The sequence below is a fragment of the Echeneis naucrates genome, chromosome 13, assembly GCF_900963305.1.
Source record: "Echeneis naucrates chromosome 13, fEcheNa1.1, whole genome shotgun sequence".
Classification (NCBI taxonomy): domain Eukaryota; kingdom Metazoa; phylum Chordata; class Actinopteri; order Carangiformes; family Echeneidae; genus Echeneis; species Echeneis naucrates.
Window position 1 is genome coordinate 12,448,756 of NC_042523.1, and position 222,025 is coordinate 12,670,780.

General features: G+C 41.4%; 12 protein-coding genes and 6 pseudogenes across 18 annotated transcripts; 7 read left to right on the plus strand and 11 right to left on the minus strand.

Annotated features, from left to right (window-relative positions):
• The first annotated feature begins 266 nt into the window (after positions 1-266).
• c13h19orf47 (chromosome 13 C19orf47 homolog) lies at positions 267-7,040 on the plus strand. Its single transcript, XM_029517840.1, has 8 exons — positions 267-285; positions 2,372-2,459; positions 2,916-3,030; positions 3,258-3,339; positions 3,857-3,982; positions 4,087-4,236; positions 5,010-5,083; positions 5,170-7,040. Exons 1-8 carry the CDS (start codon positions 267-269, stop codon positions 5,704-5,706), a joined length of 1,191 nt encoding a protein of 396 aa, XP_029373700.1. The 3' UTR covers positions 5,707-7,040.
• Positions 7,041-10,399: 3,359 nt separating this feature from the next.
• Positions 10,400-30,039, plus strand: ttc9b (tetratricopeptide repeat domain 9B). Its single transcript, XM_029518286.1, has 3 exons — positions 10,400-10,868; positions 28,746-28,928; positions 29,923-30,039. Exons 1-3 carry the CDS (start codon positions 10,400-10,402, stop codon positions 30,015-30,017), a joined length of 747 nt encoding a protein of 248 aa, XP_029374146.1. The 3' UTR covers positions 30,018-30,039.
• Positions 30,040-38,136: 8,097 nt separating this feature from the next.
• On the minus strand, positions 38,137-67,311 carry map3k10 (mitogen-activated protein kinase kinase kinase 10). 2 transcript variants are annotated; one of them, XM_029518315.1, is made up of 12 exons: positions 64,368-67,311; positions 48,066-48,246; positions 47,583-47,731; positions 45,536-45,711; positions 44,796-45,042; positions 44,043-44,165; positions 43,514-43,652; positions 43,052-43,164; positions 42,879-42,960; positions 42,656-42,812; positions 40,494-41,028; positions 38,137-39,339 (listed from the first exon to the last, which is right to left on the minus strand). In XM_029518315.1, exons 1-12 carry the CDS (start codon positions 65,377-65,379, stop codon positions 38,939-38,941), a joined length of 3,315 nt encoding a protein of 1,104 aa, XP_029374175.1. In that variant the 5' UTR covers positions 65,380-67,311; the 3' UTR covers positions 38,137-38,938. The 2 variants fall into 2 exon arrangements, with proteins under 2 accessions (XP_029374175.1, XP_029374174.1); XM_029518314.1 differs by having other exon boundaries at positions 42,656-42,960.
• Positions 67,312-70,956: 3,645 nt separating this feature from the next.
• sipa1l3 (signal-induced proliferation-associated 1 like 3) lies at positions 70,957-136,184 on the plus strand. The gene is made up of 23 exons (XM_029516697.1): positions 70,957-71,102; positions 109,446-110,160; positions 110,729-111,713; positions 114,104-114,234; positions 116,681-116,869; positions 117,460-117,634; positions 117,936-118,039; positions 119,699-119,856; positions 119,949-120,531; positions 121,893-121,991; positions 122,092-122,267; positions 125,033-125,284; positions 125,903-126,085; positions 126,538-126,662; positions 127,792-127,907; positions 128,004-128,452; positions 130,194-130,406; positions 130,697-130,859; positions 130,947-131,121; positions 131,289-131,438; positions 131,720-131,846; positions 132,215-132,296; positions 132,540-136,184. The coding sequence occupies exons 2-23, from the start codon at positions 109,669-109,671 to the stop codon at positions 132,732-132,734; spliced, it is 5,322 nt and encodes a 1,773-aa protein (XP_029372557.1). The 5' UTR covers positions 70,957-71,102; positions 109,446-109,668; the 3' UTR covers positions 132,735-136,184.
• A 109-nt stretch (positions 136,185-136,293) lies between these two features.
• On the minus strand, positions 136,294-139,913 carry LOC115052544 (ribonucleoside-diphosphate reductase large subunit). Its single transcript, XM_029516698.1, has 4 exons — positions 139,756-139,913; positions 137,083-139,064; positions 136,759-136,947; positions 136,294-136,675 (listed from the first exon to the last, which is right to left on the minus strand). The coding sequence occupies exons 1-4, from the start codon at positions 139,772-139,774 to the stop codon at positions 136,484-136,486; spliced, it is 2,382 nt and encodes a 793-aa protein (XP_029372558.1). The 5' UTR covers positions 139,775-139,913; the 3' UTR covers positions 136,294-136,483.
• A 2,316-nt stretch (positions 139,914-142,229) lies between these two features.
• qpctla (glutaminyl-peptide cyclotransferase-like a) lies at positions 142,230-147,779 on the plus strand. 2 transcript variants are annotated; one of them, XM_029518360.1, is made up of 7 exons: positions 142,230-142,811; positions 143,441-143,587; positions 143,679-143,972; positions 144,405-144,566; positions 144,915-145,014; positions 145,092-145,208; positions 146,644-147,779. In XM_029518360.1, exons 1-7 carry the CDS (start codon positions 142,593-142,595, stop codon positions 146,787-146,789), a joined length of 1,185 nt encoding a protein of 394 aa, XP_029374220.1. In that variant the 5' UTR covers positions 142,230-142,592; the 3' UTR covers positions 146,790-147,779. The 2 variants fall into 2 exon arrangements, with proteins under 2 accessions (XP_029374220.1, XP_029374222.1); XM_029518362.1 differs by having other exon boundaries at positions 143,477-143,587.
• Positions 147,780-152,040: 4,261 nt separating this feature from the next.
• Positions 152,041-152,147, minus strand: LOC115053652 (uncharacterized; annotated as a pseudogene).
• A 1,210-nt stretch (positions 152,148-153,357) lies between these two features.
• Positions 153,358-153,464, minus strand: LOC115053653 (uncharacterized; annotated as a pseudogene).
• Positions 153,465-157,632: 4,168 nt separating this feature from the next.
• LOC115053654 (uncharacterized) lies at positions 157,633-157,739 on the minus strand (annotated as a pseudogene).
• Positions 157,740-160,604: 2,865 nt separating this feature from the next.
• On the minus strand, positions 160,605-160,711 carry LOC115053655 (uncharacterized; annotated as a pseudogene).
• Positions 160,712-161,921: 1,210 nt separating this feature from the next.
• On the minus strand, positions 161,922-162,028 carry LOC115053656 (uncharacterized; annotated as a pseudogene).
• A 2,867-nt stretch (positions 162,029-164,895) lies between these two features.
• Positions 164,896-165,002, minus strand: LOC115053658 (uncharacterized; annotated as a pseudogene).
• A 2,192-nt stretch (positions 165,003-167,194) lies between these two features.
• Positions 167,195-174,506, minus strand: six5 (SIX homeobox 5). Of its 2 annotated transcripts, XM_029517575.1 has the most exons (4): positions 173,788-174,506; positions 171,362-172,395; positions 170,891-171,100; positions 167,195-170,146 (listed from the first exon to the last, which is right to left on the minus strand). In XM_029517575.1, the coding sequence occupies exons 1-4, from the start codon at positions 174,471-174,473 to the stop codon at positions 169,464-169,466; spliced, it is 2,613 nt and encodes an 870-aa protein (XP_029373435.1). In that variant the 5' UTR covers positions 174,474-174,506; the 3' UTR covers positions 167,195-169,463. The 2 variants fall into 2 exon arrangements, with proteins under 2 accessions (XP_029373435.1, XP_029373436.1); XM_029517576.1 differs by having other exon boundaries at positions 170,891-172,395; positions 173,853-173,978.
• Positions 174,507-175,932: 1,426 nt separating this feature from the next.
• Positions 175,933-180,565, plus strand: tbcb (tubulin folding cofactor B). The gene is made up of 7 exons (XM_029517397.1): positions 175,933-176,109; positions 176,546-176,694; positions 176,883-177,026; positions 177,410-177,506; positions 177,785-177,976; positions 179,129-179,201; positions 179,314-180,565. The coding sequence occupies exons 2-7, from the start codon at positions 176,581-176,583 to the stop codon at positions 179,426-179,428; spliced, it is 735 nt and encodes a 244-aa protein (XP_029373257.1). The 5' UTR covers positions 175,933-176,109; positions 176,546-176,580; the 3' UTR covers positions 179,429-180,565.
• A 2,086-nt stretch (positions 180,566-182,651) lies between these two features.
• Positions 182,652-193,678, plus strand: clptm1 (CLPTM1 regulator of GABA type A receptor forward trafficking). Its single transcript, XM_029518402.1, has 14 exons — positions 182,652-182,743; positions 185,797-185,939; positions 187,339-187,462; positions 187,640-187,798; positions 187,979-188,096; positions 188,210-188,295; positions 188,631-188,751; positions 188,886-189,130; positions 189,512-189,605; positions 189,703-189,893; positions 190,191-190,286; positions 190,541-190,676; positions 191,784-191,951; positions 192,694-193,678. The coding sequence occupies exons 1-14, from the start codon at positions 182,693-182,695 to the stop codon at positions 192,867-192,869; spliced, it is 1,908 nt and encodes a 635-aa protein (XP_029374262.1). The 5' UTR covers positions 182,652-182,692; the 3' UTR covers positions 192,870-193,678.
• A 1,369-nt stretch (positions 193,679-195,047) lies between these two features.
• Positions 195,048-205,047, plus strand: relb (v-rel avian reticuloendotheliosis viral oncogene homolog B). 4 transcript variants are annotated; one of them, XM_029517976.1, is made up of 11 exons: positions 195,048-195,639; positions 195,837-195,851; positions 196,907-197,070; positions 199,504-199,830; positions 200,747-200,913; positions 201,081-201,172; positions 201,303-201,434; positions 201,525-201,629; positions 202,450-202,665; positions 202,819-202,890; positions 204,021-205,047. In XM_029517976.1, the coding sequence occupies exons 1-11, from the start codon at positions 195,606-195,608 to the stop codon at positions 204,380-204,382; spliced, it is 1,686 nt and encodes a 561-aa protein (XP_029373836.1). In that variant the 5' UTR covers positions 195,048-195,605; the 3' UTR covers positions 204,383-205,047. The 4 variants fall into 4 exon arrangements, with proteins under 4 accessions (XP_029373836.1, XP_029373835.1, XP_029373838.1 ...); XM_029517975.1 differs by having other exon boundaries at positions 195,050-195,639; positions 204,018-205,047; XM_029517978.1 differs by lacking the exons at positions 195,048-195,639; positions 195,837-195,851 and adding an exon at positions 195,871-195,980 and having other exon boundaries at positions 204,018-205,047.
• A 3,974-nt stretch (positions 205,048-209,021) lies between these two features.
• On the minus strand, positions 209,022-211,225 carry mrpl28 (mitochondrial ribosomal protein L28). Its single transcript, XM_029518159.1, has 6 exons — positions 211,095-211,225; positions 210,446-210,752; positions 210,044-210,196; positions 209,824-209,958; positions 209,599-209,685; positions 209,022-209,477 (listed from the first exon to the last, which is right to left on the minus strand). Exons 2-6 carry the CDS (start codon positions 210,728-210,730, stop codon positions 209,364-209,366), a joined length of 774 nt encoding a protein of 257 aa, XP_029374019.1. The 5' UTR covers positions 210,731-210,752; positions 211,095-211,225; the 3' UTR covers positions 209,022-209,363.
• Positions 211,226-212,901: 1,676 nt separating this feature from the next.
• Positions 212,902-216,815, minus strand: LOC115053488 (zinc transporter 1). Its single transcript, XM_029518233.1, has 5 exons — positions 216,178-216,815; positions 215,088-215,381; positions 214,695-214,942; positions 213,866-214,053; positions 212,902-213,283 (listed from the first exon to the last, which is right to left on the minus strand). The coding sequence occupies exons 1-5, from the start codon at positions 216,806-216,808 to the stop codon at positions 212,959-212,961; spliced, it is 1,686 nt and encodes a 561-aa protein (XP_029374093.1). The 5' UTR covers positions 216,809-216,815; the 3' UTR covers positions 212,902-212,958.
• Positions 216,816-222,025: the final 5,210 nt, after the last annotated feature.

Consider the following 222,025-nt stretch of genomic DNA (forward strand, 5'->3'; position numbering starts at 1 on the left):
ACACACTCCCCCTGTTTTCCGTTTAAATCAATTAGTCATCTACAGAACAAACCCAAAAGCTGCATACAGTGCTATGAAGTGGTCAACATGGCAGACTCTGGGCTTCAGTCCTAATGCAGGGCCCGGTCTGTGTCTCTCTCTAGTGTCCAAAACGTAAACAACACTGAGCTTTTATTTGTTATTTGTTTGGCTTTTGGTTTTTGTTTTTTCGTGACGTTTGACGGAAGTTGCGTCACGGAAGCAGAATCTTACCGACTGTTGTAAACATGGCGTCCGTGACAACAGGTGAGAGCATAAAGGCCCGGTTAGCCGGCCTCAACACTTGGTCACATATAAATTATTTATGTATTTTTCTGTTAGATTTGGTCACTTGGTGGATTCGGGTCACTAACTCGAGTGTGCACGGTCGGTTCAGTCCACGGTGGATGCCGCCAGTGGCCGACAGGGCCGTTTCATTCACGGCCGTATCTGCGACTCGGACACTGCTAGTGCTGGATGCTAACACAAACGGTCCGAACACATCGCTGCCGTGAACTGCTAAAAACAATTTGTCCAGGGAAAACTATTTACTCAGTTGCCGAGTACTTCATTATTTGGATTGGTTAAATTAGCTGCTTCGCCTTCTTGTGCTCACATGGACCATTCAGCACTGTGTCTATATCACATTTTTCATTTAGCTTCACATCCAGTTCATACAGTTAAACACCTAATGAGGTTTTATTGTGTTAAATTAAGGCTGAAACCCGCGATTCGTTTCACTGTCACAGATTTGATAAGCTGGCACTAAAGCGTGTTAAACCTTTTATCTTAAAAATTACTAGCTTGATTATTAAACTTGGATCCTTATTAGTTCAATATTATACTAATCAATGCGGGAGTTAACAATGTCTGTGTAAGAGTTAGTCGATTAGTTTTCTGTCAAAAACATGATCGAGCACTAGTTGGTCAGTCATTTAATCGATCAATTAAGTCGTTTGTCAGTTCAAGTAAAAAATGCTGTTTTCTGCCTCTCAAGTATTAAGGCTTCCTGATTTTATCTTTGTTGCTGACATTGAAAATCCATGAGACTAAACCACATCTGAACCCATCGAGTTAGTCACTGACACTGGGAGGGACATGCTCTCATGCTCTCATTTTGTCACCTTATAAATGTTGTCCCGCTGTAACTGTGAGCCCATCAGTAAGAGTCTGAGCATGTAGGCCAGAGCCATTGTTTTGGCAGCTGTTGTGCTGCATCTGTGTGTGTGATACTTCAGCTACAAGACGTTTCATAATTGGTGTTATAAATAACCTGCGGCTGGCCATGGTCATGATCTGTGAGATGTCAGCATGCTGCTGTCCCCTCAGGTTTACATTTCCTTCTGCATTCTTGTGCCAGGACTCTGCGCTACAGTGCAGACTGACTGAGAACTATCAACGACACTATAGCTTCTTTTTTACTCTTACTATGATAACAATTGCTGTGTAAATTATTAACTGATCAGTGAATCAGAAAGTAGATTAATGATTTTGCTCCATAGATGTGTAACATAAAATATAGGGGGGAGATTGTAGGTTGTTGCATTTTGTACATCTCACACTGAGATCACCAGTGCCACAGTCACTGAAACTGTGATTTACTTTTTAAACTTTACTCAATCCTCCACCAGACACAAATCTTATTTTTTCCTTAGGAAAAAGGTGGTGGCTACAAGCCATCAATTTTCTGCACTAACTGGTCTCTGCTGGTCACAAGCATGCTGCTGTCTTGTCTTCCTCTGCCTCCTCTGGTGATTACATCACCACCTTCCTCACTTTCCTCTGGCTAAACCACAACTTTCTTACTGAGAGCAGTGTGTCAAAATTTCTGACCAGTAGCTGTCCTGTCACAGATACACTTGACCCCATTCCCAAAAGCCTCCTTGAAGCCATGTCTTCCCCACCATTGAGCTAACAGACCTTGATAAATACTTCACTGGCTTTGGGAGCTTTTCCAGTTGTTGTCAAACTGGCTCTGGTGACCTCTTGCCTCAAAAATGCCTAATTGACCCCAGTTAAAACAAAAAGCTGTATCACAAATCCCACCCCTGTTTAGATGGGCTTAAACAAAGGGTTTTTTTTTAGGCTTTTTTGTTTGTGACTGAAGACCTAAGGGTATCCAGAGCTGCAGCTCAGCCCTCAGTTCTGATCCTGGACCTTTCAACTGCCTGTGGGAACTCTCCGACGTTGGCATTTTGGGCAAAGCCCTTTCTTTGTTTAAATCCCACATTCTATCTTATATATTCCTTTTCTTACTATGTTGCATCAGAAACTCGGTCATGCTGCTTTGCTCTTGAAATTTCTTTATTGTGTTATTATTGACGTGTGCTCCCTCCCTTTTTTTTCTCTTAAGCCACTTCAGAGTGGATTCAGTTTTTTAAGGATGCAGGGATTCCAGCCGGGCTTGCTGTCACTTATGCAGTCTCCTTTGTGGACAACAGGTAACGGAAAACCCCTATTTCACAGGCCTGCTCTAGTACACTGATATGAAAACCTAACAAAGAATTTTGCTTTCTCAAAATAGGAATTTTGAAGGTATTCACAATCTCCTATTTGGTGCGGACAGTAATAGTAATTATAAAATGCTTTTGTAAATTGGACTTGAAAACTTTAAATTCAATTTAAATACTGAATGAACTGTTATCAATAATTTCAACTATATTTCCCTGACTTTTCATTTGAGTCTAATATTTGAATGAATTTGTTTGAATCAAGTGCTGAATTTTTTATGAATCAAGTGATAAATTGCAGTTTAGGTGGCATTAAAGTCATTTCTTCTGGTGAACCCTACAGACACTTTGCCTCCATCATATGCCCTTTATGATCTCCCTCACATTTGATTTCTGATTTTTATTTATTTATTTTTTTTTTGTGTGTGTGTTTTTTTGTGTCGGCAGAATCCAGAAGAACATGTTGATGGACCTCAGTAAAGACATCATGATGGACCTTGGGATTACAGTGATTGGTGATATCATTGCCATTCTTAAACATGCCAAGCAGGTGTACAGGCAGGTGAGATGGCACTTTTCATGTTTTCATGTAATCAAATTTAGGTATTAAAAATATAAATAAAAATAAATCAGTGTTGAGATTGCAGTGATAATTATTTTACAGGGAAGGCTGAAGGTTTAACTATGAACCCCTGATCCAAAAAGAATAAGTAGCAATAAATATCAGATGACAATATTGTTTTACCTGCTTATGTGCAATGAACAACTGCAAATTTATTTCATCTCCAGGACATGTGCAAAATGGCCACAGAAGCCATCTCCTCAGGACAGACAAGTGTTCAAGCTGAGCTCAGAAGAACCGCCAATACTCGTAAGGATCATATAACGTATAGCGAAACTGTTAAAATTAGTGTTTGGACTTCTAAAAATGTTCCAGAATATACATATTGTTCTTAAAACATCTAAAATTTTGACATTTTCAATTAATCCCCAGTATCCCTTGAATAGTAAAAGTCCCACTTTCACCTAACTAAAATGAAGTGGCTCAGATATTTAACTGGTTTTTCATTCAGGCGTTCAGGCCTCTGTTTATTCAACACTTGGTATCTTTCTGTGTAAATTACAATTTCTGTGAGATTTTTCTCAAATTGTGTTGTTGAACATGAAGAAATTTTAAAGGGGAAATATTCCCATCAGAAGATTAAAAATAAAAAACAAAAAAAAATGTTTTTTGGCCCTTGTCACATTCTATGCAAACTTGGAATTTTGGTGCACTTCAGAAAAGTTTCTTTGAAATCCAACTGACCTCTGACCTTGTGTCTGACACAAATGTACGCATGAAGACTTGTATGGGTAACAAGGTGAGTTAAAAATTTTTATTTCCTCAGCTGCCACTCGTATGATTGCCAACGCTCTGAGCCACGACTCACCACCGGCCACTCCTGCCCGTCGACCTGACAACCGCCTCTCGGTCACAGTGTCCAACATGCAAGCAAACAAGAGCAGTAAAGCAGGTACATCAGACACTGTATGCCATCACTCCCCTATTTCCTTACCCTCTGAAACCTGGCTCGTCTTCACCTCTGTTTAGCCCCTAATGTATCCACCACTTTGTCAGTTGTTAGTCAGCCAGCCGATGAGGGGAATGGTTTGCCAGCAGTGAAACGCCGGCGAGTGACAGCTGAGATGGAAGGCAAGTACATCATCAACATGCCCAAAGGCACCACACCTCGTACACGTCGCATCCTGGCCCAGCAGGCCAAGAAAGGTAGGCCTTACCCAGTGGCGCCTCTGACAACTCGCTCAAACGAGGCTGCTTGTCACTACAGCTAATCAGTACTAACATTTTCATTGATCTCTCGCGCTAAAACTGAATTAGATGACCAAAGACTGACACACAGACGCTGTTTTATTTTACTTCTGTCATAATTAAATCTCTTGTCTTACTAACATTACTTACTGCAACAACAATCATTCCCCCTGTCAAGCTGCGCTTGTTTGTTTCCCCTTTGTCTCACCTCAAGTCTGTTATACCCAACCCTAAACTCTTTGATTGCTACCTTTTGCTCCGTGGCATGAATTCTCTGCTACTGGAAAGAGGTGCAACACTGACACTCCTGGAAAAAAAATGTTTACTTTGTGCCAGGTTAGTTTATGTAAATGAAAGTTTATGTTCTTTTATTAGTAATTATTAATTGCATTAAATGCAGTAAATAAGTATGTGTTTTACAACGCTCGCAAATGTCAATTGCGTCCATGGGTTGCTCACATTTATTCCTGAAATGTAGGATTTTTTTCTCCATGGCAACTTAAGTTTGAAGAAATAAAAAATTCTCTATAGTTTTCCATAGTTAAAGCTGTTAAAGTTAGAAACTGTTGCGAACTGGAGCACTCGGCAGCTTTGTTTTAAAACACTGCTTGTAAGTGCATGAGAAGAGCTAATATATTTCTTCATCTTATAATCTTTTGTTTATGATTTATCGAAACGTCACCAAAAAACAGTTGCTTGAATCATTATTTATTATTCTTTTCCTTTAAAAGGTTTGAAACGCACTTCTGTATTTGCAAGACTTGGGGCTGAGTCAAAGGCAGATACAACTACAAGCAATAACAAGGTGAGACCAGTCAGGGTATACACCGTGTTAATGGCAAACTGTGCGTTACACTGTTTTCTGATCTCTTAATGGAATTTTTTTTGCAGCCAACTGGTGTGTTCAGTCGTCTGGACCAAGGGGAAGAAGTGGAGGACAGGCCAAATGAGGGAAAGTTGGCTGGAGACATGGATGTAGACGACCAGGACGACAGTGATGGAGATGGCTCCGTCCTACAGTACGCTGGGGTCCTCAAGAAACCCCCTCCCTTCCAGAAGAAAGAGCCAGTCGCAAAACGTGCCCCAACCACCCTGCGGCGCCTGGGAGGAAAATTCAAACTCCCTCCCTCTGACACTCCCACGTCCTCATCTTCTTCCCCGAATGGCCTCCCTCCTGCCAAGATCAGTGTGCTTCAGAGACTGGGAAAGCTCCCTCCCACGCACTCAAACACGGTGGTGTTGCCCACACCTGCTGACACACAGGACAACAGAGTGACCAGCACCAAGCCCAGAGTCCAGGAGAAGCCAACTGTAGCAAGCTCCAAGGTTAGCAGCAGCACTGGGGCCAGTGGAGCAGAGTCTTTGGGGGCCCGGATGGATGTTAAAGCTGTCAGTGTTTTTAAGAGACTAGGCAATAAAAGAACCTAGCAAAATCTGTAATTATTCAGACTGTTTCTAAACTTCCTTTATAGAGTTTGTAACACCACCTTTTTGCATTTATCATGGCCCCATACAGGATTAACAGGAGTGTTTTTTGTTCAGTCCAAGTGTGTGGACAATTTTAATGCTTAAAGGTTGCTCTTAGACAAAAAAATGTTGCCATTGGAAAATTAAAATTGTTTACTTTTCAAGCTTTTAATTGAAGGACTCGAAGTTCTCTGTTTATTATGTTGTAGTCAGAAAACTATTTATCATGTCTCCATTATACCTGCCATTTGTCATTAATTAGAAAGTATATTTAACTAAATTTGTGAGCTTAGGCATGAGCATGATTTTAAGCAAGCTATCATGATGGCTTTTTGTTTTTTCTTTTTCTTTTTTTTTATGTTAAGCCTGAAACTCCACATGTAAAGATGCTGCTCTCTAAACTACCCTGTTCAGAACCCCCCTCTTGAGTGAATAGCCTTTATTAGTTGAAAAATGTGTTGATATTGCCTGATAGTTAAATATATCCAAATAAGAAATTCAAGTTTAGAATTTAAAACACATTGATAGTTGGACAAGAGACGGGCCATGAGGTGATGGGGAATTTGTTATGTTCTTGTTACCTTCACTTCAGAATTACCTCCAGCATCATGTATTTGTTGATGAAAGGCGTTTGAACTTTCGCCATTTCCCCATGTGACTACACAGAACAACCTCTTTGACACTTGAATTGAGATAAGGCACTGCACCTCCTCCTTCTCTTCTTCTTCTCTGCTCTATAGAGTGCAAGTTCACATATCTGAGCTACAAATGGCCAAGTCAGATTTTCTATCACAGAACTGAACTCTTTCTAAAACCACCTACCTGAAGGCCAAATCGGTAGAATACTGTTTATTTTGAAATGCAATGTATAGATTTGTTAGAGTTGATTTTGGCACAGCACAGAATCCATTCTGTTGCATATTTTTCTATGTGGATGTTCTTGTATCATGTATTTGTGAAGAAACTCAGAGATGCCATCAGGGGGCCACTGTACTGTAGTTCCAGTTCACCCCACCCAGTATGGGTCATTAACATCTGTGTACTGTTTTGGTCTTTCAGACCTACACCAAAACTTTGTTACACTGTAAATATTTTAAAATGTTTAAATCACAATTAAGAATTTTTTGGAAGTAAAGTATGAGAACAAATCACACCACAAATGGTCATGCTTTTTTAAGACATGACAAAAAAATGGATTTGGAGAAAATGCGTTTGGAAAATAATTAAAAGAGTAAAAGGGTCTAAAGGTGGCCATTTTGTTTTTCTTGATGTGAGCTGTGTAAGCTGACCACTCAGTGCTGTAGTTAATGATTGTTTTAGGAGTAGACATGACAGCAAGTTAATACTTCTATTATCCAGGGAGCACTGAGCTGATCATTTGTCAATAAACCTTTTGAACGCTCATTCTCATCATGAAGCTGATGCAAACTTCAGATACCTCACAAGCTTCTGTACTGGTGTGACACTAACCATCTGATTTTTAACAGTGAAAAAGACAAGCCCTGTCATGGAAGGGGAAATCAGCCAGGCCCAGTAGATACAGATGTGGATGCTGATGACAAACCTTTATCTGCATGTTTTACATGTTATGTATAAACCATGGTAAGCATAAATATTTACCTGTTTTTTAAACGTAAGAGCACAAGGTGCTCTCTATTGTTATGTGTATTTGGAAGCAGTACTCAAAATATGACCAAACATATTCACAAATTCGATTATGTTCCCTTTTAAACAGCAGACCCCTGAACGCAACATCCGCCATTTCCAAACAGATCCGATTCTTCAGTTTACAGGCGCTTGGTTGGATTAAAATCAGGGGAGCGTGAAGGCATCAGTGCTTTTTGTCTTTTAGGAACTGCCTGCATACCGATGCCACATGAGGCCAGGCATTATCCTGCATCTGGAGGAACCAGGGCCCACTGCAGCAGCATGAGGTCTGGTATCACTGTCGGTCTCACAGAGGTCCGTGAGGCCCTGGGCCATCACTGACGGATTCAGCGTTGCATTTGTCACCTTCATTTCAACCAAAGCAGGTGAAATGATTGACTATCAATTGTGCTTACTAGATGGGTAAATTGCATCCCTGGCCTTTATACTGTTAGGATTACGTTTAATGTATCTGTTTACACTTTGTAGAACCAACCGTAACAAGCCTGCTGCCAATATCAGACCAATGATCTTTTCGTCCACCATCTTCCAGTCAATCAACAATCAGCCCGCCAGTCTTTTACGACCACCTAACTGTTGTTAGATCATAAACTTATTAGGGAAACATTTACTCAGACCATTTTCACACAGATGTATCTGTTACGGTTTTATTCTGGCTATTATGCAGGTTTAAGGCATTTCTACATGGATTCACTTTTCAGATCCAGAGGCTGTAGTCCTGTTTTCTACGGTTGCTCTTAATGGTCCTCAGTTCAATTTGCGCCTACTAAACCTGTTATAGCTGTTCACTGTGGTTTCAGATGCATAATCAATAATCATCATCAATTTGTAATTCTGTTTGTCTTCATTCCCATTTCGTTTTTACCTATTAGGTCTTTGTATAAATATTTAAATCAAGCAATCAGCTTTCAAACACTGAAGAGCAACATGGACTGCTTAACTTGGCATATAATACACAAGTTTGCTTTTGTTAAACTATTGAGCACCCTTTTGAGCCAAAGCCTACTGAAGTGGAAATGACTGATTACTTCCTTTGCCGGTAGAAGAGCGCTCCGCCTATCATTAAAAAATTCCCATTCTATGATGGCTGTTCACTTCAGCCTGCCTGGTCACTGAAGACCTGTAGTGTATGAATTAGTTCCAACAGAAAGGCAAATTAAACATCCATCCCATAGCTACATAGCTAACATCAGATAGCTCTCCTCTCCAGTAATAACAGCATTGACCATCTTACTGCTGTAACCACGTGAATAATGAACGAAAGACCCGTAGTTATGAGTCGTGAACGAATCACTAATTTCTACACTCAGCCTGCGCAGCTGCCATGAGACAAGTGAACGAGAGACTCAGGACCCGAAGACCATTTTTTATGAGTCGTGAACAAACAGCCATTCCTACAAAGAGAATATGCGGCAGAAAGATCCGTTCTTGAACGAACCTGAGACAGCAAGTCATCTAATTGTAACTGAGTTAATTTCAGATTTTGCTTAGGTAGGAATTGCAGACCCATATATTTGTGGTTTTAGGTAAAATTTCGTAAAAAGGTCTCAAACATAATCCCGTGATACTATTTTCTCAATATTTGTATTTGTTTGCATCGAGAAATTCAACGACAGACATAAAAAAACAGGTGGAAAATGAATATTGGTTTTGATAATCTAGAATTTATTTGATAAGATTTGTTTTACATACATTTGAATTTAGAGTTATATTTCATTGCCACATTGAGCAAAAACCTTTTTGTGAAGGTTTAACAAATTGATCAGTTGAAAAATGAAAACACAAATGAAAATGAAAAATGTGTCCACAACCCCAATAATTCGTTGCAATCCAACTAATAGTAAAATAATTATAAAAAATCAGTTTGTATTACTAACACTACTTAATGAAAAATAAATGAATGCTGTTTTTGGTTTATGTACTTGGAGGCAGTTTCATATTCCATTATTGTTATTGTTTATTTCTTTTATTGATGTTGTATTTTCAATGCGATGGACTTTTACTTGTAACAGTGTAAATAGTGTGAACACTTAATCCCACAGTGGGCAGCAGATTAATCAGAAATAGCATCCAAACTGGGGTTAGGGTAACTGACAGGCTCTCCCTCCTCCTCCCCCATGCCTCTCCCATTACCTCCTTTCCTCACCCCTGTTGTTCGTCTCCATTTTCCCCTGATCATCTGAAGTCATCAGACACTCAGACACATAATGTGATACTTTAGAGAGGATATCATCTGAAGAAAAATATGAATTAGCTGGATAGAGCCTAATATTTTACGGTCTCTAATTACAACCAATGGAAGTGACCTAATTAAAATGTTTTGATACGGACACGTAATTGGCTCATCATTTCAAACAAAGTGGCTATAAAGTGTAGGGGCTTTTCCTTTTACTTGAAGGAATGTTGAAATACACGGTCTGCCACTGTAAACACAAGTGGTCACTGCAGGTCACATTTAATTTAACCGAGAATTTAACCGAGAACGTTAAATGTCACGTGTCAGGTATTTAATGGAATTTGTCGAGAATGTTTTATTTTTTTATTTTATTGTTTGTTTTTGTTTTTGCCATGTAAAATCTGGCCTGCAGCAACGTCTCACGACTTCTCTTTTTTTCCCACAATGCTTTGCGAAAGGGGCTGTCGTGTGAGCTGTCTGTGGTGCTGAAGCTGCGCGTGCCTCGGAGGCTGCAACCATAGAAATCCACCCGAGCATCCCTCCGCCAGCGGAGCAGCGGGAGGAATCGCTTTTTTCCACCGTTGGAAGCGGATGGTCGGCGAATTCATGATGTTTCTTCCAGCTGCTGCAGCCGTAAATCTCTCTTTATAACGACGACCTGCCGGCACGGCTGCTCTCCTCCTGCTTTTAAAGCACAAGCTACCGACCGGAGACGCTCCTGAAGCCGTTTTCTTGGCTGTTTTTCGGGGCTCGTCGTCTCCGGCGCCGCCGCCTGTCCAGCCGTCTCTGCCGCTCCATCCCGCATCCTTTATGCACAGCACGCTGCTCCGGTCCTCTCCGACGAAACGCACCTTCGTGTCCGAGCACCATGGCCCGCTCCAGCTGCTTTCATTGAGAGACATGGAAGCGAAGCAGCACCAGATAAAGAGCCTAAAAAGCTATCCGGAAACCGGCGGCCGGAGCCTGGCAGCGGCCGCCGGAGGAGACGGAGGAGGCGGCGGCGGCTATCGAGCCGGCTCGGCTGAGATGGAGATGGAGACGAAGATCCAGAAAGCCATTGACTTCAAGGCGGAGGGTCATCGCTGCTACAAGGAGAAAAAATTTCGGGAAGCGATAGGCAAGTACCACCGGGCACTGCTGCAGCTCAAAGGGGTGCACGTTGTCGACGGGACGACGGGCTCCGAGGTGAACCTGCTGAACCAAGCCGCGGCCAAGCTGACCGAGGAGCAGCGGAGAGCCGTGGAGAGCACCGAGATCGAGTGCTACGACAGCCTGACAGGTGAGGGGCACCGGGACGGACACACAAAAACACACAACTCTGCTGCCGTGCACTGCTCCAGTTCACTGGGTTCACACAGGCTGCTGTGCTGAAGGTGGGTTTTTTAAACGCAGGTTCAGGATTTGTTGTTCAGAGGCAGCTGAAATAGCGCTGGAGTCAAACTATGAGGTTGCACAAGCTGATCACACTGTCAGCTGATGAATACTACATTGTGCAGATTTAACGAAAATCCTTAACTGGCACCAAATTAGAGCCCAGTTAGGCAATTTGCCAGCCTTTACAGAAAAATGCCACAGTTTAATCAACACATCTTTATCACTACCATGCTTATTTTCAGGGGCTTACACAACCTTACACATTGTTTCTAATCAGCATGTTGAAGCTTTCCCCGCAAATGCCATTATTATTTCAAGTGTATGTGTAGTTCACTGTTGTCAAAGAGTCAAACATATATATTCAGGATATATATATATATATACATGTGTGTGTGTGTGTAAGAAAAACAGCTGAAAAAGGTGACTCGATTTTGTAAGGTTGAGTCCACTTTTAAACTATTAGTAAGGCTACATGTTGGACGCCTATAGCTGCAGAAAATTAATATTTTGATTAGTGATTATATTCTAAAGTAACTATGTGATCTATAAAATGCCAAAAAAATGCTTATATCCATCACATTTTGTGAGAATGTATAATATATTCAGATATCTTTTTTGTGTACATACAACTTGATGATTGCATACGTTTTATATTTCTCTTGCTGGAATGCATATGGAATTTAAGGCAACACAGTGAGCACAAACCACTGTCAGAAGAATAATTGTCCTACCCCAGGGCAAATAAAAAGGGTGGGGCATTTTGTTTTCAAGATTGTGGTTGTAGGAACTGTTTAAAATACTTCTGACATCAGAAGACTGAAAGGATAAGATGATAAATAACTTGTAATCATAATTTCTTCTATCGTGCAGTGGTTTTAGGGCCATATACTGAATGTCTTTTATATTGTTGTGAGCCTTCATTTATAGTTGCTCTTATCGTTGTAGTTGTTTTTAAGCATTTTTATTGCCGCTGTTTTAAAAATAAGTGGCCTTTTGCTGCTGGGTGGTTTCTTTACATGGTGGAAGAATTTCATTGTGTAGTGTGAGGGATAGCTTTAGTTCATATGACAATGAAGATAAAGTTAAACTTTTTTCGTTGTATATTATATAATGATGCCATGTTACTCAAACAAAGGTGACTGTGTTTCTTAGATCCTCTTTTCCATTAATCTCACTCATATAGCATCATCTGAAGTAAAATAATCTATCTGACTAGATATTGTTCACTAAATAATATCACAAAATAATATAATCAGCTGAAATGTGTGATTCATTTTGTAACGTTACTTGAAATCACAGTATTTTACATAGTATCAGATGTATTATTACTGTAGCTCTTGCAGGCGAATGATAAAAAATTAATCATCCTCGCTGTGCTGTAAAATCTCAATTATGGTCCCAGTGTGTGCTCAGTATGCAGTGTGACCAGCAAATGAAGATCATGAGGACTGCTGGCATCGAGATGGACATAATGATGATGAATGGGGCACACCGGCACCACAGTAGTTACATCACACCACTCATAAGACATTGTTATTGGTGAAAATGTAGAGGTTTTGGGTCATGGGGTGGCACCGCAATGTCTGTAGTGATGTTGCATCCCCTTGCTGTCCACTCTGCCTGCCATGATTCATTGAAGGTCGTCTTGTTCTGCTCAGTTTTCAGGGGCTGACTGGAGCCTGTAGGGAGGCCACTGTGGCGTGAAAGAAAAATGGGGGAGGGAAGGCAAAAAGAGAGGAGGGAGACTGAAATAAGGAAGAAAAGGGAAATTTATGATGTAAAAGGAAGGAGGGAATCAGTAGATATGTTGGAAATGACAGAAGCAGAGAGAAGAACAGTAGAGAGCCAGGAAGGGGTGTGGAGCAGAGAGGGAGGGACTGCTTGCACGCGACAGGGGGCCATATTTACCATGGCAACCATGATTGGGCCTTTTCCCTGTTGTTGTATTAATACTGCTCATAACCCCCTGACTGCTGCTTCACTGCTGCGTGTGCACATTCACACACTCACACAAAGAGGGCTCACACCAACCTGACTTTCCCAGCAATGACTGTTTTCATGGACAACAGTAATACATATGCTTTACTCTGATATAGCCTGTGATTCAGTTATTTCCATGTGTGAATCAGGTATCATTAAAATATTTACTGGATCCCGTGATGACTGAAAATTGGGACAGAGGGATGAAACAAGACTAAGACAAAGATTGTAACAACTCAGCATTTTAAATGAATCTGATAAATCTGACTGCTTTAATAGATTCCGTATAGCTACGGTGAACAGCCTAGAAAAAAAGTTGGGTGCAAATGATGTGAAAATCCTTGCTCATCTTACAGTATGTGGAAAGACTAATGAGGAGGGAACAATCATTCATCATTGGCTCAGTCACTAAAATATAAATGATTCGAATGGGAGAAACTCTGCATTTGTTGAGACGTACTAAGCCCTGTTTCCATAATACTCCGGTGCTGCAGGACAGTGTCTGTGGGAGTAACTTAAATAATCTCCACTACTGCCAATATTTATGGTAATGAAAGAATTTGTCAGACAGAGAAACTGTAATGGGTTTAAAATAATTTTAGTACAGCAATGGAGCGTGGACGGTATCAGGATGTGGCTGCAGTGGCAAAAGCTTTTAGTAGCATAAATTTGTTGTTGTTTTTGCTCTTTTCATGGGGACGGGAAGAAAAATATAGACGTGATAAAGACAAATACAGACAGCTTTTTCATTCACTAAGGCACCAGAATTTACAACTAAACACTCATTAGTTCACTGTTCTTGTGCCAAACAATAATAAAATAGTTTACCAAAACCATTGATATTTCAGAATAGACTAAACAAAATGTGTTAATATAAAAAGGCCAATGAAACCAGTGTTTGGTTTCAGAACCCCCCCAAAGTTACTTAGCTGGTAGTTTTTTCAAAGGGTCTTGGAGAGCTTGTGGTTTTGAGCTGTCGCAGTGTTTACTCTCTCTTCATGTAGCCCCAGACTGGAGATCTGGGCTCTGGGGGGGTCAGACCATCTGTTGCTGGACTCTTTGTACCTTGTGCTGCTGAAGGTGGTTCTTCATTAGTCTGGCTCTGTTTTTGAGGTCGTCATGCAGAATAAATCTGGATTGATCAGAAGCATTTGATCTGATGGTTCTATGGGATGGATAAGACTTTACTATGTCATGCAAATGAAAGCATTTTCCTCAGTCACAACACTAAATAATATTACTGGGCTGTGCTGCCTCCCGCGCTAGGTTGTGGCTCTTATATTTTGCCTTGTGATTTTGAACTTTTTACTAGCTGCTATACCTCTAAACAACTGTATATTTAACCAGGTGACCTAACTGAGATGAGATCTTTTTTCTTTTTTTTTACAAAATGATACCGCGTTTTCAGATTAAGCCTGTCAGAAAATGTAAAATGCATGGTCATGGTCATGCTTTATTCAAAGCATAATCTTGAATATGTTACTGTGGTCTCTTTTTATTAAAAAAACTCAGTGGCCCCATCCCAGTGTCAGCCCTCATTTGAGTTGAGTAAATTTCACTGGCTGACATTAAGCTGCTGTTCTTTGGTTGTGTAGTAATCGGGCTGCAGGTTCTTCAAGTATATAATTACCCAGAGCTCCGCTACGTGGAGGATGGTCACCATGGTTATGAGTGAGGAGCTGCAATTTGATTGGCCGGTTGTCCGTGGTCCTGACGTATAGGAGGAGAGCAACAGGCAGCAATGGACATCGGTCATGAGTGAGTGATGTGGAGGGTGCGTTCATGTTTCCGGACACACAGTGTGCACTTATTGCACTTTTCTGACTTCTAGCTTCTCAGATGGGAGAATTGGATGCTGTATCTCCTGTATGAGGGTTAACTGTAAATTTTATTGGCTCTTTCAGAAAATTGTTGTTAGTTGCTACCTTCGATGAAACTACACAGCAGTTAGCTCCACATAAATCAATCAGAGTAAGAGAAAAATATGACTCACTTACATTGACTATAAATTTTATTTAATACAATTATTATAAAGCATTTTTAAAACTTCTTCTTCTGTTCTTAGCTGCTGATGAGAAGTTTCTCAATGAGTGCAGAGTAGCTGCTACCAGTTGAGCACACAGAGACAGAAAAACAAGATTAGGAGGTTTTAATTTGAGAAAAAATATGGCATCTAGATTAGAGCTGCACAGAAAGAAAGCAAACATCACCTGGTTGTGTCAAACTCAAAGACAGTGGATGATAAATATCTTGTTTCTGGCCTTATTACAGAGAAATCCTGAGTCTCTCTGTCCCTACAGGGTTGTATGTAAATGTGTTACACCACCAATGAGTGTGTTGCAGTTCACAGTGTTGCAACATGTTGGCCAGAGGCAGACTGCCTGCCAGCACGCCTCAGCCACCCACCATCACGAACACAGTCAGATGTGACTGCAGATTCTTTGCTCTTTTCCCTGATATTGATCATGAAGAAGCACTTTCTTCAACCGGGACAACAGCTTCTTAAGTCCCTACATTTCGACCGGCTTGTATGTGGAAGTGCAGTAAGTTTAACTCCATTCAAATGCATGTCAGGGCGTGTGAAAAGAATAAAACAGGGAGCAGTGTGCTATGATCCTGTGGTGAGAGCAATCAGTCTGACTTTTCATTAACTTTGATCTCTGCCTCAAATCTCCTTTTGTTCCTCCTGACTGGCTCGATCTTTGAATGAGTCATAAGTCACAGCCTTGGGAACAAAGCAGCAGGAGGGAGGATGAGTGTTTGTTTCGTAACACCATCCACCTTTTTATTTAAATCTGCAGCTCACAGTTGCTTTGCTCACCATGATGATCCAGCAATTTTTACCCACTCTCCCATTTAAGAAATAAATGTTCAAAGATTGAAAAGATAATGGTATGTTTTACATAATTTTACATAATAGTCTTTTAAATTTACATGCAGAGGCAGAAATGTTTTTGATAATATGACCTTAATAAGACTGACAGTTACAGACCAACCGGCAAAAAGATAATTTCCCTTTCATGTATGTCAAGCTGTTACAGTGTCTCTGGTTTCCTTAACTGTTTATCTTCAGTAAACTCTGCATTCAATTATAATTTCATGCTCATAAGGACAGTTAAATATGTCAGCAATGGCCACGAGCTTCAATTAGTAGGATACAAGCGCAAGGTGACTGATAAACTCATCCCTTAACCATTTTTTGTCAGATTACTCAGAAGGACTCAATCGCAGAATACAAATGGCAGGAGGCAGGATGAATGTAATGTAAGTCTTTTACTCAGAATCCGAGAAACAGTGGATTCCTGACAATTTTTATTAGCTGGTACGACAGTGAACCGTCCACGACCCGGCCCCGGATAACCAGATGAAGATGAGATGAGATGAACATAATGAGCTGATGATTAAATTTTTCTGGGAAATCAGGTAAAAATGTCATTGATCGCGATCGTGTTGTTTCATGTCATTAAGAGTCTAAAGTCATTGTCTGTTTAGACGGAACAAAACAAAACAAGTTGTGAGTGTCAGACTCTGTAACGGCAGTTTTTATTGTTCTTTTACAGTTTAGTTGAAAGGATTTACAATGTAATGGCGACAATAGGCAACAGATGACTAAATGATGAAAAGGCCAACATGAATGTTCAGACAAACATTTGCCTTTTCGTCTAAGAAGGTAATAATGTAAATTTAAGTCCTGCTAATTTGCCATTCTAAAAAATGTTGATTTTATCAGCTATGATAATGATTTTTCTTGTTTAGGTGACGCAAAAAGATTAATATGTTTAATATATTATCAAACAGTTGCCCATTTACAGCAACACTGTCATTCGATTGGACATATTTGAGCTCAGTTTTTGGTCACTACAGAACAATTGTACCACCCCAAACTGGACAAAATCTGTCTCTCATATGAGAGTGATTCCAACACAATGACTTGAAAAACACTGAAACAGTTTGTAAGCACTGAGAGGAATTGCAGAGTCCAGTGACAATGGAAGGTTTGTTACAGTTAAACTGCCCTTTCAGCTAATGTATAGTAAATGATCGGTTTGTTAATACAATGCCTTAATAATACATAAAAAAAGGCAATTTTGTTCCTAACATACGTAGGAAGCATGATTTTCCCGAAACCTGGTTAGGGTTAGGGTTAGGGTTTTAAAAAATATTTAGATTCTGCCCTGAACATTTCTTTGAATGGTCAGATAATGTACATCCTTTTCTGTCCCATATTGATCTGATTGAGACCTTCCGTGAACATTTGAACCATGACATGCAATTACAGGCCTTAAATGAGCCTTTAATGAGCCTGTTGACGACACTCACAGCTGTTATTGCTGGACCAAGAATAGAAGCTCTTTCCCTGTCGTAGTACGGTCATAATTCATAGTGCTATTGCACCACCTCCTCACATCACAGCCTCCAAGACCAATCTTGCTTCAGATTGATACTGGGCCATGTCAGCGATGTGTAACACCACAGACGGAGAAATTTCACCAGTCCGCTCTAACCAATCACATGTGAATATTCAATGTCTGCTTACAAAACCAGAGAAGAACAGAAAACTCCTCTCTTTCATCACCTTCCAGCTCCATCACCAGGGGATGTGGTGGAGAGCATGAGATAAAAGCAGAAGTGACGAGGAGAAGAATCCAAGATTGATGGGTTTAGATGAGGAGAAAGCAGGGCTGTTTCAGCAGCTGGGAGAAATGCTTTGTAGAGAAGAATTGCACTGTGCAGTGTGCCTGTAGGAGGATGGAAGAGAAAGAGATGCCACATGATGGTGAGATGGGGGAGATGGGGGGAGGTTTGCTTGGTGTTTTTGCTCCCCTCTGTGTATGTGCGTCTGCCATCGGAGGGGTGGCCAGAGCAGAGCCGTGGGAACGTTGTGTGCCAGAGCTGCAGATGGCGTGGTATAGCTGTCAGGAATACGACTGGCACTCCCTTTACTGTACCACTCTCACTGTACTGTCCTTCATAAACACACATACCCCCTGAATTACCTCACAGCTGAGAGCCAAAGAAAGATATGGGGGAGGGGGTGAGCCCATAGAGAAGATGCAGAGGCTAAAATGGGGGAGGGAGTCTGACAAAGGAAGCCGGAGAAACTGGACAGAACTCTTAAGTATGAGGGGATTATAGGACAAAGAAATGGAGCTACAAATGGAGAGGAGGACAAGAAGGGAATGAGAGGAGAAAACATTGCCTCTGTCAACTCTAAGTAGTGAAGGAAAGATTTTCAAAGCTGCATTTGTATTTTACTATCTCAATGTGGAGATCACAACACTAAGAAATCTGTTCCAGACCAGAGTGATTTATATCAGAACACTGACAGGCCCAGATGACTCCCGTCAAAAGAGTAAATAAGATTCAGGCTTACTTAGGTGGATATAGAAACAGAGAAAATAATAAGAGCTAAACTTTTATTTTTATTTTTATTTTAATATGTTTTCAAATCAAACCAGTTCCATTAAATTAAACTAATAAGAGAACACAAAACAGCACAAACCCACAAAAACATAGCCAACACAAGAGCACAACTACACCAGCGCTAAAATGATAATGGATAAACTCAGCAGCAGCTGAGCTTTGACGGAAATGCCAATGTGAGTATGCTAGAACGAGCTCACAGTAACAGTGCTGACACTAAACAAGGACAGTGTTTAAGATGTTAACTCGTTTATTGTGTTACCATGCTAACAATTGCTACTTAGTATAAAAAATAAAGAACAGTAGCAAAATAGCGAATGTGAATTTCATTAGTTTTGCTGTTGCTAATAAACTCATATTTTGGCCTAAAGGTAGTCCAAGAATTTAGCAGGAATAGTTACTGGATTAGAAGGAGGCTTCAGCATAAGGAGAAATGAAAATGAAACAAGATCAATCCATTCATCAACAAAGGCAAAGAAAGGCATCAGTGCAAAATACCAAAGAAAAAAGAAATAAAAACAACATGATTCCATATGTCATTTCATATGGTGCACAAGTGAGACGTGAATAAAACTCTAAGACAGCTCTAAACACTCAGGATTAATGACACCATAACATACAAAATTAAATCACTCTGGCTCATAAAACAAGTGCAAAGTCGGAATTTATAGTCATTGCAATATGTTTTGTTTTGCAATGTGTTGGTATTTATTCCACATCTGTGCGCTGCTGAATCTGATATTGTATTGACAAGGCTGCCCTAAATCTGGTGTGGATTTATCAATTTGACTGAACAAACCCTGATGCACTCATTTGTGGATCTGCTGTGCATTTCAAACACATGAAATGCACTTTTACTTTTGAACTAGAAGCATCACTCAATTCAGAAAAAAGCTGGTCTAGTTCAGCTACAAAATGGAGCAGGTCTTAGAAGTTATTTTGTTATCTTAGGTTGATGGACCCAGTAGCAGTCCAAAAAAAACAGCACTGCTTTCAGGTGATCACTAAAGTTACTACAGTTTTTCTGGTGGCATCCTGAATCCATCCATCCATTATTTATAACACTCATTAGTCCGGGTTGTGGGGGCCTGGAGCCAATCCCAGCTGACACCGGGTATGGGCGAGGTCCATCCTCGACCGGATGCCAGTCTATCACAGGGCCACCATATTGAGACATCCACATACAGCAACCATTCATGCTCACACTCGTGCGGTCGCATCACGTGACAGTCATGATTACTCAAAATTTTCCTGACTTTGGATTATGGCAGGGAGAAGAAATGTAACTTTATCATATGAAAAGTTGGACGATTGCCATGAAGATTTAAAGTGCAGATTGAACGTTTATGAGATTCCAGGGTAATTCATCCAGGAGTTTTGTCCAGCAGATGCGGACAGCAAACATTTGTCATCTTATTCATCCAGGGTCAGTGTCTCAGATGTGTCAAATGTAAGATAACAAAGTTCTAATTATAACAAGCTACTGACACCTCAAAGATCTATAATAATGCTTTTTGTGCTCTTTGCATTTGATCTGCATAATATATGCGTTTGATTTTGAAATCGTATATCCTTTTACATGGAAGGACTAGCTGAAAGTGGCTGTCAAAGCTTTTTTTAGTCCACAGTTGAAAGTCATGGCATCAGCTGAGAAAAAACTGAAACAGATGCCCTTCAGTGACACCCTCAGAGAGAGATAGAGGGAGCAAGTGCAAGAGGAAGATAGAGAAATGCCAAATATGGGTCGTCTGTAAACCATCGGTAATGAGAATTTACTGAAGCTGTCTGTGCATATCTAACACCCTATGCTCCAGCGGACTGAGCAGAGTAAACCAATTGCCTGTTTATATTTATCTGTCACAGATAAAAAGCCATGTTGGTCCCTATCTGAGCCTCCCCTTGCTCCGACCTGACACCCAATGCTTCATTTCATGTGCTGCCAGGGGTTGACATTGAAAATTTGTCCTTGTTACACTCTGTTTGTGACAGCAGGAAAGTGTAAAGGTTGTGTGGAGTCTGTTTTGCTGATCCAGCTTCGGGGTGCTCCTCAGCCCAGTAGATGTGCCAAATTTGATTCCCACTACTGTAGTACTGTTTCACTCAAAAGAAAAAAATCTAAACTGAAACCAATTTACTGAGTTATCATAGAATTTCCCTGTGGGGATGAATAAAGTATCTATCTATCTATCTGATGCAACATTTGCAGTTAAACTGCTGTTGTGGATAATTCTGTATTAACAACAGATGAAATGAATAATTGTGTGTATTTATATTCAACAGAATTGCAGAATCCACAGCCTGATTGAGAACCGTGGGGGAATTACTGTGGACATTTATGTTTATTTCATGGATTAACTAGGAGCGGACACAATTTATCTCTTCAGTAAAAAGTCACAAGCTTGATGTATGTTACTATCCTAAGTCTGTTTCCTTATATTCTGTTTAAATGAATTTCATAACATCAATAAGATGATTTTTTTGACAGTATTTTGACTTTTCTTTCGGAATTATTAGTTTTCTACTCCGATTTTTTACATATATAGAAAAAAGTGACTGTAAACAGGCTGGCTGTTTTGGTTAAAAAAAAAAAAAAAGTAATTGTTTGGTTTCAGTCCCGCCCTTCTCCTAAGCCGAGTTCAATTCCTCCTGTCCACCACACAGACAGTCATAGTGAACATAGTGGAGCAATTAACAGCTCCAGAGAAAAATAGAGATTGGACTTAAAGACTTACTGAGTTGCCAGAAGCGCGGCTCCAAATGAACTAATGTTACCTCATATCTGTCAGATGTATAAATAAACAACTATTTTCTAACAAGTTCACCACATCAACTGAAAAACTGATGGTATGTCAGCGTTGTTCACAGCTTGTTTATGCTGCCCCTGTGTGTTCAGAAAACCGCCAAACACAACTGGCTGTCAACGCATGCCCATACCATTTTTATAAATTATCAAAGCACATGCTTCAGACATTCATTTACTTCAGGTACTTGGTGTGAAAGCTTTACTACCTCGCAGATTAAGGCTGACTCCATGAAATTCTGAGCCAAACCATTTGGCTCTTTTCTCCACTGACCTGTCCAAACGCTCTCTCATCTATCTTGTTACTGCCATAATGCACAGAGCACATTTATCAAGGCAGATTGTCCAGACAAAAAGACAGAAGTGCTTTGATATTAGCAGCCACAGCCCTATTTTTACTTGACAATATCTGACTTGATGCATGGTTTGAGTTTAGAGGCGATATATTTGACAGCAGCGGGAAACAGTAGCCAAAGGTCTGCTGAGCTAAAGGCACGAGCCTGCTCAGTTTCTTCAGCTGACATCACCAATCAGATAATGGCCTAGCTAAGGGCCACAATAAAATTATATCCCTGTCAGGGGCTCAGCTAAACATATAACCTTGATAGAAGTCTCTTTTATGCTTTATTAAACTGCACTTATCTGCTGCGTGAATGTCTGCTTTTACTCAGAACATAAAAGTCATGTGGATAGTCTGAGATCCTCATTTGGCCTTTGGACATTTAAGTATATAAAGTAAATATACCGGTTTGAATGGGTTAAATAAAATTATTACTTTATCAAATGCTCTTCATTTCCCTTAGTCTCCCGAAGAAACCGCACAAAGACCCATCCTGAGTATCCCAGGCTTATGTTCCAGACGTAAGGAAATTACTCAGCCAAAGTTCTGGGAGCTGCAAAGTGCCATGGCGAGCATTAAATGATTTCATCTTTGGTGAAGTCATAGAGAAGATAGCTTCCTCACTGATATAAATATTTTAGTAGATGGGCATTAATCCTGACTCAGCGACTATTTTCGGAGAGCAGCACAATGTTGGATGCTGGACATTGATTGAGTAAGGCAGAAGACAGGCACCGACAGGAGCGCTGTGATTCATGCGTTGGGGGTTTGTGGACGGGGATGTGAGGTGAAAGTGGAAAACGTCAACATGCTCTTTGGTTGGTTTGGTTCCTTTGGTTAGATCTTACAGCCAACAATGATGGGAGTGGGTATAGTTCTCTCCTGATGGGGTAAAACATACAAACGTAATTGATGTACCAGCAGTTTCCAAGTGCTACGAGCTCAGAAATAATAATGCATAAAAAATAAGAGGCACTGGTTGACATCTGGGAAGTATGTTCATTCACTTTCTGTCAGAGATTTAGATGAGGGCACTAACTTCCAACAACCTGTGATCTGAGCTCATTATAAAGTCTTACAGCAGCAGCCATTTTATGGCTCATTAATAAAGAGAAATGATCATTATGGCTCTTTGGTTTCTGTATCAATTAAACCAAATCTGATGAAGATCCGATGTGCAAGTAGGTTGATCTTAGACAGACCAAGTCTGTTTTCAGGCCTGCATATGACTGCAAAACCTCCTAAATTAGCTACAGTGGCTCTGTTACAGATTATTGACACTTGGCATTGCATAGTTCACATATTACACAAAACCATTCTCTTTAAATTAGTTGAATCTGTTGTATTTGTGTTAATATTGGATTTTATTCATGTTAGTGTCAGCAGTCCTGTCTTAGTTACAATTTTTCCAACAGATCGATGTTTTGAAGTGACAGTATAGTGGGAGTTGTTGGAGTTAAAGTTATTTTTCTGGCTCAGGGCATAAGCTAAGGGAAGCTGCCAGCTGTAACCACATGTTTATCAGATCTAGCTTCACATTGAATCCCAAGAAATTGAAAAAGTTGTCAGACGATGGAGTGATCTCTTCAATTGCCTGTCACACAGACATACACTTCTTCAGCCTTTACCATAATCACAACATACGCTCTCACTCTGTGCTCTTCAGTACAATCACTCATTGAAAATATTCACTGAGTCATTTGTGAGGCTGGTCTCAGTGCTCTTTATTCCCAGCTACCCCCGAGGGGCCTGAGGAGGCCTCTGAGATGTTCACAGTCAAACATGAGCAATAAGACTGAGTAATTATGAGGGCTTTTTACACCATATGGAGCAGCATCACTCTTCTGTGACACACAATCAGAGATCATCTGCTCCATTTGTTTTAAGTCCAATGCTGTTTGATGACAAAATGACTTTTTGTCATCTGTGTAATAAAAAATCCCATGGATCTTTATGTATGTTTCCTCTGAGGAAAAAGAGCTTATTTTATGTTCTTTATGTTGCATGCTGGCTGATTTAAGTTTAAATCATCATCATCTGGAGCAGCATGGATGTGACAGCTATTTGAAAAAGAACAGATGTGAATCAGATTTTACTGAAGTAAATCTCAGTACCACAAGAGGACGAGAATGATGGAGGCCAACAAAATACAACCTAGAAAAAAAAAAAAAACCCACTCTATTTATGCATGTGTATAGATAACAACAAAGTTAGAAAACTGTTAAGAGCATGTTAACAGCATGACAAGTAATTCTCAGAAAGTCACATCCACTACAACAGCTGTCAGATCAGGGTTTGATATGAAAGCTTGTCAGGCATGAAGCGACCAGAAGAAAGGGTGAAGGAGGAGAACAAAAGGGCTGAAAGGGAGGGTGATAATGCAGGTGCCGGCTGAAGTCGGAGTCGATGCTGTGTCATCTCAGTACAGACAGGCCTTCAGATACAGCGAGTGAGGAAATGTGCTCCCACTCAATAACAACGAAAGGCATTTGCAAAAAAAAAAAAAAATGCTTTAGGTGGAGCTATTCTAATCACATTTTGCTCTAAAATCTACATATGAGGAACTTTCATGATGGACCTGTATGACCTTGTAAAGGTCGGGGAGAGGACCATGTGAGAGGAGAGCATGGTGGTCTGTGCTTCGAGAAACGGGAGCCAGAGAGACAGAAATGGAAATGAAGGATGAAGGTCAAAGATGGATGCCGTTATCGAGACAAAAAGTGTGTGTGTCTCTGTGAGTGATGGCTCTCTGTCTCTGTCATTATCTTCCTGCTGAACTAATAATGAGGTTGTAGACAGGAGACTGATCACCACAGCTACAAGTGGCTTTAAATCAGCCAGACTGTGTCGTGGCACCCTGGTGTGACAGAGAGAGCTGGGGGGGGTGAGATGAGGCAACACAAAGAAATAAGAGGATTCATAGTTCTAAACAGATTATACAGAAGTAGAAAAAGTGATAAATGACCCCAAAAAGCATCTTCCCCCTTATTTTTGCTTTGTTTGTCTTCATCTCTCCTCTTGCCCTCTACACGTCTCATGCTGAAATGATTTCCCCTCAGCTGTTACTGGATTGTGTTTTGTTAGGGATGTCTCTCTCACTCCGTCTTTCCTCGCCTGCATCTCTCTTGTCTAGTTTCAACATTTATTTTTTTTTTTTCTTGCTTGCTTTCTTCTGTTCCTCACAGGCCTTGACGCTCTGTCTGCTAAATGAAAGGGAGTCTCAATGCACAATCTCTGTTTTGTTACTGTTTGGGTTTTTTTTTCTTCTTCTTTTTTCAGACATGAAGCTTCAGGCGTATCAGTGGGGTTCTTCAGCATGTGTTAACCTCTCCCACTCACCACACCTTTCAATCGAGATTCAAGCAGCGGAAAAACACACACACAGACACATGACAGCTGCCTTTGCACCTGTTGGCTTTTCTTGGGGCTTCTGAAATATAGTTTTCTATTAAATTTTTTTCAGATTTCCTGCCTTTTGCCAAATTCTTGCTCCTTTTAAATCTGACAGATAGAAAAATAACTAAGTATTCCTGTGACAAAGCCAGCATTGTTGCTGCATCGTATGACATTTCAGTTTATTGCGCTGACATCACATGAAGTCCCTCTTAAAGGGAATTTAATAATAACAATAATAATAATAAATTGATAATTAAAACTATCAAAACATTTGCAGAGAAATTTTCTGTTTTATTTAACATTTTGCCTGCTTGTAACCTCTCACTGGTGGCAAATGTCTGTCTACATCACTGGGCGACAACATTTTCTGTGATGTGCCAACGAGGTTTTAAAATGATTGTGCTTAAAACAAACAATGAGCATAGTTTGACTGCAGCAGAATCATAAATTTATATTGCGATCGTGATTTAATTTCAATTATGATGACGCCCTTTGCATTTCACAGAATAAAATTAAAAATACTCCAAAATACCAAAATAGGATCTTCCCATCTGTCTACAGAAGATGATCGGTAGGCCAAACGTCTCCAGAGCACCAACAATGCAAAACATTTTACCTTTACCCAAAAAACAGCCGCTCCTGCCATTTTTCCATGAGCTCCTGAGATTTGAATAATGCATTTGGATTTCAATTATATTTCAGTTTTGCAGCCCTAGATGAGGCCACGAAAGCACTTCATTACAGATCTCCGTCGTGCTTAATAAAAATTCAGACATTAATTACACATCTCTGAGTGCACCTTTCTCTGTGAAAACCAGCTGTACTATACTGTCCTGCACACCCGCAGCTGTACAGTCTGCACTGCGTCCTCTGCATGTTGGTCCTGGATATCCTGTAGATCTAAAGCTGCAGAATGATGTGAACGTCTGACCTGTGAAGGTGTGACTTACGAGGCTTGTAATTAGGCTTGCTACAGAGCACAAGTAGGTGGTGAAATCTTAAATATCGTAAAAAAGATTTGAAGAAAAGTCTTTAAAAAATAAGAGAATGTTTGTTGTTGGTTTTTATTATTATTATTATTATTATTATTTTGCTGTTCTTCTGAGTCAAACATTTTTCACACTGACTCCAGCCTTCCCTCCTATAATGGGAGACTCAGCCCTGACACACACCTGTCCGGTAACTGGGATACTTTGGCTCCAGTGATATTTCTGTCTTTTTCATGGTGTGTCTGTCTTTTTGTGTTCAGCCTTTCTTTAGTGATCTCATAATTATAACACCCTTAATGCATCTCACCACACTCTCCATTCCCTCTGGCTCTCCGTCCATCTGCCTAATGGGCCAGCAGGGTGTGGCCAGCCGCGCTGCTCCTGCGAGTGTGTTATACAGTCACATCTCCTTTTAATCATCATGGGCATCAAGCAGTTCACCTAAAGTCACTGGGATGTGATCCTGGTTTAGAGCTTCTGTGTGTGGTTGTGTCAACAACACTTATTTACACCCACTGGTTTGTGTGCAGTCACCTTCGTTACCATGTGTGTTTGCACCACAGTCCGTGACCTGGGTAACTGTGTTTCAGCCGTATGCGCTGTGAGTGTGTGTGTGTCTTCTGTATTGCGTATGTCGATGTGCGAGCCTCTGTGAACTCTGTAGGTACGTCAGCCATTAGGCCATTATGGAGTGTAACTGAATCCTCTGAAAGCTGTCTGAAAGCTGGGCTCGCCTCCACTGCTGGAGGCCGATAATGGATGGGCGTGTGAAGGGATGAGATCAGTCATGTTGCAGCTGGCAGTAAAAACAAAGAGAGGAGTGGAAACTGCAGCGAGACGTGCAGGACAGGTAGAGGGCATGTGAGGTGATTCCCACTTTACTGGCCTCAGCAGACTTATAATGACTGAAGACGAGAAACAGCCTCAACGTTCCTGCTCCATGCTGAGTCATGAAGGAAATCAGGCTGTGTGATGATGATAATGATGATGAATCAGTTAATCTACATCTTACACAGTGTCTCCTTGGCAAACATGACATAACTTCACATTATGAAGACAAAACAAACTAAACAGTTCAATAAACAGGAAAACGTAGAATAATTATAATATATATATTATAATAAGAATAATTTCTGTCAATTTAACTGTCGGTTAAACAAAAGCAGCGTTGTCCTCACGTAACAGCAAAGTCCAATAGGACTGAATTTCATACAGGACTTGAACAAGTGCTAAAATGAATCTATAATATGTAAATTATAAAAAAAAAAAATGATCCAATAACATCCATCTAAACAAAATGTTGGAAGTAACTTGGCTGAACTGTTGAGGTCAGTCCCAAAAATCAGCTCACTTAAAAAAAAATAGGGCCTGAGTTTGAGTAAATCGCAATTAAACCGATAAAATATTTGTGTTTTCATCATACTATGACGCTCACGCTCACGCTCCCGTCTATAGTTGTGTCTGAAAGCATTGTTTTCACTCACACACACACAATACGCACAACAAATTCAGTGTGTCCTCCTGACACATATAACTCAACCACTAAATACAAAGTACACTGACTTTTATTGAATTGGGCCATTCTTTAATTATTTAGTGTTTTGAACTTGAGTGTGTGTGTGTGTGTCTGACACAGCCCCATCAGTCCTGCTCGTTTGATGGAACCCTCTGTTGTGTTCCTCTGAGGATGGTCGGACATAGAGGAGTTCCATTATTAACGCACTCGGTCCTTTCCCTCCCTCTTAGTCTCCCATAGGTCTCACCTGTTGTCCTTTACTTCACCTCCAGCCACCCATACATACTCCCCTCCTCCTCCTCCCCCCTCTCCCCTCCCTGTCTCACTCCTGACTCACCCTTCCTCCCAGCTAACTGTCCCTGACTCATGATATTCACAGAGCTGTCTGTGTGTCAAGGGCAAACTCAGAGGAGGGGTGGGGATAAAAATAAGTCAGATGAGGGAGGGGAAGAGAAGGGTGGGAGTGCTGAAGGAGAGTTGACTGAAAGGGAAAATATTTTACATATCTCATCTGATAGATTGAGACATTGGTGAGGGGTGAAGGAGGGAAGGAAAAAGAAAGAAGGGAAATAAAAGCCTAAGTGGCTGTGATCACCAGAGGAATCAGATATCAGAGCCATAAGCAGGCTTTTAAAAGCTGTGGTGTCTTTACTAATGCAGTTATTCCGGCCATAACTGATCTCAGAGCTGCTGAGAATCGTTTCAAGGAAGTGCTGCTGCAGGTCACATATATAGGACTGATGACCACAGTGAAATACGTATTCTGAAGTCCTGCATGTTGCACTTTCAGACAGCTTACTTGGTCTCACCATTCACATCTTATCCCAAAGCTCCTCTGTGTCATCTGACCTTCGCTCTTCATGCTGACCCTCCTTCCATCCTCCTCTGCTGCTCCCACTGCTAACAACACATCTGCTAAGTCAGGAAAGTCAGAATTAGGCGTCCTCACAGTGTTCAGTCCATCTTTTTCCCCATTCTTCCATTTTACATGTTGAGCTCAACAGCAGCATGTAGAGATTTTCCTGCTGGCACAACTTTCTTTTGTCTTCTCTGCTCTCTTGGACGTTAGCGTTGGCTATTTATAGTCAGCTCACTGCCATCCTGAGAAAGAACTGTGGAGGCTAAATTTCACCACGGCACTTTTAAAAGACACAGGCGTCAGCAAAACACCCAATATTTGTGTTTCACTCATGGGACAGACTTGTCACTTGAACTCATATGAAGTGCTTGCTCAGACAAATCAGGCAGATGCCTTATTTTTCATTACTGCCATTATTAGGGGGAAAAATTTTACATCTACTTTTAAACTGCTAATTTCTTCCTTCTCCTTCTTGCAGCATGTCTGTTGCAGTCCGAGTTGGTAAACTATGAGAGAGTGAAGGAGTACTGCCTGAAGGTGCTGAGCCACCAGAGAGACCACTTCAAGGCCATGTACCGCGCTGGCATCGCCTTCTATCACCTGGGTGACTACGAATGTGCCCTACGTTACCTACGTGACGCCAAGAACCGTGAACCCACAGGTGACAGCATTTCTTTTTTCACACATCAAATGTCAGAGGCTCCTATTATTGTTATATGATTAATTTAGAGCCCTTTAGCTCAGCACCTAGCTGCTGTGAATTTGAGTACTTTGAATCCAGTTTTCGAGTTTTGAGTACTAGCATTTAAGAACTCTATGAATATGGATAAGGTCAATGGAAAATAAAGAACATTAAGTTGCACACCTTGTATGCCAAATGAAAATATATCTGCACTATAGATTAAGTAATGCTAACCTTAACAGCAGGTTATCACAATGAGCTAATCGGTTGCTGACAGGTTTTCTGACAAGATGATATTTTTTTGCATCTTAATTAATTTCTTTTGCTCCTGAGACCTTTTGCTTGTCAGTGAAACAACAACAAAATTAGCCCCAAGAAAAATTGCCCAAATTTTCTGAGTGGGCGGGGAGAAAATTTGGTCAAAATGTTTCTCCTGTGTTGTTGTGAAAGCCTTCAACAGCATCCTGTGCCTTTACACTGTTTATGTTCAGTGGTGGATAATTATTTACATTTGCTTGTGAGCCAGTTTCATTTTTTCTCCTCACCTTTGCTGGTGGTTTCCTCCATTTCATTATAACGGCTTAATGGTACCTTCAAAGTCTGCTCTTGAATGATATTCCTAATTGAGGTGATATTCAAACAGAGATGTCACAGTAAACGTAAATCTGTTAAAATGCTGCTTGAGTTGCTGTTTCTGACACAGTGAGGCAAATGCTGATCTAAAAAGTCAACAAACTTTGCTGTTTGAATAAAAAGCATATTGCAAGTTTCTAATATCAAAGAGTATGTGCGTTCAGATATTTTTCTGAAATGGCCATCAGAAAATGACATTTTTACTTTCAGGCAACTCTACTATTTTAAATGCTGTGTGTCATAACTAATGTCTTTGAGTCTTCCTTTTTTTGTAGAAGAACAACTGCAATGTGAAATGACAGAACTTTAATTGACAAACTGTGAATTTCACCCATCACAGACACCAACGTGCTGCGGTACATCCAGCTGACAGAGATGAAGATGAGCAAGAGTGGACAACGGGAACGAGAGAGTGGCAAAGAGACCCAGGGCTAGCCCTCGACCTTTTGACCCTCCTGACCCTTCAGACCTTTGACCCCGCAACCTGATTGACCCTCCCTCTCTCCGCCTCCTCTATCGACTTCAGATAGTAGCACAGCCCACAGACAGAAGAGGAAGACCCAACCACCTGCCCGCGATGGTCAAAACTGGGGACAAATCAGGAGCTGTCTGCCACCTTCAACCCACTCCGCTCTCCTCTTCTCCTAGTTTCTCCCTCAGGTGCTGTGCCCCCACCCACCCCCAGCCCAAACCTCTCCCCCCAGACACAGACAGCTGAGGAAACATCAAAAAAATATATATATATCAAAAAACAAGGAAAATGCTGTATTATACTTATGAAACAGTCATTGTGTTGGACTGCAAAAGGAGCTTCAAAAACATACATATGAATAATAGACATTTCTGTGATTTAGTATACATTTACAAAACATGAAATGCATTTTGTTCCAGGTCTTTGCTCTCTCTTTTTCTCACGGCTTTCGCCCTCCGTCTCATTTCAAAATCTGGAGGAGAATTTCAGGGTTAGGTATTTTGACCACGCTGAGAGGAGGGCAGGAGTGTATGCAGAGGCAGTTCAGAGCATCAGCAGGAGTCCGTGTGGGGGGGTATCAAGTCTATGGCCCAATCTGATTGTACATCCTGCCCCAACAAGGTTGACCCAGACTATGGGATAGACTAAACGTCTCATCAAACAGAGAAATGCCTGGCTCTATGGTTCATCTGTCTCTCTTCTTCGCCTTGATTCTCAGCTTCTGGACTGTTTTTTTTTTTTTTTTTTTTTTTTTTTTCATTTCTTTCAATTCAAGGGCTAATTCAAGTGTTTGTAATCCATTATTGGGGTTTTTTGATTTGCTTTGGATGATTATCACACTCAGTAGTAGATCAGTCAGGCGAAATACTGTGGAAACTAGCGTGTCTTGAACCTGGTGTCTGAAGCCCCTCATTCGTCCTGTTTCACTGATGTTTTTGAGACTGTCAAAGCCTCTCCCTCCCTTTCTCCTTCTCTACCAACACCTCCCCCTCTGGTTTCCCTGTCAATGATGTCAAAACGGAAAATAGCCAATGGGATCGGCACCCCATCAACCGTCGTTGGCTAGATGGAGATCCACTAAAGGTTCACAGCAAAACACTTTGAAGTTTCTAAACCGAGGTCCAACCTTTTTATTGCTAATGCTGAAGCTCCCCAGACATCAACAAGAGACTGTGGGCAACGTTAGTGCAGGGAAAATAATCACACAATAATGTCCTGACAGTCCGAGCACTCAGCTTCAGCGCACTTCAACAAGAGTGAGCCATTTGACATTTCTTCCTCTTACAGTTTGGGTGGTTGATCGATAAAATATGTGTTTGCAAAGGTGAGCCCGACACACAACTGTGAGGACAGATGCTGTAACACACAATATTAGCAGCAAACACAACTGATGGCACGGTTTGTGATATCCATGACTAGCTGTCCAAAAAAACATAAAGTTGCCACTGCTTCTCTCATGGTGTGAAGCTGATAATGATAATGCAAAAACAGTTTTATAGTATCTTTGCCCCTGTTCTGCAGAAGGTTGGATTGACAATTTGTGAAAGCATGACCTGAATTTCCTGTTTCTCTGATGACATGAAACCCAGTTTCTTTGTTCCCGTGTGCAAGCCCACCTCCTGCATGTAACATTTGGTTCCAGAGAGTTATTTCAGATGTGGATAGGGATTACATCTGTTCGGTTGCTTTCTGTCATGGTATGCTACCAGTAAACTGTTTGCTCATTTCCTGCCCTTTATAAAGATGGAAGGCCGCAACAGACTGTGACCACAGCCATAGATTAGGTGTCACATGTATTTGGAAAGGAGAGATTCTTTAATAAATTAGGATCAGCTAAGGTGAGAGATGACAGCTCATTCAGGAATTTAAAGAGAGATCCGGAAACAAATAAGTGGTTGAAGATGAATGAATGAACGAATGCTGTGAAAGTTTCCCCTCTCCAATTTCTGCCAGTGACCTGCTATGAAGCAAATAGGGACCTAAGTGTGTCAGCGGGACTCTGGAGAGATGGCACTATGTATTGGAGAGACCAGCATGATAAAGAGAGGCTCCAGTGGAGGGAGAAGTAGGTCATCCTCAGAGACACAGAAACGAATGAATGAATGTTACACCTACACTGTATATGATCTGCAAACATTTCATTTCCCCAACTTTTCCCAACATACTGGGAACGGGCTGCAGGGATTTGGTGTCATTCACCCCCAAAGTTAACAGTGATGTTGGCTGATAAAGGCCTAGGCCTCAGTGACTCAGTTCATCCCAAAGCTGTAGGATGGCATTGGATTTACATCCAACTTATTTCTAGAGCACAGTGTTGCATTAAACAGAGGTTCCTAAACGTGAGTGTCACAACTTCACTGATTATTCTTCTCCCAAAATTGGGACAGAATTTTGATATTTTGGTAACAACCCAAGGGACTCGTTCATTAAATACTCCCATTATTATCGACAGTGGGGAGTGACTTTGGGGCACACAATGTATTACTGATAAAAATCCTGTTCAGATTTCAGATGCTGGATAGGAAATATCATACTCTATACAGTTTAGTAAATAGAGAGTGACTTCAGACAGCAAGTTGGCCACAGCAGAAGCACAGATGTAACTGCACAGCGTTACGTCACTTAACACCATTATTTACACCTGACAAGAGACAGGACAAGAGTGACAGAAATATTTCTGTCCACGCTGCCAAAATTTCACAATCTACTTCAGTCTAGCGCAAATGTTAACAAACAGGGATGTCCACATAGCCATATGGTCCCTGTCAGAAGAGTTCTCATATATTTTACATTATTCCGTGGAAAATCTGGTATGCGGGGAAAGATATTCGCTTTCAGAGAGTTAGAATAAACATCCAATACAGTTTTCATGTCTATACTGTAAATATGAAGCTGTAGACATCAGGTTAGTGTAACTTATTTTAGCTTAGCGACAGTGGGGAAAGGCTAGCCTGGCTCTGTCTGCAGACCAAAGTCACACTAATTATTTGCTTTTATCCGTAGAAAAACTGAAAAAAATATATTTTACAGTCTCTTTTTCTTTTACTGTAGGTTATCTTAATTTTGACTTAGTTAATCAGATTTAAATATATTTGATCCTTTTTTTTTTTTTACCATTATTGATAAGAATTTCTCTGGTGTAAAGCACCAGCAGTTGTATCCTGATTAAAGTGACACCCAAACCTGATTTTTGTCATTGTCACCCTGCTCCATGATTGCTTAGGACTAAATCATCAAACGCAGAACAAGCCTCCTCACTCTTGATGTGCCTCTGTAGTCTCTTTCTGTCTCTCTCTGGTTTCCCAAAGGAAACAAATCAACAAACAGCGGTGAGGAATAGCACCTGCAGGCTCGGTCTCCATGGCCACCCAGGCTAAATCTACTCACCACCGGGCCCCCCGAGGATAGTCTCCTCCTGTGGTCCTCTCTCCATAGCACCAGTCTGCCATCTTGTTTTTGTCTTGCTGTAGTAAGTTATTCTAGCTCAACATGTACTATGAACTTCTCGGGATAACTAGCAGCACATAAAACAGGTTCATGTCTGGCTGGTTGGTTTTTGATTAATGGCAGAGCTGACGCCATGTCTGTAATTGTGATCATAATCTGATGATGATATGCTGTCTGTGGAAAAAGAGATAGAGACACCCGATCTCTACATCAGTTTAGCTTTGAAAACAAACAACAAGAAGCACAACAAAAAAGAGATGGAAATGTAAAATTGTTGGCTGTGTTATTTTTGCTCTTTTTACTTTGATGTCATTTAAGGTAAATGTTTGTCAAATGTCAAAGTAGTTTTTGTGACTATATGATACAAATGTACAAAAAAAAGAAAAGAAGAAAAATTGAAAATTTTATGGTTGTAAAAAGCTTTACTGAATTACTTTATCAATGAAAAAGAAAAGCAAGAGATAGAAAAGAGAAATTTACTACCGCTCCTCCACGGGGCTGCTTTGTGACTGTGTCTGTATTTGTTGGTATTTCTGTTGACGTCCCTTTTTATCAAGATCCAGATCAGCTCAGAGTACGTGCAGTCCCCTTTGAACCTCGCCCCCAGCCCCCTTTTGCCTCCTCTGAATGACCTTTGATCCCTGGACTCCCTCCACCCCTCCCCATGCATCTATTTCTGCACAGTGAGATGACCAGTAACGCAGGAGCGGACTGGCACTCTGAGGAACTGGTACCAGAGCGCAGAGCTGCTCCTCATAGCAACAGACCTCCATCCTGTTTCTTTCTGTGCTGATGGAGATTTTAAAAAATGGATATGAAGATGGGGACGTCAAGGCTATGACCGCGCTTTTGTCTTGCCTCACTCTCAAGAGGCCTTTTTTCCTTTCCACATCCAAACATCCACCACGTCTCCAAAACTGGTTTTACTCGACTGCTAGCCCAGGAATGCACTATTGATCGGTAAATGAAGATTACGAATAAAGTTTTAAATGAAGAGGACTGTTGTCATTGTGTGGTCAAAACTTAAATTTAAATGGATGCTCTGCTGGCTTTACACATTTATCTGTTTGCAGGTCTTTCTGAGCACTAAAGCACGTGTTTAATGAGTTTAATGAAGGTTTTCGCAGCATCAGGGGGAGACAATCCATTTGAAAATGGAAAAATATAACAGAAGTACAGTTACCAGATCCCTCTAGTCCACTCCTCTTCTCTGCTTGAAGCTAAACACCACTTGCATAGAAATCCAAATCTGCAGTGGCCATGTTGTGATTGAGATCAAACAAAATCTGTGTCATCTCACCAACTGGACCCTCACTGCTCCCACTCACTCCCTCCTACTTCAAGGCCATCAATTTGTAACCCTGTTTTTGGAATAAAATTGTAGTCAGCAAGCTCAAACTGAGATAACCTATGACTGACAAGATGCAGATATGGAGCCACAAATTATTATATCATAAGAATGTTTTCTGAGGCTGAAGAACTTTTGGCTGATAAAGCTTCTTTCAAAAATCTCTTGAATGACAATTTCCTATTCAGTTTCTATACAGTTTGCTTCAGGATCTGGATTTAATTGATGATCACATCATTTTGAAACGCACATGAAGTCTTTCATTTATCTCCAGCTGAAGTTCTTCCATGCTCATCATTCTTTACACCTCAGGCAGTGCTGGTGGTTGACTGGTTAGAAAGGGTGTCATGTGATCGCAGCGTCCTGGCTTCCGTTGCTGCAGGTCAGTCGCCTCTCTGTTTCCTGCAGCTTCTCTCCCAATTACTGACTGACTTCAAGGAAAAATAAATCAATTTATACCTCTGTCTGTGAATTGGTCTCACTCAGCTGGAATTCTTTATGTTTAAAACACAGACGGTTTTGAACCGATGGCGAGATGTAATGATGCAACAAAGATTCAGGGAAGGACAAAGAGTGTAAATCTGAAGCTCTGAGGAGATACCAACTTGGCAATCTGGTTGTGTTACTAACTTGTGTTATGCACTTCAAAAATACAAACACACACACACAATGTGTGCTTTCTTTTCCCACCTGCCTCTCTCGACTCTCCTCATTCACTGTCACCCTCTGAATCCTGGAAATCATGCATTTCAAAAGCTGCCTTCATTGACTAAAACACATTTGGCTTTTGAAACACATGCAGCCTTTTCTTCTGGAGGAAAACAGACTGATAGAAAACACAGAAAAATCTGATCTGAAAGATGAACTGTGATGAACTGCGCATCGCTCAGCCTGTTAAATCCTTTCTGCTTGCTCTTTAACACATCTCTCTCTCTCTTCCTCGCTTCATTCTCAGGCCCATCATCCCTTTTTTTCACCATTTTCTTTGTTGATGCTTTTAATAGCATCACCATGGAAGTGAAGAATGGTTGCTAGGTAACTGGCTGGCGGCTAGATGGGTGTTTGATTGGCGGTCACACTGACAGACACAGCATTGGTATGTGGGTGTGTGTGTCTGTGTTTGTGTTTTGGCGCGTGTGTGTATGTTTTCGTATCATCTGTATATGATGCATATGGCCGGTTTTGTGTTTACATTCAAAGGTTGCCATCTCTGTGTAAAATAACACATTTTGTTTGGTGTTTCACAGATGTCTGGTCTTACGAATGTCACAAATTTAACTTGAAAATCTTTGTTAGCTGCATTGAATGCTTGAAAGCACCTTTATCTGCATTTTATGGTAACTGCAGTGTCAGAGAGCCACTATGGGAGTGCATTACATGGAGAAATATGACATCATAGGACACAGTAGTGACACCTTGAGGATTTAATCTGTTACTGCAGCAGCCTTTGTCTGACAGGCAACTCACTTCCAAAGGGGGCTGAACTGTAGCAGGGACTCTGTATTTAAGGTCACATCTGAGTTACTTCACATGAGGGCTTTCATTTACAGTTACGGAGTGAAGGAAGTGATCACAGAGTGGAAAAGAGCTCAAGAAAGGGAGAAACATGAACCAGAAACAGCAGAACAACACTGAGTCTTTTCTTCTCTTTGTGACCATTTTGTGTCTCTAGAGTTGTTGCTTTTTGTTACAATTTTGGATCACTTTACAGTCGTTTGATTGATTCCCCCCCAAGACGTGAAATGTTGACTATCTGTTCAAAACGAACACGGCCCATCGGCCTGTGACGATTTGGCCCATCAGTAAACCATTCTTACTCAGATCCTTTAGTTATACAAAACTGTAAAAATACTCAACAACAAATTATGTCGAAGGTGCTCTAACCCCTAACCCTAACCCTAACCCTTTTAAATCCTACTAAAGTAAAAGTGCAAAAGTTTAATTAACTTCAATTATCAAAAGTAAAAATGAACTCTTCCTCCTAAAAACTTGTTAATATTAATGTTTTAATGTCTCAGCATGTGTTTACAGTGGAATTGGCTTGTGATGAAGATATTTAAGTACAGTGGTTTCCAACCAATCCTTCTAAAAGGTCACACCATAACAGGCTTTACTTTGATATTTCAGTATATTTTGTTGATAATACTTTTAAACATAAGTAAAGGATCTGACTTATTCTTCCACCATTGCAGCAATATTACATGATCGGATAATTATCTCATGACAACAAAGCTGTGGCACTGACACTGACGTATATCTCTTTGTTTTGTTTTGGGGTTGTTGTTTTTTTTTTTTTCCTTTATTTGTCTCTCATTCATCACATTTCACACTTTTTCTTCACTAAAGCCAGAAATGTCACAAGTTGAGACTGGAGACAATACGGACGTTTCAGTAAGCTGTTTTCTTGGTTTTCCTTGGTATTTCCTGTTATATTAACAAATATATACAGATATCCCAGGAAGAGCAATGTAATAATAATTAATCCTTCCCAATAATAACAATAAATTTAATAAATACTCAGTGTTCTTAACCACATCAGGAGAATGAGATTGGGCTCACTCTTCTACCAATGGGATTGTCACAATCCCACACAAATAATAACATACACTCTCACACACACACACACACACACACACACACACACACTCAGTCGCATTCACACACTCACCTAGAGAAATTTGCACAGTCAAGTAAATACCATCTGCAGCCAAGACGAACTGTCCACTGTATGAAAACAACTCCAGAGTTAAAAGTTGATTTGTCAGCCATGACGAGAGCAGCTTGTGCTGAGTCCACTGGTCTACAGAGAGACTATCTAGTTGCACAACATGGCTCCTAAAGTGCCACTGATGTTGAACACAGCAGGTCAGAGGAAGAATATGAAGTTTCAACATGGTCCTATGTGAACATGAGGTTGACGTTGAAATCAGGTAGCTTGTTTCGCTCAGTGTATCTTTGTGTGTGTGTTTTAGAGGTGTGAAAACAGAGGGCTACTGACTGCTAGAAGAATGTTTTCATCAAAACGACATGGAAGAGACAAACAGATGAGAATGTGTCGAGACGTATGTTGAAGAAGTGTTGCCAACCGTTCACACACAAAACAACATGCACTGAAAAAGCACCAGCACACAAAAGATTAACCCAAGTTGTTCATCCACACACATGTACAGTAATATATACACATCCACACTTAGAGAAACACACCTGATCTGCCAAACCAATAGAAAGACGTTTTTGCTAACAGGTCTGTGGCAGGGATGGTGCAAGCACTGAGAAAATAAACTCTGTTTTTTTTTTACTGTACAAGGCTGAAGATATCACCAGTCCCTCAGTGCTGTGAGAAAAGGCTTTTTCCTGTCTCAGTGTTGAAAGGAAGAGGATGATGACCTCCATGCAGTTATGATACGTGAAGCATTTATGGGAGAGTTTGTGTTTTTCGCACTGGCAGAATATAAATAAGAAAACTGACACTTGCCGTTAGGAACCTTAAACAGTCCAGCTCTTTCTTAAAGAAAGTTCTCCTGAAACAACAATGTTTTGTTGAAATAGTGAACGATGAAAGATTTTTGGGAGAGTGGGAGGCAGCAAAAAGATGCAGGCATAAAGTGGGTGGCTACACAGACAGGCAAAAGAACAAGCAGATGGATGGAAATAAACAGTAGCAAAGTCAAAAAGTGGCTCATTTAAGTACTTGAATGGCTTTTGAAGGTTGTGAGTCTTGAAGAAAGTGCAATCTAGTCATGGAGCACTAAAAGCAGGTAGAGATGATTCCCAAGGAAGGAAAGAAGTCGTGTTGGGTTAAAGTAGGTGGGTGAGCACACTACAGGGCTTTCATGAGGCGTCTAAGCCTGTCGTGCAGGGAAAGGCTTGCTGTTTTCTTATTAGGACACTAAAAGACAGATGAAAGCAATGGCTTCCCGTAAGTGCCAAAAATCATGACGAGTAGTGAGTTTTTGCAAACTTCAGTGAGTGCGCTTTGCTTGGCTCAGACATCAGAAGGCGTTCTTAATTCAGCCCAAGCTCAAATGTCCTGGAATGAAACTGAATGCAAAAAAATCTGCTTTGGAAATGTTCGCTTGCTGTTTTTCATTATGAGTACTGTTGTCCACACAGTGTGGCAGGCTGCAGCTGTCCACACAGAGGGACAGTGTGGTCCAGATTCTGGCCCTCCATGTCCATGTCCATCAGGTTGGGTTGCACAGCGCTGGCGCTGCTGTCCCCTGAACCGAGCGGGCTGTCGCAGCTGCTGCCGGGAGATGAACTCAGGGTCCGTGAGATTGAGCCCAGCTTCCAGGGGTCGGCTCTCATCCTGGCTGGGGTGGGCCGCGGCCGGGGGGCAAACTCCAGCGTCTTGGGTCTCTCCAGGGGGCTGATGAGGCAGAAAGGGGCAGGGTCAGGGATCGGAGGAGCAGGGGCTTTACGCCGATGAGGAACTGGAAAAATGGTAGCGGGGTCCGGGAGGCGGGGGATGTCCAATGTTTCGGGAGCACCTGAATAATGAAAGGGAGAAGGACGAGTAAAATCTTACTTAGATACTTTTCTTTGGGGTACACCCATCACAGGGCCAACACACAAAGACAAACAGAGACGAACAACCACTCACACTCACATTCACACCTACGGTCAATGTAGAATCACCAGTTAGCATAGACATGCATTATTGGACGGTGGGAGGAATCTTTGCCATATATGACAGTAAATTTAACATCTGCAGGCTTTAGGCTGTTAATCAAACAAAGTTATTTTAAGGAGACACGTTCCACACACCTTCCAATCTGATGTCCATGATTTATCTCTCCACAGTAATCATGATTACTTTAATAGCCACTGGTAAACCACTGCCTCCCCCTGTGCCCCTCTCTCTCTCTCTCTCTCTCTCTCTCTCTCTTTCTCTCTCCCTCTCTCAACCCAATCGGTCGAGGCAGATGGCCGCCACCCTGAGCCTGGCTCTGGCCGAGGAAGTTTTTCCTTGCCACTGTCAGCAAGTGCTTGCTAATCAGGGGATCTGTTGGGTCTCTTTAAATAATTTTGGTCTAGACCTGCTCTATATGTAAAGTGCCTTCATGGAACTTTGTTATGATTTGGCGCAATAAAAAAAAATCTGATTTGATTTGATTTGACTGCAGATCTGTGAAGACAACAAAGGCAGGAACTGGGCTGCAGTGAGTTTTCCAGGTAGTTTGGTATTTTCTGAATTCACTTTTTTCTGATCGCTGACTGATCTGTTATGTGGATCAGATTCAGACAGCCTCTTCGGCTTGGATGAAATAAATTTCAAATCTAGCTCTCAACCAGCTGCAGCACTAAATGAGTGGTCTTGTCATGACTGATGACTCTGAGCTGAGTTATCTTGGTTGCTGTAGTCGTATCATCACAACATCATGAAATATGAAATAATTATTGTAATGCTGTATTCCTATAAACTGATAACTACGTCCACGCTTAAATGTTTTATGAGAGATTTTTTTTTAAAGTTCCTATTAATGTGTTCATGTTCGTGTTCAAGCAAGCTTGCTCAGAAATATTCCTCTCAGTTCAGGTGTGTATTTAGTAATTTAGGCTCTTGGATTACCTCACAGGTCAAAAAGGCTGTATGTTCCTTTAACACCCTAAAGAAATTGTTGTGAGTTATTTGTGCCTCTACCTTTGTTTGTAGTAAGGTGTGGTGCTCCCAGTGGAGGAGGCATGGGCATGCTCCCATCCGATGGTGTCCTGTGGTGTCCCATGGTCTGGGCTCGGGGTCGTATTGCCCCGTCTGAAGGGGTGCGTCTGTGTCCCCTGTTCAGGGCCATGGCTGCAGACACATGGGTGGGTGTCAGCGACTGGTTGGGTTCTTTCTTGAAACTCTCCGCTCGCAAATCTAAAAGTGGGTTGAGGGCAGGAGCTGGAGGCGCCGCCGGTGTTTTTACCCCCATCATTGGGGTCAAGGGGTACTCGTCTGGGTCAGAAGGGAGGAGGGACTTTGTGGAGTTGCAATCAGACAGTGAAGACAAGGAGAGGAGTGTTACAGAGGGAGAGGGGTCCATGCAGGGGATCGTGGATTCGTGATGTCTGGAGAGGGAGAGGGAGAGGTTTCTGCTCGGGGGAGAGGTGCTGCGACGGAAACGTCCTGTCCGCTGAAAGAGTCCCTCCTTCTTCTTACGCTGCTCCTCTCGGAGGTCCTGCTCATCCTGCAGAACCTGTCCACAATATCAGGTCACATCAACATGCAGAGGGCACCCTGAGCCATTGACTTACTGTGAGAAAATATCACCGGTTTAGATAAAAATCTGAAAAAACACGGTGGAAACTTCAGTCAGATACTGTCTGACTGGTGCTTCATACGTGGGGGGACTGAAGTTTTCTTTCAGAATGACCAGGACAATTTATAAATACTTTTTCATTTGATGTGAATAGTTTTAAGCAAGACATTCAATCAATACATATAGAATTAGATTTATAATAAAGCTTGAGCAAAGTTTTGTTTAAATTAAAGTCACAACTAACTAGTTACACTAGTGACACTCCATAGTTAGACAACTAACACTAATTTGAACAGCTTTTAGCAAAATTAAAACCAACTATGAGTTTACAAAATTCTCCAAACCAATAAAGTGTGATAATTAAGCCATTGATAAGATATTCAGTGATCAAGTTAGTTTATTGGGAGTTTCCTCTGTTTCTAAGACTTCCACATCCTGTTAAAAGTACCTACAGGAAATGTTTAAATCAATTTCATGACTTTCACTGATTGTCACTGAGTCCACTTTGGTAAGACCTTTGCTCACTTGAACATGGCGTTGGACACCATCCACCTCTGTCTGTGGTGACTCAGCACTATCACATATTTACTGCTGATCATTTTGCAGCAAACGTCCCATTCTAAGTCATTCTGGTGTCGATTGTTTGTTTGTGATCTACAGACGGTGGGTGTGCTTTGAGTCAAATTTACTTCCCATGCTGCGGGACATGATGAATTATCCTGTTGGAAGTATTTAGCTATCAAAGTGCTAACTGTGAGCATGAGGGGAGTCCACTGATCAGCAGCAAATCTGATTTTAAGAAACCTAATCAGATGAAAGAAAACTCTATTAAATACTACCATCTCGACTCCTGGCAGATTCATGTTGTTCACACTCAGTATAAGTGGCTGTCTGCAAGAGGAAGCTGTTGCTCTAAACAGGGCTGATCAGTACAACTACATACCACAAGCTAAGACTAATTATCTTGTCAGAGATATTTTGTTTGTGGACAGGCAAACAAAATAAAGAATACCCAATACGTGTACGATGAAAACATTTTTTGCATTAAGTCTCACGTTAGAGGTACTATTTGGAAGCTATCCAGACTATCAGAAAATGTTGAGTGTTTGCTGATAAGCGTGTGAACTTTAGCACAAGACAAGTCGTGATAAAGACAAAACTTAAAACTGTCGTTGTTCTTCACTGCTACAATAACTACTACTACCAGAAATAAATTTGAAGTTGAACTCACATATTTTGAGCTAATCATGCTGATTTTGGAGTGTAGCAATGCTTCAACCACTTTGTTCGACCGTTGTGTGATAGCAACATAGTGTTGTGTGATTTATTTTATTTATTTTTTTTTTAAAGTCGTGGGATTAGAGGACAGATGTAGTTACCGCAGTAATATGAGTTTGTTTCTATTTTTAGGGATCCGAAGTCTAATCTGAAAAAGGTTTCTGGTGTTGCATCGTCATTCGTCTGTTTTTTGTCTGTCTTATTTTAACTCAACAGAAAAATACCATGTTGACCCAACGTTACTACTGTTTGATACACTTCGTTGTTCTTTCTCACTTCGTCTTACCTGTAATTTTCCCAGCTGCAGCAGGTCTTGTCCGAGGGCAACAGAGGCGAGCAGAGAGGCACAACCCAGCAGCAACATATCGCTCTTCTTCCTCTGGTTGCAGCGACGCAGCGAGTCCTGGTAGCTCACACCAGCCCCCAGACCTCCAGGACTCTGACTGGAGGCCATGTTGGACACCCCAACTGCAGGTATTGTGTTGGGTCCCAGGCTGCCCGACAGAGACCCTGAATCCTCCATAGCCCCGTTGCTGCTGGTCTCTGAGGGCAGCAACGACCCCGGTGACTCCTCAAACTCACAGCACTCCTCTGTTGAATAAACAAACGGTGAAAATAAAGAACGTTAAGATGAGGTTTGGGTTAATGATGCAGAGCCATCTTAAAATAAAAAAATTGTTACCCATTTCATTCAGGCTGGAGAAGCCAGCAGTCATGGGTGCATGCTTGGGGGATTTTCCTAAATTGGGTGCACTGGACGACCAAACTTTGGACCCCTCACCCAGTGATTTCAGCCTGCAGAGAAATGCTGCATTAAACCATGTTTACAATAGACAAAATTAATTATCAGCAAGGGCCACAAAATTATTTTTCCAGTAACAAAGCAGTTAAGGTTTCATGTCAGTAATAACAGAAAACTGATCTTCCACAAAATTTGCTGGTTGTGTTTCTCTGTGATATGAACAGAAAAATATGCCTAATGATCCATTTTTTGTCACTGTAGTTAAATTGTCTTTTTTTTTTATCTAATATTAATCTATTTCAATTACTTTTCTAGCTCTCTGCTGAATTTTTGAACACTATTAATTGTTATTTTCATGATCTATAGAATAAAAATACTGGTGGATCCACAGTATCTACGTACTTGTCTTCCCCACCAACCCGCTCTCTCTGGTGGGTGGAGCTCGGTCCCCAGGTGCGTCCTTTCTTCTTGGTGGTTGTCAGGTCCTCCTTTTTACACACAGCGCTGCGTCCCCATGTCTTGCTGCCATCGCTTGGTGTCACTTCGATAGAGTAGAGTATAATCCAGATAATATATAAATATCTTTGACTGTGGAGTCTTAAGGCCCCCAGTAGAGGACATTAGATATGTGGAGTTATTTTCTCCATGTTTGTGTCATTTCCCTTTTCTGAGATTTATCTGGTTTCTAACAAAACCACTCTTTTTGGTTTGTTTTGGATAGCTGAGCCTGGAAATGAAGCTCATCTGGAAGTGAAGCCTGATCAGCTTCAGGTATTGCAAAGTAGCAAACAGTCACTTTTCGTTGAGTATTTTTTTGATGTACAGTGTTGTTAGTACTTTTCAAATGAAAACTTGTAAGTCACGAAAAAGCAAAAGTTGCTGAATCCGAACACTCACAAACTGCTCTCTGACTTTGGACATTTGCACTCACATCTGATGGCTCTCAGTCGGGGTATGACCCCTGGGCTGGCAGGTGGGGTGGTGCTCTCGCTGCCCTGGGTCTTCCTTTTGTCAACACTGGGGGATGCCTGAACTGTGATCTTATGTTCAAAGCCTGCAGGATACAAAGAGTGGAAATATATTTTACTGTTTTTGGCTTTCAATTTTCTAATATTGGACACACAGCCAAGTACAGAGCAGAGCAGAGTGAAATTCAGTATAAAGGCAGACGGGTAACCTGGCGGACAATGGTTAAAAGTGCCCATCGTGAACCATAACAACCTCTACAACAGGCCGGACACCTTTGTTACACATCCCATCCCATTTATAAGTCTCCTGATCCCTTGATTTGTCTCTAGACCACGTTTTGTGTCCCATAACATGTATTTCTACATCATCATGGGTTGGAGAAAATGTCCCATATACCACAGTATGTTGAAAGGTTTTAGTCACAGTCACATATATTGTTATCAGATCAGTATAATCAAACAAACAAACAAGAATAAATGAGAAGTTGATTTGATTTTCTGTAACTTCATTGTCACTCTGGCATTAAAGTTTCTTTGTTGCATGTGTGATCAGGCATGTGGGATCACATCCTTCAGTAAATATGTCTCCTCAGCCAAGATCTATACAAGTATTTCATTCAAAATCCTCTGTAAGCTGAATTAATATGTGTTTGGTAAATACAGAATTCATACAGCCCAGACTCATCAGATTCAAACAAACCACAGTTTTCACCCACCAGAGGGCAGACTGATGCAGTTGCTGTCTCTGCCCAGCTTCAGTAGCCTGCTCTTCTTGAAGTGGCCCTTCCTCTTTTTCACGCTGGGTTTTTCTTGGTACATTTGGTGGATAATAATGTTCAGCTCTCGCTCCACGATGTCAATCTCCCGCTCTGCCAGCTCCTGTTCTCTCCTCCTCAGCTGCTCCTCTTGCTCCCTCTGTTCCTCGGCTGCCCGAGCCAACGCCTCTTCCCAAGATCGAAGCTCCTGCCCAGAGGAGGGAAGGTTGTTAGTACAGTGGTGCCTCGTCTGACACCTCTTTTTGCAACAGATGTATTACCAAGTAAATTCACACTATCGGAACCACCTGAGGCAAAAGAAAAAAGAAATCTGTTTGTATAAATAATATGATGGAGCATTTTACTGCCTTCTTTCAGCTTGATTATATTTCTGTGAACCTATTTTGACTCTTTTAGAAGTAGCTGTAGCTAAGTAGCTTTATGTAGCCGATGAGATATATTTATTCATTCACTCTTTTATTTGAGTCCTTTGAGAGACTAATTTTAGCAAGAGTTACTAGTTTAATTATGTAATTTATAAAGCAACATATTTTAAAATCCATCATATGCAACAATGTTACATTTTAAAGTGAAGTTTACTCAAGTCCCCCTGATCTGCCCTCTACGGATCCTCATATTGTCCCGAAAAATTATGCTTTGCCAGGCTGAGTTTTGGAAGTCTGTTTTGTCAGACCTCTCACCTTCTCTTTGGCTCTGAGCTCATCAAACATCAGCTGGATCTCCAGCCTCCAGTCTTCCTGTAAGGAGTGGAAGGACTCCAGAGGCATCTGGAACATGGCCGACTGCTCGATGGACAAAAGTCGTCTCAGGATACTAGTGAATGAGGGTCTGCTGCGGGGGTTGGGGCTCCAGCACTCTGAGGGACAATTGACAAGTGAGAAAGATGCTAAAATTAGATTTTCAATAATGATAACAGGTGGTTTCAGTAGTTATTTTCATGCATTGCAACTATTTAATCAGGATTAAAAGCTGGCATCTGAGAAAAGAAATCAGCCCCGTCTGTCTTCAGCAGGGGAGGAGTACTGCTGACTGATCACTGAGCGGTGGAGAGTTCACCAACTCCTGAACTGGACCAGAAAGTCCTTTGAGGAAGAGGACATGGATGAGATTTGGATCTGAAGCGGATGAGAACTGCCCCGATCATCCCTCCAGCTGTCCTGGCTGAGATGCCTCTTCAGTGTGACGTGAGGGTTTGGGACAGTGCCCATGGGCAGGCAGACCAAGGTGATGATTCCCATTTTCAAAGGAGGACTGACAGGGTGTATCTGAATTATTAGGGTATCAGACTGCTCAGCCTCCCAGGGAAGGTTCATGCTAAGGGGGGGGGCAAAGTAGATTTTGCTTTGGCCAGGAAACAATAGTGCAATTCTTTGCTTTTTCAAGGCTACATGAACTTGGAGACTGGGTCCCTCAGGGGCCCTTGTGGGCAGTGCTGCAGGAATATGGGCTCTCATGGAAAGTCAAGCAAATAACTGGTAAAGGTTTGTCTGGCTCTTCATTTTCATGGGCAGGATTTTAAGGCACAGCCAGGGAGAAGAATGTGTCTGGTTTGGGGACCTAAGAATAGATTCTCCTGTGTCTGATGAGAACAAAGTCTCTGAGTTTCAGCAACCACTTAAATGCAAAGTATCCCATAATCAACATATTTTCATATATATTAAATTCACCTTTAAGACTATAATTAGCAAAATATGCAGACAGATCATCAACATAATACACAGTAGACTGAACCAAGAGTTGTTAGTCTACTGTAGATATTTTAGTTTTTTAATTTCCTGGCAGCAGAGAAAGCAATGGGGAAGTGGAAGAGAGCAAGATGGGAAAGCATATGGCAGCCATCATGAGCCAAACTCTGACTGACAGTGGACACCTACAATAATCTACTGAGACACAAACACACCAGTGACCTGTCCAACACTAGACCACAGTCATCTACGTCTACAAGCCTGACACCATTCATGGCAAAAACATCATTATCAATTCAGTGCAGATGGAGAATATTATCATCTCAGCTTTTTTCTAACCCTGTAATGTTCATTTCTTAGGTGACAGAAATTAGCATAAAGCTATGTAGATGAAGTTTGAGGGGAGAGAAGATGGAAGACAGGAGTAAACAGAGTTTAGTGAGTAGTGAGGCTTGACAAAAGAGAGATTAATGGATGAACATGGATCAGATGAAATGGAGAGAGAGAGGGGGGATGAAGAGGAAAAGAGCTTTAGAAGAAGAGTGAGAAGGACGTGACTGAAGTTTGAAAAACAGCTTCCTCACTCCGTTTAATTTTTTTCTTTAAATATTACATAAAGGCTTAACCACATAAAAAGTGTCTTAGGAATAAACACATGAAGGTAATTTGTATGTGAAGCAGGTGTGTATTTAAACAGAGACTATCTGAACTGAAACAGGAGCCGGTTAATACTCTACCTCTGTTAAAAGAGCACTGCCAGGATTATCTGCAGCCCAGGGGAGCTCAAGTGTAGGACAAGGATGTAATAAAAGCAACTTAATGAATTTTCATCCATTTTAAATCTTTATGCTTGTCTCAGATATACTGAATTCATCCACTGTAACCTCAAAAAACTGAGCAAGGTTCCATCACCTTGAAGTCTGTGGATGTGAACAACCAAAGGGCCTTTTCAAGGTGTTTTCATGTCTATAGAAAATAGAAATGATTGACTTGGTGTTCTTGAATGCAATCATCTCTAAATGTAAAGGAGATCGTCTGTTACCTCCCAGAAGCTGAGCGAAAGGTTCAGGGCAGGTCGAAGGGATGGGAAGTGTTAGCTTGTTCATTGCAACACCGTAAGCTACAGCCAGGGCATCTATCTCCCGGTAAGGAACCTCGCCGGTCAGCAGTTCCCAGAGTAACACGCCGAAACTGTGAGGAGGAAGAGGACAGGCTTTATGTTTTTATGTCCCTCCAGACACCAACAGCTGTCCCAAACCCTAACCCCTCCAGCAGGATGACACTGACCATCTCTGAATTTTCACTGAAATACTAAACCACATTGTGCTGTTATGTTGCTACTTTTAGCAAATTAGAGTCACTATTTTCAATTGTTCCAATCACTTTCAAGCAAAAATATTACAATATGAGAAGCTTTCTCTTGAACCAGCTTCTCACAGGCATTCCTGCTGTTCTTAGTCATGAATATTTCTGGCATTTGGACAAAATAAGACATTGCACAGAAAAGTCCACTTTTTTTTTTTACCTCCACACATCGCTGCTCTTGGAGAAAAGGGAGAGCTTGATGACTTCGGGGGCCATCCAAGCATAGGTCCCTGCTGCACTCATCTTGGTGGTCTGGTGCCACTCTCTGGCCAGGCCGAAGTCTGTGATCTTCAGGGTTTTCCCACTCAGATCATCGTGCTCCACCGGCTCCAGGATGAGGACTAAGGGAGAAGAGACAGAATAGACAGGACAGGATTGCATTAGTTCATGAGGGGTTGTAAACACAACACGTTAGACACGTTAGACACAACAGTTAAAAATGATTTATAGTTATCTCCAAGACTTAACATTAGAGGTTTTTTATTTTTAAGTACCAAAATCTACAATGTCAAACACCACATATGTGGATATTTGAAGTTTTTCTTTGTTCTTTGATATTTAATTGAATATCTGAGCACCTTTTTACATTCACTTACTGTGGAGGGTAAATAATTGGCAGGTTAATGGACAGTGAAAGCAACTGTTGCAATCTGAAAACAAACCATAAAACCTATGCATTGATAATATATAGGCTTAGTCATATACATAGTCCTGCTGATTTAAGGTAGAAATAAGCATTTACATTCAAATGCATCATACCGTTGATCTTCATAATCATATTGTGTGTAATGAAATGCATTTTTTTTCTCCAAATACAAAAACTAAATTTGAAGAGGTTTTAATTAACACAGTGATGTTTACACTACAAGTGTGGTCAGACCAGTGTGCTGCTAAGGTTTCTGCTACAGGGGATAACTACCACGTCTGGTCCAGCAGTGAGTGAGTGTGTGTCTGGATAAAATCATTTCCATACAGTCATTTCAATGTATACTTCATGTTCGACTGTCACCTCTTTCATTCCTCTATCTTTCTCTCTACACCCTCCCCTCTCTCTCTCTCTTCCATGTACGACTTCCTCCTTCATTTCCGTGTGATCGCTGGCTATGGAAATATTTAGAGTGTACACAGTTCAAAAGCACTGGGAGCCAGGTGGGGGTTGCTTTTTCTCTCTCTCACTCACTTATCTACAGGCGTATGCAAAGGGTGGTGGAGAAAGGCTGCACACACAGCAGTGTCTTTGTTTACACACACATGCACTGCAGCGCGTGCGCACACACACACACACACACACACACACACACACACACAAACCTTTCACGTGATAAAGGTGTGCCTCTCTGTACCCTGCTATATCCACAAACTCAATAGAAGACCAGTTTCAGTGATAGGCCAGTGTGGAGATGTTTAGTGGTGCAGTCAGGAAGAAATAATTGAACTTCACTAAATGTAACAATTCTAAAATCTATTATAATTAACTAATGTAGTTAAACTCATATTTACAAGGCCGCATTCAGGGCGTTACTAAGAAACTGCATGTGCTTGAGTGTTTCCACCACAGTGCACTTTCTACTCCTATAGCTGTGTAAAGCTTTAGTTACTAGTTACTTTTCAAATGAAGATTTTATATTGATACCACACACTTCTAAACCACTGGTTCATATTCAACCAATTAATCAAGTCTGATATCAACCATTAGTTGTCCATATATTTTTTTATGTTGTTGAGCTATTTAATCTAGAAAAAATGTGTAATATTTTATAAACTGATCACCTCATACACAACTTGCATTTGTCAAATAGCTCTAAGATCAATAACCTTAACAATTAGCTGTAACTTTCCACCACTATACATTAGTTATATGACTGCACGTCCAGGTTCCAGACGAGGATTACGTGCGGGCTGCTGACAGTGATAATAAGCCACCCTCATCCTCCAGCCGACTTTTCTATTCTGATACTGTTGTCTCTTTGAGAGACAGCTGTCTCCTCAGGGTCAACTCTCTCTGTATCTAAGAAGTAAAAGGCAAAGACAGAGACTCAGGGAGGACAGGAGATCAAGATGTGTTTGCATTCATTGATGGGTGTGTCCTCCTTACAGTCTACCCTTCCCAGTTTGTTTTGTGTGTGCATGGAGCACATCCATCCAGGAAAAAGGACATTGGGCCTGTAGGTGGAGCACAGGGTGGAAACAGAGAGGAAAGAGAAAGGACAGAGTGATGACAGAGGGGGGAGGAGGGGGAGGAAGACAGAAACCCAATGGATGCCTGTTTACAGAAACTGAGCCTGTGAACGAAACAGCAAATCCACCTGGTCGCACTCTGCCTCTCTCGTTGATGTAATGACATCATTGCGTTACTTTCACACCTCCAGAACATCTCCATGCTGCTTCTTAATGACACCTGCGCACGATGACTCATCTTGCCACAAGTTTTTCACAATCAGCAGTATCTCACCCATATGTCAAACACAAAGCTCAACATGTTTGTGTTCAGCTGGCAGCCCAGGAACCTGCAGCGCAGTGATACACAAATAAGACCCACAAGGGTGTGGGAACCATCACAGCACATTTCATCACACTGAAGGAAAAAAAAACAGTCCTCAAGGGTAGTTTGGCTTTTACACAATGAACCGCCAGCGCTGGTGGAAATGTTATCTCAAAATAGAGTCCATAAGAGCAAGGACAAGCTCCTTGGTTGCTACTTCTTCCATTACAACATGCATTATGGGAAATATCACAGACCTTGAAGTGTCACTGTTTAATCAGATAGCTTGTGAGAATTGAAGTCCACAGCACACTTCTTATTGGCGATAAAGAATCCACAGGAAAAAATATTGCTGTGCTGCACAAGCTCTGTGAGGCTGTGACCCTTGGATGGATAAACCATGAGCTCAATATTGTATGTCTGAAGGAAAAGTGTTGCTGTCATGGTAACATGAGTGACAACAAACCTATTGATGGTTTATAGGCATAATGTTTGCCATGTATTTGCTAATTAGTGTCAAACATGGTAAATTTGTCTCACACACTGACATGTGTGAGATGAAATAAAATTTTAAACCTCCTATCGGGGCTCAAAAATAATCAGAGTTGACAAAATTTGTGACTATGGATGGTGACCAGCCATCCATTTTCTACCGCTTTCTACCGCTTTTCCATTTCCGGGTCGCAGGCGGTGCTGGAGCTAATCCAGCCAACGTTGTGAATTTATCAATGCACTATTAAACTTCGAAGGTTTTACTTGAACAGATAATGCAGAAAAAGACACAGGGCCTCCTGGGATATCTCGTGAAGACACACCAACAACAGTTAAACACTGAATAGACCAAAACACCATGAGCATCTAGCAGTTTGACATCGAGTGCTGCCTTTGACGGTTTAGGATGCTATCAGAAGGACACGGCATTGTGGGGCAAAATCCAGAATCTACAGTCAGAGTTTGGTATTGAACAACGGTCAAGCACGTCTGCTGACTGTGGTGTGGCCAGAGAGTCGAGCGTCCAGCCTAAAGAGTAGAGTTCAGCTGCAGTTTTCTGCCCGTTGTGATTCAGTGTTGATTTAACCTTTAAACTCCCTCTGTTCAGTTTTGGGCCCTGTCCCCAACTGATGGTTCAGACGCACCTCCCACTAATAGTTTAAACACTGATAGAGAAAAAAAAACTGGGGCTTTAACCGTAGTAATGATTCCCCCAGACTGGTTAGTCAATGCAGTCAGCAAAAGTTACACATTATATATATATATTAGCAGAGGGGAATGAAGTCAAACACCAAAGTGACAGTATATTTTTCAGAGCAAAAAACAAACATTGCAACCTGCTCCTCCTGCGGTGGGTTTTGTTGCAGTGCTAACCATGTCACTCCCTCACCATACAATGCTCACTGTAGCTCCAAATTATCGTGTTAAATCCTATGTCTTAAAATCATTACTTTGTTTAATCTTCACAATAAAAAAAAAAAAAAAAAAAAAAAAGGAAACCGACTAACCACTTTGTTTTGAACCTACATGCCAAATTGGTGGTAAGTTAAAATCATGCCTACAACAGAACTAGACTGAACAATCAGCTGCCAGAGCTTCAGTCAACTGAGTAGTCAGCTGAGATATTTATCCTGTCTGATCAGCTGACCAGGGATCTCTGCAGGTGGTTCAACCTGTTGGGACTTGAACCTACTTTAATTTTTCCCTCTCCTGTTCTTCTACCTTTAGTTTGAGTCAAGATGTGTCCGTTTTAACTAGCAGGTCTTATCCAGATAAAAGTTTTATTAGTGGAGTCAACATTTTTGAAGAAAAAATAACATGTTTCCTTTTTAAATGATGGCTTGCAATCAAATAAAATTGTGAGCAAACGTGTGGTACCAAAGTTGTACTTCAGTCTTACCATGAACGGCAAAAGGGACACATAAAGCTCTCTCAGTTATCTTTTACTTTTGGTATTTTGGCTAAAGATCACTTGCCTTTGTCATGACAACAAGGGCAGAGTTCACAGACTAAGACTACGACCCTGGGAATGCAGAGGCAACTCAGGCAAGAGGAGCCCTCATGAGCCCTGATCCAAGTAAAAAACTGTCACTGAGAGAGATTTCATTTAAATATGGGAAATACAGTGCATATTTTGCAAACCTCCCCCAGAAGATGTTCATGTGAAAAGTGCCCCAACATCAGTGTGACATTAAAAAAAAGGCTTGAAAAAAATGTTCAACTTCAATCACAGTGTGAAACGAATTTAACTGTTTTATCATCAGTTTTCAGAAAGGTATCAGAAAAGGCAAACAGATTTAGGGAAAAAGGTTTTGTGAAGCCCCATGGTGCAACACTGTCAAGCTGCATTATGAGACAACTAAACAATACTGAACACCTTTAAATTCAGTTGGGGCTGAGAGCATCTCTATTCATAAAACAAATTTAATGGCGTATTACTTCAGTATTTGCTCACTATGAAGTGTGTCGCTCCCTCCACCACCACAGGAGTATATTTACTTCCAAGCAGCAAAATGTTGCAGTTTAAAACTGGAGTTATCCAGTTATTGTATAAATGTATTTATCTATGTGATATGTTGCTGTTTAATAAAGAGCCTTCTAGTTGGATACATCTTCTTACATTTTCCAGCTGGTGTTTTACATCCTAAATTTACTGAACTCCAATTGAATCATTTGCTCAAAATCAATATACAAGTTTTGAAATATAAAACTAGGTCAGCTGTAGGAAATGGGGTTAATTAACTGAGGAAATTAAATGTATGAGTTGGTAACTGTGCAGTCTTGGAGACAGACATTACAAGGAGATGGGACAGACAGTATTTCCTACCAACTATGAAGAGTCGCTCAAACATTACGCACAGGGAAGTTTAGTTTCTTTAAAATTTAATGAGCTGAATGAACTCTCAGCTGCTCAGTCCATTCATTCAAATTTAATAAACCTGGATTTAACAAAACCTATACTTTAAAATGATGTTAATAAGAAGATATTTCATTCAATTCCATTGCTGCATAAAGTCTTTCCCTCCACCACCCCTTCAAACTCATCAGTCTGATTTCCTACTCCTGCTCCTCCTCCCTTATCCAGCAAAAGGTGTCACCTGCAGAGTGAAACAGCTATTGCTGCAGCCCTAAGTCGCCAAATCAGATCCAACAATCCAACAAACCCCAGAGAGAGAACACAGATACCTCCCCCTAGCATCTTCCAACGCCTCCGCAGCCCCACCCACCAACAGCCCTGCTGCTGCTTGTTGAGGTACTACTCCACCACCTCAGTGCTGCTGTGGCATTGTCATGTCTGTGAGACAAATAGTATGGCATATGTCACCGACGTGGTGGCAAGCCTACGGTGCACCAGCACAGATGAACTCTGGGCCAACTGGAAGCTCAGAATCAAAATTCTTCATTGTCATTATACCAATGAAATTATGTAAGCGGTCCATCCCACAAGCTCCAAGTCCTCTCTGTTTCGTGAAAACCTTGTCAACAAAAATGTAACAACCTCCTCCAACCCTACAATCTCATAATTTTTGCATTGAGCTCCCCCCTCCCCTCCCATCATCATCCCATCTTTTCCTCCCTCCCAATGCCAGCGCCCACTGCCTGACTGTCTGCTGTTGCAGCTGTCGCCAGCCTGGCTACAATCACAACACACCGGGGAGAAGAAATGGAAGAAGAGACCCAGGGAAAGCACAAGGGTGGAGGGAGTCAAAAAAACAGAGAGTAACTGAGAGGTATATTGTGTGTATGAAATGTGGGAGGTGGTGGCAGTGGGGGGGTCTGAGGATGAGGGATGGGGGAGGGGAGACAAAAGATGAGAGGAGGAAAGAGGCAAGAGAGGGACAGAAATGACAAGAGGGAAGAGAGCTGCAGAAATGAGGACAGAGGAGGAGAATGAAATATTGGGTTGAATAAGCTAAAGAGGGGGGAGTCAGAAAGGGGGTAAAGAAAAGGTAAGAAACAGAATGAGATGAAGGAGAAAGACCCAAGCACTGTGAGAAAGTGGGAAATAATAAGTGGATGAAAAAATGCAGCTGCTAGAGGTAAAGAGAGATGACTGGAGGGAGAGCTTTTGTAATTTTCCTGGCTGCACATACCAGATGTCAAATCAGATATCTCAGTAGCTCTAACCATCTTTCTTCTTTGTTTCACACACCTCCTCTCTCATCCCGTAAGAGCTGCCACACAGAGAAAGACACAGAACATCTTTCGAACACAGACAAAAGTCTATTTCATTTAAATACTGATGAAAAATTCTTAATACAGCAGATTTAGACCCAGAAAACCAAACTGATGTCTCTTCATCAAACCCATCCAGTTTTACTGCCGATAGCTCCTATTGGGATGTTAAACACATCACAACACTTCAGTCACCACTGATGTTTAAGGCTTAGCACATAAAAAAACTTCACACAGACAGACAAACAAAAACGATGCAATCAGTGGGTTTCTTCCCGTTCCCCCGTGCTTTGATATGGAGGTTGTAGTGAGTATGCTCTCATGTCATCGATACCCCGGCTTGGCTCCACTCATACAACAACAGGCCATCAGGGTTCTAATCCTGAGCCACACAGTGGCACAGTTTCACCCTGAAGCCATTCACTTTGTCTCCACACAAACGCTGCTGCCAGATTCGTGTGACCAGGCAGCCTCTCTCTCACAAGAGACAGAGGTATTAGATGAGACAGCTCTCTATCGGTTCTTTTTGCATGGAGTGTGTTTCTATGTGTGTGTGTGTGTGTGTGTGTGTGTGTATGTGTGTGTGAGAGAGAGAGAGAGAGAGAAAGAAAGAGAGTGTGTGTGAGGTATGAAAGTTGTCCTTACAGTGTGGAATTTTTTTTTTTTTTTGACTCATGACAGATTTTAGGTTTTGTGGTTCTTTCAGTTTGCTGAATTGCACAAATTTTAGCCTACTGTAAATGCAAAATATTTCATTTTAAGTTTTATACAGTTCATGAACTTTTAACTTAGTTAAACCCTCCAGTCAAAGTCCAATCATTTGTTAGGAATTCACAGTTTTCACTTGTTTTAAGATGGACGGCGGTGAAATTCTAAAAACTGGCATGTCACAAGGTGGGAGGGATTAAACCAGTACCCTGTGCATTTATTTTAATTCAGGTAACATTCTTGAGGAATAGATCTTATCTACTGGGTCATCAAGTAATCAACCCCACAACAAATTGTTCACATGCATTTTCCAGTAGTGAACAAAAAACACGAATAAAGCATTGCATTCTTGTACAAACTCTGAACGCCATACATGGCAAACATGCAGTGTGTTGTCTGTTTTCTGACTGAAGTGCTCTCTACTTGACTCCTCTATGTAAGTGGGTGAAGGACCTTTGGCTCGAGGGACACCCAGCGCCTTCTCTGCTTGGCCTGACTCCCCACTCTCCGTGCCAGGCTGCTGGCGAACAATAATGACCTTCTAACAGCAGAGTCAAAAGCCACCAGACATACAGCCCAGGAGCTGCCGATGTAAGTGTGTGTTTTACTACGTTTATCACTTCGTCTACAGAAATGTAGGACTCTGTCCCCGCCGTGCTTTTGTAACTGCAGTGGCAACAAGTACAAAGGGCCAGTGTGTTTACATTCAGGAGCATTTTTCTGCTGATCTTTAATTAAAAACATTGGCCTCTGAAACCAAAAGTCAATATTTATCTGCAACATCAAAATCTGGTCAAGACCCAGTACAATATAGGGCTGGACCGTGTATAGTCAGTTTGAAACTGAGAACTAACCCTAACCCTAACCCGGACTCATATCATATCCTATCATATCAAACAGCTGATATCAATATACTGTATTTGCTTTCAGCCGCATATCACCCTGTTTCATCTCTTCATATGTTTGCTTCTCTTCTCTGTATGCTAACATGTACAATATTTTAATACAACAGAATTCCCAAAAATGCCCTTCTCATTTAAATATTTTTCTGCTGTCGGACAATGAACTAAGTTTGAAATAACCACAGAAACGAGGCCCATTCAGACATCATGTTAACCACCAGTGTGCTGCTCTCTGCCATTCACTGTTCAACATCTTGCCCTCTTTTTAAACACATTGGCTCTCATGACATTTCTTTTTAGACACATCTGACTAAAGGTGAATTGAATTTGAGATGATGTCGAGGTAACACACAGCCTGTGGCGCTTAATACTGTTTGCCTGTCCTCTGACTACAAGACATAAGATGTTCTATCCTGTCTTTTTATGCAAATGTAAAACAATTCTGTGATCCACTGGTGCACAGTATGTTTGCATGTAATTGTGTGCTCTGTGCACTCATCAAAAAAGTATTCAGATATTTTGATAAAATTAGCAATGGCCCAGTGTAGAAATATAAATATACCCTATGCTGATTACAATTTGTGGATGTGGCCTTGCACGTTGCCAAAGCTAAAGATTAATCCAGAAACTAAATTCAAAGTTCCAAAAGTAAAAATTTCAGAATAGTGAATTCAGCTCCACTGTGACATTCATAATGTCACAACATACAACATGATGATGTGTAAATGTGTGTCAGTGTGTTTGGCAGGTCCACACAGGGTCTGACTTGCGATGAGCTTCAAATCAAATTTTTATTGAACAGTGGAGAAAATAATTATGATATGTGAGTTTGAGTGCGCAACCACATGCATGTCTTCATGAGTAATTATGCAGCCACTGACTGGTGTCACTGGCTGAGTCCACTGTGTCACTGAAGCTTGTGCTTGCTGAGACAGAGTGAGTTCCCTGTTGACAGTGAGGCAATTCAAACATCTGTCAGCAGTGTGGGTGAGTTCACATGATGCCAGAGAAGAGAGCACAGTTCCTTCTAACAATCCACATTCTTCTACACTGGTTTATTGGAGTTAGTTTCTGATCAAGGACTCTAATGTCCCCTATGACCCACAACATGGCATTTCAGCCAGCTAGGCAAAAGACTGAATTTGCTAACTGATCAGCAGAACGTCATTGTTTTAAGCATTTTATATTTGAAGATAAAAACAGTGGAGACTCACAAAGGGACAAAGGATGTTTGGCACTAGAGGTTTGGAGAAACGTAACAAAAAAAATGCAATAACAAACACAAAAACAAAGTTTTCTTGATGTATCGTACAAGACAATTTTGGAACACACTGCTCTACATCATTTAAAATCAGGTTGTAACTATGATTATTTCTGTATCTTGGCTATATCATACCCTTTCACAAAGTCTGCATATTCTGCTCTTCAAGTGGTTACAATTGTTATATAATTTGATTGTATTCGTATAATACGGCTTTCAGTACAGACAGACAGTAAAACACTGCAGTATACAGTCCACCATGGATGTTCGCTTTAATCTGTAGCCAGTTGAGAAAGAAGGATGGGTTGACCTCCTCATTAGCTGTCCTTATACTTCTCCTGATTCCTGCTTCTATGCCTCCCTTCCTCCCCCATCCATCTCTCTATTCCCTTTCCCAACTGAGCCTCCAAGGGTTTTTCTACAGTCACTCCTTTACCCATCCTGCCTTTCTTCCATCCATTTCTCTGCTCTGTCATTCATGGTCTACAGTAGCCCTCCCTGCTTCTATCTCCCATCCTTTGCCCCCCATCCCCCCTGCAGTGACTCCTGCCATTGTGAGCTATGCTCTCGCTCTGTCTTGGGCTGCTGTATGAGAATGGGGTCATTGTTGCACTGTTGCAGTATTTCTGTGAGAGTGTGTGTGTGTGTGTGTGTGTGTGTGTGTGTGTGTGCGATAGTAGGAGTGTGAGTTTTATGCCCAAGCGCCAGCATGTCCTGTTGTTTGACCTCCATACACCAACAGGCCTACATACTCTGTACTAGGGGTGTAACGATTCACTTTAACAACGATTCGATTCGAATCACGATTCATGGTTGCCAATTCGATTCAAAGATGATCTTGGTTCATTTAGAACAATTCGATATTCAATCCACTTGAAATTGATTCAGTGACTTTTTAGCCAAAAATTTAACCAGTGTGGCTCTGAAATAAATACCTGGATACTGGACAGGGCAGGTGAAGTTTCAGAGATCCCTGTTGTACACGGCTTAAAGTACTCCGGCACCATGCCGGACCTCAAGTGTCGCTGGACTCTGATTAAAAAAAGATCAACATTTAAAAAACAAACCTGTTGATGCGAGGTATTTTCTGGTTCGAGCAATCAATTGAGTTCGCCTGTCAATAAAATGAGAGTAACGCATCTTTTCCTCTCAACCAAACTAGCATCACCAGCCAATCAGCAAGGGTAGACAGTAGCAAAGTAAACTTACTTCAGTACACTTTTTGAGTATCTGTACTTTACTTGAGTATTATTTTTGGGGGATACTTTTACTTTCACTTCACTACATTTGAAGGACAAATATTGTACTTTACACACCTCTGTGCGTGTTCCAGGTAAGAATATGGCCACGAATGATATTCCTCATCCTACCTGGATTATTTCTCCATAAGGATCGGCTCATTCAACATTACACATCGTGGCCGTATCATTACTTGGAACACGTGCACTCTTTCAGATGACCACGCATTAGCTTGTAGCCAGAGTTTGGATGTCTTCTGCGGACATCACTTAAAACACGATCCAACTCATCACTCACAGCTGAATACAGGTCTGTCTTTCTGCACCAAAAAAAAAACAAAAAACATTAACAACAAGTAATGTCCCGGTGCTTATGCGTGCTGTCATGTCTGGAGCGGTGGAGTACTTGTTCTAAATTTGCCTCTCTGTCTGCAGCTGGAGCCCTCTCCTCTCTGTCTCTTCGTTTTGTGTCGGGCTTTAATTCAAGCTAGGTTAATGGATGTTAACATTAGAGCTGGCCAGTTAGCTTACGTTACAAGCTAACTGCGCTGTTTCTAACGTTGCTCTACATTTCTTCACCCTTTATTTTCTTATTCTCTTTTGTTTTCCTTTCTGATCACCGGACTGATGCTGGCTGGACATTTTCCTACCGAACTTCAGACAACAGAAAACAGCCTAGCATAGCAACAGTAACAGTAGCAAAGGATCGGCGGCCAAACCATTTGTTGGGGGGGGGGGGGGGGTCAAACGTCAATGGATGAGTTTGAAAGATAAAATAAATTCATGAAGTGCTGCAACAGGACAATGAAATAATTAATTAAATAGTGAAATAATTATATATATTTTTACATTTAATGAACCGGGATATGAAATTCGGTCCCTTTTTCCTCCTGCTATCTGCTTCTCCTTGATGTAGCCCAGTCACTCTTGACCATCTGCCCACACAGGGAATCAAACCCAGCACTCCATATTGAGTGCTAACCACTGTACCACCATGCTGCCCAAGCTACCACCTACATTTATATCAATTAACCTAGACATGTTCAGGTGCCCACACCAGGAATCAAGCTGCGCACGCGGCAGTGCTGACCACCAAATACTGATGAAAATTGATTATTTACCATTTCAAACGATTTTAATCGCTATATGTCGTCGGGAATGCCAATTTGCCTAGCGCAAACCGATGCAGTTGGATCTCAAAAATATAAACCCCTACTCTCTACACATCTCTGAAAACTTACCTTGTTCAATAAAATGGCCAAGGTTGACCCTGCTGCTGTCCAAAATCCAGACAAGACACTGACTGACAGTTGGTCAAAAAATGTGTCCATGAGCCTGTTACCTTCAGTTGGTACAGTAAATACTTGACTGAATTGTTTTGCCCTGGATTTAAAAAAAAAAACAACAAAATCAGTCCCCTCCTTTGTGTTTTGTAGATTGAGCTATATTAAGTTATTTTTGTGTAATGCAATTTAAAATGTCTCCTGTTTTACCAACTGAAAACGCTAATGTTCGCTTTATCAATTGAGTCATTAAGCTTTGTAATGGTTCAGTGAATTTGTTGTAATTTAAATTGTATGTTTTTTTTTTTTATAGAATGGGGACATTATTCCCAAACACCTCATATTTACCACTGTCATTGGGCCTTTGTACTTCCTGCGCTACCTCCCAGTAAGGCTGCTAAAAGCTGTTAGCATCTGACAGTAACACTGCATGTTACAACGTCACTACAGTAAATAGTTTTTCTCTGGTCACACAGATGTAGCCCTTCAAATAACTTAGTATGACTTGGTGGAAAATTACTTTTGTGTGACTTTCTATGTTGTAACAACTAGTTGAACTAAAGGGCAGCAGAAAACTCCACTTAGTACATTTACACTACGACTGAGCTAAGCCTGAACTGAGAAAAACTGGTGCAACCGGCTCCCATCCCTACCAGCAGTCCCTTACCCTCTATTTTTACCCAATTCCTTCAGTTGCTAGTTCGCAGTCATCCAGTTAGTCACAGTCTCGGCCTCCACCACTCACCACACCACTATCTCTCAGAGGGATTACCGGCATTGGCCTCCACTCTAATCCTTTCCTCAACAGACTCGCTCTTATAGTCCCACACACACAGACAAGCTTTTCAATGACAGAGACTGTATGCCATATCTCACTTTGCTAATCTGTTAAGTAGCTATTACAGCAATTGTTTGTCATGCTGTGGTTGATGACTTGGTCACTAGTTTCACACACTGACAGGACGAAAAAAAGAATGCCAAAGGAATTGCAGTTTGAATGAATCATTTTGTCATTTCTTTCTTTGTAAATTAAACACAAATAACATACTTGACAAGCCGTCTTCAATACCAGACCTCCCACTACTACAGCAGATAATGTCACTCTCACTCAGTCTTTATTGTCTGTGCGTACTAACTTTTGCATTCCTGTCAAACGCCACAGAAACCATCACAGAGGATCATAAAACTATGACTTACATATTCATTTATTTGTTTTAAACAGTTAAATTAAGATGGAGACATTTATCTAAGTCATGCTTAAGGGGCAAGACAAATTATATTGATAGCACTGCATCTATTTAAATGCCCACTGTGCAGGCCAGAGTTACACACATGAGCCAACCAGTGTTGGGCTGTTGCATGTGATCAACTCACTGCGATTTTGCAGCTCCATTGTGTCAGTGACTCTAATTCACTTACAAAGGAATCATAGCTTTAGTTCCTGGCAGAAAAAAATAAACACATATGCTGACCAAATAATAACGACTCAAGGTCAACTTGGATCATTTGATTAAGTGCACAACCATTTCTACGGAATTACTCATCCAAGTTCTCAAATCCTCAAATTTAAGTATTTTCCTTCGACTAAACTTTGGGGTTTTGGACTGTTAGTCAAGCAAAACAATCACTTTCAAATCGGAGAGTATCCACCATTGTAAAGACAATAGAATTCATTGATTCATCAAGAAAATAATCATTAAAGATTCAATTATGGAAATTGCAGATGCAGATTGCCTTTTATTCATTATATTATTGCACTGTAGCTGTCTTGTCGTGATCATAAGCATTTTCAGTCTTGCCATCGTTTTGACAAGCTTTGATGCCACATATCAATGGAGCCCTTGCAGAGGACTGCTGCCCTACGCTTCTAGAAACAAGAGGCTGATCCAGGATCAGAGGGACTGATAAGGCATGACCATGGGGGCAATGACCTGCCAACCCACAAACATGCTGTGACATCACTCTAAGGAGGACATGGTAATCAGATTATCTCCATTACACAAACTCCCTCACGACTGTGACTCTGACAGCAACACTCAGCGGGTTCAAACACAGAATCATACACATGATCATAGATACACCTTGAAAAATGTCAACTGGGAGTGGGATAATTTTAGAACTAAGCATCCAAATACGCCAAAAATAAAACTCTTGTGTTGTAAGAAAAGTTCACAAAGCTTCAAACAAACACTCACTCAGATGCAGTGTCAGATTTTGAAGATTATTTACTGAGCAGAGAAGACAGAGGAGAAGCTTGGGGGCCTGAGCTGTGCCGTAACCTCAGTGATGGTCGGCAGTTTGAAGAGGACACCTGAGACCAGTGCACCTGGACAATGAGCTGAGGTGTAACCCTAAACTGAGATGAACCGCTGTTTATCACCCACACTCTCCTTCTCGTGTTCTTTCCCATCAGTGTCTTCTCCCGCTTCATATATCGATGCTCTCACTGCTCCCCAAGCTTATTTTTTCTCCACAACCTGATCTATCCCTCCATGCCATTCTCCCAATCTTTTGACTCATCATCTCTCTGTCTCTGTCTCACTTTCTTCCAACTATTTCCCCTCCTGGATATTGCCAGGCCAATGCAAACAGCTCCCTCACTGTGAGTGTGAGTCATATAATCACATACTTAACGATTAGCATCCATGCATGTTCAGCAAAAGTGATCATTCAGATGGAAAATAGGGTCCATGCCCTTCCTGAGACATTCCTGCATTTCCTTAGTAGCTATTTTCACACAAACAATACTCTAAATTTGGGGTCTGACATTTTGCTCAGAGACTAGCAGGCATGTGACTCAGTGACACTGAAGCAGAGCCCATGTCACCACGGAAAGGCAGCGTTATGTTGTTGTTGCCAAGGCTTTGCTGTCCAATACGCATCTAATCCTTCAACATAACTGTTAGAGCTGCATGGCGAGGAGGAAGAGTCAAAACATGGGTGCAGGGGTGACCATCTTTGAGAGTCAGATATGGGAGAGAAGTGGGAGACTCAAGAGTAAGACTGAGGATGAGGTGTTTCAACGTCTCAGCCCCACATGTTTTTGAGCTACACTCCCCTTTTCTGTCTCCCTCGTTTAAAGACCTTTAGTCAGCATCCTGCATCCACCGCCCATACTTGTGCACTGCCCTTACCATTACTCATGTCACTTGTGATCCATACACAGTCAAACCTGCACACGCGCACACACACTTGCACTGAAGATGCTTGCTGTGTAATATGTCTTTGATGCACCAACAACTGCAACTGCGTCTTTAAACAGCAAGTAGCACAAAGTACCAAAAATAGCACAGTGAGTTGCAGAGCAGAACTGCTCTGCTTAAAGAAGGGAGGAAAGAGGAGGAAAGACAGGAGGAGGCGCAGAGAGAGATGACAGGGGAAAGATGGCAGAGGGAGACCAGTTCCCTGGAACTTAGGTTTCTCTGCTGCGTTCAATTTTTATTTCTCACCTACTTTCAGTCCTGCTAAAACCTTGCATTGTGCATTAGAACACAATCACACTTGATTATCATTATTCTGCTCTGCCATAAAATGTTGGTACATTTATAACCGCCCACTCATTTGTCCCATTGGATTTCTCATATATGTCCATTTAGAAATTAATATTAAGTTGTAGCTACAAATATACAAATCTAGTATTTACTCCACAAACCTGTCCCTATCACGAGTGGGGCGCTGAATCAATACAGAAATTTACTGCAGTGCCTGCAGTTATTTATCAATACTTTTGTGAGTAGTATAAGCTATTATTCTTATCTATGCTCTCTGTTCTGCTCTTAAATACTATATATTATTCATTTATATTTGGTTTTTCCATTAATTTGTTTGATTTTTGGGTAATCAACAGAGATTCTTTCCCTAAGCAGGCAGTATTATGACTGTATGTGGGAAAAATGAAAAAATGAAAGCTATGCATCACTCACATATGTACCTTGGGTTTGACCCCATCTATTTAGCTCAAGTTGCAAAAGATGAGAAAAATGTCAGTTGCATTCATTTCAAAGTTCATCCTTAGAAACTATGATGTACATGATGTTGACTTCATAATCACATGCTGGCTCCTTCAGCATTACCTGAGAGGACTTGGATGTCCAACACAGATGCTGTGGCCATTTTGATGATGTGATAGAGGCAGAATACTGCATCCGTTGACAATTACCGAAAGATGACCATACATTTTTCGCTACATGGACAACCCAGCTCAGACCAAAACGCCAAATGGCTTTCATGTTCAGTGTCTGTTGTGTTTTCTCCAAATTTAAGAACATTTGTTTAGGTTTATTGAAACCATCTGTCTGCTCCTTGACCTTACAGCAGGTGTTTCAACTTTCAAAAAGCTAAAATTAAAAATAATCACATATAATTGTGTACTTTATATATTTGCTGTAAATATAAATAAAAACTTGTTTGTAGTTACTTACTATTGCTGGACTTAAGGTCCCTGTGGATGATAGGTACAAATGCCTGGTTGTGCAGGTAGTCCATCCCAGTGGCAATCTGGACAGCCCAGTTAACCAGAACCCTTGGGGGAACCTTCTTTCCGGCCAGGGCCCGGTTCAGTGCCCCTCCTCTGGCGTATTCCATTACCAGGCACAAGTTGGGTTCCCGCAGGCAGACCCCACGAAGTGCAATTATGTTGGGGTGTGTGAGCATCCAGAAGAGCCTGGCCTCCTGTCGCACACTATCTGCTGTGGCGCTGATATCTTCATCTGGGTCTTGCCTGGCAGCCTTTACTGCTACTTCCTCACCCCGCCACCCTCCTTTGTACACTTTCCCAAAACCTCCAGCTCCTATCACCTCTTCCAGGAGCAGTTCTGAAAAGTCTATCTCTAAGGGGCATTCACCCACTCCACCTGCCACCAGCCCTCCAGCGGTCAACTGCTGGTAGCTGGCAGCATCCCCTCTTGTGACATAGTTGCTTGGAAAGATACCAACTTTGTCCTGAATCTTGCCGGTCCACCAACCCTCATCCCCAGACACTTTGGAGTCTTTTGAGAGAACCTCCAGAAGGTCCCCACGCCGCAGGGTTAATTCCTCATCTGCGGTGGCCTCATAGTCAAACACCGCTGTCCAGTAGGGGTTGGGGTTGGTGGCCCCACGGCGGTGACCAGGGTGAGAGTCTGGAGAGCCGCAGGAGGAGATGGTTGAGGAGTTCCAGCTGCTACCGTTCTCCACCTGCACAACTGGAGCGGGAAACATCGGTGGTGGAGGGGTCATATTTGGGGGCACAGAGGAAGAGGAGGAGGAGGAGGCAGTAGAGAAAGAAGGCCCAGGAGGGATAAGACAGGGGGGAGGTGGGGAGCAGCAGCCCCCACAGCTGGTGCAAGACAGGGGGGCTGCTGTGCTGCTCGTTCTGCCGTATGGGTTCATGGCAGTCTGACTGCTGTGTGACGCTGTCAGTCTGCCCTCTGTCAACTCAGGCACAAAATCCATACAGGGCCCATTGACCGAGATGAGGTGTCCTCGACCACCAGCAGGGGAGAGAGGGGATCAGAGGATCAGAGAGCTGCAACTGCTCTCCCCCATCACCACATCTCACTGCTGAAAGTGTGCCAAATCCTATCACCAGTTGCTGCTGTGCTGTTGCTACGCAGTGTGTAAGTAACATGTATTCCCAAAGGCAAGTTCATTCAGGGACAATGTACATCAGGTCAAACAATGACTCTCAGATCAGAGAAAATCCATGGGTACAAACCCTTGAAATCTAATAGATTGTTTCCACAATTGTCTTTTAACAAGCTGCCACAAACTGGCAGATGAGACATGAAGGAGCAGGTCTGATGAAATCCTATTGAAAAATTGCTTCAGTCGGTCAGATTCCTGATCGAGGTCTCAATTGTTGCCTACAGTTAATAAAAAGGTCACATGCTTACTGTGAATTTCCTTCATTGTTGTATGCAAAATTAAGCAAAAGCTAAACATGGGCCTATGAGGCCATTACAGTTTTGAATCTCCTGAGCTAATAAATACATGACCTCCTCTGTGTCATCCCATTGATGATAGTGTCTTCAGTACAGACCTACGGTGACACTCGCAGCTGTTAATAAAACCACAACTGATTGTCAGTTAAATTTTAGTATTGGCCACAGACCATTTAAGGGGCCAATAAAAACCGCAGTCTGTGTTTGAGCCGGGTGAAATCCTCTGAGCAGCGGTCCTCACTATTTCTCATCCAGCCCAGTGTAGGCGCACCTCCCCCGCCAGCCATCTCCATGAACATGGACTGTTTTCTTTTCCTGATGGCTTCGGAAATATCCGCAGGTATTCGCCCCTACATCCCCACCAGCCAGTCCAGACTAAACCCTACATGCATGGCCACTCACAAACCGGTTCAGCGTATCTGAATAGCCTTCACCAAAAACGCCCCGTCCATTTTAAGACAGCTGAGGAATTAGAGAAACGGGCGGCAGGTATTCAATACAGAGCCGCAAAGTGGCACCATGTTCAGCATCCAGCCCAGTCCGAACACAACAAACCCGCCTCTGTGTCTGTGCAGCGGCCTGGTTAAGTCGCCTCCGCTGGGCTACATTTGTGATGGAGACGGGTCCTCGGCTGGAACAGAAACTCTTGCGCTCCGGTGTCAGTAAAGGGATGCCAGCATTTTGCATTATCCTGCTGCTTCCTGGGCAGGCGCGGTGCGTTCAGACCATCGATCAATTGCCTCGTCTCGAAGGTGAGAGTTTTTTTTTTAAATGTCCACGACTTCCTCAGGGAAGACGGCGACAATCACACGGTGGCAATAAAATGGAAAACGTTGTCAACGGAGGTTTGCATGGAGGGATTGCTGCATTTCAGTAGGCATCCACTGACCCGAGTGGACGAGGGAAAATAATGCAATGAAGAGATCCACTCCGGCTCCATGTTGCTTTTAACAACAGATCGACAGTTATCTTAACAACAACAATAATAATAATAATAAACAATAATAGTGTTTATTCTTATGCGCAAATAATGCTTTGGCTATCTAATCCCAGCCTGTGTCTCTCGGCACAAAGAGCCCAGCCAGTTTTATTTTAATAACCTACGTAAACATTTAACGATTCCAGTATCCTAACCGGGACACTGAGCAGCATGTAGCATTATCGACCGACATCATCATGGGCGGGTGGTTGTAGTAACCCAATTTGGCGACACACTGAAAGGTTCCCGGGAGTCCGAGTATTCGCTGCTCAGCCGGCGGTGCGGAGGTCCGTCGTACTCAGCCAGGCTTTTCATCCTCAAAGGCGTGACATTTTGAGTACGGAGCTGTCAGTCTGTGGGCTGATTTTGCATCCAAATACACCGGAGTGCTGTTTCCATACGTCCACTTGTTTCGCAAACGTACAAGGCAGGCGGATGGCTGTGGCACGCAGGAGCTTCACGCACTTAGACCTGACACATGTGCGCAGATCTGGGCATCAGCTGAGAAAGCAGGGCGGAGACAAGGACGCCACAGCCTGTTGGAATGAGAGGCTCTGCTGATGCACTGTGGGTATTGTAGTCTACAATGGCTCTCCTGCTGACCTACATCGCTCTGGCAGCTAAATAATTAACAACATTAAGGAAAAGGCTCGTTAAAGGTCACCAAATACAGTTATTTGAGGTCAGTTCCTTTCAGGCTACTTCATCTAAGTGCTGCTACCTAGATTTTACTTATTACACCTGCTCTGCTACATTTTTCAAAAAACTTTGCTAATATGTGCAATTTAGATTAGACTTAAATTATCCAGAGAGGGAAATGTATATACTACAATGTTGTATGCAAGAATGGAGCAACATTAAAGTAATGTACACATTATCACATCATTAATTCCATTATTTAATCTATACTGCTATGAAATTTTGTACACTAATACTTTCATACTTGTGTATTTTTTAAGCAAAAACGTTTAAAGCAGGGTATTTATTTGTAGCAAAGACACAGTTCACTCACTCACTGTGTCAAACCAAATCACATTTTTTTCCTCATCAGGATGATTTTTACTTTGGTGTAGAAAGCTACTGCCTTCACTAAAGATACAGTACAGGCCAAAAGTTTGGACACACTTTCCTATTCATTCGAATGAGAAGGTGTGTCCAAACCTTTGGCCTGTACTGTATATTCAGGAGTGTTTCTTCCACCATTGATTCATACAAAACAGTATGAAGAGTTTGGCACTTCACTACAAAATGTGTTTGGACAAATGTATATTTGTGTAAAGTGATTTTTTTTTGTCCATATATACTTTATATTCTCACTGACACATTTAGCTTAAGTTTTCCTCGTCAGTGACTAAAAGCCAGGGAGAAGTCAACAACCTGAACAGTCCTTTTTAAAAAGAAGAGCAAATAGTATTTTATGTTAAATGAACAAACTGCCATAAAAGGAGATCAAAATTACATTACATGACACAGTTGAGGGTTTCATGCAACCTGAGCACAGACTGAAAAATGTTGTTTTAGTTTTTGTATAATGATGCAATCTTTGATATAGGCCAAGCGTGTTGTGTCGATCAGGCACAATCAAAACCATTTGAGGACATTTTATTTTTTAAATATTGTTTTGTTACAACAACACTAACAACTAAAAACACAAAGAAATCTTTGTGTTGTTAGTTTTGTTGGTAAGCTGTTTGTCCTTGGATCTTCTTGTTTTTCAGTTGCATTCAAAGGGGTGGTGCAAATTATACAACACAGTTACAATGGAAATCAGAAGTTGTATTGTTAAGTTTTGAATTAAAAGAAGAAAAACACAGGGAACTACTGTTATTTTATCTAAAGAATAATACTGTGCAAGAATGAGATTGCATTCAATACAATCATATGGTTATTTAGAGCCATAGTGACACACTAATGAATTTTTGAATTGTACTGACCCCTGGTGTCTAAGAGTGAAACTCAATGTCTTAATTAATGGTTTGCTGAAATTTTGCCTATTAAGATCACATTTTTAACAACTTTACATCTATTTTTCATCCTCTTCTATTCATTTATGCTTTCAGCAAGAAATGACATTCAGAAATCAAAATAATCTCTGCCTATAATAATATACGCAGACAGAGCAAAGGAGTAGTAAGAGGAAGTGGACTTGGTATTTTGTTCATGAAAGATGATTAATTATCTGCGGTAAAGACACTGAGTTGCAAGGCATTAGCATGAGGCATGGCATTTTCTACACAGAGAGGATTTGTCCCAAGTTATTGTAAAGGCAATAGCTCTTGATGAGGGGAGTTCCAATTAAACAGAATAACACAATCCCTGCATTTCATATTTTAATTTGCCACTTATGACATTTAATCAATAATTCAATCAAATAAAAAGTGCCCCTCATTTTATTCCCAATTTTATGTAGGAGTAGCCCAATTTTTAAATACACATTGAATTCTCCTCAGGCACAGGACAACCCAGGATACTTAAGACTTATATTTTGTGTAAGTTACTTTAAAATGAAAGAACTATATTTTTATGAATGAGGAGTGGGTATGTATTAATAATTAGTAACTTCAGTTTTTCACACAGCGGGTGATGCTCTTTACTTGGATTTTAACTTCATGTACTGCTGCAGTTTATAGGTTTTTGTCTGATGTATTAAATGGAGCCCAGCATTTTGCCCTTATGTTCGTCAACCAGCACTTCAGCTCGGTTTAGGAACCAGTCTCTGAAAGGGTGGAGGCTAATAAACATGCATAAGCAACACCAAACAGTTCACTATTCAAGAATAAGCACACAACAGGCAGCAAGATCTGTTCACAAAATGCAGTGGACTTGTTACCTTATGTCGTTTTGACAGAGATCTGCATAATAAACAGATAATTGTATTCATAATTTTTATTCATCTCAAACAGTTAAACCATACATGTTTATGGAAGTAATACGGTATTGCTCAGTAAAACTGTGATATAAATGCCAACACAACTGAGAAACTTAATATCTGAATATATAGCCTGTGTGTGTGACTGACTCGTTATTATTATTGATACAACTTTTGAATTTATTACATAACAGTTTTTAAATGACCAGTTTGTTTTTTTTTTTTTAGGTATTTTGTGAAATACCAGCTGGCATCACAGTTTGTGCTTCATAACCACAAGGTTGTGCTATTGACTAATTTGTAAGAATCCATAAAATCCTAATTCCATTATCCTCTATGATGAATACACAATATGTTTCTGTGTTGCTATTTCAAATATGTTTATATTTATATCACGTTTAGTGTTTCTTTTATATTACATTCATTAAAATACAGTTCCCTCTACTATTACATATAGTCAAGTACTGTACAAATTTGCATTTGTGCCTTACCTGATAATTTTCATTTTCTTATTCTTTGTACTTACATTGTATTACATATTGGAGGGAAATAGATTCCAGCATACCTCCTGACGAAACAAACAAAAAAGAAAAGATTATCTTTTTTTGATAACTCTTTACTTTGGATTATTCATGAAAAAAATTCTTCAAAGATTTTAATTATCCTGGGAGTGAGTTACAATTGCAATTATCAATACATCATTTGGAGTATTAATACACAGAAAGTGGAAATTCAGGTAATGCAAAGCTAACTAAACTTAATAGAGTAAATATACATAGTATTTACTCTGAAGTTAGTTTCTAACACTCTTTTTCCTCATGTCTGATTTTACATCTCTTGATGTAATCTGCAGGATGTGTAACAGAGTCTGTTGAATGCTTCTGCAAAGTTGATAGGTTGCGCTTTTATTATTACCAGTGAGGGTAGTCTAAACAATTGTGTGTATGAGGGTAGGTTACACAATTTTTGTATGACGAAAAACAGCTCAACGCGAACAAGGAAACAGCATCCTTCAAAATGACCATACATTTGAATCAAAACCGCTTTACAGAGGCTCAAGTGGACACGATAATCGCTATAAAGGGGTATTGTTTGTAGGATTTTATTAGAATTGTATTGATTGTTTATGTAAGTGTGTAATCCAGTGTGGAGTGTGCTCAGAGCGCTGGGCCTGTGCTGCCCCCTGTGCCTTACTATTTGCAGGTTGCACCAATGGGGAGTCGCGCACGCGCAGTGAGAACGGGCGCAGCTCCGCCGTGTTCGGTTGAATATTGTTGCTCGCTCGGCGAACAGGCAGTCGGCCGTCGGTCAGCGAGGGTTCCCACAAATGTCTGGAGAAATATTTTAACGGAGTAAGAGCCGGCAGGAAGCAGCGGAGCGCCTTTAGGTAAGCTGTGTGTGCTTTCACCTTTCCGCGGACAGCTTTGGTTTGAAGTGCGGGCGATTCAAAAGCGCTGAAAAGTGACGAGTGAACTAAACGTTAGCGAGCAAACACCAAGACGACCAACTTCACTGAATGGGGAGAGCAGCCGCTTTACTACGGCTCAGCCGGGAGCCCCAGCCGGCCCCGGAGCCGCTCACAGCGGCTTGGTGTTCACCTCGACCTCCAGTCATTCAGAAAGGCAGAGTTACAACCGCAAAAATTTATTAGCCACAAAATATTCTACAACCTTTCTCCTCGTTCGGGGTGCAGATGCGCATGCGTGTCGTTCTCCGCAGACTTCGGATTTGTAGTTTTTTCGTACCTGAGTTAATCACAGTTGTGAGGGCCAAGAGAAAACGCTAAAACTACAAGTTCCAGACAATGGGAGCTTTGTTTGGGAGCACAGCTAGCCAGCCAGTTAGCCTGGACGAGATTTGAATTTGGAGTAGTTGTGCTGCAATCGGAAGTTGCCTTTTCTGAACATTTGTTTTAGAATGAACTGCATGGGAGATGTGTTACACGTTTTGTTTATTTATTTTTTGCTACGAGCTTTGCGGTGATTGTAAATAGCACCGGTTCGCCGTTGTAGGCTGTGCAACATGTTTTAATTGTGGTGGTGAAAAGGAGGTTTGATTGTGCTCCTGCGTGTTTGGTCATGTAGACTCAGTTGAGCTGTCAAATAACGCGTTTGCAGTGCGCAGGATTTGCAAGCGCATAGTGGGTATACTTTGTGTGTGTGTGTGTGTGTGTGTGTGTGTGTGTCAATGTATGTGAGTGTCTGCCTGCTGAATGGAGAGGTGATGATGCCTCGGTGTGTCGTCTCTCTTTCATAGAAATCCCCCGTGTTGCTGCTGTATTCCCCAGCTCTCAGGAAATGACACGTCGAGGAACAGGATGATGGATCTGTCGTGCATGAGCACCGGACCAATGCATCGCTGCACATATTCTAGGGATCATTTACTCTGGTTGTCTCCCATCTGGAACTAATAGAATATTATACCGAGGAAAAATCTGAGAACGATAAAGTGAATTAAATTGATTATTCCACTGGTTACATGTCCATAACTATGGACGTATGAGACAATGAGCACCTGGGCACAGACGTGTTAAAGCCCCGCTGTACTTCTGCACAAGAGCAATAGCCTGCATGGGATTAGCTCAACTTAATTCTGATAGCAATATTTTTTTTTGTTTCCCATAGCGCAAAAACTGTGGATATATCCCGCTACACTGCAGTCTACTGGTCAGAGAGAATTGCCACTACTGCGCCGTCGTTGTACGAGATGCTTTTTTCTAAACAGCCAAGTGATCACCACTCGCTATATCCTGTAGCGTTTATGTTACATTATGTCACATTTATTGTGACAACTAAAAAGTGCTATGGTCAACATAAGAGTTTCAGATGGGCCTCTGTTTGGTATCCCTTCGGTATCCACCATGGTTCATCTGGGTGCAGGTGGAGAAGATGCCAAGATAGCTGGAATATGTTATGTATGTGCTTCTTGTTATTTTTTTTTCTATAGTGGTGCAGAATACCTTGTGGTTGTTTGACTTCTTGACTGCATCTTGTTCTTTGTTCTCACCTTAGTTGTTTTCTTTCTTGTTTGTGGCAGTTTAGTGTGTCTCTGGTCATTATGTGTTTCTTTGTGGTTATTTTGGCAGTCATATTTTGAAACCAATTGTCGCTGTTTTGAGTAGCTCTGTTGTAACTTCACTGACTTCCCTACTTGTTCCCTGAGCTCTAATCCAGGGACACTGACTATTTGGGCCCCTGGCATGTTCCCATTGGCTCATTCAGTAATCTGTCCAACCCTCTAATAGCACTCTGCATAGTATTTCCCACTGATTGCTTTACAGTGGGGAAGTCCAGCACTTCATTTTCAGTTTGAGAGAAAATCAGAATCAATTTGTGTCTGTACAGTTCTGAATGGTGAAATTTATGCTAAGACATAATGACGTGATTCTCCATATTGTACACAGGCTGGGCTGCAGAGTATCAGTGTCTTAAACAAAGTTCAACACTTACATGGCAGTTTGGATAATTTGCATGAAAAGCAAAACAGTTGTATTTCATAAACTCACTTACTTTATATGCTCCTCTCCTGTATTCTTCATCTTTGCCAAAACATACATTCCATAAATAATTACTGCAAAACAATCAGTATGTTGTTTATTGTACGGCTTTCAATGCACCAGTTCATCCCTTCAAGCAATTTTTGGATTCTTTCTAAACACATGCAACGTCTGAGCGACAAAGAAAACCTGCAGTTATGTAGCAGTGCTGTTGTCATGCTACAAGAATCTCAAACTGTAATAGTTGTGATGATGGAAAATGAATGTAATTTAATGTGTTTAACTTGAGTATTGTGTGGTTATTTTGGCAGTCATATTCAGTTTGTTCTGTTTTATTCTGTTTGTTATTGAGGTTTCCCCTGTCATTCGGGTTTAATTTGATTTGGATACTGCACTTGGCCATATTGTGTTTTCGGTAATACTGTAATATGAGAATAGTACTTGGGTTTATATGGTTCATACCTTACTTTTGTCTACACTATGTTTTACTGTCAATGGTACACAATTTTGGAAATTGTTGTCAAGGTGATGGTGTATGTACAATGTTGTCATATCTTTATATCTATACAAATTTCATAACGTAGGACTTGCATCACGTTGTTGTTGGTTCCACCGAGTACCAGATAATGATTGCTTACAGTCTGGTATCTTGAGGAGCATCTCACTTTTCTGCTACTTGTTTTGTAGTTTTAGTGTAGACAGCCACAGGAACAAAGGATCCTGTCTTCAAAGAGAGATGAATACGCGCCACCTGAATTAATTCACATGTAAACATTTCCTTCAATCACCATGTATTATCTTTGTGGAGGTGGCTCATCACCTAATTAGCTGGTGATTTTTCTATGCACCTTTTTGTTCTTGAAAAAGATTTTAAGAGAATTACACACCAGCATGTAGTCATGGTCATCTGTTGGGTTTTTCCAACAGTATCGCTTATGATTTTTTAGGGAAGATGTTTTTTTGGCATCAGTCTGGTCGGATTTCTCCTCCCCCAACCACGACATTTTGGCAGTCGTCCTACTGTAATTTAAGAACAGTCTCTTGCCAGGTTTCTGTTTAATCCTTGGAGGCGTTTCAGTTAAATAAAGCTTAATATAAATGAACAACTGTGTGAACAATCACACACATGCAGGCACATCATTTGGTGTGACAGGACACAGAGAAGGAAGATGATACCTTAGGCCAATGGCGCCCAACCATTGGGCCACAGGCCGTCTGTCTGTGCCTCTGGACACATGACCAGACGCTTGTCCCGGTCACATGATATGGTAGGTCAAAAATTAAGCCCAGAAGTTATAGTAAAAATTAGGAGAAAAAAAAACCATTTTCTTTGGAATGGGGAGGAGACAGAAAAAGAAGAGCCTACAACTTCCAAGAAAAAGAAAGCTGCATTTAAAGGACAATACCAGGAGTCCGACTTGAAATACAAATTTATCGCTTCAGGTGATTCTCATGCACTGAGCCCGCTATCCATAATATGTGGCGACAGGCCAACAAATGAGGCAATGAAGCTTTCCAAACTGCTTTGGCACATAGGGACTTATGCTGTATCAATGCTTTGATCGCCCTTCATACATTCAGCTTTATGATGAGTTGTATTTTGGATTTTTACACTTTATATTTATTTATTTCTTTGTTGGTCCATGAAAATATTGCTTTACATGAAACTATTCTGTGGTGCAAAAAATGTTGGAGACTGCTGCCCTTGGCTAAAGATGCCATCTGGTCTGTGTCAAGTAACAAAGTGATGTTGTGTGTGTGTGTATGGTACCCTCCCAGAGTTGAGTTCGTAGAATTCACCAACTGTTAAATGACTCTTCTGCCAGAATGTACAGATCTTAATTTCTTATTGAAGTATTAGAAGAGTAGAGTAGGACTACTCTCTCTTTGTTAATTATTACTTCATGCTGTTGGTTTATACTCCCTATAAATCAACACTGTAAGACGGCTTAAACCCATGTGAGTGTTTCATCTGAATGGGTCACCACACATCATTACACCTGGCCTTATGTCCTCCTTACAATGGTTGAATGTGATTAGAACGATAAGATACTTTAATAAAATGTTTTGTGTTTTTTTTTTTTTTTTTGTTTTTTGATAGCTAAATTAGTTAAATGTTGATTTTATCTGGAAGACTTTGATCTATAACAGTTTGATTTAAAAACTGCCTTCTACTGTCACCCTGGAGATGGCCACAAGAGCAAATACCACCCTGCACAAATTAGAATATTTACATAAATGAATACTGTCAATGTTAAGACAAAATCAGACTTATCTATCGAGACAGTCAGGAGAGGAAAACAGGAACTGGTAGCTCATGGCGTGGGCGAGAGCCAGTGTGCATGCAGAGAGAACTGGAAATTAAATCTTATTTGATAATTATGTAATAGAATGCAGTTATGTCACTATTGTGTGCTCATAAAGCTGTGGATAGTTGTGTAGCCCTTAAAATGACTAAACAAAGCTTTACCTGTGAAAGTGCTATAAATGCGCATCATCATGTGTATTGGGCAGAGTGCAGGTGTGCAGCTTAAAATGCAATGACATTAGACCATCAACTGTACTGCAGCCTCCTGGTGCCCCACTGTCTTTGATATATTTGCCCTCCTTGAGGGTCTTATCCATAAGTCAGCAGGAATGACAGTGTCAAGAGGTCATAGATTTACACAGAAGAGCACACGTGTTTTCGTAAATGAAGCTCTACTTTATGGCCTTCTGAGCAGCTATAAACCATTTGCAAGGTAGGCAGTTGATCTATCATGCCTGCCTCCACTAATTTTTTCTGCTCACTCCTTCAGAGGTCAAACTCCCTCAAGGTGTTGTTTACCAAGCTGCGTCTTCTTATCGGGAAAGAGGATGAATCAGAATTGTGGTCATGTAAATCAGAAAAAATGTGCTTTTATTCCCACCAGTTGTGCGGCACTATGTTTTCTTTTCAGAGGTTTGTCAGGGCCTTCTCAGTTTGGATATTGGACAGAATGGGACTCTCAGGCATTGCAGCAGCTACATCCGAGCTGCATCGTTTTTCTCTATACTCTGTGCAGGGTATGTTTGCCTGGGGTAAATATAGCCTGTTGGTTTTAGCTCGAGGATAAACACAGATGTTGAGGAGGTCTTTTTCACCACAGGTTTGCCTACATCCTCCCCCTGGTCAACGATGGTAGCAGAGGGAGAGGGTGAAATATAAAGTCTTAAACAGGACTATTTGACTTAACTCTAAGCATTTGACAGGTTTATAGGAGATATATACACGTGCTACAAAGTATTTAGACGCACTGAGAAGGTGCTGTACATAAAGAGTGATTTACAGAGGTTGTATATGGCTGTCCACCCAGAAGCTCAAACTGGAGACCACTCCACAGATAAGCAAATGGATCCACTTAAACCCATCAAAGGGTGAATTTAAACTCAAGTATTTGCTTTTTTCTTAAGTAGATGAGACCTTGAAGATTTTTACAGACATGAGTGTACACTAGGCAGATCTGTCTGGATTATTTCCAAGATCTCACACTGAATCCCAGGCCATGAGGGGCAGGAGTTGCAGAGATAGCTGGCTATGGGCCTGCTATGTCCCTGAACAATACTGAGCACGCACATTTCCATAAAATTAACAGTTCTTATCTATTACTCTCCCCCCTTTTGTAATGTTTCTCTCTAGCCTATATTCCTCTCTCAGAAGGGACTTATGTTAAATGGTGTTCCAGGGCTGTGCTAAAATACTGTTGATAATAGAAGCTCAAATCGTGCATTTGATCTCTTGGGAGCAGGCTTTGTTCTAGAAACTTCCAAAGCATTCGGATACACATCTATTAACATGAGTTTTAATGAATGGGGAAAGGGGAAGCTGACACCTTTCACTGTAATATCTTTATTCTTCTTCCTTCATTTTTCCTGTGGTAAAACTGCAGTTTGTTGGATTCTTTAAGGGGTGGAGTGTGTTGTTACATCTGCTTCATATCTGTCCATAAGTTAGGTCTCACATACAGTGCTGACAGTTGGTATATGTTTCTTTGTGTTTCCACAAAGAGCTCTGTCATAGTAGAGATGTTCTGGAAAGAGGAAATCCTGCATGACGGGATTAAGAAGCAACTGATTCTCTCTCCATCTGTTTTAATTCATTAAGGAGGTCAGTGAAATATTTGCACCTCACATATGAGCTTGGCCATCACAAACTTGTCTTTAAGTCTTTAACTTATTTGCAGTCCCTATTCCAATATTTTCAGAGTTGCAACATAGAATAATACTAATAATAATTTACATTTTTGTTTTGTTTTGGGTTTTTTTTCCAAACAAAAACACCAAATCAAAATGTAATTTGTTGTCAGTAAAAAGCAAGAATGCAATTCCAACTGAAATCACTGCATATCCCAATCACAGTATATGCCAAAATAATAGTAATACCAGCGGTTTTTGTTTTGGATATCTTCAGGCCATATTTCAGCTCCTAAGTTTTATTAATTTTCATTCATGCTAAATCATCACACAGCATCACGAGGGTGATGGATTAAATGGTTAGAGTGCCATTTCTTCATGCTTTAATTGAAAATTGAAGCAGGAAATGGACAGACGGGTGCTGAACCGATCCGTTGTGGTGAAGAGGGAGTTGAGCCACAAGGCAAAGCTTTCAATTAACTGGTCCATCCATGTTTCCACCCTCACCTATGGTCACAAGCTGTGAGTATAATGACCAAAAAACAAGGTCACAAGTATAATATCTTGATGTCTTAATAGTCCCTATTTTGTCCAAACAACAGCACAAAACCTATTTAACCAGTGTATATTTGGTAGTTTTGATGTTCTGAATGTGATTCAGGCGATTACTTTAAAACTTGTCAAAACAATGACCAATAATCAGCAATTCTTTTCAGCGTTGGCAAAAATTGTCTGCTGAGGCAATAACAGGGTTATTGACATCAGTTCTCAAAAATTTTCAACATGAATGTGAACTTAAAAAGCCTTTATATCAGTATCCCAACTCACTCGACCAATAAAAGGTTGTTATGATCAAGCCCATTATGTCTGCACAGTGAGTCAGTTCTTCATCACAGTAGATGTGTATCAGTTTCCTCTGTGTTGTCTGTTCGAGGTCAAGCTTTTGGACAGGAAGTGAGTGAGCACTGACGAGGACGCAGGTTCGCTGGGGATGAGTGTTGCGATGAATCAGGCCTTGGTGTCAGGGGGAGACATGGCCTTACATTGCAGGGATCAGTCACAGAGATGAATGACCAATCCACAGGACATGAGTAAAAAATTCTTTCTAATCTGAGAAAAATGTATTGGTTTTTCTCCAACGCGCATCTTTTCTTTTCCCATTTTTTGTTGGCATAGTTTAAGATTAGCTCATCCTACTTTTCTGGAGAGTCGCCACATAGTCACTAACTCCACACTGGGAAAAACTAGTTGGAGAAAAGGGTGTAACACCAAACACCATAGGGAAACATATAGATGGATTTGCATGTTTCCTCCTTACGCTGTCTCTCAGAATGTTTTCATTTTAATGGCCTGCATATCCTTTTTAAAACCCTGACACACAACCAGCACACACTTTCATTGTTGTGTGAGTGTTTTTTGTGAGTGTGTGTGAATGGATGATTTTTAAAGATGTTTTTAGTTAATTTTCTCTCTCTCGCTCCCAATGTCATATTGTTTCACAAAACTATTTCAAAAGCCTGTGTTTCTTTGAATTCCTTCTTTTTGTGGTATGTGTGGATAGAAGCATGCATACATTCAAATGGTCTGTCCCTCCCTCTGCCTCTTCACAGTTCAGATCTTGGGACCCGTATAAGTGCTGACTGTGGAGCCATTGTTTTAATGCTAATTGAGAATAACATGTGGTCATTCCTTGGATGCCTCCTAAACCCATTTTTTTATGGTACTGTATCAAAATGTGCATTTTTCTCTCCTCGTTTCTAAATCAGATTTGATACTGTGATGGAGGCCATTTAGCTGGCTATTTCCAGACAAGTTCACTTGGTCCACTCTGCACAAAGAGCCTCTGGTATGCTAATGTGTTTATTTTGTCAATGAGGCAGGGCAGTGCAGATATGTTAGGCCTACTCTATAACAGAGACATAAGGGGATTTCTTAGAAATGTTCAGTAAACATCTTTTTGGTTTTGGTCTAATCAAGGATCCAAATCACTGTATATTTTTGTTTGTGTGAGTTTTTACTATGATGCTATATGTCAAAATGATTCTATGTAGTCATTAGTCCTAATAAAGACTGTCATGAGATAACCAAGCTCTGCCTCTTAGTAAGGGTTCAAATTGGAAAATGTGTGGTTGGTGTATTGTTTCAGGTAATGCTGAAAAGATGAAATATGACCTAGGGGGTATAGATATATAAGTTTGAAGGTTATTAGATGCTAAAACACTGCAGACTGGATGGACTGTGGAGGAAAAAACAACTGCTTTGCCAAATTAGCGCTGTGACTTTCACTATATCTTTCATTGGAGACAAACCTTTACAAATAGGCTCAAACCCTCCACCATTAAAGTTCACTCAGACATATCGGAAAAACTGATGCAGTGTACTTGATGGCAGAGATGAATTCGATCTTTTTTTACTAGATGACAGCTTTGCTATATGGCACCCTGCTTTTTCAGTGCTTTGACCTTATAGAAATAAATAAAGGGACTGTGTTATCCTACTCAGTGTGGATGTCTGTCACAACATGACCTTAATGTTGCTCTGCATGTAAAATATGGTTAGTATAAACCACCCACCTTCTCAGTAAAACCTTATGTTCACCCTGTACTTAACATAAATATACACAATACCCCCATTTTCTAGAGCTTTTATTTTTCATGAGCCCAAGCGAAGACGTCTGAGCTGATACTTTATATAAGATTTGATATGCCTTAAGGTGCTGTTTCATTGCCAGGTTAAATCAGTAGTATTGTAATTAGCAGCATTGATGCCACCGTTTGAAACACATGGCGTTGTAATATTTAGCTCTTTGACTGTTCAGTCTTCAGGTTGAAGTAGTTCCAGTCTCTGCATTTCTTTTCAGATTTTGCATGGCACTGTTTTAAGTGGTAGCAGACTGCTTTATCTTATATTTTATGGTAAATATAATCATTTATTTAATTTCAAAGACATCACAAGCATTAGTTATTTATAGTTATTTTTGGTATTGGCATAGTTATTTTTAGTCTAAGACGGTAATAAAGAAAAAAACTGCCATATCTGTTTTCTTTGCCAACTTCTGTGGGTTTTCTCTTCATCTGAGAGTGTTCTATGGCTCAGTGTGTGGAGTAGTGACAGTCTCATAGGAGGAGGCCAGAGAGCAGTGGAGGGGAGAAGGAAGTGACAGAAATTTGGGTGTTGCATGACACAACAGTAAAGGCTGTTATCATCGTGGGAGAGGAGACGGATGAGCTGATAACTTAGAGAGAGAGAGTAATGGCCTGACAGGCGGGAGGGAGAGGCTAAATGGAGTTCTGTTAGGAGAAGAAAGTCAGCCCATGTGCTCCTTCTCCTCTTTCACCCACCTGATTGTCCTACCTCTTTCTTTCTCTCTTCCCCATGACATCTACTGCCAGCTCTGATTAGATACTTGTCTGAATCTGAGTGTCATAGTGGCACTGAGTGGCGATAAAGTTTGTGAATGTAGTACAATTCCCCATAGAGAGAGGTGAGAGCCTCAGAGAGGGAGTGAAGGATTATTGTTTGAGTCTGCAGAGGAAATGCACAGTGTGTTGTGTGGTTGTCTCTAGAGATAGTTACTTGGTGGGGCACATCTCTTGTTGTGATAATGATAATTAAGATGTGCAACATAAACAAGTTGGGGGGAAAAAAGAAATACAGAAAACATTTGAGGTTTTGTCTATATGCTGCAGATACCAGGTGTCTGTGTGTCTGTGTGTGCACTGAAGTTCACGGTTATCACTCCCCACACCCACCCAGTTGTAAATCGCTTGACCCACTTTGTTGCCCAAAGGCGATCAAAAACACACAACGCCTTCCTCCTCTGTCTCAGCCATGCACTTAGGCAACCTCTCTGCTATCTTCCTTCTCTCAGACATGAACTCAGGCGCTGCTTTCAGCCCAAACACCTCAACACACACATGGCTACACCCATTAAGAACATTTCTGTCATGCAACTAATGGAGATGGTCATTTTATTTTCCCTCCCCTTGATGTGCATGTACACACTCTCTTGCACAATTGTCTACAGAGGGCTGTATTTTTTCCAGTGTTCCCACATCTGAATTTGACAGGAATGTTGGCAGCCCCACAGGGAGCCTCGAGGCTATGGGGATTTTTTCCCTTTCCTCACAATTTATGAAGAATAGTTCCACATTTTGAGAACTATGTATTTAATATTTTTTTCTTTTCTACAAAGCAAAAGATATACCTGAATGCAATAGTTTGATAGCTTAGTGTAAAGGTTTGTCCAAAGGCAGCAAAATATGCTGGCCAGTTTAGGCTTCAATGTGTCTAATTCATACAGAAGATTAATCGTAACAGGGTTGTGTTTTTAAGACAGATTTTGATACCAAACTATTTCTTTACCTGGCTCGCTGACTTCATTGAATAGGACTTGCAGTTTTCATTCTAAGCCTAATCTGCTCTCTGCTCTAGTTTCATAATTTATCCAGAAACATGAAGAGGTATTGAGCTCTATAAAAATTGCATAGTTCCCCTAAATGCCTAATTATTGCCTAAGATTACCTTTCCTGTCACTTCATCCTTCTCCCTTTTTTTTCTCTAAAGCCATTAGTTGAATGTTTTCACTCAACACCACAGCTGTCTGCCCCTTCAAAACAAGTAACCTAGTGTATGCTTTTGTGAGCTCATGTACAGCTCAATGTGGGTGTGCATGCACGGCTGTGGAACCACACCCTGGACTCACACCATGCTTTAAACAAAACAGAGGGAGAACGCAAGAGGACGTCTGAGTGGATTTTAGTTTGTTGTGACAGCGCCCTGCGCTAGTTTATGCTGGGGCAGTAATGACTATAGGTCGCAGGGTGAAGAATGAGGGATGTGACAGTCACAAAGGCCTCTACACCATCTCTGCTCAGGTAGCCTCTGCTAGTTTGTGGAATAAAGTTATGTTGGTGGTCCAGTAGTACGTTCCCTCCGTAGGACATTCACTTGAGTCTGTATAGAGCAGACACACCTTCCACTTGGCTGCCATTACTGGCCAAATTCCACTTCAGAGCTGCTGCTGTTGGTCCAGATGCCTGAGATAGTTTTTAAGGACTGCGATCTCTGTCAGAGTGTGAAACTCCCCTGACCTCCCCTGTGTGATTGATACTGCAACCTGAAAACCAACAAGCATACATAAATTATCACAGCATATTGAAACCATATGCTGATTTGGGGGAAGGGGATTTTTAAAATATGAGTTGAGGCTGACCTCTGGTTTCTGAAGGGAAGGCATTGACAGAAGTTACTGTGTCAGTTACTGTGTCTCCATTAAACTTTCCATAATGGGTGTTTCATTTGAGTTAGTCGAGGACACACACATTCACCAAACACAATGCCACTGTGAGTTAAAAGGAACCACACCTTACTCCTATAATCCATTGCACTTGAAACAAACCTTGTCCACCTGTGCGCACCACCTGCCTCATTTACATGTACCTGCATTTATTTGACACCTGGTTTCCATCTTAAATATGACAATAAATATCCTAAAATGTCATTGATACCACTTAAATGGGAACAAATGGAAACAACAAAATTCTGCCACCATTAAGAATTAAATAATGAATGAATTCAGTGGACAAATGCAAAGTAGAAAAACAATAATGTAATTTCACAGCACTTTTAGACTGAATTAATATTTTTATCAGTAATATTAAATGCAACTTTCACATCCACATAAGACCACATGTGGCGTTTGATATCTAACTCAGGTTTCTCAACATGATTTGTGAATGGCTTCCAGAGTAAATCTGAGCTTCATTAAGTGGTAAAACTGTATTTGCTCCCTTATCCAATGACTAGAGGTTGGTGTTGCCTCAAATGCCAAACTGTTTCAGGAAATATGAAATAAAACATAGCATTAAATTTTATGAAGTGTTCAGCAAGAAATACCTAGCACATTTTTGAGTTTTCAAACTGCCATAAGTGACAGAATAAAGGGCAAAGAGTGTGGTGAGGGACCCAGTTTTATTGTGTTCAACAAACAGAGTATGCAGTTACCTTTTGAGATTTACTTCTGGTGTTATTTGCTCTGGTTTAATTCCCTTGCTCCCTGGCTGCATTCTGACTTTCCTTTTTCTCACAGTGTGCGCAGTATTTTCTGCAGTTCTGTGTTTGAGGTCAGTTTCAATACACCAACTGTACTATGTTTGCACTAGTCAAAGTCCTCCAGGCAAACAGTGCCTCGTCTCTCTGGGGCCTGGCACTGTGTTAGAGTGCTACAGCACTACAGTTTCACCATAGACTCATGTTACCCCAGTCTCTGGCTGGTGATACTGTGTGAAAAGTGGTGGGGGGGATATATCTTCGTTTGCGCACCTACAAGTGTCGACAAGGGACACAGTTCCTTTTTTTTAGCTTATAAATATTAGTCAATCAGCATACATATATTATAATATGTATATGTGTGTGTGTGTGTGTTGTAATATATGTAATAATATATGTTAAAAATGTATGTTAATAATATGCACTCCCAAAAGGATACAGGGAAGGTGGGGGTGGGGTTGGTTGTGTTCAACATTCATTGCAGTGGGTGTGAAAGGAAGAGCAGCAGACCCTTGTAAAAGGAAGATGCATATTATCCCCAGACGTTTCAGCTGTTGTCCAGCATGTGATTCTGATGCATGGCCATGTCCCAAAGAAGTGGCCTGTTCACATTTTCATGCACTTCTTTTTTTTTTTTTAATCTCAACTCCCTCAAACATGGCATCTCCCAAGTTTTCAGTGGGACTTGAAATCTCCCCTCAGCTGGTGTTGGCAGACGAAAGGAGAGGGAGGGAAGAGGACAAGGCCGGGTGATTATGGGACTGGGGGTGTGCTTTAACCCACTTACTACACCATCTCAGGGTCTCTTGCCAAAACGGTGAGCTTAGTGCTTTTAATCCTCTTCCCAAAGTGAGCTGATAGTTTGTTGCTTGAGGCTGCTCTCTTGCCTTCATGCTTAGAAATCTTGTCTGTGCTTTCTGCCCTCGACATAAATTGTGATTATTCCTATCAGCATGATATTTTTATTATGAGTGTTACAAGTCTTACAAGTGGACACCCATTAGTGCAGATGGAGTTTGTGAGAGCTGTTTGTGTGTCGTCAGGCAGTTTCTTGGTCATAAACACACCAATGAAGTAGCCCTGCTGTAGTTTGAAGTGAGTCTCCCGCTTGGCTCTTCCAGCGCTCACAGCCAGGCAAGCATGTTTTTTGCCCCCCTGCAGACTGGTCTGTGCAGGGCTGGCTTCTGACCCAGGGGGCTGACTGCAGTCCAGTTTAAGCTCCAGCAAGTTCATCCTCTCCCAGCCAGCATACTGCCAGCATCACATGCCTGTTTTCTCCACAAAATACTGCACTCCGCTACTTAATAAAACAAGCTCCCAACTCCACGTTCCTTGAATTCTTTAAGTGGAGGCTTCTCTCCTCATTTTCACATGCATGGATGAGTTCCACTGTAAAATGCAGACCACATAATTAATGAAGTCAAATTGTGCACAGAGATTTTAGTGTGGCTGAATATTCTTGAGGTTTGAATGGCATCATACACAGATTGTGCATTCTCAACATAGCAGATTTCCACACAAGATTTGATTCCTCTTTTGACAAAGAAATATGTATGAAGGAAGTGAGGAGCAGATGTGTAGGAGGAGATGGCAAGAGCAAGAACAGGAAGTGAGGGCTGATTCAGTAGGAAGGGTGTGTTGTAGGAACAGCAGCCTTGTCATTGAAGGTTTATGTCTCTACTCCCCTTCTCCTCCTTAGAGCGCAGAGGAATCTTGGTAGAATTGGGGTCAGCCTCGCTTCCTCAGCTGTTACCCACTTCTTATTTAATCTCTTTTTCCCCAAAGCAAACTCCTGCCTCTCTGTTCCTCTCTTTCTATCCAAGCTGCTCCTTCAGGTGAAATGCGCCCCCCCCTGCAAAAAATACCTCTTTCACTTTCCTCATTACAAGTGTTTGGTGTGGGTACTGCAGCTCTGTTGTGTCAGTTAAGGGAAAAGGACAGGGTGAGATTTATAATTAACAAAAGCTGATTCTAGTACTGAATAGGAGAGCTGTGTGAAGAGTCTGTAGAGGGAGCACTTGGTGGAGAGGGTGAACAAATTGGGCTTTTTATACAGAGTATCAGTTGGATGGTGAGAAGGGAGAGGGGCACAATGATGAGACATGATGAGTGATGTGATCTAAAAGAAATCTTGCTGCTTTTGTATGCTAGTTTTACTGGCAATTCTATGCTGCTTAACAACACAGAGCTCTACTTTAAATGCAGCCCACAGTACAGTGGTATGTAGTTCAACACGGCACAGATGCTGTGATCGGTTTGGACAGCCGTGAAGACTTGGTGCCATCTCATAAAAGATTTTTGTGGCCCCAAAACTATATTGTTTTTGGAATTAATATGAGAACACTGTTGCTTTACATCTATATTACATTTTTACCCTCTGCTCTAACTGCTGCTTGTGTTAATACAGGCCAGAAATAATTACTTTTATTTCAACATAAATGCCTTTTTTTTTTTTTTTTTTTTTTTCTTTTTTTTTTAAACCCATAAACACAGAGGAATTGATGATTGATCTAATCACATCTTATGACGTGGATGTCCTGGCTCTACAGGACAATAGTACATTATCCAACTGGTTCATATATGCCAGGTTACTTGTTTACTCAAGGAAGGCAGTTTGAAAAGGGGAATGCAGATGATATCCAAAACTAACCCTCTACATCTGTGAAAAAGCAGGCCTGCTCTGAGGCTCCAGGGCAGGGCCTGCCTGGCACGGTGTGGTTGGTTAAACAGATGGCTCAGTTTTGGAGGGAGGGACCGAGTAGAAAGACTTTTAACCTTCCAGACTCCAAGTGACACCGTGGCGACTACTCCCTCCAAACCTCGATCAACTGGTACCTATGTTCTGTAGATAAGACCATGCCTGACTGAATACATATTGAAATGGTTTTACAGCTCTCAATGTACCTGAAGCAGATTGGTAGTGAGATATGCATTTTAGCTCAATTATTTGCTAAATAAAATTATGTGTTCATGTTCATTGCTGGGTTTAAAAGGTCAATATCACTCTGTCATTCTTTCATTCATCTTCAACCACTTATCCGTTTCTGGGTTGTGGGGGGTGCTGGAGCCTATCCCAGCTCAAACTGTGCGAGGGGGGTGTACACCTTGGACAGGTCGCCAGTCCATCACAGGGCCAACACACGGAGACAAACAACCACTCACACTTGTACTCAGTTCTACGAGTCACCAATTAACCCAAACATAATGTCGGTTGTTTGGACGGTGGGAGGAAACCCATGCAGGCACGGGGGAGAACATGCAAGTGTGTTATCGAGTGCCTTTCAGAATTGTTTGTGATCTTGTCGGGCTACTCAATTCCCCTGCTTTCAGCTTTCATGCTAAGCTAAGCAAAAAAGCTGTTATTTCTGGTATTTCCATCTTTTGTAGTATTGATGTTTTCTTTCAAGGCTCTAACTGTAATTCACTTTCAAAGAAAAGTTTCAAAACACAGCTTTGCTAAGTTAAGTCGTGAAACAATGTGCAACATTATTTGATACAGCTACACTATGAGTCCATTTAGAGCGAAGCAACTGGCAGTTTATCAGAAATTACAAGATAGTTCAAACTAGTCACTGTCTGAATCACTGAGTTGACCTTTGCCGTCTGACAACAATAAACCCTTTTTTTATGAAATGAGTAAATACCAAATTAACCCTCAAATATACTTTATTAATTAATTTATTAAATTCTTTAACCAAATGGATTGAGTAACTCTAGTACATGCAGTGTTTCCTCTGCGTTCATTTAGGCAAATGTCTTTATGTATTTATTTATTTATTTTTATTGTCGCAAATACACCACTGCCGCATTTCTCCACCTTCACAGCACAGCCTGGTGATGAGTGTAATGGCGGGGGGGTCCTATTGGAGTTCATATGACATTGATTACTTGCGAGAACACAGCCTTGAAAGTGACATCAAGTCGGGAAAATAGGGCAGCGACTTACCAGAGAAAAAATAAACTTATTAGCTTAAGATAACTCATAATAGATTTTACAAGCTAAATAAGCATTCGCAAAGTATTGCTAGCCAGCTAAAGTGTCATTTGTAGATGCCGCCACTGCTGACAAAAATCCTAGAGGAAACACTGACATATACTTGAACATTTTAAGGTAAAGTTCAAGTTGATGTGCTGTAGCACAGAAGCAGTGCCCAAGCCAGCCCTCGGTCAATATTTGCCTCTCTAAGTATCTAGCCACTGGCAGGAGAACAAACTAAAATGGTCTCACATATTTCTTAGAGTGAAGGAGATCTGAGGACGGCACTACAAAAAAGGTTCAATATACCCAGGATATTTCGTGTCTTCTGGCTTCACTTAACCTAACAACAAGGTGAAAAAAACAAGAAAACATAAACTGGATAGGAACTAACATTTTAGAAATAATCTGCAGTTGATAAATTCAGGCAAATTATGTATTATAACTAAGACAGTAGTACAGAAAAGTAAAGAGATTAAGTCCTCTACAGCATGAATGTTTTTTTTTTTTTCTCATTTTTGAATGTAATGACTGTTGTCCTGTTTCTGCTGCTGAAACAGAAAGGAGTGAAGAAACGCAATTCTTGACTGAGGTCAAACTGACTAAAATCAGTTGAATGATGTATAAGTGTGTGGATTATTGTTTTATTAAACAGAGGATTTCATTTTTATTTCCACTTATTTTCACATAGTACCCTCATGCTACTCTGCAGTGGTGGAACAAGAGTGTAAAAGCATCAGACCTCAATCACTGCTGTAATCCTGAACAGTTAGCTAACCTAAACCCTGTGGTACAGGCAGATACAGAGATACAGACAGCATTAAACCTTTGAAAACTGCCAGTGAGTATGTGCAACACCTGTTCCCCATGTTTCCAGGTCTGCTTATAAAAAGCATCAGAGCAAAACCATAGCACTAAGTGGTTAGAGGGAGGCTCCAGGAGAGGCCTGATTTGATGCTCAAATCTACAGTGTGTGTGTATGCGCGTGTGTGTGTTGCTTTAGCTTAACGTTTGCATTGTGAGCTGCTGTTGTGACACCCTGTCAGCAAACAGCTTGGACACAAGCCACCCAGAGAGAACTGGACACTCTGCTGTTTGCCACTCTCTCCCTCCCTCCCTTTGCTATGTCCATCTGGCAGGGAGAAAGAGAGAAAGCAGTAATACACAGGTGGCAACAGTGACCAGGATGACATAAAATAAATTTTAGGAAAAAACAGAGGACGTGGAGGCTGCCAAGAAAAACTGGAGAAAGAAATAAAGGAAAGGAGAGGTGGACATAGACACCAAAGACCAGAAAGGTGTGGGCTGAGGGTAAAATGTATGTATGTTTCTGCAAAATGTACATCCTGTGCATAAAGAGACAACTCAATTCATGAACAAGATCTCCAAAAGAGGCTTTGAAGTAGCCACACACCCTCAGTCACCAAACATTTCCCGGCTAAAAGTCTTATTTCTCTGTTGATTTGTACTGCTTCCCAAAGTAATTTTTGCTAGGAGAAAAAGACGTTAAAGCTCTTCTACAGTTTTCAGTTGCATTTAGTCAGGGGTTCATTGCGTGTGTTTAAATCAACATGCAGTTGGTATTACTGTTGTTTCTTTTTTTTTTTTCATGGAGGTGTGCAGTGACTCATGCCATAGTGAAACTCGATTGCCTGGTTTGTTCAAAGTCATTCTTCTCGGGTCATGCATGCTGCAGCAGTGGAGTTGTATTTCCTGTTTTGCCAGGAGTTCCAGCAACCAGTGACTTTGTTAGGGGCTTGTGGGTTTGGATTGTTTGAATGTGTTTACATGAAAATGCTTCACAAAAGAAATGGGCAAGCACAGAGACACGCAGATGGCTACATGGAAAAGGAAAAAAAAACAAAACAAAACAAAACAACAAAAAACAAACCCAAAACTGATTTATCTTTGAATGATGAAAACTGTAGTGAGATCACCTTTGTGAAGTCTTTTGAAGTCGGTGTTCTGACCATTTACTCACTCATGGCTCTGTCACTGCCAAGAGGGGAAACTGTACCCACAAGGACATATATCCATTATATATTAATATTCAGTATGGCCTTATAAAAGATGAAAAGGGAAAGGGGACCAATAAGAGTTCCCGTGGTCTCCTTTTGGTATCTCTATAGCCACAGTAGCCTCAGTGTGTTCTCCAAGTATACGTGGTCTGGACTTTAATACTTAAAGAAATTTTCCAAAGGCACCAGAACATACTAAACACAACTAACCAAAGCCCCCAAATACTTCTGATTGGTCATGTTTCATTTCACCTGCTGTGGAAAATGTATTAAAAGCATTAAAAGAAAAAAGAAAGCAGAAGCAGTGGTTGTATAGCATATATCCTTAATAGAAGCTTTAGTATTTCTCCATTGTTGGTACACAACAGTTTTAAGGGTTAGGGTTGTGTGTTTGGCTCACCAAGTTAGACTGTGGGAAGTCTCAGTCAGTTGTTCAAAATTCACTGGCTGTGAAAACAAAGAGGATCATATTTTTGGGGTTCCCCCATGCATTCCTCCCCCAGATATTCCACCACCTTCTGAATGTCTTTCTTTGGCAAAAAGAAAACTGATCCCAGAAATATTTCACCCACCTGACCACGGCACCAGAGAAAAGAGACATGACTCAGGCTATTATAAATAGGTTTTGGTTAATTTTTGGAACTCATTTTGAACTCTTTGGAGAAAATTATTGGCAATACTGTCTTTGTTTCATATAAGTTTATATTGAAACAATTCTGATCTGTGGATTAATTATCAGCCAGACACTGAGATGTCACAGTCTCATAGTCTATGACTCTGCAAATGTGACGACTATTGAAAAGAGTTTGAAGCTTAGTACTTTACCAGGAGGAACTAGACTTTGGCCAAACTCAAGAGGAGAGGGAGGAAAAGGAGGAACAAGGGAGTGGTAGAAATGTTTCTGATTTCCTCCAGAAGCTCTCAGCTTGCTGCTTCTCTCCAGAGTCCCTGTGGTGGAGGTTGGTGCCATCACCTCACATGTAACCACAGAGAGTTTGGGTGAAGACAAAATTACGTTTAGAATTGACTTCTCTCAACCTGTTTATTGTACTGCATGTTTTTGCTGTTCATCAGATCAAGTTGTTTTCATGTATTTGTACTTCAGCCGCCTCTACTCCCTGTCAGTTCATCCTTTTGTCTATATGGTACCAGTCAAAACTAATAACTCTCATGGATAATATTACAACTCTCAGTGGAATAAACAAGTGACCATGAACACGTTTTCAAATATGTTCATGACTTAAATCTTATTAAAACATAATATAGAGGTAAAAGTTAACCATACCATACATATATTAATATTATATATTTTGGGGTATTTCATCTTTTAACACCAGTACAGTATATTCATTTATTTATTTATCTTCTACTGCTTATTCGTTTGTGTGGGGTACACCCAGTCCAACGCAGGGCAAACGTACGGAGACAGACAGAGATGGACAAGAAAACTCATTTCAAACACAGTTGATCCATTGATTACTCGGCTGTCAACGAAACTGAATTGACAATTAGACACTTGAAATTTTCTGTTTATGTGTGAAATCTCAACAGGCTTTTTACATTACTTTTTTTACTAATCAAAAAAGTATTTGATTAATCAAGATACAAACTTTTTGTTTCATCCAGTGTGAATATCATTTACAGTCCCATTTCGCATATGTGCACACCCAGAAGTGTCTTTTGGCCTTAACATTAACAATAATGACGGACCATGTTAAGATCTGTTGTTGGCATAATCAATTCTGCAGGCAACCAAAATTACATGCCCTGAGGAGCTATGGTGGCAGGGTTATACAAGTGCTAAAGAGCCTTAAGCCTACACACCTGTGTTCACTAGGTTATGTCCAGATCTTTGTTAGGCTCTTTTATGACATTATTTGGCAATCAGGTTGAACATCCTCTGTTATGATAGTACAGATGAGAATGGAGGTGTGTACAAAAACTTGTGTAAAAATGGAAGGCCTCTGTAGAGGAGACTCACTCCTTTGGAGGCATGCTTTCTGTGTGCAAACTACAAAGAATAGCCTCTAAATTTATCAGTGGTTAAACCCTTTTACTTGTTCTGAGATGAATTTAACCTTACAGTATTACACCCACAGTATACCAAGTCTTTCCCACAAATTGTGTCAACCTAACCACTGACTGTGGTATAAATCCAGTTACAGTGCATACTCTCCTGCATAGAAAACCCCAAAGGAGTCCATCATTTCACTGTCATCAGAGAGGACCGCTGGGCACCATTGTCTCTACCTTTGACCACTGCTACGCCCTGCTACGCACTCTCTCCACCTGCTGAGCTTATCAAATCCATACAACTATAATAAATGTTGGGTTGGGGCCAATGTGGTTCTAGTCTTACAGCCTGAGATTATCGTAAATCACTGGTATCTTGATTTTCAAGTGCGGTGACTTTTTTTTTTTTTTTTTTTTTTCAGCCAATCTGGGAAAGTCCTTCATTCTGGAGAGACAATGGCTCAGGGAAAAACGATCTGTGGTAGTCAGATTTGTCTATGAGAGCTCATTTTTTCCTTTGGGAGCTCACAGAATAAGGTCCCAACTGCCTCTTCTTTCAATAGCACCATTCAGCGGTAAAAACAGTGAGAGGCCTGGTAAGAAAAGAGAGGGAGGGAGAGAGCGACTCGCTGGGTTTGTGTCAGGGGCCCTCTTTGACTACACTGTAACCCCACCACATACACACTTGTGTGCTGATAGTTCATGCAGACAGGTTTGCAGTAAAGAGGGCAGCAGTGTCACTTCTCATTCATCAGCTGAGTCAAAAACACAACTGATGAAAATGTCGCTCAGGGTACTGTCATGTCCTTCATCAGGAAGAAAAAGGTTGTTACAGCTGTGATGACATTATGATCTGGTCTATGGTTTAGCAGAATTTCTGTGTCATCGTGACCAGAAAATTGTGCAATGATAATTCATGTTGATAGAACTAAAACTGGTTGTTTTCATTATTAATTGATGTGGCTTTTATTTGCGATTAATTGTAAAATGACTGTTTGTGCTTGATAAATTCCCACACACTAAGTTGTCTGTTTTGTGTGAACAATAGAAAACGTAAATGCTCATATGCTCTTATCATCATTTGTGACTAAGACAAGCATCAAATTTGTATATTTGAGATGTAACATGTTAACACCATGTTATTTATATGCTTAATATGCTTGAAACAAAAATTATTAATTGACTATTAAAATAGTGGCAATTTTCATTCGATCAAATAAATGTCCAGACCAGCAGAGCCTCCTCAGTGTGATAAAGTTTCAAGTCTTGCTGTTTTGCAGTGGTCTTTTTTCTTTTCTGTTTCTTTAGTAAATCTTAAATGTTGCCAGTTTCTGTTCTGAGCCTTAAATACCCTTTTTGGCTCATTTCTATGACTGCACTGATTAAATAATCCGTTTTCAGTGAGGTGCATGAAGGAATGTGCTTGAGGAATTTTGTGATTGAAGTTTACCCCTTGCTTGACCCCCACTGATCCGGTCACTGGAAGTAGTGAGATGGACTCTTAAGTCTGCTGCTCAGCTGGGAGTCTGATTGGGGGCTGGGGGCTGGGGGCTGGGGGCTGGGGGGGGGCTTGCTCAAAGCCATCGAACGAGAGCTTACATCTGTTCTTGCCAGTGAACTGTAGGAGCACTCTGTATATTTCAATGATGTAGCAAAGAGCTGCAGGGTGGATTGTGTGCACTTCAAGGGCCCAAGACCAAGTCTTTAACCCTGACCTCTAACCCCACTTTGAAGAAGGGAATTCCCTTATCCCATGATCACGATCACTGTACATGACTTAAAGATATTTTCTATAGCCCAACAGCTCCCAGTGGATATTATAGATCATGAAACCAGCTTTTCACTGCCTGATATAGTGTCTCCATAAAAGTGGTAAAGTCGTAAAGAACTAAAGCTTCCGGAAGAAATCCCTGATTCCCCCCAGCTGTTTGACACATCTTCTCAGCTCACTGTTGGAGGCCTTCCCTTCCTGAAGCCTCATCATCATTTACCCTCATTAGTCTGTCACTGCACTGATTAGGTTACAGGAAGAACCTTGAAATAACTCACAGCTCACACACACTAATACCTTGACACGCTCCTCTCCCCACTGATGTGTGAAGACGTTGTTGTCTAATAAATACAAGAGAGAGTGCATCATGGACTGAAATGATATGGTTTGCTTTCATGATCATCTAACAAAATAAACCTTCATTTATGTTGAATCAAATTAGTTAACCAAAGGTTGTAACACATTACAACAGTAATGTGCCAGTTCTTAAATGTGAGGGGAAAAAAATGCTGAGAATAAATCTAAATATACCCATTGGAATCTGAACCTGGTGGAAAAGCAGCTGCAAACATGTCTGCCTTCAGCTTGGAAGGATATTGTGAATTGTTAACTGCAGGCAATAAAATGATTGTGTCCTAAGCAGATCCTCTACTACTCTAAGTAAGCTTTTCATTTTTGTGCGTGCACCTTCATAGGATTTGTGTGAGATTATGATAATTGGGCTGTGATTACTAAACTCTTAATAACAATCAGTGGGCTGATTTCTCTCAAAAGCACTTCAGTTAACCTCAGAGTGCAATCAAATGTCAGTTTACAGCTTTAGAAATGGACAGCATATTTTGGGCTAATTTGAGAACATTGTCTTTGCTGTCCTCTCCTTTTACGTAGAGCTGAGTGTTTGAAAACTGGAGCAAAAATTGGTAATCTGGCTTCTTCCATATCATAGACAGTTTCTGTTCTGCCAAGCTGCATTTGTTGAGCACAAAGGGGAAATGTCAGCTAATTACTATTGTGTCAAGCACATTGACCAAGTTATGATGTATTTATTGTACTTAAATTGCACTATCCATCTGCCATCAGAGGTGTCATATTCTCCACAGGTAAGCAAACAGACTCTATTGTTATTTCTAATTATAAAAGCATGAGTCACTAATATAGAGCAATGGCAGGTATGCTTGCTCAGCTGCTTCAATAAAATGCATGATTGATGATTAATTACACCAATAATGTACTGTTTCCAGCCAAGGGTAATTGTCCAGTTGGCAGATGAATAGACTTCATTGTGGGTTTTTTTTGTTTTTTGTTTTTTGTTTTTTTTTTTTGGTTGTTGTTGTTTTTTTTTTGTTTTTTTTTTGGGTCCTTCTGACGTCTTAACTCTTTATAGATCACATAATATAATCACTGAAATCTTTAGCTATTTTTATCTTTACAGAATAAAATGCTTATATTTCAGGTGTGTTAAATGTAATGTAAATCATCCATCATAGATTACAAATATATTAACTTCTACACCTTTCCATTTAAAAGGAGTGTTGTACATTATACATTTTAAATGATCAGTTCTGCACTGCACATTTATTTCTGTTACTGGTAGTAGATCCAGTATGGCTGTTGAGAACACTAGATATTTAGATGGCTTTGATTTTCCTGATGCATGTTATGAGAAACAATAGTGAGATAAAATCTTTTATTTTGACTACTCTGGTGTTCAACCGATACACAGTAAATATGCATCTCAAGTAAAGTGATTTAAAAAAAAAAAAAAAAAAGCAGATTGGTAAAACACACAAATAATCCATGTAATCTTACATGATGTTTTAAAAATGAAGCCCTACCTCTCTATGTGTAAACAAGCAAGTGTTTTCCTCACTGGTCTCTGTGCACACCCCTGGATTGTTCAGTGAGGAGCAGCCATTGCCCGCTGTGCTCTCCTGAGATGTCTCTGTGGGAGCTGCAACAGCTGGGACCATGTAAGTCACCCCTAGGGTCTGCTGCTGCTGCTGCTGCACACACAGCCAACACCAAAAGCAGCGTGGATTGGACATAACTTGACTTCTTTAATGTTTCTCCTCCACATGCCCTGGCATTGTGCTATCAGTTGAATATTTTTATTATATTTGATTTCTAAGTTGTTATCAGGGGCTTCCAACAATCATATATTTGTGAGAAAATTGTCAACATTGGTCCAGGGTCTGAAAACAATGTGATTGTTTAACTCTTGAATGAATTAATCTAATTTACAACATAGAAACACGTGTAACATTTGAGTGTGCCTCTGGCTTCAGTTAGTTCATTTCAGATGGTCCTGTGTCGACCTGCAACATCTCACTGTACAGGCATGTCATTTACTTGACAGACAAAATGTGGGCCTGGACTCAGTGTCTGTAACAGGTAGCAGCTAGCTGACAAAATCTAAATGGTAATTGTAGATGTGTGCTGCCAACCATCTGACGCCAGGTTAAATACTTTAATGAGCCAAGGAAATGGCTCTGTGAGGGGAAAATGTCTTTGACGACTTCAGTTTTCATTCATTTTCATAAAATGTTTTCCACTGGTGATATGATATGTAGTAAACATGAAGCCCTACACTCTTAAAGAAGTACTCTCATTTACAGCGGGTGTCTGATGTTGTTAGAGAGTTTTACAACTTTATGTGTATATTCATTCAGGGTAAAACAATGTGTTATTGATTATCTTTATAGAATTTTTATGATAAAATAAATCATCATGTTTTCAGGTTGTACTGACTAAAATATTTGTGTGGTTTTTTTTTTTTATTTCCCAGAAAAACCTCAAATCATCACATTGAAGCTAATGGTTACTCAATATTGCTCACACAAACAAAAAATAGACTGCCACTTAAAATGACACTACTCACTGTCAGACTGAACATTACTGAGCTAAGTTTTTTTTTTCTTTGTGTGTGTGTTTTATATAAGTATGAAATCCCTCTTAAAGAAGGGCAGATCAGGTTTTTGTGGTCACCTCACTAATGATAAACTTAGAGTCCTACAGTAGCATTCACCCTGTAACTGGTCTAATCCTTCTTACTGACCCTGTCACTAGGTTCAGGCGCTGCAGATGTAATAGAAAAGCCTCCCGGTACAGCCGGGTTTGCAGCCAGGCATATGGCTGGTTAATTCAGAATAGATAGTGTCTAAGATGACCATCGATAGAAAATACAAGGGATTTGCTAGACTGGAGTATGCTATGGAAAGAAAAACAAGTAACAGATGCTCAAAGTTGGCTGATGGGTGCACTTTTACAGCCCTAAGCTTTTTCATGTCTCTGAGTTTAGAGCCCATTCATACTTGCTTTGATGCTCACATTGCACATGGTTGAGAGTCGCCTGCAGAGACCGAGTGAGGGGAAATGGACAGACTGATTAAAAAACAGGGAGAGATGAGACAGATTTGACGACAGTTGGGTGGGAATTTTACTCAGAAAGTAAAATAAACAAATATCTCGTTTAAAAATCTTGAAGATTGCCGTTGCTCTATGCTTGCTGTAAAGCTCAGGCTGACTGTTGTGTGTTGCTGCTGGAGTGGCAGCACTATCAGTCTACAAAGTGACCAACTGATGGCTGTGTTAGGTGCACTGTTGTGCTGTTGTGTCTCGTTATTTACAGCTCCACTCTCAGGTTGTGTCCTGAGCGCTTGCAGCCTAACGCCTACATCATACATCTTATTGGTGCACCTTCCTGTTCCTATGGTAACCAGTGCCAGAACAGCAATCAAACAGCTACAGCAGCATTTCAAAGTGGGTTTAGTGAAAAGAGGTCTGGTTATTACATATGACTTCATCACTATATTTTCATTTTATGTTTATGTTGTTCAGAGTCAAAGCCAGTGGACTTCACTCAGCTCTTAGAGCATTTCAAAATGTCTGAATGTGGCTTTGCTATCTGCTATATGTGTGCAGAAAGTTCAGGAATATGAGCACACTACAATCATTTCTTTATCCTGTAATGATTTAAAATCTTAGACTTGGAGATAATAAATGCTAGAACAACCAATGTTTTGTACCTACAATGACATATGTCGACCAGTAGAATATTGTAGAAAAATCTACAATATTTAAAGCTATTGAATACAAAAAGACTTAGATTTAAATCACAAAGGTCTTAAATATCTTCTTTAGCCCCCTATAGGCAGTATTGTTACTTGTAAAATGTGTTTTTAAAAAAGATTTTGGAAAGTTCCTCGCCCTTCAATGTAGATCTAAGTGAGGGACATTAACAGGTTTCCAGAAACCCTGAAATGCAGCCAAAACAGTTCTAATGGAGATCAGTAAACATGAGGTTTGAAGTGAATCAGATACTGCAGACAGTGCATGCTCTCTTTTTAAATTCATACAGAAACATTGAAATCTGTTGGTCATCATTTCTCATTTTAAAGTACATCTAAATGCATATCAATCAACTTCTGATCAATTAGAGCAACACTTATTTCCTCTAAAGTATACTTGAGAATACTTCTTTCTGCTGCTCTTGAGTGGTTTATCCTTCTGCAACGCTAACAGGCCATCATGGTTTCATGTAAATGAGGAACATCACAGCAGGCCAGAGCCACGTGCCGTTCACTTGAGTGAAGAAGGAAACAAACCAGAGCTTTTCTTTTTGCCAGCAAACCAATTGCTCTATTTTAAGTCAATAAGATGAGGTGATGAGAATCATGGGGGAAGTCTGGAGGCGTGCTGAGGAGCAGCAATGTGAAAGGGATGAAAATTAGGTAGTCCCTACCCCCCAGTGTTGTAGTGTGAATGGGGCTGCCCACCCTTCTCTGCAGGGGGTTCCCTCCCTCTGCTGCAGACTCCAGCAGAACATGTAAAAAGGGGGTGGGTGGTGGGCACACAATCTATTTGCAGAAATGAGAGATTTATATCAAACTAAAGTTTCAATCATATGATTATCTTCAACATAGAAAACAACCCCAACAGATTCTATTTTCTATTCTGTCAATTCTTTACATAACTTGAACACAATAAATACATTTTCTTGTGCTTGCTAGTCCAAACTGGGTCATACAGACCTGCTGCATCACCTGCACTGCACTGTCTGTTGCCTTTGCAGTCTACACTTGCATCACACTGGCATTATACTGCTCTCATCTGTTCCTTGAAGTCAGATCTCCACACACTACAACAGCTACGGTTCTTTTATTACCTACAGAACCTTGGCATGATTTTGACATTAACTTCATACCAATGTATGTTCTCATGGCATTCCTAAGTGTGTATTTAATGTTTACGTTTTTTTAGAAATAGATATTTCAAGTGGTTCAGGTTTAATTTCAAGGCTAATACCAGCTGATATTGATATCAGGTCTATAGTATTGCACTGATGTGCAAGGAAAGTGTATGTCTTACACATATAGAAGAAAAGTCTTTCTTTGATCAGTCACGTCTTGAATTCATGCATGCATTTACTCGATGGTCAGATTCGAAGAGAAAGGAGCAACAATGTAAGCTTTCTGTAGGAGGAAAAACTTTAGTAAGCTGAGCTCTTATGGAGCACTGACACAGCAAATGCGCTGAAATATTCATGCTGAGATGTGACAGTAATCCCATCTTTATCACAACATAATACCAGTGATGGTGAAGGCAGAGACACGCCTGCAGATGCACACAGTCTCTTTATCCCGTCAGTGGTGGCAGCACTCCTACTGTACTGAGCTGGCAGATGAATGCATGTGTTTATAGAATTATTTCTGCTGAACTCATGGTCCTACTGCCCTCAAAACATACTGTATGTACACATGCACAGAGGGAGAGAGCCAATACTGCTCTGGGTGTGCGATTTCACGACTAGATAGATATCATGCAACTGAGACATAAAAGAGAGTTGTAGTCTCACAAGTGGGCCATCCAGAAGACGTGTCGACATCTGATCTATGGGCTCATCAATTTAAAGGCACTTTACATCAATCAGGTCCAGGCAAAACTCTTTAAATGAAGCAGTAAGACAAACTCTTCGTGAACGTTCATTGATATTTAGATGTGGTTTTTGTGGAACCAGGTCCTTTTTCTTCATCCTGGTGTTCATGAATCCGCTATTTGGGCTTCGAGAGGTCAACTGTGATCCATGGATTCATCAGAGCCAGAGGACCCTGCAGGAGGTTCATACCTTTCTTGTTCTGTCATTTCATATCAGTAGACTAAAGATAACACCTAAAATTGCTGTACCTTTATGACAAATACACATTGTTTCTGACTACTTAATCCAAATCATCTGACACTCTAAAGTCTGCTGGCCTTTGTGGAAACCTGTTAAATTGAAATGCATATCTAAACATCTATGTCTATTGTTTTTGATTGTTTGTTGCAAGTCCAAATACTAGTTGCATCTTAAGGCATCAAATCTTTGAGAAAGCAGAGAACTTGGAAACAGCAAGAGTTTGTAAATATGATTACCAATGTCATTACCCATTAATTTTCTCTCATCTGACCAAATGTTGCCGCCCTCTCGCAATGTGATCTCACTATTGTGAAATGTCTCCTTGAATGTGTATGATAATGGCTGCGAAGAGTGTCTGTGCACAGTCGGCATATACAGACATGTCGGCGTAATTACTTTCAGGCCTGGCCCCGTGTCACAAACTCTGCTGTGGTTGGGAAGTTTTCACTTACAGTTTAATGTAATTTTCAGGGCAGTAGAGCGAAACCTGACCCTTTAAATCTTTGCTGATGCTGTTGGCTTTGTTAAGAAATTATGTTTTGCTCTTAATAGACACTCAAACAAACCCCCCCCCCCCCCCCCCCCCCCCGGCTGTGTTGTTATTTTTGCCGCTGAAGCATAAGTGGACTCTGATTGATTGATATTGATTAGAGCTGTATTCGTCAGAGAGTAATGGGCCTCTCCCCCAGGACATTATGTCTGCTCATTCCCATCAACCCCCACTTCTGGACCCACTCCACGCGCTCTTTATGTCCTACTTGCATTGGAAGAGACACCCATCCTCCCCCTTCATTCTCAGACCCTTCAACCTCTAATAAGAGCGCGCATTCTCTTTCACTTTGACTCCACTTGTCCACTGTCTTTCCATGTGTCTATCACTGAGTTTACATGACACCTAAAAAAATTATTGCATTACTCCGACTAAAACTGGACTACATGTTAACTTGTTAGCTCAACTGAAGTCGAATTTAGAATAGTCGGACTAACGCACCCAGATAATGCAATTGAAAGTCGATTTGCTGCAGCATGTATACAGACAGTCAGACTGGAGCTGGAGGAGGTGATCTGCGCAAGTGCTTAAATTTTGCAAATGGCATTTAAAACGTAAATGTAGGAGTTCAGACAAAAGAATCTGGCTAACTGCTAACGTGTTGAACATGGCAAAGTCTGCAGCAAAAGCTCATTTTTGCACGGATACAGAGGCTAACTTGCTGGCTCACTGGTCTTTTTTTCTTTCCACCTCTGCTGTGGTCTGTGACGTCATAGGTCAATCGGTAGTGGCCCATTACCCACAAGCCGAAAGAGTGTATATCACCACCTGTCGTAGTGCAGGCGGCATGATTTCAACAAATAAATCGGTTTCACTCCTGTGTATGCATAGTGGGACAAAAACGGTCCAATTACGTGGTTTTATCGAGCTATAAGCATAGCTCGACTTAACTGTGCACGAAAACGTACTGTATGATGAGACCGACAGGCACGAGGTAAGAGGTGAAGCTGAAGTTTATGGAAAGAAACTCTACAAGTTAGCGTTTGACTGGATCTGCCTGTAGAGCTTCAGCTGTGTTAGGTTTTTTTTTAATACGCATGCATTTGAACTCATTAAAAGATTGGTTTTTGGAACGGCAAAGGGGGTATTTTACGCCATTTGTGTTTAAGCTAAGTATTTATAGTACATCAGTAGACCACCTGTGGCTTTTTTTTTTTTTTTTGTTCAGACACCTCTTGCACACGTGTGATGACTGTGGAACCAATCACAGCTGCTCTGCTGCAAATATACATATAGTTAAAAACATATGGCACACATGTGGCACATATTCACAGGTTAAAAAATTATGTATGTTCAGTGTCCCTGTTAGAAACCATATCATGAAACAAAAAACTCCAGTTTAACAAAACGTTGTGAAATTTGGAGCCTTCCCTTCTTGCATTGAAATCAAAACACACGAGAACTGCTTTAGGCTGAAGGCAGAACAAGGTAACATCAGTTTAATGATGGTTCACTGCGATCTGTGTTTTGGCAGTATGGATTTGGTGGTGTTAAACATTTAGCTGACTTTAAACCAAACATTTGTTTTGGGTCAGCGTTGTCTGCTTTTATTGACTGTTTCGATGCTTTTACTGTAAACATTCTAAGCACTGAAATCTGCAAGATGTTATACTTGTCTGCCAGAGTCTGAGCTCACTGCATTTGGTTGGGATTTGAATTTTGTCTCTGTCTGGTGGAAGGAGTATGTCGAGTCAATTTAATTAAGTAACAAACATATTTTACTTTATATTATATGTATAATATATAAATATAAAGATTAAAGATTACATTTTAGCTTGAAAAATAACATTTCACTTGGGAGTTTGGTTCTTCAAAAAATGCAAGACTTGATAAAAAATGAACTGGCCTGGATATTTTTCTGCAGTATAAGGGTGAGCTCTTTGCCCTCCTGTTTTGTACAGTCTCACCTGAGTTTTGTTGCCTTGAGAAGGCAGGTCACCTGGTATGTCCTGTGTTTCCATAAAAAGATGCTGACGCAACCCCCTGGTGTGACCTATGCTAATCTTCTCAGATTTAGATAACAGAAATACCAGTTAACTTTTACTTAGTTTATCTTAGATCCAGTTGTTGTGTAGTTTACCTTTATTTTGTTGGCTTCAGGAAGCACTTTGACCTGCCAGGGCTCTTTTTGCCTTTAGTCATCGATAGTCACAGACGCTGACATACTTAGATTATTTTTTGTCTCAGTGTATTTTTTTTTTTTTTTTTTTTTTTTTTTTTTTGCATTATACGAAGCAACTAGTTTTCTGAGATCCTTATTTGTTTGAGCAGGTCAGAAAGGCCATCATCCAACCAGACATCTGAAGTTCATGACTCCACTAATTACACATCTGTACCTCTTGTATGTTCATGAGCAGTGAGTAACTCTGAGCATCTGATAATTTATGAACTGTGTTGTTTCAGAATATTTGACACAACCAGAGAACTTTACGTGTCTTGTTAGAGCTCTGTAGTATCTGGATGCCCATTCTATTTCTTCTTCCATGGTGATGTGAGCTGCAATTTGTGATCTTTGAAATGGCTGTAGATGTAGATGTCCAACTCCTTGTGTATCTGTGTGTGTGTGTGTGTGCTAAATGGGTTTGGAACTGTCTTGGTGTCACGGGACAGCAGCCTGACAGACAAACAGGCAGATGGAAATGACACTAGCGACATCAGCAGGATTCAGCAAAACAATGGTGACGGAAATCAATGGAGGCAATGACAGTGGGGTCGGGGGAGACTTGAGTGGAAAGGAAAGCTGGGAGACAGGGAGAGAGCTGCTGCTTCATAAGGCTCCAGCCTGGGAGAATGGGATGTCACCTCTAGATAAGCTTAAACACAATCACATGCCCAATATAGACCAGAGTAAGGAGCTGTGTTTCCTTCCAGGCCAATGGCCTGATATGTCAGTGTTGTTTTCAAAGTTTCCTGTAGAGTTTTTTTGGTGGGAGGGTAGATGAAACTCAAATTTACTTGATTATTTTTTGCAAAGAGCATTCTAGACCTCTGATGTTTAATATTACAATAGTTTTAATAGTATCTTAAATAAACATATTTGAATGATTTATGTTTTTAGGAGTTATTGTGATTATTGTTATAACACAATGCCCTTTTAGATTTTAGTTAATGAGTGTGGAAGTTTTGAATTGCATTTCATTTGGTATTAAACACATCTTAAAGATTAGATGTTGACTTGGTGAAAGCCATGAGTTAGTGTTGAGTTAATGAGGACAACTTCCTGCTGGAGGGAAATAAAACCCTGTTCTCACGGACCCTTCTTAGAGTGAACCCCAGCCACAAGCAGAGACCTACATCTGTATGTCACGTTTGCCAGCACAGCATCAAATTTATTTATCCAATCTGTTTTTGTAGAGGGAAAGCAACTTACCTCTACAATCACATCAAGAAAACACAGTCTCCTGCAGTCATCCAAGTATTTCTGACTGCCCCACTGCAAAGCACAAAATAAAAATAAAAATGAACTTGTACTCATTGTCCTGTTTTCAGTTCCTTTACAAACACTGACATTTTCGCTATTGCATAAAATCTACTTTAAATATTGAAATAGACATTGAAATATAGAGATTGTTGTTTGTTCAGTCAGCTCCATCGGTCAAATTAATTTTGCATTGTTTTTCAATTTTATTCAGCTTAAACTTAAAACTTGAAGTTTTCTCTTTCATGTGTTGAGGTGGGATTTAACTCCAAATGAACTGTTTATTTTCTTTTGTGATTAAGTAAGAACAAGGCTCTGCATTGCTGATAATACATAACCTTTAAAACTGTCTTACATGGCCTGAGGCTATTTTCTAGCTGATTTTATTTTGGCCTGGCATCAACAGTTGCACAATTGTGAATGTCTCTGACTGACTAGCTGGGCTGTATGTGGATACCATCTGTGGGCGAGCCCTCTTGTCAGGGGCAGTCACTGAACTGTCCTGGTTTCCCAGCTGGACAGGAGCTGCAGGAAGTGTATGCAGAATGCAAATACGGCAAAATTGCTGTAGGTTGTTTCCAACAGTTATAGCTACCACACGCAATCCAGCCGTACACTGGGATTTGACCTTGTCATCACTTCCATTGGCTCTTCAGTGACTTTTATTTCACCAAGGTTGATGAGACTGAGTTAAATGTAAGCAGTGGTAGCTGATGACACCTCTGGGTCTTTCCTCCGCTTCAGAGGTCATGGTGGCATAAAGGCCTGGTGTGCTGTTCCCCATCTGTCTGCCAGTGCAGTACTGTGTTGTATTACAGTGTTGTGTTCTGCTCTACTCCTGTCTGCCGTCTGCCAGTCATATGTACCACCATCTGCTCTTCAAACAAGCTCATCGTGTAGCTCATACTACGGCATTGTTTGCTTGATAAAAAGTATACGGTAGCAATTGCTCATATTTTATGTATGGGCAGTTTGTTTTTGCTTTGTTAAGATAGTTTGTTTATATTTTTATTATCATCTAGATGGGTTGCATATTTTCATGCACTTAGGTAAGTGTAGGTATATCTTGCTGCTGCTCTGTCCTGTTTTGACATTAACAGAGACACATATGGCTCTATCCCTCCTCATCCCTGATCCTTTTACATTTGTGACAAGCTCTCTGTGGCACTCCTCACTGATCTGAGCACAGGCAGCAGCAGCACCTCCTACACGTTAAGTGCTCATTCCTCTGGAAGCTGCATTCCTGTGCTAACTCTGTCATTACAACATCTAACCAGTGTAATTACCAGCCTCTGTGTGTGTGTGTTTGTGGTGCGTGTACCATGCAGGCCAAGTTGGAGCGGGTGAGGAGGAGAGGAAAAGTGTATGAATGGGTACCTCCCAGAGCTAACTAATTACAATATGTGAGTAATTAAAAGTCATTAAATGCTTGTGTTTCATCCTCTAAAGCTTGTGCATAAGCTGGCATTAGATCTTTCTTTTTGCATGTTCTTCTCTAGTTTATATTAGCATTTTGTTGTTGATTTGATTAAATGTTGTTTACTTTTGGACGCATCAGTGCCAGTTGCTCTCTGCTCTGTCTTAGCAGCGCTGAAAACCTTTCACTTTGTTACACAGCTTTTGGTTCCTTTGTCCTCTGTCTGGCAACATTTAAACAGCTGTGCATTATACCTGGTACATTACTTTCCTCTCATCGATTTTTCAATCATTTTACTCTTGACTTCTTGAATGTCATCATGAGCTTTTGAGACATTTGTGGCTCAACAACTGAAGGATGGATTGCTGTGAAATTTGGTTCAGACATTCATGTTACTCTCAGAATGAATTTTAGTGATCACTTAGTGATTTTTATAATAGCAATGCAAGTTAAAATTTGTCAATGTGGCTACTAGCAATAAAACTATAGTGGATTATTATCTGAATCTGTAGCTCCAGGTAACTACCTCTGTTATGTTTGTTCATGTCTGGTTATTGTTTCCCTGCCTGGTTCACAACTGTTTTGGCTTTCCTTCTCCTTTTAACGCTGTTTTCTGCTCAACAGTAAACAGCCGCCTGATATTACAGTTACAGCCAGTAACTGTAGTAGCTAAAGAGACGAACATCAAAACCACAGCTGAAAGTAGGGGGAGCAATATATATTTAAAAAAATGGCAATAGTTATGACAGCTGAGTCCAAATGAACAAAATCTAAATAAGCAACTTGAACAACTTCACAGCATCAACTTAAAACCTGACAAAATGCCATTGTTATATTCTCATCTTGTTTATCTTGCCTCCTAAGTGGGAAAAGAACCTCTTGAAGTTAATTTTATTTTCTATCCTGCTACCATTAGGTCATACTGTCAATATTTTAGTAAAAGCAAGATACATCAACATCTTACGGAAGTATCAGGAGCTTTTTTTTTCTTAAAATTCATCTGTGCCTAGTACAGCGTTACAGAGTTGAACAGTCTTGTTGTGTGGATGATGCCTGAGACATGATCACCTCTCATGTCAAACTGCAGCTATTCCTGCCCAGGTTACCAGTCCCTATCTGTCACTCTGTGGATTACACTCACAAATTAGGTCTGTTTCACACTGATGAGGCTGTATGCAGATGGGGGTCAATGTTACAGAGCAAACCACTTTCCCCATTGCCTCTCTCATCAGCCACCTACATAGCTAAGACATAATGAAGCCATTCTGCAGCTCCTGCAGCTGGGCCCGGATAATCTGAGTTTGAGTCTGATAGTGGATCACAGGACAGCTCTCCGGATGAGAAAACACTCTGTCAGAGAGCATGATCAGAGCGGGACTCTTTGGCCTGGAAGTTCCTGTGGTTCTTCAGAAACAAAGACTTGATACATTATTGGGGCTGTATGACTAGAGAGGGATTTTGTTTGCTGTGAATGAGTTTTGTTGATGGTGCCTATGTGCCTGTATGAGTGAAGCAGTCTTGGGGCCAAAAATGACTTCACTGAGGGCTTGTAAAAGGCGTTGTGTGTCATAAAACACACAAACCACTGAGCTGCCTTGACGCATTGAAAAGTTAAACTTTGTTCGAATTTGACTTTGACAAATTTGACAACGAGAGTCAGCATTTATAGGATTCACAAAATTTTTGGCAGCTGCAGAGAAGCAAGAAGAGATCTGCTTTCAAAATAAAATGTATCCTAATGTATCCTTTTTGCAGGCTGTTTAACTTACTGGAAAGAGTACAATGTGAAACTCTATCTTCATCCAGTACTTAAACCCCAATGTCTGACACCAGTATCGTGAAAGTGCATATCTCTTACTGTGTTAAATGTGAGTTCAAGTGCAGTTAAACTTGGTGTGGGTTTTTGTCTTTTTTTTTCCCCCTTTCTTCTTTTTTCCGGCTCATTCTCTGAGAAATTGAAATGTTACGACTTCTCTCACGCATTATACAGTGTTCGCTCTGATTCTGAATGGAAGGGAAGCTGATTCAACAATCAATGTTAAATTAAATATTACGGTCGAAACCCCCACCCCTCCAATTTTTCTGTGTCTCTCATCTCGTCTAGTCTCTAGTCTCTGGAGGGGTCCATTCTAGTCTTTGTGGGGGGTGGGGGAATCTGGTGTCTTGTCTAGTCTCTACTCTTTTCAGGGGTCTAGTCTCTGGTCTAGTCTGGTCTGGTCCGGTTGTCCAACATAGTCCGACGTGGAATCAAACCATTCCCTCCTTATTGCAGGGCGACAGCGTTAACCACGGCACCACCGTGCCATTCAATTATTTATTTATGTATTTATTCATGGGTAGGGGGCGTGCATTATTAGTGACCCCCTTTGGAGCATTTTCCCAACAGATATGTTCCTTCTTATTCCATCTCCCCCGCCCCCCAACAAAATGTTTATTCTGTGTTTATAGTGAATAAAATTTTTTTTATTGTTGCAGATTTTATTGGGTCCTATTTACTGAATGCCCAGGAAGACCCAGCTTGACAAGAGCTTCACAGTGTGCCAGGGTTGCAAAATGAGAAACCCATGTTTAACTGCACTATTTTTTATGAAGAGACTATTATTTTTGTAACGTAATGCAACAATTCCATCTCAGCATGGCTAGATGTTTAAAATTTAATCAATGTGAAAAAGACACTTTAATGTCCCCATTTGTCATTCTGTTTTGCAAAGCAGACTGGAGTAGATCATGAAGGTCCTCCACACCTATAGATTGAAGCAGAAATCCTTATGAATGAAATCGTTTTGAATTGAAAATCTAATCGTAGCCCCAAAGATCGAACCGTTAGATAGTAAAAGATTCCCACCCCTAGTAGTTAGATATGGAAAAGAAATATTTGGCAGCTTTGGTCCAAACAAGTACATTTTACAAGGTGTCTAATGTATATTTTATGTGTAGAGGATGTACGTTTGCCCTCTGAGAAAATGTAATGTACATATGTGTATGGCCTTGGCAGTTTGAAGAGAGACTTATAATGATAAAGGAACCTGAATCCATTTTTGGAGGCCTGAATAGAGAAAGCGATTAGACAGAGATGGAAAAGGAAATTCAGGAGAAAGGACATGAAGCATTGGGTACACATGCAGCTTGGATTGGGCACATCTTAGACATCCTGCAGAATGTCCAAACCACCCCAGACACTGTTATTATTACTATTATTATCATGTTTTCCACATTGCATTTTGGTTGTGTAATTGGGGGTACCTTAAAAAAGACTAGAGGGAATTAAAAAGTCCTAAATATTTCTTTTACCTGACATATGCTGTAATGTTGGTTATTCAATGTTTTATATTTGATTTCAGGCCTGTGGGAGACATTATACATGTTTAAACCCAAAGAGGAAGTTGTTGGGTTTTTTTTTTTTTTTTTTTTTTAGACTGCAGGAGATTTTCAACCTCTTTTGTGTTTCTATGTTAGCAATATCTAAATGAATCATTCTTTATTAGTTTCTGTCACTTATCTGCATACGATTAACAGTGAATTAATTGTATCATCAGAAATGATCATATATTGTAGGAAAGTACAAACCACTGTGCCAGCAGATTGTCATTGCTTACTGAAGTCAGAACCGTATCGTATTACTAAATGAAAATTCAGTTTAGTCATTCTACAAAATCACAGCTTGTACAAAAAAAATGCATACTAGACATTAATGTAGTGGGAGTGCTAAAACCAAAATGGTCTGAAAGTGTTGCTGTATCTTTGAAAGCATATAACATGTTAAAGCAATGTAGATATTACACTGAACCTCAGAAGAAACATAAGAGACTCCTGGATAAATAAATCTTTAAAAGGCAGTGGGTTTTAAGACTAGATGTTGACTGGCTGTCACCTTAAAGTATGCCGTTGTGGTACTGCTCTCCCCCTTGCTCTTTCTTGACTCCATCCAATCACTATTTCTGGTTTTATCCTACCTCCACCCCTCCAGCTGTTGGGTAAATTAGTGAGCTTGTCCTTTTTTGTGTTTCATGAAGTTCCTGTTCACCTCCCAGTCGCAAAGAGTTTTAACTACACAAAGTTGCATCTGTTTTTTGTTTTGCATCATTGTCTAGAGAGAAGTTTATACCGTGTCAGTGTCTGTGTGACAGGGCTAGCAGTCACAAGGTGACTCAAATCAACATTTGCTATATCAGCTTCTTCCAAATAAGAGACAAGACATAAGTGGTAAATGTGTATCAGTTCTGAAGTGTTTAAATTACCCTCTGTTTAGCTCTGTATTACTTTAAACCAGATAACATTCACAGTAGTGTTTCTGTGGTTTTAATCTGCAGCAGAACAGCCACAGCCTTCATGTCCTGAGGGTGTATGAGTATCTGTGTGTATACGCACACACACTAGAATGCACACTGTGTGATAATAATATCCCTTGTCAGCCTCCTGAAGATTAGCCTCAATGGGAGAAATCCTGTCATATCCCTTCACCTTAATGTCTCATGTTCTCTCTCTCTCTCTCATTCTGTATGTGTGTCTGTACTCTCACATTTTTTTTAAGTTGAATGACTTGCTCTTTTCTGAATTCAGATCTCTGTTTAAGCCCTGTAATTTAAAAATGTTAAATTATTATTATATAAGTAATTTACTTTGGTTATGTTTGGTACTAATCATCTTAAGCTGATTTATTGGACTGATTGCATTTTCTTTTTTCTTTTCTCAGACTTAAAATAGTCCAAAAAGTACAAGAGGACCCATCCTGACTGGTCCGTCATGGACCACTGAACTCTCACCCTGCCAATAAAAAGCAATGTTTTTGGGAGCTGGAGGCCGTAGCACTGTCAGAAGAGTGTGTACGGGGCCCCTCCTCTCCCTATTTTCTAGTTCCCCTCCTGACATGGGATGTCAGGCCCCTGCCCCCCACTCCTGAGCTCTCTTGGGGAGCCATGAACAGCTACAGAGACAGAGGGGTCACTTGCACCTCCTCGGACCTTCTGGATGGAGGAGGAGGTGGAGGAGGGTTGCCCCAGCACACTCCATTCCATCACACCCCCAACGGCCACCCGGCCCCTCACCCCACAGACCCAGCGATCCAACCACGTATGTCTGTGCCCAAAATGGGTGTTCGAGCACGGATTGCAGAGTGGCCTCCACGTCGGGCGCAGTCCCGGGAGTCACTACTTGAAAACGGGCAAGCTGGCAGCAATCATTATGGAGATGACTGCTCCACTTCACTTTCATCATCAGTTTTGTCCTCTGATGTTGGCTTGGTGCGGGGAGGGGTTGCCAGGTTGCCACGTCGACGATCGAAGGATGTAGAGTTCAGAATTGGAGGATTTGGAGGTGAAAGAAGTTCGCCTTTGAGCCTAAGAGTTTTCCCCCCGCTAAGACAGCGCTCCAACAGCGAGGTGACACTCAGTGAACAGGATGAGAACGAGGTGAGCCCTGAATCCTCCTTTGAAGTCACTTTTCCAAAACATGATGCAGTACAGGCCAAATGTTTGGACACTCTTTCCTATTCATTTGAATGAGAAGGTGTGTCCAAACTTTTGGCATGTACTGTACATGGTTGCAATCATTGCATATTTACTTACACTTATTACTAACAAACTAGGTAAAGTAAACATTATGTCAGCAAGTAACACCATATATCATGAAAAGTTATGTAGTACTTCCTGTGACGTAGGGTGGGGTCAAATATTTATGGGGGAATTGCCAAAACAGACATCCTCTGTTTTAGTGCATCAAGAAAAATGTGATCTATGTACATATATCTATGGTTAATAGATGATTTTGCATAAACATGTACATCTTCAAAAGCCCACAGTCAGACAGTGGATTGGGATTTTTGGCATGCTCAAGTCAAATTTGCAGCTTTTGCATCTCTTCAAATAAGTCAAAAATTAGTTTGAAATCAACCGCTACTAGTGAAAATAGCTAAATTTACAATATTTTCCAACAGTATGTCACAGCTGATTGAAAATTCTATCTGTTTTCTGTTTCAAGGTGGAGGTTCGTGCAGGTGGCGGGATGGGGAACCTATTTAGAGAGTACGGCAGCACATCCTCCATTGACATCCAGGGCATTTCTGAGCAGAGCTTCTTTGACATGCTCAGCCAGTTTCACCAGGAGAGGCCTGACCAGCGCAGCTCAGCACCCATACGCCTTCGTGAGCTGTTGTCTGCTCCAGACTCGCCACCAAGCGCACCTCTCCCCTCTGCTCCCTCACCAGGTCCCACAGGTGGGGATGACAGAGGGACAGGGAAAAAGGATGGAGTCGAGAGAGTGAGGAAGAAAAGTGGGGGGACGGAGTCATCACTGGGCACGTCATCTTTGTTCAGGAAACTTCGGAGCTCCAGTAGAGGAGAGCTGGACGGGGGGAAAGGGGAGACTAATGAGGATGGAGGTCGAGGTTCAACAGATGCCTCTTACAAAGCGTGGGTGTGCCCCAAGAGCTTTGTCCACTTTGATGCTCAGAGCATCCTTTTTGACCTCTACGAGGCTGCAGCTCAGCGTGGCTACGTCACACAGAGGAGGAACACCGCCACAGGGGCATCAGCTGCTTCGGTGTCCCTGACCGTCTCCAGGTCCTCCGCTCTCAGTGTGAACGACCCCGTCTACTCCAGCATTGAGGACCTCAGCCTGAGCCTTGATCCTAGTTCCACAACACCCACCTTGAGTGTGGACCCTCTGGATGGACCTCCTGGAGCCCACAACTCGAGTCCATTGCTCCTCTGCTGCCCCCATTTTCTTAATGAGACCGGGGGCCACAGAGAGCGCAACATTAGCTTCCTCAGTTCATCAGCAGAGCGGGGAGGAGACAGAGTAGGCGAAGGAGGCAGGGGATGGCTGAAGAAGAGTAATGCCAGTGTGTCAGTGCTCGAGATGCCTATTGAACAGCAGGATACAAGACTGGACAGGCTGAAACTGTACAGTATAGAACACGTAGACCTGGGAGCCAGATACTACAGAGACTACTTCCATGGGAAAGGTAATGCTGGGTCACATACACATTTTTTCAAGAAACCATACAACAGCTTTTATAATCAATAAAGCCTGAGCTGTGGAAAATAATTTCTTTCATTATCAGTACTGCTTATCAAGATTGAATAATTGTTTTATCTATCATTAAAATTTTTTAATACATGGTTTAAGTAAAGAATTAAATAACAAATAGTTTGACAACTCTAACTTGGAAAATAGCAAGCTAGGCTTTGCTCCTTACTCTCTGTCTGTTTATAATGTGAATACGTTTTTTTGTGTGTGTGTTTTACCTCCCAAGGTGAATGATTGTTATTGCATGATTTTGACTAAGTGATTGATTAAGTGATAAAATAAATAATAGTCACCAATTCTGCCCTTTCATGCGTAAAATACAAACAATTATTTGCTATAGGAATCCAGTTGATTTAATACAGTTTACAGTTCTTGTCACTGTTTGCGTGCAAGCCAGACAGCATGCATGTAATTCGTCCATACAGAGTCTCTCCAGTGTCATTCCCCACATCTCCTCCTGTGGCTGTTAATATCCAGCACGGCCAAACTGGCAACGCTCCCAGAGTTTTTTATTACACATGTCCCAGCCACTGGACCGTTGGCAAACTCTGAGCTGATGATATACCACCTGCATGATCACAAATACCACTTAACAAAGTCATCCAGTGAGACTTGGTTTCACATCTGGTTTTCAGTGTCAGAAGTAACACCTAACTTCAGAGACAAAATATGCCTGTGTCTGTGATGTAGGCCTGTCCACATGTGTGGATGTGGGCATCTCTTGTCAGCATCACCTCTTCAGACGTTGCAGATGAAACTTCCCGTTGGCAAGCATAATCTAGCTGCACCCTAATTAGTGGCAGATGCTGTAAGAAGCACATGTGTGCAAGCAAGCATGTGTATGTGTGAGAGACAGGCCTGCAGCCACACAGATAAAGGTTATCCTTCCAAAAATACGTCCATCTGCTGACTCGTTTACAGACCAATGCTACTGTGATTGTGTGTGTGTGTGTGTGTTTTGGTGTGTGCTATGACATACCCTGTGTGTACGTCAGAAAAGCCTCATCAAAAGGATGGCATTTCCGCCGCAGAATACAGCATGGAAGCAAAGTAGGCCTGACTCTCTTTTGTGCACGTCGTCCTAGTTGATTCCAGTCAGTGGGGTTATAGAGGAGGAATACTTGTCAAGCCGGACTCTCCCCTGCATGTCTGACTCCCACACGGCTGATGAAGATGGCATTAGCACAGCTTAGCTTATGGGTGTTAGAAGATGACATGCAGGGTTCATGTGAAGTATGGTCAGAGCTCTTAGGGGATGAATAGGATTTCTCTATGCTAACACTGGCTAATTAAATGGTGTGTGCTTTCTGGGAGAGCAAACAGATGAGTGGTTAGCGCACATGCCATGTTATCGTGGCATCCTGGGTTCAGTTCCAGCCCAAGCCCTTTGCCTCTCTGTCACTTACTATCAAAATAAAGGATTTTTTTTTCTTTTTTCTTTTCTTTTTTAATCTTTAAGAAAGTTTAATAATTTATGCCACTGCATTTAGTCAGTTTCATGGATTTACAGAAGTCACATAATTTATAGTTTTCTCATGGCTGTTTTTTTGAAAGTCCAGGCCAATTATTAATCCACTTTTTAAGAAGCTCTTACATACAACCAAAAAAAATGTGCAGGATCTGTGGTGTGCGACCCTAACCAATTTTTAGCCACACTCATCATTTTCTCTGGGTTTTTTGTGTAACCTGAATTGATTTTGTAATTAACTGAATATTGATTACTAGATAACATATCATTGCCTTACTCATGTCCTTGACTGAATGCTCCTCCTCTGTCAATACTTTGAGGTTTGTGAACTTCAAAGTTTTGTTATTACAGCCAAATGTATGATTGTATGCCTGGATAGGCTTATTTCCTGTTGTACTGAAGCTTTAGTGATACTCCACATGTGTAAGTTGCTTTGGATAAAAGTGTCTTGTCTGTTTAACGAGTAAATCATATATGCAATTTAAGATAGGGATGTTTTTAAGCTGCTTGTGTTTAAAGGCTGTGTAACATAAATATTTTATAAATATGTATCCCAGTTTAACATAACCTGGGTTGATGACCAGCTTCACTGCTTCAATAAGTCATTTTCTGGTTCTAGTTTATCAAATCTGAATATTTGCTTGCGTTTGAACTAACAATTATTCTTGTAATCCGTATGTTTACGATTTTATCATTTGGGCTTTCTTGGTTAAATTTGTATAAAATGTCCATTGTCATTTATGCTGTGATGTATAATAGACACAAAACACGAGCACATGTTCAGACACAAATGAATTAACATTTGTCCACAGCACAAACTCTAACCTTGTTTCCAACCTCTTCATGTCCTTCACCAGAACACTCAAACTACTTTGGCACAGATGATAAGCTGGGTCCTGTGGCCGTGAGCATCCGAAGGGAGAAACTGGAAGACACCAAAGACCTAAAAGACCAGTACCAGTACCGCCTCATCGTCAGAACAAGCGAGGTAGACAGAAACCCACACAAGGCTGTTTGTGTTTGTCATTGGGATTTCTGAGCTATGAGACAGTGATGAGTCAAAGTGTACAGGCTCAGGGTAATTTCTTAACTACTTTCATTTCATCCAGCCCCTCCCTTTAGGTCCCTACCTGCTCTGATCATGACCTCGCCCTTCTCCCTCTCTCGCTCTCCCTCCCGCTCTCCCCCTTTCTCCTCATTGCCAGTGGAAAATTCCACCTGCCCAGTCTCAACACATTAAAGCTAAACCAAACACCAGCTGCTCTGCCCAAAGCATTTGGTCTACCCTCAGAGGGAACACACCTTACCACTTTACAGCTTTGATGGATCAAATACTTTGTATGTCATTTATTATATAATGGGCTGACAAATAAGGAGAATTACTTCAGATTCTCCACCACTTCCCTCAGATTTGGTCAAAGGGTCAACTACAATCATTTACTACCAGATGTTTTCTTCTTCAAGTGCACCAAACTGTATCAACTGTATCATTATTTCATATGCTACTTTATTTATGTTGCCTTAATTTAAAAACTGTTTAAAAACCATTCCCAATATAATTAGTTTTACGTATTCATAGAAGACATGTGATGTCTTTCAACTATTATTTTTGTTTGACCAAAATTTTTATGGCATAATTGCATCACACTCCTGCTTTTTCTCTCACTGGATATTTGTAAAGGTGTCCTTAGCTAGCTGAAAAATTATCACCTCTCTATGAATAGTTAAAATTTATTTCTAAATATCTGTCTGGTGTTGACAAAGTCACTTAGACAGATGACTTTTCTTCTGCTCACTGGCTGTGTAGTCTTCATTGAAGGGTGTTTCTCTGTGTGCCTGTTGCAGTGTTGTTCTTAGCTGGATTACATGGTTGCCTGGCCTCATCACCTTAACTCTGGTATAACAATGGAAGCTCTCCGACATCTAAGTACACAGAGCTCAGCCAATATACGCAGGCCTTCTGTTCCCACACAGAAAAAATAAATTAATTGCAGACTGTATTCTTTCCCACTCCAGTCTCAAATATTCAAACCCCTCAAGTCTGTCATTTAGTTCTGTGCCAAAGTGCTGACACAGCAAGGTGGAGAGACTTTCCTCTTTCTCTCCCCCTCTTTCACACAGTCTTACACTCATATTCAGCATGAAGCTCACTCAGCTGTTGCACAGAGGCTGGCAGAGTCCAAACAGTGGCTCCAAAACGTCAGTTTTATGTCGCAGGTTCTCTTTCTCTACAGCAGTCCCAACTCAGGGCTTCAACGGTCTCGTTGGCCTCTGCAATGCATTGTTAATGAACCCCCATATCCATGTGTGTAGTTGTGGGAAAAGCTGAAGCCCCTTCTTTCAATCTGTATCTGAGGTTATTATAGTCTCACTGTTTTGAAGCAGATCAATTTCCTCTCCCCACAGAGCAGCACAATGTGGCAGCACAATACTTAGCAGAATATATTCATTCACAATACTGCCAGACTAAAAATCTTTTACAGAGTTCACATTGTGTGTGTCTGTCTGTGTGTCTCTAGCTTTAGGGCAGCAGGCTACTGTTATGAGTAGTGAAACTATATCTCATGATTTAATTGTATATTTCCAGGGGGATTGCACTGTAGCTGAACCTGTCCAGGTTCAATACCTTACTGATCATGTTTCAATATCTGTAATGTTATTACACTCGAGTATTGACAGTTTATGGACAAAAGTATTAATCCATCTACATATGACACCTGAAGGAGCTTTCATGACATCCTATTCTAAATCCATAAGCGTTGATACAAAGTTTGCCCATCCTTTTGTAACAGCTGTAACTCTTCTGAGCAGGATTTCCACAAGATTTTGCAATGTGTCTATTTATGCAGTTTTGCCCATTAATCCAGAAGGGCATGTGTGAAGTCAGACATTGATGTTGGTTGATAGGACCCGGCTCACAATGTCTGTTCTAGTTCATCCCGATGGTGGTCGATGAGGTTGAGGTCACGGCTCTGTGTGGGCTGTGTCAACTTCATCAACACCAAACTCACCCAACCAGACTTAACTGGCACAGAGTCATGCTAGAACAACAAAGGGTCTTGTCTGAACTCAAATTAAAAGTATGGCGTAGTCCAAAATGTCTTTGCAAACCGATAGATTAAGATTTCCCTTCAGAGGAACAAAGGGGCTTAGGCCGACCCCAGAAAAACAACCCAACATCATTATCCTTCCGCCACCAAACATCCATCAGACTGTATGATAAGCATTGGCGCCTCAGCAACTGGCTGATATATAATCACATATTACACTCATCTGAACTGGTTTCATTGCATCTGTGATAGGGTTTAAATCATCAGGATATAGTATGCAGTTTGCAGAAAATCAATGCTTGACCTTTCCTAAGTGATTTTAAATATTTATAAAGTTTCATGATGTTTCCAGTATTAGAGCTCTTGATCTGTCCCTGTTTACAGTTGGTGACCCTGCGAGGCTCCATTTTAGAGGACACTGTGGCATCAACCGGGAGACACGGCACTGTAAGGGGCCTGCCACTCAAGGAGGTCCTGGAGCAGGTTGTCCCTGAGCTCAATGTGTCTTGTTTGAGACTGGCACTCGGCACACCCAAAGTCACAGAGCAGCTCCTTAAACTGGATGAACAGGGGGTGAGTTACATGTGAGCAATTGTATTTGCATTTTATTTCCAGGCTCCCAGTGGTAACGGTACATCTGTTCAAATTGTCCTTGGAAATAAATACGGAAAGTGTAATTGGTAATGCAGTAAGTAACAGTCAAAGAGTATGAACTTATGAAATGATCACGTGGGAGAGGGTACATAGTGTGTATCAAAATGTCTGTAGGTGTAAATGATTTAGTGTTGGTTTAAAGTACAAAGTTGGGCTGACTGCAGTGAAAGCTGTGTGTAGCAGGGTGTGGTGTTTGAACATAAGTGTGTAATCATAAAAGCTGTTCAAGTTCAGCTGTTATCTTACCTTTTATTTAATGAAGGGTGAAGTGCAATACAGAGTTCTTTCCAGCTGTAGACTTGTTTGTTTGTTTTTGTGTTTTGCAGGTTTATACAAAAAATGAAATTCACTGTGTGTAAGGCAGTTGGGTTATAGTGTTCGGTACTGTTATAATTCAATTGACATTAAGTTTTAAAAGAAGCACAAACTACAGTGTTTCAGCTGTGTTTGAATGTGGTCTTTTGTGTTTGTGTTCATAATGTTAATGTAATTTCTTCTCTGCCTTGTAGTTAAGTCAGAAGCACAAGGTGGGTGTTCTGCTCTGCCGTGCAGGCCAGAGCACAGAGGAGGAGATGTACAACAACGAGGAGGCGTCTCCCGCCTTCTCTGGCTTCCTGGATCTGCTGGGGGAACAGGTGCTTCTCAAGGGATTCACCAAATACGCTGCCCAGCTCGACACAAAGAGTAAGAGCAGTGTTATGAGCCTCCTGTAAATGTAAAAGCATGTTCACAAGTCACTTTCCCCCCTCACAGTATAGAGCCAAAGAAGAATAAAAGAACCAATAGGAGGAGCAAATAGTAATAGCACTCCTAGTCCATGTTAAATAAAGAAATGAATAAGAAATAAAGTTGTTTGGAACAACACAGACCATGTGTCATAACCCCAGTAAAAGCAAAGTGACAGTCCGCATGTTCTCATGATCTGTGTGTGTCTGCAGTTTTCAACTTCTTGGATGAAACAAATTTTTTTCTTACCTTTCTCCAGCTGACTCCACAGGCACCCACTCCCTTTACACCACGTATCAGGGCTACGAAGTCATGTTCCACGTGTCCACAATGCTGCCATATATGCCGAACAACCCACAACAGGTAACAGCTACAACAGGTTTACCTAGGGCTGCATGTGTGTAGTGTTGCAGGTCAAATATGAACATCTAAGAAAGAAAAATCTGTAGCTGTCCAGTTACCAGGAGCCTGTCAATGTCTGTCTACAGTTTGCTACAGGTCACCACAGCAAGAATTCATGAGGTGGAAACGTGTGACTTGTGCTGCCTTATTCATTTAGAGTCTCTTTCCTCTTTTATTCAACCTCATATGTTTTTTCTATGCTTGTTCTCAGTGTTCTCAGTGTCTCGGCTTCTCCCTCCTCTCCTTCTCACAAGCTTTTTCTTTTTCCCTCATCTTTAACTGGATCAGAACAGGGTGGGGTTCAGTAGTGAGTAGTCTTTTTTTCTTTTTCTTTTTTTTTTCCCTCCCTCTTCTTTACTTCAGCCTTCCTACACACTCTCCTGGGCGCTGTGTGTTTGCAGCGTGGGCTGCCTGTGAGTGACCTATGTGTAAGATAACATTTTGCGTGTGGGTATTTTTTTTTTTATAGTTTGCATAAGTGCTTTGCGTGAGAGGCTCACAGTGGTGAACATATGTGCTCAGACAGGCCTGGTGGGTGCTCAGAATCTGTGTGCACACTTTGTACTGTGTCAGTGTAAAACAATGTAAGCTATGGGGAAGTTATTTGTTCTTCCTTAAAAATGAAAAATACCATAAATTGTTGTTGTCAGCTGGAGAGTGCAAATTTTTTGAGTCATACCATCTTGTTCTCATCAGTATGTAAGCATCAAAAAAATGTAGGATCTTTGTATGGAGAAAAATAAATGTGTGTTTGAGCAGTTACTTCCAGTATCAACTGTTCAAGTATAAAATTTATTTTTTAAATGGCACAATAACTCCATCCAGAGGTATAGCGATGACAGCAGCTAAGACAGTTACATGATTAAATGAACCCCTAGGTGGCAGCAGCTGTCGTTGAATAGAACCTGCAGTGGCTGAATGGAGGGATGAAGTAAAAATAGATTGTGTGAGGGCTCTTTAAGTCAAGGGAGAGGGAAAAGAGTGCAAGCCATGTCTAGATAATAAATCTTGTATCACAAAAAATAAAAGGAAAATGTCTCAGATTTTATCATAGCAGAATTTAGAATTGATGCCAAAATAGAAAATAAAAATTGTCACTTTGATGATAAATCCCAAATGGAGCAAAGGCAAAAAATTTTATCACTTATAACAATTATAATATTTGCACACGCGTCATGAAGAACAATAATCAGAATATTACAAATTATAGCTGGAGTATTAGAGAAAGATGCTCCTGTGACATCATGCTAGACAATCTGTGTATCTGTGCCCAAACAGTGGGCTGGATTACATAATTGGTGCTTTCACACTTCCCTCTGCAGATGAAGAGAGGATTGGCAAACACTGCACCACAGACATAGCCTGGGCTGTGTACCATGTCTCCTACACAAATACAGATAGGCTTACGAACCAGCGCATACACAGACACAAATAGCCCACACAGGAAAAAAAAACGACACCAAAAACCCCTTTACATAAAGAGCTGTTGTTTGGTGTTTAGTAGTGATTGTCTCACTCTCTTGTTTCCTTCAACTTTGCATTTATTGTTAGTGGTGTCTGTGCCTATTATCTTTACTCATTTTATTAATTTGTCTCCCTTCTCCTCCCTCTCCCCTTCAGCTGCTGAGGAAGAGACATATAGGGAACGACATTGTCACCATAATCTTTCAGGAGCCAGGAGCGTTGCCTTTCACACCTCAGAACATCCGTTCACACTTCCAGCACGTGTTTGTCATTGTTCGTGTCCACAACCCCTGCTCTGAAAACACATGTTACAGGTAAATGATTTGAACAGAAAAAACAAATGTTCAAATGGCAAAAAATTGTACTGTCACATTGTAAATCTTTTCTTTCTCCCCTTTTCTTTCAGTGTTGCTGTAACTAGGATGAAGGATGTGCCTCCCTTTGGCCCCTCCATTCCCAGTGGTGTCACTTTTCGTGACCCAGAAACCTTTCGTAATTTCCTTTTGGCCAAAGTTATTAATGCAGAAAATGCAGCGCACAAGTCAGAGAAATTCCACACCATGGCAACACGCACACGACAGGAGTACCTACGTGACTTGGCAGAAAACTATGTCAGCAGCACACCACTCGACTCAGCCGGAAAACTTAACAACCTCATCTCCCTTGCATCCAAAAAACGTGAGCGGTCGAAGGCGAGAGAGGGAGCGGAACTGGGAGCTTTAGGGTCTGTTGCCTGGAGGGTCCAGGCCCAGGACTTTAGTGGAGGGGGGACAGAGCTCCCCTGTGCCTTGGGTCTATCAGCTGAGTACGTCGTCCTGATAGACTGTTCCACCAAAGAGGTGGTGTTTAACTGTTTCTGTGCAGACGTGATTGGCTGGACACCGGAGCGTCTGGCAGTGAAGATCTTTTATGGTAGAGGAGACCACATTGCTGTGCGAGTACCGGAGGGCTGTGCCCAGGACATCAGGGAAATGGTGCAGAGGTTAAAGGTAAGAGTTCAGAGGTTGTTCCAATTCAACTGACTGCTGGGCCAGATAACATGACTATCAATCAGATTTGATGTACAAAAGTTGTGTTATACTTGGTAACATATTTCCTACAAACAAACAGTTATGTTGCCAAAAGTGTCCTTGAGGCCTAACAAACATGTTGAGTGCATCTTCTTCCTCCTTAAATTTGATAAAAAATATCTTTTTTGCAACATTTTATTTTTCAAGTTTTCTTTTGCATTTTTTAGTTGCTTCCTCCGTGTATACAAAACCATACATATTTGTGTGTTTACATAGTACTAACAAATTGAGTACCTATTTCCAAAAACATTGGTCTGTGGTCAAAAACTCCACAGAGAATGCTTAAGAGTAGATCCAGACTCAGGTTTGAACCCTATTAACCCTACCCAATTCAAAGAACCACCTAAAGACCTATTAGGTCTCTGTGATCTCTTTTATATGAGATTTAAACTCTTTTGTATTCAGTCCCCTTGGAATTGTTTCTCATTTCTTGGGGAAATTTAGCTTTTCCACGTTTTCAGAAATATTTTGTCAGAGGTGGATGTTATATTAGGTCAAACTTGAAACACAAATTTATCAACTTGAGAATTGCTTGACTAAGACACCACTTGACTGACTTGAATGGTATTCATGTTTGTTTTTTTGTTTATTTTTTAAATAAAATATGAGCAGGTTGTTTTTGTTTTTGTTTGTTTTTTTGTATTTTGCAATAACTTAAATTTAATGTGTCATGGGGTGATTTCTTGTCCAATATCCTTTTACCAGCTCCAATGAGGCAGACCTAAGTCCAAAAATAATAATTTTGGATTCTGTTAGCACAGGACAAGGCTAAACAATCCTACAAATTGACAAAAGTTATCAAAACAAATGTCCATATCTGCACAAAATATAATATAGCCTATACTCTGTCCCTGAATAAGTTCAAAGCAAATTTCAGTTTTTTCAGACAGATAAGACGTAACCCCTTTGTGAGCCAAAAATAATGACATAAAAAATTGTTGTAGCAAAGGGTAGCTGCAATCACAGATCTAGACTAATCGGAAATGTTGTCAGCAGAACTAACATTTTCTGTCCCTTTTTTTTTTTTTTTTGATGGTCACTGGAGTGAGCTTGTGTCAGTCCAACAGAAAACTAAATTCCGAAAAATGATTTCAATCTCTCTCTTACCAAAAACATGCAGCTCTGAGTCTAATCTGGTTAATTCAGTTTCAGGTGATGCTGCCTCTCATAGTCATAGCTCATTAATCAACTCAGGCTGTGTTACCTGAAGGCTATTATTGTTACAGACATAAGACACTTTTTGTGTAAAGCCAACAGTTTTTTGTCCTTCTCTTTGCCAGTCATTGACAGTGGGATGTGAGACAGTGGACATGACTCTGAGAAGAAATGGACTGGGACAACTGGGCTTCCATGTTCGCCTGGACGGCACAGTGGCGGAGGTAGATGACCATCTGCCACACCAGATTTCATACTCACTTGTGAAGAATCCTGTCTGGAAATAAGTAGCTTGTTTGAAAACGTTGTGGTTTTCACATTCAGGTGGAGGAATATGGCTTTGCCTGGCAGGCAGGATTAAGGCAGGGCAGCCGGCTGGTGGAAATTTGCAAGGTGGCCGCAGTGACGCTGACCCACGAACAGATGATCGACCTGCTGAGGACATCAGTCACAGTCAAAGTGGTCATCATCCCGCCTTATGAGCCGGGGGGACCTCGCAGGTGTGTCAAAGTCAGCATGTTATATTTCTTCAAAGCAAACTAAGAATGAGTCAGATGCAGATGTTGAGACTGGCTGACAGTATCAGAGGCAGATCAGCATTAGCAGGCAGCATTGGAAGGCAAGAGTGAGTTGGAGTGAGTACAAGAAGCTCTCCACTCAAACACACAAAGCATGGGTGAGATAGTGGCCAGACTCCAATGTTCTGAGAGGATTTTGTGTGGGAGTGCGTGAAAAGAGGAAACAAGCAAACCAAGAGAAAGAACGAAGTGTGGTTCAAGAGGAAGCCGGCGAAATGAGGCACTGAGACAAAAAACAAATAAGCATTTGCTTACCATGAATTAACACAAGCTGTCATTCTTTGTTTCTTTCTCTCCTTCATATTGCATCAACTCATCATGTTTCCTTATTTCTTACCTCTGCCATCACCCTTTTCCCACCTTTCATCTGCATATAAGGCCTTGACTGAAACAGAATAAGGCTTTCTGAGACTCTGATATGTTGTTAGTGGGGTGAAGAAATAACCACAATGCATCTGTGTGGGTCTGACTGAGAACTAGGGCTCCTAAGTACAGCAATTGGAACTGACTGTGTGATCGCATAGTGGTTAGATTTTTTTTTTTTTTTTATGTTGGAGGCAGTTTAATTACACTAAGTTAAATCCTTAGATACACGCGCGCACGCACACACACACACACACACAAATTACTGTGGCATTGCAGAAACTGATAATTAGTCTTGCATTTCACTCTTTCCCTCTCTGTCTCTTTCTCTCTTTGACTCGTTTGTCGTTGTGTGCCAGGCAAGCAGATTGCATGAGATTATGGTCTGGAATCTGCAGAGGAGAAAAAAAAGAGACCACCAAAAATAAATAAATAAAAGAGTGGAGGTGATTAATTAGAATTGCATGCCCTGTGCAAACGAAAAGAAAGGAAAAGTGGGAGAGAGACAAAGGCAGGGTTTAGTGTATTGAGTTGAGAGCTCAGCAAAGACGACGTGTCTCAACACCACCGCATGAGAGAAGTGGGTGGAAGAGAAGCCGGAGTTAGAAGTGTTTTTCCTCGCTCGTCTCATTTGGCTCTGCACATGCAGGATGGACTAATGCAGTAAAGAGCGTTGTGATGTCAGTGGTGTGTTTGACCATGTGAAAGTGTGTGTGTGTGTGTGTCTCTTGGGGAGCTGCAGTTGTGTCACCTCAGCCATTTTGATGGAAGAAATGTTGCATGTAAACAGAAGTAGGCTCTGTCTGCTCTAAGGTTTGTACTTTGCTTACTCTAAGTGTGTGTATGTGTGGCCAGAGCAACAACTACTATTAATAACTGGATGCTGACTGAGTTGATTCTTAAAGTGATCAAAATGTCTTGACCATGTGTTGTGCTCCCAAAGGTTAATTGTTGTTTCTATATAGAGAGGGGTTGTTTTGTTGATCTATAGTGCTCTTAAATGCACTGTCATTTGATATCTGACAATGTTGACAATATTTTTGAAAGACAGATTGGTTGATGTGTTTGTGTTTAGTGATGAGTAGGTGTGTACAAGTATCCTTGCTCTGTTTACATCCCTCTGTCTGCAATTAAGAAGTTATTCCATTGATCAGTAGACAGAAAAATAATCTGCCTCTATTCGCAATGTTGATTAACCTTTTCATTCATCAATTTTAAATATTCTGAGGAAGATTCTTGTTGCACATCAAAGTAAACTTTGCATTGTACTTTTGGTTGAAATGTTTGAAGATGTCAACACATGGAAATTTTTGATTTCTGAGGACTAAATATGGTAAGTGAAATGTGGTGAATTTTTGGGGACACAGTGCTCAATGTCCTCAGTTCAGTTACTTTAGTCTTTGCGGTCTTTTTTTTTTTTTTTTTTTTTTTTTTTTAAAGCTCACTGAATTCCTCTTTCGTCTCACTTTGTCCATCTTCCTCTGAACATTTCTCCCATTTTAAATACATAATCTATGCATATTTGATGCCCCCTGCCCTACTCTAACAGGCTTATTGAATTAAATAATGATGAGTAGAAGAAGATATCTGATGTGGGGCTACTATGAGAACAAGCATATCTTTAGTTGAGTGTTGTGTTTGTGTCCTGAGCTCATAAATGAAGATGACTCACCGTAACCCTTCCAGATGGGTGACTTCATAATGCTGATGAGATTAAATACCAGATTACTGTCACATGAGGGACATTTTCCTCTCATGATTTAAAATCTGCACAGATATTAATTGTATTTGTGACCCCTGTGCACATATATTATCCTATACTAAAACCTTGAGTCAGAAGCTCTTAGAAATTAGGTATCTCTTTGCTAGCACACACTCACATGTGACCTCAGGCTCACAGTGGGGAGGATAGAGTCTTGATGTGCCAATAATCCATTTCTTTTCCTCTGACTCCCTCCATTGGTGTCAGGGGAGCTCATTAGTAAGCTCTGTTATGTGTCTGCTGTGTGTTTGAGCATCCACAAAGTTTATTATGAGAAAGCAATAGTGTGGACTGTTTCTGAGGAAATGTATTGAGCATATTTTCTTGCTGAACTCAGTATAGAGTCCACAGTCTGGTTCAGCGACAGTTTTAGGTCTTCAGAGAGGAAACTGCTGCCTCCCATTATTGTATTTTGCTGACCCAGAGCTGAGGATCAAACACTATGAATGAAGGCTTTCTTGGGAAAATGAAATATTAATATATATTTAGGAGGAGTGATGACATTTAAGAAACACTTTTGATTCCATTGTTGTGTGACATGTTTCACTGTCTGTCTGTTTAGGGGTTGCACAGAGGAGTATGAGATGAAAACCATGGAGCAGAAGTCAGAACCTGAGCCTTTGGCGGCAGGATACCGACCTTCCCCTCGTCCAAACTGGCGATGGGACAGCCCTCCTGTTCCTCCAGGGATCCACAGTACCCCCAACCCACAGCGCTGGACCCCTATGGGTCCACCACCTCCTCCACTGCCCCGTTCACACAAGGCCCTTATGCCGGTTCCATACAGGGAGCCTCAGCACCTCAATCCCAAGAGGTGAGACTCAGACTCAGTATCTTTGCATGTATTTTGTGCAACCTGTAAATGTATTTGTCTTAAATATTACAGATGAACAGTCTATGAGATATAACAGGGCAGCTGAAACGTATCAAACAGCAAATTTCATGTGGAAATTACAATTAACATCCATCCATCCATCTTCTACCGCTTTTCTGTTTCCGAGTCGCAGGGGGATGCTAGACCCAGATTTACTCAGATTTCTTACTCCAAGTGCATGTTGTTTTACTTTATTGCGGTCAAGCCTCCTATGTCCACAGAGCAATAATCAAAGATAAGAAGGTTATAGCTGTATGAACATAATTGGGATGCTCTAATAAAGGATGGGCTGATAGACTGATACTGTTATTTGTTCTCAGTTGCCACCCACAGTACACACATAACTTACAGCTGGTGTGGCACATCCTGCAAGTTAATAACCGCAGTCAGATCTTGACAGCCTCTAACTAAATCACTTATTTGGAGCAAGGTTTCACCCTAAATTTAGACGAATGGTTTCTTGGGTAGCAGTCACAACTTGACTCATACTCGTCACCTTCTTGCAGTTTGTGCAGTTTGTGTTTCGCTTGGTTCATCATCACCCTCTGTGTCCTGCAGGCCAGTGAGCTACCCAGAGAACCACTACACTCTGTCTCCTGCAGGAGGTGACAGAGTGGTGCCCTACAGAAACCCCTCAGCCAGCTTCTCCTCACCCTCCTCAGGCCTAGTCAGTCTCTCCACAATGGGACCGCCTGGAATCACACCAGGCCCTTTTGTACGCTACAAACATTCACCAGACAGGTGTGTGTGTGTGGTCCTCTGTTGTCTGAGCTCTCACCTCTTTGATCTTGATTAAACATGTCCAATGTTACTCTTAACAACTGTTTTGTACACTTGAGGCAGATTATATCAGTTTAGGAGTCTCAATGTGGCATGATCAGGTCTGCAGTTAGACATGTATGAACACAGTGTCTCCCAGAGGAAGGATCTGTTGTGTGGGTGGCTCTTCCTCACAGTGTGGAGGCTGATAGCATCTCAGCCAACCAGCAGAACCAGTTTTATTCAACTGCCATCAGGATGCAAAACAGAAACTGAAAATCAAACCGTATAATTTTAGGACTTGCTGCAAAATTTTATTTTTGACTCTTCTTGACTGAAAGTCTCTCTGTTTTTGGATCACCTATATTTTTATTTTAAAAAATTTACGACAATCAAGTAAATGTTTTTAACATCTCCCCCTGTGATCAATGTAGATATGGAACAGGACAGCGCCCCCTGCTGCCTTATGAGCCCCACCTCACTGTGGACATCACCTCCAGTGGAGAGTCTTCTTCAGGCTTCACTAGCCAGGACAGCACAATGGAGCGCTGCAAAACAGGTTGGTCAACTCCAGAAAGACTCCATACCCTGTTCTTTTGTTTCATTGATCATATGTTTAATGTTTCATTTCATGTGCCATTGTTTGCTGAGTTTCCCTTGTGATAAAGTATCTATCTATCTCTTTATTAGCAATAAGTCACAAGCTTGTTGCTTTGCTTTAAAGTAGCTGCACTCAACATTTTTTTGTGTGTCACATTTGCAGTTCTCTCAGCTCTGCAGTGTTTTAGCATCAGTGTTTCACTTTGACTACTGATAGTGTCATTTTTGGCTGTCTGCTGCAGCTGATTCAGTATTTTTCAGCTAAACAGCTGGATATTTCCCTCAGGAGTTGGTGCAGAGCAAAAAGAGGTTTCAGGTTCTCAGTTATTCATCCCCTTAAAGTTGAAACAATAGATGTATTCACACATTGGGCTTGGTTTTTTTTTTTTTTTTTTGTCCATGTGGTGAAATTAAGTCTAATATTTGTTATTCTTTATCTCTGTTTTTGGTCCCCACCAGCTTCTGTCTCTACTATGCTCAGTAACTATTTGCACTTTTTGAGTTTATCTGCATGCTTTTCAGCTCTAAACATAGCACACTGTGGGTTTTTAGTTTTTTTTTTTTTTTTGTGGAAAAATAGGTCCCCAAACAGAACAGTAACGTTGTTGTCAAGCTGAAATTCACTAAAAAGCCTCTGTAAAGCCCGACAGAACTACATTTTCAGGAAATTATTCTCTGAAGGCACATCGCTTCATTCACCCCCTTTTACTTGCCATTTGATAATTTATCACAAAAACATTTATCACAGCTGCTTCACAGGAGGAGAACTTAATAGTTGTTAGCTGTATGTTGATAAAGTGGTGTGAGAAAATGTTGCAACCAGGAAGTGATAGTCTGTGGTCACAAACCATCTTATTGTTGGTTTTAAGTTAAAGTCTTTCAAAGTGTGTGTATTGCACAGCAGAACACAGAGACCCAAAGTGTGATTGAGTGTGTTGGTGGGTGGGTGGAGGTCAGTGTTTAAATGTGCCATAAGTATTTAATCCTCTTTGCCAACCATGGAGGTTCTGTTTAATTTTCTTTAATCCTAAGTAAGTGTGTGTGTGTGTGTGTGTGTGTGTGCACGTGCACGCGCGTTTTCTGTCTAGAACCCCTCTGGCATGTCCCACTGCCAGCATCTCGGGGGCCAGGTGGTGGAGGGGGGCAGCGGAGGGTAACCAGACAGGATGTCCCAGGGAAAGACTCTCCGAACAGACACTCAAAGGTCAGAATCATCATCACCTTGTCTCATTTATCCGCGTCACCTTGTCCTCCGCATCGTTGCCTCTCAGTCTGATTCTTGTCTTTGTTTCCTCCGCAGGGTGAGACTCAGTACTCCAGTCACTCCAGCAGTAACACACTGTCCAGCAACGCCTCCAGCAGCCACAGCGAAGAGCGCTGGTTTGAAGGAGGAGGCGGAGGAGATCGAGGAGGAAGTGGGAATTGCCTCAGTGACCCGGCTGACCCCGATCCCAACCTCCTGAACAAGGGAGGGTCTAACGACAGCGGCATCGACGCCTCAACCCATTATAACAACACACGCCACGGAAACATGTCCAACAACCAGTCCCTCAAGTCTATGCACTGCTCAGCAACCTACAGTGGCATCCAGGAGCTGTCTGTAGGAAGGGGCAGCGGCGGGGGAGAGGCGAAGAGGCGAGAGTCCTCACCCATCATACCAGCTGCAGCCAATCAAAACAAAGGGTACCGGACAAGGACATTCCCACCTCCTAGCTCCAGTGCTGATAAGATGGATGCCTTCAAACCCAGGTAAAAAAACCAACTTATTGATGACAGGCATCTTTCATGGTGTGCTTTATGGAGCTAATATTAATCTTGATTTAAAAAAAAAAAAAAAAAAAGGGGGGGCAGATTTATCCCACATATCTTCTGGCATTCAATGTATGAGGAGAGAGAATCTTTCAATTTAATGCTATTTAGCTAAATGGAAAAAGGGATGTACTTAAGTTTTGTTAGGTTCTCTTCTTCCTCCATCAGATCATATATCGCAACACTGATACATGAAATTTCATCTTTAAAGAGTGTATATAGGGTTATTTCTGCCTAATCCCAATGAAACAAACAAGTCATGATGTGATCTCCTCTGCCTTTGGGCTTGCCACTGCCACCCCCACATCATAATTACATACAGCCATTAAACACACAGACATACGTTGGCTCCAACCACTGTGTTGGATTAAAACAAGCTGTGTTTAAACCCTGAGCCATCAGCTCTGACGCTGCAGCCTGTGCCTGGGATGTGTTGGACCTGACACTTGGCAAATACTGTTGTATGGTGGATGTGTTTTGGTTGCAGGAGAGGGTGCTGATGTAGGTCAGTGGAATATTTTGGATGCTTTAATTGGTAATTAGCTTGTTTTGCAGTGAACAAGAATTGGTCCTTTGATTTAATGACATTTTATTTCCTGGTTTTGTAACAGGGCAGTTGAATTAGTTGACAAATGATAGTAGCAGTGCTTCATTACTCTTCTGCTACTCACCTATATCAATACAGCTGTATTTACACTCAGTAATACAGCATCTGCTACTTAAATAGTGTTGGTAAATGGAACCCACCACCTCGATTTAAATTGCATACTCTGTCCTCATCACCTGATCAATAAAAGGGGAAAGAGGGAACTAAATCATTAAGGGATTGCACGTGCTTCTACAATGAGACCAGAACTCAGACCAGCCTCTGTTTAAAAAATTTTTATTCAAAATTAAATCCAGATTTTGAGTATGCCCAATGCTTCCCTGTATTCTTTGGCCATCATGTTTATCACTTTGTTTTTCACCAAGGCCACAATCCATTGCTAGCAGTCAATTCATTTTGTGAACCAGAAATATTTATTTGATCCTGTAAAAGGACAAATCCTGAATGAAATGCGTATATACATGAGTATAGAAAAGAACCGTTGAAGGTGTATTGTTGCCTCCTGTCCAAGATCATTGGATGGATCTTCTTTGTAATTAAATGAGTGCAGTGGTTCTCAACCTTTTTTCAGTGAAATACCCCCTGTAAATATTTTTTTCACCTGAGTACCTAACCTACCTAACAGTTAGGGAGTATATTTTTACATTATTTTTTTCTGTTCAGATAATATGACTATTATTTTTTGCCCCATGTGAAGGCACACACAAATATAGGCTGTCCTCAGAATAAATTCATCATAGCAACATTGAGAATCTTCCTCTTCTCTACTTTTACACCTGTATTTGTCCAATTCAGGGAAATATGATTCTGTAACTTCAAAATCCTGCTTTAATCCTTCTGAATTTTTCTTAGTTCTCTCTCAACATTTAATCTCTAACTGTCCACAGTTAATGGAAATGTTGATACATTTACTATAGTTGCTCCCAGTAATTCCCATTTTGGGAATTAACCAACCCTACACACCCACGCATACGGATATTGATTTTCTGACTCTCACAGGCTGTTTGACTGTACTGATGATTATTTTCAACGTTTAATCACTTGTACATTTGTGCTTCTCATACAACGTCACAGGGCCTACACACCTCAGGGTTACAAGACCCCAACAGCAGAGAAAGCACGGCATGTTCGAGCCTCTACGACAACCCCCACTTCAGCTCAGTTAAGCACCATCCCTCTGTCCAGCTCTGCCCCCAAGGCCTTATATGGGAAGAGCAGACAAACTGCCTGGCAAACCGAAGACAACATGACAGCGACATCCAGCTCTGAAAGCAGCAACAGCAAAAAGTAAGACCAAGCCTGAGAGCTTAAAGTTATCAGCTTTGATTTAGCGCTGCTCTGGACAGCTTCATTAACTAAGTGTGGGTCTGTTTGATCCCGGCCCCAACAGCCTTCATCACAGAGTACACAATCTTTAATCATCGTTATCAAATAATAACAAATAGAAAAGTCATGAGAGTTTTTAATTTTGGAAAAGAAAAACCTAAAACAAGCTACTAAAGTATTGACATAAACACATGACTGAGTAAATACATACTGTTCTTTGTGTTCCTAATCCTTATGTCTCGCTTCTCCAGGCAAGTGGATACCAATTCAAAGAACGTGTTTGGACAACCTCGACTCAGAGCGTCATTGCGGGACCTCCGCTCCCCACGGCGGACATATAAGAGCACCATTGAAGACGACCTAAAGAAGCTGATCATCATGGACAACCCGGCAGACATGCCGCAAAGAGAGCCAGTGAGGAAGACACCAACTCTAGAGGACCATCAAATCAGATTTCTGTTGTGTCCACAGCTCTTATGTCTCTCACTTTTCTCCCTGTAGTCTCCCAGACGAACTTTGCAGCGCACCTTTTCAGACGAGTCGCTGTGCAGTGGGCGCAGAGACGCCAGCTTCGCCAATTCTGAGAACCAAACGGCTCCTAATGACGTACTGTTCACCTGCACGCTGCCCACACGCAGACATGCCATCTCCTCCAACCACATGCAGAGCAAGAAGGGTGCGTTAAAACAGCAACATGTCAGCTTATGAGAGCGCTGTTGAATATTCACTGCCAACATGAGTTTACTGATTGTGATGGTTCATTCTGTGGAGACTTGGGCAGCTTAGTTGTCATTAGCAGTCACTGCTGCTGTGATTGTAATGGTCTCTTCAACTGTCCTACAGTGCCTTTGTCTGCATCAGAGCTGTCTCTCACAGAAGTTAGAGACAAAGTTCCGCCCCTACGAAGACTCGAACCGGGGTTGATGCCTCTTCCAGACACAGCCTGTGGACTGGAGTGGTCCAGCCTGGTCAACGCTGCTAAAGCCTATGAAGGTGAGAATTGAGACACGACAGGACCGGGTTCTGTGTGTGTGCGCCACCTAGCACAGCTGGAAAAGACAGAGCGATTGGGGGGTCCATCTACTCACCGCACCTGATAATCCGCTCTGCTTCCCAGCCATCTTAATTTTCTGGGTCTCTCTGCTGCTACAAACACAGAGCACAGACACATCAGATGAAAGTCAGCACATGATCCATGGCCTTACCAGCCTGCTCCACCTGTGCCACAGATCGAGAGCACAGCTTTCATGCTTTTATTATGTCTCTTTTTACAGCACAAAGAGCAGTTTCCCTCTTCTCACTGACTGAGCCGCAAGTTGGAGCCCCAGACGTAAGACCAGTCATCAGTCCAGTTCAGTTTCACACCCCACAGACACCAAGGACCACGCCGACCTTCAGCGGGTAGGACGATGACAAACATATTAAACAAGCAACAAGGGTTGTACAGTGGTGCAGCAACAGAACTCCTTAAATATTCATGACTTTGTTGTTTCTCCAGACATTAGTTTACTTCATCTTTACTGCAACCTTCTGGGAACTCACTGTGCTATCAGGATATCAAGCGAATCCTTAGGCTGTTTACTTCTCAGTGTTTTCTCACAAGAGTAAAGAGTTGTTTAAGTTGAGGTACCAGCCAGAAGGTACTTTAACTCTGCCAGTGAGCAGTAACTTCCTTGGTAATGAAGAGATTTTTATCAGGAGGCTCAACCAATCACACACAACCAGCAGGCTCTTCACTTATCATCCACATGTATCTCATGTGTTTACAGGGACGAAGTGCCCAACGATTTGTCGGGTCGGCTCTACCACCTGGAAGTCATGTTAAAGCAGCTGAACAATGATCTGGAAAGAGTGAGAAACATCTCTTTTATTTTATTTTAATCTATGTATGACGCTTTAAGGGTTAGGGCCTATATATTTATTGTTGTTTGTTTGAGCTTTGTGTAAAGACTGGAAATAGAGAGAAACAGCTAGCCTGCTCTATTAGCTCTGAGCAGTAAAGCACATGAGTGCTTTTCCTTGGATGTTGAGATATTCCTTAAACACAAGGAGAGATTAAAGTTTCAGTCACACTTATCTCTTTTTTTTTTGCAGGAGAAACAGGATAAGGTCGTGCTGCTCGCCGAGATGGCCAACCTGAGAGAGGACAACCAGCGCTTGCAGGAAGAGAGTCAGACCGCTAGCGAGCAGCTGCGCAAGTTCAGCGTGTTTATTACCAAACTCAACAAGCCAGGAAGTGACCACGAGGCTCACACTGTACCACATGAACATGACTCCAAGAGGGAGTGAGTAACAGCTGCAGAAGAGGAGATTCAGGCCAGAGGGACAGGTAACGTGAGAGAAGTATTCTTTCAGGAGGCTTCATTCAGCTTCCACTGGACTGCCTTAAACCAGAGAGAGTAAGAAAAAAACATTTTTTAGATGCAACACTCCCACCAACTTTCAGCGAGCCTGTGCACAGACAACGCAGAGACCTTCCCTCTCTATACTCTGAGCCTGTTTATTTTTGTAACTGAAGTCAAAAAGTCTTATATACATATAAATGCTTATGCTACTATGCTGGAGGAGCGACCAGGAGAGGAGATCCTGACTGTTTTTGAGAACACTACATCACCTGGAGAGGCCTAATACTGTTCCTGCAGCGAATCAGCCAAAAAAAAAAAAAAAAAGAAGACTCTATAGACTGCATCTCCCAGAATGCACTAGATGTGATGGAAGCTCTACAGACATGGAACTGTAGATAAATGCCTGTGTGGTACAATTCTCATGTATCAATATTATCTATATTGTACTGATTTTTGGTAACAGTTGTACTAAAGAGGTATGTATGTATGAATACGTCTAACTGGTGGTACAGCAAACACTCTGAAGCATTACTGCACAACAGGGTTTGTGCTCAAGGCTACATGTGTTTACCCATTGGGGTGTGTGTGTGTGTGTGTGAGAGAGAGAGAGAGCGCGGCTGAATGTGATGGTCTCTTAAAGGGCATCTGTGTGAATAAATGAACAAATTAGTTTACTGTAATATGAAAGATGTGGCCAAATAACTTGCTTTCCTCCTCTTATGTGGATGAACTTTGGCCCACAGATGTGAAATAAGCCATCAGCTCAGTGTGAATGGTCGATGTCAGAAACTCAGTGATACCAGTATCATATCTCTAATGTTAGTGCATTGTTTTGAATTTAACGTTCGAGCGTCTCCGGTCATCTCAGATCTCAGTGTACTGGATAATTATTAACACCTCCAATCGTTTCCTCTGTGTAGTACTTTTAAATAACCTGTTTTGTATTATTTAAAGTGACTATTGGACATTTTGGAAAGTATCTAAACATGCTTTCTGGGAGAGTGTTAGATAAAAAGATTGATGCTACAAAATTTTCAATCATTCATTCATCAGAACTGAAGGAAGTTTTTTGTTTTTGTTTTTTGTTTGTTTGTTTTTTGGCCAGTTGCAAATTTCACCCTTTCTAAAATGTGCTGAAAAATAGCACCATGGCCTTAAATATCAGGCTGTTAAATAATTTAAACATTAAACATCTTTGCTTCAGGAGCAAATAATGTTGTGGATACAGTTTGGAGTTAAATGCACAGCATTTGTCATCAGTGGTTCTTGTTAAATCTGTTTGTTAATCCGATATATTAACAACCGAACCATCTTTTTAATACTAAACACTACGCTGCTATACTGTAATATAACATAGTGAACTTTTTTTTTCTTCATGACAGAGACACCTGGAAACACAAAGTCTCACTGAATCTGAAAATATGTGCATCACGTCTGTGTCCAAAGCACGGTGACTCTGCAGAAAACTGGTGTCAGTCTTCTTCTTTAACGCTCAGCAGAAGCAAAGAAGGATATCTTCCAAAAAGTCTAACAATTCCTGTCAGTTTTATACTGATCAACATGAAGCTGTTCCACTTGTACCGTGTGCTTAGAGAAAATATCTTACTGTACATGAAACTCACTGGACAACACTGAAGCTCTGTCACATCAGAACCTGTCCGTCTGTGTGTGCAACAGGACGTATCCTTGTGTTCTGTGATGAACCCAAATGAACACAAAAGACACTATTTCTACTACGAGCTTGCTTAATGATTTTGTCTACTATATCTATTTTTCATACAGAAACGTGTCTCTGTGTTTTTGGATGCTGGTACTGAACAGACAACACATCCCTGCAGAGGATGATGACTCTAATCTTCCTGTTTTGTAATGTGATGCTGTATATTAATTGTACGAAACTCATCTCCTGCTCTGCCCTGTTGAGCAGCTTCTCCTCGCTCACCAGGAGGGTTCCTCTCTGGTCTGACTAGATCTGTTCCTTTTCAACTTTCCAACTTCCAGCTCAGGTTTCTCAAGATGCTGTTAATGACCCTAGACCACGAGTTAGGGGTGGGTGAAATATTTTACTGTGAGAATTTAAATTTACAGACATTTGACACATTGTTTATATCATTGTAATTATACCTTTAATATATCTGGGTGTATTAGGTCAACCTGTCATCCCAAAACAACCAAATGTTTATCTTTCCAGTTGACTTTCCATGAAGTTTACTATATCGATATCTTGATGTAAAATGCTTCAGGATTTTCATCTATATCACCCACTCCTAATCTCAAAAATACTTTTCTTCCACTGACACACCAGGAAACAAGTGTTGGCAGAAAACTACAATTTTTCTCATCAGCCCATAAAAGACAAAAAAAACCCAAACTCCTACTTATTACTCCTGCTTCCGTTCCCCCCCCCCCCGTCGTTCTGCAGCTTCAGCAAGGCTCTTGTTCTCCCAGTGACTTTGGTACCTGAACCTCTTTGGACCTTTTGTGCTGTTGTGTACAGAAAAGAAGAAAAAAAAAAGTTTACCAGTCTGTTATGAACAGGTTCAGGCTTTAATGGGGTTCAAGTTCCCCTCAGAAGGGTCCTGTGTTGATCCGAAATGGTGGGCCATGCTCCTCCAGTGAGAAACCCTTCACTCATGCAGCTTCAGTGGTGTAGCTGTGATTTTAGTGTCTGCAAGTCCTGATCTTTAGATTGGTTCGGGGCAATGTTTCTTTTTATATATAAATATATATTAATATACGCGTGTGTATATACATGCATACACACACACATACATATCTAATATAAATACATTTTGTTGATGTTATGTATAATTTTAAGCTATTTATAGCATACCCAATGATCCCAGTTGAACAAATCAGTAATTCACTATTAAAGTTAATGGTAATATTGTATAACTAGGTTTGTTTCTAGATGTTAAATATTTTGATAATTTATTTTTTAACATTGGCCACTGTTGCAGACAATAGTGAAGCTGAGAGGGTACTGTGTTTTTACTTGTGTATTGTTTTGTTTCTGATCTGTGTACAAAGTTGATTTGTATGATTCCTTTTTGTTTCCTCTGCACGGGGGTGAGTCAGAGGTACAGGACAGACATTTTAGTGAACTTTTTCTTTGGGTTGTAATAACTTGTACATTTAAACATGTAAATTATGTTTTCATTATTTTATAAAAAATATAAAAAAAAATGACTCAGAACATTTGTTGGTTATGGTCTTTGGAAATGTCAGATTTTCCCCAAGCTTGTTGAGTGATAGTGAACTATAACTGTACTGACCATTTGCTTTTCTTACAGCAGCTTTACAGGTGTAGATTATGCACATTATACTGAGGCCAATGTCTCACTTCAAATTGTAATTTTGAAAAAATAAAAATCTGTAAAAAAAAAAAAAAAAACACTTAAGCAGAAGTGTTTTCTACATGTCTGAGCTGTTATATCAAAGCTTCTATCCACTGATTAACAAGATTTTTTTGCATATTGTGGCTCTGCACTACTTGCAGTTTCCTCAGTGCACAAAAATAAAACAAAACTTGCATATAAAACATTTTTTATTTTTTGTTACAAAGCTATTTTTACGGAACATAAAATAGGTTTTGTATGACCTTGTAGTTGACTTGACACTCAATAAAATTTATTCTGTACATTCTAACTGAGAGGGTTAAGTGGTTCAGTGACATTAGTGGAAAGGAAAAGTTTAGGAGCCGCACATGAGGCACTCGTCTCTGTTCTCCAGGGAACAGACCATGGCTGCAGTGTTTCGCTCTTTGATCTCCTGCTCAGACGCCTTGGCTGTCTGCTGCTCCTTCAGCTTCTCCTTGTTCAGGGTGAACTGGATGGGGTTGGCGGCGGGCTTCGTCCTCAGGTAGTACATACCTGTCTTCAGGCCCTGTAGTGAGAAGAAAATGTAAATGATGCCGTAGTGTCATTTCTTTTTCTGCAGCTATGATTTGTCCTGCAGGTGTCACTTACCTGTTTCCACCCGTAGAAGTGCATACTGGTCAGCTTGCCGTAGTTGGGCTCAGCGATGTGGATGTTCAGGGACTGGCTCTGGTCGATGAAGGCGCCGCGGTCAGCAGCCATCTTCAGTATGGTCTTCTGGGAGATTTCCCACACTGTTTTATACAGCTGCTTCAGATCATCTGGAATCTCACTGATGTCCTGTTTTTTTTTTTTTGGGGGGGGGGGGAGACAACTGATTACTTTGTGGGAAAACACTCAATGATCCATATTTTGTCTAAATTGAAGCAATCTAATGTGTAATCACTTAAAGTGATGAATGAAACACAAAGTGACCTGGATGGATCCATTGTGAGCTATCAGCTTGTTTTTCATCTCCTCGTTCCACAGTCCCCTCTCGGTCAGGTCTTTGAGCAAGTGAGGGTTCACGATCTGAAACTCTCCGGACAGAACCCTGCGGGTGTAGATGTTGCTGGTGTAGGCCTCGATGGACTCGTTGTTGCCCAGGATCTGGGCGGTGGATGCTGTGGGCATCGGGGCCAGCAGCAGGCTGTTCCTCACACCGTGCTTGGCGATTTTCTCTTTCAGCAGCTTCCAGTCCCACAGATCCGTGGGCGTCTTCTCCCACATGTCGTACTGAAGGATGCCCTTGCTGACGGGGGAGCCCTCATACGTCTCGTAGGGGCCGAGCTCAGCAGCAAGTTCGCAGCTGGCCTCCAGGGCAGCATAATAGATGGTCTCAAAGATCTGTGTGTTGAGCAGCTGAGCCTCTGGGCTTTCAAAGGGATAGCGCATCAGGATGAAGGCGTCGGCCAATCCCTGGACCCCAATCCCTATGGGCCTGTGGCGCTTGTTGGACCGCTCTGCCTCAGGCACTGGATAGTAGTTAATCTCTATGATCTTGTTCAGGTTTTTGACGATCACTTTGGTTACAGATGACAGTTTCTTAAAGTCAAAAGTCCGCTCAGGTGTGACATACATGTTAAGTGCGATGGAGGCCAGATTACAGACGGCCACCTCGTCGTTGCTGGTGTATTCAACGATCTCTGTGCACAGGTTGCTGCATTTTATAGTCCCGAGGTTCTGCTGGTTGCTCTTCCTGTTGCAAGCGTCTTTGTACAACATGTAGGGCGTCCCGGTTTCAGTCTGGGACTCGATGATGGCGTACCACAGCTGCTGGGCCTTCACCACTCGCTTTACCCTCCCTTCCTTTTCATACTGGGTGTAGAGCTTCTCAAACTCTTCCCCCCAGCACTCGTTCAGCCCAGGGCACTCGTTCGGACACATCAGAGACCAGTCCTGATTGCTCTCCACTCTCTTCATGAACAAGTCAGGGATCCACAGGCCATAGAAAAGATCCCTGGCTCTTTGCTCTTCCTTTCCCGTGTTCTTCTTCAGCTCGAGGAAGTCAAATACATCAAAGTGCCAGGGCTCCAGGTACATAGCGAAGGCTCCGGGTCTCTTGTTGCCGCCCTGGTCCACATAACGTGCCGTATTGTTGTAAACTCTCAGCATAGGAACCAGCCCATTGGAGTTACCGTTGGTACCAGCGATGTAGCTCCCCGTTGACCTGATACAGCTGACCGCCACACCAATTCCTCCGGCCGATTTGCTGATGAGGGCGCACTGCTTCAGCGTGTCATAAATGCCTTCAATGCTGTCATCCCTCATGGCCAACAGGAAGCAGCTGGACAGCTGTGGCCTGTTGGTTCCTGCATTAAAGAGCGTCGGCGAGGCGTGGGTGAACCACCTCTCTGAGAGCAGGTTGTACGTCTCAATGGCTGCATCGATATCTGTTCCATGGATGCCAACAGCAACTCTCATCAGCATGTGCTGCGGGCGCTCTGCCACTTTACTATTGATCTTCAACAGGTACGATCGCTCCAGAGTCTTGAAGCCAAAGAAGTTGTAGGAGAAGTCTCTGTCGTAAATGATGGCCGAGTTCAGGCGGTCTTTGTACTCGAGAACTATGTCGAGCGTCTCCTTGGAGATCATGGGGGAGTGTTTTCTATTCAGGGGGTTAACGTAATTGTACAGGTCTTCCATCACCTCACTGAACACTTTCTTGGTCTCTTTGTGCAGGTTGGAGACGGCAATCCGTGCAGCGAGGATGGCATAGTCAGGGTGCTTGGTTGTGAGAGTGGCGGCGATCTCTGCGGCCAGCGTGTCGAGCTCCACGGTGGTGACTCCGCTGTACAAACCCTGGATCACCTTCATTGTGATCTGGGCTGGGTCCACAAAGTCCGAGTTCAGCCCATAGCAAAGCTTCTGGATACGAGAGGTGATCTTATCGAACATGACGCGCTCTTGGCGTCCATCTAAAAAAGAAAACAAATCACTAATGCACATCAATCATGTCTGATGAGTTTTGTTGCTTGTTTTTTTCATTTGATGCTACATTACATATAAATTATTTCTAGCCCTTCACCAATACTTTTTTCATTTATATTTCAGTTTTCAATAAAATAAAACACAGATCATCTTTGAAACTTTTTGAACTGTTCTTTGAGAGATTTTAAATCAGTTTGGGTTTTTTCTTTAACCATCAAGTTAAATATTCAGGTTAACCATTGAGAGAGAAAAACCACCAGTGCCCATGCTCAGTTTATTTAAAAACCGTGCCAAATGTCCAAGCTGAAAGTTATTTACTTTAGTCTAAAACAACATTTAGCTTTAATTGGCTCATTCTAGAGGGCCTGTCCGGTCTGAGACGTTCAGGAGCTGCTGGACAGCTCAGCTTTTTTGGCGCCAACTGTTAACAAAGGCTCCATCTGTCTGATCGCAGCAACACAGAAACCCGATCAGACCGACTCGAGGAGAATTACACCTCAGTCCGGACGGCGGGTCACTACCGCTGTCCCACCGACGAATGAAGTGCGGTGGTTGACTCTCTGAAGCCGGACTCGGCACCTGGTGCTCAGCCTGGTGGTCCCGCGCTCGTGGCGGAAGTAGCCATGAAGCTAACAGGCCGGAGGTGACGCCTCCATCGGGACAACTCTACCGCCTTACCTCGCTTGATCACATGCATCCTGGCGCAGTGTCCTGATGTTTGTCTCCCGAAAAAACAGCAGCTTCAGGTGTGACCTGTCCCCGATGTCCCGGTCTGAAGCTGGACTAGACCTCCGTCCTCTCTCAGAGATTAGCGCGAAAGGCTCCAGTACTTCCCGCTAACGTCCTATTTGTACGGAAAACGTCACTGGCGGCAGGCGGAGAGCAACTGGGCGGTCGACCAATCAGCTGCCAAAGAACGGAGGTGCGGAACAACAGCGGGCCAATCAGAAGAGATTTTAATATCATCCTGGAATGCTCCGATGCCAGCGTCTTTTCCGGGTTTCAAATATGGCGGGATCGGGATGTCTGTCGGGTAAATATCAGGCAGTCTTCTCAGTTTTAATGTGAACTAGTGTTGGAGAAACCGAAGCTTTCTGAACCACCGAGACAATATTAAAGTACTGTGTTGAAGTGGTTCAGTGTTCCGAAGCATGTGATAGTTAAATATGGCGACATCTCCTGGCCACCGTTCAGCACGGAGCCATATCTGTAATGGAACTCATCTTTTTACTGACTCAGGTCTTTTCATAAATGTAAGTAAGTTCTATTCACTGCTGTACACACTAGTGCTGTTTTGAGTTTTTTTTTTACACTGTAGAGATTTTCAATTTAAGTTGTCCTGCTGTCTTAATCATGTGAGTCAATTTAGATTAAATTTATAGCAGGAACAGATTTCAGTGTTTTGTTTTGTTTTTTTTTTACCAAATCTTTTTTCAAGTCTTTCGTTCATCACGTTCAACGGAACCAGTGTGGTGCTGTAGCTGTCTTTTCAGCAATAACTGAAAAGGCACGACTTTCAAACACTGAAAAGCAACATGGACTGCTTCACTTGGCATATAATACACAAGTTTGCTTTTGTTAAACTATTGAGCACCCTTTTGAGCCAAAGCCTACTGAAGTGGAAATGACTGATTACTTCCTTTGCCGGTAGAAGAGCGCTCCGCCTATCATTAAAAAATTCCCATTCTGTGATGGCTGTTCACTTTAGCCTGCCTGGTCACTGAAGACCTGTAGTGTATGAATTAGTTCCAACAGAAAGGCAAATTAAACATCCATCCCATAGCTACATAGCTAACGTCAGATAGCTCTCCTCTCCAGTAATAACAACATTGACCATCTTACTGCTGTAACCACGTGAATAATGAACGAAAGACCCGAAGACCATTTTTTATGAGTCGTGAACAAATCAGCCCTCCCTACAAAGAGAACATGCGACAGAAAGATCCGTTCGTGAACGAATCTGACCCTGTGTCGCGCATGCGCGGATGAGTGGAAAAAGGACGAGCCACATCAGATAACTTGTTACTCCCGAGTCATACAAAAGATTAGTTCAAAATGAACACATTTTAACATGTTTTTCTTTATCATTGGCAATATGACTGTATTGTATTATACTATAATTGTGCCACCATAAAATACCGTACATAATAAAGATATGCTTTGGCATCATTGGGGAATGCTTATGTAACAATAACAAAATGCTGGTGACGACGACACCATCTTCCTTATACCTCACCCTCCCCGTAGGTTCAATGAAACACGCAAACCTCTCCTCTTCTCAAAAACCGGTTTAGACACTTTAGGCAACGAAACAAGATCGGCCCAAAAAACCACACCAACTTAAATTAAAATCAGGTTTAATTCAGGGTTACATAAACCGAGATGTTTGGTATGAAGATACGAGGCGGAGATACATCTGATCCACCCAGTAAGTTGGCAAAACTGGACTTCATTCTGCATCTGAAACAACCAATCAATCCACCAGAGTTCAGTCTTTGGTCCGTGTTGAGTCTCAAAAGGAGAGAGGGCTCGGAACAGCTGCAGGACTAAGACTGATCTGGACCAATGATGCTTGATGACCCTTTAGATACAACAGGGCAAGGACAAGCCGAATAAAGTTTGTTTTTAAAGCACTTCCCAAAGTTGGAGACTCTCTCTCTCTCTCTCTCTCTCTCTCTCTCTCCATGATATATATATATATATATTAAATTCAATTCTATATAAATTAAAGTCAATGTCTGCTCTGCCTGTTGGAAATAAACCATGGCAGCTTTTTTGTTCTAAAAGTGCAAAATAAAGTTAATACAGTCAAAAGTGATGTAACACGTATAAAATAGTTATTTGTTAACAAAACAGCGGGCTGTTAACATGAAGAGGAATAAAGAATATAGTAACTCACTCAACACTACAGAGGATGGTCATAATGTTCCACCAAAGGACCATTTATGTTTATCTTATATGATGTACACCAACTCTGACCTGTTTACAGCCATGTGGACACAGAAAGACATCGAACAGTAGCAGCTCATTCAGTTAAAAAGGTAAATCTAATCAAAACAACAAAATAGGCTGTTGTTTGTACTCCAATTCACCAGGTGGCGTGAACGCACCACAGGGCTGTTTTTCCAGCCATAATAAACACACGGAGAAGTTGCGCCATTTGACTAAAAGCTGTCCCGTATAGAGACTCATGCTTGTTCTGGAGGTCCGAGCTTCAGGGGGGAGCCACAGTGCTTTTCTCATCGCTGCTGTTACCGGACCACACTGAGCTGCCCAGACTGTCCTGGACTGACTGGATCACAGCAGCTCTGAAGACAGCCATGTCCTCAGGGACCTTCATAGACGGACTGATCAGATCCAGGGCTGGATCCTCATGTTGTGGCAGGTGCAGCTGAGTCTGCCTGCTTTGGCTTCCTCTTCATTTCCTGTCTGAAACCCCACCAGCCGGTTTCCACACGTCACCTCCAGGAGCTGAGAACCAGCAGCTGGTCTCTGAGTCCTGAGGTGGATCCGTCATGTCCAGGTCCAGTCGCCGGTACAAGCCGCTCCAGCAGACCAACGGCAGCGGTTTCTTCCCCGGCTGTGACCGGGTCCGGATGCCCCGGGTCCGGGTACTGCTGCTCTGTCTCCTCGGTGTCCTGGTCCTGGCGGTGGTCCTGGGAATCTGCCTGTCCAACGACACAACCAGCGGACATGTGAACCGGTTACTGAGTCCGGATCTGGCCAAAGACCGGGTAAGTTCTGGCACTGACCAGATCCACGGGTGGAGGTAAAATACCCAAGAAGAAGACTGCGCTAATATTCCCCCATCCTTACAGCTGGACTCAGATCAAACGTTAAAACTTTGACTAGAGTTAGTTCATCTGTTTGAGATAGTGATGTTCATTCTCACTTTCTCCATTTTTTTTTATTTTTTACAAAGAAGTAGAGATTCTTGTTCTGTTTCAGACTGTGTGTGTGCGTGCGCGCGTGCACGCGCTACAGGTGCAGACTCCTTGAATATGAAAGTAGTTTATCAACTGACAGACACAACCTGTCACTGTTGCAGTGCAGTTCGTGATCACGTCTCTTCGGCAGAGATGGCATTTTGTGCATAGGAACCTGAACCGCTTCATTCTTTAGTCCAAAGTCCATGTCCAATGTCTATATCCCATGGACATGCTGAAAAACAACAGGCTGTCCATCACACCTTCCACAGTCCAAAATTATATATCAAATTAACAACGAAAAGCATGATTTTTTTTTTTACGTTTGATTTTTCTGTCCTGTTAGCTCCCCTCCAGCCTTTCTTTTCTGTTGACATGTGATGTTCCTTTTCTCATCATCAGCTTGTTCTTTATTTATTCGGTCTCCTCTCCTCCAGTTGTCCCATAAACCCAGTAAGTGCTCTCCCGCTCAGATCCGCCGTCTGGCCTCTCAGGTGGATGGGACCCGGCTATGGGAAACTCACCTGAGGCCCATCCTGATAGAAAGGCTGCCAGGGACACAAGGCAGCCTTTCTGTACAGCAGGTATGTTAAAAGCTGAAATAGTTTCCAGTTCTTTGTATGTTCACTCACTTTTGCCCTCTCTCATTTTAATCGAACCTCTCTTCTTCTTTAGCACATCACCTCCACCCTTTCCTCGCTGTCTGCTGGCTGGTCTGTAGACCTTGACTCCTTCAAGTCCCCCACCCCTCGGGGCCAGGTGACCTTCACGAACATCGTTGCCACTCTGGACCCCTCAGCTCCTCGGAGGCTGCTCCTGGCCTGCCACTATGACTCCAAGGCCCTGCCTCCGCACCCTCAGGCCCCAGAGAGGGTGTTTCTGGGGGCCAGTGATTCGGCTGTGCCCTGTGCTATGATTCTTGAGCTTGCCACATCACTGGATGCCCAACTTAGAGCGTTCAAACAGCAGGTGTGGGTTCAGTTGTGTTTCCTTTCCTGTGTGTTGATCCGGGTAGTGGTAGGGATGTGTTGATGGATTAGTTTAATTTAGTTTAATTTGTTAGATCATTTATTTAGTGTCACTATATCTTTCATCTATTTATTTAGTTTCATCCAATGGCACAGATAAAAAAAATCTAAGAGGCTGAAGAGGTTTTTGTTTTAGTCCCCCCCAAATTTAGTCTCTGCCTCTGAGGCTGCAGTATAGCGGAGAAAAGGCTGACTGCAGCAGTCGTCTGTATGTAGCAGTGCCTCTCCAGGGACAGTGTACTATGTAGTTACTGTAGGAATACACACATACTTGTAAAGGCACACTGCGACACACTGCGGAAAATAAGACTGGCCTTGGTTGCTGTTTTTTGTAAAGTGCATTTTAATTAGATTTCCTTTCTTTCCCCTTCAGAAACTTCCTGTTTCTCTCCAGCTTGTTTTTTTTGATGGTGAGGAGTCATTTGAAGAGTGGACGGCCACAGACTCGCTGTACGGCTCTCGTCACCTGGCCGAGTGGATGGCTAACACGCCTCACCCCGCGGGCTCCCCACACACCACCGTGCTCCAGGCTGTGGTGAGGAAACTGTGCTCTCTCTGCACAGAAGTACACAACCACCATGGTCGTTCTTCATATCCTGATGCAGACACGTGTTAACTTATGTATGAAGTGACTGGATTTAGCAGAAACACACAGCCCTTTTGAAGCTAAATAGATGGAGTTCAGTCAATGTTCAATCGGCAAGATCTAGTTGCGGTTTCATCTCTGCTTTGTGTAGCCATGTAACTTGACACTACTCTTTCCAAGTATGATGGTTTTCTTTTACATCTCAGCAACATTTACTGTAATGTAAGTGAAACATGATATTGAAAAACCAATTTCAAACACAGACCACAACCTTATGACTCTGAACTCTCTTTATAGGACCTCTTTGTGCTGCTGGACCTGCTTGGTGGTCCCGATCCACTGATTGCAAATCACTTTGACAACACAGCACGTTGGTTTGACCGCCTGATTGCTGCAGGTAAGTGCCGGCCATCTTGTCAAGAATATTCCCTGCATGTTGAGTGCTCTGACTGTGCCTACATCCCTCATACCCAGAGAAGAGACTCCATCGACAGGGTCTCTTAACATCTCACCCTTCAGAGCAGACGTACTTTAGGAAGGATGTATATCTTGGACCTGTCCAGGATGATCATATCCCCTTCCTTCACAAAGGTCAGTAACACCTGGTGGGTGTCTCTCTGGTCCAAACACTTAATGTCCAATTTCCAATATCAACCGATACTGATGTGCAGCTGTTTTTCCCCAAAACTATTTTTAGATCACATCACATATCTCCTGTCGTGGAATTAACACATTACCTACTTTTATCGTGATGCCCCACTAAAGGCATTGCACAATTAACATTGTCTGTACAAAGTAAGAACACTACTTCAACTTGAGTTATGGAAAATGCCATATTAATTTTTAACATTCTGTCTCAAACAGTCCTGTCCTTTGTGCAGCTTTTAAAGTAAAAGAGATTAACATGTAGTGTAGGAGAGCCTAATATATTGAAAACTGCTAATTTCTACAAGGTACAAACAACACTTTAAGAAGGAGGTAATGTGAAAACAAATGTGCACAGATATAGACAGACTCAGTCCTGTGAACACAGTCACTGAAAATATAAACTGGGCTCAATCAGCTTGCTAAACATGAGAAACAAACTACACCTGCAATATCAACGTGGTGTGCAATAAAAACTAGAAAGGCATACAGTTCCGTTCAGACCTTCCAGAGCAGTAAACAAAATTCTCCTTTTGCCATTTATATGAGTAACAAAAATTTTCAAATGAAAAAGGCACACAAATAAAAACAGCCTCAATCGAAAAAAGTAAACACAGTCCACCTTTTAAGGGCAACAAATGAGGCTCAAAGACTGATGCTGACTCACCTGGTGTGGACTGCTGTAATTCTTTTCTGAATGGAAATAAGCATCTCAGCATTGTCGCGTTGTATACGATTCCTGGCTGATCGCTTTCGCTCTTGGGTGTTCTATGTTGTATTTCCTGTTATTTCCTGTTTTTTCTTTTTTTTTTGTTTTGTTTTGTTTTGTTTTTTTTTTCCCTGTTAACTCTTTGAGCAACATCTGCGTTGTTGTTGTTGTTTTTCAGTGCGTCCTTTCCTAGTTGTTTCGCATTACATTACACAAATCGGCATGGTTCTTCCTGATGTGAGCGATTTAAATTTGAAGTGTTGAAGGACGAAGTCTTGTCTCCTCCTCGCTTAACAAGTGCCTTGCACTCATTAAAAACTGCATTTTTGTTATCCTCAGGTGAAACATAAAAAAAAAATCCAGACCACGGAAATTTTGTGTAGCAACGTGTAAGCAAGCTTGTTGGCCACAACTATCAACACATTGTTGTTATTTTGACTCCAGATGAGGTTTGATGAAGTCATCCGGTAAATGTCTCTTGACCCCACCAGAGATTCCAGCGTGTTTGGCGAAACCCAGGCATTGGCATTATCGGAGGAAAAACCAATATTACATAATCATGCTAATATCGGGCAGATATTATCGGTCATCCCTAGTCATAAGTGTACATTGCAACATGTGCTGTCAGTCAGTATCACCACCTTCCTCTTTCCTCTCCATCCATCCATACAGGCGTCCCCGTGCTGCATGTCATTGCCACTCCCTTCCCACAGTTCTGGCATACGCTGGATGACACAGAGGAGAACATGCACCGGCCCACGGTGGAGAACCTGACCAAGATCATGGCTGTGTTTCTGGCAGAATATCTGGGCTTCTGAACAAACATTTACAGATGTAACAGCCTCTCCCTCTTAACCTGCGCTGGAGTACTTGTATTGTTTATCTCACCGGTTATAAATATAAGACCAGGCGCAGAAGAGGAGACTCCAGTGAACTGTCAAAACTGGGACACCAGCTGAACTTTTACCAAAGACTTGTCCCTGCTTTCCATTACTGTGTGGTGGTCTTGTTTTCAGTCAATCAATGCACCACAGACCTTCATTTAAAATGTCTGGGTGGTTAGAGTCTTAATTCAGTATCCTATCAATCAGCATGAGGATTTTAGGGGAAGCAGGTGGTTGAGTTTGTGATTTTGAAAGTACTCTTCATTTGATATATTTGCTTCTCTCCTGGAGAAAAACATTTTTGCCTTATCCGTTATTTAGCCCATGAATGATTTGAGTTGCACTAATGTCTTTTTTAAAGACATACTTCACCACATCAGTCGAGCTGCTGTATACACTGTTCATACAGTGCCAATGGTGAACAACAGCTGGGTCATATCCATGAATGATTCTCCCTATTTTACCTTCACTTGAGTGAAGACTCTCTAGGCCTTACAACCTGTTTTTGTTTGTTTAGCTATATGAAATTATTTTAGAGTTAGCTGTCCAAATGAATATGCTCTTACACCACATGAAAGGTGGAAAACCAGTCTGCAATAAAGTTTGATGTAGCTTTGGGGTGTCAAAAATACTGAAACCCTGAGGAAGATTTTATAGTCAGTCCTATTTCTTTTAACAAAATGAAGAAAGTGATGTAGTATGGTATTTAAAGGATGAGTGAGAGACTTTCCAAAGTGTGGCAACCGAGTACAGGGCTTTGCAGCATATCTGTGAACTGGTATGTTAAACTTATTCCAGCCATACAATGCTAATGTTTATTGTCTGTCTTGTATTATGTCCTAAATGTGTTGAAGTCAAGGTACAATGTCTGCTGAGCTGTATTTGGGTAATAAAACTATACTTGCAAAATGTTTGTTTTTCAGACTTTAAATTCAATAAGGAGCATAACAACATATTGGGAATAGACTAATTAAAAAGAAACAAACTGGCAAATGAAACACCAGGGGCCAACTTAGACAAAGCCTTCAGACTAATGATGAAGAGGAGGAGATGGGTGAGAAAGCAGTGGGGTTCGGGGGGTAATGGGAACATGAGCTCCCCGAAGGTGAAACGTCGTTATTATACAATAGGAATATTTTTCCTGAGGGTCCTCCAGGGCCAGCAGAGGTTACTGTTAATATGTGTAAAAACTGAATAGAAGAATACCAATTGTAGATTCAGTTGGCAGTGTATTAGGAACACTTCACTAGGAACAGTTACTAAACAGTCTACCAGGGCAGAATGAACAGAAAAACCCCTTCTCTTCTGTTTGTTTCACAGTCAAGTCAAATAACCTCTTATGTCTTCTTCCTCCTACCAGTTCTCCAACAGGAACAACTGCAAAAAGGCTAATCAAGTCTGTGTTTTTCTGACACTGTTAATGCACTTAATTTCTATTTCCAAGAAATACAAAATTTAATTTATTAGCTGAACTTACTACCTGATGGTACCAGAAACCCATTGTTTGTGTGTATATATATATATATATATATTTATTCTGTACCTTAGTGAGGGGTTATATATTTTTTATTGATTTATCTTCCCCTTCTGTTCTATTTATCAACATTTTTACTAACTATGCATATTGAGCTACTGTATCAATTTGTTTTCACTAAATAAAGGCTAAATAAAGGCTTTTTTTATCTTATGCAATATTAAATTGTTCAACAAGATAAAAAATTATTAATCCATCTTCAATTTCCATGTAACTATGGTCTAGTTGCTAAATGCACTCTAAAATAAGTTGTTCCAATGGAGATGACTGAGTCATTGAAATGGGCTGATTCCTCGCTGACCCACCATCATGGGTGGTCCATTGCCTCTGTCTGCGGTTCTTCTACCAGGTCCTGACCTCAGTGGTTGTCACACTGCCTGCTGCTGCAAGTTCCTGCTTCTCCAGATTAGGGATACATTTTAAAATGGTACCGCTCCAGAAGCAAACTGCTGGAATGTGAATAAAAGAATTTAAATCTTCGCATTATTGTAGCACAAAGAGAAATAGTTTGGATGAAGTCTGTCAAAGCTGAATCTTGAACCTGTTTTGTTTGTTTGGTGTGAGTTTCATTTATTTTTTGTCACTTGTGCCACTTAACGGGTTCTTCTCTTTATGTGGAGTTCAGCTCTGTCAACATCTTTGTTTCAACCTTTTTGTTTCCCTTTATAATAATTTTTCAGGGTTTTTGTACTGTATATTGTATTTCAAAGCCCCTGAGAAAAGCACTTTTTAAAGTCTTTGTTGTTAATCGGTATGATTGTTTGATTGAATTGTTGTAACATTAAACAATATGTTTCACATTTCACTTTTGGCTCTTCCTACCACAGTGATGTCCTTAGTACATTATAGCGAAAAAAGACATCAAATACCCGTAATGCCGAAGTGAGAAAGCAGCCCATTCAGAAAAATGGCCCTGTATTCATGTAAAGCTTCGTTTGAGTGTACAAAAACTTTGTTAGACAAGGATGTAACTTGAAAATCTGCTAAGTAACTCATTATACCCTGATAACGGGTGTCAGATAAATGGTTAAAATATTCCCCACTGAGATGTGATGAAATATAAATCAATAACAGTGACATTCAGTCTGTATCTTTCCCAATACATGTTCCTTCAGAGTTCATCTTTATAGATGCCTCTCTTGCATGATCAAATGCATAGCAGAAGGCTAAAAAAGCTGTGATGATATAAGATTTTGTCTACCTTGAAGCAATAGTTTGTCACCTCTCCATCTGTGAATGGTAGAGGGGACTTTTGTCTCACACAATGCTTCCCCTGAGCTCCCAGAGGGGGATGCCTCCGTCTTGTGGCCTCTATTTGTGGGCTTGGAGCTAGAGCTGCTGTAACAGGATAGCTGCGTGGGGAGAAGGGGAAGCCCTCCAGCAAAGTGTAGAGGTTAGAGAAGTGCCCCTGGTGAAAAGCAACAGTAGCCATGGCCTTCAGCACACTCTCCCGTTCCCCAGGGCAAGAGAAGGAGGAAGAGGAGAAGAAAGGAGCAGGAAGGGAATAAGAAGGCAGCAAGATGATTACTGGATGAAATTGGTCTTTACAAATTTAGCAGAAGTACTCCACCGCCTCAGGCACAACAACACACAAAAGGACTGGGACATTACTCGTTGTCAATGTTTTGTGTGTGTGTGTGTGTGTGTGTGTGCGGGCAGACAGACCTGTATTCTGTGATGAGGAGTTGGACCTTGTTGTTGTCAGTGATGTCCACAGAAGACCAGACTGGTGACGGCACCCCCTCCAGGAACGGACCGAGGCTAGACCGGCGACAGGACGCGTCCACAGACTAGACCAGTAAAAGAGACACAACTGTTTTAGTGAACGATTGTTACATTTTTCTTCCTAATTGTAACAAATGGTTTGTCGCTAAGCCCCGCCCCCCTTGGTTACTGTTGCTATGCTATCCTGTTTTCTGTTGTCTGAAGTTCGGTAGGAAAATGTCCAGCCAGCATCAGTCCGGTGATCAGAAAGAAAACAAAAGAGAATAAGAAAATAAATATTACATATACAAATACTTTTTAAAAAGGTGGTGACGGTGCATTAGAGACGAGAAACGTAGAGCAAGGTAAGAAACAGGGCCGTAAGCTAACTGGCCAGCTCTAATGCTAATGTCCATTAGCCTAGCTTGTATCGGCTACAAGCTAATGCGTGTTGCAGGTAATAATACGGCCACGATGTATAATGTTGAATGAGCCGATCGTTATGGAGAAATAATCCAGGTAGGATGAGGATTATATATTGTGGACATATTCTTGCCTGGAACACGCTCAGATTTACATGGCTACGATGTATAATCCTCATCCCACCTGGATTAATTCTCCATAACGATCGGCTCATTCTACATCATACAGCTTGGTGGTATTGTTACCTGGTGTGCATCATCACCCAGCTGTGTTTCTATTTGCCTTTCTTCTTTAAGTACGCACGGTAACTTAGCACCTATGCACGACTCAGCACGACTCAGCAGTAAATCGGCATAAAGGGGAACCGAATCGTTAACACACCTGCAGTATCCGGACACATATAACTGTTTGATCAGCTTTCTCTCGTCCTACACAAGGGACTCTTCTCCCCGGACATGTCTGTTGTGTTCTTCATTTGTATTGTTGCTGTGTTGTACCCCAAAGTGGCACTGTGGCGAGAGATATGGACTTGATATGAGTAGAGTGAGAGTTAGGTATTTTTACAGGTTGGCTAATACTCAACAACGCAGTGTTATTTACTCTTGCCTTCCAAGTAAACGGCACCTGTTCAGACTGTGTTTCTTCGTTTATGGGTCAAAACTACAATGTCCACTTTTTACTCCCGTCCGGGGCGTTTTTAATAATTGATGATAATGTCCGGTTATCCTTTTGTGTGTATGTGTGCCCCCCCCCCGCAGGTTGTCTTTGTTCAGGTAAGCGTCTGTGACGTCATCCCCGAGAGGCTGCCCTGTGGGCGGATCTCCAAAACTCAACAAGGAAGCAGCAGACACCGGCGGTGCAGCCGAAGACTTTAAGATGAACTGAGAAAAAAAAAATCCCCGTTTACCGACCCGGTGGGGACATGTGGGAGGCTGAGTGCACCGTGTGCAGAGCTGGTACATATGTGTCTGTGTCCAGTAAACTGGCCAGATTTTACATGTATTTATTTTCAATAAAGAATGTTCCGTTTTCAGCCTCCTACACATCCTTATAAGGGCATACCCTGCGTCATTCCACAGCTGCGTCATTGAGAACGTCACAGATCTCTCGGCACAGAGGATGTAAGCTGGAGCTCCAGCTGTTTATCTGTTTGTAGCTGAGGAGCAGCTACCGGCATATGGATGGGTGGCAGTCCGCCGGGGGCACCCCGTCCTCCTCCGCCGGCCCGAGGGCCTTGGGGACCGGCAGAGGACGGTGGGGACACCCGCCCAGCCAGCCAGATCAACCCATTTGGGGTTGCATGTTGGCGGACAGGCAACAATTTTGCCCCTCCGCTGACATGCGTGTACACTAACGTAACTGTTAGTGTGTGCGCACTAACACGCACTACGTGTTAGTGTGCACAATAAACAACACATATACTGACACATGTACACGTGTACATGTGTCTGTGCACACTAACACACACCACGTGTTAGTGTGCACAATAAACAACACATGTACTGAGAAAAAACATCCACCGATAGTCGAGATTCCCACATTTGGGGAATTCGCAGTGGACAGCACAATCAGAGTGCAATGGCTGAGCCTCGCCCTGGGTGAACCACCTTCTTGATCGTGGTATCTGCCCTGCCTCCCCCACCTTGATTTCCCATATGATGCAAAAATCAGAAGTATAAATCACCAAGTTAAGCGAGAAGCAGTATAGCTGCAGCAGCAAGAAGCCGCAAGGAATGCTGGCAAAAAATGCCGAGTGTCACTGCGTAAATTACCGGGATTATAATAATAAATCTCCACTACCAGGTTTACTGCGTACCATATAATTATGTTTCTTAGGCTCCGGCTATTTGTTCTTAACTGAGTTAAAGTAACACCGGACACAGACATTTGCATATTTACTCTTGCCTTCCAAGTAAACGCACCTGTTCAGACTGTGTTTCTTCGTTTATGGGTCAAAACTACAATGTCCACTTTTTACGTCCCTTCCGGGGCGTTTTTAATAATTGATGGTAATGTCCGGTTATCCTTTTGTGTGTATGTGTGTGTATGTGTATGTATGTGTGCCTCCCCCCCCAGGTTGTCTTTGTTCAGGTAAGCGTCTGTGACGTCATCCCCGAGAGGCTGCCCTGTGGGCGGATCTCCAAAACTCAACAAGGAAGCAGCAGACACCGGCGGTGCAGCCGAAGACTTTAAGATGAACTGAGAAAAAAAATTCCTCGTTTACCGACCCAGTGGGGACATGTGGGAGGCTGAGTGCACCGTGTGCAGAGCTGGTACATATGTGTCTGTGTCCAGTAAACTGGCCAGATTTTACATGTATTTATTTTCAATAAAGAATGTTCCGTTTTCAGCCTCCTACACATCCTTATAAGGGCATACCCTGCGTCATTCCACAGCTGCGTCATTGAGAACGTCACAGATCTCTCGGCACAGAGGATGTAAGCTGGAGCTCCAGCTGTTTATCTGTTTGTAGCTGAGGAGCAGCTACCGGCATATGGATGGGTGGCAGTCCGCCGGGGGCACCCCGTCCTCCTCCGCCGGCCCGAGGGCCTTGGGGACCGGCAGAGGACGGTGGGGACACCCGCCCAGCCAGCCAGATCAACCCATTTGGGGTTGCATGTTGGCGGACAGGCAACAATTTTGCCCCTCCGCTGACATGCGTGTACACTAACGTAACTGTTAGTGTGTGCGCACTAACACGCACTACGTGTTAGTGTGCACAATAAACAACACATATACTGACACATGTACACGTGTACATGTGTCTGTGCACACTAACACACACCACGTGTTAGTGTGCACAATAAACAACACATGTACTGAGAAAAAACATCCACCGATAGTCGAGATTCCCACATTTGGGGAATTCGCAGTGGACAGCACAATCAGAGTGCAATGGCTGAGCCTCGCCCTGGGTGAACCACCTTCTTGATCGTGGTATCTGCCCTGCCTCCCCCACCTTGATTTCCCATATGATGCAAAAATCAGAAGTATAAATCACCAAGTTAAGCGAGAAGCAGTATAGCTGCAGCAGCAAGAAGCCGCAAGGAATGCTGGCAAAAAATGCCGAGTGTCACTGCGTAAATTACCGGGATTATAATAATAAATCTCCACTACCAGGTTTACTGTGTACCATATAATTATGTTTCTTAGGCTCCAGCTATTTGTTCTTAATAACTGAGTTATTGTAACACCGGACACAGACATTCAGATTTATTGATCTCGGGATGTCACGTGACTTCTTTCGTTTACGCCGCCATTTTGGCAGTAAATGGAACAGAAAATAGCTCGTGCCGCCGCCGCAGATTTTAAGTCTACTGAATTCACTTCTCACTTTAACTCGGATGAAATTGGTCTTTACATAAAAAACCCAAGACTACATAGATGGAAAACACCGGCAATACCGAATGAAATGACAGTCCATCCATCTTTTAGCGTTTTTCCGTTTCCGGGTCACGTGGGGTGCTGGAGCCAATCCCAGCTCACTGATGTACATAATGTACATGTGAAATGGTGAAATAGCGCAAATGTATGCAGCAAATCGAGCAGCTCAGTGGCGCAGTGGTACCGCTGCCGCCCCGCAACAAGGAGGGAGGGGTTCGAGTCCCGGCTAGGGAGGGTGATGTGAATGTATGATGTAATGTAATGCAATTGTAATGTAACCCTGGGGTGATGTGATGTAATGTAATGATGTAATGTACTGTAGATATAAACATGATGTAATGTTAAATGTATGTGATGTGATGTGATGTAATGTAATATCTCGGTTCGGTTCCCGGTGTGGGCACCTGAACATGTCTATAGAGTTCATTGGTTACGAGTAATGGACTGGGCTAATGCAGATACGGCGCCCCCCCCAGGACCTAGGCCGAACCAGACCAGACTGGTGACGGCACCCCCTCCAGGAACGGACCGAGGCTAGACCGGCGACAGGACGCGTCCACAGACTAGACCAGTAAAAGAGACACAACTGTTTTAGTGAACGATTGTTACATTTTTCTTCCTAATTGTAACAAATGGTTTGTCGCTAAGCCCCGCCCCCCTTGGTTACTCTTGCTATGCTATCCTGTTTTCTGTTGTCTGAAGTTCGGTAGGAAAATGTCCAGCCAGCATCAGTCCGGTGATCAGAAAGAAAACAAAAGAGAATAAGAAAATAAATATTACATATACAAATACTTTTTAAAAAGGTGGTGACGGTGCATTAGAGACGAGAAACGTAGAGCAAGGTAAGAAACAGGGCCGTAAGCTAACTGGCCAGCTCTAATGCTAATGTCCATTAGCCTAGCTTGTATCGGCTACAAGCTAATGCGTGTTGCAGGTAATAATACGGCCACGATGTATAATGTTGAATGAGCCGATCGTTATGGAGAAATAATCCAGGCAGGATGAGGATTATATATCGTGGACATATTCTTGCCTGGAACACGCTCAGATTTACATGGCTACGATGTATAATCCTCATCCCACCTGGATTAATTCTCCATAACGATCGGCTCATTCTACATCATACAGCTTGGTGGTATTGTTACCTGGTGTGCATCATCACCCAGCTGTGTTTCTATTTGCCTTTCTTCTTTAAGTACGCACGGTAACTTAGCACCTATGCACGACTCAGCACGACTCAGCAGTAAATCGGCATAAAGGGGAACCGAATCGTTAACACACCTGCAGTATCCGGACACATATAACTGTTTGATCAGCTTTCTCTCGTCCTACACAAGGGACTCTTCTCCCCGGACATGTCTGTTGTGTTCTTCATTTGTATTGTTGCTGTGTTGTACCCCAAAGTGGCACTGTGGCGAGAGATATGGACTTGATATGAGTAGAGTGAGAGTTAGGTATTTTTACAGGTTGGCTAATACTCAACAACGCAGTGTTATTTACTCTTGCCTTCCAAGTAAACGGCACCTGTTCAGACTGTGTTTCTTCGTTTATGGGTCAAAACTACAATGTCCACTTTTTACTCCCGTCCGGGGCGTTTTTAATAATTGATGATAATGTCCGGTTATCCTTTTGTGTGTATGTGTGCCCCCCCCCCGCAGGTTGTCTTTGTTCAGGTAAGCGTCTGTGACGTCATCCCCGAGAGGCTGCCCTGTGGGCGGATCTCCAAAACTCAACAAGGAAGCAGCAGACACCGGCGGTGCAGCCGAAGACTTTAAGATGAACTGAGAAAAAAAAAATCCCCGTTTACCGACCCGGTGGGGACATGTGGGAGGCTGAGTGCACCGTGTGCAGAGCTGGTACATATGTGTCTGTGTCCAGTAAACTGGCCAGATTTTACATGTATTTATTTACAATAAAGAATGTTCCGTTTTCAGCCTCCTACACATCCTTATAAGGGCATACCCTGCGTCATTCCACAGCTGCGCCATTGAGAACGTCACAGATCTCTCGGCACAGAGGATGTAAGCTGGAGCTACAGCTGTTTATCTGTTTGTAGCTGAGGAGCAGCTACCGGCATATGGATGGGTGGCAGTCCGCCGGGGGCACCCCGTCCTCCTCCGCCGGCCCGAGGGCCTTGGGGACCGGCAGAGGACGGTGGGGACACCCGCCCAGCCAGCCAGATCAACCCATTTGGGGTTGCATGTTGGCGGACAGGCAACAATTTTGCCCCTCCGCTGACATGCGTGTACACTAACGTAACTGTTAGTGTGTGCGCACTAACACGCACTACGTGTTAGTGTGCACAATAAACAACACATATACTGACACATGTACACGTGTACATGTGTCTGTGCACACTAACACACACCACGTGTTAGTGTGCACAATAAACAACACATGTACTGAGAAAAAACATCCACCGATAGTCGAGATTCCCACATTTGGGGATGTCCGCACAATCAGAGTGCAATGGCTGAGCCTCGCCCTGGGTGAACCACCTTCTTGATCGTGGTATCTGCCCTGCCTCTTCCACCTTGATTTCCCATATGATGCAAAAATCAGAAGTATAAATCACCAAGTTAAGCGAGAAGCAGTATAGCTGCAGCAGCAAGAAGCCGCAAGGAATGCTGGCAAAAAATGCCGAGTGTCACTGCGTAAATTACCGGGATTATAATAATAAATCTCCACTACCAGGTTTACTGCGTACCATATAATTATGTTTCTTAGGCTCCGGCTATTTGTTCTTAACTTAGTTAAAGTAACACCGGACACAGACATTTGCATATTTACTCTTGCCTTCCAAGTAAACGCACCTGTTCAGACTGTGTTTCTTCGTTTATGGGTCAAAACTACAATGTCCACTTTTTACGTCCCTTCCGGGGCGTTTTTAATAATTGATGGTAATGTCCGGTTATCCTTTTGTGTGTATGTGTGTGTATGTGTATGTATGTGTGCCTCCCCCCCCAGGTTGTCTTTGTTCAGGTAAGCGTCTGTGACGTCATCCCCGAGAGGCTGCCCTGTGGGCGGATCTCCAAAACTCAACAAGGAAGCAGCAGACACCGGCGGTGCAGCCGAAGACTTTAAGATGAACTGAGAAAAAAAATTCCTCGTTTACCGACCCAGTGGGGACATGTGGGAGGCTGAGTGCACCGTGTGCAGAGCTGGTACATATGTGTCTGTGTCCAGTAAACTGGCCAGATTTTACATGTATTTATTTTCAATAAAGAATGTTCCGTTTTCAGCCTCCTACACATCCTTATAAGGGCATACCCTGCGTCATTCCACAGCTGCGTCATTGAGAACGTCACAGATCTCTCGGCACAGAGGATGTAAGCTGGAGCTCCAGCTGTTTATCTGTTTGTAGCTGAGGAGCAGCTACCGGCATATGGATGGGTGGCAGTCCGCCGGGGGCACCCCGTCCTCCTCCGCCGGCCCGAGGGCCTTGGGGACCGGCAGAGGACGGTGGGGACACCCGCCCAGCCAGCCAGATCAACCCATTTGGGGTTGCATGTTGGCGGACAGGCAACAATTTTGCCCCTCCGCTGACATGCGTGTACACTAACGTAACTGTTAGTGTGTGCGCACTAACACGCACTACGTGTTAGTGTGCACAATAAACAACACATATACTGACACATGTACACGTGTACATGTGTCTGTGCACACTAACACACACCACGTGTTAGTGTGCACAATAAACAACACATGTACTGAGAAAAAACATCCACCGATAGTCGAGATTCCCACATTTGGGGAATTCGCAGTGGACAGCACAATCAGAGTGCAATGGCTGAGCCTCGCCCTGGGTGAACCACCTTCTTGATCGTGGTATCTGCCCTGCCTCCCCCACCTTGATTTCCCATATGATGCAAAAATCAGAAGTATAAATCACCAAGTTAAGCGAGAAGCAGTATAGCTGCAGCAGCAAGAAGCCGCAAGGAATGCTGGCAAAAAATGCCGAGTGTCACTGCGTAAATTACCGGGATTATAATAATAAATCTCCACTACCAGGTTTACTGTGTACCATATAATTATGTTTCTTAGGCTCCAGCTATTTGTTCTTAATAACTGAGTTATTGTAACACCGGACACAGACATTCAGATTTATTGATCTCGGGATGTCACGTGACTTCTTTCGTTTACGCCGCCATTTTGGCAGTAAATGGAACAGAAAATAGCTCGTGCCGCCGCCGCAGATTTTAAGTCTACTGAATTCACTTCTCACTTTAACTCGGATGAAATTGGTCTTTACATAAAAAACCCAAGACTACATAGATGGAAAACACCGGCAATACCGAATGAAATGACAGTCCATCCATCTTTTAGCGTTTTTCCGTTTCCGGGTCACGTGGGGTGCTGGAGCCAATCCCAGCTCACTGATGTACATAATGTACATGTGAAATGGTGAAATAGCGCAAATGTATGCAGCAAATCGAGCAGCTCAGTGGCGCAGTGGTACCGCTGCCGCCCCGCAACAAGGAGGGAGGTGTTCGAGTCCCGGCTAGGGAGGGTGATGTGAATGTATGATGTAATGTAATGTAATGCAATTGTAATGTAACCCTGGGGTGATGTGATGTAATGTAATGATGTAATGTACTGTAGATATAAACATGATGTAATGTTAAATGTATGTGATGTGATGTGATGTAATGTAATATCTCGGTTCGGTTCCCGGTGTGGGCACCTGAACATGTCTACAGAGTTCATTGGTTACGAGTAATGGACTGGGCTAATGCAGATACGGCGCCCCCCCCAGGACCTAGGCCGAACCAGACCAGACTGGTGACGGCACCCCCTCCAGGAACGGACCGAGGCTAGACCGGCGACAGGACGCGTCCACAGACTAGACCAGTAAAAGAGACACAACTGTTTTAGTGAACGATTGTTACATTTTTCTTCCTAATTGTAACAAATGGTTTGTCGCTAAGCCCCGCCCCCCTTGGTTACTCTTGCTATGCTATCCTGTTTTCTGTTGTCTGAAGTTCGGTAGGAAAATGTCCAGCCAGCATCAGTCCGGTGATCAGAAAGAAAACAAAAGAGAATAAGAAAATAAATATTACATATACAAATACTTTTTAAAAAGGTGGTGACGGTGCATTAGAGACGAGAAACGTAGAGCAAGGTAAGAAACAGGGCCGTAAGCTAACTGGCCAGCTCTAATGCTAATGTCCATTAGCCTAGCTTGTATCGGCTACAAGCTAATGCGTGTTGCAGGTAATAATACGGCCACGATGTATAATGTTGAATGAGCCGATCGTTATGGAGAAATAATCCAGGCAGGATGAGGATTATATATCGTGGACATATTCTTGCCTGGAACACGCTCAGATTTACATGGCTACGATGTATAATCCTCATCCCACCTGGATTAATTCTCCATAACGATCGGCTCATTCTACATCATACAGCTTGGTGGTATTGTTACCTGGTGTGCATCATCACCCAGCTGTGTTTCTATTTGCCTTTCTTCTTTAAGTACGCACGGTAACTTAGCACCTATGCACGACTCAGCACGACTCAGCAGTAAATCGGCATAAAGGGGAACCGAATCGTTAACACACCTGCAGTATCCGGACACATATAACTGTTTGATCAGCTTTCTCTCGTCCTACACAAGGGACTCTTCTCCCCGGACATGTCTGTTGTGTTCTTCATTTGTATTGTTGCTGTGTTGTACCCCAAAGTGGCACTGTGGCGAGAGATATGGACTTGATATGAGTAGAGTGAGAGTTAGGTATTTTACAGGTTGGCTAATACTCAACAACGCAGTGTTATTTACTCTTGCCTTCCAAGTAAACGGCACCTGTTCAGACTGTGTTTCTTCGTTTATGGGTCAAAACTACAATGTCCACTTTTTACTCCCGTCCGGGGCGTTTTTAATAATTGATGATAATGTCCGGTTATCCTTTTGTGTGTATGTGTGCCCCCCCCCCCGCAGGTTGTCTTTGTTCAGGTAAGCGTCTGTGACGTCATCCCCGAGAGGCTGCCCTGTGGGCGGATCTCCAAAACTCAACAAGGAAGCAGCAGACACCGGCGGTGCAGCCGAAGACTTTAAGATGAACTGAGAAAAAAAAAATCCCCGTTTACCGACCCGGTGGGGACATGTGGGAGGCTGAGTGCACCGTGTGCAGAGCTGGTACATATGTGTCTGTGTCCAGTAAACTGGCCAGATTTTACATGTATTTATTTACAATAAAGAATGTTCCGTTTTCAGCCTCCTACACATCCTTATAAGGGCATACCCTGCGTCATTCCACAGCTGCGCCATTGAGAACGTCACAGATCTCTCGGCACAGAGGATGTAAGCTGGAGCTCCAGCTGTTTATCTGTTTGTAGCTGAGGAGCAGCTACCGGCATATGGATGGGTGGCAGTCCGCCGGGGGCACCCCGTCCTCCTCCGCCGGCCCGAGGGCCTTGGGGACCGGCAGAGGACGGTGGGGACACCCGCCCAGCCAGCCAGATCAACCCATTTGGGGTTGCATGTTGGCGGACAGGCAACAATTTTGCCCCTCCGCTGACATGCGTGTACACTAACGTAACTGTTAGTGTGTGCGCACTAACACGCACTACGTGTTAGTGTGCACAATAAACAACACATATACTGACACATGTACACGTGTACATGTGTCTGTGCACACTAACACACACCACGTGTTAGTGTGCACAATAAACAACACATGTACTGAGAAAAAACATCCACCGATAGTCGAGATTCCCACATTTGGGGAATTCGCAGTGGACAGCACAATCAGAGTGCAATGGCTGAGCCTCGCCCTGGGTGAACCACCTTCTTGATCGTGGTATCTGCCCTGCCTCCTCCACCTTGATTTCCCATATGATGCAAAAATCAGAAGTATAAATCACCAAGTTAAGCGAGAAGCAGTATAGCTGCAGCAGCAAGAAGCCGCAAGGAATGCTGGCAAAAAATGCCGAGTGTCACTGCGTAAATTACCGGGATTATAATAATAAATCTCCACTACCAGGTTTACTGCGTACCATATAATTATGTTTCTTAGGCTCCGGCTATTTGTTCTTAACTTAGTTAAAGTAACACCGGACACAGACATTTGCATATTTACTCTTGCCTTCCAAGTAAACGCACCTGTTCAGACTGTGTTTCTTCGTTTATGGGTCAAAACTACAATGTCCACTTTTTACGTCCCTTCCGGGGCGTTTTTAATAATTGATGGTAATGTCCGGTTATCCTTTTGTGTGTATGTGTGTGTATGTGTATGTATGTGTGCCTCCCCCCCCAGGTTGTCTTTGTTCAGGTAAGCGTCTGTGACGTCATCCCCGAGAGGCTGCCCTGTGGGCGGATCTCCAAAACTCAACAAGGAAGCAGCAGACACCGGCGGTGCAGCCGAAGACTTTAAGATGAACTGAGAAAAAAAATTCCTCGTTTACCGACCCAGTGGGGACATGTGGGAGGCTGAGTGCACCGTGTGCAGAGCTGGTACATATGTGTCTGTGTCCAGTAAACTGGCCAGATTTTACATGTATTTATTTTCAATAAAGAATGTTCCGTTTTCAGCCTCCTACACATCCTTATAAGGGCATACCCTGCGTCATTCCACAGCTGCGTCATTGAGAACGTCACAGATCTCTCGGCACAGAGGATGTAAGCTGGAGCTCCAGCTGTTTATCTGTTTGTAGCTGAGGAGCAGCTACCGGCATATGGATGGGTGGCAGTCCGCCGGGGGCACCCCGTCCTCCTCCGCCGGCCCGAGGGCCTTGGGGACCGGCAGAGGACGGTGGGAACACCCGCCCAGCCAGCCAGATCAACCCATTTGGGGTTGCATGTTGGCGGACAGGCAACAATTTTGCCCCTCCGCTGACATGCGTGTACACTAACGTAACTGTTAGTGTGTGCGCACTAACACGCACTACGTGTTAGTGTGCACAATAAACAACACATATACTGACACATGTACACGTGTACATGTGTCTGTGCACACTAACACACACCACGTGTTAGTGTGCACAATAAACAACACATGTACTGAGAAAAAACATCCACCGATAGTCGAGATTCCCACATTTGGGGAATTCGCAGTGGACAGCACAATCAGAGTGCAATGGCTGAGCCTCGCCCTGGGTGAACCACCTTCTTGATCGTGGTATCTGCCCTGCCTCCCCCACCTTGATTTCCCATATGATGCAAAAATCAGAAGTATAAATCACCAAGTTAAGCGAGAAGCAGTATAGCTGCAGCAGCAAGAAGCCGCAAGGAATGCTGGCAAAAAATGCCGAGTGTCACTGCGTAAATTACCGGGATTATAATAATAAATCTCCACTACCAGGTTTACTGTGTACCATATAATTATGTTTCTTAGGCTCCAGCTATTTGTTCTTAATAACTGAGTTATTGTAACACCGGACACAGACATTCAGATTTATTGATCTCGGGATGTCACGTGACTTCTTTCGTTTACGCCGCCATTTTGGCAGTAAATGGAACAGAAAATAGCTCGTGCCGCCGCCGCAGATTTTAAGTCTACTGAATTCACTTCTCACTTTAACTCGGATGAAATTGGTCTTTACATAAAAAACCCAAGACTACATAGATGGAAAACACCGGCAATACCGAATGAAATGACAGTCCATCCATCTTTTAGCGTTTTTCCGTTTCCGGGTCACGTGGGGTGCTGGAGCCAATCCCAGCTCACTGATGTACATAATGTACATGTGAAATGGTGAAATAGCGCAAATGTATGCAGCAAATCGAGCAGCTCAGTGGCGCAGTGGTACCGCTGCCGCCCCGCAACAAGGAGGGAGGGGTTCGAGTCCCGGCTAGGGAGGGCGATGTGAATGTATGATGTAATGTAATGTAATGCAATTGTAATGTAACCCTGGGGTGATGTGATGTAATGTAATGATGTAATGTACTGTAGATATAAACATGATGTAATGTTAAATGTATGTGATGTGATGTGATGTAATGTAATATCTCGGTTCGGTTCCCGGTGTGGGCACCTGAACATGTCTACAGAGTTCATTGGTTACGAGTAATGGACTGGGCTAATGCAGATACGGCGCCCCCCCCAGGACCTAGGCCGAACCAGACCAGACTGGTGACGGCACCCCCTCCAGGAACGGACCGAGGCTAGACCGGCGACAGGACGCGTCCACAGACTAGACCAGTAAAAGAGACACAACTGTTTTAGTGAACGATTGTTACATTTTTCTTCCTAATTGTAACAAATGGTTTGTCGCTAAGCCCCGCCCCCCTTGGTTACTCTTGCTATGCTATCCTGTTTTCTGTTGTCTGAAGTTCGGTAGGAAAATGTCCAGCCAGCATCAGTCCGGTGATCAGAAAGAAAACAAAAGAGAATAAGAAAATAAATATTACATATACAAATACTTTTTAAAAAGGTGGTGACGGTGCATTAGAGACGAGAAACGTAGAGCAAGGTAAGAAACAGGGCCGTAAGCTAACTGGCCAGCTCTAATGCTAATGTCCATTAGCCTAGCTTGTATCGGCTACAAGCTAATGCGTGTTGCAGGTAATAATACGGCCACGATGTATAATGTTGAATGAGCCGATCGTTATGGAGAAATAATCCAGGCAGGATGAGGATTATATATCGTGGACATATTCTTGCCTGGAACACGCTCAGATTTACATGGCTACGATGTATAATCCTCATCCCACCTGGATTAATTCTCCATAACGATCGGCTCATTCTACATCATACAGCTTGGTGGTATTGTTACCTGGTGTGCATCATCACCCAGCTGTGTTTCTATTTGCCTTTCTTCTTTAAGTACGCACGGTAACTTAGCACCTATGCACGACTCAGCACGACTCAGCAGTAAATCGGCATAAAGGGGAACCGAATCGTTAACACACCTGCAGTATCCGGACACATATAACTGTTTGATCAGCTTTCTCTCGTCCTACACAAGGGACTCTTCTCCCCGGACATGTCTGTTGTGTTCTTCATTTGTATTGTTGCTGTGTTGTACCCCAAAGTGGCACTGTGGCGAGAGATATGGACTTGATATGAGTAGAGTGAGAGTTAGGTATTTTTACAGGTTGGCTAATACTCAACAACGCAGTGTTATTTACTCTTGCCTTCCAAGTAAACGGCACCTGTTCAGACTGTGTTTCTTCGTTTATGGGTCAAAACTACAATGTCCACTTTTTACTCCCGTCCGGGGCGTTTTTAATAATTGATGATAATGTCCGGTTATCCTTTTGTGTGTATGTGTGCCCCCCCCCCCCGCAGGTTGTCTTTGTTCAGGTAAGCGTCTGTGACGTCATCCCCGAGAGGCTGCCCTGTGGGCGGATCTCCAAAACTCAACAAGGAAGCAGCAGACACCGGCGGTGCAGCCGAAGACTTTAAGATGAACTGAGAAAAAAAAAATCCCCGTTTACCGACCCGGTGGGGACATGTGGGAGGCTGAGTGCACCGTGTGCAGAGCTGGTACATATGTGTCTGTGTCCAGTAAACTGGCCAGATTTTACATGTATTTATTTACAATAAAGAATGTTCCGTTTTCAGCCTCCTACACATCCTTATAAGGGCATACCCTGCGTCATTCCACAGCTGCGCCATTGAGAACGTCACAGATCTCTCGGCACAGAGGATGTAAGCTGGAGCTCCAGCTGTTTATCTGTTTGTAGCTGAGGAGCAGCTACCGGCATATGGATGGGTGGCAGTCCGCCGGGGGCACCCCGTCCTCCTCCGCCGGCCCGAGGGCCTTGGGGACCGGCAGAGGACGGTGGGGACACCCGCCCAGCCAGCCAGATCAACCCATTTGGGGTTGCATGTTGGCGGACAGGCAACAATTTTGCCCCTCCGCTGACATGCGTGTACACTAACGTAACTGTTAGTGTGTGCGCACTAACACGCACTACGTGTTAGTGTGCACAATAAACAACACATATACTGACACATGTACACGTGTACATGTGTCTGTGCACACTAACACACACCACGTGTTAGTGTGCACAATAAACAACACATGTACTGAGAAAAAACATCCACCGATAGTCGAGATTCCCACATTTGGGGAATTCGCAGTGGACAGCACAATCAGAGTGCAATGGCTGAGCCTCGCCCTGGGTGAACCACCTTCTTGATCGTGGTATCTGCCCTGCCTCCCCCACCTTGATTTCCCATATGATGCAAAAATCAGAAGTATAAATCACCAAGTTAAGCGAGAAGCAGTATAGCTGCAGCAGCAAGAAGCCGCAAGGAATGCTGGCAAAAAATGCCGAGTGTCACTGCGTAAATTACCGGGATTATAATAATAAATCTCCACTACCAGGTTTACTGTGTACCATATAATTATGTTTCTTAGGCTCCAGCTATTTGTTCTTAATAACTGAGTTATTGTAACACCGGACACAGACATTCAGATTTATTGATCTCGGGATGTCACGTGACTTCTTTCGTTTACGCCGCCATTTTGGCAGTAAATGGAACAGAAAATAGCTCGTGCCGCCGCCGCAGATTTTAAGTCTACTGAATTCACTTCTCACTTTAACTCGGATGAAATTGGTCTTTACATAAAAAACCCAAGACTACATAGATGGAAAACACCGGCAATACCGAATGAAATGACAGTCCATCCATCTTTTAGCGTTTTTCCGTTTCCGGGTCACGTGGGGTGCTGGAGCCAATCCCAGCTCACTGATGTACATAATGTACATGTGAAATGGTGAAATAGCGCAAATGTATGCAGCAAATCGAGCAGCTCAGTGGCGCAGTGGTACCGCTGCCGCCCCGCAACAAGGAGGGAGGGGTTCGAGTCCCGGCTAGGGAGGGTGATGTGAATGTATGATGTAATGTAATGCAATTGTAATGTAACCCTGGGGTGATGTGATGTAATGTAATGATGTAATGTACTGTAGATATAAACATGATGTAATGTTAAATGTATGTGATGTGATGTAATGTAATATCTCGGTTCGGTTCCCGGTGTGGGCACCTGAACATGTCTACAGAGTTCATTGGTTACGAGTAATGGACTGGGCTAATGCAGATACGGCGCCCCCCCCAGGACCTAGGCCGAACCAGACCAGACTGGTGACGGCACCCCCTCCAGGAACGGACCGAGGCTAGACCGGCGACAGGACGCGTCCACAGACTAGACCAGTAAAAGAGACACAACTGTTTTAGTGAACGATTGTTACATTTTTCTTCCTAATTGTAACAAATGGTTTGTCGCTAAGCCCCGCCCCCCTTGGTTACTCTTGCTATGCTATCCTGTTTTCTGTTGTCTGAAGTTCGGTAGGAAAATGTCCAGCCAGCATCAGTCCGGTGATCAGAAAGAAAACAAAAGAGAATAAGAAAATAAATATTACATATACAAATACTTTTTAAAAAGGTGGTGACGGTGCATTAGAGACGAGAAACGTAGAGCAAGGTAAGAAACAACGCCGTTAGCTTGTAATGTAAGCTAACTGGCCAGCTCTAATGCTAAAGTCCATTAGCCTAGCTTGTAACGTAAGCTAACTGGCCAGCTCCAATGCTAACGTCCATTAGCCTAGCTTGTAACGTAAGCTAACTGGCCAGCTCTAATGCTAACGTCCATTAGCCTAGCTTGTATTACAACCCGACACAAAACTGTTATCTTTGACAGAAACAGCTGAGTTTGGTAGTCAGTGATGTCCACAGAAGACATCCAAACTCTGGCTACAAGCTAATGCGTGTTCCAGGTAATAATACGGCTAATACGATGATCCGATCTTTATGGAGAAATAATCCAGGTAGGATGAGGATTATACATCATTGCCATATTTTTGCCTGGAACACGCACAGATGTGTGTGTTACAATTACACAATTACAGACAATTAACAGTAATGTTAGACTCGCACGAAAGTAGCGAGTAATGGGAGTATCAATTGAAATGTATTGGAGTAAAAAGTACAATATTTGTCCTTCAAATGTAGTGAAGTGAAAGTAAAAGTATCCCCCAAAAATAATACTCAAGTAAAGTACAGATACTCAAAAACTGTACTTAAGAACCGTACTGAAGTACTGTCCACCCATGCTCAACTGTTTCATTTCTCATCAACAAGCCCAGAGTGAATCAGACGTAATCTGAGATAATTAGGGTTATAACCACACCCCATGTATCCCTTCCTCTCTTGAACTAACACATGCATGCACACCCTTACACACATTTTGGATCTTTGCTGTTGCACTGGCAATCACCTGACAAGAGGCAGAGTGCCTGATGGTTTCACTGTGTAGGAAGAAAATGCATTTGAATAAAAACTTCATGCCAAATTAGGAGAAATATCCACAGACAAATGCACACTCATAAATCACAACCTTTTGTAAATGTAGTTTATTACAATATCATATAATATAAAAAAATAGAATGCATTTGAATAGAAAAAATGAGAAAAAAACAAGAACTTTAAATGACAAACAGAAACAATCCCTTTGAGAAAAAAAAAATCAATCAAAATACAAGATCTTTGGTTAAATCTGGAGTCATATACATTATGTGTCAGGAAGGAGAGTAAAAGAAAAACAAACAAACAAACAAACAAACAAACAAACAGGGCTACAAATGTGCATATGCCCTCACAGGCTTTGATGTTGAAGATACTTTGGTAAAAAATGACTCGTGAAAAAAAACAAAACAAAAACACACGCATTAATATATTTTACATACAAAGAGTTCATTTCCCTTTATCCTTAACTAATTAAAACATTCAGCAAAATTCAGCCTAAAATTGATTTGTCGAAGGCATTTAATTATCTATCCAAAGGGCACTGGGACCTGCCTTAATATTACCTCAAAATTCATCACAAAGGGGATGACCTGTTTAAAAATTAGTTTTAATGACCTCATCATTTGAACACTTGTCGTCTTTTGGAATTGCAAATCCCCAAACAATGTGACCGTCTAAGTGAAAAATTAATATCCTTTTCTATAAACCCCCTCCTCCCAGGTTAAATTTCTTTCATTTAAAACTAAAAACTGATTGATACATGCTTTAAATAGGTTAAATGTACAAAAGAGACGAACAACACAAACATACAGAGGGAAAAAAAATAAAATAAAAAAAAAATAAAACACAGGCCATTATTGTAACTAGATGCGATACTGAAATATATTTTTGTGTACCATTATTGGCCAAAGATTTGACAGCTGCCTGTGTTATGACAGTAGAAAGCTCATAAAATCACAAGCATTTTAGATTTCAATTGAAAAAGCAACCCCATCTATTTATAACAAACCTCATCAGGATATCATTATTATGATTCGCCTCTGGCTGTTAATTGAAGGGGGGATTATTACAGTCCATTAAAGAAATAATAAGAAATTTCAGAAGAAATTATGAGTCGTACCACTGTCATAACATGGCAGTGCAACGTAAACATTATGTGGATGAAATGTGCAAAATATACAAAACAAACAAACAAACAAACAAAAAAAAAGCCAGGGGTCTGACAGCACAACCCAAACTGTCACATTATGCTTCACTGGAGATCAAATGGATGCAGAAAAGTTGTTTTTTTACAAAAACATTGGATCTTTAAGCGTCAAAATAAGGCACTTATCAATATCATTGGACAGAGGGTTTGGATTTGACAACAAATGTCAGTGGGATCACAGCAAAGATTTTAGTGTAACACACTGTCATGCTTCATTTAAAAAGCTAAGGATTTTAAAAACTTTTTATCTCCCAAGTGCACAGCATTTTTGACTGAGCTGTTGTGCCACTTAGTGTCCTATAAAGTACTAAACATGCATTGCATAGAGTACCACCACTTTCATTTCCTGCAGTATATTTCTACTGATGTGAGGCCATGTTCTCACTAGAAGTCAGTTTACTGATAAGATAGAAGCATGTTTAAAGCCAGATCACAGTAACATGTAGTAATAAAACACTGTATAGTCCTCGGTGCTATGATGTAAAAATAGTGGCAGAAAAATAATTTCAGCTGATTCACATTAAACTCAGCCAACTCTGCCTTTTGTCTGTGAGGAACATTAAATTCATCATGTTCATGGAGTGTTGGTAGAACAATATGTTCAGACAAAAATGAAAACCAAACCAAACTTCTTGTCAGCAAGAACAGCTGAAATGTGGTTTGCAGTCCACATAATGCAGAGAAGAGCTGAAAGACACCTCTTGTAACGTAGTATGTAGTATTTCTTTTAGTACTGGGACCTGGAACTGGACAAAGCAAACTAATCTGTTTTAGTTCTTTTGCCAGGATGATAACAAATAAGGCACATATTAAGTTTACCTAAAAAAACAAACAAACAAACAAACAAAAAAAAAAAAAACCCACAGACACAAATGTCTCAGGCAGCAGAAATTGTCTGATATTTACCCTGCAGGTGAACTTCCCATATTTCACCCTGGCCATCCAGGGAAAACAGAGCTGCAGAGGTTTTTTTTTAATAAAAGTGCCAGTTCAGGCCCTGCTAAGAGACTATTGTTGTACATGTTAGAGCCTCAACATAATGTAAAACAAATATAGGTCTATGAGGGTTGACAAAGTGGAATAAAATCTTTCCGATCAATAAAAACAATGACTTTGTTTCATAATTTTTTTTTTCATGATGTGGAGCTGCTACAGGTGGACTACAAGCCCAGTTCATCGTCGACAGGGACAGACTGGAGCTGAGTGAGAATCTTTGAGTCTCCATCCATCTCCTCTGGATTCCCCAGCGGTGAGTTGGATCCCACGTCCTGCTCTGGAGAAGGGCTTCCAAGAAGCAGCGACTCTCCTCCAGGGAGGCCTAACAAAGCCGGGTCTACAGGTAAGTCCCCCTTCCCACGGACATCGAACAGAGCTAGGCTGGCTGAAGTGGACAGAGGTACAGGGCTCCACACTGGCTGAGACAACTGGTTGTTGGGTGTGACTCCACTGTACATAGGACTGAGGGCGAGCATGCTCTCTGGAGTAAGAGTGTTTGGTGCTGTGGAGAGGACTGAATGGTCCAGTGAATGAGGGGAGGGGACGGCAGGTGTCTGACTGGTTGTGGCTGCGGTTACTGGAGCACAGTACGGTGGTGATGAGTTGATGAAGTTTATAGGAGATGATGTGAGGCCGCTGGGGGCTGGGCCTGAGGTGGTACAAGGCTGGGAAACCACGGGTGGGGTGGAGGGCATAAAAACAGGACTCAATCCATTAGCAGGGATGGTGGAAGCCTCTGAGGCTGTTTTCACGGGCAAACTGGTGAGTTGGATTCCTGCTGGGATGGTCAGAACCAGCTTGCCTTGCTGGACACTCAGGTAGGGGCTTCCACCAAGTAGAAGATTACCTACAGTATTGACAAATGAGAAAGTGACAATCAAAATTTTGCAACAAACCCAATCGGCAACTATATGAGATGTAGCATCTTCATCATCACCAACTCTACTTCTTAAACTTAGAGGCAGCAAAAGTTTACCCAGTGTTAATAGCAGTCTGTATATTGTTTATTATTATTATTATTCATTTTTAAAAATTTTGTGCGTCATATTCTCATTTGCACAAGTTTCTATTACTATGGATGCTATTGTATTACAAAGAAACATTTTCCAAGATTTTTTACAATTTAATTCATTAATTCATCCATCTTCTACCACTTATCCATTTCCAAGTAGAGGTGGGTGCTGGAGCCAATCCCAGCTCACACTGGGTACAACCTGGACAGGTCGCCAGTCCATCGCAGGGCCGACATACAGAGACAAACAACCACTCACACAGACAATGTCACTAGTTAACCTAAACATGCATGTTTTTGGACAGTGGGAGGAAACCGGAGTACCGGAGGAAAGCCACAAAGACATGGGGAGAGCTGCCAGTTTGTTACAATGTCATGGATAAAATAATAGAACTACAAAAATTTAAAATAGCAGCGATTTTTAAAATTTGTATTTTTATATGCCAAAAATTTCCAACCCGTCAGTCGTGAGCGTTTTCTGCTTTTCTTCCTTATGTGATGTAAAACTCAATTTCTATCAGCCTAGAGGTTTCAGCTTTTCTCTCTGTGTGTACAAGGTGTGTAATGAACTCAGTGTACCTGGAGGAGCAGAAGGCAGCTGAATGATCCCAGAGTTGAGCAGTTGCACACCAGGGGCCATGCTGGTTGGGGGAACTAGACTCTGAATGGGCCTCAGCTGGTTTATCCTGAGAGGAGCCTGTGCGACAGCTCCAGCTGCAGGAGCTGAAGTCAGGATCTGTAAGGGCACTCCAGCAGATGGGATGGACAGAGAAGGACTGGCAGGTACCACTTGGGGGAAAGAGATTGTAGAGGATGTTTGAATGGAAGAGACTGGGACCAGCTGTGGCATGGAGAGCGAGACTAACTGTGTTGGTGTGGTGCCTTTTGCCTGGGGGACTGGGACGACTTGTGTAGGGGAAGAGATGGAAATTACCTGCGGAGCCTGGATTTTGCTCGGGGAGGAGTTTGTGGTTTCATCCCCCAGTTGGTGTGTAATGCACTGTGGCAGTGGACTGTTGTTAAGCTGTGAGATAGAGACTATAGTTGTACCTTCGGGCAGAGTTGTAGAAGCCTCCTGCTGCTGTTGCACCAGTCTGTTGCCTGTGTTCACTGTCTGGGGGGTTTGAAACTGAGGAGCTGGTGAGGTGATGGGTGATACTGGGACCAACTGAGGGCACTGGGAGATCTGTGCTCCTGAAGAGTGCTGGACCAGCTGGGATACTGGTATTCCCTGGATGGAAGGCACAACCTGGGGCAGAGAGAAGACCTGAGGGGTGGCACTGCCGGAGGAAACGACAGAACTTGGAGAACTTAACTGGGAGCCAGAAGTGGCAAAGACAACATACTCCCCTTGCTGACTGGTGAGAGGAGCAGCAGAACCAGAAATAACCATTCCTGCAGACGACATGGAGGCAGGGAGGGTGAGGGACTCCTGTGTATTTTGTGTTAAGACAAGTGAGGGGAGGTTGTTTGGAGAGGAAAGAGTAGGCGAAGACGGGGATAAAGATGAAGAAGAGGACGACACTGTCTGGCTGCCGCCCTCTGATTCCGGCACACTGATGTAATCCATTGCATTGCCCCCGTCTGTCTTGGTTTGCAGAGGAAGGGAGATTATGGATGGGGGATTTGAGACTGGAGAGGAGTTAGTGCCAAGAACAACTGCTGGAAGACTGCTTGTCTTGGCCTCCATGGCTGATACCTGATCTGCCACAGAAACTGCCTGCTGCGACTGCTGCTGCACACTGATACTAGATTTGGTTATTACTTGAGCCCCATTCAGTATCAAAGGAGAGGGAGCTGCAGCAGGACTCAGTGTGACTGTCTGGCAATCACCCAAGCTCAGCCCGTTGATTATAACACCAGCACCAGTACTGGAGATCAAGGAATTCCCATTGAGTAGTAAAGGCTGAGAGGCCGTGAGGAAGCCACTGGACCCATTGAGGATGAGCTGGCCTCCTGTGCTACAGGGGACTGCAGAGAGAGAGATGATGGAAGCTGTAGAGCCAGCAGCTTCCTCGGGTTTGTCGGGGGTGTCGTCCATGGCGCTTGCCTCGTCCTCAGTGCTGTGGTTCCCATCAGATTCACTGAAAGGGAGCATAAGCAAATAGGCCAAATAAATCTAAATGTTTGTGGCTTTAGAGTGTGGGACAAAATGAAACATTTTCACTGAGCTCACTTTAACCACAAATCTAATCTATTTAAGGCTTTAATCACATCCCCACTAATGACAATGCCACTTCGTAGTGAAAGAAGATAGGATTAGATTTTGGATAATTGTAGTAGCCAGCAGAAGAGTCTGACAAATGGAGAAAATAAAACAGTATCTGGGTATTGGATTTTAGTTCTTGATTAGATGGTAAAGTAACTCAACTATGTCTATTTGTTAATTATATTGTCTGGTGAATAAATGAATACATATTTAATCAAGTTATTTGAAGATGATGTAATTGGTCATTCATGTGACAGGATTTCAAGCAGCAACATATTCATGTATATATTCTGATATTTGAATTTTTAGTCTGTCATTTATTTTAATTACAGACCCATTACATTTTCAAAACATATCCATTAGCTCAAATCGAGATAACATTTTGAAGGTTTGATTCAAATTCTCCTTCTCCTTCTGCATTGGGGACTAAATATTTCAGTGGTTAACTTGAAGCGATTTGTTAAAAATAACAGTAATTCATTGTTATTAATCATTCACTCCCTCTTTCCATCCTATCTACAAAACCAACTAAACTACACAGTGTGCCACTGTGAAGCTCTCTCTGGAAGAAGAAAAAAAAAAAAAAATCAATTTCAGATTCTTAGAAACTCTTTTATGGGACCCCTTCTCAGTTAATGTGCGTTGTAAAGTTCAGCATCCTGGTCGTTCACGCAGGTCATGTTTCTGCTGGACTACCACAAAACCTCAGTCCTGATTAGATAAGTCTGGTTTACTTTTTCTTATCTCCCCGCATTTGAACCCCCTCCCCCCATGCTGGGTGAAATTAAAAACTGAGATAGCAGCCTGTGTCATTTTTTTAACCACTCCACCCCCTCCCCTGGTGTAAGCTGATTTCTCTGTAGGCCCTAGGCAGTGGAATGGGCTTGAAGGAAACTTGACCCGTGATGGGCGCCTAGATCTCACATTTCATAACAAAGCAACATGCTCCTGGTCTCAGACCTGAGTGGGTTCACTGCTGTCAAAATTCAGCTGCAAAGTTTATATTCTAACTCCATGCAAAGCTTTTGGCTGATTGCTGGAACCTTAACCTCTACTGTGCACTTAGTGCTTAAATGCTGCTGTGTGTGGGCCTGCAGGCTTTGTTTATCATTCAGGAGTTTCACTGAGTCCTGATGTTTCACTCAAAGCACAAAGCCACATAATGCCTCTGAAGAAAAGAAAAGTTTTGGGCCACATTTTGGCCTATTTTATGAAAACATCAGATAAAAGCAACAAGTGAGCATGTTTCCAGTATCTGCTGCCTTGCCTTTTGCAGTGGGTCCCGGACGGCGTCCTGTCCCTCTGCCTGCGGTTCTTGAACCAGTTGCTGACCTGAGTGAGGGACAGTCCGGTGACTTTGGCCAGGTTCTTCTTCTCGTCCGGAGTCGGGTACCTGTTGCTCTTGTAGCACTCCTTCAGGGCATTTCGGGACTTCTCCTTGAAGCAGTACACGGTCTCCTCTCCATCCCAGATGGTTTTGGGCAGGGGGAACTTCTTCCTGAGCCGGTATTTGTCCACTGCGCCCAGGCTGCGGCCCCGGGACCTCTCCGCCTCCTTGTAGCGGGCTTTCAGGTACAGGTCCTGCAGGAAGCCGTGGTTGGACGGATGGAAGTCGTGGCTCTCCAGGATGGCGTACAGCTCCTTAAATTCCTCCCGGTGGAAAGCGACCAGAGCCTGGGCCTTCAGCAGGGTCTCGTTGCCACGTAGCAGCTCGGACGAAGGAGGTATGGTGGAGAGAAATCTCCACAGGCGATCCACATTGCCCGCCTGCAGAAGGGCCTCGCACAGACATGAGACTTGGTCAGTGGAAAAACTCAGAGCCGACTTTTGGAAACTTTGGAGTAATTGTTCCGAAACGTGGACCGGATCTTTCTCTTCTTTGGGCTCCGGTGCCGTCGGCTCCTCTGTGCTATTCTCAGAGTGTTCTGTGGACTCCAAAGACAAGGAAGCCATTTTTACTTTAACTTTTTTTCCACCCGTGGTTCCACCTCCTCTCCTCCTCCTCCCTCCCCCTCCGGCGCTCAGCTCCCATTCTCTCCGCCAGCAGACCCTGAATGCGCCTCAACCACCGCCTGGCACGCCCCTTTTCCAACTTCATAGGGGCCCTCAGTCTCTTTGTCAACGGCTCTCAACATTTGCACCTTTTTTTTTAAATGTCAAAATAGACTATTTATTTGACCCAGATATATTTCTTTCAATAATCATGACTTTTCACTTTCGGTTTGTGGATACAAACACGAATAAATAATATGAAATCTCTCAAACATCTGACTATTAATGATAATAATATTCCTTCGTGTTAACTTTGTATGTTTCTGTGTTTGCTCAGGGAAGACTTATCATCCCAGTCTTCCTTTCAGCCTGCTAGATCTCTGGTTTGGTGAGTATGAAGTATATTCCACAAACGCAAATATATTTAATACAAATGCACACAGTTAAATCTTAATTATTAATGTAGGTATAATTTACATTTGGGACTCCCTTGATTTTTGTATTTTTGGAGTGGGTATGAAATGAGGTCAGACAGGGTTTTAAACCTCTATCATCATGCGCTACTATAGGATTGTAAATCTTCAATTTCAAGCTGTTGGCTCCGTTTGTCTTCTTTCTTTCTGTGCACAGGGTTAAGGGAGTAGTTTTGTTCGTGATGTTTCCATGTTTAAAGCATGTTTTATCCACCAAGAAATAATGCTATTTTTCAAAATTAATAGCAAAATTCAATATCAAACAAACTATAGGGTAACAGTAATATAATTTCACATCCATGAGATTTATTATATCATGTTTCATAAGTTATAATAGTATTTTTGTTGATAACTATTGAGTCTGATTTGTGAAGAGCAGAAGGGTCGGACAGATGAATCCTCAGAATATCGGTATATTCTGCCTTGAATATAGCCTTGAGCTGGACACATGAACATTGATATTCATGACATCAGTTAAAAGAACTCACATAAATAATATTGGAAATCACGGGAAATTGTCTTGTGACAATCTAATTCATATAAAAGTAGAAATAAATTCTTTATTTTTTTGCAAACCCAGAGGAAGCCTATGAATATACATTCACCTTATGAATCATGATGTAGTCCCTTATAATTAGTATCACATTGAAAATTAATATTCTGGTATTTCTTCCCAAACATGAGACTGGGGCTGTGTCAAATTATTATCTCGCCATGATTATTTCGCAGAGAAGAAACTGTGGTACCATCCGGTTTGAACCGGAGGACAGCGGCACCGTGTGGATACGGACTCTGTCACTCGGGTACGATGATTGGTTCGCAATTCTGTCAGTCAATTATTGGGCGTTTCCCGGGCACCGTTCTTACGTTTCATCCCACTATTGGCCAAGTTCATTTGAGCCTCATTGTGATTGGACGTTTCTGTCAGGGGCGGGGAGAACCTTCCAGAGCTGGGTGTAGCAGGAATCGGTGTAAAATTTTTCCCACCACGCAGCAAAGCTGGTTGGACAACCGTCAATGTGTTTTTTCACTGAAACTAATGGATTCATCCGGTTAAATTGGGATACGGAGACGAGTCTAAGTTCACCACTGAAGGAAAAAAAAAAAAACAACAGCACACGATTGTAAGTAACTATGGCAACCTTGCAAGGGGATCCTCAGACTTTCCAACGTGATTGTGCTACTGTTAGCTCCTCAAAAAGCTAACAGCAGCTTATGGTTGATGCAGACAAGCTAGCTCTAAAAGGACAGCCAGTAATGAACAAAGGAAACTTAAACAATCACAGCTGGCAGGTAAGAGAGTAATGTGGCGAACATAACAGGTAATGGTGACGAGCAAATTTCCCCAAGTGTGATCAAAAAAGGCTCATCTCATTTAATTTATCTTTAGGGTAAGTCATACTGTAGCTACTCAAACCATCTACTGCTCGGAAGTTGGCCCCATTTTTGCTTTTGTGGTTAATCACACTCTAAATCGTAAAATAGATTGAATCAAGAATTACACATATCTATCGGGGGCATTATGTGTAATTTGATATGTTATTTGTTTGTCTTTTTTAGCTTTTGAACAGTAGCTACGTCAAATAGTCTGGGCAATGGACGTGACAATAGTTACCAATCCCACTGTAAATGTGCGCCTGACAAGCACCATCATCTCCTTTGAGACGAAGCGCAGGTTCAATAGAGGCTTAAGTGTTGCAGAACTGAAGGTGAGCTTCATCTTACTACAAGTCATACATTACATATCTGTGAAGATGCACACGTTCACAGTGATCTTCGGTTTTCCCATAACTAACATCTTTAATACACTACCTTTAGATCGTTCTTTATTACGGGCTTTCTCTGTAAATATTGATTTGTGTAATATGTCGTGCTATTTTGTTTTTACTGTATTTAGGGAAAGTTGGAGATGATTGTGGGTGTGCCTGCCTCCTGCATGGACTTGGAGTTGTACAGTGTCTCTGACAAGTTTCTGCTGAAAATTGATGATAATGAAGCTTTGCTGGGTTCCTATCCTGTGGATGATGACTGCAGAATAAATGTATGTAGCTGCTGTGGTGTGGAAACACTTCAGACTGGTCCTGGTCATTGTTCCATTGTCATAATAGACAAATCACTGTCAAGTTGCAAATGGTCCTTGTATTCAGATTTAGTTCTGTTTTTTAAGCATGAATATATGTATATAAGATTTAATTTTTTGAAGTTTGCAGTCCAGTATTCGTGATTATATTGGTGTAAATAGGTTACATGTGCGCCCCTTTTGGCCTCTCGTAGGTTTGCTGTCACAATGGAACAGTAATACGTGCAAAAATATCATTTTCAAAAACAATCTCTAACTGATTGCTTTGCTTGCTGAAATGCAGTTGGTGTGATTTCTTTTTTTTTTTTTTTTTTTTTTTTTTTTTTAACTCATGTCTTTTTCAGGTAATTGATAGAAGTGGAGGTCAGATGGGTGAGTTCACTGATGTTTCCAAAGTGGAGAAGTATGAAATCTCAGATGAAGCCTATGATAAGAAAACAGGTAAAGTCTGGTATATCTACATTCCTTTTTTTAAATAAAAAAAAGTCTTACTTTTATAACTAAATGGGACGACTGGAGCACTGAGGGGTTAAACAATAAACAACATTTTAAATATTTTTGCTCAGACAATTAAGTGAATTTGCTTTGCTTTGCTTTGCTCAGCATTGATAACGTTGTATCAGAGTTTTTTTGTTTCGTTTCATATATCATCCTCTGCAGCATTTATAGCCCTTTGTGAAATATTCTAGTTGAGTACAATCTAGCTTTATTTCCCGTAGATTCTGCCAGATCATTCATGAAGAAACAAAGAGTTGGTCGCTTCAATGAGGAAGAAGTGGCCAGGAAGAAAGCAGAGCTTGCTGCTCGGGAGAAGGAACAGAAGGCTGCTGCAGATGCCATTTCTGTTGGAAGCCGGTGCAAAGTGCAGGTTCCTGGGCAGCCCATGAAGCTTGGCACAGTCATGTATGTTGGTAAGTTGGGATAAAAATTAGCTGGTTTACTTTTTTCAGAATATTGGTTTAAATCCTGACGTACTATCCAATAGAGCAGAGGTTGCTTTTGATTTATAGAAGCCAAAAGTGGGCATTGTTTCCCTTAGTTATACATACTTAATCCAGTTGCCAGTCAATACCAGGGCTAGTATAGCGATACGTTAAGAGACATTTACTCTCATATTCACAGTTATAAACCATTTAGAGTCACCAATTAACCTAAATGTGTATGTCTTTGACCTGTGGGAGGCAGCCACAATACCAGAAGGCAACTCGCATAGCAACAGAGAGAATGTGCAGACTACACAAACGTCCCTCAGACACAGGAATCAAACCCTTAACCTTGTTGCTCTGAGGCAACAATGTTAACCACGGAACAGTGGACGAACTTTACCATCTCATTTGTGGCTAATAAAAATAAATTGTAAACTGAAGTAAAGCTGAACGATTAATTGCATTTGCGATAATATTGCAATATGATAAAATGCAATTTTGTAATCGCAATGTTTGCAAACATTGACATTCATGACATCAGTTAGGAGAACTCACATAAATAATATTGGAAATCATGGAAAATTGTGGCCATGTAAAGAGAAAAAAAAAAAAAAGTGGTCATATGACGGGCACCACACACGCTAAACCCAAGACAGGCATCATTGCCAGACATGTTTGAAAGAGTTGCTCTGTATGAGCGAAGTCCTAAACAGCACGGGGATGTCACTCAGGTAATAACCGAGTTCACTGCTAGTAGTCAAAGTAGTAGAGGCAAATTGTGTGTCTCAGTTTGTGTGAAATGTTACTGACTTGGGATTAGTAAGATAGATGTCATTTAAAAATATCTTTATTTTGCAGAATGTTTAAAAAGTGCATACTATTAAACAGTATCTTTTTTTTCTTTCAAATACATAGAGGCAAAGCCTAAGCTTTGTCGCTCTTATGTTCCTGTAATGACCAGTTAAATAAACATGTTATTTATTTCAACTCGTGCATCTTATTGTGACCTTTGACCTGTGAACCTTTAATTCTAACAAAGACACCTGGCCTATGGGAAAGAACAGGGTCTGTCTGAGAAAGGACAAAAAATTAGAATAGGAGAATAAAGTATAAGCACTGTTGTCATGTTTTTTGCAGGTACAACAGATTTCAAGTCAGGCTTTTGGGTAGGAGTGAAGTACGATGAGCCCCTGGGAAAACACGATGGAACGTAAGAGCACTATACTTTTATTTTTTGTTAGTAATGTTATTTTCATTGTTTTGTTCTTTAGTTTTTCCTTCCCCTTTAACCTTGTCTCCCCTTTTTTGCTATGTCTCTGCAGTGTTGAAGGGAAGCAATACTTTCAATGTGAGAACAAATATGGTGCATTTGTGAAGCCCTTGAATGTGATCGTGGGAGACTTCCCCGAGGAGGATTATGGTTTAGATGAGATGTAGGACTGTGTGGTTTGTATTTTCTCTGCCCTGAAACTTCTGTTCACCAACCTGGAGATTTGAGTTATTTTTTGGTAACAAACATAATTTTTGTTTGCCTTATATTTGTGTGTCTCAGGAAGGCAGGATCAAAAGGCATTTAGCCTTAGTAACTTCAATGCACCTTGACAGAGGTGGTGATAGAATAGGATAATCAGAGGAGTAGCTCACATAAATGTTTGAGAAAGAACAGTATTTATTTCTGATTCCATGAGGCAGCATTATGAAGCTTCATATGTAGTTCTTCACCTCATGTACTAGCTTCATAGTCATCTTAAAGTCTGTTGACAGTTTGGATACCAACCATTTTCTCCTTGTTTCATTTATATCAGTGTGTACAATGATTGTATATACCTGTTTATAGTTAACTGTAGTCCTAACATTTATTGAAGACTGTAAATAGAGTGGTCCCGTTATTGGACATAATTCTGCTGAGAGGAAAAATGGACCCTGAAATACTTTGATACTAGACTCAAACACGACATTGAGTCTGAGCTCTGACTGATAAGGCATCCACTCATTTTTGAAAATCTGTCTTCAGTGGTCTAAATCAATCCATCCACTACTTATCACCACAACAACAACAGATGGACAAGAAAATCACAGTGGAAGTGGAAAGAAATCTATAAATTCTCACCAAAAATAGTGTCAATAGTCCATAGTGAAACATCGCTCTATAGCTCTAAAGTATGCAAGGGTGTATATTTCCTTCTTAAACAACTGAAAATTCCTTAAACATTTAGTATTTGGTATTTGAAACAGTCACAATTTTAGGCTAACAAGTGGATATGAGATGCATTTCCTCTTAATTTTTCTGACCGAATTCCTCTTGTTAAAAATATAATCTTCCTGCACTTTAATGTATCCTACTTATTTTGAACCAATGAAAAATAATAATGTCAAGGTAAAGATTAGAAATTTCAATACATTTCAATTTCAATAAAATTAGCAGAATAATCTTTAAGTAAGTTTCTTAGCAAACTTAACCTGATCTGTTTGGTTTAATTTGTATCAAAAGATTGAATAACTTGATGTTCGATTTCAAGTGATAATAAACAATTATTAGTTTATTTCATTAAAGAACGTTCTGTATAAGCCTGACACGTTGAATTTTTGTCTGTTTGAAGTGGGTATAACTAGAACTGCACTGCTTTTAATCAGGATGATTTAAATATTAGGTCATCTGGGGGAATATATTATTATGAAGTAACTCTACAAGGCTTGTAATGGACTTGATTTTTTTTTTTTTTTTTTTTTGGGGGGGGGGGGTAAAATACAATTGACACCAGGTTGCTGTCAGCATAAAATTTCATAAAACAAGGAAGTGTGAAAGTATTTTTTGTGAGGGGCTTTTTTTGGGCTTTTATTCTGATGACGGTAAGTAGGGAAAGAGGAGATGAGAGAGGGGATTGACATACAGCATGGGTTGCGGGTCAGAGTCTAATGTGGCATATGTGCTAACTACCTGACCAAGTGCATCATCATGTGGGCAGTGTTTGAACTGTTGGACAACAAACCGGTACATCAGACACACTCTTGTGTTAACTGACTCCCCCCATTATTTTCACCACAGCAGTCAGCTTTTGATTCATTTCTAACAAATTGTATGCCTTATTTATTATTCTCTGTTGTTGGTTGAAAACTGTTACTTATAAAGCGGGGACAATGTAAATTGTGGTTTTTGATGAAATGTGTCTACTGTTATTTTTTGTAAAAACCTGTTCATTTCTAAAGTGCCAATAAAAATAATTAGCAAGTTCCATAGCATAGTAAATTGAGTTGATTTGTATGTGTAACCATTTACACTGTCTGAAGCATTTTATTTCAATTAATTGCTTCATTGCATTTATAAAAGTCATTTTTTTTATCATTTACAACAGACACTTCTGTCAAGTTTCTGGCAATTGAACTAATGTTTTTATTTCTGTCCACCCTTGTTGAATCCCCCTTTCTTTTTCATTTAAATTCAGGTTCTAATGAGAAAGCGGGCATAATAAAAATTCCAAAACCTTCTGAGGCATATTTGTGTCTTGTCATTTGGAAGCAATATGACTTGACATTACAACAATGAAGGCATATTGCTTTGCAAATGTTGTGCAAGCATGTAATTATATATGGAATGAAAAGGAATAAACCTAAATACCTATCTACATATTACTTTCTTTGCTTATTGCAAACAACTTTGCAAGTTGTTGGTAAGAATTGTGCCACAGCATACCTCAAAGGCAAAGTGAAAAAAAAAATCCTTGCTGCTTGTCTGAGATTTAATGTTCAATAAGATGTCTCGCTATTTTTAAACAAAGAATAGTACATGTTGTAGTTTCCCTTTTGAGACACTTTTCATGTGTTAGTTACACAACGGAAGATACATGATTAAGCACAGTGTTTCTTGCGATTTCATCAGCTGAAGCTTACAATATTTATTAACTACGCACGGAGTCTGCCACACTAGCCGTTTTCAGACAGGAGGTAAACTGGTTCACAGCACTGAGGGAACCGTACCAATGTTTTTCTCACTAACAAAGTGAAAAGGTCCCTCTCTTGTAAAGCGTGGATGCAATACAGTAAAGATTACATTTTTTAAGAAATAACAAAATGATTTGGTCGCAGCCTCGCAAATGTATGCATTCATTTCCCCTTTGTTCTGTTTCTGTGTTTGTTTGTTTTGTTTTTTTTACAGTGTGTCAAATAGAACAGGAAAATTTAAAATGTCAGGCAGTCAGTGAATAATGACGGCATCACGAGAAGAAGAGAAGATTGTTGAAAAGTACCAATGTAAGACTGTTGAAGTGTTGGAGAACAACTACAGCTCCAAGGCCCCTGCACAACTGACGACTGTCCATTTGGTAAATCATCCTACATAATGACATGTACATTAACGTATATCAGGAACAGAGTGATATTTCAGACAAGATTAGTTGTTGACTATTTCAAATCATATATATACATCGCATGTCACTGATCCTGTTTGTATCTTCCTAAGTTCATTCTCATTGTTATTATCATTGTCTTTTTTAACGCGTTCGTGCCCTTTTATGGTTAAAGTGCGTAGATGTTTTTACTATATTATTTAGAAAATAAATACATAAATGCCACCCGTCTCTTTTATGGCTGCCTCATAATTTTCGTCACTACTATGACGCTACAACCAACTTCTCGCGAGGCTCCGCGTGACTTCCCAGGCAGCAGTGTGGTGTGGCGTGGGCGCGATAGAAGAGACAAGGAAAGATGGCGACGCAGGGGACCGAGACGACTAAGGCAGCCGTGAGCAACGGCGAGGTAAAATGAATGACACTCCTCTCCCCACATTTCCTTCCACCGCCCGGCCCAGGAGGAAAGTGTGCTTGTTCATTTGTTTGTTTGTTTGTGGAGTCCGGGGCCGTTAACCGCTAGATGTTAGCGGCCCCGGTGACGTTGTCACTGCCGGTTGGTCTTTAACACGACGAGCCGAGAAAAGCCGACCATTACCGGGAGAGATGTACGGAGATGTTAACGGGAGATCGTCACTCGGAGACACACGGTACCGTCAAAGTATTGATAGGTAGCTGACTCCAGGTGTGTTGGTGTTAGCCAGCCGGCTGTACGGGGTGTCAGCGAGCCACCGCAAGGCCTGAACCGGAGCACCGCAGCTCGGCTTCACCTCACCGGGCCAGTCTCCACCAGCCGGCAAACATCTGTGTTCAGTCTGCTCACCTTTCTCCTTACAAACGTTTGGCTCCAACCAACTTTACCTCCAGCTCCAATCCGACAGCAAAGCTTTATGAGGCAGTTTATCTCGTTAACATGAACAAGTTAGAGGAAGCCGGTGTGGCTAAAGTCAAATTAGTCTGACCCTGGAAAATCCTCTTAAATTGTTTAGTTGTTGTTGGAAACCATGAGGCCAGGAAACGTCACTCCAACAATAATGTCCCGATGTGACAAACTTATCAAAGGTTCGTAAAAGCTACAGAGAATCATCACTCATCTCCCATGTGCTTAGTTTAAAGTCAGCCTTTAGCTAAAGAAAAACATTGAGAAAAAAATGTCAGAGCTAATAATTGGTATTTATTTTCAATGAGTAAATCCCCAGTAATTTGTCTGATTAATAATTAATAATTGATTTGCGAGCTACTTCGGGTTTTGATTTTTTGATGTATTTTTTTTTTTTTTTTACTTCTTCAGTTTCTTCAGGTTCCTCTCACTTTAAAATCTGGGATTTTGAAAACTCCAGTGTAAGGGACATATATCAACGATGACATTGCTCTCTGATTTGAAAAAGGTTTCTCCTATAATGTTTCAGAAACATTTGTTCAAGATGTATACCATACATTAACAGGTCAAAATGAATCATCACTATTTTAAGGTCTCCCATGTATGCAGTTTCAAATTTGTCTGTGGCTAAATAATTGAGTATACTTGTAATGCACCAGTGTTTTTCATTTGTTTCAGGGTAATGTGTAACTTAAGTTTTGCCCCATTTAGATTCATAAACTTAACAGCCCCAATTTATACTTTATGTATTCTCAGTAACTTGAACTCTCAGTGCTTTTAGCATAGAGCTAAGATAAAAAAAAAAAATCTTCGACAAACCCAGCAGGTTGTTGAACAACATTTGCCACAGTTTTAAATGCATTTCTAGCTTCTTAAACTATAAAGGTAAAACAAAAAAATGTTTTGAAACAGACTACGAATCTTTATTGTTCTGGGAATATTTTTTTCTTTCTTTATTCACTTAAGATTCAGGACTACCTTCAGAACATTGGTTGAATGTTACGAAACATTTTTTTAATCTTCCAGAAAAAATGGTGTTTAGCTCTACGATTCAAGTGTAATGGTAACACACAAGCAGCAGAAACTAGGGCAAGACTGCAATGTGTACCTAGTGTCTCTTTTGTATTAAAATTGCTCTGTCAGGATAAATGTGCCATTACTTTTATAAGGAGCAGTTATGATTTTAATGATTTGATTTTGAGAAACACTACTGCTTGATCAGTTGAGAGAAATGTCTCTTGTATTAATGTAGATACCACTAAAGAGCTCAGCAGAGCCATACTTTAAGGTTTCTCTGAAATGGTCTGGACTATAGGCGTAACTGAACAACAAATCACATGGACACACTCGGGGTTAGCCATGTTTGCACTTAAAAATAATTTTGATGATTTGTCATCGTAATGTAGAAAGATTCTCTGCACTGTTAACATTTAAATGTTTTTGTTGTAGCGCAGGTTTGGAGCTTATTTATTTGCCTAGTATTGAATGGCTTCCTTTTGCCTGTAGGAGATACTGTCACAGTGTGAAATATACATAACAGGAGACGTGGGTTAGAAGTATTTAGTGAATATTTACTCTAAACCTTGAATAGGTTGTTAATTGTTAATCTGCATTCAGTCTGTAAATTATTATCCTACGCTCCAAGAGATAATGTCTGTTTTGCTCGGCATATCAGTGATCTGTCTGTGTAATTGTGTTGATTTCCCCCCACCCCAGGAGACAGAGATGTATGTCTCTGATAATAGAATTGCTTCTATTTTAAAGCAATGGGACATGAGGTTGAAAGGTTCTGTTTTGAGCCACTTCATGGCAATGAAATACCATGTTAATAAGATTATGGTGAAGGGATGATGGCTAGTTACAAACCTTACATGTTCACTATAACTTTCAAAGCCTTCTTGTCATCTTTTTAAATGAGAATTACCCACCAAACAGAAATCCTTAAAACTGTAGACTATTGCTTGTTTCTGGAGGCCAACCATTGGTCTCCCTTGTGTTGGTGACAATGGGCCAGATGAGATGTTAAGATAGTGAATGAGTCTCATGACTTGGCGTGTGCTTGTCTATTGTGTCACTTGAATAGAATGTGGCATTACTGCTGGGGTTGGAGTGAGGGCTTACATGGATACACTTAGGTTCTCAAGGGTAAAATCAAATTAAAGCATAACAGATTTTTACGGAACATTTAATATGCTGGTGATTCCTGATTCTCACATGAATTTGACCAGTAGCTATTAAAAATATAGTCAAAGGATTTATAAGTGTAATCACATTTTGATTCCTCTGTTTCCCAAAGCCCCAACGTCTTCATAAGTTTTGTTCAAAGTATAAAAGTTCAAATAACTAAAATTTCTTCTGACAAACAGAAAAAAGTAATTTCAAATATTATCAAGAGATTTTACATTATGTGTAATGTATTTAACAAAGTATTCACAGATTTCATTTGTCATATCAGCAAATCAGTTAAAGGATTTATTTCTCATTCATTTTTAAATTTGAATTTTATTACATTCTAAGATTTTGCTTGTTGGAGGGGGAAAAAGGGTCATTAGGTAGTTCATTGTGTATTTTCATGGTTTCAGGTGAGCAGCAATGGAACTACTGCACCCTCAGATGGCCAGACTGTGCAGACAGCTGGAAATGCACAAGACCCTCAGCAGCAGCAGCAACAGCAGCAGCAACAAGCACCTAATGCATGGCAGGTCATTAAAGGAGTCCTTTTCAGGTGAGTTCTTCTTTGTCTTTTAATCTGCAAGATTTGCTCTGAGAAGCAGACAAAAAGCTGCTTCCAGAGGTTTACTGTGATATTGTGGGTATAATAAAAATTTTAATACATAAAATGATGTGTCTCAGTAGTGTGACAAAAAGTACATTAATCCCCTATCTGATTTTTGGCTCACATTTACAAGACCTTTCCAGTCTGTGTTACCAGTCCAAATGCCAATTTGCCCATTTTTGTCATTAAATAAGATGTCATCTTTTTCTTTGCAAATGGTGGCATAAACATGCAAGACAGACTTTCTGTTTTGCGACAGGTGTGCAGAAAAGTTAGTTGTCACTGGATGGACGTTTACACTGATCTACTTAACATTGAGTGTTTTCTTAGTTAGATTTTCAGTAAATAATTAATCTGTTGGATGAGCCAAATATTCATTTGGCCACTCGTACCTCTAGACATTGACAAATTTCCGCCCAAAAGCTTGAATCTGGAGGGAAAAAACAAAAAAGTAACAGTTGCAGCCAGAGTTTGTGTGTGTGTGTTCCTTGACCTGTAGATTTCAGTTTTCCAGGCATCTTCATTTTTATTTTGTATGTTTCTCAAGTTTGAAAATAAGTTGTTTTTGATTTACATATTCCTTTTGTACCCAGAAGTGCTTAGTCGAACTTAAGTGCTCATGCAGTATATCTGCCAACCTGATTTGAATAAATGCCTATGGTTGTTTTACCCCTCTTAAATAAGCACTTTACTTTGCCAACCAATCACCCAAAGAGCAGGTCCATTTACAAAATTAAAGATATTACATTGCGTTCATCATTTAAAATCCAAATTTTGTAATTTCTTTACCATAATTTGCAACAGCATTTGTGCTGGGGAAGTGTATTACTTTACACCTACACAGAATAGATATCAAATTAACTGGCAAGCAAGAAGAAGGTCAGGAAAGGATAGCTGTAGCTGATAGAGGAGGACGACGACGAATTGGTCTGTCAGAGACCAAGCTAAAGCAGAGGCAACAAGTGAGATTAATGACAGAGAGAAAACCCTACATTACTTAACCACCACATAATTGATGGATGGTAATTCCAATATTTGCTGAAGAGCTGCTTATGGTCCCTGTGGTATATTTAATTATGTAAAAGCCAGTATAGAATGGAAGATAATTCTATGGGAAAGTGCAAGGGGGTTTGCAATTGTCTTCCCTGTAATGCTATTTGAATGGATGCGGTCTAATCAGATTATTCATCTTTTGGTTTCATGCTCCTCTAGTTGCTCTTTAGACCACACAAGAAAATTCTTTGACTTTTTTCCTGCCCATTCAAACAATATTTGTCCATTTACCTTTTTTCAAAAAAAATCTTTTGCATTAAATCTCTCGTTCCTCAATCTTCTCTCATTTCTCCAGAATTTTCATAATTTGGGCAATCAGCAGCTGGTTCCGCCGAGGGCCATCCACGCCTGACCCCAACACACCAGCCGGGGCACCTAGAGTACCTAGCAGAAACCTCTTCCCCAAGGACACCCTCATGGTATGAGCCTGAGCCTCTCTTCATAAAATTGCAATCTTTCTTGTGTGTGTGCTGAACAGATTTACACACTTTGATTTCTAGTATTGGACATCAAATTAGTGGCATCTCTCCATGTTAGAGTGGGCTTGTTTTCCCCTGACTCAGTAATATCATAAACACCATCTATTCTCAATGCAGGACCTGTATGTATACGTGTCCCAGGAGGAGGTGTTCTCTGACTTCAACAACACAGAGGCCCTGTTCTGGTTCCAAAGGGACTTGGTCTATGGAGACTGGAACATGGGGGAGAATGGGGATGGCTGCTACTATCACGATATGGAGATGGACATCCCAGAGGTGGGTTTGCAAAAGAAGGCAGGGAGGTGCAATATGAGAGAAGTGGGAGGTGTGACAGAATGTGGTTGCAGTGACAATGTGAGGGGACAGGTGTGAGGCAGCAAAGACAAGTTGTTACTGAAAGAATTGCTATGAATGTGGGTTCACCAGAATTTCTCTCTCTGTGTTGTGTGCATACAGAAAGTACAGCAGAATGGTTCCCTTTACATTCACGTCTACTTCACTAAAAGTGGATTTCACCCAGACCCCAAACGCAAGGGCCAGTATCGCAGACTGGCAACAGTTCATGCAACACGGAGTAAGCACATGTGCAAAGCACACACACATTAGAAACGTTAACCATAAACAGTTGTATGAGTAGTATGTTCATCCTTATTTCTAAGTAATGAAATGTACTTTTTATTCTGTTAGTGCTGAATAAATTCAAGCGAAGAAAGTTTCTGAAGACCAAGAATCTGCTAACGGGAGAGACAGAAGCAGATCCTGAAATGATTAAGGTTTGTATATTTTTGTTTTATTTTGTACAAAGTACAGTTCGACTGATAAAGCCGCTGATATAATTTAATTGAAAATATATTGGTGTTGGGGTACCTGTTAGCTTATCTCCATGTTATCTATTATTACAGGAAAGAATTGGTGATTTTTCTTAATTTATAAAAATGACCAGCATATCATTCATCTCCATCAAAAAAATCTAATGGATTTGTGGAAAAAAAAATATTTGTTTATGTTGTTTTTCAACCTCAAAATATTACATATCAACCATACACACCCAGTGTTGTTCGGGCTGTGCTACACTTTGTATTTTTAATGGATATGTGTTTGTTATCAGCGCGCCGAAAGCCATGGTCCAGTGGAGATTATCTCTCATTGGCACCCCAACCTCACCATCAACATGGTTGACGACCACACAGCCTGGGTCAAAGGCTCTGTTCCCCCTCCTCTAGACCAACGTAAGTTTATCTTGCTGACCTGTTTTGAAGATGCTTCACAATGCTATAAATATATTTTATAGGTCTAAAGAACTGAATTTTCTTAAAGTTTAATGCTCAATCATCCATGACATTTCTACCCTATTCACTACTAGATGTTAAGTTTGATGCAGTCAGTGGCGACTACTACCCCATTGTATATTTCAATGACTACTGGAACCTTCAGAGGGATTACTATCCCATCAATGAGACCTTGACCAAGCTTCCACTGCGCCTCACCTACTGCCCATTGTCCTTGTGGCGCTGGCAGCTCTATGCTGCCCAGAATGCTCGGTCACCATGGAATTTCCTGCCTGAAGACACCTATGAACAGTCTGATGAAGACCAAGACTCTGTCAAGGTAAAGGTCAAGCTTCATAAGCATAAAAATGTATGGTAATAAGGTATGAGATGCTGATTAAATAAAGGGGAAAAAAATTGGGTTTGGCTGTTGGTCTGCTAAATAGGAGTGTCACAATCTTGATTGAAAATCAAATATCGATATGAAATAACATTGCTACCTTGGAACCTAAAGCTTGAATTAAGGATTTAGCCAGTTTCATAGACTGTTTAAAAGAAGTATAATCAATTATATGCCAAAATGAATGCATCCCTAATTGTATCAGAGGAGTGAGAAGTAGTAGTAGTAGTAGTAGTGAGTACAGAAACTAAAACTGTTAACAAATTAAAAAATTGAGGTTGTCTTTCAGCTGTAACTTGAGATGAAACCCTGTCTTCACAGGTGGCCCTTTTGGAAACCAACCCATACCTGCTGGGACTCACAATTGTAGTCTCCATTGTGCACAGCATCTTCGAGTTTCTTGCATTCAAGAATGGTAAAGTCTCAAAAGCTGGTCTGCTCAAGTGATATGTCTATAAGTGTGTGTGTGTCTGTGTACATCCAGGTTTGACTTACCGCCATCTCTTCCTCAGATATCCAGTTCTGGAACAGCAGACAGTCTTTAGAAGGTCTGTCAGTGCGCTCCATCATATTTGGAGTTTTTCAATCTCTGGTGGTGCTGTTGTACATACTGGACAATGAAACCAACTTTGTGGTACAGGTCAGCGTCTTCATCGGCCTACTTATTGACCTGTGGAAAATCACCAAGGTCATGGATGTCAGAGTAAGTCAGAACAATGTTTTTTTTTTTTTTATGGAAAATATTGTTGTCAAATATTTCCTCAAAAAATGAAATGGTTTGTCATTTGAAAAAGACACGCTGTCCAACATAACTCACTCACTGATTAGCTCAGTTTCAACATTAAGTGGGAGCTAACCACTGAATTGAGTCATGGTCTTTGAGTCACATGTTTTTTCCAACTTTCCTTTCTCTCCATATTAAACATGTCTTCTTTCTGTTATGCCTTTATTACTACATTCCATTAATCCTTTTTTTTTTTTTTTTTTTGTCTTTTACTAGTTGGACAGAGAGAACAAGATCGCAGGGGTAATCCCAAGATTGGTATTCACAGACAAGTCAACATACGTGGAGTCTTCTACCAAAATCTATGACGATGTAAGTTGAACTCAGCACTACAAAGAAGAATAAACTTATTCAAAAATACACAAAAAAATATATTTTATCTCAGTTGGCAAAAAATTATATATCATCGCTCATACAATCACTTCTGATCATCTGTGTTCAGATTAATAATATATCTTAAGATTGTCTGATTGGAACAAACCACTGAATGTGACAAGGCAATGTATTATTAATCTTTTGATTTAAAAATGAAATGAGTGATAACTTGTCTCTTGTCCCGAGAACAGATGGCCTTCAAGTACTTGTCGTGGCTCCTCTACCCACTTTTTGGCTGCTATGCGGTCTACAGTTTATTGTATGTAGAGCACAAAGGCTGGTACTCATGGGTACTCAGTATGCTTTATGGCTTCTTGTTAACCTTTGGTAAGTTTAACATATTTATATACACATACATACACACACGTGGCTGCTGTTGAAACTTTACACATATGGCATATGAGAATGATTTAATGCACCGTATGCAATGCAAAAGACATACCAGAGTCAATAAATAACATAACAAAACATATCTTGGCACGTATAATCCCAATGAAGCAAGTTAAACCAATAAAATGCAGAAAAGGGGAGAAACAGTAAAATAACAAACAATAACAAACCTTGTGTAGTTATGACATAATTTAGATTGGAGTATTATCTTTTTTCCTTTGTTCATATTAAATCGAGACCAAGCTTAATGCTTTATTTCAATGATAAAATAAAAATGGGGAGGAAAAAGAGGAACTCAAGGAAGAGGAAGGGCGTTTATCTTTAAGTAGCAATTTTTATGATTAATGTCTGTACAATGTAACTGCCCATTGATTAGCTAATATACATGAAATGATCTAAGGGGTGCTGACAAAATTCCCAGAGTGCTAATATTTCATGTAATTAACCTATAAATTAAAATGTCTATTTTTGTCCAGTAGAAGTTTAAACTGACATTAAACATTATTTCCAAGAACTTTTGAGGGCTATCAGTATTTATTCCTTGAGTAACTTAATTAGTTTTCAATATATGAATTATTTTAAAACTGATTTTAACAGATACATTTAGATAAAGCACCATGTTTATTTTCCATTTTATACAGGATTAGTTAAAATTCAAAATAACCTTTTCTACTCTTATTTTTGTTTATTTATAACAATTTTATTCTCATTCTGTGTTTTTGGTTATATCTTCTGACACATTATGTCCAGGAGGTTTAGTTATTATTTATGTAAATCTTTTTCTTTTTTTTTTTGGTAATATATACAGCAGATTATTATCATTGTGAATGCACATGCAGCTCATGTTTTTATACTTGCATCATGGTTACGTACCTAATTCCCAAATGCTTCAGCCAATGTGCCATGTATTAATAGACTTCATAAGGGCACTCTCAGTCATGCTGCCAACAGTATAGTTTTCTGCCTCTTCTGTACAAGTGTTTCTAACTAACCAGCTTCTTTTGTCTTCTGTCCATCTTTTGTTTTCTGTTGTTTGTGCTTTAGGCTTCATTACAATGACGCCACAGCTATTCATCAACTACAAAATGAAGTCTGTGGCCCACCTCCCATGGAGGATGCTCACCTACAAGGCTCTCAATACCTTTATTGATGACCTGTTTGCCTTTGTCATCAAGATGCCCATGATGTACAGGATAGGGTGCCTCAGAGATGGTATGTCCTCTGTGATCAATACTCTGATATTTATTATTTTCCCAATAATGTACCACAATCAGGGGAAGTTAAAGATTCTTTATCACCTTCCTCTGCCTACATTCAGGAGAAGCTATTTGAGTTTGTACTGTGTCATAAAGTGTTTTGTGGGAGGTGGCTTCCAATTCAACTCATTGTTCATTATGTTGGTGGGTAAAATAGTGAGCAATTCATACAGCGTGATTTGTTTTTGGTTTCAAGGAAAGGCTGCCCTCTGTCCGTCATGTCAGTCAGCATGTGGTGAAACTCACTAGATCTCAAATATTTTCCCCTTTGCCTTTTGATATTGGCAGATAACTTGTTCCAGACCGTTTAGTTAAATGAAATATAAGAATAAATGAATTGGTAAAATAGTGACAGATTTGTTATCTGATCCATATGCTTTTTCTTTACTCGGTTACATTATGTTTTCAGTGCAGTGTGCACCATCTGTCTCTTGATCATATGGTGGAAACTGACATTTGTGTCATATATAAACTAAAAGAGGAATAATTAGTTGGTAAGCTCATGATATCCTATGGTCTGCTTGGCTCCACATTTGGTTTTTCTGCGTTTCTCTTTTTTCATTAGGACATTGATCCACTGGTAGCAATGCACAGTTAGATAAGAGGTAGTTTACATTTAACGGCTGCTGCTTGATAGCTTCAGTGGCTTCAATTGTTAATCATGTGTTTCTGACTAATGTGCATTTCTTCTCCCATAGATGTGGTGTTCTTTATCTACCTTTACCAGCGCTGGATCTATCGGGTAGATCCCAACAGGGTTAACGAGTTTGGCACCAGTGGACTTGACCACGATCAGAAAAACACAGCAGAAGCTGCTCCCGCCACGGCCGGCGCCATCACAGACAAGCCAGTGGGAGAGAAAAAGAATGATTAAAAAGAAAAAAAAAAAAAAAGACCATGCCCTTATCTGCCTCCCTGGCCTTCACCGCTGGGGCGAAGAGGACTTGTGGAAATTAGGCAGGAGAGGAGTTGTCGTTTAGCTGTAATGGACGCCGCTACAAAAAAATGCAGTTTAACTGTTCCCTCTGATTTCTGTGTGGAATCGCAGAGAATCATATTCAGTGTAGACTTGGTAAATTCTTATTTCTGTTTCCTGCCCATCCTTGCCCTCTCGTTTTGCGGTTCAAGTGAAGTAAAACAAAACGTGATGTACTGTATTCTGTATGATTTTTCAGAGGGTAACAGTGTCCTGGACGTTGGGAGGGGAACGGGTTGCAGTTATACTATATCTTTTTTTTTATACATGGAAGAAAGAGGCCAAGTGCTGCTTTTGTTCTTTGTGTAGATTCCATGTGAATTTTTCTTTTCATTCCATGTGAGCGCCATGTTTCGGGTTGCTGGGAAAATGGTGAGTACTGCTGGCGGAAACTGGAAAGATCCTGAGCCACATTAGAGGATGAAGATGGTGGTGACTGGAGAACCTGAGAAGACACACCCACAAGACAGTGACTACTACCCTCTATTTTAAGCAAATGATTAATATTCTAAACGAACCTAAAAAATGAAAGCCTTGTTGGTATTAATATAAAGATAGTAGTAATTAATAACTTTTTTTTCAGTCACTGATGCATTCTTTTGTAAGTCCCCCAACTGTATAAAGTCTCAGCTTGTCATGTTAATTATACAGATGTCAAAACTGTCTAGAAATGCCTAATTTTCAAAACTTAAATTTTCTTGTCCCTACATGGCTGGATGTCTGTTTTTCTTTTTTCTCCCCCCCCAACACTCCCTCGACTTGCACAGTGGAGACAGTCATCTATACTGGTGGATTTACAGAGTCTCCTGTTCTGAGTGTAGGTGCCGTAAATTCTAAAACGAGAGGGTTCCATGTTGGTACATATTAAATTTTGAGCATTCATGTTTATAGTAAAATTTAAGTGTGATTTAAAGTGTCTATGCAAAGCTTTTTTTGATCTTACAATTTGCAACACTGGGTTCAAGAACATTCATTTTGCATGAAATATTTTATTTTTTTCACACAAATTTTATTGATGTTCCAGGAAATGTACATTGTGTGCTTAAGGTGTATGCACATTATTATGTGGTTAGGCCTTTGTATGTTTTCAGCCTGATGGTGTGAGTTTTCAGACTGAAGCTCTGTTAATGCATAGTTTCATATTTTCCCTGATGAATCGTTTTTTTGTGTAGACAATTGCGAGAAATGCTCAATGCCTTCAAAGTTCCAAAATAGATTTACAAAAAATAAAGATGACAGAAGTTAAAATACTCAAAACAAAGAAAGTAAAAACAGATATTTGTTTTTTTTATTTTTTTTATTTAGAAAAACAACTAAACTGAGCTAGTCGGATTTTGATACATTTTAAAGGGCGACCTTAGTCTGCTCATCAGCTTCTGCGTTGTGACATGAGGTCAAGTGGTGTTAAACTAACAGAACAAAAAACACATCTTGGCTTTAGTGGTTTTGCTTTAAAGATGACCCAATTGATGCATTTCTGAGATGGCACACTGCAGGTGAAGAAACTGGTTGGCCGGGTCAAACTGAACCTACACGGGTACAGGACACAGATGGAAACAAGCAATAACTACAAATGGCGTGCCACTTTACTCACTTTGTAGTCTTTAGTATTGTTTCTTTGTGGTCACATTTTGAGTTTTTGTTTTATTTTGAATCTTTTTGGTTCTGTGACTGTTTTTTGTTTGCTTCAGCACAGAATCCAGGGGCCTGTCCTGCCATTCTCTCTGAGGATTGTCTGGTTGTTGGGGAGGTTGGCCTGACTTTGGCCACATACTGATGTTTACGTCTACTTTTGACAGAGTAGAAAGTGCAGCTTGGGACTGTCCAGCAGAAGTCAGATGTCCTACATCTCTGCAGCCAGGGTGATTATTTAGTGTTTTGTGGCTCATGATGAGTCATTGCTTCTGCTAAACCGTCAGCTTTCGTTTTCCATTTCCTCTAATGGGTCAATGTGAGCAGTAGGTGTCACCATTGAATCGCATAAGCTCAGAAAGGGCCACTTTTTAAAGTGGGCTGTCAACAAGCATTCGCACTTGTTTCCTGCTCCTCCTTGAGGATGACAGTATGATGCAACCAGGATCAATGACCCGCACACAGCGCAGTCACAAGTTCCTTTTCATTTTTTTATTTGAAGAGAAAGGGATCGGAATGGTTGGCACGGACGAAGCTCGGTGAGAAAAACACCGAGCTGTGAACCCCGAATGGAAACACATCATTCATCCGTGCTCTTTTGAAATGAAGTACTGATTATTCAAATGAGCGAAGACTTACATGGCCACCGATGGTGGGGTTTGGATTGGGGGGGGTTCCCGTCGGAGAGGCACCGTGACGTTGAGGGGATTTCCACACACACGGATCAGCCAATCAGAGACGACGTTGCTGCACTAACACAAAAACTAATGCAAAGTCCTCTTCAGACTTTATTAGATTCGTCTTCCGCTCGGAGCTGCAGCTCCTCACTCTGACACAAACACTCAGAGCTGCCGTCTCCCCTGAGGACACTTTATCTGAGTGCTCTGAGAGGAAAAGCCAACAGACCGGGAAGAGAAGAGACTCCCAGACACCGACACACATCCAGCCTGGAAGCGCCTCAAAAAAAGACGGCGGATCCCGGACTTACATGCTCGGACAGACATGGACGTCGTCAGCCATCTCCAGCCCACCCCGGGTACGGATGAATCAAGTGTTGGTCTTTGTGCGTGTTTGTCGGACGGTGTGTTTGCGAGAGTGAGAGCTGACATCACCGTCAGACATGTGATTTGTCAGAGCAGCCAACACCCATCACGGTGCTGCTGCTCTGTGTGCTCTACATCTACAGTCTGCTGTCCTTCCCTGTCCTCACTCACTCTGTCTGTCTCCCCGCAGGGCCGCTGGACTTCGGTGAGTGTGTCCTCCATGTTTTCCCATGTGACATGTGTGTTAAAGATTGTGTGTGTGTGTGTGTGTGTGTGTGTGTGAGAGAGAGATGCGACCTGAGATGACCTTGTGTTGAAGGAGAAGTGAAACATTGTTAGTATTTCTGCTTCTTTATTTCCTTCTTTGATATTGCACACAATCATCGAGATGATGCAAAACAAATATTTAAATCAACCAAACACGAGACAAGATAACTTTTAAGAAAAATTCTGAACATTATGTATAACATGCAGTTTGCTGTGCTTGCAGTTCAAAACCAAGAGATCAGAAAAAGTGCCACATTTTCACATTCTTCCCCGAAGTTCTCCGAAATGCTTCATTGACTATCAGAAAAATATTGATTAGTGTGCTGCATGTTTTAATGGGAAAAAAAACAACAAAAAACAACATGGCTGCAGGAAACTCAAGTTTGTTTGTTTTCCAAGTGTCAGGCAATTCAACCACAGGTCTGAACCAGAGCAAGGCAAATGTAACTAGCCATAACCATGGCAACAAGATGTGCCATCCTGTTACTGGCCAACTTTGGATAGTAAAAGTACAGATAAATTACAATCAGTGGTTACACTTCCAGTTACCTCTAAGAACCAAGCTAACACAAGAAACTCTAATTCCCTAAAATATAAAAATCCATATGTGTTAGCAGTGAACACTTTTCACAGTGACAAATAATTTATAAATATTCACTATCATTTAAGTTGGGCAGTTGCTTAAGTCAATAATTCATTGAACATTAATGACTGAACTAACTACAACTCATTATTCCTTATTCATTAAACCAAACCTAAGATTTCTTAGCATGAAATTTATTAAAAAATTATGAGCCTGTAATAGTAGTTGATCTTAGCTTGTTTTCTGTAAATTAAACTGTCCTTGGGCTACATGAAATCTGTATTTCACTTTATTAAGAGTCCTGAATTTGAACAACATTGATCTCATATATTGTCAATTAACATAGTGTCAGGGCTACTTTTTGTTCTGAGAGACTGTTTGATTGTTAAAAATATGTTTTTCTTTAATAGATCTCATCGATGAAATAATCAGAAAAGACAGTGAGCAGTCAGTTGTACCCCCCAGACCTCGTCCCCCTCCTGCTGAACTCCTCTCTGAGCGGCAACACAGCCACCGACCGAGCCCCCCCCAGACCTCAAAGCCGGTGCTCGTGGCAAGGGGCACTGGACACCCGGTGAGTGGGCTCTAAACCATCCTTGGGTAGACTCTTAAAATGCTGTGTATTAGTTCCAGTGTTGTCAGTGTTGTTTTGTGTGTGGCTTCTTCTGGTTTCTATCTTGTCTGAGAGTAGGTGAGTAGATGGCTGAGCCAAACAGAACACACAGTTTATTACAGCCTGTGGGAGCAGTGATTTTATTTTATTTTATTTTTTCATCTGGAAATATGCGTACATCCTACTGTTAGTCCATAAAAATCCTTCTGTAGAAGTTGTCTGTAGGGCTGAATTCAAGGTCAACATAAATATTTCATGATCATTTCTCTCTGTGCTTGCAGAGCTGACTTTGATCACCATTGTTAACTCTAAACTCAGCAATAAATCTGGACAACATCACTCTTATATGCTGTAGGTTTATGATGGGCTGTTGATTGAGTGGGTAGACATACGTGTTGAGGATGTTACCTTGGTCCCCAAGAACCTGGAAACAGCATTTGTCAACACATTTTCCATAATGATGATGGACCGCATATACACATCTTTGCTGCTGAGGGAATCCAGTTGTTGATCTGTACCAATGTTCACATATCAATGTGATACACTCAATGTACAGCCTTCATGTTCATCAGCAGACGAAGCTCCTGCTGCGATTTCTGTCTGTCTCTCTCATTAGTTTTGTCAGTGGAATAAACGGCTCTACATGAGTTGTACATGTGCGGGCTGCAGATGGCTGGGTCTGTTGTAGTTTTTTTGGTGCAGCAGTGAGGCAGCCAGGCAGGTCAGGCTCTTCCAATTAGACACGTGGTTTACAGACAACACAGAGAAGAGCTGTAATCTGATAAGACTGTGGTGACGGAGCCTGCGCAGACAAGTTGCAGGAAGGTGGCACCAGAGAACAGCTTTAACTCTTTGCTAACAAAGCATCTACATGTGCAATTGCCACATTTGGATTTTTATTCAAGTATTGAGTCTTTGCGGTCAATGGGAGGTGAGCACCTCCCCAGAAGGCTTTTCTGGAGGTGGCGGCTGAGTGCGAGGGAGGAGTTAGACTACACATAGGAATTGTAATTTGACTCCTACTTTCAGTTTGCTCCTCTGTGTTTACCAGCCAAACCTGCTGGAGGGTTAAAGCTGCATTCTTCACCACTTCTTGGATTGGTCGACCTACATCAGACCAAGCTGGCTTCCTGCTTCCTGTTCACTGACTCGGTCTACTAGGCTTTTGTTTAGCTTCAGCGTGTTAAGGTTGAACAGGTTTTAACAGATTTGCACACTAACTCAACGGCAGACATCTGTGATTCGACGGGATATTTTGAAAGATGATCTCATGCAGAGGTCTGGTGCAGATCTCTGCAGCAACACTTTAATGAGCCCTCGGCCTGAGTTAACCGCTGCACGTCTGAAAGGAAAATTCTTCACTTTTTGTTCCAAGCAGGTTTGATAACGCACCCTTTTTTTTTTTTTTTTTTTTTTTTTTAATGAATGCTAGATACTAAAGACTTTGGCTTGTAAGCTTTCATTTAGTTTTAACCACACACAAACTGGTGACAGATGATAGGGATGATTGTAGAGAGGGAAGCAGCACATAGAGATGCTTATGAAACACCAAGGCAGGATGGGAGTAGAAAGGCTAGATGGCCTGCCGTGTAATGGAAAAAATAAGACATGAAAATATAACAGGAGGAATTAAAGAGCACATGGTTAAGTCTCTGCACTGATCCAAAGCACATGTATGAAGTAAAGCATGCAGGGACTGAATTTTGCTGTGTTTGACTGTGAAAAGCTTCATCTGCTATAATCGAAGACAGACATCCGACTGTCACATATACTTTACGAACATTTCTGTGACTGATTTGTTTGTTTCTGATTGGATATTGAAACTTTATAAAAAAGAAGTTCTCAAAGGTTTTACAAAGTTTAAAGTACCAATACAAAAATGTGAAAATGCTCTAAATATATGTACTCATTAAAGTATCACATGCAGGTATTTTCCCCTTAGAGAGCCACAAGGAAAGTAATGAAGCCGAATTTTCAACTTTCTTTTTTCCTCTCCTGTGGTTATCAGTTATGTCTTCTTTCTTCTGAACAAAGAGAAATATTAAATGTTAGATTTCACCAAAAATCCAACGGACACCCAACTCCTGATACTGAAAGAAATAGCCTTTTTTTCTTGGAAATTCATCAAATCATTAATCAACATTTGAGGTTAACATTACCATTAAGCCAGTCGACTTGCCTCAAAATCAAACTGATGAATCTGATACTGTATTTCTTTGGTTAATGATTCCCCTCTTATTGGTGTTTATTGGTATATTTTTATATTGCTTTCTTCACATCTCCCCTTATGTTGCCATCTTGGTCAAGGGTTTGTTGCGAAACAACTTTCCGACCTCAGTGAGACAAGGTGAAGTAATGTTGGTAACAATATTGTGTTCCTTGTTTTTTTCTCAGCCCACTCGGAGCTTCCCTCAGCCTCAGCAGCAGCTGAGCGATTCCAATGACATGGCATCGGCTCATCCTTCCCGAACTGCCCCCTCCTCCTCTAACTCTGGTCAGGGCTTGAGTCTACTCACCTCGAGGAGCTCTGGTGGTGTTTCCTCACAGAGCAGGGGTGACACCACCATGCTGGAGCGGGTTCTAGAGAAGCCCAGACTGGTGGTGGTGGAGGAGCCCAAGGACAGAAGCATGAGGTTTCGGTATGAATGTGAAGGACGCTCGGCTGGAAGCATCCTGGGCGTGTCCAGCACAGACACCAACAAGACTCAGCCTGCAATAGAGGTACACTAATCATCATGTTAAATTAGATTTTCATTTCTGACCATAAAGGGGGTTTACCAGCAGACCCAGCAGTCTGAGCCACAGTTTATACTGTTTGATGTGATGTGTTGCACCCCCCCCCCCCCCCCCCTCGTACAGACGTTGTCTATGGGTGGAGTCGGAGGGATGTGGGTTGTTGGAAGTCAATTAGAAAGTCCCCACAAATCCCATCTCAAGTGTGGTTGGGGACAGGCAGTTTATACCCTGCATGTACACTAACAAACACACCCACACTGTCATCTGCCCCTCTATACAAACGCCTTAATTCAGTCACAAACATGTTGGGGATTAAAGAAAAAGATCTACGTTTTTCTGCATTTGGGTTATCTTAAATGTACATACTCCTTCCATTTAAATTAAGAGGCAGGGTTTGATTTATTGATCACTGATGTTTGATCATTTCAGTTGAGGGATGCAGGGAATTATGTTGTGACTATTTTCTCAATGCGTTACTTTACTAACAAATATTCTCCAGAACAATTAGCTTAACGTTTAAACAAAAATGTGAAGATTTGCTGCATTTCTGTCTCTTTAGATTTTTTTCCTGTTCTGTCTCTGGGAAACTGTGATGGCCTTTTTCACATCTCACAGAGAAAGCAATTAATAGAGACTGAAAATGAATGCCAGATGCAGCCCAACTCTGGACTGGAAAGTGTTTCACTGTTCATGCAGCTACATGTTTTATTTAATGCGTTAGAGGTCTGCTATTTTTCTGAATTTGATGCCTTTCATCTTTTTTTCTGCTGTTTCTGTATTCTTTGTCTAGGTGTTCAATATGGACCAGATTAGTTATTGACAAAGCAAAATAAATAAACCACAGCACTGCCCTGTAATTCTCAAATGTAGATTTTTAATTGTGTGTTTTTCTCTCACTCAGATCCAGGGTCCTATTGACCACATAAAGAGGGTTAAAGTCACTGTTTCCTTGGTGACCAAAGACCCCCCACACCGGCCTCACCCCCACTGCCTTGTGGGTAAAGACTGCCCAAATGGTTTAGGAATCTGTGTGGTGACTTTAAACCCTCACAATAACTGCCGTCACAGGTGCATCTCTCATTTATCACTCATTCAAGTTTCAACATGAGACTCTTAAGTCATCATAGAGTTTTAGCTTTTGCAGTTGCCCTAAATCCAGTTCTTTCTTCCATAGTGGCTCAGACAAAATGTCCTGACAAAAAATATTTTGTTACATCATCTGTTTTAATGTGCAGTTTCGCCAACCTCGGTATCCAGTGTGTGAGGAGGAAAGAGCTGGACTTGTCACTTCAGAAGAGAAGAAGCCTGAATATTGACCCATTCCAAAGTGAGTGGGATGCTGACACACCACCTCACCTGTCTATGCCTCTTTATTTATAAAGTTACAGTTTCTTCAGTGTGATTCCTCAGATCATTTTTTGTTTGTTTGTTTGTTTTTTTTTCTTTTCATCCTTCAGCTGGTCGCTCAAAGGGCATCGAAGACCTGGACATGAATGCAGTGCGTCTTTGTTTCCAGTGTGAGCTGGAGTGGGAGGACGGCAGGAAGGACAGTCTCAGCCCAGTGGTGTCCAGCACCATCTACGACAAGAGTACGACTCACACCAACCTTTGCTGAACAAAAATGGAAGATCAGATTCTCATACACTTTTCTGCATTTTTTTTTTTTTTATCTTTCACAGAGGCCACAACCACATCACAGCTGAAGATCACCTGCCTGAATCTGTACAAAGGTCCCTGCACCGGCAAGACAGAGATATACATGTTGTGTGACAAAGTGCAGAAGGGTAAGATGCAAACTTTCAGTCTGTGTTGTTTTTGTGTCTGTTCAAAGTGTTTTTAAAAAATTGTATTTCTGTAATGCAATTATGATTGAATGACAATTATTGAAACTGCCTCTTTCACTCGATTTCTTGTCAAACTGAAAATGTTCAAACAGAAATTTTCAGAACAGCTGTTCAGTTTAAGAAGGGAAGGAACAATTAATGAGCAGAAACTGCAAACGTGCATTTTATATATGTTTGTTGAAGGAAATGAACTTAGTTTCCATAGCAGAGATCCTATTTAGTATCATAGAGTCAGCTGATGAAGAACCACCTTCTTATTGATCAGCTGTTCAATCTTTTGAATGATGAAGCAGCAACAGATCGAACTCTTAGGAACAGTACAGTATGAGCTACCTAGTACTGGAGCGACAACTCATTTATAAAGATGTGTTTTTACTCTGCAGATGTGGAAATGTTGGGAAAATTCTGGGTCATTAATGTTCAGTGATGCAGCATCTTTTACTGTGTAAACAAAACATTATTTAGTCATTCATTAGTTTTTTTGTAGACAATGAATTTCAGTTGCTCTGTTCACCTTTGTAGAAAACATTTTAAAAGTTGGGAAGTAAAATTAGGGCTAGACGGATATTTAAGATAATTGTGAAATAACACAACTTTGTGATCATTAGTGTTTCAGAAAAAAGTCATATTGTCTCAAAAGTATTCGAAGACTAACAACCAAAATATCTGATAATCTTAGTGACAGTTCTAGAGATATTTCTTAGCTACTTTCCTTATTTACCATGATTAACATGTTTCTGTACCTGTCGCTGATCCACAGATGACATCGAGATCAGATTCAGTCGTGGGTCATGGAAGGCCAACGGGGAGTTCGCCCAGACAGATGTGCACCGACAGATTGCAATTGTGTTTAAGACTCCGCCCTACCAGGACCAGAACATCACGGAGGAGGTTGATGTAAGCGTCGTCCTGCGGCGTATCTCAGACCAGATGGAGAGCGAGCCTGTTACCTTCACCTACCTGCCATACAACCCAGGTCAGTCAGGAGTGTAGGACACTGTCCTCCTGTCATTAGTCTGCATAGCAGTGTCAGCTAAAACGTAATAAAAGGAGATTATTATAATTTTATTTATTTATTTCTATATATATAATTTTTTTTTTTACTATTTCTGAACCATTTTTATTTCAGATCCATATGAGGTGAAGCGGAAATGTAGAATAAAGTCAGGCATCAGCTTCAGAGAAAAACCCTGTCAGACAGGTAAAGTATGGACCGTTCTTCATTTCTTCTTTTTCTTTCTTTTCTTTATAAGCCAGCTAAACAGACAGTTGCTCATAGTAGGAAATGCAGTAACTGATAATATTTATGTAGAGTTTCGATTGTGGTTTTGATCTCAGTTTCAGAATTTTCACACCCTAGTTGCCACTAATCATATGTATTGCCTTACCGGACATTACACATAATAACTGTCCTTCTGCAACTGTACAATGAAAAGAGAGAAAAAGAAAAGAGAACAATCTAGAAGGGCCGATGGCTGGAAAATGCAGACTGTCAATACATAGCCTAAAGTCAGTTATGGCCACAGTTCTACTCAAGTTATATTAAAACAAACTCACTACAGTTTAAAACTGCTCTTTTGACAGAAACAAAGAGTGAAATCAGGCAGAAGAACTGCTCACACTGCCAAACAATAATAGATAAGGCAATCAGGCATCTGGACCAGTCTCGTACTGAACTACAGCCAATCTGGCAGAAAATCTTTCAGAAAACTAAATGGACCAGAGCCCCATTGTTCACGTTATTAGACCAGTGCTTTGCCTATAATAGCAAGTCCAAGTAGGAACAGTTAAAAAAAAAAAGTCCTCTCACGAATATTGTTATGAGCAGTAAAACAACCAATAATAAAAAAAAATATATATATATATATATATATATTTTTTTTTAAATACACCATAGTTAGGGAAAGAAAATTGGTTTTGAATTCAATTATAACTAAATCATAAAGATTGATATATGAATAAGGCTTATTGCAATAATTTCAAATGCATATATATTGCAAATATGTCAAATCTATGCATTTGTAAGACAATGAATATCCAAGCAGAAGCAAAGCACAAACAGCAAGCAATGAATTTAACTGTACAGTGGTATGTTCACACACAGTGTTAGTTTATCAAATACAGCTTGCTGAAACTAATGCAATCCTCCATCTGCATTTATGTTCAATTTTTTTTTTTTTAATTGCTTTAGAAAGGTGTTTATTCAACTAAAGCAATGCAATTTAATGGCACCACAATCCTGCACCAATATTATGATCCTCATTATTTTTGCAGTATTTGTTCTCACGGTTTATTTTCTCTGTAACATCTTTGTGTCTCCTCTTGCAGCAGCGCAGTCCTTCCAGTTCCCGCAGCCAGCGTGTTTCAACGCACTACCGGACACAAACATAAACAATGAGGAAGAAATGGCCCTCTTAAATCAGCTGCTAGAAATGCCCGCGATCTTGGATGCGATTAACGAGACCAACTTTGACATGACCTATGACATTGAGGAGAAGACTGATGGCCCCTCCACATTTGCCAACATGGATGTCAACATCAACAACTTTGGCGCTTACAGCCACAGCCAGGACTTTTCTCAGTTCAGCGACCATCAGTTCAACATGCTGGTCAATGACTTTCAGACTCTGCAGTCAGAGCCACATGACAGCCTGACTAATGCAGTTCAGGTGAAGAAAGAAGAGCCACTATGAGGGTGCTATAGTCCAAACCTCACTAATAATGTTGACATTTGTTTTAATGTGTCTGGATCTTGAGACATAGAACCAGAAAAGCTTGTATTCTCCTGATTACAAGATGAAGCAAAAACATTTCCTTTACTTCAGCTGCTTGTATTCACTAATGTTTTTGTTAAGTCAATGTGTTCCACTAGTCTGCTCCCTAATCTCTATTGTTATTTGAAAGCCTCGCTGGTCAAGGCTTTAGTAATCTGGAGCAGGTTAACATTCCTTAACATTTTTCCAAAAAATGCTGCTAGCATTCATTTTCAGCATCAAGGTCAGAAGATGAATGTCACAGTTTAAATGGAGCTTAAAAAGAAGAAGTCCTAAACTTCTCTTTTTATCTTGTTGTACGTTTACCACAGCAGCTTCTGATCTTTTCAATAATCCTAGTTGTCGTTTCTCTCTTGTTGTTGTCAAACCAGTCAAAAATCTTTAATATAATCAACATAAATGCAATAGAAACCAACCCTCCTCTTTTCTGGCATGCTGTCCATGTCATTTCCTTTTGTTCCACAGTTTCACTGTATTGCTGTTTCAAATTTCCGCCCCCGTCTTAGCACATTTCCCATACCACCCTATTTCCTGAAGTGTAAATATTTCAAATGAAAAAATAAAATACCAGTGTGTTATTTTTATTATTTCGTAATTACTTCCTCTGAAACTGCTTTAGTGTTGATTTGTCAAAAGTCACAAAAGAGAAATAAGACTTTGGGAAATGTTATAAAAGGAAGTTGTATTTTACTCATCTAAGTGTCATTCTAAAAGTATAACTAATTATGGGAAAATACTTCTGTATTTATTTGATAACTTTGGTTACAGTTAACTTTGGCTGTCCAGATTCAGCTCAATAATGTAAAAAATGTAAGATAAATAAAGCCACCCAACAGAAGTATATGACCATTTTACTCAAAAAGTACTAGTTTTGGTACTTAAAATATATTTTAAACCTAAAACTTGTACTTCAACTTATTCAGCTTTTTGAATCCAGGAATGTATTGTGGCTGTAGCATTACAGTTTTAGAAATGAAAATTAATTGTATAGGCCACACACTATGATGTGGCATCTTAGCATGACAAAATGACTGAAATCCCAAATTTCAGCTAATTCACACTGATTGAGCTCTAATGCTTTTATCACAGCTATTTAACTATTAAACAATAGTAGAAATGACGTAATAATAGTGATAGATGACTAATCACATTTTCATTGTTCTCGATTTTCCATCCGTATACCTGGTGATGTGCTCCTGTTGGGAACTGGTTTGACACACCAGGTGTTCCCTTTTCTGTCCGTCACTGTGGACTTGACCTGAACACAAATGGATTACACTCCCTGGGAAAGTCCACACTGGGCTCACTTCCAAGGCCTCTGAGCTAATGCACACACCCACATGCACAGACACACATTACTTCCTGAAAAATCATACCCTGCTGCCAAGACTTGTGTGGACAAGTCCGCACTATCAATTTGAACTATTCTCTATGGATGGAGGTGGTTGATTCATAAAGCTTTATCAAGTGTCCATTTTCAACAAATTTTGGATGTGCAAGGCTGAAATGGACTCATTATCCTGCTGAAAGAAATTGAGCTGGCTGATAGCCTAACTCTGTCCAAAACCCATATACCTGGTCTATAACATCCCAGATGCTAAGCTGGGATAACCAGCTGCAGACATTAGCTTCATATATTTTCCAGTCAAAAGAGTGAGCGGTATCTTCTCATCGAAATCTAGGCAACAACTCATTGAAATGGTGTGTGATGTGTACTCACTCTACTTTGGACTGGGACATCACCTCCAGACTGTCCATCAAACACTGCGGCAACCGAGACAGACAAGTCAACTGGGAAAGCAACTTTCTATGGACCTGCAAAAGAAATACATTTTAATTTGCAAATTACTTTGTTTATGCTATGAAATGTGAAAGAGATATTTTCCAAATTCTTATCTTTGAGCAACTGAAATACTCCAAAGACATTTAAATTACAATGATCTAAAACAGAGCGCAGCAGCAAAACCACACAGTGAAGAAGGTGGAACCAGATCATAAAAAACATCCTCAATTCTGCGACTGTACAGTCATAGATTAAGCCATTACTATAATACTGTGCTATTTTTTCTCATCATAATTACACAACATAATTATATTCAAACTCTCAGTTTTGAGATTCATGATGTGTCTGTTGGTTTGTTCACACTGTGGGGAAATCTCCACACACAGGATTAGTTGTGGTGTTCAAATGCAAATTGAATATGGAACACAGGCATATGTAATGAAAGGGGAATTAACCTCTAGTTTTGACACATAGATGATGTCACTCGATTTTTTAAAAAGATGATGTCACTCCTGCTACTAGCCTTACAAGTGCATATCTCCTGTTTCCAAGAGAAATGTTGACATCTCTAAAACTACATTGAGAAACTGACATTAAGTTGGTTTTTTTGTTACAATAAGCAAATGAGCCACCTATGGGTTTTTTTTTTTTTTTAGACAGTTGGAAACAGCTGTGCTCGTGGCCAACGTGTTGGAGCACAGTTGTTTTGTTTTCCACGGGCAGTTTTGCATGTTCAAAACTAACATTTGCTCTAAACAATAGAGAAAATTGATACTGGGATAAATTGGTCAAAATAAAAGTAGAAGATGGGCTGATATGTTTACCTGATGATAATGCCAGAGGAAAAGCCAAGTCAATTATTAGACATGATCACTGAGGGAAACATGATTGTAAGTTTCAGGACAAGCCAATCAAATGATGTTGGGATGGAGAAAAAAAGTCAGTAGGTTTCATCTTCTATAAAATAGAAATATCAGTGCCAGAATAATTTTTATCAGTCTAACATTTAAACATTTCAATCTGTACTCTTTTTTTCATAAAACTTGTTTATGTAAAGGGTTTCCACAGGAACTAGTGAGTCAAAGTTTGGTTCACCTGACAGTTAATTATTCATTCATTCATCTCCTACCGCTCATCCGTGTGCCGGCCCTGGGGGGTGCTGGAGCCAATCCCAGCCACGCTGAGCAAAAATAAAACAATAGTTTATAAACAAGAACAATATTTGGCCAAAAGCAGACTGGAATTTATATTGGTAAAGAGCTACGTTCAAAAATCTACATGACTAAAGACAAACAGGAAAAGAATTTCATTTTGTGATTGTTAAATTGAGGTTTGTGGTTTGATTTTAAGCTTAACGGACAAAGCTACACATGAGCAAGCCGTATTTGTCTGAATGGGGTGAGAGTGAGCCAATGAATGTCCTCCTCTGATCTGTCTGCCAAAATAGGACAAAAAAAAGGGACCAAACATGGTTTTAACACCTGACGCATTCACTTCATTTTGTTTATGGAAAAATGGACTTCAATCATGTGCAACATATAACAGGGTAATTCCAGACTGCAGCTCTATCTATATATGGGGCGAATCTTTTTGTTTACAGGTGCCAATATCTTTTCTTTTCTTTTTTGCAGTTGCCTTGGTTACAACACCCACGGGAGTCCCCAGCAGGGACTCCCCATCCTACCATAATAGCATGTTGCAACCACAAAGTGACAAAAACACCAATACAAGTGACACAGTTAAGGCCGGAGCTGTTGAAAGCGAAACCAGGTAAGAAACGGCTCTTTTCACAACCTTATTTTTGTCCTTTCATCCTCCTGTTCATAACCTCAAGAATCATATAAGGCATTGGTTCATTACAACACTGTTTTGACGGCAGACCCACCAATGATCTCAACCAGAGAAATGCCTTCGAGATAAACACCCCAACTTGGAGGATGATAGTATAAGACACTTAACTCCTGTTTGAAGGTTAACATGTAGCTTCAAATAAACCAGCTTAATTTCTGATGTTTGTTAGTTGTAACTTGATTTTAATGAAGAGCCAGATTGTTGACTGCTCTTTAAAATTTCAGTTTGAGTTCAGTTTCTGTTAAAAGCACTTTACTTCCATCTGGTGGTCAAACTCTGAAATGAAAGGCTCTGATTCCACAACCTCATGAAGATGGAAACGAATGGTAAAAGCTTTGAAAGTTTTATATCAGAGGAAAATAAGTCATTTTACAGTAGCTCCTGTCCTGAATTTCATAATTGTGTATTGTTTGGTATTATGTTATTTTTGTCTATGTTTACATCAAAGCAGAACATGAACATTTCTGTAGCATTTCAATAAGGTAACAATGTCATAGTTGTCTTTTATCACTTTGTGTTGCATGTTTAAGATTTTTACTGAATATTGACTTTGCTGAAGATTGTTATTTGTTCACTATGCTCTCTGTGTATGGACAGAATATTTGGTGTTATTGCTCCAATAATGTACCCATTTACAGAACTGTCAACACATCACGTCCTTGAGAGTAAAGAAAATGAAATTGTTTAGTTTAGCATAGCATGAAGACTGGAGGAACACTGCGAGTTTCATTCATCCATCTACCCATCAGCTACGTCTTACATGAACGTGCTGGTGTGGGACAGCTGATATTGGGGCAGGACAAGTAGCCAGTCTAGCAAGGGGCCCTATCCAAAAGTATTTTTGGTTACACTTCATTGAGTTTTATATATGTATATAAATAATTTCTGGGACTATATAACTACTCAAGAAGAGACAAACAGCAACATGTCTAAGAAAACAGGAACTTTTTTTATTTTTCAGATCTCCCATACCAGGGTCTTAAATCTCAGTTGCTCAGGGGGTATTTATACAGATGGAGACTTTTCCCTTAAATTTCTAAAAGTCTCCTGCATTGGGTCTTAGACCCAAATAAATAAGCATTAATCAAACATGACCTTGTCCTTTGTGTCACTCCTCGATGGAAAGAAAAATGGAAACAGTTGGATCTTCTTCAGGTATTTCAGAAGCAGAAACTCCAGGGACTCCAAGTCCCTCCTTCACATCTGCAGAAGCTTGTCAGTTCAACTTACTTAATTTTTCAGTCTGCATATCTGTATCTGTTCCACTTATTTGGTTTGTGGTTGTGACTCCTTCTCTGTGATGTGTGGATCTGAAAGTTTTTGGATTTGCAGTTCCTCCACCAGTTTGTCAACACAGGCCTTAAACAGAGGCTCAGGCTCCTAGATGACCACACCCCAAAAACAGAGTATCAAACACATTTGTACATGACATTCTGATCACAAAACACAAGGCAATAGTGCCTGTCATGACTTTTTGAAGCATCTGAAAGACTCTTGTTACCTTGTGCTCCAGCTGCCTCTGTTTCTCCACTGCCTCCTCCAGGCTCAGACCAACCCACTCTGCCTCCTCTTCTGGGATCTCAAACTGCTGCTCAGGCAGAAACACACAAACAGTTCATTGGTCATTCTTTTCTTCATCACCCACACAATGCCAAGGTTTAGACTGTTGTGCCTAAAACCCATTTACACATTCAGAATCAAACAGTGGACAAAAACGTGTAGCTACCTTGTATTTGCTGTAGACCTTCTCTCTCTTGGCGGGGTCATTGGGGTAAAGATCTGTGTCTTTGCGTGCCAGTCGAAGCAACATGGCCCTCTTGAGGTTCATTCCCAGCTTGGAGTTCAGGTCTTCCTTTGATGTCTAATAGGAGTGGCACATATAAAAGTCATATATTAAGCTCTTTAACACACTGCCACTTTCTTAGGAAGAGGTAGTGTACTCTTACTTTGAGAATGTAAAAGTCGAAGCCATAGTTAGCATCAATGAGGTCCAAAGTGCGCGCTGTGACGGGGATGGTGAACTTGTGGTCGAGGATTTCACTGTACAGCTCTCTTTTGAACAGTTGTGGTTTCCAGGTCTTCCTCATACGATTGGACAGCTACAGGGAAGGGTTGATTCTGTGAATTCACTTCAGTGGAATAGTATAATGTCTGTGCAAGCCTTTATGTTTGATATGGACATTTCATATTTATTTTTCATATGATTTCAATAAATGATTCAATATACTGACAGAAAATAGCAGGCAGTGTTCTACATCCATAATGTCGTGTTTTATATGACTAACAGTCCAAACCAAACATCCTTAGGTGGACCATAATGTTTGACAAAGAAAGGCGTGAAGTCTCACTTTGTCATTATTGGCGTATCTGTAGCCTTGTATCCAGCCCTCTCCTCCCCACAGGCCGTCCTGGGAATGCGGGGGGTAGTAAATGGGAATTGGGACATCCTGAACCCGTTCCTTGTGTCCGGTCTTTGGGTTGGCCCGGTACTGGACGCCCAGAGGTCTCCAGTGGACAGGGGTGGGCTCTTTTGGCTCCAGGGACTTCAGGTAGTGCTTGGGGAGCCGAGCATAGATGCCCTGCTTCAGTTTCAGGGCTTCCCAGATTTTGGGAGAGTATTTGAAATAAGGCATGATGAAATGATCAAAGTCACACCTGGAAGACAGAAGAAGATGAAGCATTAATGAAATCAACATCTGCACTTTCCACATTACACCTGGTCTGGACTAAAAGCCACTGGAAACAATGTCATACTAAGCTAGCATACTATGCCTGGTTAGTCAGCAGGTTTCTGGCTGACCTAAACTGGTGAAAGTCAGATTATTTGACTATTTGATAGTTAAATTAACAGCTATAATCGATTTACAGAAACTGAACCACTTTTCTCATGTTTCTTGTTAGCCGGACGCTAACAGACAAACCACATCCATAGAGCTCCAGACACCAACTCTACGGCTCTAATAGAGAAATAACTATTTGTTCCAGCATTTGTCTTACCGACTAAGACAGAAACAGCGAAATGCACCGCAGAACAGAGTTTTTAATCCACCGTTACGGTAAAATCAGGGCAGCAGCATCAAGGACAGGAGTCCTCCGGTACACACGAGCTCAGCAACAGTGACCGGCCCGCCCACTCCGAAGGATATGATTGGATGGCGGAGGAGGAGAGCTCACAGCTGATTGGATGGCACAATTGTCAATGAATAGTTAACGTGATTTTTTTTTGTACTTCCGGGTACACCGGATGTCATTTTAGAAGCCGGTCAAAGTTGAGTATCTATTTGGCTTTCTAATATATTCTTTTACCATTAATGTATCTATTTCTTTTATTAGGCCATCAAAATGTAAATATTCAGTGACATCGCACTGATAAACTTCCCTCGGATAAAACACATCCCAACCTCACACTGACGTTCAAAGACTTGACACATTTACTGAGTTCTCTCGTTATTCAGATTTTCGGATGTTCTGAGTAGCTCGACTGTCTTAAATCAGAAATTATTATGTATGTTCTTTATTACAAGATGACAGCTGTCTGTCACAAAAAGGACCTCCATAATATAAATCCTGACATATTGCTGCTAAAACAATCGCCGCCCGAAAGGTGGAATTGAACCACTCTGCCGCTAAGCAGCTACAGGTTTGAAGCCTGCACCCCGGACCACCGAGGCTCATCCGGGCATTTATAGTCTCCCCCTCCCGGCCTATATGAGGCTGCATCCACCGACAGGCTCCTGGGTCAGGGTCTCACCAAACATGACGGCTCTGAGTTTGTATACATTTCTAAACGCTCGTTTGCACACATTTCGTGCACTTATTGGAGACTTCCATGATATATTTAGGTCGACAAAACACAAAAACGGGTTAGGATTAGTGGAGTGTGTGCCGTTTTATGCAAAGTAGACGTTGTGTGATTGGCTGTGTGGAAATAAAAGAAAGGTGGAACCAGACGTTGTCATCGCAGGAAACAAATATGTTCAGGATTACAGATAAATACAGATCTGAAGTCACATATGAAGACAGGAAGGTGAAGGTGGAACTGATCCCTCTAATACAGCCTGTATCCTGTTTAACTGTAACAGCTACTGTTCATGTTGAATAGTCATTGTATTTACAACCAGCGAGGTTGTATCGGGAGAAGTTAATTATTATCCAGTAAATGGATTTAAACTATGAAAAGTTACAGAACAGAAGTTCACACCATTATATTATTATTAGTCACCCATCCAACCAGCAATTTACTGCTGATGTAGAGATGCAGCAATTTTTCAAAAGAGTTCATATAGAGTTTCAAAAAGTGTAAGAAATGTGATCACAGTCACCAAGCGTTAAAATGTCACCACGAACTTGAATTTAGTAATAGTTGATGTTTCTTCATGGAAATAAATCGCCTAAACAAATTCTCCGATTTTGAAATAGTTTTTTGTTTTCTGTTGAATAGATTTAGTTGATAAATTGGAAAAGTAATACTATTTTAAATTGAATTGATGGCAATATGTCACCCATCATAAAATCTTATATGTTTTGAATTAAAAAATCCCAAGTGGCAAATGAGCTTCTAGTTTCAGAGGATTAAATTAGTGAGCCACACAAATGTTTTGTATTCTCTTTTGCTGCTGTGACAATAAAAAAAAACAACAACACTCAGAGTCTCAGAGACAGAGTCTCTTGTGTATTATCCATAACTATATTTTACACATCTATGAGAAACAATACAAACATTCTAAATACAAATGATGCAGTACTAGACCTACTTTTACAGAATTTCACTTGACATTAGAAAAAAATCTTTGGTGTAGCACCTTGTTAATGTCTTCCTAATAGTGTTTATGCATTATTTTTGTCTTCTTTGCCTCTTTGGTTAAACCGACACTTGGAGGAAGGTGTTCTCGATGACCAGTGTCTGAGGCTCTTCCTTTGTTTCCCCAGGAGGTGGTGCTGGCAGATTTATTGTGTCCTCTTCCAGGAGGGAGCAGCACATGCTCTGAGCGCACTTCCTCCCACAGCACAGTCTGCAGGCCGTGTTGGTGGGCTGGGAAGGGTCTTCCCTGTGGATAACAGGGCAGGCGTCGACCCCACTGCCTGCTGAGCAGCCAAAGCTCGAGGCAAACTCTGGCTGAATGGTGCAGCAGCTCACTCCTGCACTCTGCAGCACATTAGTGACCCCCAACAACAGATCGCCACACCTGGATGTATAGGACATGATTCTGCATTAACAAAATATATAGTTTTATTTGTTTTGAGTTTGGCTCTGTTTGTGGAATAACACTGCATTGAGTTATTGTTGTAATGTTTTGGTATCCAGCAATGACAAGAAAAAATTGAAACATTATAAAATAAAGGCACGGCAGCAATACTGCGCCATACATCACAACAAAAATCCTCAAAATTGAAAACAGCATCAGCTAGTTGTTTTGGTTTTTGGTGTGCAGCTTGTTCACGCTCATCTATTCACTACTTACAAATGGACAAATTGAGCATCTAGCTGGTAAAGAAATGGCAGATTGAAATGGCGACTTGTTGGAAGGCCTGAAACTGAGCTGAAAGAAAATCATTCAATGAACAGAGATGTTTTGTTTATAGCTGATGCATAAATTTGGTGTGGAGCAACACGCTGTAAAAGCAACACTGACAGGCAACGAACTGTAGATAGTTCAGGATGAACAGCAAAGACAATCCCAGGAACAGATACATTTTATGAAACAAAGGGGGCGACACCTGTTATATAAATGCAGTTCATATACTAATAAATGAAATCTGGAGTTCACCTGTGTGCAGGAAAGCCATCATGGCAGAAAAGATGGACAGAAGCCACCGTGAATGATTCTGTTAACTGCCAGACGTGGAGGTCATGAACATCCTGCACGCCAGGAACACTGGCAATCCTCTGACCGAGATCAGACACACAGATGTGTGGTGGTGTGGCCTGTAGCAACAGCAGCCCGTACCTGTAGACCTGGAGGGCAGACGTGTCAGTGATGCAGAGGCAGTGCACGTACTAGTAGTGAGTAAGTACTCAGTGCTATTCTGTATAATAACAATGAACTAGTACACATAGTCGATATGCCCATTCAATGTAGCTCCAATATAATTACATGAAACGGGAGCGAACAATGGAAATCTTTATTTTTCAGTGCAGTAATTTAATCATGCTAACACAACATATTCCTGGAAACAAATTTGGAGCAATGGCTTTAAAGGTTCACTCTTCCCAGTCTACACAGCAACACATTTAAAACATTATAACTCAATTAATGATCCAGTATCTTTTTTTTTTCATTCTCATTGTGTTACTTTACTGTTCTTGACCTCAATAATAATAATAAACACTGCAATAATTAAATTGGTATTCAGTAACAAATATACTTGTAGTGAAATTTAACACAATGTTATTCACCAAATGATTGTCTAAACCTTTTACCTTCTTCCCTCATACATAATTGTATACTTGAAGTGTTTAATTGGCACTTTCTGACACATTTCTCTCCTAAAGCGAATCATTTCTGGGTTTCTTGTAATTATTGGGTTGAAATTTGTCTTGGTAAGAGTTTCAGCTACATAAATTAAACACAATGACATAGACACACAGAGCCTGACCACTGGAGCTGCTATGGTGATCAGAACAATCACAGCCAGCAGGGACAGACTGGGATCCAGATAAACCAGGAGGCTGCAGGCTCCTGGGCTGTTCCTGCATCGTGGGCCGAGCACCAGCATCACCAGGCTGTTGATCAGAGCCAGAAGAGCAGAGCAAAGGCCCTGAATGACAAAGACAAACAACAGGAGGCCGGCTGGTGCAGGACTCTCATTGTGGCCTGGAGTGGTTTTGAATGCATTTTGATTGTCTGAAATGGGAAGTCGAAGTGGTTTATTTTACAGATGAATTGAGAGCGATCAGAAAAGAAAAAAAAAACAAAACAAAACAGAAATCAAAACAGAGTTCTTGTGATAATTTCACTTTTTGGAAACAGGCCAAAGTGTGTCTCTTACCAAGATGTCCAACGCTTCTAGTTTCCTTCGACACCTCTGTGATGGCCTTAAGATCTGCACTATCACTCATAACTTCAGAATCCTGGCTGCCCCGCAGAGGTTCTGCATGCAGGGAAACTTCTGGCTGTTGGCGTGAGGTTTCAGAGTCAGGCTCGAAGATGCTAGAGGCGCTCAGGTTGCAGAGGACAAGTGCCCCGTTGAAGAGTGAGTTCTTCACTGCAGAGTGTGGGTGGCTCACGCCATCCTGGTCTTGGCCCTGCTGAGCCAGGCCTTTGGAGTCCTCCTCAGGCTGGACTGTGGGAATTGAACAGTGGAATGAAAAACAAACATAGATGTCGTTTGATGTTCCTTACAGCTGAAAACACAACGGGAAGCTGCCTCAAAGAAAAATCTGTCAGAATAATACCATCAGCTCATTGGGGTCTTCTGTAGTAAGATTATTGTTATGTAACAAGCATGTGGTGTTACACCGACTAACCTAAGAGTCACAAGAGCTGGTTCATTTAGTTGGAACACTGGTCAGTAAGTATTTAATATACTTTAATATCCAGTCCAATTAAAGTACCAGCCTCAAGTCTGCTGCTATGATTTTGAAGGATTCATATGTGGTGCATCCACTGAACTATCAAAGGACAGCTTTTTTCTTCCTTTGTTGAGCTCCCATCACTAGGAACAATGTATTCTAGTCTTTTGAGTTCCACTTGTTTGAGTGTTGGATGTGATCAGACTGCACTTGAAAATCTTGTTTCAAGCATAATAATGCCCCAAGTGTTAATTCTGAATGGCAAATGAAAACTTTTTTCTAAAATCTGTATTTTATTCCCTGCAGAGGAAGCACGCTGAGAGAAAGGCAAGTGTGTCACAAAAACCTGCCATGGGGCCTTTTCTAGTTCAGTGCTCAGGTGCTTTGTAAAGACCACCAGGTGACCTTCAGCTGGTCTTTTCAGGCAGCAGCAACTCTACACCTTTTACGGAGAAGTGTCGACATGCTGCTGGATGGGACTGTTGACCACTTTCTGATTAAAACACTGAACAGTGTCCATAAAACATGTTATTCAACTCTGCTTGAGGGAACACTTGCTAATGTTACCTTTGTGGTTCACTTCAAGGTGAGACTGCGACTCTGACTGCCCGCAAGTTTTGGCTCCTTCTTCATGCAGCTGATCCCAATTTAGCCAGAGCGCCAGTATTTTATGAAACAAACTGACAGCTCCAACCACCACGAGCAGCAGGGGGCGCTGTACTGGATGTGGCTCCAAGGAAAAGCTAATGATCTCCAATAAATAAGAGATGCTCAGAGAGGCCAGGAGGAGACTGGACAGGAAAGTCCCCACAGCCTGAATCCTGCCGTCACTGTAGGAGACACCACAGCGGAGCGCTGCAGAAGAGCTTTTTGTGGAGAAAGGATGGGGAGAGGCTGCATGGTGGTTGGGCTGGGGAGCTGATGGTTGGTCTGTGGCTGATGAGCCATTCGTGGCTGCTTGGGTGCGAGGTACAAACTTGATGGATGATACTGCAGGCAGTGGGGAAGATGAGGAAACACGGCGGGATGCAGGCGGGTCCAGGGGAGAGAGAGGAGGTGATATGATGGCAGCAGGAGGAAGAGCCAGGTGCATGAGGAGGAAGAGTGTGTGGAAACCGTTCACCAGGGTGACGAGGGACTTGCAGAGCTGACTGATGGTGACCTCACATACCAGCAGCAGGATGGTAAATCCCAACATGCACCAGTGTAGGACCCTCATACCTGCAACTGAGAATGTAAAGGCCAGGCTCATGGAAAAAAGTAAAAACAAACAAAGAAGATACTGCAGCACCGAAGTGCCGAAGCAGGGGCGATTCTAGGATCAGAGCTTTAGCACCCAATGAGGCAGGCTACGAGAGAGAGAGAGATTCATACATCTCATCCCTGGTCTCTAGTTAGCCAACTGCTGAAGCACCCCCAAAACAGTGCTAGCGTCACCTATGTGCCAAAGGTTTAATAAATTTCTTTCTTTATTTTTTTTTTTTTAACAATCTAGCATCAATAAGGTTAAAATGTCCTGCTTAATACACAATATACATATTCTGGTCAGAATTCATTAATATGCAACATTAAACCTAATCAAGTGTAAAAAAATATACATCTTTCATAAAATGTGTGGGTGTTCAAGTTTATGTCTTCATAGCAAACACATGGTGCAGTCGTTTGAACTTGCACAGTGAAATAACGGATTGTCTCGGATTGTACAACTCAAAAATGTGTTTAACCACAACATGCAGAATTATCATCCCACTGAATAAACACTTATTTCAGGAATGGCCTGCTCTGCCTAGTGACGGCTTTTATTTGAGTTGCTTTAAATGTAATTTCATCTAAACACTTTGGTACGTTGACTAACATTTTAAATGCAGAACTTTTTCCTACATTGAGTAAGTGGAAGCAACACGCACACTTTTTGCACAGGCAGCACAATCGCAACAGCTTTGAAGGACTTTGAGCGTAGAGTATATTTACCGCAGAGAAGTGGACGAGCCTCAGTCTGCAGCCACAGCTCCTGGAAGAAGGATTGTCCCTCATCGCTCCCCATCTGTCTCTGCCCCCCCCCGCCCCCCCTCCACTATAATCGCAGTCATGTGGGCGGTGGGACGGTGGGACCGTCCTCTCGGTGGTGGGAGAAAATACCTTCAGTACACACAGACCACCCACCACACACTCATTAAACACCACCATGATATCACAATCACATCACGTATGACTTTATGTGGTGAGGCCTATTTTCCCCACAGTCCCTGAACGCAGCTCCATTCATCTCCTAATCATGAGTCTCTGATTTAATTCCCACTTTTTTATAAAGGTAGAATGCTTGTAGATGTGTTTTCCCCTCTTGTGCCTAGCCCTGATTTCTTTTAGTGGTAAGTAGGACGGATCCTTTCATTATATATAAGGGAGCAAGCTAATTTGTTGTTTATTGTTTCCTGTTGCTGTTTGGTCTCCTACCTCACATACTAGCTTTAGGTTGCTGATTTGTAAATATTAGCTTTCTGGGCCAACTAGTTTTATCGTTTAATCTTGTTTCTAGTGCTGTTCCTTAATTTAGAGGAGCTGTGAGCCAGTCCGCTGGGGGAGGCTGTCACCCTGGGTGAGGTCCCATCAACGCTTGCTGTGGGACACACATTGTCTTCACCATTTGCTGTGAGTGTGTTTAGGTTGCTGTGACTGCACTGGTATGCTGCAGTATATGGTATATTATAGCACGCCTATTGTTAAAAGATTTGACATTTTAACTTGTTATAGTGAAATATGTATTTGATGTTTTAACTATTGCATTTTGAATCACTTTGTTTGCTTTTCAGCTCATTCCCTTCATTAATAAATCAGTTCCTTTAATTAGAAACACGTCTCTGTCGCTCCATGAGCGTACCTGCCTGCCCTGGTTTGGAGTTCAGTTGATTAACATTAATCCTTACATTTCCTGGGTTTTAGTCCCCAGGTGGCCTTGTTGGCTCCCTCTCATAACCTCTAGTTCTGACATATTTAATACCCCTGGCCATGGGCAGCTTATGAATTCAAATTTAAGAGTAGAAAGTATTGGACTATGACAAAAGTGCTCAGTTCTCCAGATGATTTTATCTTTCCATGGTATCCCTGCTTCTTCAGCTTCTTCAGCTCTTCCTGACAGAGTGACCGCCACTGAGTTTTGACAGTTTTCAGCCTGTTTTTGAATTTATTGGCCACATCAGTCCCTGCTGCTGGTGCACCCCCCTTGCCTCGCTATGATCATCCAAATGATGCACCAGTCCCATCTGCCCCTGCTCATGTATGCCAGCATGCAGGGGTTTGTTGCAGTCCACTGGACTTGGGATCAACAGGCCAGATAGGGGCTGACAGCGTGGATAAATCCCTACTGTTCCACCAGCATGCCAGCACATTCCTGAGGCGCGGCTAAGCCAGAGTAAAGGCCCAGCGAGGAAGCATTTCATCACTTAACCACTGTCCCCCACAGAGGCAGCACCCACCTTCAGCAACCACAAAGCAGCTTTTCAGGAGCACCGCCTTCTCTTTTATCACGGAAAATCTCTCCAAAGCTGCTATGATTGATTTTCCTTAAAGGCAGCAGAATTATCTGAAAACACAGTGTCTAAGGTTTGGAGTTATTTACTCTGGTCTCCATTAACACCAACATGTTTAGCTGCTGATGTTTCAGTATGTTCTCCAGTTAGCTGATAACTGCGTCACTCTGCTGTTTGAAGATGGATATCTGAATGACTGAATGAGTTTCCAATGAACCACCAAGCTACAGTATGCATTTTCTCAAACAATCCAAGGTTTATGTCCAGCTGTATAATATTTTCATGACTACTAAAGCATTAGCTCTTTTTTTTATATTAACTATATGCTGACTTCAGCCCCTATAAAGTACTTTAAGTAGTTTAATATGCATTCTACAGATATACAGATTATTTAAGGATGATAATACATTTTGTAAGAAAAAAATGTTACATGTAAAGAAAAATAGAAAATTAAGTAAAATAAAGCAAATAAAAATGTGTGTAAGTGAAGAAGATAGATAGGTCAAGATTGAATCTTTACATTCTACAGTTTTCGTTTACTTTTGCTTGAAAATTAATATGATTAGTTGTCAAAATAGTTATTGGTAGATTAACTTTTAATGAAGTGATTGATTGACTAATTCATCTCAGTGTTGTTCATTGATAGGTATGTTTCTTGTAACATTTCTCAGCATTATATTATTATTTTTTACTATTTATTTATTTAAACAATTTACCAACCAGGACTGTGAAGTTCTGAGGTCAACATGGAGTTTTCAGGGCAACCACATGGCCCTGCTAAGCTAAACTGAGATAACCAAGACGATTATTCTAGATTCACCTTTTTTTAATAATTGATTCTTCTTAAAAGTTTTATCATACTGTGTAAAAAAATTTAATTATTATAGTGCTTGGACTGCTCACAGGAAATCCATCTTGCGTTTTAAAAAATAACTGAAATTCACCCAATATGCCTTTAAAGTGCTGACCCTCGACAGCTGCTCATGGCGGTTTAACACTGCCCAGTGAAACAAAGACGCCCGAGGAGACTGTACAGTACAATCTTTAATGACACCATCTATCTTTAGACCATAACACAGCACTGACTTCAGGTTAGGAAAAGATTTGAGCTTTGGTGGAACACATTGCATGTAATGGAATGGAAAGACAATGGATCTCTAACACAGCCAAAAGGCTCATATTAATTTACTCTGATCCAGGAAAGAAATCAGATGCACAGATTTAATGCTGACAGTTGCCACAGTAGAGGTGGTCTCATTCGGTCCATAAGACGTTTTAGATGCTTAAGTCAAGGACTCTGCCACATGTTGAGGACATTTGACTCACTGGGGTCATTGAAAAGCACTTTTTAATCATTTCTGACTTGCCTGTATTATTGGAGCATTACTGTGTAGCCGTGGATTAGTCCGGCCTGAAATTCCTTCAGAGGAGACATAGAGCAGATATCCCACGCTGTACTCGACCCCCCACCACAGACACTCCCTCCTCCCAGGACACATGAACCTCCTCACCCCTCGCCAACACCTCAAACCAGCTGAGGGGAAGATGGTGAGAAAACTTCAACTGAAAGCAATACCTGCTTAAGACCACTCCATGATCAGTGACCAGCTCTGAACTTCTTCAACTGACGTGATGTTTTTGTCTTTGTTTTATTGGTACAATAAAAGTGAAAGAGTCCCAAAAATGTTTCACTGTACGATACTTCTGACGTTTAAAGAGCTGTGAGTGATCCTCTATATTTAAATTGGGATCAGTTGTGAGTTGTTGATACACAGAAATGACTGATGCTTCAGAAAATGAACAGAGCAGTGAAGCTTTCCAGCGTCAGCTGCTCCCTCACCAGCACCAGACTAGAATCTCTCAACAGTATGAAAGGGATGCCGTGAAACTTCGTCCAGATGAGGCTCACAATGTTCCTCACTCTGACCCTCTAGCACCACAATCAGAAGAAACTTTCAGTTTTTCCTTCATTCTGGCTTGACCAATCACCATTTACACTAATGACATTTCCATCAGCCTCAGTTGTTCTTTTAGTGTTAACAAGCAAGTATTAGCATGTTAACTGTTGGCCCACATCATGTAGATGTGATCATCTAGAGCATCTTCTGACAGATCAAAACCAATGATTCTTGCGATTACAAAAATTAAAAATACTCTTCAGTACCTGATCATACGGGAATCATACGGAATTATCACTTGGCTGTTCACGTGAATATCACTTCCCTCTGGGCACATGGTTAAATAATTCAGATGATATTTTATGTAACATCAGCTGTAACCAAATATCCAACCAATCCAGATGTGAACATATTTTTCTCATACATTTATGCAGCAATCAGATATTTCAAAGTGCTGAACTGAGAAATCTCATCATTCAGTCACGTCTTTAGTCATTACATGCATTTATTTGAGAGGAACAAATTTTGCCATACATATCTTTGTGATTACCAGCACATTTCAATTAAGTTAACAAATTATTATTAAAAATTTCTAAAAATTAAAGCATTACAAACAGTGTGGGCAAACTATCTGTTGGGTGGAGAAGAGCAGGAGGGTCGAAATATGCTCCTGTTCAGACAAAAGGGGAAAAAAAAAAAAACAAAACAAAAACAAAAACAAAAAAACACAACACACCTGTCTGTATCTGTCTCAGGGGTAGGGGGGAAAAAAAAAAAATCAAACCAGGGTGAACCATCTCTCTCTCTCTCTCCACAAAGGTACATTGAGCAGAGATTTGATTATAAGTTTTACTGCCTTGCTCTGGAAAATTCAGGACAGAACTTGTTTCTGAAAGGAGACGTGAGCACTGACAGTTTGTTGTTATGCAACACTGTACTGTGAGATTCTTTGTTCTGGCTCCACTGTAAGATAACACCCGCCAAAAACTT

What these genes read in the sequence shown, in the direction of transcription:
- c13h19orf47 (XM_029517840.1), top strand. An exon ending in AAACAAGAGCAGTAAAGCAG is followed by an intron (nt 3,983 to 4,086) that starts GTACATCAGACA and finishes CCACTTTGTCAG; the next exon opens with TTGTTAGTCAGCCAGCCGAT. An exon ending in CAACTACAAGCAATAACAAG is followed by an intron (nt 5,084 to 5,169) that starts GTGAGACCAGTC and finishes TTTTTTTTGCAG; the next exon opens with CCAACTGGTGTGTTCAGTCG.
- ttc9b (XM_029518286.1), top strand. Translation starts at nt 10,400, where the DNA reads ATGCACAGCACGCTGCTCCGGTCCTCTCCGACGAAACGCACCTTCGTG. An exon ending in GTGCTACGACAGCCTGACAG is followed by an intron (nt 10,869 to 28,745) that starts GTGAGGGGCACC and finishes TCCTTCTTGCAG; the next exon opens with CATGTCTGTTGCAGTCCGAG. An exon ending in CAAGAACCGTGAACCCACAG is followed by an intron (nt 28,929 to 29,922) that starts GTGACAGCATTT and finishes CACCCATCACAG; the next exon opens with ACACCAACGTGCTGCGGTAC.
- map3k10 (XM_029518314.1), bottom strand. Translation starts at nt 65,379, where the DNA reads ATGGATTTTGTGCCTGAGTTGACAGAGGGCAGACTGACAGCGTCACAC. An exon ending in CTGCATCAGTCTGCCCTCTG is followed by an intron (nt 44,166 to 44,795) that starts GTGGGTGAAAAC and finishes TGTATCCTGCAG; the next exon opens with GCTTTGAACATAAGATCACA. An exon ending in ACACCTTACTACAAACAAAG is followed by an intron (nt 39,340 to 40,493) that starts GTAGAGGCACAA and finishes TTCATTATTCAG; the next exon opens with GTGCTCCCGAAACATTGGAC.
- sipa1l3 (XM_029516697.1), top strand. Translation starts at nt 109,669, where the DNA reads ATGAACAGCTACAGAGACAGAGGGGTCACTTGCACCTCCTCGGACCTT. An exon ending in TACAAACATTCACCAGACAG is followed by an intron (nt 126,086 to 126,537) that starts GTGTGTGTGTGT and finishes TGATCAATGTAG; the next exon opens with ATATGGAACAGGACAGCGCC. An exon ending in ACATGCCGCAAAGAGAGCCA is followed by an intron (nt 130,860 to 130,946) that starts GTGAGGAAGACA and finishes TTCTCCCTGTAG; the next exon opens with TCTCCCAGACGAACTTTGCA.
- LOC115052544 (XM_029516698.1), bottom strand. An exon ending in CTCACAATGGATCCATCCAG is followed by an intron (nt 136,948 to 137,082) that starts GTCACTTTGTGT and finishes AAAAAAAAACAG; the next exon opens with GACATCAGTGAGATTCCAGA. An exon ending in ACTTCTACGGGTGGAAACAG is followed by an intron (nt 136,676 to 136,758) that starts GTAAGTGACACC and finishes TTCTCACTACAG; the next exon opens with GGCCTGAAGACAGGTATGTA.
- qpctla (XM_029518360.1), top strand. Translation starts at nt 142,593, where the DNA reads ATGTCCAGGTCCAGTCGCCGGTACAAGCCGCTCCAGCAGACCAACGGC. An exon ending in TTAGAGCGTTCAAACAGCAG is followed by an intron (nt 143,973 to 144,404) that starts GTGTGGGTTCAG and finishes TTTCCCCTTCAG; the next exon opens with AAACTTCCTGTTTCTCTCCA. An exon ending in TGACCGCCTGATTGCTGCAG is followed by an intron (nt 145,015 to 145,091) that starts GTAAGTGCCGGC and finishes CCTCATACCCAG; the next exon opens with AGAAGAGACTCCATCGACAG.
- six5 (XM_029517575.1), bottom strand. Translation starts at nt 174,473, where the DNA reads ATGGCTTCCTTGTCTTTGGAGTCCACAGAACACTCTGAGAATAGCACA. An exon ending in TTCTACAACTCTGCCCGAAG is followed by an intron (nt 171,101 to 171,361) that starts GTACAACTATAG and finishes CTTTCCCCCAAG; the next exon opens with TGGTACCTGCCAGTCCTTCT. An exon ending in GCTGCCTTCTGCTCCTCCAG is followed by an intron (nt 170,147 to 170,890) that starts GTACACTGAGTT and finishes TCAATACTGTAG; the next exon opens with GTAATCTTCTACTTGGTGGA.
- tbcb (XM_029517397.1), top strand. Translation starts at nt 176,581, where the DNA reads ATGGACGTGACAATAGTTACCAATCCCACTGTAAATGTGCGCCTGACA. An exon ending in TAAGTGTTGCAGAACTGAAG is followed by an intron (nt 176,695 to 176,882) that starts GTGAGCTTCATC and finishes TACTGTATTTAG; the next exon opens with GGAAAGTTGGAGATGATTGT. An exon ending in ATGATGACTGCAGAATAAAT is followed by an intron (nt 177,027 to 177,409) that starts GTATGTAGCTGC and finishes TGTCTTTTTCAG; the next exon opens with GTAATTGATAGAAGTGGAGG.
- clptm1 (XM_029518402.1), top strand. Translation starts at nt 182,693, where the DNA reads ATGGCGACGCAGGGGACCGAGACGACTAAGGCAGCCGTGAGCAACGGC. An exon ending in CAGCCGTGAGCAACGGCGAG is followed by an intron (nt 182,744 to 185,796) that starts GTAAAATGAATG and finishes TCATGGTTTCAG; the next exon opens with GTGAGCAGCAATGGAACTAC. An exon ending in GTTTCTTGCATTCAAGAATG is followed by an intron (nt 189,606 to 189,702) that starts GTAAAGTCTCAA and finishes TCTCTTCCTCAG; the next exon opens with ATATCCAGTTCTGGAACAGC.
- relb (XM_029517975.1), top strand. Translation starts at nt 195,606, where the DNA reads ATGGACGTCGTCAGCCATCTCCAGCCCACCCCGG. An exon ending in AGACTCAGCCTGCAATAGAG is followed by an intron (nt 199,831 to 200,746) that starts GTACACTAATCA and finishes TCTCTCACTCAG; the next exon opens with ATCCAGGGTCCTATTGACCA. An exon ending in GAATATTGACCCATTCCAAA is followed by an intron (nt 201,173 to 201,302) that starts GTGAGTGGGATG and finishes TTCATCCTTCAG; the next exon opens with CTGGTCGCTCAAAGGGCATC.
- mrpl28 (XM_029518159.1), bottom strand. Translation starts at nt 210,730, where the DNA reads ATGCCTTATTTCAAATACTCTCCCAAAATCTGGGAAGCCCTGAAACTG. An exon ending in GATACGCCAATAATGACAAA is followed by an intron (nt 210,197 to 210,445) that starts GTGAGACTTCAC and finishes CCTTCCCTGTAG; the next exon opens with CTGTCCAATCGTATGAGGAA. An exon ending in AGGTCTACAGCAAATACAAG is followed by an intron (nt 209,686 to 209,823) that starts GTAGCTACACGT and finishes CTGCCTGAGCAG; the next exon opens with CAGTTTGAGATCCCAGAAGA.
- LOC115053488 (XM_029518233.1), bottom strand. Translation starts at nt 216,808, where the DNA reads ATGTTGGGATTTACCATCCTGCTGCTGGTATGTGAGGTCACCATCAGT. An exon ending in CCTTGAAGTGAACCACAAAG is followed by an intron (nt 215,382 to 216,177) that starts GTAACATTAGCA and finishes CAATTCCCACAG; the next exon opens with TCCAGCCTGAGGAGGACTCC. An exon ending in TAGAAGCGTTGGACATCTTG is followed by an intron (nt 214,943 to 215,087) that starts GTAAGAGACACA and finishes TTCCCATTTCAG; the next exon opens with ACAATCAAAATGCATTCAAA.